General features: G+C 39.2%; 3 protein-coding genes and 4 pseudogenes across 8 annotated transcripts; 3 read left to right on the forward strand and 4 right to left on the reverse strand.

The window, feature by feature from the left end:
• Positions 1-1,671: 1,671 nt before the first annotated feature.
• LOC149122783 (protein FAM163B-like) lies at positions 1,672-2,700 on the reverse strand (annotated as a pseudogene).
• A 3,205-nt stretch (positions 2,701-5,905) lies between these two features.
• Positions 5,906-23,702, forward strand: LOC103352169 (prostaglandin-E(2) 9-reductase). The gene is given in 9 exon segments (XM_089311271.1): positions 5,906-5,971; positions 5,973-5,990; positions 15,554-15,575; positions 15,578-15,661; positions 15,664-15,719; positions 16,769-16,885; positions 18,030-18,107; positions 18,897-19,019; positions 23,604-23,702. Coding segments are annotated over 9 exon segments (663 nt in total).
• A 21,550-nt stretch (positions 23,703-45,252) lies between these two features.
• LOC127483472 (uncharacterized) lies at positions 45,253-170,510 on the reverse strand. The gene is made up of 33 exons (XM_089311822.1): positions 170,448-170,510; positions 169,368-169,485; positions 169,009-169,067; positions 166,874-166,910; positions 166,451-166,509; positions 164,822-164,932; positions 162,869-162,992; positions 161,769-161,824; positions 159,669-159,786; positions 159,324-159,382; positions 150,124-150,211; positions 146,470-146,498; positions 146,264-146,336; positions 142,331-142,521; positions 137,432-137,604; positions 130,351-130,512; positions 124,779-124,893; positions 112,064-112,134; positions 111,640-111,733; positions 105,497-105,649; positions 102,529-102,611; positions 102,265-102,358; positions 93,816-93,934; positions 91,549-91,777; positions 89,269-89,358; positions 81,590-81,702; positions 80,814-80,979; positions 78,442-78,689; positions 77,130-77,376; positions 64,922-65,024; positions 62,643-62,686; positions 47,148-61,295; positions 45,253-45,524 (listed from the first exon to the last, which is right to left on the reverse strand). The coding sequence occupies exons 2-31, from the start codon at positions 169,477-169,479 to the stop codon at positions 62,661-62,663; spliced, it is 3,402 nt and encodes a 1,133-aa protein (XP_089167948.1). The 5' UTR covers positions 169,480-169,485; positions 170,448-170,510; the 3' UTR covers positions 45,253-45,524; positions 47,148-61,295; positions 62,643-62,660.
• Positions 170,511-183,141: 12,631 nt separating this feature from the next.
• LOC149122784 (uncharacterized) lies at positions 183,142-260,168 on the reverse strand. Of its 5 annotated transcripts, none has more exons than XM_089312419.1 (7): positions 206,060-206,557; positions 203,117-203,297; positions 193,371-193,485; positions 193,030-193,203; positions 190,375-190,481; positions 188,278-188,412; positions 183,142-185,891 (listed from the first exon to the last, which is right to left on the reverse strand). In XM_089312419.1, the coding sequence occupies exons 2-7, from the start codon at positions 203,218-203,220 to the stop codon at positions 185,777-185,779; spliced, it is 750 nt and encodes a 249-aa protein (XP_089168545.1). In that variant the 5' UTR covers positions 203,221-203,297; positions 206,060-206,557; the 3' UTR covers positions 183,142-185,776. The 5 variants fall into 5 exon arrangements, 3 of the variants coding, with proteins under 3 accessions (XP_089168545.1, XP_089168544.1, XP_089168543.1); XM_089312418.1 differs by lacking the exons at positions 203,117-203,297; positions 206,060-206,557 and adding an exon at positions 198,683-199,067 and having other exon boundaries at positions 183,142-184,503; positions 185,821-185,891; XM_089312417.1 differs by lacking the exons at positions 203,117-203,297; positions 206,060-206,557 and adding an exon at positions 198,683-199,067.
• Positions 221,215-222,368, forward strand: LOC149122785 (F-actin-capping protein subunit alpha-2 pseudogene; annotated as a pseudogene).
• On the forward strand, positions 224,669-226,569 carry LOC138845034 (uncharacterized; annotated as a pseudogene).
• On the reverse strand, positions 233,780-238,223 carry LOC149122786 (protein disulfide-isomerase TMX3 pseudogene; annotated as a pseudogene). Its single transcript, XR_016219852.1, has one exon. The product of XR_016219852.1 is annotated as a protein disulfide-isomerase TMX3 pseudogene (transcript).
• Positions 260,169-266,430: the final 6,262 nt, after the last annotated feature.

Raw genomic sequence — 266,430 nt, forward strand, 5'->3', positions numbered from 1 at the left:
CCCAGGTCCCAGCCGTGGGCTACAGGCTTCTGAACGGCGACTTCAACGGCTGCAACTTCACCACCACGCTGTGGCTGCCGCAGAGGGTTCTTTCCCAGCCCCCACTTGCTCAAGGGCTCCGGCTCCGCTCAGGGAGGGCTGAGTGGCTGTAGCCCCTGCCCGTGCCATGTTCCGCGGTCCCTGCTCTGCTCCGCCATCCTCTTTCTGCCCGAGCCTCCTCCTTTTTGCCAGCGCTGAGTGTGTGTGCTCACTGTACACAAGGCCTTGTGCCCCATCAGGGCTGCCCGGAGCCCCCTGAGGCAGTGGCTCTGTTACCGGCCCAGACGGGTTCAGCTGGGGTTCCCAGGGGAGATGAGCACAGCCTCCATCCCCCCAGGGTTGAGAAAGGCAGTTTTGGAGACCCCTCACCAGAGAGCCACTTTGGGTTCCTCCAGGCAGGGCCTGGGCTGCACGGGCATGGCACAATGCAGAGAGGGTTTGCACTGGCCACAGCAGCCAGACCGAAGCCATGAAGGGTGGTAGGAGATGATCCATTGGCTCTGCCAGGCTGGTGGGTGGGTCCCAGGACGGCGCTGCAGGGACCAGGCCAGGGCAGGGGGTGCTCACTGCATTCCAGAGCTCTAAGTATCTACGTGTGGAGGCTGGTGACCAAAATGGGAGCAGCTGCCTCAGGGCCCTCATCCCCTGCCCCCACCCCAGACTCCTCCCCAGGTGAATGCATCAGGGACAGACTCGATGGGGGCGGGGCCAGGAGCAGGGAGTCAAGGGTGCATCCAAACAGGGGCCAGGGGAGGGGGGAGGGACCAAGGAGTCCCTGAACAGCCAGTGTCCCCCGACTGCAGGAGGCTCTGGGAGCTTGCGGTGGGAGATGAGCCTCACTCGCGATTGGCCACAGCCCTTGTCAGAGGGAGGGGCTCCTGGGCCTCCCTCAGCTGGGGGTGGGGGCTGGTGCCCTGAGGGAGCCAGTGGTGTCATTTCTGCCGCTGATGGAAGGGAGCAGGGAGCCCCCAGCCTGAATCGGGGCTGGATGGAGTGTGGGCTCAGAGGAGGGCTCCACACAGGAGCCTCCACCCCGACACTGCTGGGGATGGGACAAGACAGCGCGCCCTGCAGCCATCTCCCTCAGGATCTGGAATCCCACAGAGACCCAGGGCCCCTCAGCACTCAGGACTCTGACTGCATCCCGGGAGGCCCCGCCTCTTGGTGGGCACAGGCGGAGGGCTCTCCCGAGCCCTGGCCCAGCTCTGCCCACCCTGCCACACCTCATGGTGCCCTCCGGGTTTCGGCTTGTGGGCTGTGTGGAAAGCTGAGGGCCAGGCTGGGGTTGGGGCCGGCACCCCCAGAGCAGCAGCCCCCCAACCCTGCCCGGGCCTCCCTTGACCAGAATGCGGGTTGGGGTGAACTCTCAAGGAGTAGGCTGCCCGGGAAGCCCCCTTGCAGGAGGGAAGCAGGCAGGTGCTGGGCACGTGTGTGTGCATGTGTGGGCATGTTCATGCGTGTGTGTGTGCACGTGAGAGTGAGAGGGGGCCCCTACAGACAGCAGCTGGTCGTCAGTGGCAGGGAAGGCTGAGGCCACCCCTTCCTGGAACACGTGAGGTCCAGGGGCTCTGCGGGCCTGGGGTGCCCCCAGGACAGGGGGGCCGGGGTGGCGCGCCATGGCGGGGGGCACGGTCACACGTCGGTGCTGACGCTGCGGCTGCGGGCGAAGGCCTCCCGCATGGCCCAGAGACGGCTGGGGTTGAGCGCCTGCAGTCCCCCGAAGTCCCCGCTGGGGGACAGCTCCGGGTCCTCCTGGCTGAAGCTGGCGGAGGCCACGCGCTCGCCACCGTTGCGCAGGTCCTTGTCCTCCGACTCCTGCAGGAAGAACGTGGGCGGCTCGTAGTGGGAGCAGCTGCGGCACAGGGCCTAGGCCTGCGGAGACCTCTGGCTGAAGGAGGTGGAGGTGGCCGGGTAGAGCCCCAGCCCATTGGTCAGCACCATGTTGTGGTTGGAGTGCAGCGGGAGCAGGTGTGCGTGCATGGCGAAGTCCGGCTCCTCCTCATCCTCCTCGGAGCCTTCCTTCTTACAGCAGTAGTACTGTGGGCAGAGCAGGTAACTGGCTGGCCCTCCCCGGCCCTCCCAGCCCCCCAGCGTGGGAGAGGAGCCGGCCCGGAACACAGGATCAGGGCGGTGGGCGGGGGCGCGCCTGATCAGACGCCTGTATCTGCGCACTTGTGTGTTCTGGGATCCAGCTCAGGCTGGGCTAAGCGCTAGGCACCTCTCAGAGCCACTCCTTGGATCGGCACAGCCACCCCCAGGCTGAGCCGTTTTTCAGGTGGGGAAACTGAGGCACGGAGGGGCGCTGCACAGTGGGGGCTCAAGCTGCCCTGCACCAGTGGCTCCCACTCCTCTCTCGGGCAGAAGGGGGGGCTTGGGTGGGGAAGGAGCCGCAGAGCTGGTCCGAGCACCCAGCTTCGCTCTCTCACTGGGCAGCTGCGTGTCACTGGCCAGGAGGCCTGGAGCGCCCTCTTCTGGAGTCCGGCCCTCCTGGCCTTCTGCAGGGGCTACCTCCCGGGGCAGGGGCAGGGCCAGGGGCAAGCCTCCCCTCCGCCCACCCCCAGCGGGTACCTGGAGCCGACAGTAGCACAGGACAGCGATAAAGCAGAGCAGGATCACCGTCGCAAAGATGTCCCAGGTGATGACCACGGTCCCAGCTGTCATCCGCCCCCTTCTGATTCAGCAGCCTGAAACACACGTCATGTGTCACAGGCATCTGGGTGTACCCCATAGCCCCCCGCTCTGCAACACACATCATGTGTCACAGGCGTCCAGGTGCACCCCACAGTCCCCCACCCTGCAACACACGTCACATGTCACGGGCATCTGGGTGCATCTCAGAGTCCCTGCCCTGCTACACACATCCCTGTACCTGCGTGGGAGACCCGGAAGAAGCTCCTGGCTCCTGGCTTCAGATCAATGCAGCTCCAGCCGTTGCAGCCATTTGGAGAGTGAACCAGCTTATGGAAGACCTCTCTGTCTCTCTGTCTCTCTGTCTCTGTCTCTCTCTCTCTCTCTAACTCTTCCTCTCAAATAAATGAATCTGTAAAAATAGTTTTATTAACAATTTTGTGAGAGGTAGAGACAAAGAGAGCTCCTATGTATTGTTTGCCTTCCCAGCTGCCAATGGCAGCAGGGGCTCGGCCGGGCCCAAGTCGGAAGCAGGGAACTCAATCTCCCAAGGTCTGCGCCAGCCAGAGGCGTGTGTCAGACCCTGGCCCCTGCAGTGGGATGAGGCCAAATGCCTGCCCATTATCTATGCCTTGAAAAGCATGTCTCTGGCTAAGTAACAGGAGCTGCCCGATTTCAGAAACCACGCTGACAACCTCCCTGGGCTACCCTCTCAGGAGTGCGATTCTCGGCCCGGCCTACGTTCCTTGTGAGCTTGTCATTGTGGCAGGTGCTCTCCACGGGTCCCCTGGCTCAACCCGCCCCTAGTGGGACAGGCGACAGCAGCACCAACATGCCCTGACTTGTGGCACTGGCAGGTGCTCAGCCCAGCCTGTGTTGGCTGCAGCAAGGGTTAGCAAGAGGCTACACAATTCCCTCGATTACCCGAGCTGGGGTGGAGGAAGTGACCGGAGCCCTGTGCAGGGAATCCCTGTGCCCAGAGGTCACTCATAAACCCCTCAGGGCGGCGTCCGGCAGCTGAGGATGTGGCCAGACTGCGAGCCTGGGTCTGTCTGGCACCCTCCTGTCACCCCCAGAGTCCATGGTCGGTTGGTTCACCCAGGATCTGGCTACAGCAAGTGCCTTCGGCTCAGGTCCCATTCCTTTTCCTCCTCCCTTCCTGGCTTACAGAAGCCTCAAGATCATTGATCTTTTTTTTTTTAATATTTATTTATTTATTTGAATGTGAGAGTTACACAGAGAGGGGAGGGAGGGAGGGAGGGGGAGAGAGAGAGAGAGAGAGAGAGAGAGGTCTTCCATCTGCTGGTTCTCTCCCCAATTGGCAGCAAAGGCTAGAGCTGGGCCAACCCAAAGCCAGGAGCCAGGAGCTTCTTCCAGGTCTCCCACGTGGGTGCAGGGACCTAAGGACTTGGGCCATCTTCTACTGCTTTCCCAGGCCATAGCAGAGAGCTGGATCGACCGTGCAACAGCGAGGACTTGAACTGGCACCCATATGGGATGCCGGCACTCCCTCCTCACTTGGGCCGGGACGGCAGTGCCGACACTAAGGGCACGATCACCCACTGAGTGTCCACCATGTGCCGCCTCCATACTACGCGGTCTGGACGTGGTCAGGCATTGGGGTAGGGATAAGCAGAGACAGAGCCGGGGCTGTGGGGGGCATGGGCTGTGTCTGGGGGCAGCACAGGGTCGGGGACGCTTCCCTGCAGGGCTGTGCTTCCGGCAGGGAGGGGGCATCTGGGAGGACCCCGGGCAAGACTTCAGAGCGGACCAGCAACAGGAAGCCCCGCCATCTCCCTCCTCTGCCATTTCAGTGACCTGTGCTGGACCGCGATGTGAAACCCAGTCCAGCCCGGCGAGGGGAGGGGTGGGAGCCACAGCGCCGCCGTTCAGCACTTGGTCTCACGGTCTCACGGCGGGTTCCTGTCGCTCACTTCCTGTGGAACTTCATCATGGGCTCCCCACCTCCCCGGGAAGCCAGCCTGTGGGGGTGCTGGGGGGAGGGGCAGAGGCGAGCAGAGAGCTGCGTGGGTGGGTGGGGTCTGCTCACTACAGGGCTCTTGGCTCCATCGCGCATGACCGTAGGTTGCAGCCCCATCACGCCAGCTCCCCAGGACCTGAGGCCAGCTTCCACCTGCCAAGGGTCTGGGCTCTTTGGTGGCTGAGGGTGAGACTTCACCACCGCCAGCCTCCACAAGGGGGACGAGCCACGCCAAGAACCCAGGATGCGAGGGGTTGGCCCCTGGCCACATGCACTGGCCTGGAAGAACCGTTTGGACTGAGCCGTGGTGTCCCAAGCCTGTGGCCGCCTGGTGGTAGCCCCTTCCCTGCTTCTCTAGGTTTGCACATTATTATTACAAAACTAGAGTGAAGTTACAGAAAATATTTTGCCAAAGGGAAAGTTTAAAATGCTAACTTTCCTTCAATTAAACTTCTGAAGTATCATTGAGGGTCAGTATTTGATAAAGTGCTCAATAACAGTTGATTCTGTGTGTGCATTTGTGTTGTCATGTAAACTAATTAATTGTCTCAAAGTGTAATCAAAGGCAGACTTCAGCATGAACAAATAAAAATTAAGAAAAACAAGACATAGATATTTGTAGGGTTGCAATGTAATAAATCACCAATAATTATTCAACGAATTTCTTTCTTTTATTTTTTTTTTGACTGGTAGAGTTATAGGCAGTGAGAGAGAGATAGAGAAAGATCTTCCTTCCATTGGTTCACTCCCCAAATGGCCGCTGCAGACGGCGCCGCGCCAATCCAAAGGCAGGAGCCAGGTGCTTCCTCCTGGTCTCCCCTGTGGGTGCAGGTGCCCAAGCACTTGGGCCATCCTCCACTGCCCTCCCGGGCCATGGCAGAGAGCTGGACTGGAAGAGGAGCAACTGGGACTAGAACCCAGTGCCTATATGGGATGCCAGCTCCGAAAGCGAAGGATTAACCAAGTGAGCCACGGCGCCAGCCCCAATCAATTTCTTCTAATACTTAAAAATACCAAGTGAGAAATTTCAAAGAGAAAATTTAACAAATCTGATTTTTAAGTATAACCTAAAAATTCTGCTTCATTTAAAGTAAGTGAACAGGATACTCTTCTGTAAATATGGAATATTGCTTTAATTTCACTCCTCTCTTATGTTGCTTAAAATTAGACAGGAATGTGGCTGTAGACTTCCTGTTATTTATATACCCTGTGAAGCCAGAGTTATCAGAGTGTGTTTGGTCAGAGGAATGAAAGGCAATGGATCCCAAATTTCAGCGTGTGGTGTTAAGTGATGGTCACTTCATTCCTATACTGGAATTTGGCCACCTATGCACCTGTAAAGGTAACTCTAGTCACTTTCTCTTGAGGGGACAAAAGAAAATAGACTTAGGAAGGGTGAAAGGGAGACCTGGGTTGTGAAGGCACCCAGTTCCTATGTTACTCCAAAGGTTTCACTTGGTTTTCCAATTCATTGGGTTGGAGCTGTTCCACACAGAAGATTGAATTAATCTCATTTTGTTCTTCATGACAGTCAGATCCTGTGATCCTCTGCTAGTGATTCTGAATACTGATTTTGCTTCCAGTTTCAGTATGTTTCTCACTTGAGTGGAAGAAACCACTGTTGGCACTGAAGAAGACTGCAAGTCAGTTTGCTTGCAGTTGGACTGGTTTCTCCACTTTAAGCTATAATCCAAGAAATATTTCCTCCTTCCAACAAAGGCTAACCCAGAGAATTTTTTTTTATAAAGTTAGTAGAGAGGAAGTGCAGAACATCTGAGGAGGGAATAACCTAGTATGAGATGGGGATAACCTTGAGATCCACACAGTCATTAATGGACGTGTGCTAAGTAAGTTTTCCCATGTACTAGGAAACTTGTCTGAAGGCAAGTACAACATCATGTTAGAAGAAAACTGGAGGGTGGAGCCAAGATGGCGGAATAGTGAGGGCGCCCACCAATAGTCCGGGAAAAGATAGTTTAATAAAAGTGGAGTTACTGTAGCCTCAGGAAAAAATTGCACAGGAAATTCTTCTGGATCTAGTAGATGTGACACGGAGGACCTATGGGGAGAGCAAGGTCACCCACCATGTGGAAGCCGAGCCACGGGAGCCAAGCTGCAGAGTCTGCGTTCCAGTACTGGAAGGGGAGGTGAGACAAAAACCTCGGTAACCCAAGACATTGGTGGGGAAAGGCAGAAAGAGCCTACAGGGAATGAGGCCTGAAGCCCCACTGGGGAAAGTTCACCAGGCTGACTGGAGGAGAGAAAAAAACGAATAAATAAGGGGAACCAGCACAGACACTAGCCTCTCTTTCCACTCACCTTGCAAAGCCAAGCAAGACAAAGAGCAGGTGCCATTTTACGTATGTAAAGTGGCGCCCACCATTAGCCAAGCAGAAAAACCTGACTCTGGTGGGGAGAAATAACAGGAGGTTAAGACCTAGTGAAGGTGTGGAGCTAACGAACTGAGACTGTGAAAATCTGAGGGGGGGTCAAGAGAACTCACCGAGTACACAAACTGGGTAACCTGGGCAACCTGGTGAGAGACTGTGGAGAAATTTGAGACCACACTGAGGGCTGCATAAACTCTTTGTGTGGTCCCAGGGGTAAGCAGACGAATACCCACAGGGGCCAGATTTCATACCTCAACTACACTCAATTCCACTCAGCTGTGTGGAATTACTTCCCAACTGAGTCAAAGAGAGAGAGAGAGAGAGAGAGAGAGAGAGAGAGAGAGAGAGAGAGAACAATCTGGGTGAGTCACCTTTGGCACACCCTTAACCCTGAAGAACCAAACAGAGCTCTCTGGCCACACCCATCACAGCCTCTAAGGATCCATCAAAAGCAGACAGTCCACTTAATCTAGAGTCATAGTAAAATGAGAAAAAACACCACAGCGAAGAAACCAAAGAATATCTTCAATATGCCAAACAACAAATGCAGAAACTGAGGTAACAAGAACAAGGAAGACACTATGATGCCCCCAAATGAAAAAGACACCCCAATTCAAGATTATAAGAAGATGATGAGATAGAAGAAATGCAAGAAGCAGATCTCAAAAAATTGATAAGAACATTAAGAAGTTCTCAAAAACAAATTCTTGAACTACAGAAATCCTTAATGGACAAGATAGAAAATCTCTCTCATGAAAATGAAATATTAAGGAGGAATCAAAATGAAATGAAACTACTAGTAGAACATGAAACTGTGATAGTGATGAGAAATCATAATGAAATGAAGAATTCAATAGATCAAATGACAAACACATTAGAGAGCCTTAAAAACAGAATGGGTGAAGCAGAAGAGAGAATATCGGACTTAGAAGACAGAGCACAGCAAAATATACAGTCAAACCAAAGAAAAGAAGAGGAAATTAGAAATCTAAAAAATATTGTCAGGAATCTATAGGATACTATTAAAAAACCCAACATTCGGGTTCTAGGAGTTCCTTAAGGCATGGAGAGGGAGAAAGGATTATAAGGCCTTTTTAGTGAGATATTAGCAGAAAATTTCCCAGGTTTGGAGAAGGACAGAGACATCCTAGTACAGGAAGCTCAGAGAACCCCTAATAAACATGACCAAAAGAGATCCTCACCATGACACATTCTAATTAAACTCACCGCAGTGAAACATAAAGAAAAGATCCTAAAATGTGCAAGAGAGAAACATCAGATTACTCTCAGAGGATCTCCAATCAGACTCAAATCTGACTTCTCATCAGAAACCCTACAAGCAAGGAGGGAATGGCGAGATATAGCCCAGGTACTAAGAGAGAAAAACTGCCAGCCCAGAATATTATATCCTGCAAAGCTATCATTTGTGAATGAAGGTGAAATAAAGACTTTTCATAGCAAACAGAAATTGAAAGACTTTGGCGCCACTCATCCAGCCCTGCAAAAGATGCTTAAAGATGTGTTACACACAGAAACACAGAAACACGGTCATCAATATGAAAGAAGGTAAAGGAAGGAAACCTCACAGCAAAAGATCACAGGGAATTCAAAGCATATATTAGAACTTATCTTTGGCAAATGGCAGGGCAAAGTTACCACTTTTCATTAGTCACATTGAACATTAATGGCCCGAACTGTCCAGTTAAAAGACACCGAGTGGCTGATTGGGTTAAGGAACAAAACCCATCTATTTGTTGCTTACAAGAAACACATCTTTCCAACAAAGATGCATACAGACTGAAAGTGAAAGGCTGGAAAAAGTATACCATGCCAACAGAAATGAAAAAAGAGCGGGCGTAGCCATCTTAATATCGGACAACATAAACTTTACCACAAAAACTGTTACGAGAGACAAAGAGGGACACTATATAATGATTAAGGGATCAATACAACAAGAAGATATAACAATTATCAATGTATATGCACCTAATTACAGGGCACTGGTTTATTTAAAAGATTTGTTAAGGGACTTAAAGGGAGACTTAGACCCCAATACAATAATACTGGGGGACTTCAATACTCCACTCTCAGAAATAGACAGATCAACAGGACAGAAGATCAACAAGGATACAGTAGATTTAAATGACACTATAGCCCAAATGGATCTAACAGATATATACAGAACTTTCAATCCTACAACTAAAGATTTTACATTCTTCTCAGCAGTACATGGAACCTTCTCTAGGATTGACCACATACTAGGCCATAAAGCAAGTCTCAGCAAATTCAAAAGATTTAGAATCATACCATGCAGCTTCTCAGACCATAAAGGAATGAAGTTGGAAATTAGCAACTCAGGAATCCCTAGAGCATATGCAAACACATGGAGATTGAACAACATGCTCCTGAATGAACAATGGGTCATAGAAGAAATTAAAAGAGAAATCAAAAATTTTCTGGAAGTAAATGAGGATAACAGCACAACATACCAAAACTTATGGGACGCAGCAAAAGCAGTGTTAAGAGGAAAGTTTATATCAATAGGTGCCTACATCAAGAAATTGGAAAGGCTTCAAATAGATGAGCTTTCAATTCATCTCAAGGATCTAGAAAATCTGCAGCAAACCAGACCCAAATCTAGTAGGAGAAGAGAAATAATTAAAATCAGAGAAGAAATCAACAGGATTGAATCAAGAAAAACATTACAAAAAATCAGCCAAACAAGGAGCTGGTTTTTTGAAAAAATAAACAAAATTGACACCCCATTGGCCCAACTAACTAAAAAAAGAAAAGACCCAAATCAATAAAATCAGAGATGAAAAAGGAAACGTAACAGACAACACAGAAATAAAAAGAATCATCAGAAATTACTACAAGTACTTGTATGCCACCAAACAGGAAAATCTATCAGAAATGGATAGATTCCTGGACACATGCAACCTACCTAAATTGAAACAGGAAGACATCGAAAACCTAAACAGACCCATAACTGAGACAGAAATTGAAACAGTAATAAAGGCCCTCCCAACAAAGAAAAGCCCAGGACCAGATGGATTCACTGCTGAATTCTACTAGACATTTAAAGAACTAACTCCAATTCTTCGCAAACTATTCAGAACAATCAAAAAAGAGGGAATCCTCCCAAATTCTATGAAGTCAGCATCACCTTAATTCCTAAGCCAGAAAACGATGCAGCATTGAAAGAGAATTACAGACCAATATCCCTGATGAACATAGATGCAAAAATCCTCAATAAAATTCTGGCCAATAGAATGCAACAACACATCAGAAAGATCATCCACCCAGACCAAGTGGGATTTATCCCTGGTATGCAGGGATGGTTCAACATTCGCAAATCAATCAATGTGATACACCACATTAACATACTGCAGAAAAAAACCATATGATTATCTCAATAGATGCAGAGAAAGCATTTGATAAAATTCAACACCCTTTCATGATGAAAACTCTAAGCAAACTGGTTATGGAAGGAACATTCTTCAATACAATCAAAGCAATTTATGAAAAACCCACGACCAGCATCCTATTGAATGGAGAAAGGTTGGAAGCATTTCCACTGAGATCTGGCACCAGACAGGGATGCCCACTCTCACCACTGCTATTCAATATAGTTCTGGAAGTTTTAGCCAGAGCTATTAGGCAAGAAAAAGAAATTAAAGGGATACAAATTGGGAAGGAAGAACTCAAACTATCCCTCTTTGCAGATGATATGATTCTTTATTTAGGGGATCCAAAGAACTCTACTAAGAGACTATTGGAACTCATAGAAGAGTTTGGCAAAGTAGCAGAATATAAAATCAGTGCACAAAAATCAACAGCCTTTGTATACACAGGCAATGCCACGGCTGAGGAAGAGCTTCTAAGATCAATCCCATTCACAATAGCTACAAAAACAATCAAATACCTTGGAATAAACTTAACCAAGGATGTTAAAGATCTCTATGATGAAAATTACAAAACCTTAAAGAAAGAAATAGAAGAGGATACCAAAAAATGGAAAAATAATCCATGCTCATGGATTGGAAGAACCAATATCATCAAAATGTCCATTCTCCCAAAAGCAATTTATACATTCAATGCAATACCAATCAAGATACCAAAGACCTTCTTCTCAGATCTGGAAAAAATGATGCTGAAATTCATATGGAGACACAGGAGACCTCGAATAGCTAAAGCAATCTTGTACAACAAAAACAAAGCTGGAGGCATCACAATACCAGATTTCAGGACATACTACAGGGCAGTTGTAATCAAAACAGCATGGTACTGGTACAGAAACAGATGGATAGACCAATGGAACAGAATAGAAACACCAGAAATCAACCCAAACATTTACAGCCAACTCATATTTGATCAAGGATCCAAAACCAATCCCTGGAGTAAGGACAGTCTATTCAATAAATGGTGCTGGGAAAACTGGATTTCCACATGCAGAATCATGAAGCAAGACCCCTACCTTTCACCTTACACAAAAATTCACTCAACATGGAATAGACTTAAATCTAAGACCTGACACCATCAAATTATTAGAGAGCACTAGAGAAACTCTGCGAGATATAGGTACTGGCAAAGACTTCTTGGAAAATACCCCAGAAGCACAGGCAGTCAAAGCCAAAGTTAACATTTGGGATTGCATCTAATTGAGAAGTTTCTGTACTGCAAAAGAAACAGTCAGGAAAGTGAAGAGGCAACTGACAGAATGGGAAAAATATTTGCAAACTATGCAACAGATAAGGGGTTTATAACAAGAATCTACAAAGAAATCAAGAAACTCCACAATATCAAAACAAACAACCCACTTAAGAGATGGGCCAAGGACCTCAATAGACATTTTTCAAAAGAGGAAATCCAAATGGCCAACAGACACATGAAAAAAATGTTCAAGATCACTAGCAATCAGGGAAATGCAAATCAAAACCACAATGAGGTTCCACCTCACCCCAGGTAGAATGGCTCACATTCAGAAATCTACCAACAGTAAATGCTGGAGAGGATGTGGGAAAAAAGGGACACTAACCCACTGTTGGTGGGAATGTAAACTGGTTAAGCCACTATGGAAGTCAGTCTGGAGATTCCTCAGAAACCTGAAGATAACCCTACCATTCAACCCAGCGATTCCACTACTTGGAATTTACCCAAAGGAAATGAAATTAGCAAACGAAAAAGCTGTCTGAACCTTAATGTTTATTGCAGCTCAATTCACAATAGCTAAGACCTGGAACCAACCTAAATGCCCATCAACAGTAGACTGGATAAAGAAATTATGGGACATGTACTCTATAGGATACTATATAGCAGTCAAAAACAATGAAACCCGGTCATTTGCAGCAAGATGGAGGAATCTGGAAAACATCATGCTGAGTGAATTAAGCCAGTCCCAAAGAGACAAATATCATATGTTCTCCCTGATCGGCGACAACTAACTGAGCACCAAAGGGGAAACTTGTTGAAATGAAATGGACACTATGAGAAACAGTGACTTGATCAACTCTTGTCCTAACTGTTGATGTACAATGTAATACTTTATCCATTTTAGTTTTTTTTTGTTCTAGTACTATTGTTTGAACTCTGTAACTAACACACAATTATTCTTAGGTGTTCAAATTTTAACTGAAAAGTGATCCCTGTTAGGAATTTTGAAAACATTATGCTGAATGAAATAAGCCAGTTCCAAAGGGACAAATATCAGATGTTCTCCCTGATAGGGGACAACTAACCAAGCACCAAAAAGGAAACCTGTTAAAGTGAAATGAACACTATGAGAAACGGTGACTTGATCAGCCCTTGCCCTGACTGTTGATGAACAACTTAATACGTTATCCATCTTAGTATTTTTGTTTGTTCTACTTAACACTTTTGGTTGAATACTGTAATCAATACACAGTTATTCTCAAGTGTTGAAACTTAACTGAAAAGTGATCGCTGTTAAATATAATAGTGGGAATAAGAGAGGGAAGAGATGTGCAATTTGGGACATGCTCAAGCTGACTTGCCCCAAATGGTAGAGTTAGAAACATACCAGGGGATTCGAATTCAATCCCATCAAGGTGGCATGTACCAATGCCATCTCACTAGTCCCAGTGATCAATTTCTGTTCATAATTGATCATAATGATAGGACTAAGAGCCAAAGGGATCACAGAAACAAGACTAGTGTCTGCAAATACTAACTGATAGAATAAAAAAGGGAGAGAATGATCCAACATGGGAAGCGAGATACACAGCAGACTCATAGAATGGCAGATGTCCTAAACAGCACTCTGGCCTCAGAATCAGCCCTAAAGGCATTCTGATCTGGCTGAAAAGCCCATGAGAGTATTTCAGGCATGGAAAGCCAAGACACTCTGGGGAAAAAAAAATGACCTAAATGAAAGATCTCCGTGAGTGAGATCCCAGTGGAAAGAACGGGTCATCAAAGAAGGAGGTACCTTTCTCTGAAGGGAGGAGAAAACTGTCACTTTGACTACGACCTGGTCTAAATATGATCAGAGTTGGTGAACTCAAAATCTTCCATAGCCTTGGCAACTCATGACAAGAGCCTAGGGTGATTACTGATGCCATAAACAAGAGTGTCAATTTGTTAAGTCAACAACAGGAGTCACTGTGCACTTACTCCTCATGTAGGATCTTTGTCCTTAATGTGCTGTACATTGTGATTTAATGCTATAACTAGTACTCAAACAGTATTTTTCACTTTGTGTTTCTATGTGGGTGCAAACTGTTGAAATGTTTACTTAATATATGCTAAACTTATCTTCTGTATATAAAAAGAATTGAAAATGAATCTTGCTGTGAATGGAAGGGGAGAGGGAGCAAGAAAGGGGAGAGTTGCAGGTGGGAGGGACGTTATGGGGGGGGAAGCCATTGTAATCCATAAGCTGTACTTTGGAAATTTATATTCATTAGATAAAAGTTAAAAAATCTTAATAACCACAAAAAAAAAGAAAACTGGAAAATAATAGGGACATGGCTAAATTATTGATCATAACAAATGTTAAAGGAAATTGTACAGATGGTCCTACAGAATCAAAGTGAGCATACTGGAAACAATTTTGCACACTGATATTATCCTAGTTTTCTAAAAAAATAAGCACAGACCAATGTAGAAAGAAAGATGTGCTTTGAACTTGTAGTATGTGTAAAAAGTAAAGGAAGAAAGTTGGAAATTGAGAAAAAAAAGACTATTTACTTCAAACTTGAACTTCCACTTGATTCTTGTGTAAAACTTAAGGAAATCACTGATGAATATTTTGATGACATGTTAACGATTTGATTTTCTTTGCAGAGCAAAGTGGTTTGAAGGACAGGGAAGGAGCAGGGACACTAGTAATATTTCAGCCTTGGTGAATCTCTGAGGCCCTCACACTTAGGAATGATATCAGGAAAGGAAAATGGGTTCACTGTCTACTTGTGGTAATTTCATTGTAAACTTCAGCTTCTCAATTTGAAGAAATAAATGAAAAAGGTTTTCTTAGGCTTACCTCTTTGATCTTTCACAAATGCACTTTCAAATCATTATCCAATTTAAGAAACCCAAAAATTTTATATTGTACTACTTTACTTATATATTGCATAAAAGAAATGCCTTTGTTTTAGGGATGATACCCTCCATGATAATCCCTTACATGACAATTAATTTCTCATGTAAAATTTCTATAATTCATAATATATCTTTACTGTCAGCATTTAGTTTTCTTTTCTTTCTTTTTTTGTAATTTTTGTATGTGAACATAATGACCCTGTAGAAAAGAATTAACGTAATGCCCTACTATCAATTGAACCACTTATTTTCAAACATATCCCTGGTTGACACTGGAGAACCTACTTTCTTTGTTCTTCCCCATTTCCTAGCATATGAGGATGTAGCTAAATTGCTTGTGAGGAAAGTACAGTGTGTGTATCCTTGCTTTTATTTGAAACTGAAATATGGTGTAGGCCAACAGAGGGGATCTATGTAATCAACCCTATAGAAAAAGTCTTAGGAATGAGGAATAGATATATTCAGAGTTCCTTGCTGATAAGTTTCCATATATGTTCTTAAATTCAGTTCAAACAATTTCAATGTGTTCTGTTTATTTCACTGGGGGAGGATTCATGGAAACTTGCAGTATATTTCTTCCATATTTCATTCTATTCATTTTTACTCGGTGTTAACTTTCCTTTGCAAATTTACTGTATAATTAGCAACCATGATTTTCTTTTTGCAGTAAACTGTGAATCTTTCTAGCAAAGCAATAAAGCTGTCTTTGTTCCTGAGGACCTTGGATGCCTTTGATCAAAGGGGTGGCCCAGTTGGAAGGGGTGCCTGAGATGCCTAACTCCTGCTATTAATTCAGGGAAATCAGGCAAACTGGGGTGGGCTCATCCCCTCAGAGTTCAAATGCAGAATTATCCCAAGACATGAGGAAAAATGGATTTGCAAAAAGTCATTAATAATATCTTAGCTGCTTTCAATCACATGCATCTACAAATAATACTTTTAACTCCTTCTTCAGGTCCCTAAGAGCAAAGCTATGGAACCACCAAAATAGCTACTGATGCTGGGTTCCGCCACATTGATTCTGCTTATTTTTACAAAAACAAAAAGAAAGTAGGTTTGGCCATCAAAGCAAGATTGCAGATGGCACTGTGAAGAGAGAAAATATACTCTACACTTCAAAGGTAGAGTGTAGATGATGTGTAGGAGAGATGGTTAATGATATGTTGTATAGAAATGATAATTACTTGATATGCTTCATAGATATTGAGTAATTATTCCTATTAGTAAAATTGTTATCACAATCCTCCCGTAACATCCAGTATCACAAAGATTATGACTTTCTAATTATTGCTATATCCAAATTTATATATTTTAAATGAAATTCCCATGATTTCCTTAGTATCAACTCCAAACAGTGTGATTCAGCATGGCTTGTGGAATCAGAGAGGGCTATGAGCTAAACATGATACTCCTGATTTCCTGGTTTATTTTTAAAAATTTCTTATTATTGTAAATATGAATTGACACATTTTAAAAAGAGTTATTTATTTGTTTGAATAAAGAGACAGAGGAGAGACAAAAAGAGATAGAGCCCTTCCATCTGCTGGATGCCCCTGTGGCTACAACAGCCAGGTCTGGGCCAGGATGAAGTCAGGATTTGGGAACTCCAATCTGATCTCCTACATGGGTGACAGGGACAAATTACCTGGGCCATTTCTACAGCCTTCCAAGGTACCTCAGCAGAAATGAAGTTGCTAAGTGGAGCAGCCAAGTCTCAAACCAGCACTCTAATATGAGATGCTGGCATTGAAAGTAGTGGCTTAATCCATTGCACACATCAATATTCAAATATTCAAAATATTTTTCTGCTTATTATGTGATTAAAATATATAGTAATTATTACCATTGATTAATGGTTATAAGAATCAGACCACTGAATTTGTAAACTTTGTGAAGCATAACTCAAATGCTGACCATTAGCATTACATGATAAAATTTTTATCTCTGATATAATTACCTTCCATGCATTGGTGGATTAATGAGTAATAGCTAAACAAGTGAGAAGGATGATATAGTTAGTTCAGATCACAGGAAATACAAAATGTAATGTATTTTCTTTCAGTGTTCATCAGCTTTTAACCAAGGGAAAATTTCTCAGTATTATGTGAAGGAAACAAAAAAATTAACTAACATATTAATTCACCACAATTTTAATTGCTTATCATTTCAGCTTTGGTGCATTTTTCATAGACCAGAGCTGGTCAGACCAAGCTTGGAAGACTCACTGAAAAAACTCCAGTTGGACTACGTTGATCTCTACATTATTCACTTCCCAACAGCTTTGAAGGTAGGAAACTAACATCATAAAATGTATTTTACTTTGGCTATTAGCATGACCATCATTTTCTTGGATGATTAATTGTCATTGCTATAAATTTATTTATTTTTAAAGATTTATTTTATTTATTTGAAAGGCAGAGGGACAGAAAGAGAAAGACAGATCTTCCATCTGGTTCACTTCTCAAATGGCCATTGAAGGTCAGCAGAGGGACAGGCTAAAGGTGTGAGCCAGGAAGTCCATGACAGTCTTCCATGACATGGCAGAGGTCCAAGTATTTGTACCATTTTCTGCTGCCTTCCCAGGCATATTAGCAGGGATCTGGCTAGGGAATTCAGGCTCAAACTGGTGCTCCAATAGGGGGTCCTGAGGTCACTGGCAACACCTTAACCTGCTGCGCCACAAAGCTGGCCTCTGCCTCTGATATAAATTTTAGAAACAGTTTCTAAGTTATAGAAACTGCCCAAAGCAAGTAAAGCAGTTTAGTTTATTTGATTATGTAAAAGTGGAGGCCAGGCCATGAGTAACATACACATTTGAAGTAACGTTAGGAACTGCTTGTATTTATAGCAATCATTTTCTTCTGTATTAACCTAATTTTTGTTGGTTTTGTCTGAGCCTTTTCATTGGTGGCATAAATGGCCATGGGACAATTATTTTCTCATGGTCATTAATTTTGATAGCTTCTCTGTATCCTTTAGAATTAAAATTATTATTAAGAAAAAAGACCTTGAATGATCATCTGTGATTAAAGTATCTGCTCTTGGAACAAAATGTTTTTGGGGAGATGAGCAACATCCACTATTGGTGGAGATCAAGGCCAGGGAACTGGTAACTTTCCCAGTGAATGAGAGGTATCTCTCCAGAGAGGAAAGATCAGAGAAACACAAAGTAACATAAATCTAAGGGACCCTATTACAATCTGGAAAATAGTATTTATTAACATGTATAGTAAATATAAAAGTAAAGAGAAGGTCTGTAGTATAATGACACTCTTTACAGACTTATATGCAGTGTATTTTGCAAATATGGGAGGTTGCTCCACTTATTTCATGAAAGTTTATTGCTATCTCCATAAGTATACTTCAGTGTTTTGCCATGGGTAGATGTCTGAATTTTATGAAATCGTAAAAAATAACTGCTTCTATTCCAGCCTGGAGAGGAGATTATTCCAACAGATGAACATGGAAAGACAATATTTGACACAGTGGATATCTGTGCCACTTGGGAGGTGAGTACGCCCAGGAGAGAGTAAACAGGAAGTCAGAAGTGGGAGCATCAGATCACACTTCAATTTGTGGGAATGAGATATACAACTTTGGATTCTTTTTTTTTAATTTTTTTTTTTTACAGGCAGAGTGGACAGTGAGAGGGAGAGAGAGAGACAGAGAGAAAGGTCTTCCTTTGCCATTGGTTCACCCTCCAATCGCTGCCGCGGCCGGTGTGCTGTGGACGGTGCACTGCACTGATCTGAAGCCAGGAGCCAGGTGCTTCTCCTGGTTTCCCATGCGGGTGCAGGGCCCAAGCACTTGGGCCATCCTCCACTGCACTCCCTGGCCACAGCAGAGAGCTGGCCTGGAAGAGGGGCAACTGAGACAGAATCCGGCACCCCGACCGGGACTAGAACCCAGTGTGCCGGCACCGCTAGGCAGAGGATTAGCCTAGTGAGCTGCGGTGCTGGCAACTTTGGATCTTGAGATTTATGTCACCAACAAGTGTTGATGTACTGTAGTGGAGAGAGAGAAAGGCGATACTGGGACATAACAGAGAGAAGAATTGGGGCAATGATGTCAGGCATATTTTGCCCCCCATATACAATAATGTCTTTTGTTTTCTAAGGAGGATGCAGGAATTTTTTTTTTTTATGCTGTTGCTGATTTTCTCTACTAGCTTTTCTCTTTTGGTCAGTCAGTGCCCACTGGCCTCACTGCAATTTCTTGACAGTGTTCCTTTTAACTGTGTTATGCATTTATATTGGCAACCAATCATGGAAATATTTCTTCACAATCTTTCCTCTCAGGCCATGGAGAAGTGCAAAGATGCAGGATTGGCCAAGTCCATCGGGGTATCCAGCTTCAACCACAGGCAGCCGGAGATGATTCTGGACAAGCCAGGGCTCAAGTACAAGCCTGTCTACAACCAGGTGAGGACTCTCAGCCTCTTCTCCATTTGTTATTATCCTCTTCTCATACTACTGCCACGTGTCTAGTTGTCCTCCACTCCTGTTAAACTTACTTTGTGTAACCGAAGATTCTATCAGCTGAACCTCTGTATGGAAGGGTATGGATGAGTCTCCATTGTCTCTACATTTTTTAAAGGATGACTAGAAAAAGAAAATGTGATATATATACACAACAGAATACTACTTAGCCATAAAAAGAATGAAATCCTGCCTTTTGACATCAAATAAATGTAACTGGAGACCATTATGCTTAGTGAAAAACACCAGTCCCCCCCCCCCAAAAAAAAACAGCAAATATCATATGTTTTCTCTGATATGCAATTTTTCATATAGAATACAAAAAAACCCCAAAGTATAAGAATGAAACTGATATGTTTTGATTGTTGTATGTAGCCCTTGTCTGTAACCCTGTGTAACAGTAATCTTCCTACTTTTTACTTGTTTCAACAGGGTTCACATTGTGGTTAGTGGTAAAATAAGCCTGCAATTATAGAGTAAATTAAAAGCATGCTATTGTGAATATTAAAGGGAAAAAAAGAAAGGAAGGAAGGAAGGAAGGAGGAGGGATTGAGGAATAAAGGTAGTGAGGGATGTAAGTGTGGTTATCTTCTTATAATTGTCTTAAGGGAAAGGGTTTATTGAGAGGGAAACCAGACAGACTGGAGGGAAGAGACAAAGAAGGAAAAGAGGGAGAAAGAGCATGAGAGAGAGATCAAGAGACAGAGAGAGAGAGATTGAGAAAGAGCAAGCAAGAGTATCTTCTTATAATTGTATCTACAAAATACATGAAATCTGTTATTTATATTATTTAAAATTAAGAAGAAGATATGAAGGCTCCAAAATCAACATACACAAATCATGGATATGTAATACTGTTTATATTAATTAAAATAACAAATAATCATCATTTCTCAGTGAAAACTATGGGATTAGTTTGATTGTAAATATTATTTCATATAATACCAGACTTGAAAACATACTTCATTTAGCAACTTAGAAATAAAATGTTTTTTTCAGATAAGTTATTACTATGAAATGTTAAAAGCAAGTAATGCAGAAAAAATTAATCAGGTAAAAAAGGATGTGTAAATAAGAATCAAATTGGAAATCATGCAGAGTGTTAAAATAAGCAATTATATCACATGAAGAAAATAGACATTTTTATTGTAATGTGGGTGATACCATTAAAATATGTAAATCTGTACTAAGACGTTTTTGAAGTTGTAAAATATGTCCTTTTCAAGTTATAGGAAATTTGAATTGAACCATAATTTATATTGCATTTCTATGTAGAAAAATATTTCCTTAACAATATTAGGAAGAATTAACTCCATAAACTTGAACAATTTTCCATGTGCTAAACATTTGCTTAAGTGCATAATCTAGTTTATTTTTCAAATAAAATAAATTTATATCTTCATAAAAAACCAGAAAAGCTGAGGAGGTCTTAGTGCTGAAATATATGTAAGAATCTGATCACAAAAAGCATCAGTCATTAATGAAATCACGGGTGGAAGAGAAATTTTCCCAGATCAATGAAGTGTCCAAAGGATAATCACCTGATTCAGGAATTGTGGTGTGGTGATGTGGAAGAAACTATGAGTAAGAAAGGCCATGAAAACATGAAGTTATGAATAAAGACAGTGTGAAGTAAGTAAGGATAGGTGGTTTGGGTTTGCGTGGTGTTCAGATACCTGAATTTTTCCTCTTGGTATCTGATTTCAGGAATCTTGGACAGAGACATGAATCCAGAAAATATTAACTGGAGACTATGGTAATATGTGGAAGGTAAAAGAAATTACCTATTTATGTTGATACTAGTAACCGACAGAAACAACACTAAGGGATTTTTTGACAAAACTAGAGCCCATCTTGTTCCAAAGCTCACTTCAGTCTGCACCTCCTCCCTGCTTTCTGCCATTGAATCAACTGTGTAAACACAAGCATTCTGCACTTGGTGCTGTGTTTAACATAGCTTCCAGCAACTTAGAGTCACCAAGTACAGACCATGAATTTGGTATATAATGATGCAACATCCTGATTTTCAAATAAAATATCACAAATTAGCAAAAAACTTAATATAATAATGCAGATATTTCATATTTTTTTCACTTATAGTCCAACTTGTTGACATTTTTAATCTGCCCAAAGTAAGCAGGCATATATGAGTATGTTTGCATACATATATGCAATATTTTGCTCACTTTCCTAATAGTTTGTGGTAAGTAAGTGTTACTATTTATTCCTACAGACATCAGAAAACATCCCCTGTGTACGAAGATGCTGTCCCACAGTTATAGTTTCATTATTGTGTCTAAAGAAGTTAACAATTACTTCCTCCTATCACTTAACATCCAGTGCATAGTATAAATTTGCATTGTTGTCCCTGATTGTATTCTATTTAAAGTGTCATAATGTAGTAGTTCATACAATTTTCGCCATTTTCCTCATGCTCTTTCACCTAGTTAGTCAGAAATTTTGTTTTCCTAAATATCCAGGTTAACTTTGTCAAATTTCCTGGATTTCTCAGATTGCTGTCTTGTCATAACAGGTTAATTGTTTCTCTTCTCTAAGTTTATGTAAATCAGAGGTTAGATTTGAATAGTTTTCTTTTTTATTATTTATTTATTTGAAAGGCTGAGTTACAGATAGAGGGAGAGGCAGGGAGGTCTTCCATCTGCTGGTTCACTCCCTAAATGGCTGCAATGACGAGCTGAGCCAGTTCAAAATGAGGAGCCAGGAGCTTCTTCCAGGTCTCCCACATGCGTGCAGAGGCCAAGAACTTGGGCCATCTTCTAGTGCTTTCCCAGGCCATGAGCAGGGAGCTGGATCAGAAGTGGAACAGCTGGTACTCAAACCAGAACCCATATGAGATCCTGGAGCTACAGGTAGTGGCTTTAACTGCTATGCCACAGTGCCAGCCCCTGAATGTCTTATTATATTAAGTTTAAACATCTTTTTTTGTGAAGACAATGTCCTCAAAATGCTGTGTTCCTAAAATTGTACTCTAGTACAAGGTACAAATCTTCACATTTTCTCAAAACTGGTGATGGAACTTGTTCACTTGGTTAAGCTGGTTGGAGCCAGATCTCTTCTCTGCATGTATACTTCACCCATTGTAATGACTGTAATCTGTAAGTCAATAATATTCAACAGAGAAAGTAATATTCTATAATAAATTTTTATGTAACAGGTGAGTTTTCATGTGTGATTTTCATGTTAGTTATTTCATTGGGATTTGTAAGTAATTATTTGCATTTTAACTATTGTGTATACTCTTCTTACTTGGCATTGTACTGTAAAAATTTCTGTACTTTATGTCCATATCAACTATAATTATGTCTATAAGACAAGGTAAACTTTAAAAATTTCCTTTTATTATAAAAAAGTTCCCATAATAATCACTATCAGCAGGAGTTAATAGCTTGTTTTTTTTTCCATCTCTCTATCTCCTCCTGTCTCCCTTTCTCTATCTCCTATTCTGTATATAATTTCTATGGATTTTCATGTACTCTACATGTTACAATTGGTTTTACTTATTATACCTTTTGATGCTAAAGTCTATCCAAAAGTTACCTGTGAGATTCATATCAAGCTGAAATTTTTCATCTTTCAGAGATGCTCTAATGAGTTTTTGTAAAACTTTTGCTCTCAGGCACAGTTCAATGCCTACGGCTCAAAGGAGTGGTTTCTTTATTTTTCCCATATCTGGTGTTTATCATGTCTCTCCTCAAGGAAAATGTGATTTAGCAGCCAAGATCTGTTCCACAGAGTTGTCTTGTCTCAGAAACGTCATATTTATACCTTTCTAGGGGACAACATTTTATTCATTGTTTTCAAAATATCATTATTAATGTTAATTTCTGTTTATGTTTCATTTTTCTTTCTTTTTTTTTGACAGGCAGAGTGGACAGTGTGAGAGAGAAACAGAGAGAGAAAGGTCTTCCTTTTGCCGTTGGTTCACCCCTCAATGGCCGCTGCGGCTGATGCACTGCACTGATCCGAAGCCAGGAGCCAGGTGCTTCTCCTGGTCTCCCATGTGGGTGCAGGGCCCAAGCACTTGGGCCATCCTCCACTGCACTCCTGGGCCACAGCAGAGAGCTGGACAGGAAGAGGAGCGACCAGGACAGAATCCGGCACCCCGATAGGGACTAGAACCCGGGGTGCCGGCGCCGCAGGTGGAGGATTAGCCTATTGAGCTGCTGGCCTAAGAGAACTTTCCACTGTAGCTGTCCTTGAGTTTCATCTGCTCTGTAGCAATCTTTCAGATAAATCCTTGTGCTCTCTGCTTCTTTGTTAGGTTCTGTCTGTTTGGGAAAGCTGTCTTAAGACAGTTAAGATTGTTGTCGTAAAACCCTTGGGGTGTCTTCTAAAATGCTGCATGCAGTGAGTGTAAGTAACTGTCTTTCCTACTCAGTTGCTGAGGTTCATAATTTGAACTGTGACTACTTTAAGTCTTTTATCACCCACAATTTTGATTCTTCTTTAAACATATTTGTGATCACGCTCATGCAGAAGACTTTAACGTATGTCCTTGAATAACAGCTTTCAGAAAGTTTTAAGATCAGTGGTAAGACTTTCCAGAACTCCAAGGAGAAAAACTGGAAAATCTGTGGATTTCTCCATATGGCTAATGGAGATTAAATAAGAACTGCATGAAACTAAATGAATTAATAAATTTTGTGGATTTTTAAATGTTATTTCAAGTATTGTTGGCTCTGCATTTAAATATTTTGTCTTCAAGGTTCAGGAAAACTTTTCCCTATAATTTCTATAGTTTATAGTGTCTTGGTAAAGTACATTTTTTTAAACAGGGAAGGAAGTGTTACTTTTCACCTCAATTCCTCTAAAATTCAAAAACATCTATGAGAATTTTTGTTTATTCATGGCAAGGTGGTTAATTGCATGACTTCAGCAAGAATCTGCTCTCATTGTAATAGAACGTAGTTGGAAGCATCGACATATCTATAGATCATGCAAAGAATGCTTGGCTTCAAGAAGTTCTAGCTCCACAGTGACTCAACTGAGTTGTCACTTCTTAGTAGTCCCTGAAACTTTTAAGTACTAGAATCAAAAAAATCCAAGTCTGCCTTAGACTAGCTTCTTATATTTGAAAGTTTTCCAAATCTGTAATTATTATATGAAAAATCAACTTTTGTTACTAGTCAGTCAACAAATTATAACACAACTACATCTAGAGTGTATCCTGAGGCAAACTCAATTTGTTATGTTCTTGTTGGCCCTTTTGAGCTTTGTGCTTACTGTCAGAATTCTACATAAGTACAATATCTAGCAAGAAATTCTCCTGACTGGGCAAACATGATGGAACATAGGAAATTATTTTAGAAAGGAACTGCTGGGGTGGTGGTGTAGTGGGTTAGGCTGCACCTGCAGTGCTGGCATCCCATATGGGTGCTGGTTTGAGATCCGGCTGCTCCACTTCTGATTCAACTCTCTGCTATGGCCTGGGAAAGCAGTAGAAGATGGCCCAAGTCCTTGAGCCTCTGCACTCATGTGGGAGACCCAGAAGAAGCTCCTGGATCCTGGCTTCAGATGGACACAGCCCCAGCCATTGCAGCCAATTGGGGAGTGAACCAGTGGGTGGAAGACCTCTCTCTAAGTTTCTCTGCCTCTTCTTCTCTCTGTAACTCTGACTTTCAAATAAATAAATAAATCTTTTTAAAAAAGTTTCACAAGCTTTTTAAAAAAAGGAACTACTGCTCAAGTATACACATGGATTATCCTTCTTCTTACAGCAGGATTTAGCCTCTGGCTATCCTACTTGCTTGCAACACACTTAATAAATCTAATTCAGCAGATATGGTGAATGCATTTATGAATTGCAACACTGGCTTAAATTTAGAAGGAGGGACTATAATAATTTTGAAATATAATGTAGTAGAATACTGTCTTATTCTCAAAAATAGGAAAAAAGATAGGAACTTGAAAATATTCCATAAAGAGAATAAAAAGGAGGTAAAATTTGGGAGAATACATTACAATAAATGAATCTTAATAAAAAATGATTAATAGAATATATAAATACAGTAGATTGATTAGAAAAGTGTCCCCCAGTATGTCACTCTGATAGTCTCCATATTTTTGTTACATGAATTTGCACGTTCTTCCATTTAGGAATTATTCTATTTCTTTACTATGGCTACATAAACACAGTGAACCTATTTAAATGGACTGATATTTGGATTGAAACAGGAAATCCATAATGAACAAACATATGGATATTTAGCGATACAAATATTCAAGGAAATGCAAAACTAAAAGATAATCATTTGTAAAACCCAAATCACACAACTCCCTCATTTTACAAAATTAAAAAAGAATCATGGGCACAGAGCTACAGATTAAATTGCCAACTGAAGCCTGAATCACTAATCTGGTTTCTGTCCAATCATGATATTCTCTGGTCACGTTGACTTTCTTGTTGTTTTAATAGAAGAAGAATACACGTAAATCATCAATGCATGCACCAAAATAATGCAACAGATTTGGCCCAAAGATGTGTTGACATCTTACAAAGAAGCATGCATGTGGGGGATACTATATAGGATCCTTCATGCCTACAGCTCCATGCCCTCATCACTTGAATGTTCTCTTTGATTTACTTCTCACTGAAACCCTTGGTCAGGACCACAACCCCACTCTGCAGCTGGTAGTGAAGGGCAATTCAGGGCTGGAGTTCACTTGTGCTTTTCTGCCAAGGCATAAGGAATTGGATCATCCAAGAGAACTGGGGAGCTCTGGTCCACTCTGAAAGGAAAGGTAGAAAAAGTGAATGCCTGAGGCTATGTACTCAGTTTGAGAGGAGTCTTCCAAAACAGATTAGGAGATCTACTGTGGACCAGTGCTTCTCAAACATGGTCCAAGGATCAGCAGCATTGCTATCATTTGCAATCTTGCTGCAAATGTAAATTGCCCCCCTCTTTGAGCCAGTTGAGAGTGAACTATCCAAAATAAGTACTGTAAATCTAAAAATATTTAACAAGGATATTTTAGATAAACTTCCTGTTGTCCTTTCAGTATCATTTATCTCTTTCTGGTCTCAGAGTACTACAGCAACTAGAACAATGTCTTTTGAATTAAAGAAATCCAACAGTTTGCTCTGGTCGAGACAGGGTTGACATTCTACATGTAAATGAGCAAGAAAGAAAAGTCTAAGATTTTATGAAATGGTAATATTAATATAGAGGAAAATGCTAAAATAAAAGTAGCTCAATTTGAAACTTGAATTTAAATTGGAAAATGTCAAAATCCATTTTTTTCATAAAAGACAAAGAAAAAAAATGACATTGGTGTGAAGAAGCCACTGTGTGGTCCAGACTTTGTTGTTTCTTTTATAAACACCAGATTTACTACAAAGCAAGCAAAACATGAGCCTTAGACATTGAATTGTGCCAGAAAGCAAAAAGTTTTAAAAGGGTTCATTGTGGTAAGTCTGAAAAATAATAGAACAATTAGGTAGGAATCAGCATTAAAAGTGAAGTAAACTTAATTAAAATTAATTATAACTCAAAAAGTAAATAAGAGCACACAAGTCCATATAAATGAACATAGAGTAGGAGAAAGAGAATTACAATATATTTCTCAGCTGATGTATGTTACAGTAACTCCATTCTAATTCAATGGGAAGTACTAAAGCTTACCATATAGGTTAAAGTGTAGCTTATAGTAACTTTGGGAGAAAAAAAATTTACAGTAAAAAATCAGGAAAGGAAAAATAAATGTTAAATATCACTTCTATATTGTTAATTAGTTCTTTCCAATTCACTTTGATGGTCCGAGATCTCTGCCTTCCATTTCACTGCATGTGTGTTGAGGGCCAAAATACTTCTTATGCCTTGAGAAAGGCAGGCTTGAGAGGGTCAACAAAAACATCTGGCTTTCATTTTTCAAAGCGTGAAGAGCTCAGTGGAGGAGATGAAGAGCCTTAAGAGAAATTTAAAACCAAAGTGAGGGGCAGCACCATGGTATAACAGGTAAAGCTGTCACCTGCAGTGTTGACATCCTTTATGGGCGCTGATTGGAATCCGGGCTGCTCCATTTCCAATCCAGCTCTCTGCTATGGCCTGGGAAAGCAGTGGAAGATGGCCCAAGTCCTTGGGCCCCTGCACCCATATGGGAGACCCAGAAGAAACTCCTGGCTCCTGGCTTTGGCCATTGCAGTCATCTGGGGAGTGAACCAGTGGATGGAAGACTGCTCTCCCCCTCTCTCTCTCTTTCTTTGTCTCTGCCTCTCTGTAAATCTGCCTTTCAAATAATAATTAAATCTTTAAAAAAAGAAGGGATACAGAGATAAAACCCCATTATTGGAAACAATTTACAGCTAACATACGAACTTCACCCTTTCTTGTGTGCTCTAAGGTTAAATATGAAATAAGTAATATAGTGTAAATGAGGTTGAGAGGACTCTATATTCCTTTTGTTTGTGGAAATATTAATTTAGAATATAAATAAATGTGACAAGTGAAACATTTCAACAAGGTAAACATTTATGTACTCAAAAATTGGTAGGCCGGTGCCGTGGCTCAATAGGCTAATCCTCTGCCTGTGGTGCTGGCACACCGGGTTCTAGTCCCCGTCGGGGTGCTGGATTCTATCCTGGTTGCCCCTCTTCCAGTCCAGCTCTCTGCTATGGCCCAGGGAGGCAGTGGAGGATGGCCCAAGTCCTTGGGCTCTGCACCCCATGGGAGACCAGGAAAAGCACCTGGCTCCTGGCTTCAGATCAGCACCGCACACCAGCCTCAGCACGTCAGCCGCAGCGGCCATTGGGTGGTGAACCAATGGAAAAAGGAAGACCTTTCTCTCTGTCTCTCTTACTGTTCACTCTGCCTGTCAAAAAAATTGGTATAGTATTGCAGAAATAATATTGCTCTCTGATATTTCATTACACAATAATTTGTCTTTTCTGGAAAGACACATATAGATCACCTGAGTATGTAGATATTCCCTTCCTGATGGAGACAAGTCTTGTTTGTTTCAATAATATCACCTATTTCTTTTTTACTGCATACCTGTGTTTGTCAGACTCTATCATAGTCATTCTTGGGATACTTTAGTGGAAACAACAATGACTATAACTAGCATAAAGAAAAATTGGACAGGGGTATAGTTTAGAATGTGTCTGATGTGTTTTCAAATATTACATATGAGCTCAAATTAACATTGGGCATGTGTTTTCAGAAAGGAGAAAGAAAGAAGAGTCCAGGCCATAGAGCAGGACATTCAGTAAGGAGTTATAAAGTAGTTGTTCCAAACACAAATGTGTGCAACTCTGTTTCCCTGTAATTTAAGCACATCCTGAAACAGACTTCTTGTGGGCAAATTAGTGAGTGGAAGAATTAATAAAGTACAGAAGGAGTAAGAACACAGACCTAAAGTCAGTGTTTAAAGTGCTTACTAAAGCTAGATCTGTTACTTTTCTGTATAGCAGTCCACCTTTTGTTTCCATTCAATCAAACTCCATTATATAATATCCACAAAGGGGTCAATATCACAGTATTGGCTGATCTAATTGTTATTTCCAGGGACTATTTGGAGGAAATGAAGAACCAGGTAGCCGGTAGGGAACAGTTGTAAAGATTTCTGGCATTCTGTGTGAATATATTTGATATTATTTTAGTCTGTGCTTAAAATTAAATATGCTGTGGCCGGCGCCGCGGCTCACTAGGCTAATCCTCCGCCTAGCGGCGCCGGCACACCGGGTTCTAGTCCCGGTCGGGGCGCTGGATTCTGTCCCAGTTGCCCCTCTTCCAGGCCAGCTCTCTGTGCTGTGGCCAGGGAGTGCAGTGGAGGATGGCCCAGGTGCTTGGGCCCTGCACCCCATGGGAGACCAGGAGAAGCACCTGGCTCCTGGCTCCTGCCATCGGATCAGCGCAGGGCGCCGGCTGCAGCGCACCGACCGCAGCGGCCATTGGAGGGTGAACCAACAGCAAAGGAAGACCTTTCTCTCTGTCTCTCTCTCTCACTGTCCACTCTGCCTGTCAAAAAATAAAAAATAAAAAAAATTAAATATGCTGTAACAACATAAATTATATTCACACCAAGTTAATATCTTAACTAAAAATAATCTGTTAGATAACAATGTTGCTTAGACTTTGAATTGGTTATTCTGTCTGTTAGTTTATTCATAATAGTAGCCACATTGGTCTAGATGATTTTTCCTATAGGAACCTCAAATTTTGGTGTTTGTGCTAAAGCAAAAGAGAAACACACACACACACACACACACACAATACATACACAAGACTTCAACACAAGGCTTCTTAAAGTAGAACAGTTTGTTGCATTCTTTTAAAATATTTTAAGGAAATGATTGCCAATGTGAGGTCCAATCATCAGATTGTATCCTCCTGGGTCTGCGACAAGAGTTCAACCATGTGCAGTGGGTATGCTAGGAAGTCTGTACTCCATATATCATTCCTTCATAATATTGGTAACATCAGCCTCAACGTTTTCACAGATGAAACACATGCAGGTGTGTCTGTGGCTTTGAGTTCTGGCACCCAATCTGAAGTGGCAGAAGTTTCTGAACCCATCTAAAATGTTTGCTAGATTGTTGGTGCCAGTAGGCATCAATGAAAAAGCACCTAGGTCCTGTGTGTGAAGTCTCTGTAAACCACTTTCTGGTCAGATCCAGGATATCTGCTAATTAGCATATTCCAGAGAAGCAGGGACAGTTTCTTACCATTGGAATATATCGGGAGCCATAAGTGGATTGTGAGAGGCAATATTTCGTGGTAGATAATGGCATAATGAAAAAATTGCACAGGAACTCCTGAGTTGAGTATTTTTGAAATCCCACATATAAGCTCCTAGTAACATTGGGTAGGTGTTCTCAGAAAGGAAAAAGGAAATGCACTTCAATCCATAGAGCAGGACATTTGTAAGGAATCACAAAGTAGTTCTTCAAAACAAATAAACAAAAAGTGTGTTGAACTGTGTTTCTCTCTGATGTAAGCACATACTTACTGAAACAAATTTGTTGTGCAGAAGTTAGTGAGTGGGAGAATGGATAAAGTGCATAGTGAGCAAGAATGGAGACCTGAAGTCAGTGTTTTAAGCTCACTGAAGCCAGAGATGCTCTTTCTGTATAGCAGTCCTCCTCTTACTTCCATTCACATAAGATTGGACTAGAGGCTAAAACGTCCTTGAATGTCCTCTGAAAGGTTACACTGAGGTCATAACATCTTGGCTCAGTGTTCTCCGAAAAAGTGGACAGAGACTTGCAAACCATAAGCAGGAACTAAAGGAAGGAATGAAATGTGAAACAACAGAGATTTACAATCAATACTTTTTTGTCTTTGACTTACATCACCTTCTGAAATACACTTGTGAAAGAAAGAGTGAATGACAGATTGTGTGAAATACATACAGAATGGGCAGGAGATTTGGTTTAGGGTCAACATTTTTCAGTGCTTAGTAAAATCAGGGCTGTATGCTCTCTGATCTACGCCTGTTTTTGTTTCTATTAAACTACATAGTACAGGGCATGTAGAGGAGTCAAATTCTCAGAATCTAAAAGTAAAATGGTTTCCAGGGGCTGAAGGAAAAGTAGAAATGGAGAGTTGACTACTCAGATCTAAAAATTATGTGGAGGGGCAGGTGTTGTGGTGTAGAGGATAAAGCCACCACCTGCAACACCAGCATTCCATAAAGGTGCTTACTGGACTCTAGGCTGATCCACTTCCAGTCCAGCTCCCTGCTAATGGCCTGGTAAAGCAGCGAAGTATGGTCCAAGTGCTTTGGGCCCTTGCACCCATGTGGGAGACCTAGAAGAAGCTCTTAGCTCCTGGCTTCAGGCAGACTCAGCCCTGGTTATCATGGCCATCTGGAGAATGAATGCTCAGAGCAGATGGAGGACCTTTCTCTCTCTCTCTCTCTGTCTCTTCCTTTCTTGAATGCTGACTCAGATAAATGGATAAATCTTTAAAAAATAAGCAATAATAATAATAATAATGTGGAGAATGGTTACTTGACCCTCTTGACATACATTCTTTCAAAATGATAAAATGGATAATTTTATATTTTATGTAGTTTATAATAATTGAAGATAAAATACAAATACCAAAATGTAATATAAATAATAAACTAGAAAATAACCAAGTTACTTAAATGAGGAAACGATTATTCTCTGTATATTGCTGCATGGTATTGGCAACATGGGTCTACATGTTTTATCTGATATGAAACTACCCTATTTGTGTGTTTGTGTGTGTGTGTGTGTGTGTGTTGTGCAAAGCCAATGAGAGTTATGGTCGTGAGCATCTGCTTTATACTGGAAGCAATTTTTGACTCCTTCCAAGGTCTTTTCAAAGAAAGGATTGATCCATGAGACTTCAATTCATCAGGCAGTCACCTCTTGGGTTTGCCACATGCATGAGGCCCTTTCCTGGCCCTAGCTGGAGGCATCTACTCCCCATGTTATATCCAGAGAAGCTGGGGCAGGGCAGTCCCTTGCTGGAATGGGGCGTGGCCCAAAATAGGATCCCAAATGTTGGATTATGGTATAATATAAAATAGGGCTTGAAGCTCTAGAGTAGAGAAAAAAATTTTTTTTTAAATTACACATGAGTTAATGTAACCCTTGGGTGGTCATTCTCAGACCATGGGAAAGAGCATGGAGCAGGAGTTAAAGCAAGGAAGCATGAAATAGGAAAGAGCAGAAATGTCCATACAACCAACGTGTGCCACACAGCTTCTCCCCCAGTGAAACCACACCCTAAACTCACTTGTCCTGAAGGACTGAGTGAATGAAAGGATGAAGAAAGCAGTAATGGAGAAGAGTGCACATTTACGGTCAAGGATTATGGCTGGCTCCTTTATTTGTGCAAAACACACTTTAGTGTCTTCTAAAGTAAATGGAGTTGGGGAAGCTATATTCATGAAGTAAAATAGTGGTAACCAGAGGATAGAGGGAGGGAGAAACAGACTTAGTGAAGGGGTGTGCAAAGTTCTGCTCACTGGTTTTTCACAGTGTGAATCTATTTAAGTCTCCTGAATTACACACTCAGGAATAAAACTGAGAGCAGAGTCAGTCATGGTCTTTGCACAAGAACTTTCAGGTTTCACCTACAGAAGAAAGGATCTCCATAGATAACTGACAGAACTTGCCCTGCAAGCACTAGCACATATCGATGGGCAGGGAACTGCACACTCAGAGTAAAGCCAGCTTGTAACTAACTGTTTCAGCTTACCTCAATTTCACTTTCAGGACCTTTCTAATGGAAGAAGGACTGACACACAGTAAAATCATCAAGTGGACATGAAGAAAGCAATACAGAACTCAAGTTCATACAAATACTCATCTCCTGAATAATTAAATATTGGCTGAGATTAGAAGCAAAGACAAGTAAATACTTTGGAAAAGTTTTAGTAAATGTTTCATTTGATTATTTTTAAAAAATAAATTCATTTATTTATATAAAGAGGACATTTCTTGTACTTCATATATACAGTTTTAAGTACCAAATGATACTTCCCATGGTCATGCCTCCCTTTGCATCCCTTCTCCTTCCTTTCTTGTTTTCTTTTGATTTTTGCAATGACATACTTTCAATTTACTTTATAGCCACAAGCTAATCCTCCACTAAAGAATTAAAGACCACTGTACCTAAGAGTATAGAAAAAGGCTATAAACAATCATCAAATCTCAAGATGTCAATTTCAATCACATATACTATATTTTTGTACTGTATATATTAGTGAACACAAATCAGAGAAAATACATATATTGGTCATGATTGCATTATTTCACTAAGCATAGTTGTGTATAATTGTGTCTTTTTGTTGCAATAGTCAGGAATTCATTTGTTTTTATGCCTGAGTAGTAGCTATATCTATCTATATATAAATAATGTCACATTTATTTATATGTCATATATATAATATATAAAATACCACATTTATTTATATGCCACATTTATACATATGCCACATTTATGCATATACAAATACACACACACATTTTCTTTATCTAATCATCAATTGATGGACAACTGGGCTGATTCCATATCTTAGCTATTGTGAATTGAGCTGCTATACATATGGGGGTACAGATAATTTAGATAACCTTTTCCTATGCTGATTTCATTTCCTTTGGGTAAATTCCCAGGAATGGGATGGCTAGCTTATATGGTAAACCAGATGTAAGAGTCTGAGGAATTGCTATACTGTCTTCAATAGTGATTGTATTAGTTTACATTCTACAAACAATGTGTTAGAGTATCTTTTTCTCTTGGTATACTACTTTTGAAAAGCAGGTAACTTCCAAGGCAAGGAGTCCCAGTGAGTTTTCTTGAAAAAGCACATTCTTTATTATTATTATTATTATTATTATTTTTGACAGGCAGATTTAGACAGTGAAAGAGAGAGAGACAGAGAGAAAGGTCTTCCTTTCCATTGGTTCACCCCCTAAATGGCCACTACGGCCGGCGTGCTGCGCTGATCCAAAGCCAGGAGCCAGGTGCTTCCTCCTGGTCTCCCATGGGGTGCAGGGCCCAAGCACTTGGGTCATCCTCCACTGCACTCCCAGGCCACAGCAGAGAGCTGGCCTGGAAAAGGGGCAACTGGGACAGAACCCGGTGCCCCAACTGGGACTAGAACCTGGGGTGCCGGTGCCACAGGCAGAAGATTAGCAAAGTGAGCCATGGCGCTGGTGAAAAAGCACATTCTAAGCAGCATGTTGTAAATATTAATGAAGTTACTCTGAACACTAAGTAGGAATATAAACTTTTTCAAATATCCAGTAATAGAATATTTTAAAAAAACTGACCTCCTTCTGAAAATTGACTTGATAAGGAATCACTGATTTAAAATAATATTAACTTTATAGACTCCTTAGAAAGATACCATCTTTCATTTGAAAAGCTTGTAGCAGCAGTGTGACAAGTGAAATTTGCCAGCACTGAGTGACAATTTTGACCAAGCATCTCTTTTATATATGATATTTTGAAATCATTTTGGTTTTACTTGTGCAAACTTAGTATTCTAAAATAACACAATTAGAAAAAATGGACATCACTTGAAGAAAGAGAATGTATTGCTTTCTCTATAAGGCCTCCATTTCCCTCCTGGTTCTTGGGTTTTCTAAACACATTAATGAAGCTCCACCACCTGGAAGTCTTGCTTTAGTTGACACATGTTACACATGACTTTGCTTTTTTATACGTGCTGTCTCAAGAAGTTGTCTCCCTTTAGGTGATTCCACTCCCCATGCAAGACTCTACACACCAGAAGCCCTCAGACTCCTGCCTGGTCCTTTCTTGCCCGCTTCAATGATTTCAATGACCCATTGTAATGGTTCTGGCTCCAAGTGTATCTTCTCCAGCCTAGGGGTTGCTCTTGAGCTTCAGTGATATGGCTTCATCTCCAGCTGATCAAATTTGTTCTAAGCTTGTCATCTTCTTATATGTCATCTCCTTATATAAGCTTTGTATATTTTCTGTTTCATGTCACTCCCATCTGCCCCACTGAGTAATCAAATACAAAACACAACACAACTTGTATTTCCCTGCCAGTATTATTTCACACCTAAACAATAATCAAGGCTCATCAGTTTCCTTCCTAAATTACTTTCTTCTTGATGTTGAGATATAACTCCTACACCATATAATTCACCCATTTAGGAATCAGAGTCAGTAGTCCTGGGGCAGGTATGCATGCTCATAGCTCCTTCGCAGAGATCAACTGTGAAGGGAGCCCACTCCAGTGAGAGCACGCGGTGGGGCAGGGCAGGAGAGAGTGGCCCCCTGGAGGACATTGGTGCTTAGGCGTGGGGGAGCTGAAGAGTTTGGCTTTTCTTGCAGGCCTTTGAAAACTGCCTGCTCTTAAATACTGAGTCCCCTCTGAGCCTTCCCCTCCTGTGCTTGAGGCCCAGGGCCCAGCTCGTGGGCCACGTGGGAAGCGCATGATGATGTGGGTGCTGACCTTGAGCACCCGCTGGGTGCTGTAAACTGCTGTTACCCAAACACACTGATCATGGTTAACATGAAACTTGTCCCCTTTATATAAATAAATAAATAACAAAACACTGCTCTGCAATTTTTTTTCTCTTTTAGGAACTTTTATTTTTAAAAAATTGTCGTTAATATATAGACATCTCATTCTCTCAAAAAATTCTACAATTATACAGCTGTTTTTTCCATTATTTACATAGGAAAAAATTACCCAAAAAAGGAAGAAAAAAAGCAAAACATCAACCAATTTATGCTTTTTATGTAGGTATGTTTAACATATAACATATATATGTTACATGCTACAGAGTTACACAGAGAGAAGAGGCAGAGAGAGAGAGGTCTTCCATCCATTGATTCACTCCCCAATTGGCTGCAATGGTCAGAGCTGCGCTGATCTGAAGCCAGGAGCCAGGAGCTTCTTCCAGGTCTCCCACGTGGGTGTAGGGGCTCAAGGACTTGTGCCATCTTCTACTGCTTTCCCAGGCCATAGCAGAGAGCTGGATCAGAAGAGGAGTAGCTGGGTCTCAAACTGGAGCCCATATAGGATGCCGGCGCTTCAGGCCAGGGTGTTAACCTGCTGTGCCACAGTGCCAGCCCTGATAAACAATATTTTTAAAATGAAATTAAATTTTCATTTCAATTAAGACCCCTTTTGACATTTTGCTTATGGATTCTGCTCTTTGGTTAACAGCATGATCTTCCTGATATTTGTAAGCGTGCATTACCTAAAAGTGTTCTTGAATATGTAATATATTCAGGGAAAATTATTATTCTCTCCACCGCACCCCATATATGTTGGTGAAGAGCTGATTTTCAGCAAATCCTACTTTCAAAGTATATTAGGGTATATTTTATGGACATCTAAATAAAGAAATCCTCTCATACTGTTACATGGATTAGTTCTTCCTGGAATAGGCAGAGGCTAGGGAGAGAAATTAAAAAAAAAAAAAAAGGGAGAATAGCCTGGCATGGAATCTGAACTTTCAATTAAATTCAGGCTTTGTCAATTATCTAAAGCTAGCTTAGAGTTAAGTGAAAAACTATTGAGTTATCCTTTAATTAATTTGTTGCTATTGACAGATGAAAGTGTATGTAAGAGATTAAAGAGAAATAAAATTGTATGTTTGCGCATGCATTGGGGCTCTAACTTTGATCCAGCAGTAAATATCGTTAGGCTGGTTTTTTTCCCTGTATAAGTACTTATTTGCATTTATTTGCTCTTTTGTGCATAAAATGTTTTACCATAAATTTTGAAAGAACCCCCTAATATTTATCCTGAGCTTCTGACATAGAGTCATTAACTTTAAGTTCACAGTTTAGTTGAAGAGTCACTATTAATGTATATATAATAACAATATATGACATAATTGCTTGGGGACTGGTGCTGTGGCATAGCAGGAAAAGTTGCTGCAGGTGTTGTGCCTTAGCAGGTAAAGCCACTGCCTACAGTGCCAGCATTCCATATGGGCACTGGTTCAAGTCCTGGCTGCTCCACTTCCAGTCCAGCTCTCTGTTATGGCCTGGGAATGCAGGAGAAGATGGTCCAAGTCCTTGGGTCCCTGCACTGGCATATATGACCTGGAAGAAGCTCCTGGGTCCTGGCTTTGAATCGGCCCAGCTCTGGCCATTGCAGCCATTTGGGGAATGAACCAGTGGTTGGAAGACTGACCTTTTCCTCTCCCCCCAATCTCTCCTCTCTACCTCTCTGTAACTCTGCCTTTCAAAAATATAAATAAATCTTTAAAAGGTAAAAAAAAAAGATACAATTGCTTAATTCATGGCATTGATCAATAATGCTATGGCATTTCAGTAGCTGAAACTATTGAGGATAAAACAATCTTAGAGCTCACTGTGTGTTTGGCAAAGATAAATTCCCAATAATAATAATAATAGTGATAAAAATATTCATGGTGTGTGTATAATTTGTTTCCATAGACTTCAACTGAGAAAGGAAGGAACTATGATGGGCAGAACAACCAAAATGAATACTTATTGCTACTGATGAACTAATGAATATAAGACAGCATGAGGACTTTTCATTTCTGTATTGGACAGAGCCTGAAGATTAAGGGTTTTACCTACCATTCTGATAGATTATAGGTATGTGACAAAAAAGAAAAATAAAAGAACTACCACTGATGGACAGGGTTAGGGCATTTTGTTATCCAGAGTATCTATGGATGTGTCACAAATAAATATCAACCATGGTACATAATCTTGATAATAGGCTCAAAGCTGAGATTAGTGTTACTGATGAGATCTGCAAGAGCCCACCTGTCATGGTACTCAGGGATCCTGACGTTAATGGGATGGCTGACACTTGCACAGCACCGTGCATCTTCCCAGCTCTAACCTCATTTCCTGAATGCCTGCTAGTTTATTGAAGCTCTGGAAACATCTAGCTTGCTATGAATTTCATCACCATGCTACTGACTGACATGAATATTAATTTTGGGAATAAAAGGTAAGCCACTAAGTTGATACTGGGCTGAGGCCCAAGACCAAGATACAGGGACCCACATGGGAAAGTGATTTGAAACTATGCTTGACATTCACACAAGAAGCAAAAAATGTCCATTTCTGCTGAGCTAACTTTTATTTTCCCTGATAAATGTCATACCCTCTGCTTCCATGATCGTGTCATTCCAGCATATGTCTAAAGAACCTAAAACATCTTATAATAACTTTCAATCATGACCCATATTTGAAGTTATTGATATAACTGTTTATTCCACCAGCTTATTGTGACTACTGAAATGAAGAAGGTGAAAAGTATCTGCATTAAAAAATGGACAAAATCAACTACTTGCTTCAGATTCCATTTGAATACTCATGTGTAAAAACCCAGGTTAAATTAATCTTTGTTGTCACAGTCGCACTTGGTAAATGGATCATAGGTTCATCTTCCTATGATAAGTTGCCCTTGACAGCAATTTAAAATCTTAATAAAGGTTTTTAAAGAACACAACTAACTATATGTGCAGCCTCTTTGTATTGGAGCTCAATATTAATACACAAATTCTTTTGCTTTATATTTCAGATTTTGTAAACTTTCAAGAATATTTTACATGTTTCAAATTCTCTAGACAGTAGAATAAAATTTACTTACCATCAAAATCATTGTTTTGGAATTTTGCGGGAATAGTAGGATAAAGGATTTTTGTAAAACAATTAAAATAAAATCAAATAATTTACTGTTTATTTACATAACATGGATAGTAATCATTTAATTCTTCTAGCTTTTCTCAGAAGCAGGCTTCTTGGGGCAATGACATAACAGGGGCAAATCAGAGAACAATTGTGGAGAAATATTTCTGAATCACCATAGAGCCATGAAACAAAGGAATAATAGCAATAGTAACAATTCAAAAATAAACTCAAGCTTGAAATTTATATCACACATCCAAGTAAAAGTATTATTCCAAATTACAGTAGCTATACATGACTGTGTTTCTCCAACTTTAATGTGCCTGGACCTTCAGCCCAGGCAGAGATCAAGAGTTTGGATTTATAGTAACATCACTGTGATATTGGTATGCTGATCTATGGTCCACATTGGGGTAACCATAGCATAGCATACACATATATTCATAGGATATTTTAATTTCACTTGAAGATGATATAATACTATTTTAGGGAACAGAGCTGTATTCATGCAGGCAGATATAGTTTGTCAAAATATCATGAATTAGGGGCAGATGATGTGCCATAGTGGATTAAGCTGCTGCATGGTACTCCCATGTCCCATATGGAATGGACAGGTCAACCTGGCTACTCTACTTCCTATCTAACTCCCTGCTAATTCAGCTGAGAAGCAGGGATTGTTGGATCAAGTGCTTAAGTTCTTGTCACCCATGTGGGAAACCTGAGTAGAGTTCCTGACTCCTGGCTACAGTCTAACTCAGTCCCAGTGGTTGTGGCAATATGGGGAATGAACCAACAGTGGGAAGATCTTTTTCTTATTTTCACTTTGTCACTCTGCCTGTCAAATAATTAAAACTTTTTAAAATATAATGAATTAGGAGCTGGCACTGTGACTCAGTGGGTTAATCCTCCACCTGTAGTGCTGGCATCCCATATGGGCACTGGTTCTAGTCCTGGCTGCTCCTTTTCTGATCCAGCTCTCTGCTATGGCCTGGGAAAGCAGTAGAAGATGGCCCAAGTCCTTGGGCCCCTGTACCTGAGTGGGAGACCTGGAAGAAGCTCCTGGCTCCTGACTTCGAAGCAGCACAGCTCTGGCCATTGCAGCCAATTGGAGAGTGAACCAGTGGCTGGAAGACCTTTCTGACTCTACTTTTCACTGCCTGTAACTCAACCTCTCAAAAAAATACAAGGAATTAGCCATATAAATTCAAATACTTTTGTCTGTCTACTGTTGAATTCGAGTTTTAAATTTGCAACATTGGCTTAATCTTATATGAGATTTGCCTCAGAAAGAATCCCTAAATGAAACCTATTAGTCTTATGAAGTGAAGGAGATAAAAACAATGTCTAAATATAACAAGAAAAATATGCATACTCCTAAAGGTATTGATAGTATTACTTTTTTGTTGCATAGAAGAGGATATCTCATTTTATAGTTTCAAGGAGGACTTAATATAAAGATTTGGAGCATTATAATTTATTCTGAGCAGTTATTACAAATCATTTATTTTTATTTTCAGCACATAATAGAAGAAATTTTTACATGTTTAAGAAAATTATAGTCCTTAGTTTTCTTCCTTTAAATAAGGTTTTCATTTTAGACTAGGTTCATATAAAGATCACAAATATGGTACAAAGTTCTAACATCCTCCTACAGTTTTCTCTAATCTTAACATCTGAACTTAGGGCATTATGTTTGCCATACGTAATGAAGCAAATGTATATATTATCAACTAAACCCACACTGTGTATTTCCTTGGTTTTTACCCAATTTTATTTCCCTTCTCAAGTACTTGAGTCCCTGCCACTCTTTTGGGATACCTGGATGGAGTTCTAGGCCCTTTGTTTCAACCTGGCCCAAATCAAATATGTTGTAGGTATCTGGTGGAATATTTCTCTACCTCACTTGCTTCAATCCTGTCTTAAAAATAAATAAAAATAAAATTTGAAAGAAACAATGTTCTAAACTGCACATTATAATTTAATAATTTATTTTTTATAATTTATTTGAAGTAGATTACAGACCAAAATGTAAAAGCTAAAACTACACAAGTGAGAGCTTTGCAGGATATAATATTCTTGGATGGCAGTTTTTTTTCTCTTAGTACTTGGGCTATATCACACCATTCTCTCTTAGTCTGCAGGGTTTCTGATGAGAAGGCTGCTGTGAATCTAATTGGAGATCCTCTGAAAGTAATCTGGTGTTTCTCTCTTGCACATTTTAGAATCTTCTCTTTATGTTTTACTGTGGTGAGTTTAATTACAATGTGTCATGGGTGAGGATCTTCTCTGGTCAAGTCTATTGGGAGTTCTGTGTGCTTCCTGTCCTGAGGTCTCTTTCTTTCCCCAAATTGGGGAAGTTTTCTGCTAGTATCTCACTAAAAAGGTCTTCTAGTTCTTTTCTCTCACCATGCCTTCAGGGTCTCCTAGAACCTGAATGTTGGGGTTTTTAATAGTATCCTGTAGATTCCCAACAATATGTTTTTAGATTTCTAACTTTCTCTTCTTGTTTTTGGTCTGACTATATACTTTGCTGTGTTCTGTCTTCTAAGTCCGATATTCTCTCTTCTGCCTCACTGATTCTGTTTTTAAGGCTCTCAATTGCATTTTTATTTGTTCTATTGAATTTTTCATTTCATTTTGATTTCTCTTCAATCTCTCCATTTCATGTTCTATTGAATTCTTCATTTTATTTTTTTCTGGCTTAAGATTTCAGTTTCATGTGAGAGATTTTCTTCCATGTCCTGTATGGATTTCAGTAGTTTGTATGTTTGATTTTGATTACTTCTATGTAATCTTATGATCAATTTTTGCGTTCCATTTCTTGCATTTCTTCTATCTCATTGTCTTCATAATCTAGGATTGAAGTGTTGTGTCCTTTTGGGAATGTATTGCTGTCTTTCTTATTTTTGTTTCTTAGATTGTTGCATTTGTTGTTCAGAATTTGTGAAAATATTCATTGGTTTCTTCTTTTGTTTTATCTGCTGTGGCAGCTTTTATTGTTGTACTATGACTCTGGAGATAAGTGGACTGTCTGCTTTCAGTGAATCTCTAGAGGCTTATAGAGGGTGTGGCCAGAGAGCTCTGTTCAGTTCTCCAGGGTTAAGGGAATGCCTAAGGTGACACACCCAGGTTTGCTGTTGTAAATCTTTTCTCTTTTTTGAATCAGAAGGGATGTATATTCTGCTCAGCTGAGCTCTTCTTGATGGAGACCAGTGCCTGAGCACTAGCCCTCATTGGTATAATATTTGTCTGCTCTGTCCCAAGGACCACACAAAGCATCCATGCAGTTCTCAGTGTAAGTTCCAATTCCCCAGCACTGTCTCTCACCAGGTAGCCAGGACCACCAGAGCTTGTGGCATCTCCCACTGAGACTCTCAAAGTACAACTCACACTGTGAGCCCTCCCACACACCCTGTTTTTTTTCCACAGTCCCAGTTCAGAAGCTTCACACAGTCACAGGCTCCTAGCTGCCTGTTATTTCCCCCACCAGAGTCAGGAGTCTCCACTTGGCTGATTGCTGGGAGCAGACACTAGCTGGCGCAGCTGGTATGTATTTCCAAAATGGCACCTGCTCTATTGGTTTGTATGCTTTTGTAAGGTGATTGGAGAGAGGGAACTGTGTCCATACCGTTATTTATTTTTTTCTCTCATCTAGTTTGGCTGGTACACTTTCCCCCATGGGGCTTCAAGCCTCATTCCCTTTAAGCTCTCTTTGCTGCTTTTTCAACAGTGGCCAAGGCTACTGTGGTCCTGTCTCACCTCACTTTCCAGTGCTGGTGTGTAGGCTCTCATCTGTTGGAGTGCTGAGTCATGGGTGACCACACCCTCCAGATATATCTACCATGTCCCTCTAATTGTGGCAGAGTTTCCTCTGCCATTTTTCCCCCTAACTCTTCCCTGAGACTACATTATCTCCACATTTTTAAAACTATCTTCTCAGACTAGAGCAGTTAGCTCCCTCCATACTCTGCCCCAATCCATTTGATGCTTCTTATTAGGAAGGCAAATACTAGGGGGTTGGTACTGTGGCTTACCAGGTAAAACCACTGCCTGCAGTGCCGGCATCCCATGTGGATGCCAATTTGATTTCCAGCTGCCCCACTTCTGATCCAGCTCTCTGCTAATGCATGGGAAAGCAGCCAAAGATGGCCCAAACTCTTGGGCCCCTGCATCCATGTGGGAGACCAGGAAGAAGTTCCTGGCTCCTGGCTTCAGATCAGTTCACCTTGGGCCATTGAGGCCATTTAATGAGTGAACCAGTAAATGGAAGATCTCTCTCTCTCTCTTCTCCCTCTAAGTCCCCCTCTCTCTTTCTCTTGGTCTCTCTCTCATTCTCTCTGTAACTCTGCTCTTCAAATACATACATACATACATACATAAAGTTTTAAGTGCAAATACTCTGTGATGCACAGAAAGGAAAGGAGGGAGAGACATAATTCCTCTGCACGGTGTTTATGAGAGTTGGAGAACTGGGACATCAATGCATGAATGTATAGGTCAGTTGGGGTCCTGTTGTCAATGCACCCCTATCTGGGATCAGGGTCCTTAGTGCTCCTTCTTCCTGTGCCCACTGCCTCCTGGAAGCACTCTTGAATGTTCTGTGTACTTCCAGTTGCTTCACAAAAGACTCCTCATGGGACTACCATGAGTGACAGGGAGAAATGAGTCCCCCACCACCTCGAAGTCCCTCAGCAATGGTAACTACTGCTTCTCCTTTCTGAAATCTGCACAAAGCTTCCTGGGGTGCTGCACACACACAGATGGCTTCTCCATCTCTGCAGGGTGCTCAGCAGGAAAGATTGCCCCCTGCTACAACCAACTACAGTCCATTGCGATCAGAGAAGACGCATGGTATTATTTTTTAATTTTCTGAGACTTGCTTTATAACCAAACATGCAAATATATTTTAGAGGAAGTTCCACACACTGATGGGAAGAATTTGTATTGTGCAACTGTGGATTGAACAGTTCTGTAGATATCAATTAGGTCCAAGTGGAACATAGTGTCAATTAGCACTGTTGGTTTTGTTGATTTTATCTAGTTGATCTGTGCATTGATTATAGACAAGTATTAAAATCATACATTCATACTGTATTCAAGTCTATGTTTATTAATATTCATTCATATTTAAGTAGCTGATACACCCTGTACTTGGGTACATGTTTATTATAGTCATATATTAATGTTGAATTGATTCTTTAATCATTATATAGTGCCTTTCTTTCTCACTTTTAATAGTTTTTGTGTTAAAGTCTATTTTTCCAGTATTAGGATGGCAACCCCTGTGCTTTTTTGCCTTGTTAGCATGGAATATACTTTTCTTCCTTTTACTTTTTGTCTGTGTGTATCTTTGTTGGTGAGGTATGTTTCCTGTAGGCAGCAAGTAGATAGGTATTATTTTTTAATCCATTCAGCCAATGTGTATCTTAACTGGAGAGCTAGCACCATTTAAATTCATGGTTACTATTGATAAATAATGACTTGCCCCTACTATTTTTCCATAAATATTCCTATTGTTTACATTGCATTTCCTTTGTTTTTATTGGCAGATTTTCTGCCTTCACATTCTTGCCTAACAATAACTATCTTTCTTTGTTCCTATGTGTAACACATAATTAAGCATCTTTTGCAAGACTTTTGTAGGCATCTTTTGTAAGATGAGTGGTGACAAATTCTTTTAATCTCTGTTATGGAAGGTGTTTATTTCACCTTCATTCAAAATGAGAGCTTTGCAGGGTACAGTATTCTGAGCTGAGTTTTTTTTTTTCTCTTAAGTCTTGGACTATTTTCTCCTAGTCTGTATAATTTTCCATGTGACTATCTTTTTCATACCTTTCTTCAATGCCTTTTTCCCCTCAGTCTAGTTACAAACATGTTACCACATTCTAAAAGATCTTTTTCTTTATGCTCTCACCATTGATTACTTCCCAAATTTTCATTGTGTTGCAAAAGATAGGATTTCAGTCTTTTTTATGGCTGTATTATTCTGTAATGTATATCTATCACATTTCATTTATCCAGTTATTGGTTGATGGACATCTGCATTGATTCCATATCTTAGCTATTGCTAATTTAGCTTCTATAAACCTGGGGCATCACACCCCTTTCATTGGCTGATTTCATTCCCTTTGAGTAAACTCCCAGGAGTAGGATGGCTTGTTCATTGGTATATCTATTTCCAGATTTCTGAGGATTGTCTGTACACTCTGTGATAATAGTTATACCTATTTACATTGCCAACAACAGTTTATTAATGTATGTTTTTTCTCCCATCCTCACTGCATTTTTAAAAATTTTTGAGTTATAGCCACTCTAACTAGCTTGAGGTAAAACCTCATTGTGGTTTTTATTTGCATTTCTCTGGTGGCTAGGTGATCCTGGGTATTTTTCCCCAAGTTTGGGGGCTGACATTCTGGCATAATGCGTTAGGCTGCTGCCTGCAAGACCAGAATCCCATATGGGCACCAGTTCAAGTAGCAGCTGTACCACTTTCAATCCTGCTCCCTGCTACCATGCCTGGGAAAAGCTCAAAAGATGGCCCAAGTTATTGGGTACTTGTGCCCATGGGGGAGATCCAGAAGAAGCTCCTGGATCCTTGGTTTGTCCTTGTCCAGCTCTAGACATTGGAGTCATTTGGGGATTGAACCAGTGGATGGAAGACCTCCCTATCTGCATCTATCCTTCTCTCTCTCTGTAACTCAGCCTTTCAAATAAATCTTTAAAAAAACCAAAAAATAAAAACACCCATGTTTGTTCTGTTCTCATTCTGCCATCACTTTCCCAGCCAACCGAGTCTGCAGTGGTTTTCTATCACCCATGAATCTCATTATGTTTCTATGTTTCCTAAAGAGCCAAGACCTTGCAGGCATAGCCTGCATGTTATCTGGGTGCAGGCAGTGTACTGGGCAGCATAGCACTGTTAGGACCACTGCCTTTACAACCATAGTTGTGGACAACTCCACATCCCAGCTTGGGTTATTTCTTATAAAATTCAAGTTCTTTCCACATTCTCAAAGTGGTTGTTACTAAAATCTCATTCCTTGTTCCCAGAGCTGATTGAAAATAAAAAGCACAAGTTTAAGCATAAAAGAAATAGACAATTTAATCTATTGAAGATGAGGGGGTAGCATACTTCTGTCCCAGGATTTGGCACCCTGCTGAAAGAGGATGATTTGGGGATTTTAAAGGAGGCTACAAGGAAGGAGGAATCAGGAATAGGGGATCAAAGAATATGGATAACTGCATGTGAAGTGAACCATGATGGATTCTGGCCCAGTTTATCTTTGCACAGCTTTATCTTGCAGGTGCCTCCTCATTCCACAATGATGACACACTAGCATTCCTCTCCCTGTAATGAAAACCAGAAAGATTATTTTTCCACCAGAATTGTTCAGTCCCATAGCAGGAGGAGAGCCATAGATTAAAACATATAACCAACCTGAGTGTGTTTATCTTGGTGAGCTAAGGAGATAGTTGCGGAATTATCAACGATGTCTACACAGTATTCTGTTTGAGGGGAGGCATGTTTTCCCCCTAGGCAGCTGTAGCTTTAGAGAACTACTTGCCTCAGTAGGAAACTTCTGTTATTTAATAAGCACAGTCCTCTGGCTCTGTCATTTATGACACTTTGAATACAATTGGCCAAGGCTTCAATGTGCCAAATTCAGTCCCCATTCCTAACTGTGGGACAGAGATAATAAGATCCTACCAGTGGAAGACGTAACTGTGAGGCAAGTTTGGGAAACTAGCAGACTTCTGTATGTTTTTCTATTTTATTTGAATAAAAAGGAGGCCCAAGTACATAATCGCTAACCCAGAAACAGCCAAGGCCATCAATATTCCCCTTTCAATGCTGTGGATATTTATTCTTGTGCTTCCTCTAAGCTGCAAGGGATGGGAGAGTGCTTTGAGCTCAGCTTTCTGGGCTAAGATACCTTGTGGCAGTGCTATTGATTCTGAAGTTTCTGGGAGAGTTACTACTTCATATCCAACCCTTGATTTTCCTGTCCTGTGAAGCTGTTTTGATACACAAAGAGTTCCCGATCTGTAACCTGTAAGGGGATATCAGTCAGATCCAGCCTAATCAGACGTATCTGTTACATGACCTATAATCAGTCACATAGTTTCCCCAGGGGAGTCTGAGGGCAAGGTGGATGGATTAAAATATGATTCAGTTTTACAGGACCACTTCAGTTGTCAAATAGTACAGGTTAATTTTTACCATAGGGCATGAGGTAAGCCAGTAAGATCCTTGTTGTTACAGAAGCAGCAGCACATAGTAAGCTGTATGCACTGTGGTGAGATGACCAAAACTGAGCTCTCTGTCTCCTGCAGTACTTCACAAGTGACTGTTATTCTCAGACACCACAGCCAGTCTTTGGTTGAATGTCCACATTTTTGAAATGTATACCATTGGTCATTTTATTTTCCCCAAATTTTGAGTCATTCCTTCCAGTCCTAATCCTTGCTTCTCATGTACAAAGAGGTCAAAGCCCTTTCTCAACACCTCCCTGTGTGTGCTGTAGGTGCTGTCTATAGAATCTAGCACTACATGTGAGGATGGCAAGTATCACTTCTAGTTAGCATCTCTCTTTTGAAATTGGGGTACTCTTTAATGGGTATAGTTCTATCAGAGTCTTTTGTGACAGTTTCTACCAGGCAACCACACATAATGACCCTCCCTTAAAAATCTCTTGGTGTTAACCTAATTTTGCTTAGGATTAAAACCCGTGATTCCATCTTGATATTTATTTCCTCTTTGTGATCATGATCTTTTGGGGGTCACAACACTGATCAGCCATCCTGCAGCTAAACTTTACTTATCCCTCATTGCCCAGTTAGATTTGACCCAGCTATTCATCTGGTGCCATGTTGGAAGGGAAGTCATGACCAGGAGGCATTTTCAAAGAACAATTTTGTCCCAATTTGAGCAACAGAGAGGTGAAACAAGTGGCTCTCAAACTAAATTTACCTGGAGTCCATTGTTAAACTTAGTTTTGTTTATTCTGTAGGTTCCAATCATCATCTCAAAGTGCCAGGCATTATCCTGCTGAGAATTGTACTTCTGTAGACTTCTTACAGGCAGTAGGCACACAACTCAAATAGGAAAACACCAAGTGCAAGATAAATCAGGTTGACATCTTAAAAATAATGAATAGGGATACAAATAGTAGACATGATAACTGACAATTCGTGTAAGTACAGCATGAAAGGTTGAGTATCCATGTTAGTCTCAGACCCAGAAAACTCTCCAAGTTAGCAGTCGAAAAACAATGAACAGAGTTACAGTCTAAAGCAGGTATGTTATAGTTTGTTGATTGGCTATTTGCTTTAAATACAGTAACTAAATTTCCTTTGACATATAATCTCACACTTGGAAAATTCTCCAAATTAAAAGGCAAATCTATGACAAACCTAGATTTTTTTTAAAAACTACAGTGTCTAGTATTTTGAAATTTTTGGATCTGCTAAAATATGAGAAGTCCATTTACTCACTGCAAGACTGAAAACCCTACAAGCCAGGCATTTTATGCATGATTTAGATATGCCAATGTTTCCAAATATATTCTGTTATGAGAACAGATTCTGATGAATTCATGAAAACAATCACATTGCCCTCCCACATATACCATATTTATAAAAATTTTTGAATGTTAGAGCAATTACATGGAGGGAGTGGAAAATAAACACTTCTTCTCTGGTTACAGAACACCCCTTTACCAAAATACAGTAAACCACTGAAATCACGGAACAGTTTTCCTGAACCTAGAAGGTGAAACATTGAAATATTAGAACCAACAACACTTTAAATGAAAGATGGAAATCCCCAGATGTCATTAATTCATTTAGTCTGATTAATTTTTGTCCTGTTTTACATTAGACACTTTCTAGGTGTTCCAGGATTTTCCCCCCAAGTTTTGGACATTCTTACCTATTCCGTTGATTTTAAAGCAGTCAGAAATCTGTATTTAAGAACATTGCTTAGGGTTTTAGGAAGAATCAGAATTGTTGATACAATGTCTCAGAACATATATGACAGGTTTATGAAACTGTCCCTATTCAATCTCTGGGCCAGTGATGGGAAGGAGTCCCTCAAAGTAACTGTTCAAAATAAGGACACTTTTCATTGTGAAATAATATCCAACCACTTAGAGTGAGTTAATCAGTTATAGACCTGATGTAGTCATACTTACAGTGATCACCAAATATTGGAAAATGAGTAAACACCCAAAGCAATCTTCCTTGTTAACACTCAGCTCTTTGTAAACAATGAGAATTCAACAAAGAAAGCAAAGAACACAAGAAATTACCTTAGTGAAACACAAATGGTTTTCTTGGCCAGGTACCAAGGGGTAAAACCACTAGTATAGAATCAAGTTATCCTGTCATCCAGGATTTTAAGATAAACATTTGCTGTCCAGTCATACTAGAGTCAGAACTGGAGAGGAAAAGAGCATACAGAAACTGACCTGAAAGCCAAGGAATAGAGTCCACAATTAAACTACATTCTAGAAGATGGTCAAAACGATGAAAGGAAAACTGATTAAAAGAACCGTGGTACAGCTGGCAGTGATGTGCAGTGGCGCAAGCAGCCCCCTGCAATGCTGGCATCCCATATGAACAGCAGTTCAAGCTCTGTCTGTTACACTTCTGATTCAGCCCCCTGCTAATGGTCCTGAGAAAGAAGCAGCAGATGGCCCATGTACAGTGGCCTCTGCACCCATAAGGGAGAGCCAGCGGAGTTCTAGGGCCTTAGCTTTGGCCTGGCCCAGCCCTGGCCTTTTCAGCCATTTGGGAAAGTGAATCAACAGATGGAAGTTCTCTCTTTCTCTTTTACTCTGTCTTTAACATAAATATTTTTTTTAGAATGAAAAGATAAATTTATTTTGGTGCAAAAGAATTTCAAAATCCACACATGATTTTTCGTGATATGTATCTTCCACGAACTTTTCTGAGGATTCCTTGTATGAGCAGCCCGCAGGTTCTTAGGGTAAAATCAGGTGAGGTATGTGTCACACAGAATTGCTACAAGCAGATAGTTGTCAAATATTACTGCCTTGCCAGACCTGGAAGTAAAAGACACCGTAGGAAAACACAGCACTTGTTTGTCTTAAATGTCTTTGAGCAGGTTTTGCACAGCTTTTGGGATGCTTTGTTTTCTTAATATCAAACAGGAGCACAGCAATACAAGTAGTAGGGCCTCCTAAGAAGCAATACTATTTGTATAGAATTCTCAGCCATTTATTTAGGGAGAGGAGCAAGCAGCATTTAACCTCCAGTTTAGACCTTTATTGGTTTTCAGTGTGACACTTTCTGTTTCTCAGCAGATAGCTCACCAACAAACAAAACACCGTTCTTCTCCACCACGTGTTCCAGATTACATTGCCCAAGAAATCGGATCTGTTGTTAAAATGTTTATTCAATCAAGGTTCAGCTCAGAATTCCTTGGCAACTTTGAGCTCCCTAGCGTCAGCCAAGAAAGTGTTATTAATCTCGCATTAGAGATGATAAAAATGAAGCTCCCTGGGGTTAAAGCCTAAGAAGCAGGCTAAGTTGTTGTGAAAGTTCCACAAGATCATTTAAGTTCAGAACCCAGTACTACTTGACACCACCTACTCAGTGTGCACTCAAGAAACAGCTACTGTTGTCATGGAGAAAGCTGGACTAACCTTCTGAGCCACTGAAGAGGAAGTACTAGTAAAAGCTCCCCTAACATAAATATTTTTAAAACCACAAAAACAAAGATGGAACATAATGTATGAATTTCCCCAGGGCAACAAGTGGCTCTGGCAGCTGCTGGGATTGTCCCTGTTTCTCCCAGAAGGCAAAACCTCAAAAGCAGGGACTGTTAACACCAACTGAAGTGGCCTCTCCCTCCTCCAACAGCTTGAGTGGGTAGACCTTGGTGCACTGCCACAGCCAATTGTTCTATCCATCTATCCATTGGTACCTGGCAGCAACAAGGGTGTCAGCCTATCTGCCACATTTGCCCAAATTTTCCATTTCTGAAAGTTCTTGGTTCCTGTCCCCAGTGCTCAGTCAAAATGCTGATAAGATGTGAGGGTAAGAAAAGATACCGTTCAGTCTATCAGCAGATGAGGGGGTAGAAGACTTCTAAATCCAGAACTACCAATGTGCTGGATAAGGGTGTTTTGAAATTTTTAAAAGGAGGCTGTAAGAAGGTGGGAGTCAGACTATTAGGAGAGTAGAATAGGGACAGCCGTATGTTGTTCTTCAGCCGGGCAATAAGGGGCTGGCTGGAGTCACAGTGGTTATCTCATCTAGGTACAGGCTCAGATCATGCTGAAGTTCCTCACTAGTCAGTAATGCCAAACTCTGCAGACCAGGGTTTGGATGGCCAGTGGGCTTCAATGCTTTTTGCTCTGGGCCTAAAATTCCCCTAAATGAAACTCCTTGAGTCTATTCCAGTCATTAAGGTGCTATCTGATAATAAACTTCCAGGGCTGGCTATAAAAGTCTCTCAATTCAGCGAGTCAATGTAAGGAAGGAAGGCTAGAGACAGGAGTCTGATGGTATATAAAATTCAATACATTATTTAGGGTCTCAGTTTCAGCTGTAATAAAAGAATTAAGCTATGAGAAGATGTGCTGAAACATTAAGGATATACAAATATTGATTTTTAAATTCCTTATGTATCTTTCTGTCCATGTCGCATTTGTAATTGATTACAAATCACACTTGACAGATTTAAGCTTTGTTGGGAAAGAACTTCAAGAGCTATGGCTCTTCTAAATAGATAATAAATAAATCTTCTTTAAAAGAACTTAGAAGCTACATAGATGCCACAGATTAAAATAGGAAGTTAATTAATGTCTCTTCAAGGTCTCATTATTTCCAGACAGGGTATTTTCAGGCTTGTGTGTTTCCTTTAGTATCATACATAAACACACTTCAGTTCAAACTGTAGGAAGTCTAGAAAGCTGGATGAGTTTTAACAATCCACTGATCACTGAGAAAGCACAAAAAGCTGACTGGTGTCAGAGTGAAAGAAACAGACTGTTCTTTTTCCCAATCTGCTGTGGGTAAAGCAAAGAGGTGTTCAGAGCCTCAGACATTTCAGTCCTGAGACCCTTGAGATTCCAGCCACCATTAACATAAGTTTAGATAACAAATCTTTAAAACTCCATGAAGATGATCAAAGATGCATTTCTTAGCCATCCTCGCTTAACTCTAATTCTATTTTCAAACAAATCTACATTTATGCAAAATAAACATCTTATAACATTTAACCTTCACTTGTGGTAAGAATTTAAAAAAACTACTGTGATCAAGGAACTTCCTCCATGTAGCTGAGGTGGACACTTGAGAGTGTGGGGACAGTGGTTTCTGTCTCTTAGTATTCTCAAGTTGTGTTGGCTTCTGCTGAGTGTGAGCATGATCTGTGACTTCCCTCTGATGATTACAGTATGGGAATTGTGAAGAGTTTTGCAGATGTTTTACAATTCCAAAATCATTAATTAAAAAAAGTTAGTACAAAAGTAGGTTATACTGGATTATCCTGTGATTTGAGGTAGTCCTCAAGGTCAAGAACTGGGACTAGCCTCTAGGAATGGACTCAGACAAAATATGAGATTGCAATTGCATGTGACTTTGAGAAAGTAATTTTGTGATGATGTTATATAGCAATAGAACACTAATTCACTAAGACTATCTACAAAAATCAAACAAAACAAAAATCCCAAATACAACATATATATACTATTTCCCTTTGAAATTTCAATGATGCATTAATACCTATAATATTCACTTTTTCTCATTATTGTTCTAGGAGTAGGAGCAGAAAAATAAAATAAAATACCTCCAGGAACTGGTAGGAAACAAACTGTCAATATATAGAACCCTTGGGGGAAAAAAAAGCCCATGGATTTATACTGATAGAAGTAAAAAAATATGTTGAAAATTTGAGAGCTCTTAAAATGCTGCGCTGAGACCATATGCATTAAGGAAGCTTGTCAGTCAGTTCCAAGGTTTCAGAATAGGGAGGAGCTTACTGATCTAGCCCAGATGAAGATGGTTTAATAAAAGTGGTGATAGTGTAGTCTAAGGGAAGAGTTAGGGAAAAAATGGCAGAGGAAACTCTTCTGTAATTAGAGGGACACAGTGGACCTACATGGAGGGCTTGGGCACCCACAGCTTGGAATTCAAATAGCCAAGAGCCTAGGCACCAGCACTGGAAAGTGAGGTGAGATGAGACTGCAGTAGCCTGAGACACTGGCCAACAAGCAGCAGGAAGGGCCTAGAGGGAATGAGGCTTGAAGCCCTGTGGGGGAAAGTACACTAGCCTAACTAGAGGAGATAAAAAATAAAAGGGACAGTACAGACACGTTTCTAATCACCTTACAAAGACATGGAGGCAACAGAGTCAGCGCCATTTTGGACATATGTAACAGCTGTGCCAGCTCTGGGCCGCAACCAGCAATCAGCTGAGTGGGGACTCCAGACTCTGGTAGGGAGAAATAACAGGCAGCTAGGAACTTGTGACTGTGTGATGCTTCTGAACTGGGACTGTGGAAAAAAAACCTGAGGGTGTGTGGGAGAACTCAAGGTGCGGCTGAGACTTTGAGTCTCATTGGCAGATGCTGCAAGCTCAGACAGCTCTGGTTACCCGGGAGAGACATTGCAGGGGAATATGAACTTATACTGAGGACTGAACAGATCCTTTGTGTGGTCCTTGGAAAAGAGCAGATGAATATTATGCCCAATCGTGCTAGCACTCAGGCACTGATTGCCATCGAGGAGAAGAGCTCAGCTGAGCAGAATTGCTTCCCATTTGATTAAAAAATAAAAGGGAGGGAAGATTTACCATGCCAAACCTGAGGGTGTCACCTTAGGCATGCCCTTAATCTTGAAAAACTGAACATTGATCTCTGGCCACACCCACCACAAGCCTCTAGAGATTCAGACATTCCAATTATCTACAAAGTCATTGTAAAACAATAAAAGGCACTGAAGTGGGGGGGAGGGAGAGAAGAAATCAATGAGTATCTCCACAAAGGCCAAACCACAATTGAAACAATCCAAGAAACAAGAATAAGGAAGACAATATGATACTCCCAAAAGAACATGACACTTGGCCAGTGCCATGGCTCACTAGGCTAATCCTCCACCTGCGGCACCGGCACTCCAGGTTCTAGTCCTGGTTGGGGTGCTGGTTCTGTCCTGGATGCTCCTCTTCCAGTCCAGCTCTCTGCTGTGGCCCGGGAAGGCAGTGGAGGATGGCCCAAGTGCTTAGGCCCTGCAACCACATAGGAGAACAGGAGGAAGCACCTGGCTCCTGACTTCGAATTGGCGCAACATGCTGGCCATAGTGGCCATTTGGGGGGTGAACCAATGGAAGGAAGACCGTTCTGTCTCTCTCTCTCTCACTGTCTAACTTTGCCTGTCCAAAAAAAAAAAAAAAAAAAAGAACATGACACTTCAATACAAGATTATGAAATGAAGTCGATGAGAAAGAAGAAATGCAAGAAATGGAACTCAAAAACTTGATGATAAGAATACTTAGAAGTAATCAAAAACAAATGCATGAACTATTGAAATCCATGCAGGACATGAAAGAAAATCTCTCTCAAGAAAATGAAATCTTTGGAAGAATCAAAATGAAATGAAGAATCCAATAGAACATGGAATTGAGATATTTAAGAGAAATCAAAATGAAATGAAGAATTCAGAAGAACAAATAAAAAATGCAGTTGAGAGCCTTAAAAACAGAATCAGTGAGGCAGAAGAGAGAATATCAGACTTAGAAGACAGAGCACAGCAAAGTATACAGTCAAACCAAAGAAAAGAAGAGGAAATTAGAAATTAAAAAATATTATTGGGAATCTACAGGATACTATTAAAAAACCCAACATTCGGGTTCTGGGACTTCTTGAAGGCATGGAGAGAGAAAAAGGATTAGAAGGCCTTTTTAGTGAGATACTAGTAGAAACCTTCATAAGTTTGGAGAAAGAGACCTCAAGTACAGGAAGTACACAGAATTCCCAATAGATAGGACCAGGACAGATACTCTCCATGACACATTGTAATCAAATTCACCACAGTGAAACATAAATAAAAGATTCTAAAATGTGCAAGAGAGTAATGCCAGATTACCATCAGAGAATCTCCAATTAGACTCACAGCAGACTTCTCATCAGAAACCCTACAGGCTAGGAGGGAATGGCGAGATATAGCCCAAGCACTAAGAGAAAAAACTGCCAGTCCAGAATATTATATCCTGCAAAGCTCTCATTTGTGAATGAAGGTGGAATAAAGACCTTTCATAGCAAACAGAAATTGAAAGAATTTGTCACCACTCGTCCAGCCCTGCAAAAGATGCTTAACATGTGTTACACAAAGAAACACTGTCATCAACACAAAAGAAGGTAAAGGAAAAAAAATCTCTCAGTAAAAGATCACAGGAAGTTCAAATATATATTAGAAATATCTTTGGAAAAATGACAGGGCAAGTCACTACTTACCAACAGTCATAATGAATGTAAATAGCCTCAACTCTCCAGCTAAAATTCGCAGACTGGCTGAATGGATTAAGGAACAAAACCCAGCTACTTGCAGCTTACAAGAAACACATCTTTCCAACAAAGGTGCATACAGACTGAAAGTGAAAGGTTGGCAAAAGATATTCCATGCCAACCAAAACGAAAATGAGCTGGCATGCCCATCTTAATATCAGACAAAATAGACTTTAACAACAAAACTGTTAAAAGAAAACAAAAAGGGACACTATATAATGATTAAGGGATAAATCCAACAGGAAGATGTAACTATTATAAACATTTATGTACATAGTTACAAGGCACCGGGATATTTAATAGATATGTTAAGAGACTGAAAGGAGACTAAGACTCCAATACAGTAGTAGTGGGGGAACTTCAATACTTCACTTTCAGCAAAGGACAGATCAACCAGACAGAAAATCAACAAAGAAACAGTAGATTTAATTGACATATAGATCAAATGGATCTAACAGATATCTATAAAACTTTTCATCCTGCACTTAAAGAATATAAATTCTTCTCAGCAGTACATGGAACCTACTCTAGGACTGACTACATACTAAGCCATAAAGCAAGTCTTAGCAAATTCAAAAGAATCAAAATCATACAGGCGTCTCTCAGACCAGAATGGAATAAAGCTAGAAATCAGCAACTCAGGAATCTCTAGAGCATATGCAAACACATGGAGACTGAACAACATGCTCCTGAATGAACAGTGGGTCATACAGAAATCAAAAGCTTTCTGGAAGTAAATGATAACACAACATATCAAAATTTATGGGATACAACAAAAGCAGTGTTAAGAGGAAAGTTTATATCAATAGGTGCCTACATCAAGAAATTGGAAAGGCCCCAAATAAATGAGCTATCAATGCATCTCGAGGATCTAGAAAAACTGCAGCAAACCAGACCCAAAACTAGTAGAAGAGAAATAATTAAAATTAGAGAGGAAATCAAAAGAATTGAATTCAAAAAAATTACAAAAGATCAGCAAAATGAAGAGCTGTTTTTTTTGAAAAAATAAACAAAATTGACACCCCATTGGCTCAACTAACTAAAAAAAGACCCACATAAATAAAATCAGAGATGAAAAGGGGAATGTAATAACAGACACCACAGAAATAAGGAGTCATCAGAAATTACTACAAAGAGTTGTATGCCAAACAAGCAGGGAAATCTAGCAGAAATGGATAGATTGCTGGACACATACAACCTACCTAAATTGAACTATGAAGACACAGAAAACCTAAACAGACTCATAAGCAAGTCAGAAATTGAATCATTAATAAAGGCCCTCCCTACAAAGAAATGCCAAGGACCAGATGAATTCACTGCTGAATTCTACCAGACATTTAAAGAACTAACTCCAATTGTCCTCAAACTATTTAAAACAATTGAAAGAGAGGGAATCCTCCCAAATTCTTTCTATGACACCAGCGTCACCTTAATTCCTGAACCTGAAAAAGATGCAGGCAAGAGAATTACAGACCAATTTCCCAGATGGATAGAGGCCAAAATCCTCAATAAATTTCTGGCTAATAGAATGCACCAACAAATCAGAAAGATCATCCACCCAGACCAAGTGGGATTGATCCCTGGTATGCAGGGATGGTTCATCGTTTGCAAATCAATCAAGATGATACACCACATTAACCAACTACAGAAGAAAAACCATATGATTATCTCAATAGATGCAGAGAAAGCATCTGATAAAATACAACACCCTTTCATGATGAAAACTCTAAACAAATTGGGTTTAGAAGAAACATTCCACAACACAATCAAGGTAATTTATGAAAAATCCAAGGCTGATATCATATGGGGAAAAGCATTTCCACTGAGATCTGGTACCAGACAGGGATGCCCACTCTCACCATTGCTATTCAATATAGTACTGGAAGTTTTAGCCAGAGCCATTAGGCAATAAAAAAAAAATTAAAGGGATACAAATTGGGAAGGAAGAATTAAAATTATCCCTCTTTGCAGACAATATGATCCTTTATTTAGGGGATCCAAAGAATTCCTCTAAGAGACTATTGGAACTCATAGAAGAGTTTGGCAAAGTAGCAGGATATAAAATCAGTGCACAAAAATCAACATCTTTTCTATATACAGACAATGCCATGGCTGAGAAAGAACTTCTATCTATCTCATTCAAAATAGTGACAATAAAAAAGCAAATACCTTGGAATAAACTTAGCTAAGGATATCAAAGATGTCTATGATGAGAATTACTTTAAAGAAAGAGAAGAGGATACCAAAAAGTGGGGAAATCTTCCATGCTCATGGATTGGAAGAATCAATATAATCAAAATGTCCATTCTTCCTAAAGCAATTTCTAGATTAAATGCAATACCAATCAAAATACCAAAGACCTTCTTCTCAGATCTGGAAAAAATGATGCTGAAATTCACATGGAGGCACAGGAGACCTCGAATAGCCAGAGAATCTTGTACAACAAAAACAGAGCCAGAGGCATCACAATACCAGATTTCAGGACATACTACAGGGCAGTTATAATCAAAACACCATGATACTGATACAGAAACAGATGGCAAGACCAATGGAACAGAGTAAAAATACTAGACATCAATCCAAACATCTACAACCAACTTATATTTGATCAAGCAGCTAAAACCAATTCCTGGAGCAAGGACAGTCTCTTCAACAAATGGTGCTGGGGAAACTGGATTTCCACATGCAGAAGTATGAGGCAAAACCCCTACCTTACTCCTTACACAAAAATTCACTCAACATGGATTAAAGATCAAAACCACAACCTGAAACCATCAAAGTATTAGAGAACATTGGAGAAACTCTGCAAGATATAGGCACAAGCAAAGACTTCTTGGAAAAGACCCCAGAGGCACAGGTAGACAAAGCCAAAATTAACAAATGGGATTACATCAAATTGAGAAGTTTCTATACTGTGAAAGAAAAGGTCATTAAAGTGAACAGGCAATCAACAGAATGTGAGAAAATAATTGCAAGTTATGCAACTAATAAAGAATTAATAACCAGAATCCACAAAGAGATCAAGAAACACCACAACAATGAAACAATCACTCCATTCAAGAGATGGGCCAAGGACCTCAATAGATATTTTTCAAAAGAGGAAATCCAAACAGCCAACAGACAAATGAAAAAATGTTCAAGATCACTAGCAATCAGGGAAATGCAAATCAAAACCACAATGAGGTTTCACCTCACCCCAGATAGAATGGCTTATGTACAGAAATCTACCAACAACAGATGCTGGTGAGGATTTGGGGAAAAAGGGACACTAACCCGCTGTTGGTGGGAATGCAAACTGGTAAAGCCACTACGGAAGTCAGACTGGAGATTCCTCAGAAACCTGAATATAACCCAACCATACAACCCAGCCATCCCACTCCTTGGAATTTACCCAAAGGAAATTAAATTGGCAAATAAAAGAGTTTTCTGCACCTCAATGTTTATTGCAGCACAATTCACAATAGCTAAGACATGGAATCAGCCCAAATGCCCATCAACAGTAGACTGGATAAAGAAATCATTTGATATGTACTCTGTAGAATACTACTCATCGATAAAAGAAATGAAATCCTGTCATTTGCAACAAAATGGAGGAATCTGGAAAACATCATGCTGAGTGAATTAAGCCAGTCCCAAAGGGACAAATATCATGTTCTCCCTGATCTGTGACAACTAACCAAGCACCTACATTGAAAATGGTGGAAGTGAAAACTGACACTATGAGGAACAGTGATTTGATCAGCTCTGTCCTTACTGTCAAGGAAAAACTTACTATTTTATTCTTTTTGTATTTTATTTTTCTACTTAATACCATTGGTCAATCTCTTTATTTAATAAGCAATTATTCTTAGCAGTTAGAATCCAACTGAAAGTTTATCCCTGTTAAAAATAAGAGTGGCAATAAGAGAGGGAAGAGATGTACAGTTCGGCAGAGGCTCACTTGGACTTACCCCTAAAGGTAAAGCTAAAAACGTGCTATGGACTCCAAATCCCATTAAGTTGGCAGGTACCAATGCCATCTTACTAGTTAAAGTGATCAGTTTAAGTTCATAATTGACCATAAAGATAGTATTAAGTGTCAAAGGGATCACATAAATAAGACCAGTGTCTGCTAATAATACTTGATAGAATTAAAAAGGAGAGAACGACTCAACATGGGAAGCAGTATACAGTATACACAGCAGACTCATAGAATGGCAAATGCCCTAAACAGCACTCTGGCCTCAGAATCAGCCCTTAAGGCATTCAGATCTGGCTAAAAAGTTCATGATAGTTTCTCAGGCATGGAAAGCCAAGACACTGTGGCAAAAAATGACCTAACTGAAAGATCACTGTGAGATCCCTGCGGAAACAATGGGCCATCAAAGAAGGAGGTACCTTTCTCTGAAGGGAGGGGAGAATTTCCACTTTGATTATGGTCTTGTCTAAATAAGGTCGGGGTTTGTGAACTCAAGAGGCTTCCATAGCCTTGGCAGCTTATGACAAGCGCCTCAGGTTATTATTGATGTCATAAATGTAAGAATATCAATTGTTAAATCAAAAACAAGAGTCCCTGTGCACTTACTCCCCATGTAGGATCTCTGTGTTTAATGTGTTGTACTATGAGAATTAATGGTAAAAATATTCTTCAAACGGTACTTTATACTTTATGTGTTTGTGTGGGTACAAATTGTTGAAATCTTTACTTAGTATATACTAAGTTGATCTTCTGTATATAAAGATAATTAAAAATAATCTTAATGAAGAATGAGATGGGAGAGGGACTAGCAGGTGGGATGATCTTTGGATCGAAGGGTGGTTATGGGGGGGAAAACAGCTATAACCCAAAAGTTGTACTTTCAAAATTTATATTTATTAAATATAAGTTTTGTAAAAAAAAAAAAACAAAAATTGAATCATAAAAAAATTGAGAAAGAACAGATATTTAGTCTCAAATGATGAAACCTGATTAAAACTAAGTGAAATGTAAAAAAGGAACACTACAGAGGAGAAATGCAACAGACAGCATCAGCAACATCACTAGTCATGGGAGAAATCAAAAGTGTAGGTTACATGACAGTATGCAATGATCACAGAATCCCTTCTGTTATGCCCTTAACAAAAACTGTATAATCCTAACCGAATTATACTGAAATATCAGAAAATATCCAATCAGGGACATTCTGCATGATTGGAATTTAGTCTTCAAAAGATCCATGGTCATTAATGTCAAAGAAAAGGAAGGAACTCCTCCAGACTGAAGAAATCTAAGAAAGGCAACAACTAAAAGAAATTCATGGATCTGAATGGGATTCTCTTATTATCAAGGACATCACAAGACATGTAACAAAACTGGAAAAGAATCTGTGGATACACAGAACAGTGTTAACTTCGTGATTCTGAGTGTTTTATTGTATTTAGTATGTCCTTACTTATAGGAAATATATTCCAAAGTAGTCAGAGCTGATGGCATAATGTCAGCAGATGACTCTCACTTTCTTTAAGAGGGCAAATTATTTGTACTAAAACTTAATTTTTTTTTAATTTTAAGATTGTTTCCTAAAAGGTAATAAAAACTAAAAAGGAAACACAGAAAGCCATAGGTAAACATAACTTCTCCATGAAGAAGGTGTATGAATCAATGCCTAAAGTTAAAATTACATAATTTTGGTAGCACTATAAAATTATATTGCATCCAAGCAATGATATTGACACTGGCCAGAGTATCAGTATACCAAAATGATGTCTATCCAAATCATTAGGTTTGTATGTAGTAGCAAAAATTGGCAAATTCAAAGAAGCCCTTAATTAATCCCACTAAAGTATTCCATTCAACTTGGTTTTCAGGGTGCTGTATAATGGCCACCATTTGGACAACTGAGTTTGTAAAAGTTAATCATACTGGTTTTCATTTGCAAAATCTGTGCTAAGTTAGTTATACATCCCAACAAACAGTTTCATGTGCTGCAACTGGCCTGCCATTGGGAACAGAAGTTAAGATGCCGTTTGAAATATCCTGCATCCCTGGTGGAATCCCTAGCAAGACCAGGTTCCCATCCTGATTCCTAGCTTCCAATAATGTGTGCTCTGGGAAGTGGCGAGTGATAGAACAAGTAATTGGATCCTTGCCACATAAGTAGGATGCCTGAACTGAATTCCTGGATCCTGGCTTCAGCACAGCCCACCTATATTTCACTGCAGATATATGGGTGCTGTACTATTGGAAGGGGGATCTCTCTGTTTTCCCCCTCTTTTCCCCTTTCCCTTTTTCTTGCTCCCTCCCTTACCACTATCTCTGTCTTTCAAAAAATATAAATTGGAAATACAAAATTTCAATTGTAGATACATAACACTAAATGTTTTCAGTTAGTGAGGATTTTCCCACATAATATATTTAAAAAGAAATAACAGGTGTGTTACATAAGCAGTGGTCAGTAAAATTTTATAATATAAAGCATAAGTAAATGGTAAATGTGTTACATAGCAGTGGTCAGTAATTGTAATTCAGAGCATATTTTTTCTTTAAAATGTGTACATATTCTTTTGACATGTTGACTTAAATTGGACTCATTGTTGGCTCCTAGGTCACTTTTTAAGTTCCTCAGTAGCTGGAAAAAAAGAAAGAATTCCATTTTTTAATATCAAACATGTCATAATTAACTGTTTAAATCAGTACAAGGTGATAATTTCAAGAAAAATTTGTATATATTACTAAAGTACAAAATTACCTTTAGATATAATTTGTCTATATTTACACAATGGAATTATTACTGTGAGTTAAATATCAGTGATCCTGTATTTTTCTTCTTTTTCATTCTTTCCTCAGCTTAACAATGTGATTAAAGATGAAGATAATACTGTCCATCTCTAAATAATCATATGCTATGTCTAAAAATATAGATGAAGGGGCAGCACTATGGCAGAGAGGGTAAAGCCACCACATCCCATATGGGCACCAGCTCAAGTCCCAGCTGCTCCACTTCTGAACCAGCTCTCTACTATGCCTGGGAAAGCAGTAGAAGATGACCCAAGTCCTTGGGCCCCAGCACCCAACATGGGAAGACCCAGAGGAAACTCCTGGCTCCAGCCATTATGGCCAGTTGGGGAGGGAACCAGTGGATGGAAGACCTCTCTCTCTCTCTCTCTCTCTCTCTCTCTCTCTCTCTCTACCTCCCTTTCTGTGTGGAACTGTAACTTTTAAATAAATAAATACATCTTTAAAAAATATAGATGAGGAGGCAACTTCCCTATGGGGATAGGAATAAATTATGGCACTATCACCACACACACAGAAGAGAAATTGTTTCTAATTTTATGTCATTACTGTAGGTTTTTTTAGTGGCAGTGGCATGGAAGTCGACATCCACAGTACAAGGAAATAGTATACCTGATAGATGGAAAGCAGACTGAATGCAAAGAGATAGAGCTCAGGAAGAGAACTTGTGGTATCATAAGTAGGCTGGTTTGTCTTGACAAACAAACGGAGTTGTGCTTTTGTTCCTTGCTAAGGATTTTGGAAACTTTCTTGAGGGTAAAAGTAAATGAGCCCAGATGTTAAGTGCTACTGTCAAGCAGCTGCTTTGTACTGTCATTGCTTGACTGGCTATGACAAGGACTTGAGATGGCCCTTATGTCACTATGACGCACTTGAGAAGCTGATGATGCCACTGTCTTCTGAAAACAGCTTTCGTATGTAGGCTGACAGTATCACAGAGACAGCAAGAGCATACAAAGTGTAGAGTCAGAAAAAGAGAGGCCCATAAACCTTTTTGAGATATTTTCTAAGCTATGGGATATGAAGACTATATAATAAATATATTCCTCATTATAATGTTCACATAGTTCACATAGTTCATTAGCTTTATGTAAAGTAGTGAACCAAAAATAAAAAGGGATGCCACTTGCTACTTACAGTTTGTCATAAATCAATGCTTTCACAAAATTTGACAACATACCTCCATCTCATTTGCTACTTAAAATTGTGTTGTGCTTTCCACATCTGAAACAAGGCAAATTTTATGTATAATATTTAAGTTAAACTAGTTATATTATCACGGGAATAAACTATCAGTTAAAAATATGGTCCTTAATTCTTTTAGAGACTAGACCAAACTTGAAGATGGCTTAAATAGAAAAACAGTCACATATATTAAACAAAATTCCTAGTGATTTTATGTTAACCTAATAGGAAAATATGATTAAAAAGTACACTAAGCATTAATCTGTTTCATACACATTATTTTAGAAGGGTGGCATTTAATTAGTACAAAGGTTAAAACAAGTCAAGTCAGGTTTTACAATAAATGAATGAACTAGAACAACTCTGTACTTTATAAAAGATGACTTTTTCACTTTCATGTGTTTCCATAAACTGAATTTTCCATTACCCACTTCTAGAAAAACAAATTTTAAAGTATTCCATGGTATTTTCATCATGGAATATTAAGCAAATAAGTAAAGAAAGAGGTATTGTCATAATGTCATGTAAAAATTCTACTGGGAAAATATTAGATAAAAAAACATCTTGTGTATATTATAACACAACAGTACTGTATTCATATAGACATGAGTATTCAGAAAATTTGAGAACTAATTTTCAAATTCAATTGTTAGATGCATGACTTTCTAGAATGAGAAATAAGGAAACCAATGTGTAACTCTTTAATTTTCATTTCTTTTAGGAAGCTAGCATTGGGGCATGCATTGTAGACCAGCAAGGTAAGCAGCTTCTCTGAAGCCAACATCCTATATTAACGCATCGACTGCTCCGCTTTCTTTTTTTTTTTTTACTTTTATTTAGTAAATATAAATTTCCAAAGTAGTTTATGGATTACAATGGCTTCCCCCCCCCCATAATTTCCCTCCCATCGCACCCCTCCCATCTCCCACTCCCTCTCCCATTCCATTCACATCAAGATTCATTTTCAATTCTCTTCATATACAGAAGGTCGATTTAGTATATATTAAGTAAAGATTTCATCAGTTTGCACCCACACAGCAACACAAAGTGTAAAATACTATTTCAGTACTAGTTATAGCATTACTTCACATTGGACAACAAACTAAGGACAGATCCCACATGAGAAGTAAGTACACAGTGACTCCTGTTGTTGACTTAACAATGTGACACTCTTGTTTATGGCATCAGTAATCTCCCTAGGCTCTAGTCATGAGTTTCCAAGGCCATGGAAGCCTTTTGGCTTTGCCGACTTTGATCTTATTCTGACAGGGTCATAGTCAAAGTGGAAGTTCTCTCCTCCCTTCAGAGAAAGCTACCTCCTCCTTTGATGGCCTGTTCTTTCTACTGGGATCTCACTCGCAGAGATCTTTCATTTAGGTCTTTTTTTTCCACAGTGTCTTGGCTTTCCATGCCTAAAATACTCTCATAGGCTCTTCAGCCATATCCGAATGCCTTAAGGGCTGATTCTGAGGCCAGAGTGCTGTTTAGGACATCTGCACTTCTATGAGTCTGCTGTGTATCCTGCTTCCCATGTTGGATCATTCTCTCCCTTTTTGATTCTACCAGTTAGTATTAGCAGACACTAGTCTTGTTTGTGTGATCCCTTTGACTCTTAGACCTATCAGTGTGATCAATTGTGAACTGAAATTGATCACTGGGACTAGTGAGGTGGCATTGGTACATGCCACCTTGATGGGATTGTATTGGAATCCCCTGGCATGTTTCTAACTCCACCATTTCTGGCAAGTCCGATTTCAGCTCTCTGATAATCCACCTGGGAAAGCAGCAAAAGATGCCCCGAGTGTTTGGGCCCCTGACACCCATGTGGGAGACCTGGGTGGAATTCCAGGCTCTGGCTTTGGCCAGGCCCAGCCCTGTCCATTGTGTCCATTTGGGGAGTGAATAATCAAATGAAGACCTCTCTGTCTCTCCCTCCCTCTATCTCTGCCTTTAAAATAAATGTCGTAAAAATGTAGTCAAATTTTGAAACATTTGTTTTTTAAGTTTGATCATAATTTAAAAAAATTATTTAATATAAACACATTTGTACAATTCACAAATACAGTTCTATGAAGTTATTAATTCTAATTACCCACTTAATTTTGAAATGTGAAGAAACATTTCAAAATATATTGCAGCTGTCTCTAGAATATTCTTACTTAAATATTTTATATAAAAGTTATTATCTAATAAAATATCCCAACAGGCTTTAAATACTCCTACACATGACATAATAAACAGTTCATGGAGATCATGATAAAGTAATATAAATACCTTCATTCTGGCATGAAGGCAAATTTTCTTGACTCCTATATTTTTCAATGATCTGAAAACATCTTTCCCATAAAGTTGAGGTGTCAAGATCCTGAAGGGCAAACTTTAGAAATTGAACAATGTGTCAACAGCATCACCAAGTAGAATATGGGGGGAAAATAACTCACTACAATATGTTGGAAAGAACAGTTACTGGTAGAATCTTATGTTATCATAAATAAAAATTACATAAAGTATAAATCACATTCTTACATAATTTGAATGAAGGAACTACCAATGTAATATTATTTTCCTCAATAGTTCTCCTATATATATATTTCCTATGTATAATAGATGATATTATCTTATATTACACTCAAAAATATTTAATAGTATACGTTTTACATAGAAAAATGAGATGCCCTTCTTGAAAAGTTCCTTAATTTCATGTTAAAGAAACCGTAACTTTATAGAGAACATTTTGTAAAGCAATTTCAGCAAGATCATATGTGTTTTTAGATGACATGATTTATGTGGACAAACCTAAACACTCCACCAAAAAGCTGTTAGAATTGATAAACCAATTCAGTAAAGTTGCTAGTTAAAATATAAATATACAAAATCAAGTGCTTTTTCTAGGTTAATGATGAACTCACAGAAAAAGAAATCAAGAAAGAAATTTTATTCACTGTCAAAAAAGAAAAAAGAAATTTCATTCACAATAGGCACCAAAAAATCAACTGTTTAGGAATAAATTGAACCAAAGAAGTGAAAGGTTTATACAATGAAAAGTCTCAAACATTCAAGAAGAGGTCATTAAGGGCTGCAAAAAAATGGAAAGATACCACTTGCTCATGGATTGAAAGATTCAAAATCAGAATATGTTGGGAGGCAAGATGGCAGAATAGGAAGGGAGCACACTGATAGTCCGGGGAGAGACAGTTTAATAAAAGTGGAGATACTGCAGGTTCAAGGAAGAGTAGGGGAGGAAACAGCAGAAGAAACTCTTCCGGAATGCGTGATTCACAGTGGACCTGCATGGAGAGCGTGGGAGCCCACAGTTCGGGACACCAGCGGCAGACTCAACACACCAGCACTGGAACGCGAGCTGTGTGGAATTACTTCCCTTTTGAATCAAAAAAAGAAAGAGAGAGAGAGAGAGAGAGAGAGAGAGAGAGAGAGAGAGAGAGAGATATCTACCACGCCTAACCTGGGAGTGTCACCTTTGGCACACCAAACAGAGCTCTCAGGCCACACCCATCTCAAGCCTCTAAGGCTCCATCAAAAACAGACAGTCCACTTAATCTAGAGTCATAGTATAACAAGAAAAAGCACCACAGTGAAGAAACCAAATATCTCCAATATGCCAAATAACAAACGCAAAAACCAAGGTAATAAAAACAAGGAAGTCACCATGACGACCCCAAATGAAAAAGACACCCCAATTCAAGATTATGAAGATGATGAGTTAGAAGAAATGCAAGAAGCAGATCTCAAAATATTGATAAGAACATTAAGAAGTTCTCAAAAACAAATTCTTGAACTACAGAAATCCTTAATGGACAAGATAGAAAATCTCTCTCGTGAAAATGAAATATTAAGGAGGAATCAAAATGAAACGAAACAACTAGTACAACAGGAAACTGTGATAGTGACGAGAAATCATAATGAAGTGAAGAATTCAATAGATCAAATGAAAAACACAATAGAGAGCCTTACAAACAGAATGGGTGAAGCAGAAGAGAGAATATCGGACTTAGAAGACAGAGAACAAGAAGGGATACAGTCAGACCAAAGAAAAGAAGAGGAAATTAGAAATCTAAAACATATTGTCAGGAATCTGCAGGATACTATTAAAAAACCCAACATTCGGGTTCTAGGAGTTCCTGAAGGCATGGAGAGGGAGAAAGGATTAGAAGGCCTTTTTAGTGAGATATTAGCAGAAAATTTCCCAGGTTTGGAGAAGGACAGAGAAATCCTAGTACAGGAAGCTCACAGAGCCCCTAATAAACACGACCAAAAGAGATCCTCACCACGACATGTTGTAATTAAACTCTCCACAGTGAAACATAAAGAAAAGATCCTAAAATGTGCAAGAGAGAAACGTCAGATTACTCTCAGAGGATCTCCAATCAGACTCACAGCTGACTTCTCATCAGAAACACTACAAGCTAGGAGGGAATGGCAAGATATAGCCCAGGTACTAAGAGAGAACAACTTCCAGCCCAGAATATTATATCCTGCAAAGCTCTCATTTGTGAATGAAGGTGAAATAAAGACTTTTCATAACAAACAGAAATTGAAAGAATTTGTCGCCACTCATCCAGCCCTGCAAAAGATGCTTAAAGATGTGTTACACACAGAAACACAGAAACACGGTCATCAATATGAAAGAAGGTAAAGGAAGGAAACCTCACAGCAAAAGATCACAGGGAATTCAAAGCATATATTACAACTTATCTTTGGCAAATGGCAGGACAAAGTTACCACTTATCAATAGTCACATTGAACATTAATGGCCTGAACTGTCCAGTTAAAAGACACAGATTGGCTGATTGGGTTAAGGAACAAAACCCATCTATTTGCTGCTTACAAGAAACACATCTTTCCAACAAAGATGCATACAGACTGAAAATGAAAGGCTGGAAAAAGATATACCATGCCAACCAAAATGAAAAATGAGCAGGCGTAGCCATCTTAATATCGGACAACATAAACTTTACCACAAAAACTGTTAAGAAAGACAAAGAGGGACACTATATAATGATTAAGGGATCAATACAACAAGAAGATATAACAATTATCAATGTATGTGCACCTAACTACAGGGCACCGGTTTATCTAAAAGATTTGTTAAGGGACTTAAAGGGAGACTTAGACCCCAATCCAGTAGTACTGGGGGACTTCAATACTCCACTCTCAGAAATAGACAGATCAACAGGACAGAAGATCAACAAGGATACAGTAGATTTAAATGACACTATAGCCCAAATGGATCTAACAGATATCTACAGAACTTTCAATCCTACAACTAAAGATTTTACATTCTTCTCAGCAGTACACGGAACCTTCTCTAGGATTGACCACATACTAGGCCATAAAGCAAGTCTCAGCAAATTCAAAAGAATTAGAATTATACCATGCAGCTTCTCAGACCATAAAGGAATGAAGCTGGAAATTAGCAACTCAGGAATCCCTAGAGCATACGCAAACACATGGAGATTGAACAACATGCTCCTGAATGAACAATGGGTCATAGAAGAAATTAAAAGAGAAATCAAAAATTTTCTGGAAGTAAATGAGGATAACAGCACAACATACCAAAATTTATGGGATGCAGAAAAAGCAGTGTTAAGAGGAAAGTTTATATCAATAGATGCCTACATCAAGAAATTGGAAAGGCACCAAATAGATGAGCTTTCTATTCACCTCAAGGATCTAGAAAACCTACAGCAAACCAGACCCAAATCTAGTAGGAGAAGAGAAATAATTAAAATCAGAGAAGAAATCAACAGGATTCAATAAAAAAAAAATTACAAAAAATCAGCCAAACAAGGAGCTCGTTTTTTGAAAAGATAAACAAAATTGACACCCCATTGGCCCAACTAACCAAAAAAAGAAAAGACCCAAATCAATAAAATCAGAGATGAAAAAGGAAACGTAACAAGAGACACCACAGAAATAAAAAGAATCATCAGAAATTACTACAAGGACTTGTATGCCAACAAACAGGGAAATCTATCAGAAATGGATAGATTCCTGGACACATGCAACCTACCTAAATTGAACCAGGAAGACATCGAAAACCTAAACAGACCCATAACTGAGACAGAAATTGAAACAGTAATAAAGGCCCTCCCAAAAAAGAAAAGCCCAGGACCAGATGGATTCACTGCTGAATTCTACCAGACATTTAAAGAAGAACTAACTCCAATTCTTCTCAAACTATTCAGAACAACTGAAGAAGAGGGAATCCTCCCAAATTCTTTCTATGAAGCCAGCATCACCTTAATTCCTAAGCTGGAAAAAGATGCAGCATTGAAAGAGAACTACAGACCAATATCCCTGATGAACATAGATGCAAAAATCCTCAATAAAATTCTGGCCAATAGAATGCAACAACACATCAGAAAGATCATCCACCCAGACCAAGTGGGATTTATCCCTGGTATGCAGGGATGCTTTAATGTGCGCAAAACAATCAATGTGATACACCACATTAACAGACTGCAGAAGAAAAACCATATGATTATCTCAATAGACGCCGAGATAGCATTTGATAAAATACAACACCCGTTCATGATGAAAACTCTAAGCAAACTGGGTTTGGAAGGAACATTCCTCAATACAATCAAAGCAATCTATGAAAAACCCATGGCCAACATCCTATTGAATGGGGAAAAGTTGGAAGCATTTCCACTGAGATCTGGGACCAGACAGGGATGCCCACTCTCACCACTGCTATTCAATATAGTTCTGGAAGTTTTAGCCAGAGCTATTAGGCAAGAAAAAGAAATTAAAGGGATACAAATTGGGAAGGAAGAACTCAAACTATCCCTCTTTGCAGATGACATGATTCTTTATTTAGGGGACCCAAAGAACTCTACTAAGAGACTGTTGGAACTCATAGAAGATTTTGGCAAAGTAGCAGGGTATAAAATCAATGCACAAAAATCAACAGCCTTTGTATACACAGGCAATGCCATGGCTGAGGAAGAACTTCTAAGATCAATCCCATTCACAATAGCTACAAAAACAATCAAATACCTTGGAATAAACTTAACCAAGGACGTTAAGGATCTCTACGATGAGAATTACAAAACCTTAAAGAAATAAATAGAAGAGGATACCAAGAAATGGAAAAATCTTCCATGCTCATGGATTGGAAGAATCAATATCATCAAAATGTCCATTCTCCCAAAAGCAATTTATAAATTCAATGCAATACCAATCAAGATACCAAAGACCTTCTTCTCAGATCTGGAAAAAATGATGCTGAAATTCATATGGAGACACAGGAGACCTCAAATAGCTAAAACAATCTTGTACAACAAAAACAAAGCCGGAGGCATCACAATACCAGCTTTCAGGGCATTCTACAGGGCAGTTGTAATCAAAACAGCATGGTACTGGTACAGAAACAGATGGGTGGACCAATGGAACAGAATTGAAACACCAGAAATCAATCCAAATATCTACAGCCAACTTGTATTTGATCAAGGATCCAAAACCAATCCCTGGAATAAGGACAGTCTATTCAATAAATGGTGCTGGGAAAATTGGATTTCCACATGCACAATCATGAAGCAAGACCCCTATCTTTCACCTTACACAAAAATCCACTCAACATGGATTAAAGACCTAAATCTACGACCTGACACCATCAAATTAGAGAGCATTGGAAAAACCCTGCAAGATATAGGTACCGGCAATGACTTCTTGGAAAACACCCCAGAAGCACAGGCAGTCAAAGCCAAAATTAACATTTGGGATTGCATCTAATTGAGAAGTTTCTGTACTGAAAAAGAAACAGTCAGGAAAGTGAAGAGCCAACTGACAGAATGGGAAAATATATTTGCAAACTATGCAACTGATAAAGGGTTGATCACCAGAATCTACAAAGAGATCAAGAAACTCCACAACATCAAAACAAACAACCCACTTAAGAGATGGGCCAAGGACCTCAACAGACATTTTTCAAAAGAGGAAATCCAAATGGCCAACAGGCACATGAAAAAATGTTCAAGGTCATTATCAATCAGGGAAATGCAAATCAAAACCACAATGAGGTTCCACCTCACCCCAGTTAGAATGGCTCACATTCAGAAATCTACCAACAATAGATGCTGGAGAGGATGTGGGGAAAAAGGGACACTAACCCACTGTTGGTGGGAATGCAAACTGGTCAAGCCACTATGGAAGTCAGTCTGGAGATTCCTCAGAAACCTGAAAATAACCCTACCATTCAACCCAGCCATCCAAAGGAAATCAAATTGGCAAACAAAAAAGCAGTCTGCACATTAATGTTTATTGCAGGTCAATTCACAATAGCTAAGACATGGAACCAAACCAAATGCCCATCAACAGTAGACTGGATAAAGAAATTATGGGACATGTACTCTATAGAATACTATACAGCAGTCAAAAACAACAAAACCCAGTCATTTGGAACAAGAAGGAGGAATTTGGAAAACATCATGCTGAGTGAATTAAGCCAGTCCCAAAGAGACAAATATCATATGTTCTCCCTGATTGCCGACAACTAACTGAGCACCAAAGGGGAAACCTGTTGAAGTGAAATGGACACTATGAGAAACAGTGACTTGATCAGCTCTTGTCCTGACGGTTGATGTACAATGTAATACTTTATCCATTTTAGTATTTTTTTTTGTCCTAGTACCATTGGTTGAACTCTGTAATTAACACACAATTATTCTTAGGTGTCTAAATTTAACTGAAAAGTGATCCCTGTTAGGAATTTGGAAAACATTATGCTGAGTGAAGTAAGCCAATCCCAAAGGGACAAATGCCACTTGTTCTCCTTGATAGGTGACAACTAACTGAGCACCAAAAAGGAAACCTGTTAAAGTGAAATGAACACTATGAGAAATGGTGACTTGATCAGCCCTCACTCTGACTGTTGATGAGCAGCTTAATATGTTATCCCTCTTAGTATTTTTTTTGTTTGTTCTACTTAATACTTTTGGTTGAATACTATAATCAATACACAATTCTTCTTAAGTGCTGAAACTTAACTGAAAAGTGATCGCTGTTAAATATAAGAGTGGGAATAAGAGAGGGAAGAGATGTGCAATTCGGGACATGCTCAAGCTGACTTACCTCAAACGGTAGAGTTAGAAACATACCAGGGGATTTGAATTCAATCCCATCGAGGTGGCATGTACCAATGCCATCTCACTAGTCCCAGTGATCAATTTCTGTTCACAATTGATCCTAATGATAGACTAAGAACCAAAGGGATCACATAAACAAGAATAGTGTCTGCAAATACTAGCTGATAGAATGAAAAAGGGAGAGAATGATCCAACATAGGAAATGAGATACACAGCAGACCCATAGAATGGCAAATGTCCTAACAGCACTCTGGCCTCATAATCAGCCCTTAAGGCATGCGGATCCAGCTGAAATGCCCATGAGAGTATTTCAGGCATGGAAAGCCAAGACACTCTGGGGAAAAAAAAAAAACCTAAATGATATATCTCCACGAGTGAGATCCCAGTGGAAAGAATGGGTCATCAAAGAAGGAGGTACCTTTCTCTGAAGGGAGGAGAGAACTTTCACTTTGAAAGTTTGCTTGTCTAAATAAGATCAGAGTCAGTGAACTCAGGGGGCTTCCATAACCTTGGCAGCTCATGACAAGAGCCTAGGGTGATTACTGATGCCATAAACAAGAGTGTCAATTTGTTAAGTCAACAACAGGAGTCACTGTGCACTTACTCCTCATGTAGGATCTCTGTCCTTAGTGTGCTGTACATTGAGATTTAATGCTATAACTAGTACTCAAACAGTATTTTTCACTTTATGTTTCTGTGTGGGAGCAAACTGTTGAAATCTTTACTTAATTTATACTAAATTGATCTTCTGAATATAAAGAGAATTGAAAATGAATCTTGATGTGAATGGAAGGGGAGAGGGAGCAGGAAAGGGGAGGGTTGGGGGTGGGAGGGAAGTTATGGGGGGAAAGCCATTGTAATCCATATTCTGTACTTTGGAAATTTATATTCATTAAATAAAAGTAAAAAAAAAAAAAACAATACATAGAATGATGGAACTGACCAGAGAGCTCAGAAATCAATCTGCATACATACAAGCCAACTGATTTTTGACAAAATTGCTCAGACCAAACAGTGGAAGTAGGGATAGTCTCTTGAACAAATGGTGCAAGCAAAACTGGATTTATATGTGTAGAAGAATGAAATTAGATCCATACCTATCACCGTATTCAAAAATAAACTCAAGCTGGATAAAAGACTTAAATTTTAGACCTGAGACTATGAAGTTGCTGGAAGAACACATAGCAAAATCACTCCAAGACACTGCTGTAGGGGATGGCTTATTGGATAAGATCCCCAAGCACAGCCAACAAAAGCAGAACTAAATAAATGGGGCTATATCAGACTCAGCAGCTTTTGCACAGCAAAGAAAATAATCAGTAGAGTGAAGAGACATCCAAAAGAATGGGGAAATATTTGCAAATCACTTTTCTGACAAAGGATTAATATTCCAGATGTATCAGTAACTTTAAAAACTCAACAATAATAAATAATCCAGTTGAGAAATGGGCAAAGGACTTTAATAGACAGTTCTCAAAAGAAGAAATACAAATGGCCAACAAATATGTGAAAACAGGCTCAGCATCCCAAGCCATCAGGGAAATGCAAATCAAAACCACAATGAGCTATCACCTCACCCCTGTCAAAATGGCTAAAATCCAAAACAGAGAGCAACGAGTACTGGTGAGGATGTAGAGAAAGGAGAACACTATTTTTGGAAATATAAATTACTGAAGCCACTGTGGAAAATAGTGTGGAGATATCTGAAAAAAAAAAACAAACTAGAACTAGATTTGCCATATGATCCAACAATCCCACATTGGGTATATCTCAAAGACTTGAATACTATTAAGAGATACCTTCATAATTATGTTCATAGAAGCTCTTCACAAGAGCCAACATTGGGAATCAATGAAGGTGTCCACCATCAGAAAAATGGATAAAGAAAATGTGGTAGATATACACAATGGGATATTATTTAGGTATAAAGAAGAGAAGGAAATTCTACCACTTGAAGCCAAATGGATGCCACTGGAGGACATCAGGATGACTGAAATAAACCAGACCTAGAAAAACAAATACTGCATGCTCTCCTTTATTTGTAGGAGCTAAAATTAAAAATAAAATAGAAGAAAAAAGAAATGTCTATGTGTATTAGCATTACTGAAAAGACTGTTTGGTAAACTTTTGTTATATATCTTTGTGAATCCAGTGGTTAAATGTGTTATATTACTCTAGTTTCAATGATCTGTGACTACTTCAGAATTTATTGTACATTATTTTTATACCATTGTCTATTTTTCCCACTAAACTAGGGTCTTTTGATTTTGCTTGTTAAACTTCTTATTCTGGGAAGTGTTAAGCCTTCGTACTGCAATGTAAATTTGAAATGTTATCTCAAAAACTAAAAATAAGGGGGGGAGGAAAAAGTTTGGGAGGGAGAGATGGGGAGAGTGTAAAGGTGGAGGGGAATGTTATTAGGTCCTTAGGACTACATGTACAAAGTAAAATGAGTCTGTTAAAAACTAATTAAAAGTTAAAATAAAAAAAACACTTAAAATTTTTAGAAATTTTAATGCAATCAATAAACCCCAGGATTGGGGGGAAAATGAATACATGGATGCACAAATGGGCATTGTGGTGTGACAGGATGACATCAGAGTATCTAGGGATCAGCTTTCATCCATTATTCAAATCCAGCTTCTTATTGGTGTGCCTGGATGGCAGCAGATTGTGGCAATGATGCCTGGGTTTATGCTACACTTGTTAGAGACCCAGTTGGAGTTCCAGGCTCCTGATTCAGCCTGGTCCATCCTGGCAGTTGTCAACATTCAGGGAGTGAATCACTGGATGGAAGATTTCTTGCTCTCCCTGTTGCGCTATCATTCACATATATAGATGCATGGATGGATGGATGGATGGATGGCTAACTGAATGTTAAAGTAATGGGTACTTGTAGAAGTGGCCTCCCTTTACAAAAATTCTCCTCCAGGTTTTCTTTCATTCTTTACTGCTTTACACCAGATATGACAGCTGAGGACAACTGCCTTTGATATACAAGCTCATAGTGTAAAACCAAATATCCAGAGTATAGGGAGGGATCTTCCCTTCAAAGAGCAATTAGTCAAAGGGCCTTGAGTGTTGAATACTGTTTTCATCCTTACTGGTAGGAGGTTGTTGTGGTTCAGCTCATACCCACAAGTGAAAACTTTCAAATATTAGATGACCTTTTACAAGACACTTTCATGGCAGGTATTTGGTGCAGAGCTTAACATGCTGCTTGGGTCACCTGAGTCCAGTGTCAGATGACCAATTTATGTGCAGGCTGCTGCAATTCCAATGAACTCAGAAAGGGAAAGGGAGTGCCACTTGCTACCTAAAAGTCAACAATTCCAACAAGAAAATTACTAAAAAGATCAATATGAAACCAAAATTGAAATGTGTTTTTCTCCCTTGAGTTTGCAGTCTTTCTGAAAATTCTTTTTAAATAACACTTGAAAGATGGAGAAGAGTTGGAGGGATATTTCAGAAAGTGAACTCCATAGCAGTAACAAAGCACATCAAATACAGAAACAAATGTACTCACTCAGTAATGATGTACTGACAGGCTATGGCTAAATTATACTTGAGATTGCTGCTCAGAAAATAATGCAGCATTGTCTTTTAGAGATTAATTTCATAGCTATGAACACTGCACATATGCACACCTCTCTATAGTTTTTCAGTGATTATTGGTATGTTGAAATTATAGTTTTGACATCCTGCTGTATTTGAGGGAGAACTCAAATCTTTTATAAATCAGTATGTGGGACTGGCACTGTGGCACAGCAAGTTAAGCTGCTGCCTGCAGCTCTGGCATCCCATATGGGTGTGAGTTCAAGTCCTGACTGCTCTGCTTCCATGCAGTCTATCTCCCTGCTCATGCACTTGGGAAAGCAGTGGAAGATGGTCCAAGTGTTTGTAAGCTGTCAGCCATGTCGGAAACCTGGAAGAAGCTCCTGGCTCCCGGCCTCAGCTTGGCCAAACCCCAGCCATTGTGGTCATTCAAAGAGTGAACCAGTGAATGGAAGACTGATTTGTATCTCTGCCTCTCTTCTCTCTCTATAATTCTGTCCATCACATAAATATTTTAAGAAGTAGGAAATATGTACTGAGTTTAAACAAAATAAAAAGTTAGTTTGCCCATTTAAACTGTTGTAGTTCAAGATAGAATTATAACTATTTTAACATACAGAGGAAATTATACTTGCCAGTTTATAAATTACATTGTTTTTATAATTTTGCAAATATTTTTACAGTTTTACAAGTATTAAATACATGTATTTTGTTGCAGAGAAAAGAATTTGGAAGCAGTTTCTTGACAAGCAGATAAGTTTTACCCTATAAAAACTGGTCTCAATATTTTATATTTCAATGGTCAACAAAGATTTCTATATGCAAAATATCCAATCAGTGGATAATTTTCAGGCTAATTTTCATTCTTGTTATTTTATAATAATGTATTTGTATAACAAATAATAAAATTATAGAATCACTTATACACAGGCCAAAACATGCTCGGATTAAATTAGAATTCCAGTTTGGAATGAAAATTTAGCAAAAAACATACATGTAGCCATTTATTATCACTGTAAGTGTGTTAAGTGGCAAGGTTAAACTTCATATAATGGTGAGATTCAAAAAATGCTCAATGTTAGGAACATGGAGAAACCTTGCTTTAACAACAGTCATAGTGAAATCATAGGTGAAGGCATTATGTGATGGTGCACAAAACTTAAAAGTGTCTTGGACCACAAGTGAAAATCAAGTTAAAGATATATTAGCAGATCTCAAAGTATATCTTTAATTACTAGGTAAAAATATTCAATTATCAAAACCTAACTTAAAGCAGTTTTGAAATGTTTGCAAATATGTCAGTTTAGTTGTATTTGTTAAGTTTATTAAATAGTTGCAAAATATTGAGGATGGCTCTGTGGCATAGTGGACTAAGCCTCTGCCTGCAGTGTTGAAATCCCATACAGGTGCTGGTTCTTGTCCCCATTGCCCCTCTTCTGAGCCAGCTCACTGCTATTGCCTGGGAAAGCAGTGGAAGATGGTCAAGGTACTTGGACCCCTGCACCTGCATGGGAGACTTGGAGAAAGCCACTGGTTTCTGACTTCAGATTGGCTAGGCTCCAGCTTTTGCACCCATTTGGGGAGTGAATCGCAAATGGAAGATCTCTCTGTCTCTCCCTCTGTCTGTATCTCTGCTTCTCAAATAAATAAATATATATTTAAAAATTAGCTGCAACATGCGTTTCATGTCTACATTAATGAGGATAATTACAACCATTACTAGCATACATATGTCAATCAAACTAAGTACTTCAACAAACTAAAAATAAGAAGTATATGAACAACCTGAAACCCAAGGGGAAAGAGGCAATATATCTAACCGTGTCCAAAGACTCTGCAGTGTTGTGATGTGAAGCCTGAGTTGCTGAAGTAGGAGTCTCCAAGTTTTGTTGTGGAGTAAGATCTCTGCTGAGCCAGAAACTATTAGCACGACTTCCAACGCTATGTGACGCTACTGAAGTTTGCGTAGAAACAGTCTGCGTAGAAACAGACTTGGTTAATGTTCCAGTCTGTTGTTTCTCCAGGAGAAAATTTTTAGTTCTGACCTCTGCTAACACTTCATTAGCTCTGCGAAGATTGAAAGAACCAATGTTTAGTATTTCATTTTCCCCTTAATAATTCTTACATGAATTTCATTTTTTAAAAGAAAGAGTCAATGGGCATGCACAATAAACAGTGTTTTAATACTGAAAATGTGTCAGAGCACAGTTTCTGTATAATTAAGGCCTTTTAATTTTTAAAGTTGAAAATTTCACAACGTGACTCAAACCCAGTACAAGGGAGAAGGATGCCTGTCAATGCTGTATGACTGATCCGGTGACATCTGCTTCCTCCCAAAAGGCTCTATTCTCAAAAATCCTTGCGCATGCCATTAGAAATATTTTATTTAAATAACAATTCTGATATAATGGATGTTGATTTCTTCGATGCTAGTAAACATTTTCTAATATATAAATATTTCAAAACATCATGTTTTGCCACTTAAATATATGAAACAGTAACTTTTTAAAAAGGATAGAAAACTAAGTTAGAGATTTAGAATACCACCAAAGACATTTTCAGGTGCTTACTTTCGACAGCCCTGCTTTTTTCACCCACTTTTTGGGAGAAATTAAGCAAATGCTTGATTTTTGGCATTGAGAGATAACTCAGAACAACAATGACTGTGGGGAATGAGATAGCCAAGTAAGTATTCAGCAACAACTAAAGCAGCTAGGAAGACATCAAAGGTGGGACTTGCTCTTTCTTTCTTCCAGACACTATACTTTCCTTCCTCTCTTTCTTAATCTTTCTCAAGGCGTCCTTTGGTAGTAATACCAATGATCACAATAAAGGAAAGGTAACTAGACAAGTGCCATATTGTACCAACAGGTGGAGGAGGGGGAGGAAGAGATGCTAGACACTTAAGTTGTAATCTTGAACTTAAGTTAACAGAGTTGTTAACATTTACATAAATTGTTCTGCACTACAAATTTACTGGTAATTTCATTTACCAACATTATTTTCCAAAATCACTTTGTCTAGGTAGATTATATCCTTACTAATCTCAGGAATCTCTTTCACTAAGAATTATGCTTTAGTGGCAAATTAGCGAATGTAAGCTATTGTCTGCAATTCTATGTTTTGACTTACTCATTCACTTGCTTTGAAAAAGCTTCTACACCCTGAATGATCTCATCTTGTTTGCTTATCAAAGCTTCAAATCCCTCTAGAAGGAGTTGCTTATATTCCTCCAATTCTTTAGAAATGGCTTCCTGAGGAGCTTTCATTTTGGAGAGTGTAGATATCCCAACATGGATTCTCTGTTCTTTTTGTATACTTTTTGAAATGTCATCACTCTCCATTAGATACTCGGAACTTTTTTGAGATGATGCTTTTTTCTAAAGCAAAATAAAAAGGTAATTTAAAAAAATCATTAAAATATATATTAATGTTTTTATTTATTTCTTTTAGTTTTGAATCAGTGATTCTCAGAGAAATTTTAAAGTAAAAAACAAGCCAAAGTTTAAAATATTTATCTTCAATACACATTGAATGAAATTTGAATTATAATGAAAACAATACCATTATTACATTACTACTCATGTAAATTAGTTATCAAAGAATATAAGCATTGATTAAAAGTGAATAGCAATTAAAGCAACTAAAACTACACTATAATTCCTAAATTCCATTTTTCCCCTTGAGGTTAATGAGAAATCACAATTCAGAGGATAAAAGTTTATGATGTGATTTGTATACTTTTGTGAATGAAAATGTTTCAGTCAATGAAACTGACTTGTCATCATTTGATGTTTTCCACAAAATAAGGGCACATATTAAACAATAGCAAGAAAAAAGCTTGATGGAGTTTCCCTGGTACTGAGAGGAGAAGGAATCATTTCCCTCAAATAAAACCATTAACTGATACTTAAAAGTAGTACATTTAGAGCATGTCTACAAACCCTTTGACAATTTTTCCATGAAATTTTCTCTCCTGAATGTGAGCTGGACAAGGCACTGTGTATCTAGTGAACAGAATAGGGCACACATGCTGAGTGACTTTTGCTAGGCTGTAAAATGTGATGCTGCTTCCACCTGAATCTCTCAAGCAAACTCGGACTTAGAAATTAGCCACCCAAAGACGAGAAAGTGAAACAACATATTGATATTCCAACTGATGTCCCAGGTAAGGTCCAAAAAAAGCAACTATCAACACCAAACAAAGCTGGCATTGTGTACAGTATATTGAGCTGCTGGCTGTGATGCTGGAATTCCATACTGGAGCACTGGTTCAACTCCTTGGTGTTCTGCTTCTGGTTCAGCTCCCTACAAATGTGCCTGAGAGGGCAACAGAAGGTGGTGCCCCAGATACACTACATGGTGACACTAGATACAGGGAGTTGTAACTTTAGGAAATTGAAACAAAGACTACAATAGGTTAAATGTCTTCAGACCAGAGGGAGGTGGAAGCTGAAAGGGCCTACAAAAGAGGAGGAATGAAAACCAAAAGGACATCAAAGAGACTGTGTGGAAACTTGAGGTTCTGAAGGAACTGTCAAGAAAGGATACCAAGACCTGGAAGACAAGGGCCCCATTCTTCAGGAATCTGAAGGTAAAACTGATGTGAGAGAGAAACTAAAGAAAGACTACCAAATTTAAAGGAGCTATGACTTATTGGGTTCAAGTATCTAAATCCATATATGTGAATTACAGCATCTCCACATAACAAATCACCATGCAATTGTTAAAAAAAATAAAATAAAATAAAAGGTGGTTTCTGGAATAAAATCAAATCCAGAGGGCTGCTAGGCAAACAGGATCCAGAGATGAAGCAAAGATGATGACTGTACAATGGACAATAAAACTTCAGAAAAACTTTAGGTGGTGCCTCAAATCACCGTATGGGTCTTAGGAGTTAAAGAACATTCACGATACTGTCCTATTCTGGCTCTTCTGGAAGCCCAAGGTGAAGAGATTATGTCAAAAAGATTCGTGGGAGTGGGCATCAGAGTGCTTTTGTTTTTTACTTGCCTATTTCTCCTGAGTCTACCATTCTGCCAATGTAGACACTGGAAGGAAGCAGGGATGGCTCAAGTAATTGGGTTCCTATAAATCACATGGGACCCCTGGCTTGAGTTCCCAGCTCTTAGCTTTGGCCTCACATGAGATCTGGTTATTTTAGGAGTAAACCAGTGAATGGGAATGTTTTGTGTGCTCTTTATCTTGCTTTCACTCACACACTCTCTCTCCCCTAACTTCTTTGTCTCAGGTAAAATCAAATTTTCAAAAGGCAGTATTTCTGAATATTTATTGTCTAATAGGATGAACTCCAATAAAATCACAGGAGGCTCCATTTTTCCAGAGGGTTGTATTAGAAAATCCAGTAGTTTCTAGTTTGCAATAAAAATAGAGAGAGGTAAGAATTAAAGGACTCCTCTGACCTTGGAAGTTTGTTTTCTCTTTTTTTTGACAGGCAGAGTGAACAGTGAGAGAGAGAGACAGAGAGAAAGGTCTTCCTTTACCGTTGGTTCACCATCCAATGGCCGCTGCGGCTGGTGCACTGCGGCCGGCGCACCATGCTGATCCGAAGGCAGGAGCCAGGTGCTTCTCCTCGTCTCCCATGGGGTGCAGGGCCCAAGCACTTGGGCCTTCCTCCACTGCACTCCTGGACCACAGCAGAGAGCTGGCCTGGAAGAGGTCATACATTTTTATGTATCAAATATAATATACATATATATATACATATATATACATGCAATAGGTACATATATATATTTAAAACAGTTAAATGCATACAGTATATACAGTATATATACTGTATATATACACTATATACTGGAGGGATACACAAAGAAAATTAGCACATCTCATGAAATATTTTATAGCTAAAAAATATAAATTTTAATTTTATGAAAGAATGATGCTGATATATTTTAAATATTTGAATATTTGGATGTTTAAGAGAAGATCGTTACCAAAAATGGAAACATTATCAAAGACAGCAAATGCATCTCCAGAAAAAGAAGTTGAAGATACATTAAGAAGAATTCAGTTGACATTATGTGCCAGGGCATTGTTATTACTGTTTATGAAATCATGAAACAGAAAATGTTATATTTTGGGATTCAAAAAATATAAAAGGTTCCAGATGGTTCTGCGAGTTTCAGAAGTAAACTTTTGCAGGGTACAGTTCAATTATGAAAACATAAGAAAATGTGTATTTAGGCTTTAATGTAGTCAAACTATAGATAAGTTAATTAAAGGATAATTGATATAACCTGAAATACTAAAATCTTACTGAGTTATCTTGTCTCCTAAATCACCATTTTTCTTCATCTCTTCATCCAGTTTGTCCTGCAGAGCTTGATTTAACTCAGCAAGCAGCATTATGTGTTGCTGTTCATCTTTAGACTTAAGAAAATGTGAAAATTATTTTTTAAAATATAGGCTTCTTTCTAAAAGTATTATTCCCCGTGAGTTAATGAGTAATATTCTATAAAATCTGATGATAATCAGATTTCAAAAATAATGACTTCCCAAAAAAGAGTTCAGGTTGACTTACACTTTCAACACTATCTTTTGTGGATTTCAAATTATCAAAATTCATTCATTAAAGATAGAGGTACGGTGGCTATGATGCTACTAGAGATTTCTGCAACCCAAATCAGAATGTCTGCATGGAGTTTGGCCAACTTGGATTCTAATCTAGCTTCCTGCTAATGAACACTCAGTGAAACAGCAAATGATGTCTCAAGTACTTGGATCCTGCACCTACATGGTAGAACTGGATTGAATTCTGGGCTCCAGCTCTAGGCTACTGTAGGTATTTCAGTAGTGGACCCATAAATGAAAGATCTCTTTCTCACCCCCTCTCTCATCCTCACCTTGTCCCTCTCTTTCTGTCTTTCTAGTAAAAATGAAAAACAAATACAGAGTTTAAAAAACCCAAATACTGTTAATGAATTATTTTTAACAGCAACTTTTTATTTTTTAAAAATTTTTTAAAGATTATTTTATTTATTTAATTGATAGGTAGAGTTACAGACAGTGAGAGGGAGAGACAAGAGAGAAAGGCCTTCCATTGGTTCACTCCCCAGATGGACACAATGACCAGAGCTGTGCCAATCCAAAGCCAGGAGCCAGGTGCTTCTTCCAGGTCTCCCATGCGCATGCAGAGGCAGAAGCACGTGGGCCATCTTCTGCTGCTTTCCCAGGCTATAGCAGAGAGCTGGATTGGAAGAGGGGCAGCCAGGACTAGAACCAGCACCCATATGGGATGCCAGTGCCGCACGCAGAGGATTAATTACTGTGCAATGTAGCTGGCCCGTAAACAGCTATTTTTGAAAGAGTGGTTACATTTTACATTCTAAAGATTCCCTAGAAACTTTTGTCCAAAAACTTGAATATTCAAGATATTCCAGGTTTAATTAAATCATATGCTACTAATAGGATTTTTGGAAAAATTCACATTTGATTCTTACTACATATTTCATCTTCACCTGATTTCAGGATGAGATAAACAAGATCATTTTTTAACCGTGTTTAGAAGCTTCTTTTTTTTCCTTTGACATTAATGACTTAACTTTAAACAAAGTTTACCTTTTCTATAAAATACAAGTATTTACCATATTTGATTCTTGCGTTTTTTTTTCTGTACTGTCCTATGTGAATGCATGGCCTGATACACAGATAATTGTGGGGTCACATAGATGACTGTGCAACTCCCTGGCCCTAAATATGTTTTCCAAGGGTATAATTCAATGCAATATTTTTGAGACATATCCAGGATGCTTTGTTTAGTGCTTCCACTGCTTTCATCCACAGCAGCAGTAGCAATTAGTGATTAGACCTTTCTCTTGGCTCCCATAAGCCCACTTCACTTCTAAATGCAGTGACTGCTGGATTCTACTCAACCACTCTTTGTATTCCATTTCTAAGTCTGTCTCAAAAGCTCCTTAAGTCTCAGTGCTTCACCTGAAGTTGCTTAATCTATACTCCTAGGCCTCACTTCATCGCTCAGGCCATTTCTTACTTCTCTTTCATTTCTCATAGGTTAAATCTTCAACTACACCCACACAAACCGTTACCTGATGGGGATTACCTTTGCAGACAACTAGTCTAGTACATTTGCTAATGATTCTAAAGGGTGTGTCTTTGATCCTAGCATTGTTTTCTAATATTGATACTAGATATGTTAGGATGTTGACCAGCATACTTCATGTTGAAATTCTTTTCTAATGCAAGACTTTTTACAGGCATCATATTATGGGTCACTTCCATTTTCGTTGGAATCCCCTCTGCCATAGATACAACTTTAGCAGTCTGTTGAGGTTCTCTTCAGACATAAACCTAACTATATTACTTGGAGGCCTGAGTCAGATATCTCTATTTCCCAATCCAATTCTTCTCTTCCAAGTTGTGTCCATAAAATATATCAACCCAAGTACTCTCTGGTAGATGAGAACCTCCATTTGTGAGATGAGAACCTTCTGGAAAATTAGTTACTATTGAGTTGGTCAAATGCCATCGATTATTATACTTTTGACAGAGGGTACCCTTGAAAGTGACTAATAATTCTATGCCATATTCCTAAGTCATTGCTACAAGAATTTACAGAAAATACCTCAAGAATTATGAACAAGCTTAAGAGCCATTGCACACTGATATGAACTGAATAAAGTAAGCCTGTGTAAAGGTTGATGAGCACAGTAGGGGAAAAGCTTGTTTTTATACATGCAGTCGTGGTAGCACTATGTCACTCTGCAAAACCATGTCATAGTAGTCATTTTTATCTTTTCTCTTACAACTATTTCCTTTTAAAAATCCAGAGAAGGCCGGCGCCGCGGCTCACTAGGCTAATACTCCGCCTTGCGGAGCCGGCACACCGGGTTCTAGTCCCGGTCGGGGCACCAGATTCTGTCCCGCTTGCCCCTCTTCCAGGCCAGCTCTCTGCTGTGGCCTGGGAGTGCAGTGGAGGATGGCCCAAGTACTTAGGCCCTGCACCCCATGGGAGATAGGAGAAGAACCTGGCTCCTGCCATTGGATCAGCATGGTGCGCTGGCCGCAGCGCGCTGGCCGCGGCGGCCATTGGAGGGTGAACCAACGGCAAAGGAAGACCTTTCTCTATGTCTCTCTCTCACTGTCCACTCTATCAAAAAATAAAAAACAAAAATCCAGAGGAAGTATATTCCATGGTGAAAATAATGCTTCCACAATAATTTAGTATCCATTCTTGATGAGGAATTAAATTTATAGTCTCAAAATAACTCATTCTCAAGGGCTCACTGAAGAGTTAGGATTACAGTTGGAATTCAGAATCATACATGTATCATTACTCAACTTTCATGGCAGTGTAAAAGACGTTAACAATATAAGCAAGGACACCAAAAGATAGCCACACACCAGTTTTCAGATAACATATATTTGGAGTACCCAAAAGGATAGATATAACTAGAATATCTATCAATGGATAAAGAGATATACAAAATGTACTATGAATACAGTACTGACTTTACATTGCATTTTCTAATACTTATATGAAAAATATATGCCAAAGTCTCACAAATACATTTTAATACAGCATAAAGTATTTATCTTAATGTCTTCTAAACTATCTTCAATATATACAAGGAAAAGTGACATGCACATCAGATATTTTCCTCTGAGTTACATTTCTATTTAGAGAAGATTATCTCCTATGAAAAAAACAAAATGCTATGTAAAACTAAGGGTTACATTGCTATGTACAAAGTAGCTGACAAGTACTGGAAACAGTTATGCCTGTAAGAGATAAAAATGTCACAGAATTAAAAGCTTACTGAAAAAAAGGGAAATTTGGGCCTCGATCTGCATAAACAAGGTTAGATGAACAGAAACTAAAAGGAAGAGTGGACAGCACAAAGAAAAGTGGAGAGATGGCAAACAGGTACAGTTAAGCCAGAGATGGATAGAATCCAATGGCAAGGAGGAAAACACTAATTCTCACAAAATTACTCGCAAACGAATGCTCAAAGCAGCATTAATAATAGTCAAAAAGTAGAAACCACCTAAATGTTAATCCACTGATGAACTGGGTAATTTATACAACAGAATAGTATTGCACTATATAATACAAGAATATTTGACAATAAAAAAGTACTAACACAAGCTACAACATGGCGAACCCAGAAAATACCTAAATACAAGAAGCCAGTCATAAAGAACTACATACTGTAGGACCCTATTTATATGAAATGTCTCCTTGGAGACCTGAGAAAAATTTGATTGCCCAGGACTAGGGAAGATAGAGGAGTTGATTGGCGATGGGTAACTGGTATAAGGTTTCTTTCTAGGTTGCTAAGCATGTGCTAAAGTTGATAGTTGTGATGGTCATATAACTCTGGGAAATATCCTAAGGGTCAGTGAATTTTATTAAATTAAATGGATGAACTTATTTAAAATATATGAGGTTACATTAAAAGGTTTGTGGAAATAATGGACTTAACAGATAAGTTCATTTTCATGCAACTTTTTTAAACCAATGCATATTTTTCATAGTGTACATTTAGGAAGCTCCCTTGTATCTCAACACATTGATTTTAAAAAGTATAGTGGCAAGATCTAGACAATTCTCTAGTTCAGATGTATTTACATCTGTATATGAATACATGAATAGCCTAACATGTATGACAAATTTTTCCAATAGATTGTAAATTAATCAAAACATATGAATTTTGTCTAAGAGTATAATGGAGTTTCTATAGAATTTGTTCTATAGAATTTATTCTGAAATATATGAAATAAAGATACACAGGCTAGGTATACATTCAAAAAATAGAAAATTTTTGGAGCATTTCATTACATTTTATTCTGTGATTTAATAGGTTTTGTTTCCACATAGCCATAGGAATATAATATTACAATATTGTTAACACAACAAAATGTCTCTCAACTTCCATGAGAAATGCTATGTAATCCTCAATTTTCCTAGGGGCATTATTTTAAAAAGAGTGAAATTACAAGAAGGGCCAAGTGAATGTCAGAAATTTAAGAAATAAATTCACTGTAATGACAAAAGTGTACTGCAATGATACAGAAAATTTTAAAAAGCTGTATTTATTGAAATTCACATATAAAAAGTTACATTCTTTATCCAGCTACAGAATTTTTCTTCCACATGTTGAATATCTTATGGGCTTATCTTTGATTTTACTTCATTTGTTCTTACATCCTTTGTCTCATCTTTTTACAGAGGGTAATAATGAACTATGAGCTCCAGTAATATCTCTGATATTATCCTTGAGGGTGTCAGCCAGTTGCTACTGAAAATGTTTCACCTCTACCTAATAAGATATTTTTGTCACTACTTTATAATTTTATTGTTAAATCATAGTTGGAACATTTAATTCCAAGGTACACTCAGCCTATAACAGACTTGTGATAGTCTGACTTCTGATTTTTCATGTTTATGACTGTGCACAAGTGATACACATTCTCTAGGACACACACTCTGAATTTGGAGCATTTCCCAAGTTGGGGATATGCAGACACTGCTCTCCCATGACACTGAACAGCAGCAGTTAAACAGCTCCCAGTCAACCACAATCACAAGCGAGGATGTTGGCAAGACTAGGTGTAGTAAGTGCATTTTTCACTGAGGATATTTTCAATTTAACAATGAGTTTATTAGGGTGTAATCTGTACTTTGAAAAATATCACCACATGTTTCAATTCATCTCCTTCAGTTCATGTATACATTCCTGTTGAATGTAATATGGGGAATGAAGCAACAGAAGGAAGATCTTTGTCTCTCCTTCTCACTGTCTGTAACTCTACCTCTCAAATAAATAAATTAAAAAAATAAAAATTATTTGACAATAAATAGAAAGAAGTTCTGATACATGCCACAACATGAATCAACTGTGAAATTATTATGCTACCTGCTAGAAGCCAGTTACCAAGAAAAATATACTGTAGCACCCTATCTATAAGAACTGTCAAGAACAGGTAAATCTGTAGAGACCTGAAGAAAGTGATTGCCTAGGACTAGAGAAGACAGAGGGACTGAAGTGGTTATTGATAACTTATACAAGGCTTATTTTGATGGTGAAAAATATGCCTAAGTTTACAGTGGTAATGGTCATACAATGCTGGGAATACAGTATCGGACATTGAATTTTATTAGTTTAAACATGTGAAATTTATTGTATGTGAAATATTTGAGGGTGCTGTAATAACTGTATGAGAAAATGAGTTTAAGAGAGAAGTTATTTTGGTGTAAAACTTTTTAAACCAATGTGTTTTTAAAATAAATGCACCTAAAATGCAGAACAAAAAAGTGAGAGGGAAAACAGATCTTCCATCTGCTCGTTCACTCCCAACATGGTTGTGACGGGCAGGGCTGGACCAGATTGAACCCAGGAGTCACAAACTCCATCCAGGTCTCCCAAATGGGTAGCACTGGAGCCATCATCTGCTGCCTTCCTAGGTAGATTAGAGGGAAGCTGAGGCCAGCGCCACGGCTCATTAGGCTAATCCTCCGCCTTGCAGCGCCAGCACACCGGGTTCTAGTCCCAGTCGGGGCGCCAGATTCCGTCCTGGTTGCTCCTCTTCCAGGCCAGCTCTTTGCTGTGGCCAGGGAGTGCAGTGGAGGATGGCCCAAGTGCTTGGGCCCTGCATCTGCATGGGAGACCAGGAGAAGCACCTGGCTCCTGGCTTCGGATCAGTGCGGTGCACCGGCCACAGCACACTGGCCGCGGCGGCCATTGGAGGGTGAACCAACGGCAAAGGAAGACCTTTCTCTCTGTCTCTCTCTCTCACTGTCCACTCTGCCTGTCAAAAAAAAAAAAAAAAAAAAAAGAAGGAAGCTGAGCAAATGGGCACTCCAACATGGGATGCTGGAGTGACTAGCCATGGCTTAACCTGTTGCATCATAATGCTGGCCCAACATTTTTTTCAGAGTATACATTAGACTTGAATGTTAGTAAGCCCCTTTCTATCTCGATAAATTGATGCACTCCAGTGTCATCATCCAGATAATTTTAATTCTCATGAGTGTACACCACAGTTGATTTGAATAGGTCTATCCTTTTGTTATATGAAGAAGTTAAAGGAAAATGAAGCAAGTGTCTATATTTGAGATAGATCTTTTTTTTTTTTTTTTTTTTTTTTTTTTTTTTTTTTTTTTGACAGGCAGAGTGGACAGTGAGAGAGAGAGACAGAGAGAAAGGTCTTCCTTTGCCGTTGGTTCACCCTCCAATGGCCGCCGCTGCAGCCGGCGCACCGCGCTGATCCTGGCAGGAGCCAGGAGCCAGGTGCTTTTCCTGGTCTCCCATGGGGTGCAGGGCCCAAGCACCTGGGCCATCCTCCACTGCACTCCCTGGCCATAGCAGAGAGCTGGCCTGGAAGAGGGGCAACCGGGACAGAATCCGGCGCCCCAACCGGGACTAGAACCCGGTGTGCCGGCGCCGCAAGGTGGAGGATTAGCCTATTGAGCCACGGCGCCGGCTCTTGAGATAGATCTTATAGTAGCTGAAAATATTTTGGAGCAGAGTATAATGGCCTTTCTGTACAAGTTATTAAATCTATGAAATAAATACACATAAGCTCTGTATCCATTCACAAGAGTGAAAATAAGCAATGAAAAGTCTCTGCAGCATTTCCTTAAACACTCTCGAGACTCTTATTAAACCTGGCTTTCTTCACCATGACAGTAAGAAGTATCACTATAAATACTGTTTCAAAGGAAATAAAATATGCCAGCTCAAGAGGAATAATGCATAATTTTCAAGTTCTTAAGGGCAAATAATATTTTAAATTTTTAAATTTAACTTTAAGGGAAATAGCAAAGTGAGAGTTTAAATGCATTATTAAAATAGAATCGTACTAAATTAATTAAAATGAACATAGAAAATGTTATGTTTTGTGAAACTGTATCCAAAAACTTACAATATATAATCAACTTTAGTATTTCTATTGACACATTAAATTTCAACATACTTGTCTCCTGAGGTCACTTAATTCCTTCTTCAAATTCTGGATTTCAATTTTTGAATTCATGCAACAACATCCTGCATCATCTGGTGAAACCTAGGATACAAATTTTTTTAACATTTTTTATTTGAAAGACTTAAAATCTTTAAAAGACTTATTTAAAAGACTTAGAGAGACAGAGAGGTCTTCTATCTCCTGATATACTCCTGATACACAGGAGTCACTGTGCACTTACTTATGTAGCATCCCTGTCTTTAATGTGTTATACTATGAGAATTAACGGTAAAAATATTCTTCAAACAGTTCTTTATGCTTTGTGCTTCTGTGTGGGTGAATCTGTTGAAATCTTTACTTATACTAAGTTGATCTTCTGTATATAAAGATAATTAAAAATGAATCTTAATGAAGAATGGGATGGGAGAGGGAGTAGGAGATGGGATGGTTTGCAGGTGGGAGGGTGGTTATGGGGGGAAAACTGCTATAATCCAAAAGTTGTAGTTTCAAAATTTACATTTGTTAAATAATTTTTTTTCTAAAAAAATGATGTGCTGCTTGCCTTTAAATCATTGGCAAGGGTGTAAGAAAAAGAGGACCAAGAGCATGACCCTTTAATAGGAGAAGTGTATAATTTAAAGCCATCTTTTTCATTGGAATAAAGCCTAGCAACATAAAAATAATTAATTTCATTTGAGATGGGACTGTGAAGCTTTGTACAGAATTCTTGGTGGGAAGAAAATAGTCAATTCAGTTTGGTGGTAATTGTTATTTCAAGATATGATTCATTGCCATATACATTATCAATCATTCAAGCAATAACAAGATAGAAATACTAGAATTTCATTTCTAAAATGGAAACAAAATCTTGATTTAAGTCACAAAACTGATGAGCCATTTCTCAGCTATAGAAATATTTTACAAGCATTAGCATGGCAATGCATTATTAGCAAATGAGGATTTTCCTTTTTAATGGAAGAAACTGCAAAAAACTTAAAAAGTTAATCTTTTTATTATTACAGGTTTACATACTTCACAAAAGAGCACTTATACTGGATTTCTTTAAAAAGCATCCATTTGTGATGAAATGTTTGGATCACATTTCTAATTCAAGAGGTAGAAAAATTGAATGATAGGTCTAAGAGTCAAAAAGATCACATAAAGAAGACTAGTGTCTGCTAATATTAACTGATAGAATTAAGAAGGGAGAGAACGATTCAACATGGGAAGCAGGATACACAGCAGACTCATAGAAGTGCAGATGTCCTAAACAGCACTCTGGCCTCAGAATCAGCCCTTAAGGCATTTGGATCTGGCTGAAGAGCCCATGAGAGTATTTTAGGCATGGAAACCCAAGACACTCTGGCAAAAAAAAAAAAAAAAAATCTCTGTGAGTGAGATCCCACTGGAAAGAATGGGCCATCAAAGAAGGAGGTACCTTTCTCTGAAGGGAGGAGAGAACTTCCACTTTGACTATGACCTTGTCTAAATAAGATCGGAGTCGTCAAACTCAAAATGCTTCCATAGCTTTGGCAACTCATGACAAAGCCTAGGGTGATTACTGATGCCATAAACAAGAGTGCCAATTTGTTAAGTCAACAACAAGAGTCACTGTGCACTTACTCCTCATGTAGAATCTCTGTCCTTAATGTGTTGTTCAATGTGAATTAATGCTATAACTAGTACTCAAACAGTACTTTACACTTTTTGTTTCTGTGTGGGTGCAAAGTGTTGAAATCTTTACTTAATATATACTAAATTGATCTTCTGTGTATAAAGAGAATTGAAAATGAATCTTGATGTGAATGGAAGGGGAGAGGGAGCAGGAGATGGAAGGGTAGTGGGTGGGAGGGAAGTTATGAGGGGGAAAAAGACATTGTAATCCTTAAGCTGTACTTTGGAAATTTATATTTATTAAATAAAAGTTAAAAAAAGAATAAACAAAAAAACCTGGATGTTGCAACAAAACATTAACAAATGCCTTGAACCACAGTCAGTGCTAATTCAGTTGGAAAATAAGCCAATGTATTCCAAACTATACCTTTAGTTATAGGGAAAGATACTCAGTTTCTAAAAGCTAACATAAATGCAGCTTTTAAGAAATTTAAAATGTGCTCATTTGGTTCCATTTATTCTATGAAGTGAAAAGTCATACACTTATTTCCTTTCTATCTGATGAAGACAATTGTGAAAATTAGCATTTATCACTCAGTCATAATCAGTATTTCACCAAATCAAAAATGATTATATCATCAATCTAAAACCCAAAGGAAAAAACACAACATATCTAACCATGTATGAGCAGTCCAGTGTGCAGTTACGTGAAAGCTGTAGCTGTGAGGTAGGAATTCTTAACTTTCTTTGTGGGACATGGTTTCCTTTGCACATTAAACCACCACGAACATTCCCAACACTGGATGACGGTACAGCAGGCCTCATGGTACTAGTGCTGGGTAAAGGTTCATTCCTATCTGTCTCCTGAAGAAATTCAGTTCTGACCACTGTTAATTCCTCATGTGCCCTGTGAAAATTGCAAGACAAATGCTTAGTATGTCATTTTTTCCACTTACTAATGGTTTATCTTTAAAAAGGCTGTAAGCATAAATGGACTGTCCCATTAAATAAAAGTATTTTAACACTAAAAATGTGTCAGGGCATACCTACTGTATGCAACCGATGTTTTCAAATTGCTCAAAATTAACAAAAACATATTTCTAGTGGGTTGTAAACAACTGGTTCACACAAAGGCAGAGGGAGAGAAATGGTTATTAATGATATATAGTTAATCAGGTAATGCTCCTTTCTGGGAGGTTCTACTTAAAATTCCTTGATGCCACTTGATAAACTCATATTTAAATGGTAGCTGTGTTAGCTAAGATACAGGATGATTTTCTTGATTATAATGACCATTTAACTATATACAAATTGTGAAAGCATCATATTGTGCATGCTGAATATTTTATAATTTTATAATTATATAAACATTTTACAATTTTTATAACAATATTTTATACTTTTTTATTAATGTAAAGAGAACAGATGTCATGTATTTCATAAGCAAAATTCTAAGGAGATAAATGTATTTCACTCCTTCCTGCTCTCCCACAAACCATCTCCTCTCTTCATTACTTTTTTACACTTTTAGCAAAAACAAAATTTTAGTTTTTCAAAAGATTCATTTTATTTATTTCAAAGAATTACAGAGAGTGGTAGAGACACAGAGAGGGAAGTCTTCCATCTGCTGGTTCATTACCCAAATAACCCCAATGGAGAGAGCTGGGCCGATCCAAAGCCAGGAGCCAGAAGCTTCCTCCATGTCTCCCACGTGGGTGTAGGGGCTCAAGGACTTGGGCCTTCCTCCGCTGCTTTCCCAGGAGCAATAGCAGGGAGCTGAATTGGAAGTGGAGCAGCTGGGACTCAAATCAGCACCCATATAGGATGCCAGCCCTGCAGCCCTGGGTTTAAGCCGCTGCACCACAGTGCTGTCCCCCACAAAAACATAACTTAATCCACTCTAGAATAACAGGCTTAATTCACCAGCAACCATAGTATTTAACAAGTAAAAAGTAGAGAGACCACAGTTCCACAGGAAGATAAAGAAAGAGTTAAAAACAACTGAATGACAAGATGTTCACTTCTTCCCTATGCCTTTTTTTTTTTGGAATTCTATATAAATTACCACATGTGAGATAAGCAGGATATTTGTCTTTTTGGGACTGGCTTATTTCACTAAGCTTAATGTTTTCCAGTCGCACCCATTTTCATTGCAAAAGAAGGGACATATTTCTGTTGAGTAAACCAGTTTAGATTTAAAACACCATCTCCCAAAGGCATTTTCAAGCACTTGCTATCAATAACCCTGTGCATTTCACACATTTAACCAAGTTCCTAGAGGGAAAAATAAGCTTTTCCCACATTGAGACATTTCAGAGCACCAAACTGTAGGAGAGAATGACAGAGTTGTTGGTTACCAAAGGAACTAAAGCCACTCCAGAGGCAATCCATTCCTAACACTGTTTGGAAGGCATCAGAGGGGGTGGGCCTTGCCCTTTCTGTCTTCTACATAGTCCCCCAGAATGCCCGAGGTAGAATGCTAACCAGCCTGCGAGTTATACTTCCCCTCCTTTCCACATTCGTCTTTCTTTCTCAAGAAGAGGAGGAAAACTGCAAAGAAGAGTTGGTTTCAAGACACCCTCCTTAAGTATTACCAATGATCACAGTCAAGGGAAGATAACTGAACAAGTGCCAGGTTGTGTCAAGACTTACAGAAGCACCACAAGTAGCAGCAGTAGCGGTAGTGGGAGTAGTAGCAGTAGGCAGCCCTGTGGGTTTAAGTTGTCATGTTCCCCCAAACACATGCACCTAACTTTTACGTACATTTTTCTGTGCTAAAAAATAAGAGCATTTATTTTTCAAAATTATTCCTTAACTTGTAGAATTATTTTGTCTAGTTAGGTTCACTTCATACTAATTTCAGGAAACTGTCTCACTAAAAACTATGCCTCAGAGTCAAATTAATGAACATCAGTTATTTTCTGTGATTCTGGGACTTGACTTACTTATTCAGGTTGCAGGTTAAGGTTTCTCCCACTTGTACGTGGAGTTGCCTGGGTTTCTCCAGTTCTTTGTCAGATTCTTCCTGAACAGCTTTCTTTCTGGTGTGTTCCGATGTCTGCAACTAAAGGAAATTTAAAATATACGTTTTCAAATCATTTCTATCTGTATATTTATTTCCTCCAATTTGACTAAGTGACACAGGGAATATTTTAAAGATATGAAAAAGAAGATTAAAATATTTAACTTCCATATCCCCTGAAGTAAACAATTATAACTAAAACTGAATCAGTTGTGTGTTGCTACTAATGTAATATCATTGTACAAGATAATTAGAATCAAATTAACAACTTAAAATTGAACACTGTACATCTTCCAAATTGCACTTTTTCCTTGGGATTGAGACAATTACATCTCATAGCATAAAACACTAGGAGCATGATGTGTACAGTTTTGGGAATGAAAATGACTTACTAATACTGTTTTATCATCTTTAGAAGCTTTTTACAAAATAGAGCGCACAGAGCAGCAACAACAAAAACTCGATAGGACTTCAATGCTACTGAGTTGGGAATAATGAATTTCTTTTAGATAAAGCCATTATCAAATTACTTTTACTAAGTGAGTAATGTTTCAGATTTATAGTAGCATGTCTGTAATACTTTGGCATTTCTTCCATGAAGTTCCCTCTCCTGAATATGAGCAGACCATAATAATCGGTTGCTAGTACTTAAGACTATATCACTGATGCTGAGTGAGTTTTGCTAGGTCAGAGAATGTGATTCAGCTTCCATTTTTATTTTTCTGGTAAAATTTATAAAGGACCCCAAGCAACAAGGCACATCATCACATAGACTTCCAAAGTTAAATGCAGTTAAATGTGCAGCCAAAAGCCCGGTTTAATGCAATTAGGTGGACAAACAAGTTTTGGATGATTGTAGCCCCAGCTTCAAATCATCCCCAGCTGAGTGACGTTTATGCCTTGCTTAAATTGTAGATTCTGAAAAAAGAATATATTGAGAGAGTAAATCATTTTTTAAATTTATTTTATCTATTTGGAAAACAGAGTTACATAGAGAGATAGAGATATATAGAGACAGGTCTTCCATCCACTAGTTCACTCTCCAGATGGCTGCAATAGCTGGAGCTGAGTCAATCTGAAGCCAGGAGCCAGGAGCTTCTTCCAGGTTTCCCACATGGATGCAGGGACCCACAGACTTGGACTGTCCTCTGCTGTTTCCCAAGGAGCATTAACAGAGAGCTGGGTTGGAAGCAGAGCAGCCCGGGCTCAAACCGGCACCCATATAGAATGCTGGTGCTGCAGTTTTGGGCTTTAACCCACTGCACCACAGTACCAGCCCCATAAGTGATCTTTTTTATGGCAGAGGGACAGAAAGTCTGTGGCAGAAGGTAGCTTCTATATCCACTAGCCAAATCTCCCAGTGCCAGGCCTGGAGAGTGGAACTCAGAACTCATTACAGTGGTCCCACGTAGGTGGCATGGAGCTGTACCTTGAAACACCTTCTGTGCCTCCCAGGGCCTGTAGTGGCAGAATGTTGGCCTCAGATGCCAAAGCCAGAAATCAAACTAAGATTCTGCTATACGAGATGTGAGCATCTTAACCTCTAGGCCAAACAACTTTCCCAAAGAGATTCTCAGGTAGGTTGCTAGACACTCATAGAAAACTGGCACAAACACCAATGCTAAAGATAGCGGTTGCTATTTTGAAAATAAAAAATGAAACAAAGACTTAAACATGTCAGATGCCTTCAGACTAGAGGGTGGTTGCAGCTTAAAGGACCTAGGGAGGAGTAAGGATGGAAACCAAAAGGACTCCAAAGAGACTGTGAGTGGAAGCCTGAGGGCCCTTGAAGACATTTACAGGGAAGACTTCAAAGAGAAAATGATTCCAAAGCCTAGAAGAAAGGGGCCTCTTGTTACACAACAGCTGACAGTAAAATTGATTTCAGAGGCAAAGCTAAAAGATGACTAACAAATATAAAGGAACTACAACTTACTGGGCTCAAGTATCTATCTGAATTACGACATCCCCACATACCAAATCTCTGCGTGATTCTACATGAGTGGTTTCTGGGAAAAAATAAAATGCAGAGTGCTACCAGGCAAATGTGGTCTAAAGATGACACAAAGACTGAGACCATCACATATTGTCAAGGCCTCATAAAATCTTAAGGTGGTGCCTCAACATCACCTTAAGGATCTTAAGAGTTACAGAATATGCAAGGGATGTTTGTCCAAAAACTTGAATATTCAAGATATTCCAGGTTTAATTAAATCATATGCTACTAATAGGATTTTTGGAAAAATTCACATTTGATTCTTACTACATATTTCATCTTCACCTGATTTCAGGATGAAATAAACAAGATCATTTCTTAACCGTGTTTAGAAGTTTCACTTTTTTTCCTTTAACATTAATGACTTAACTTTAAACAAAGTTTACCTTTTCTATAAAATACAAGTATTTACCATATTTGATTCTTGTGCGTTTTTTTTTCTGTACTGTCCTATGTGATACACAGATAATTGTGGGGTCACATAGATGACTGTGCAACTCCCTGGCCCTAAATATGTTTTCCAAGGGTATAATTCAATGCAATATTTTTGAGACATATCCAGGATGCTTTGTTTAGTGCTTCCACTGCTTTCATCCACAGCAGCAGTAGCAATTAGTGATTAGACCTTTCTCTTGGCTCCCATAAGCCCACTTCACTTCTAAATGCAGTGACTGCTGGATTCTACTCAACCACTCTTTGTATTCCATTTCTAAGTCTGTCTCAAAAGTTCCTTAAGTCTCAGTGCTTCACCTGAAGTTGCTTAATCTATACTCCTAGGCCTCACTTCATCGCTCAGGCCATTTCTTACTTCTCTTTCATTTCTCATAGGTTAAATCTTCAACTACACCCACACAAACCGTTACCTGATGGGGATTACCTTTGCAGACAACTAGTCTAGTACATTTGCTAATGATTCTAAAGGGTGTGTCTTTGATCCTAGCATTGTTTTCTAATATTGATACTAGATATGTTAGGATGTTGACCAGCATACTTCATGTTGAAATTCTTTTCTAATGCAAGACTTTTCACAGGCATCAAATTATGGGTCACTTCCATTTTCGTTGGAATCCCCTCTGCCATAGATACAACTTTAGCAGTCTGTTGAGGTTCTCTTCAGACATAAACCTAACTATATTACTTGGAGGCCTGAGTCAGATATCTCTATTTCCCAATCCAATTCTTCTCTTCCAAGTTGTGTCCATAAAATATATCAACCCAAGTACTCTCTGGTAGATGAGAACCTCCATTTGTGAGATGAGAACCTTCTGGAAAATTAGTTGCTATTGAGTTGGTCAAATGCCATCGATTATTATACTTTTGACAGAGGGTACCCTTGAAAGTGACTAATAATTCTATGCCATATTCCTAAGTCATTGCTACAAGAATTTACAGAAAATACCTCAAGAATTATGAACAAGCTTAAGAGCCATTGCACACTGATATGAACTGAATAAAGTAAGCCTGTGTAAAGGTTGATGATCACAGTAGGGAAAAAGCTTGTTTTTATACATGCTGTCGTGGTAGCACTATGTCACTCTGCAAAGCCATGTGATAGTAGTCATTTTTTTTGTATTTCTTTTAATTTTTTAATTTTTTTTGACAAGCAAAGTGGACAGTGAGAGAGAGACAGAGAGAAAGGTCTTCCTTTGCCACTGCTTCACCCTCCAATGGCCATCGCAGCCGGTCGCTGTGGCCGGTGCACCACGCTGATCTGATGGCAGGAGCCAGGTGCTTATCCTGGTCTCCCATGCGGGTGCAGGGCCCAAGTACTTGGGCCATCCTCCACTGCACTCCCAGGCCACAGCAGAGAGCTGGCCTGGAAGAAGGACAACCGGGACAGAATCCGGCACCCCGACGGGGACTAGAATCTGGTGTGTTGGCGCCGCAGGTGGAGGATTAGCCTACTGAGCTGGCCGCATAGTAGTCATTTTTATCTTTTCTCTTACAACTATTTCCTTTTAAAAATCCAGAGGAAGTATATTCCATGGTGAAAATAAATCTCCCACAATAATTTCGTATCCATTCTTGATTAGGAATAAAATTTACAGTATCAAAATAATTCATCCTCAAGTACTCACTGAAGAGTTAGGATTATAGTTGAAATTCAGAATCATACTGAAGTAGCACCTTGACACTAGGGACTCCATTTTGGAGCACTTGAGACTCCATTCTGGTAAAGCACCCCACCCCCCCCACCGTGAAACTCTGGTCTGAAACTATGATCTCAAATAGTCGGACAATAGCAGTGCACTACATCACCCTTGGCAGAGCACAGAAACCCCCTAGCATGATTGCTCAAGCTTGAAAGTAGAAAGGTTGCACTTGGGTTAATGATAAAGATGTGATTTGTCTATGTCTTATATATAATTAAAACTAATAATTGGGTTAATGTCAAGATCATAATTGATAATTGTTAAGATTGTAACTGGTATTGTCAAGATTATAATGGATATTAATTTCACTTAGGTCTTAGGTTATCTTGACCCCAGTAACTATGTACTCTCTTTTGATCTTAGCAACCATGTATTCCCCCTCCCGATTTTGCGGTTTTTGCCTTTATAAACCCTGTAGCTTTGGGCCTCGGGGTTGAGAGTTCTCTGGGGCATGAACCCACTCTCGGCCGCCGGCAATAAAGGACTTTAAAAACTTTTTCAGTGTGTGGCGCTCCTCTGTCAGCACTCGCTCAGGCACAACAATACACGTATCACTATTCAACATTTATGGCAGTGTAAAAGAAATTATGGATTATAGCGGCTTCCCCCCGCCCCATAATCACCCTTCCACCTGCAACCATCCCATCTCCCGCTCCCTCTCCCATCCCTGTGGTGGCTTTTCTCATTATACTATGACTCTAGATTAAGTGGACTGTCTGATTTTGGTGGATCTTTAGAGGTTTGTGATGGGTGTGGCCAGAGAGCTCTGTCAGTTCTTAAGGTTTAAGGGTGTGCCAAAGGTGGACACACCCAGGTTTGGCGTGGTAAATCTTCTCTCTCTCTCTCTCTCTTATTCAGAAGGGAAGTAATTATGCACAGCTGAGCTATTCTTGAAGGCAATCAGTGAGCACTAGCCCTTGTGGGTATAATATTCATCTGCTCTGTCCCAAGGATCACACAAAGGATCTGTGCAGTCTTCAGTGTAAGCTCAGATTCCCTTGCAATCTCCCACCGGGTTGCCAAGGTTACTGAGTTTGTGGCATCTCCCACTGAGTACTCACATCTCAGGCATTCTGTTTCCTCACACACCCTCAGTTTTTTTTTCACAGTGCCAGTTCATAAGCTCCACACATTCACTAGGTCTTAACTTCCTGTTATTTCTCCCCACCAGAGTCAAGTTTTTTGCCTGGCTGAGGGCGGGCGCAGCCCTGAGGTGGCGCAGCTTTTATGTATATCCAAAATGGCACCTGCTCTTTGACTTGCTCACCTTTGTAAGGTGAGTGGAGAGAAAGAATCGTGTCCATACCAGTCCCTTTTATTTATTTTTTTCTCTCCTCTAGTTAGCCTGGTGAACTTTCCCCCATGGGGCTTCAAGCCTCGTTCCCTCTAGGCTCTTCCTGCTGCTTTCCCGCCAATGTCTCTGGCTACTGAGGTTTCGCCTCACCTCCCTTTCCAGCGCTGTTGCCGAGACTCAGTGGCTGGGGTCCCGAACCGTGGGTGCCCGTGCCCTCCACATAGGTCCACCATGTCCCACTAGTTCCGGAAGAGTTTCCTTTGCAGTTTTTTCCCTAACTCTTCCATGAAACTACAGTATCTCCACTTTTATTAAACTATCTTTTCCCAGACTATCAGTGTGCTCCCTCCCTATTCTTATACATGCTCATAAATACTTCTTTAATGTGGATCACTATTGTAGACAGCTAATCCTCTATATTCTATGCTGATTCTTATGTGCATGTCTTTGAGGATAGTTTTATTTTCTGATTTGGGACCACTCTCAGTGTTATGAATTTGGCCAGCATAAACATTTTGCTTTTCTTTTCTACTGCAAAACTTTCAGATTATAGTCTGTCTCTGCTTTCTTTTGAATACTTCTCTCTTGCATACAGCTATGATCCTAAGGCAGTCTTCTGAAGTTCTGTCAGATGTACATTCAACTATATCAATTGGAGTCATGCAGAGCTATGAATAGTTCCCAATTCATACTTTTTACTACAAAATGGTGTCCATGAAATAATATCCTAACTCTCTGGTAGAGAATACATGAAATGAGAACATTCTGGAAAACTTTAGGGGTCACTGATTGAGTGGGTAAGAAACTTATTAAACAGTTGATTCCTGGAATAAATTTTAAAATGATAATATTTCTTTTTTTCCATGATAAATTACTAATTTTTCCAAGAATTTAGAAGAATTTTTTCATTATTTGAACAAACTCAACTTATTGGGTACTGCATCTAACTTTGAATGTTGAACTCCTTAACATATTTTTGTATGGTAATAAAGTAGACATCTCTTGGCATTCTTATCTACAAAAGACCCATTATCAACATACTGTCATGTCATCTATTTTGAACTAATTTTTATAGATCTAGAAAAAAATAATCTTTCAGTGTTTCCTAATTTGTGAACATGAGCAGTCAATATAAATGTTCTTCATCTCCAGATAACAGGATCTGTATAATTTAACTGCCATCTATTCATCGTCACTTAAGGAAACTAATTAGTAAAATCAGTGACCTCATTGCTCAGTTATCAGTGTTTACATGCAGTCTTGTGATCACAAGTTTTATGACATAAAGACATGAATGATAACCCTGTTTCTCTTGTACATAGTTATACAGTATTCATTATCCACCTATAAATTGGAATCCATGGATCATATTTCAATATTTTGTGAAACTGAACTAAGTTTTTATACAGATTGATGAACACAGACTACCAGAGAAAAGTCTGTTTCTGAACCAGCAGTGCTTAGAATGCTCTGTCACTATGTAAGACAGTGCTGGAGTAGTCATTTCTCGATATGTCCTTTTAGAAATACAAAGAGTCGAAGTAACACAGTCCTAATTCTCTGGTTAGAAAAATCATTTAATGAGAGCATTCTGGAAAACTTTAGTGGCTACTGATTGAGTGGGTAGAACCAACTCTTATTAAACATTTGATACCAAGATTTCCAACTGACAAATAATTCTATGACATATTCCTAACTAATTCCTCCAAGAATTTATAAGAAATCCTTCATCTTTAACAAACTCCATAGCTATTTGGCACTGCAACAAAGTTTTGAATGTTGAATTCCTTCTCATATTTCAGTATGACAATTAAGGTAAAGGGACATCTGGCATTCTTATCCACAAAAATCCATCAACACCCTGTCATGGACATAGTTTGAACTAATTTACTGGAAGTCTAGAGTAAAAGAATGTTTCAATGTTTCCTAATTCACGAAAATGGTCAACACAAATGTTCTTGTTCTGTAGATATAAATACCTGCATCATGCAACAGCACTCTATTGTCACTTAAAGAAACTAATTGGTAAAAGCCACAATCTCATTCTTCCATATAAGTGTTTACATGTAATCTTGTGAGAGTAATTTTTATGAAGAAGGACATGAAAGACAGGGTAATCCTGTTTTACTTGATAAATTTTTATATGGTATTCACTATCCATCAGCTGGAATCCTGGATTACACATCTATCTTTTAAGAGATTGAACTAAGTCCTTATAAAGGCTGATGAACATAGACTAACAGGTAAAAGTTTGTTTCTGAACCTGCAGTGTTCAGAGCATTATGAAACTCTGTAAGGCCATAACGCCAGAGTAGTCATTTCTAGATAACCAATGACACCTATTTGCTTTTAAGAACCCAAAGATGTAACATTCCTTGTGGTGAAAAAGCATGTATCCATTCTGGATAAGGAATACAACTTACACTCTCAAATAAATTTATTATTAAATCCCAATGAAGAGTTTAGATTTTAACCAGAGATTCAGAATTCCATACCATGTCATCACTTGACTTTATTCACACTTCAAAAGGTACCGTAAATATTACTAGGGACTCCATGTGACATTTCTACAACCATGACCATCGCAACACTACTCACAGTAGACCAAAGGTAGAAATCATGGAAATGTCCATCAAATGATCAAAGGATATAAAAGATCCACTGTAAACAAAATATTGTTTTCTAATGTAACACAATTAGAATTTTAAAATGTAATCAATCTGACTACTTAAACAATTTTATGAGTTCAGTCCATTCCTTCTATAAGGGTTAGCAGATTTGCATTGGTAGTAGCAAATAGTATCTGTATAAATACAGAAAACATACTTATCAATGAGACTTGTCTTATTAGGCAAAATATTTTCCCAATCTCCTAGCAAAGATACAGAAACACCTTCTCAGTGTGAAAGAGATTAAGAGACTGACTTACTGAACTTGGTCTTATCAGATTTTTCTGCAGCTCTTCAATACTGCCAGCATGCAGTTTGACGATATCTTTCATTTCCAAAATTTCAGACTGAAGCCTACAATGTACATGGAAAATATTTTCACCCATCAATCTAAGCATACACATAATTTCTGACTAAGCATCAGAAGGCAATATTGTGTAAATTCTTAAAATTTGAAAAGTACGGCCTGTTTCTTGTTGTCCATGGCTACTGTGCTTTATGACTCAAGCTAGTTTGCATAGTACCTTGAAATGTAGTGTTCAAGATAATCTTGTGTCTTCTTTACATTTTCTACCACTCCTTGGTGTAGATTTTCTGATACTTGGAACTGAAACAAAGGATTAAAAAAAATTACCAGCGCCTGGTACAAACTGCTCACTACCTGGTTTGCCATTAAAATTTTATTGGAAATCACAACACTTCTTCATTTGCATATTGTTCATGGCAACATTCATGCTGTAACTGCAAAGCTGACTTGCCAACAGACATCACTCGGTCCAATAACTAAAATAATATGATCTGGTCAAGAATTGTTCTTACTCATTTCGTATTTTGAAAAATTTTTGACATTTCAAAAAGGTGGCATGAAAATGAAAGTGGTCTTTTATACAAATTACACTTAACCCTTGATTTCACAATTTAAAAGCACTTGGGCCATCTTCTACTATTTTCCCAATGGGGAAGAAGGCGGCCAGACTACTTCCCCAGTACTGCATAGAACTGTCAATGATTTCATTAGCCACCAGTGTTTTTTCATCTTATAATTTACTGATCACTTACTCTCTGCACTACTTCCTGGGTAATGATAATGGAAACAGGATTCCTAGATTGAGTAGCACATACCTAGTAGACCGTAAGACACAGACTCAAAGCACAGACCTGAAAATATTGGAATCAGTGGCTAAATGAAGTTTCCAAAATCAATTCATTCTTATGCTGCCCTACAAGCACTCTGTAGATAGCCTAACAGTATACACTTGGGCCTGTTAGTGAATCTGTAGCCAGCAGAAAAAAGAGCTATAAAACAATAAATCCCAGTTCTGGCTAGTTCATGAAAGAAAATAGTTAAGTTTTTTTTTCTTACTGAGTATAGACTGAGTTTTTGATAGATAAGTTCTCCTCTACAGCAATCAAGTGTTTTGATTTTATAAAATGTTGCTTAAAGGACAACTTTAAAAAATTTAAAAGCTTCACCTTAAAGCTTTATTCATAATGCTTATGTCAATGCCTCAAAGAAGAAAATTCAGCAGGTCAGCACTGTGGCACAGTGGGCTAAGCTGCCTCTGTGATGCTGGCATTCCAGCCCTTGCTGGTCCTCTTCTGACCCAGCTCACTGCTAATTGACAGGGAAAACAGCAGAGGATGGCCCAAGTGTTTAGGTCTATGCCACCCACATAGAGACCTGCATAGAGTTCCATGCTCCTTGCTTTGACCTGGCCAGCCCCAACAAATGTGGAAAGTTGGTGATTAGAACAACAGATGGAGGAAATCTCTTTTTCTTTCAGCTTCTCCCTCTATCTGAATTTTCCTTTCAAATAAATACATATTCAAAAAGAATAAATTTCTGAAATGATATAAATTGTTTATACTTTTAGTCTAACAATTGATAAGCTAAAATATTTTCAATCTACACAAAGATAGGTGGCATCCATGTCAGATAAAATCCCTGAGGAAAATTTATATTCAGACAAGATTATTTCCCATGAATAAAAATAAAAGCAGTTTAAAAGTAAGGTCTATGCTGTTCCATAAAAACTAGATGACAAATATTGAAAAGTGTAAGGTCAAAATGTGACAGAAGGAAAAGCTTATTGACAAAAGGGAAATTTGGGGCTGGGTCTGAATAAATATCTTTAGGTGAACAGAAACAAAGACGGGACAGCATGAAGAATGGTGGAGAAATGAGAAAACAGGCCCAATTAACTCCAAGTTGGATTAAATCCAATGAAATGATTGAATGTGTCCATACAATAACTTGGAAATGAATGTCCATGGCAGCATGCAGTGGGAACATTCTACATGTCCATGCATTGATGAGCAGATAATTTGTACAGCAGACCTATACTCTGTTAGATAATAAAATGTTATTTAATACTAAAAAGAAGTACTGATAAATGTTATGCCATGGATGGATCCTGAAATTAGTATACTAAGTGAAAAAAGCCAGTCATAAAGGGCCACATACTGTAGGACTCTATGTATATGAAACGTTCATAGCAGGCAAATCTGGAGAAAAAACACTTCCCTTTTGTAGGAAAAAGGAAGAAAAAAGGACTGAAGGAGTGATGCATAAGTGACACAGAGTTTTACTTTATGGTGACTGAAATATTTAAAAACTGATTATGGTGATGGATATCCCACTTTGGGAACCTATTATGGATATTGAATTTTATTAATCTGAATGGTTGACGTCTACATAGGTGAAATATATGAGCAGTCATAAAAACATTTGTGCAAAAAGTAGGCTTAAGAGATGTCAGTTTCAAGGTAAAATGTGTGAATTCAATTCATACCTTATACATGCTGCACATATCCCCAGAAGTTTGTGAAGCACCACTATATCACAATAAATCAGTTTTTAAAACTCCAAAGGCAGGATATTAATAATTTTCTTAATTTTAAATTTTGTAAGTACAGACTACACATGATATGAATATTCCATGCATAAAGACGGACATTTATTATGTGTATAGATAACATATATTATACACACTTACAATGTGTATAAATAACATATATGTGAATGAGAAACAGGGTTTTCAATTAGACTGTAAAATATTTTAAAATGTGCATTTCAGCATAGTATAAAGTATTTTGAAAATTTATTCTGAAATACACAGGATCAATAAATATAGGTTTTGTATCCATTCACATAAGTGAAACAAGAAATGTATTTTTTGAGAATTCTGCTAAATTTTATCCTCTGATTCAATCTGCCTTGTTTTATCATGACAATTGATATCACTGAAAATATTGAGAAAAATGTGCATTTTCTGTGAAAAATGATATATATTCCTCAAGTTTTTAACAGTGAGTATTATTTTAACAAAGAATATAACAATAAATAGTGGATATCAGAGTTTAAGAAGTAAGTGCATAATGATAAAATTGTGCCAAGATTTTCATATTCAAATAAAGCAGGGTCTTATGATATTTGTATTTGGAAACTCTAAGCTCTAGAATTCTTACTGACATGCTAGATATCATACATACTTTTCTGACGATTTCATCTAACTTGTTCATTATATCCTGCATCTTGCTGTTTAACTTAAGGTAAAACTGTGCCATATCTCTCAGCGATGCCTCTGATTTACATTGCCTTTTCTCAACGTAATCCTGTTGCTGCTGCAGGTGTTTCATATCTACCTGATAAGATATGCATGTTAACATTTCATAAGTCACTTTATTGTTAAATAATGGTTATATTTCATTCAAAGATACATACAACTGGTCTGATTTTTGTGATGGCTTCACTTACAATTTTTCAACTTTAGGAAGGCAATTAAGTGATAAACATTCCCATAGGACACATACTTTGAATTCTGACCTTTTCCTGAGCTAGCAATATGCCACACTATTTTCTCTCAGGATGCTAGCCAGCAGTAGTGATTTGTAGCTCCCCGTCAACCACACAAACACAAGGACAAATGAAGAACACTCTAGAGTGTAACGTGCCACTAAGCTAGCATATTGAGGAAGTGCAGTATGTTACACACTTTATTAACTTGCATTTTCAATTTAGCAATGAGATTACCAAGGAATCACCATATCAAATGACAAGCAGCATCTGTGCTTTAGGTAATATCACCACATATATCACTTCACCTTCTTTTCCTCAATTGTACACATTTTTATTAATTGTTGAAATCAGGTAAGACACAAGGTGTTATCTCCCTGCACAATCAGTAATGTATTAGCCAACACTCAGTTCTCTATCTCTGTCCTGATAAATCTGCAACACTTAACAACCTACTGAAGTATCACAGAGCAATGCGTATCTTGTATCTAGAGCTGGTATAATTCTACAGTGTTGAACTATTTTCCTCTTTTTAGTAACATCAGAATTCCTCACACAGTTAATTCTTCGCTCAAATCCTTTGAACAGATTTCTAATTTTTTAAAAAAGTAATTTCCAATAGCTTCTTAGGCCCTATGCAAATATTGCTTCTAGCTTCCTCCTGACCTCAGCACCTACAACTCTCTCCTTTGCTCTCACAACTGTGAATCATGAACTCTGCCAGCTTTCATGTCCCTGAAAACAGGAATCCAATGCCAAATTAACAATCCACAGACAGCTACAATTATCTTTGTACTGGAGAAATTATACCCATTGATAGGAACTCATCCTTGAAATAAAAATAAAAAGCAAATTATTTGTAAAAATGTTCGAACTACATCATAAATGCCAATGACAGAATTAAATCCAATGTAGATTTGGTAAAATTCCCCAAATCAAATCAAATCTGTAGCTTGCTTTAGGCAGTATAACCATTCCTTTTCTTTTCTTTTTTTTTTTTTTTTTGACAGGCAGAGTGGACAGTGATAGAGACAGAGAGAAAGGTCTTCCTTTTGCCGTTGGTTCACCCTCCAATGGCCGCCGCGGCCGGTGCGCTGCGGCCAGCGCACCGCACTGATCCGATGGCAGGAGCCAGGTGCTTCTCCTGGTCTCCCATGGGGTGCAGGGCCCAAGCACTTGGGCCATCCTCCACTGCACTCCCGGGCCACAGCAGAGAGCTGGCCTGGAAGAGGGGAAACCGGGACAGAACCCAGCGCCCTGACCGGGACTAGAACCCGGTGTGCCGGCGCCACCTGGAGTATAACCATTTCAATGATGTTAACTCTTCCATCTTTGCATTTTCTTGTGTCCCTGATAACTTCTTTCATTAGCATTCTGTAATTTTCATGTTAATCAACTATTTTGGTTAAATTTACTCCTACTATTTGAGGTTGGTTATTGTAAGTGGGATTTCTTTCTTATCTTTCAGTGAGTTCTACTACTGGCATGTAAAAAAGCTAGTTTTATGTATCTTGATTTTGGTATCTTCAACTTTACTGAGTTGTTTGATCAGTTCTAACAGCTTTCTGGTGGATTGTTTAGGTTTTCCAACGTACAAGTCATTTGGAAATATGGATATTTTGACTTATTCCTTTCTAATTATGATGTCCTTTCTTTCTCCTAATTGCTCTTGCTAATTTTTCCAACACTATATTGAATAAGAGTGAAAGTACTCAAACTTGTCTTGTTCCAGATATGATGGGAAAAGTTTTCAACTTCTCCCCATTCAGTATGATATACTGAGAGTTGATTTATCATATATAGCTTTAATATTTTTAGGTATGGTTGCATCTATAGCTAACTTACATTTTTATGTAAGGATGCTGAATCTTATCAAATGCTTTCGCTGTGATGACTAAATGGTTTTTGTTCTTCATTCTGTTGATATTATTTGTTTATTGACTTATGAATGCTGAACCACTCTTTCATTTCTAGGAAAAATTCCACTTGATTGTGACATACAATCTTTTTGATGAGTGTTGGATTCACTTTGCTAGCATGTTGTCGAGAATTTTTGCATTTATATTCATCAAGGATAATAGGTCTGTAGTAGTCTTTTCATGTTGTGTCTCTGTTCAGTTTTGGAATCAGTATGATGCTGATCTCAAAAAGGGTTTGGCAACTACATCCTGTTCAATATTTTGGAATAGTTTGAAAAGTATTGGAGTTAGTCTCACTTTAAATGTATTGCAGAATTCAATAGTAAATCTATCAGGTTTTGAACTTTTCCTTGATAGCAGACTTTTGATTAATCTTTCAATTTCATTGCTTCTTATGGATCTCTTTAGGCTTTCTGTATCTGGAAATTAACCCATTTCTTTGAGGTTTTCCAACTTGTTAGCATACAGTTGCTCATAGAGGGAGAGATCTTCCATCTGCTGCTTCACTCCAAAAATGGTTCCCCAAAGTCAACCCAGGACCAGGTGGAGGCCAGGAGCCAGGAACTCTACCCAAGTCTCACATATGGGTGACAGTGGCCCATTAAACTGGGCCACCTTCCACTGCTTTCCCAAGTGCGTTAGCAAGAACCTGGATTGGAAGTAGAGCAGTTAGGATTGATACTGCTATTCATGGGGTGCCAACATTGCAGGCCACACATTAACTTGCTGTGTCACAACACCAGCCCCAAAGCAGTTTCTTATAAGCCTTTGTATTTCAATAGTATCAGCTTTAACATCTACTTTTTCACCTCTAATGTTATTTACTTGAGTTTTTTTTTTTTTTTTGTAATTTTGGTAGTTTGGCTAAAGATTTATCTACTCAAAAAACATACCTTTTTGTTCTGTTAATAGTTAATATTGTTTTTTGCTTCAACTTCATTTATTTCTGCTCTGATTCTTATTTATTGCCTCCTGCTAATGTCTGGTTTGTTCTTGATATTCTAAATCTTTAAGATGCATACTTAGAACACATTTTGAGACCTTTTAAAAAAATATGGACATTTAATGCTATAGATTTCCCTCCTAACACTGCTTTTCCCTTGTGCAAATGGAAGGGGGCAATGTGCCTTCCCTTTTCAGAGCAACTTAGTCACTCAGATCCCAGTCAGATCCCTGGACTGGACTTGAAGTCAGTGGAGACTGTGAAATTCTCCCATGGCTAGGGCTGCTCACAGTGGGAGCCACAGCATCTTCTTCCTATCTTATCCCAGCAAGACAGTGTTTCCCAACCAGAAGTCAGTCACACAGATGCAAGGGATGTCCGGTGGCAGTCACTGATGACAGTGGTGTATCTGTTCTCTCCCCTAACTGCCTCAAGGAGTCTGTGTTCTGCCACTTCTCCACAGGAATTTCATTGCCCTGAGAATGACAGGCTCCTTTGTTCCAGTTACTGTGACTGTTACTGTGACCGACATTAGTGAGGCTACTCATTACTCAGTCATCTTGGATACACACTTGATTTTCTTTTTTAATGCAAAGCTTTCACAAAGTCAAGTCATGGATTTCTCCACTTTCTTTTGAATGATTTCCTCTTCCACAGATACGACCTTCTGAGCTTCTGAGTCTCCTGAAGCTCCGTTCAGATGTACACTCAAGTAGGTCAATTGGAGTCAACCAGACTCTGCCTCTATCCCAGTTCAGATCCACTGCTCCAAAGCTGTGTCAATGAAATATCTCAACTTGGGTATTCTCTGGTAGAGGGACTCATGGGATGAGAACTTTCTGGAAAACTTACATTCCAATGAGTTGGATGAAAACTGTTTCTTATTAAACTTTTGATTTATAGGGTAGATTTCAAAATAACTAATAATTCAATGACATTTTCTAACATTTATACAGGAATGTACAGGAAACCTCTCCTTACTTTGAAGCAGCTCAACAGCTATTAGGTACTACAACCAATTTTTGAATGTCTAATTGCTTAACATATTTCTGTACAATTTTATAAAGGGATGCCTTGTGGCATTTTAAAAAGTCCCATAGGAAGTGGCACTGTGGCAGAGAAGGTTAAGCCTCCATCTGCAGTACTGACATCCCATATAGGTGCTGGTTCAGGACCAAGGGGCTTCAATTCCAATCCAGCTTCCTGCTAATGCACCTAGGAAAGCAGCAGAAGATGGATAAAGTACTTGGACCCCTACATCCACATGGGAGATATAGAAGCAGCTCCTGGTTCCTGGGTTTGGCCTGGCCCAACCCTGGCCATTGTACCCATTTGGGAAGTAAACCAGTGGATGGAAGAGTTCTCTCTCTCTCTCTCTCTCTCTCTCTCTCTCTCTCTCCTCCCTCCCTCCCTCCTTCTCTTTCTCTATTTCTGATTTTCAAATAAATAAAATCTTAAAAAAGAAAAAGTTCCCTTACCAATATGCTTTCATTTCACATGTATAGAACTGAGTTCTTACAGGTCTAGAGAAAAACAATCCTTCAATTTTCCTAAGACATCCGAGAGATCAAACACCACAAATGTTCTAAACCAAACAAGCATGTGAATCTGTATAATGCAACTGCACTCTAGCTATTGTGCCTGAAGACAATTAATTAGTAGAAACAACTACTTCATTGTTCCATATTAGTGCTTCATACAATCTTGTGACCTTATACCCTACTAAAGGAAAACATGAAGGATAAGGGAATACTGTTTTTGTTATAAATAGTTGTAAAGCATTGACTATTCATCAATAAATTAGGATCCTAGACTACACAGCCATCTTTTCTGAGACTGACCTAAGTCAAAATAAAGGCTGATATAGATTAATGGGGAAAAAGTTGATTTCTTAATCTGCAGTGCTCAGGGCATTAGGTAACTTTACAAGGCCCTGCAGGAATAGTCATTGCTATGTATCCCATGATATTTCTTTCATTTTAAAATACAAAGAGAAAAACATATTTCTTGGGGTTAAAAAGTCCACTCAAAGGCCTAGTATCCATTCTTGTTAAGAAATACAGTTTATGAGGTTAATGTTGTCACATAGTGGGTTAAGCTGATGCCTACACTGCTGGATCCCTTATGGGTACCAGTTTGAGTCCCATCCACCCCTCTTATGATCCAGATCCCTGATAAGGCTTCTGAGAAAGCAGAGGAGGATGGCATGAGAGCTTGGGCACGTACACCCATGTGGGAGACCTGGATAAAGCTCCTGGTTCTTGGTTAGAGGCTTCAGCCTGGTCCAGCCCTAGTTGTTGTATTCTTTTGGGGAGTGAATCAACAGATGAAGCTTGCTTGCTCGCTCGCTCGCTCGCTCTCTCTCCCCCTCTCACTCTGTGTGTGTGTGTGTGTATCTCTGCCTTTCAAATAAATCTTTTAATAAAAGAAATATAACTTGGGGCTGCGCTGTGGCACAGCAGGTTAACACCCTGGCGTGAAGCACTGGCATTCCATATGGGTGCTGGTTCAAGACCCGGCTGCTCCTCTTCTGATCCAGCTCTCTGCTATGTCCTGGGAAAGCAGCAGAAGATGGACCAAGTCCTTGGGCCCTTGCACCTGTGTGGAAGACCCAAAAGAAGCTCCTGGCTCCTGGCTTCAGATTGGCGCAGCTCCAGCCTTTGCGGCCATCTGGGGAGTGAACCACCGGATGGAAGACCTCTCACTCTGCCTCTCCTCTCTCAGTGTAACTCTGACTTGCAAATAAATAAATAAATCTTTAAAAAAAGGAAATATAACTTACAACATCACAATAATTTAGTCTTAAAATCTCACTGCTTTAGATTATGAAATATTCAGAATTCTAGATTGCATCGCTGCTGTCATTTCTTGGCATGCCAAAATATATTAACAATTAGCAGGGACTCCAAGAGATAGTTATTATCAATTCCCATAGTAGCCTTATACATAGTAGACAAAAGGTGAATGATTGACTTACTGAAATTAGTCTGAAAAGGATTTCCTGAAGATTTTTAATTTCCCTTGCTTGCTTTAGTATTGTATCTTTCAACTCACGATTTTCCTGATCATGCCTAAAATACATATTTTAAATTAATGATTCTCACAGATCAATTTAAGAAAATATATTTTAGAATAAATATCTGAAAGTGTTATTATGCAAATTCTAGAAATTTGAAGTCAATTTCTTGGCAAATATATCATTATTCTATGTTGCTTTGTCAATAATGCACAAAATTTAGGGATAATGTGCAAAAGCTATGCATTTCAGAATAGTTTAATGCTAAAAGTTTTCCATGCTTTACTCAGATGTATTTATGTTTAAAATGATATAATTCTCATAGTACATAGCATATATGCTTTAGAAAGACTCGAGTTATTTTGAATGGTTGTTTGAATTATACTTTTCCAGATGATCCTGAATTTTCTCAGTGTTTTGTACCACCGCCTTTTGTTCATCTTCTGATTCTTGGAACTACAACAAAGAATAAAAAAAAAAAAAACATGAGATTTACCAGTATCTGGTATGAATCTGGGAAGTACCTGGATTTATGACTAAAATTTCATTAGAACATAGCAATGACTCTTCCTTTTCATCTTATTCATGACTACATTTATGCTATAACTTCAAAGTTGAGTTGTGCCAACAGGGATGCTATGACCTCAAATCTAAAACAGAACTGTCTGGGCCATTACAGAAAGTTTATAGTCTTCTGCTCAAGAAAATGACACAGGAGTAGACTTGGTTTTGATTATGTTCTATCAGAAAAATTCTCAGATTTACAATATTGGCCAGTTAAAGGAATGGAAGATTACCTTATGGAAAATAGCTATAATTTTGAAATCCAAGTACTATGAAATCAACTATAATTTTAAATATTCATATGTGCAAATGACCATTGGTATCCCAGAGATCATAAAAATTAACATGATGTTATAGACAACAAATGTTCAATGGAATTTTTCAGTGGCCACACCAACAATGAAGCCAGAGTGCCTGGATTCTGGCTCCACTATCTGTGTGACCTTCAGCAAATTCATTTGCCCTGTGTTAGTTCTTCACCTGTACAATGGAAATAATAGTGTCTACTTCACTTGAAAGTGGGAGGTATTAAATTAAAGGTATATGTAAAGAACTTCAAAGAAGATGTGTCACATAGTCAGGGAAATATTTCAATAGCATTATTATTATTGAATTCATGTTTGAATAAAATGACATATTTGGGAAGGGGAGCGTAGCAATAGAAGTGATCTCTTATAAAGTGGTACTGAATCCTTCATACCAAAGTGGCAGCAAACTGGGAGCATGAGGCCTAGAATACATTGCCAGCTCATTATAAAGCTTTCATTAATTTTATTAGCCACCCATCCTTTATGCAACTTATAATTTAAAAATTACTTTTTTCTGTAAACTCAGTGGGCAATAATAATGAAATACAATATAAACAGGACTCCGAATTCGAGTAGCACATATCTTACATGGCCATAAAAATTGGCCTAAATGTACTAATGAAAAGACCAGACTCTATAGCTAAATCAAATTTCCAAAATCACTCTTCATTCTCAGGTTGCTCTAGCAAGCAATCTGAGGATAGAGTGGTGCTCCATGGTTTGGTGTGTAAGAAAATGTATGACTTTTCCACTGGTAAAGAGCTGTAAAGCTACGAGTCCCAGCTCTGGCTATATAATAAAGGGAAGCAAACTTCAGATTTTATATTCTCCCAGTGAGTAGAGCATTAGCATTTTATAGAACAATTCTCCAGAAACAGGATTAAGTATTTGAATATTGTACTTAATTGCCTAAAATGTGTTTAGAAGAAAAGCTTCATTCATTCATTCATTCATTCACTCATAATGTTCCTGTCAGTGTCTCAAGAAACACAGATGGAATGGCACAAAGTACTTAATTTTAACTTAACTGTCCAACTGTAACATTTTCAATCTACACATTTATATCACATATGTCCACTTAGGCAAATTTACAGCACAACTGTCACCGTAGACAAATTATCTATTATGCAGATAAGTAAAAGCAATATAAACTTAAAGGCCACATTATTCTCCATAAACTAGATGACAAGTACTGAAAAGAGAAAAATCAATGAGAACACAGAACATCCCATCAGTGAAAGGACCTTTGGAGTAGGGTCTGAATACAATGAGTACAGATCAACAGAAACTAAAACAGCAGTGTGAAAAAGGAGGAAGGGGGGGAAACTGGCCAGAGACATTCACTTTACTGGCGTCCACAGGCAGAGAAGTAAAAAGCATATTCCATACATTAACTTGGAAATGAATGTTCATAGCAATAGCGTTAATAATAGTCAAAAAATGGAAACAGTGTTCTATCAACTGATGAAATGTTTATCAACTGATGAATGAATAATTCCTACAAAGAACTGTATTCTGCACAGTACAATATTATTTGAAAAATAATAAGAAGTATTGATAGATTCTATACCATGAAGAGATACTAGGGAAGAGATAGGAGCTAAAGGCAGGATGGGTGAATTATAGAAGGTTTTCTCTCAGGATGTTAAAAGCTGTTCTAAAATTGATTGTGGTGCTGGTTATCCAACTCTGGGAATATACTAAGGACACAGAGCTACACTTATTTGGATAGGTGAGCTCTATGGTGTTACATGAACTATACAGATAAGAGTGTTCAAAACAGCATTTTTAAAAGTTTGTGGAAGGTCCGGCACTGTGGCGCAGTGGGTTAATGCCCTGGCCTGAAGTGCTGGTATCCCATATGGGCGCCGGTTCCAGACCCGGCTGCTCCACTTCCTGTGCAGCTCTCTGCTGTGGCCTGGGAAAGCAGTAGAGGATGGCCCAAGTCCTTGGGTCCCTGCACCCATGTGGGAGACTTGGAGGAAGTTCATAGCTCCTGGCTTCAGATCAATGCAGCTCCAGCCGTTGCAGCCAATTGGGGAGTGAACCACCGGATAGACTACCTCTCTCTCTCTCTCTGCCCCCCTCTCCCTCTCCCTCTCTCTCTCTCTCTCTCTCTCTCTCTCTCTCTCTCTCTCTCTTTCATCTCCTCTCTCTGTGTAACTCTGACTTTCAAGTAAAATACAATAAATCTTTAAGAGTTTGTGGGGGCCGGTGCCGCGGCTCACTAGGCTAATCCTCCACCTAGCGGCCCGGCACACCGGGTTCTAGTCCCAGTTGGGGTGCCGGATTCTGCCCCGGTTGCCCCTCTTCCAGGCCAGCTCTCTGCTGTGGCCAGGGAGTGCAGTGGAGGATGGCCCAAGTGCTTGGGCCCTGCACCCCATGGGAGACCAGGAAAAGCACCTGGCTCCTGGCTCCTGCCATCGGATCAGTGCGGTGCGCCAGCCGCAGTGCGCTGGCCGCAGCGGCCATTGGAGGGTGAACCAACGGCAAAGGAAGACCTTTCTCTCTCTGTCTCTCTCTCTGTCTACTCTGCCTGTCAAAAAAAAAAAAGAGTTTGTGGGAAATGATCTTAAAGATAAGTCAATTTTGGTGCAAAAAGTTTTGAAGTTGAATGGCAATATGTAGATGATAAAGTCTCTCAACTTTTAGGAGGACTAGTGCAAAATCTGCAACATTCTCAAATATAAATACTATCTTTAGAAAGAATTTAAGTGTAAGAAAAATGGCAGAATAAGATGGTGTAAGAAGTTATCATATTGACAAAATTGTCTTAATTATAATAAAATATTTTTTTTAAAAATTACGTTCACTGTGATTTTTATTCTAGTGCACATTCTTTAACCAGTATAGAATTCACTGACATGCTAATTTTCATATATACTTGTCTTTGGGTTTTCCTTAATATCTTCTTTATATACTTTATTTCATCTGCTGACTTAAAGCAGTAACTTCTTACAGCCTCCTGTCACTACTCTGATACAGGATGTGCTTTTTGTTATCAGCCCATTGATGAAGGTGGTTCACCACTTCTTGAGAACACATTTATATTACTATTTTATAAATCATTTTATGATCAAATTGTCTTAATATTTACTTCTAAGTTACATACAAATGGTCACAAACAGACTTGTGATTGTTTCTCTTCAATTTTTCAGACTCATGATGGCATAAAAGTGATACATATTCCATAGACAACATACTTCATAACTGAAGCTAGTAATTTCTACAGTGTTGAACAATTTCCCTCATTTGCATTATAGACCAAAATAAAATCAGAGATTCTCTCACTTTCAATCCTCTACTTAAATCCTTCCAAGAGATTCCTATCTCAGAACAGCACTAAAATTTCAATGACATTCAAGGCCTAGCTGGCCTCATCTCCACCTTCTTTCCTGATCTCAGCTCCTATAACCCTCTTGCCTATTCTCCCCACAACTGCTTTTCATGAAATTGGCTAGCTCTCATGAAACTGAAAATGGGAATCTATTGTAACCACAGACAGTTACAATTATATTTGTGGTGGACCCTGAAATGAAAATAATAACCAAATTCTTTGCTAAAATGCTTAAATTAAGAAAATCATAAATACCTGAGAGAAAATTGATTCAAATATAATTGGTAAAATTCACCATATTTGTACCAAATCTGAACTTAATATAAAGGAGCTGCTGTTAAAGAATTAAGTCATAAGAATACATAAATTGAGAGTGAAATAGTTTTACATTTAAATAGAACTGGCATGAATTCAAATAGTACCAACTAGAATACAGAAAAATCTACAGAGGAAAAGTATTATGAGATATCTTATCACTCATCATCAAATTCTAAAATGAACTTTCAAGGTAATCCACTTAATAGAACATCAATTTCAAAATACTCCCTTTAAGCATGAATAATTCCCTTGACTTCATCATGGTCTTAAAATCTGTAATTAGTATAGACAAATATTTTTTGGAGATGACTCTAAGAGCAACAAGGAAAGTAGACAAATTGGGTTATATCAAATACAGAAACATCTACACAACCAAGGAGGCAATCAATCAACAGAATGAAAAACATCCTACAGAATGGAAGAAAATATTTGGAAGCTACTTACCCAACCAAAGATTAATATCCATAATATAAAAAATTCAATAACAAGAACAGCAACAAAACAATCCAGTTAAAAGATGAGTGAAGTAACTGAATGCAGCTCTTCAAGGAAGAAATACAAATAGTCAATAAATAATATCACCAGCCATCAGAGAATTGAAAATCAAAGCTACAATGAACATCACACCTGTTAGAATGGCTAATATCAAAAATGCAGAAGGTGGAGGGAGCCAAGATGGCGGAATAGTGAGGGTGCGCACCGATAGTCCGGGAAAATTTAGTTTAATAAAAGGGGAGTTACAGTAGCCCCAGAAAAAAGAACCAGGAAAATATTGCAGAGGAAACCCTTCTGGATTGAGTGGTCGTGAATCGGAGGACCTACTGGGAGAACAAGGTCGCCCACTGCGCGGAAGCCGAGCCGCGGGACCGAGCTGCGGAAGCCGCAGGCTCTACGCGCCAGTGCTCAAAGTGTGCGTGCCACACAGACAACAGCGGGGAGACTTGGGACGTCCAGGGCTCCGAGTCCACACATTGGCGCTGGAAGGGGAGCGGACCTGCGTGGAGAGCGTGGGAGCCCACAGTTCGGGACACCAGCGGCAGACTCAACACACCAGCGCTGGAACGCGAGGTGAGCCGAACCTCAATAGCCCGAGACACCGGCAGGCAAGCGGAGAGAGGAGACTAGAGGGAACGACCCCCGGGGGGGGGGAGAGGAAAAAAAAAAAGGTGACTGGTACGGACACAGGTTTCTCTCTCTCCGCTCACCTCTCAAGGGCGAGCAAGACAAAGAGCAGGCGCCATCTTGGACATACGTCATAAGCAGAGCGACCTCAGGTCTGCAATGGCCCTGAGCCTAGCAGAAAAACCTGACTCTGGGCGGGGCAAATTAACAGGAGATTAGGACCTAGTAAATTTGTGGTGCTACTGAACCGAGACTGTGAAAAAAGAGACGGTGGGGGAGAGAACTCACGGAATTCACGTGAGCACTCTCCAGAGACGCTACAATTCCGTAACTTTGGCAACCCAGTGGGAGACTGAAGGAGAATTTGAGCCCACTCCGAGGGCCGAACAGATTCCCTGTGTGGTCCTTGGGAAAGAGCTTCCGATCTCTGGCTCCTGTGGGTATATCATTTGCCTGCTAACCACCTCCAACTTCGTTCAGCTGTGCAGAATAACTTCCCTTTTGAATCAAAAAAAAAAAAAAAGAAAGAAAGAGAGAGAGAGAGAGAGAGGTTTACCACACCCAACCTGGGAGTGTCACCTTTGGCACACCAAACAGAGCTCTCAGGCCACACCCATCTCAAGCCCTAAGGCTCCATCAAAAACAGATAGTCCACTTAATCTAGAGTCATAGTATAACAAGAAAAAGCACCACAGTGAAGAAACCAAATATCTCCAATATGCCAAATAACAAACGCAAAAACCAAGGTAATAAAAACAAGGAAGTCACCATGAAGCCCTCAAATGAAAAAGACACCCCAATTCAAGATTACGAGGATGATGACATAGAAGAAATGCAAGAAGCAGATCTCAAAAAATTGATAAGAACATTAAGAAGTTCTCAAAAACAAATTCTTGAACTACAGAAATCCTTAATGGACAAGATAGAAAATCTCTCTCGTGAAAATGAAATATTAAGGAGGAATCAAAATGAAACGAAACAACTAGTACAACAGGAAACTGGGATAGTGACTGAAGTGAAGAATTCAATAGATCAAATGAAAAACACAATAGAGAGCCTTACAAACAGAATGGGAGAAGCAGAAGAGAGAATATCGGACTTAGAAGACAGAGAACAGGAAAGGATACAGTCAGACCAAAGAAAAGACGAGGAAATTAGAAATCTAAAACATATTGTCGGGAATCTGCAGGATACTATTAAAAAACCCAACATTCGGGTTCTAGGAGTTCCTGAAGGCATGGAGAGGGAGAAAGGATTAGAAGGCCTTTTTAGTGAGATATTAGCAGAAAATTTCCCAGGTTTGGAGAAGGACAGAGAAATCCTAGTACAGGAAGCCCACAGAACCCCTAATAAACACGACCAAAAGAGATCCTCACCACGACACGTTGTAATTAAACTCTCCACAGTGAAACATAAAGAAAAGATCCTAAAATGTACAAGAGAGAAACGTCAGATTACTCTCAGAGGATCTCCAATCAGACTCACAGCTGACTTCTCATCAGAAACTCTACAAGCTAGGAGGGAATGGCGAGATATAGCCCAGGTACTAAGAGAGAACAACTGCCAGCCCAGAATATTATATCCTGCAAAGCTCTCATTTGTGAATGAAGGTGAAATAAAGACTTTTCATAACAAACAGAAATTGAAAGAATTTGTTGCCACTCGTCCAGCCCTGCAAAAGATGCTTAAAGATGTGTTACACACAGAAACAAAGAAACACGGTCATCAATATGAAAGAAGGTAAAGGAAGGAAACCAAGGAAGGAAAGCTCACAGCAAAAGATCACAGGGAATTCAAAGCATATATTGGAACTTATCTTTGGCAAATGGCAGGGCAAAGTTACCACTTATCATTAGTCACATTGAACGTGAATGGCCTGAACTGTCCAGTTAAAAGACACCGAGTGGCTGATTGGGTTAAGGAACAAAACCCATCTATTTGCTGCTTACAAGAAACACATCTTTCCAACAAAGATCCATACAGACTGAAAGTGAAAGGCTGGAAAAAGATATACCATGCCAACAGAAATGAAAAAAGAGCAGGCGTAGCCATCTTAATATCAGACACCATAAACTTTACACAAAAACCGTTAAGAGAGACAAAGAGGGACACTACATAATGATTAAGGGATCAATTCAACAGGAAGATATAACAATTATCAATGTATATGCACCTAACTACAGGGCACCGGTTTATCTAAAAGATTTGTTAACGGACTTAAAGGGAGACTTAGACCCCAATCCAATAGTACTGGGGGACTTCAATACTCCACTCTCAGAAATAGACAGATCAATAGGACAGAAGATCAACAAGGATACAGTAGATTTAAACGACACTATAGCCCAAATGGATCTAACAGATATCTACAGAACTTTCAATCCTACAGCTAAAGATTTTTACATTCTTCTCAGCAGTACATGGAACCTTCTCTAGGATTGACCACATACTAGGCCATAAAGCAAGTCTCAGCAAATTCAAAAGAATTAGAATCATACCATGCAGCTTCTCAGACCATAAAGGAATGAAGCTGGAAATGAAAAACTCAGGAATCCCTAGAGCATATGCAAACACATGGAGATTGAACAACATGCTCCTGAATGAACAATGGGTCATAGAAGAAATCAAAAGAGAAATCAAAAACTTTCTGGAAGTAAATGAGGATAACAGCACAACATACCAAAACTTATGGGACGCAGCAAAAGCAGTGTTAAGAGGAAAGTTTATATCAATAGGTGCCTACATCAAGAAATTGGAAAGGCACCAAATAGATGAGCTTTCTATTCACCTCAAGGATCTAGAAAACCTACAGCAAACCAGACCCAAATCTAGTAGGAGAAGAGAAATAATTAAAATCAGAGAAGAAATCAACAGGATTGAATCCAGAAAAACATTCCAAAAATCAGCCAAACGAGGAGCTGGTTTTTTGAAAAAATAAACAAAATTGACACCCCATTGGCCCAACTAACTAAAAAAAGAAGAGAAAAGACCCAAATCAATAAAATCAGAGATGAAAAAGGAAATGTAACAAGAGACACCACAGAAGTAAAAAGAATCATCAGAAATTACTACAAGGACTTGTATGCCAGCAAACAGGGAAACCTATCAGAAATGGATAGATTCCTGGACACATGCAACCTACCTAAATTGAACCAGGAAGACATCGAAAACCTAAACAGACCCACAACTGAGACAGAAATTGAAACAGTAATAAAGGCCCTCCCAACAAAGAAAAGCCCAGGACCAGATGGATTCACTGCTGAATTCTACCAGACATTTAAAGAAGAACTAACTCCAATTCTTCTCAAACTATTCAGAACAATCGAAGAAGAGGGAATCCTCCCAAATTCTTTCTATGAAGCCAGCATCACCTTAATTCCTAAGCCGGAAAAAGATGCAGCACTGAAAGAGAACTACAGACCAATATCCCTGATGAACATAGATGTAAAAATCCTCAATAAAATTCTGGCCAATAGAATGCAACAACACATCAGAAAGATCATCCACCCAGACCAAGTGGGATTTATCCCTGGTATGCATGGATGGTTTAATGTGCGCAAGACAATCAATGTGATACACCACATTAACAGACTGCAGAAGAAAAACCATATGATTATCTCAATAGATGCCGAGAAAGCATTTGATAAAATACAACACCTGTTCATAATGAAAACTCTAAGCAAACTGGGTTTGGAAGGAACATTCCTCAATACAATCAAAGCAATCTATGAAAAACCCACAGCCAACATCCTATTGAATGGGGAAAAGTTGGAAGCATTTCCACTGAGATCTGGTACCAGACAGGGATGCCCACTCTCACCACTGCTATTCAATATAGTCCTGGAGGTTCTAGCCAGAGCTATTAGGCAAGAAAAAGAAATTAAGGGATACAAATTGGGAAGGAAGAACTCAAACTATCCCTCTTTGCAGATGACATGATTCTTTATTTAGGGGACCCAAAGAACTCTACTAAGAGACTATTGGAACTCATAGAAGAGTTTGGCAAAGTAGCAGGGTATAAAATCAATGCACAAAAATCAACAGCCTTTGTATACACAGACAATGCCATGGCTGAGGAAGAACTTCTAAGATCAATCCCATTCACAATAGCTACAAAAACAATCAAATACCTTGGAATAAACCTAACCAAGGACGTTAAAGATCTCTACGATGAAAATTACAAAACCTTAAAGAAAGAAATAGAAAAGGATACCAAAAAATGGAAAAATCTTCCATGCTCATGGATTGGAAGAATCAATATCATCAAAATGTCCATTCTCCCAAAAGCAATTTATAAATTCAATGCAATACCAATCAAGATACCGAAGACCTTCTTCTCAGATCTGGAAAAATTGGTGCTGAAATTTATATGGAGGCACAAGAGACCTCGAATAGCTAAAGCAATCTTGTACAACAAAAACAAAGCCGGAGGCATCACAATACCAGATTTCAGGACATACTACAGGGCAGTTGTAATCAAAACAGCATGGTACTGGTACAGAAACAGATGGGTAGACCAATGGAACAGAATTGAAACACCAGAAATCAACCCAAACATCTACAGCCAACTTATATTTGATCAAGGATCTAAAACTAATTCCTGGAGCAAGGACAGTCTATTCAATAAATGGTGCTGGGAAAATTGGATTTCCACGTGCAGAATCATGAAGCAAGACCCCTACCTTACACCTTACACAACAATCCACTCAACATGGATTAAAGACCTAAATCTACGACCTGACACCATCAAGTTACTAGAGAACATTGGAGAAACCCTTCAAGATATTGGCACAGGCAAAGAATCTCTGGAAAAGACCCAGGAGGCACAGGCAGTCAAAGCCAAAATCAACTATTGGGATTGCATCAAATTGAGAAGTTTCTGTACTGCAAAAGAAACAGTCAGGAGAGTGAAGAGACAACCGACAGAATGGGAAAAAATATTTGCAAACTATGCAACAGATAAAGGGTTAATAACCAGAATCTACAAAGAGATCAAGAAACTCCACAAAAACAAAACCAACAACCCACTTAAGAGATGGGCCAAGGACCTCAATAGACATTTTTCAAAAGAGGAAATCCAAACGGCCAACAGACACATGAAAAAATGTTCAAGGTCATTAGCAATCAGGGAAATGCAAATCAAAACCACAATGAGGTTCCACCTCACCCCGGTTAGAATGGCTCACATTCAGAAATCTACCAACAACAGATGCTGGCGAGGATGTGGGGAAAAAGGGACACTAACCCACTGTTGGTGGGAATGCAAACTGGTCAAGCCACTATGGAAGTCAGTCTGGAGATCCCTCAGAAACCTGAAGATAGCCCTACCATTCGACCCAGCCATCCCACTCCTTGGAATTTACCCAAAGGAATTTAAATTGGCAAACAAAAAAGAGGTCTGCACCCTAATGTTTATTGCAGCTCAATTCACAATAGCTAAGACCTGGAACCAACCTAAATGCCCATCAACGATAGACTGGATAAAGAAATTATGGGATATGTACTCTTTAGAATACTATCTCTGTGAGTGAGATCTCAGTGGAAAGAACAGGTCTTCAAAGAAGGAGGTACCTTTCTCTGAAGGGAGGAGAGAACCTCCACTTTGACTATGACCTTGTCTAAACAAGATAAGAGTCGGAGAACTCAGAGGGATTCCATAGCCTTGGAAACTCATGACTGGAGCATAGGGAGATTACTGATGCCATAGACAGGAGTGTCAATTGGTAAAGTCAACAACAGGAGTCACTGTGCACTTACTCCTCATGTAGGATCTCTGTCCTTAATGTGCTGTGCATTGAGATTTAATGCTATAACGAGTACTCAAACAATATATTTCACTTTGTGTTTCTATGGGGGTGCAAACTGTTGAAATCTTTACTTAATGCATACTAAACTGATCCTCTGTAAAAAAAAAAAAAAAAGAAAAAAGAAATTATCAACTCCCAACTTGACTCTCACTGGGATTAAACATGACAATAGGTCTGATCTGATTTCATCATCATTTTAAAAAAATCATCTATTATTTTTCACTTTATGTTTATGTGTGGGAGCAAACTGTTGAAATCCTTACTTAATGTATACTAAGCTGATCTTCTGTATATTAAGATAATCGAAAATGAGTCTTGATGTGAATGGAAGGGGAGAGGGAGTGGGCAAGGGGAGGGTTGTGGGTGGGAGGGACGGTATGGGGGGCAAGCCATTGTAATCCATAAATCGTACTTTGGAAATTTATATTCATTAAATAAAAGTTAAAAAAAGACAAAACAAAAATGTATGCCACTGGAAATTGTAAATCAGATATATTCACAATAGCAAGAGAGATTAAAAATTTAAAATGAAAAAAAAATTACCTTCAAATAGGCAGAAGAAACAAAGGATAGGCAGTAGGACTTGATTATGTCTCAGGGATTTACCACAGAAAATGTATGCAAAAAACCCACCATCATCAAAGCAAACATATTCTACCATGCATGTCTAGGTTTTATTCTCCATTAGGTGATATGTTTTGGAAAATTTCATTCTAATAGCATTAGCACTTAACGACAGAGCACTAATCTTTCTAAAAATAAAATTTAGTATTTAGATTCTCAAAACTCACCAAACCAACTGGAAATGTCTAGTTGTAAAACAACAATGTTATGCTCAAGTCAGTTTCACATCATAAATGATAATCTATGACTAATGTCAGTAGGCAAATTCCAATTCTAAACACTACTGGAGATTGCCACTGTGATTTTCAACTGTGTTGACATTCATCTTATTGCTGAATTGTAGGCAAATTTCTTTGGCAACATTTACATATCAGTTAATGCCACAGGAAAAACTGTTACATTAATTTAGCATCTCAAAACTGCATTAGAATTACTTAAATACATTTTCTAATAGATTCTACAATAGGAAAGCCTCCAAACATGCCTATTAACAAAATCTGTTCAAAGAAAGCGAACTATTAAAGAATCAAGACACGTATCTCACATGAACTACTTAAATTTAATTGTATAAGTTACAGCTAAATTCACCAAATAATTTAAAAAATCCTTAAATAAAAGCTGATGTTTTTAAATAAATTTCTTTATAATTTACCTAACTTTATTATAATTCACAGCTATTTAGCCTGAATTTTAACATAAAATGTCTAAATCAATCTTCATGTGAGTTATTAAATGCAACTCAATATGCACTGCTTTCTTTAGAAAATATGTACTAAGCACCATCATGTACCAAGACTCACAAGCAATAACTCCAGCAATATATGTCATAATTCATCTTCAGAATAATTTTTGGGTTGCTTTAAATAAAGATTACACATCTGTGTGTGTGTCTGTGTGCATACACACCTGTTTAGGTATGTGTGTGTATATATATATTTATGTATATATCTTGAATGAGGAGGACATTATATGTAACAGTGATTCAAGTCAGAAACATAAAAATTTTATCAAAGATTAACTTACCTGGGTCAAATTGTTTTTTGAAGTCCTCGCATCCATTTCTAGTGTTCTATGTGTCACTTCTTCTTGTTTCACTTCTTCTTTATGATATTGCTTTTCTTTTCTTCTTAACTGTTCCCTAGGTTTTTTACACAATATATCAGTATTGGTCTCTTTTTCTTGTTTTAGGTAAAAACATGCTTGTTTCAAAATTCATTTTATTAGAAATTAAAAGATTCATTGTATAATCTTATACTACCATGCAGCTTATACACTCTAATAAAATTTATGTTCTCAAATATCTTCTTATAACATTTCATTTAAATCTCTTCTTCAAAGGACAGAGTTGAAAGTTAGCTGTGAAAGCACATTCTTAAAACAAAAAAAAAAATAGCACATTCTTGAGACTGGTATTGTGTAGTGTGTCAAGCTACCGCCTGTGATACTAACACCCCGTGTGGCCACAGGTTCCTCTCCCAGCAGATGTACTTCCTATCTAGCTCCTTGCTAATGGCCTGGGAAAGCAGCACAAGGTGACTCAAGTATTTCAATCTCTGCTGCCACCTATTTGGGAGACCTAGAAGAAGCTCCTAGCTCCTGGCTTCAGCCTGGCTCAATCCTGGCCATTGAGGCCACCCACAGTGAACCAGCAGCTTGCTCACTCGCTCACTCGCTCTCTCTCTCTCACTCTTTCAAATAAATAAATAATTCTTTGTTATCAGAAATTACATTCTGATAATTGATAAGATTCTGTTACTTGCAACTGATAACTGTTATCAAGAAAGGAATTTCGAAATTATCCAGTAGAGTTATGAGTTGAAAATTACCTCTTCCTCATCCATTCATAATTACATCTCCATTAGGAAAGGTAATTTAGAATTAACCAATCTTTAATGAATTTTAAAAAAAAAGATTTATGCATTTATTTGAGAGGCAAAGTGATATATAGAGAGAAGAGACACACAGAGAGGTCTTCCATCTGCTGGTTTACTCTCCAAATGGCCACAACAGCAGGAGCTCAGAGGATATGAAGGGAGAAGCCAGGAACTTCTTCCTTATCTCCCATGTGGGGTGCAGAGCCCCAAGCACTTGGCACCTTCTAATGCTTTCTTAGGCCTTAAGCAGGCAGCTAGATCAGAAGTGGAGCACCCAGGACTTGGACCAGTACCCATACAGAATGCTGGTGCTACAGGCAGAGGCTTAACTTACTATGCAACAGTTCTGGCCCTTAATGAGTTATTTTTTATAAACACCTTTATATAGTTATTAGAACTACAGTTTCAACTTTATCAAATATTACACGTATCCTTAAAAATTATTTAGAGTGTAAGACAGCCTATAATTTATACATGCCTTTTACATGATACACACAGCTACTGATTAATATCATCCAAGGGTAAAGAGTATATGTGTCACTTCATATAATTGATATTTTTGGTAGTATTTTCAACTTAATGAATATTAAAATTCCATAAACAATTTCAAAAAATGACATTGTTAATTAAGCAAGGGTGCTACGTGCTTTCAACATAGAACATGAAACGAATTTTTGCATGTAAAAAAGAGAAATGTTCAAGAAACTAATCAGAGATTACTTTCCAGTTTTCTGTCATCCCATGCATGTTAAAATAAGTAAATTTCAAAGTCTTCAAAGGTTAAAAAAACTGTCAACTATATATCTGTTGATGGAAGTATAAGCTTATGTACTTTCTTGACAAAAATTTAGAAATATTAACCAAGCATTTAAAAAGGTTTCCTCAAATTTAGCCATAAAATCCATATTGAAGTATTTATTCAAAGTCAAGCACTTGGCATATAAAGAAATGTTTATATAGAAGATGTTTGTTGCAGCATGACTTATAATACAACAAAACATAAACTCAAAATACAATGTTCAAAACAAATCATGAAACTTCTATATGGTGTGCTTCTATGTAACTAAGATTACAATCTGAAGAAGATGTATTGAATTATTACAAGCATTCACACTTAAGAACTTGTACATTATTTGCAATTCTTGTGAATTTCACACTTCCTAAGAGTAAGAAGTTTCTACCCTGTAAAATCCCAGAATATCTCGGATGGTCAAAGATGAAAAATCCTCCACAAAATACCAGCTCATTGAATCCAACAACACATCAGAAAGATCATTCACCCAGACCAAGTAGGATTTATCCCTGGTATGCAGGTATGGTTCAACATTTGCAAACCAATCAATGTGATACAACACATTAACAAATTGAAGAAAAAACACATTATTATCTCATCGGATTTAGAAAAAGCATATAATAAGATATAGCATTCTTTCATGATGAAAATCTTAAGCGAACTGAGTATAGAAGCAACACTCATCAATACAATCAAGACAAACTATGACAAACCCACAGTGAGCACCTTATTGAATGAGTAGAAACTGGAGGCATTCCCCCTAAGATCTGGAACCAGACAGGAATGCCCAACTCTTACCACTGTCATTCCATATAATCATGGAAGTTTTAGCCAGAGCCACTAGGCAAGAAAATAAAACCAAAGGAATACAAATTGGGAAGGAAGAAATCAAACTATTCCCATTTGCAGATGACATGATTTCATATTTAGGGGATGCAAAAGACTCCACTAAGAGACTACCGAAACTCATAAAAGAGTTTGGTAAAGTGGAAGAATATCAAATTAACACACAAAAATCAAATCAATAGCTGATCTATACATAGACAATGCCATAACAGCTACAAAAATTCATACCTTCAAATAAATTTAACCAAGGATGTCAAAGATTTCTATGATGAAAATTACAAAACATTAGAAAGTGAAATAGAAGAAGACATAAAAAGTAGAAAAATCTTCGATGTTCATGGTTTGGAAGAATCAAAATCATGAAAATGTCTGTACTACCAAAAGCAATTTACAGATTCAATTCATTCCTAATCAAAATACCCATCAGATTTTTCTCAGATTTAAAAAGAATGATGCTAAAATACATAAGGAAACACTAGAGACCCTGAATAGCTAAAGCAATGTTAAACAATAAAAAAAAAGCTGGAGGCATCACAATACCAGACCTCAAGATATACTATAGGGCAGATATAATATAAACACATTGGTGCTGGCACAAAAACAGATGTATAGACCAATGGCATAGAATAGAAACTCCAGAAATCAATCCATGCATCTACAATGAGCTTACTTTTGACAAAGAAGACAAAATCAATCCCTGAAGAAAGAACAGTCTCTTCAACAAATGGTGTTGGGGAAACTGGATCTCCTCATGCAGAAATATGAAATAAGACCCCTACTCTACACTTTACACAAAATTCCACTCAAAATGGATCAGGAGCTAAATCTATGTCTCAATCCCATCAAATTAATAAATAACATTGAGGAAACTCCATAGTATATTGGCATAGACAAAGATTTCTTCGAAAAGACCCCAGAAAAGCACAGGCAATCAAAGCCAAAACTGACAACCGGGATTGCATCAAACAGGGAAGCTTCTGTACTTAAAAAGTAACACTCAGCAAAGTGAAGAAGCTCCGACAGATTGAGAGAAATATTTGCAAATTATGCAACTGATAAAAGATTAATATCCTCAGTTTATAAAGAGCTCAAGAAACTCAATCACAACAAAACAAAAAATCCAGTTAAGAAATGGGCAAAGGACTTTAACAGGCATTTTTCAAGAGTGGGAATTCAAATGGGCAACAGGCACTTGAAAAAATGCTTAACATTCTTCATTTTGATTTATTTGAGGACCATAAATTTCATGGATTCCATACATACATATTTAGGAACATAGTGATTCTACCTACCCTCCATCCCACCCATACTCCCACTTGTCTTCCTCTTCCCCATCCTCTTTCCATTCTTATTTTTCACAAATATCTATTTTCAGTTAACAAACACATGAGATTAACCTTATACTAGTTAAAGAGTTCAACAAATAGTATGAAGGAATAAAAATTAGTATGAAGCACAGTACTGACCCAGTAGAGTCAGGCATTCATGGCTACAATTTATTTTATTTATTTTTTTTTTGACAGGCAGAGTGGACAGTGAGAGAGAGAGACAGAGAGAAAGGTCTTCTTTTGCCGTTGGTTCACCCTCCAATGGCCGCAGCGCGTCGTGCTGATCCGAAGCCAAGAGCCAGGTGCTTCTCCTGGTCTCCCATGGGGTGCAGGGCCCAAGCACTTGGGCCATCCTCCACTACACTCCCTAGCCAAAGCAGAGAGCTGGCCTGGAAGAGGGGCAACTGAGACAGAATCCAGCACCCATACCAGGACTAGAACCTGGTGTGCCAGCGCTGCAAGGTGGAGGATTAGCCTGTGAGCCATGGCGCCGGCCCATGGCTACAATTTATTGGGTTAAAAAAGTTTTAAAAAATCAGTGAAATGCAAATCAAAACCACAATGAGTTTCACTCCAGTTAGAATGGCTCTCATACAGAAATCAACAACAATAAATGTTCACAAGGATGTGGGGGTAAAGGTACCCTAATCCACTGTTGGTGGGAATGTAAACTGGTGCACCTGCTGTAGAAGATAGCATGGAGATACTTCAGAAATCTCAATACAGACCTACCATATGATCCAGCCATCCCACTCCTGGGAATTTACCCAAATGTAAAGATATTGGCAAATGAAAGAATAACCTGTACACCATGTTTATTACAGCTCATATGAAATGAACCAAGATGTCCATCAACTGAAGACTGGGTAGAGAAATTATGCTATAAATACACTATGGAATAATATACTGGGGTAAAATGAAATAATTTCTTTTGTTACAAAATGGATGTAACTAGAAATGATTACTTAGAGTAAAAAGCTTATCTCAAAAAAGACAAATACCTGTGTTCTTTCTGATCTGTCATAACTAATAGAGTATGTAAAATGTAATCTATTGGGATGAAATTGACATTTTGAGATGTGATGATTTTGAACAGCTCGTCTTGAGTACTGAGGAGCAGTGTTTTTTGTTGTTGTTGTTCATACTATTTGTTGAACTCTTCACTTAGTGTATGGTTAACCTTGTGTGTATAAAGTTAACTGAAAATAGAAATTTGTTAAAAATAAGAATAGAAAGAGGAGAGGAAGGAGGAAGAATGGTGGGATTATGGGTGGAATATAAGGTAGGAAGAATTACTATGTTCCTGAATTTGTATACATGATGCATGATGTTTGTATTCCTTAAGTAAATCAAAATGAAAAAAGTTAAAGTCTTCAAAAACAGATGTTCCATTTCTGAGCCAATTCTGAATGAACCATCTTTTACCATAAAATATACATGAATTGAAGTTCTACAGATAATTTAAAGCACCAAGCATTGTTATACCTAGATATGTGCATAAAATTAAATTCACTATGCGTTCTGCTACATCATTTCTAGTAGTATAGATGGACTAAAAGCTTCTATGTTAAAATAAAAGAAAATCTCCTTGACTGCCACATTTTTTTGTCAAGTATCTTAACCTTACTGCAGTATTGATATAGTTGAGTATTCTCTTGTTTGGCTTGTAGACTACACTATTCTTTCCTATTTTCATTAAAAGTAGTCACCATTAACATTGCTTCACTGGAAAGTAAAGAATTCATAGATTTTACCTTTTAAGACGATCGAGCTCACTCAGATTGTTGTCATAAATCACTTGCAGTAGACTTCTAGTGAGTGAAAAGCCATTCTCAAACACTGGTCTAATCCCATACTCCATGGAAGTCACTTTTTCATTTTCATTTTTTATTTCCTTTATATGCAAGGCAGGGCAGCTATTTTAAAAAGATCATTAACATGGCAATGTTTTTTACTCTACTGGGAAAGATTAAAGAAGCACAATTTTGACAAAATTCTTATTCTTCCCCAACTTAATTCATTTACTAACTCAAAACAAGATAGGAAGTGATAACTACTTGTAAAGAAAGGTGTACAGGAAATTTAAAAAATTACATGAAAATTGGGTGAAAAGTAGTTTTGATACAAAAACTTTGAAATCCAGGATGAATAATTTTTTTTTTGAAAGGCAGAGTGGACAGTGAGAGAGAAAGAGACAGAGAGAAAGGTCTTCCTTTGCCGTTGGTTCACCCTCCAATGGCCGCCGCGGCCGGCGCGCTGCGACCGGCGCGCTGCGGCCGGCGCACCGCGCTGATCTGATGGCAGGAGCCAGGTACTTATCCTGGTCCCCCATGGGGTGCAGGGCCCAAGTACTTGGGCCATCCTCCACTGCACTCCCTGGCCACAGCAGAGAGCTGGCCTGGAAGAGGGGCAACCGGGACAGAATCCGGTGCCCCGACCGGGACTAGAACCTGGTGTGCCGGTGCTGCAAGGCGGAGGATTAGCCTAGTGAGCCGCGGCGCTGGCCAGGCTGAATAATTTTTATAACATGCATTTTATACACTTACTGAACACACCTTGTTATATCTTCTTTGGAAAACAGGTAAAAACACAATTATGATATAAGGTAATATGGAAGGGTTGATATTGGGAGGGTGGTGTTTCACCTATTCGTTAATAAGCAGGGGGCTGGCGCTGTGGCATAGTGGGAAGAGCACTGCCTGCAGTGTTGGCATCCCGTATGGGTGCCAATTTGAGTCCCTGCTGTTCCACTTCTGATCCAGCTCTCTGCTGTGCTCTGGGAAGGAAGCGGAAGATGGACCAAGTCTTTGGGCCTGTGTACCTCCTTGGAAACCCAAAGGAAATTCCTGGCTCCTGGTTTCAAATCAGTGCAGCTCTAGCCACTGTGGCCATTTGAGGAGTGAACCAGCAGATGGAAGACCGCTCTCTGTCTCCCTTTCTCTGTCACTCTGTAACTCTGCCCTTTAATAATAAATCTTTATATATGTGTATATAAACATATATATATATATATGTTTATACATATATAAACATACAGGGTAAGACATTCTTGTCCCATATCAAAGTGCCTGGATTTGAATCCTGGATTCACTATCAATTCCAGCTTTATAATATACTGGGAAACACCAGAAGATTGGTCCAAGTAGTTTAATCCCTGCCACTTTTATGCAAGACATGGTTTGGGTTGCTGACTATGGGCTTAAGCCTGGCTCAGTTATGGCCACTGAGGGAATTTATGGGGTGTATTAGAAGAGGGGAGTTATCTCTGACTGCTTCAGATTCTTTTTTAAAAATATTTATTTATTTATTATTTGAAAGGCAGAGTTACAGAGAGGCAGAGAGAGAGAAGTCTTCCATCCACTGATTCATTCCCCAAATGGCTGCAATGGTGAGAGCTAGGCTGATCTGAACCCAGGAGCCAGAAGCTGATTCCAGGTCTCCCACACAAGTGCAGGGACCCAAGGACTTGGGCCATCTTCTACTGCCTTCCCATGCCATAGCAGAGAGCTGGATCAGAAGTGGAGCAGTCGAGATTCAAATCAGCACCCATATATGATGCCAGCACCTCAGGCAACGGCTTCAGTAGCTACGCCAGAGTGCCAGCCCCTGTTTCAGACTCTTAAATAAAAAAGTGTTGATATTGGAAACTGATATCTGAGCACAGGAAAGCTTTACAAAGGAGGTAAAAAAAAAAAAGGAAAAAGAACTCATGAGGGAAAAATGTGGATGAAAACCATTTTATTTACAGAATGTGCAAACAAAGAGTAGGCATATGATATCTGATATATTTCTTTGGAATTTGCAAGAAAAATATAAAATACCTAAATCTATCATTGAGAGATGAGGCCTACACTAATTTTGAATGCTACACTAAAATATAGAGGTCCACAGTCTGTAAGCATAATATTCAGGTTTGGAAGTAGCAGTTATAATTGTGCTATATTTTTGGTTTTTTTGTGAAATATAATAATGCCAACCTTAGATGAAAATTTAACATTTAATTTTTTAATTTACTTTGACAGGCAGAGAGGCTGATGGAGTAGGAGGAGGGAGGGAGGAAGGAGCAGAAGAAGGGAGAGGGATCACCTATCCTCTGGGCCAGGGTGAAGTCAGGAGTCCAGAAATCAATCCTTGTTTCCTGCCTGGGTGCATGGACCCAAGTACTGGAGCCATCATCTGTTGATTTCCAGGATATTATATTTTATTATATAAGGTATAATAAAACATATATGTATATATAATAAAACATATATACATACACACATAAATGTAGACTACTAGAGTCGAAAGATTACAAATGTATATAATTGCCAACTAAAATAAATAGAATGAACCCAGATAAAATCAATTTTTGAGTATTATTCTAATGTCTAAAAAAACTCAAAGGATAAGCTGCATTCACTCAAGTAATAAAAAATTATTGAGTAGCTGCTCATTGCATGCATGTTAGGGCCTCTTCTATGTACAAAAGATATGGCAGTGAAAAGACAAAATCCAACACAAAAGAGTAAAGCAAAAACATTAGCAATGAACAAGCTATATAAAAACAAAATACAGTATGTTAGAGGAAGAGAACAAAAGCAGAGAAACGATGTTTTCCATGTTTAAGGGAGGTGTGGACATATTAGAAGGCCAAAGAAGATCTTGCTTAGGAAGAAAAACATTGAAGGAAGGAAAGGAATCAGCCAGGTGGACATCTAAGGAAGAATCTTCAAACACAGAAGGAGCCCAGGTATGTTTAAGGAATAGTGAAAATTTCTGTAGCATAAGTAGAATGAAGGAGATGGAAAATCACAAATTGAAATCACAGCGGTAAGGAGGAGTGAGGTCACAACATGTATTGCCTTGTAGGCATTAGAAAGAAGTTTAGTATGTGAAGTCAAATGAAATCACCAGGTTTTAAGTAGAAAAAAATGACATAATCTGACTTTAAGAGATCCCCTGTGTTAAAATTTAATGAAAAGAGGATTTATGAAAAAATAAACAAGAAAATCACTGAGGAATCTACAAACTAATATAGACAGCAGCTGATGCTGACTTGGATATTATGTATCTAGTTTCTGGACATATTGTGAAGGAATACTTGACAACATGTGCTGTCACATAAAGGCTGAGGTCTAAGAATGCTCCAAGGCTGTTGGTAGAACAGATGAAAGAGTTGCCATTCGCTGAAGTAGGAAAAACTATATGAGGGGCTGCTATGAACAAGAACATCATTAGCACAGCACTAGGCTAAATTTTAAATACTGAATAAATGACCAAAGAGAAGTGTTGAGTAGGCAGGTTATTATCTAAAATATGGAATTAAGGAGAGAGATCTAAGTTGCAGTTAAAAATTCATAATTCATTTGCATAAACAAGATAGTGAAACCATGAGAGAAAAGATCAAAGACAGCCTTGGGATATATCCATGTTTTAAAAGTAGAAGATGAGAGAAACAAGGGAAACAACACAGGATGGAGTAGAAAAGAAACAGAAAGAGACTGGTTGACAATTATACCCTGAAAGCCAAGTCAAGAAATGATCTTGAAGGAAAAGTGTTCTACAGACATAATAAAATGTTACAAAATCTAAGCTGAGACTTAATGCCCAAATATGTTTAGCTTGTCCTAAAATAGTCTGTCCACAAATATAAGACCATAAGTAATTGTTATTTTCCTATTGTTTCAAACTATATTGACAAAATGTATTATTTGAAAAGAATTTTTTAAAGATGTTTTACCCTCAAAGGATCAAATATTTTGAGTGGTTCATTAAAATGAGAGCCTGTGACAGCACTTTGCCACAGAGGGTTAAGCCACCATATGAAGTGCCACAATCCCATATGGGCCAGTTCGAGTCCTGATTTCTCTGCTTCCAATTCAGCTCCCTGCTAAGGTGCCTGGGAAATCAGTGGAGGACTGTCCAAGTTTTTGGGCTCATGCAACCATATGAGAGACCTGAAACAAATGCCTGGCTTCAGGCTGGCCCAGGTCCAGCCATTGCTGCCATTTGGGCAGCAAACCAGTGGATGCAAGATCTCTCTGTATCTCTTTCTCTGTCCCTCTAACTAGAAAAAGAGAGAAAGAGAGAGAGAGAGAGAGAGAGAGAGAGAGAGAGAGAAAGAGAAAAATAGAGAAAAAAGAGAGAGAGAGAGAGAGAAGGGAGGGAGGGAAGGAAGGAAGGGGGGAAGGGGAAAGGGAAGAAGGAGGGAAGGAAGGAAGGAGGGAAGGAATATTTAATGAAAAGAAAAGGAGACCTTGGAAAGTACTACAACATAGATTAAAAATCAGTGGCAATCCAGAGAAAACCTGTTTTGGAGGGGTTGTGGGAATGTAAACAACTGGAGTGAGTCCAAGAGTGAAGAGAAGGTCAATTTGAGTCAGTGAATAGAGACAGTTCTCCCAAGGAGATCACTGCTAAGGCCATGATCATTGAAGATCTATTTTTCTCCATGTTTAACTGAATTTTTCAATCCTCGCATAATGATTTTAGGGAATATTTGTGATTCTCTAAAGTTGTTGGAACTAAAAATGTTCTGATCAAAGCAGTAAATAATTCATAAACTTAAGGAAGTGAATTCCTTTAAAAGTTCCTCATTAGGTATTATATAACTGATTATTACTATTCTGCTGATAATATTGAAAATCTAAATTTTTCAAGGGCGACTTCTGGGTTGCTTAAAAGCCAGGAGGCAGGAGATTCTTCCATGTCTCCCACATGGGTGCAGGGTCCCGTGCACCTGGGCCATCTTTGGCTGCTTTACCAGGCAAGTTAGTACAGAGCAGGATCAGAAGAAGAGCAGCCAGGATTTGAACTGGCACCCATATGGGATGACAACACTGCAGGTGGAAGTTTAAGTTGTATGCCACTGCACCAGCTCCAGAACTAGAGTTTTTGTAAGCTTTATTTGATGTCACTCCTGAAAAATACAGTATGATACATTCTGAAACATTCTTTAGCCTGTAGTCCATCTTCTAAAGGAAGATTTATTGCATTAGCAGTACCAATGTTTTGGCATAGGTTCAGTAAAACCGTGCCCAAGAATAAATCCAGCTGAATCTTTCCTAGTACTGTTCATAAAGTTTTAGTGATATTAAGCCACACTAATTACCTTATAGTCTATGGAGGATTTCGCACCACAACTATAGAGACCTTCTGATGCCAAAAGCCTAAAATATTCATTATCTGGTTCTTTACAGAAAAAGTTTACAACTCCTGCTTTAGCAGATCAAACATCCTTTGACGCATTTGAGAAGGTTTACCTAACAAACTGAAATGCTTATAAGGAATATGGACCACAGTATGCAAATACCCAATAATGCTCAAATTATTTTATAGATTCTATATTTTAATATTTAGGCTCAAATTGGGATCAAAACTCAAAAATAAAATAGGTATTGGTTATAAGAAGTACAAGTGTCCCACGGACTCCCCTTTTGCAACTCAGCAGATATGGTATTTTAATAAAATATGCTTAAGATGCATCACCAAACTAGTCACATTAAATATTCTCTAGTTGTGAAAAAGCAGTGTACTATAGATAAAACCTCATTTTTAAAAATGGTTGCATATTGCGTTCTTTTATTGGTATGACAATTTATTTCTATTTTGATTGGTATTTAGACTGATTCTAAATTTTTGATAAACAATGTTATTGTAAATGTCATGTACATAGGCAACATGTTTTATTAACCTATTTTCATTTTATTTGGAAGGCAGAGAAACACATCTAGATAGACTAACATATTAAGAAAGATTTTCCATCTGCTGTTTCATTCACAAATACCCAGGACAGCCAGGACTGGGCAAGGATCCCCAAGGGTCTGAATTTCCACCCAGGTCTCTTTAAGTGGGTGTGGACACCCAAGTACTGGAGCCACCATCTACTGCCTCCCATGAGATACACTCTTAGGAAGGTAGATAGGGGGCCAGCGCCGCGGCTCAATGGTCTAATCCTCCATCTGCGGCGCCAGCACACAGGGTTCTAGTTCCGGTCAGGGCGCCGGATTCTGTCCCGGTTGTTCCTCTTCCAGTCCAGCTCTCTGCTGTGGCCAGGGAGTGCAGTGGAGGATGGCCCAAGTGCTTGGGCCCTGCACCCCATGGAAGACCAGGAGAAGCACCTGGCTCCTGGCTTCGGACCAGCGCGGTGCACCAGCCACAGCGCACCAGCCACAGCGGCCATTGGAGGGTGAAACAACAGAAAAGGAAGACCTTTCTCTCTGTCTCTCTCTCACTGTCCACTCTGCCTGTCAAAAAAATAAAAATAAAAATAAAAAAAATAAAGGAAGGTAGATAGGAAGCAGAGAAGTATGGACTCAGACCACCTTCATATAGGAAGAGTGCATGTCACTGGCCCTGCAACATATTTGTATAAATATCTTTATCATATGTGTTTTACATCCTTAACACTAATTGTCCTATTACATCTTACATAATAGATGATGACAATACATCATAAATGTCATTAACTTATGGGTGTAGTAGGGTACATAGACCATACTATGCTATCTTGTCAGGTCTAATCCCAGAGTGAAGTTGCTACAAGGGCAAAGAATGGTTTATTTCAAATTTTGACATGTGCTCTTAAGCTATCCTTCAGAGAGTCTTATAATTGTATTTACCAACAGTAGATAATAACTTTTCCCTCACATTTGCCAACTATTAACTTTTAAACAAATACTTAGCAGTATGGTTTGCAAATATTATTTGTTTCTTGATATATTTCTAATTCCAAAGCATGGAATAAAATCCTTAGTAAAAATATGTTAATCATAGATAATAACCCAATTAGAAGTGGCTTTATAGCACAATAAAAATCACATCACCTAATGTTAAATATTGCTATAGACTTACGAATAATATTCTTCACTCTTCTTAGTGGCAGATTGCTGGTTGTCAAGGTCCCCGCTCTGTCTCTGCTGATTCAGTCCACAACCATCACTGTCCTCAGGAGGAGCAGCACTTTCATGCAAGTTTCTTAACCCCTCCATTTCCTTACTTTGGCAACGCTGCCCTTGTTCTTCAAACTTTAATGAAAGTTTCATATTAAAATCGCTGTTAGTACATAAATATAAACATTTTTGTGTTCATTTATTATTCATTTTATGTAGCACATTTATTGCTACATAAATGTTTTACATACACTGTTTTCTACTACAGTGACAGAAAAAAATTTTGAACATCCTGCTACTGGTTGGAAAAAGTTTATCAATAATACTTTGGATATTACACATGTTACAATTCTTCAATAAAACAACAATGGAAACTGGAGAAACAATTCACCTCCAATAATTAGCTCTTACAATACACCACAGGCAATAGACAGTGTGCTAGAATCCTACAATGGTCTTAAAATGCTAATGTAAATTTCTGGTATTATTGATATTATTATTTTTTTTGACAGGCAGAGTGGACAGTGAGAGACAGAGAAAGAGAGAAAGGTCTTCCTTTTGCCGTTGGTTCACCCTCCAATGGCCGCCGTGGCTGGCGCACCGCGCTGATCCAAAGGCAGGAGCCAGGTGCTTCTCCTGGTCTCCCATGGTGTTCATGTTCAGGTAGGGTTATGATAAATAACCCTACACTTCTTAAATATTTATTTACATATGAGAGAGAGAGAGCACTTTCATCTGTTGGTTCCTTCCCCAGATGGCTGCAATGGCAAACACTGGGCAAGGCTGAAGTCAAGTGTCAGGAACTGCATCCAGGACTCCCAGATCAGTAGTAGGGGGCCAAGCACTTGGGTCTTCCTCCACTGTCTTCCTCACGCCATTATCAGGGAGTCAGATTGGAAGTAAGAAGCCAGATTATGAATTGTCACCAAGTGGGATGCTGGCATCAAAGGTGGCAGCTTTACCCACTATGTAACGTCAGTTCCCTTTTAAAATATTTATTTATTTATTTGAAAGTAACAGAGAAAGACAACCCTATAACTTAACTACATTGTAATAAACTTTAATCCTGGAAACATCAATTTTGAAAAAATCTAGAAAGACCAACATTTAGAATTCAAGAAATTTCCTTACAACATTATTGGATAAAAAGATTAGCTATTATGCAAAATGAGCCCATTTTTTCTATTTTATGAAGGAAAGCTTATGAGCATAGTGCCAAGTGTATACAGTGAAAAACACAGCAGTCTCTAAGAAAACAGGACAAGCAGTGGCATATGAATATGCCACACATCATAAGCAACAACTTCTGTTTAAGTGCTTCACACAGAAATGAAGAACCAAGCCAGAGTCTGATATAACTAGAGAAAGAACACAATTAAAGGGACCAAAAATTCACTAGGTTAACAAAGGACTGATTTGCTAGGAATCATCCTGATGGGAGGATCTAAAATTCTTTTTAACTGGGTTTGCTCTTCAAAGTAACAAAAATTTTAAGATTGTTGATACTGGCACAAGGAATTAATTGTCCAAGATAATCATGTTTAACATATTTTTTATCCAAGAACTGTTGAGGAGGAAGATGTACTTCATGGAAGTTCAAAGTGATTACTGCACCTAAGACACTCGCCATGAATTCTAGTCAATGAAATGTATTTGTGCTGCATGTTATATACTTTAGTTTCAGCATTACAGCTCATGGAAATTTTGGTGCATTCTGCTTCATTTCTGAATTTAAAACTTTTGACAATTCTCCAAAATGTCAAAGATGGTACTTCCTCATTTTATGCTTTTATTTCTATCCACATTTCACTATCTAGTATGTTTATTAACCTGTATGGAAGCAATAAGAGAAACACGTAAAATATGTCACTTTCTGTCATTGTCACCTGGATTTTATATTAACCATCCAGATTTACAGGATTTGACGATGCAGGTCTCTAGTAACAGCAAGGAGGCTTCCCCTCTGTGCTCTAAGCTATTTTTTCTCTCATTGCTTTTATAATTATTTTTTCCATAGACAATAACTTTTAAAGTATTCACAGATCATTAAAACTTTAATATTATAACATTCTTAACCATTGGGTTCACAAAGGTGTAAAACAAAGCTTTAGAAAACTATGTTGCCAGGCCGGTGCTGTGTCCTGGGCCCCTGCACCCACGTAGGAAGCCCGGAAGAAGCTCCTGGCTCCTAGCTTCGGATCAGCGCAGCTCCAGCCATTGTGGCCATCTGGGGAGTGAATCAGAGGATGGAAGACCTCTCTCTTTGTCTTTACCTCTCTCTGCAACTCTGTCTTTCAAATAAATAAAGTAAATCTTAATTTAAAAAAACTACGTTTCCAGCAATATTTTTCCCTTTAGATCCTGGGATATTTGATATTCAGAAAAGGGATACATGTTCACTAAAATATATCCGTCCAAGTTTGCCACACCTCAAAAGAAGAGGGAATGTCATGAATTGTTAGTGAGAGATACTGAAAAATAAGCTTCCCTCATTTTACAGTCACTAAGCATATAATTTCATAGACGGAAGGCATGAAGTAATTAAGTGTTCTGGCCCCATTATCTACTGATAATGGGAATAAAACTTCAAAAGGTTAAATGATTCAGACAAAGTACACAGAGTGGCTTTTCCTAGCATTTTATGGCACTAACAGAAAACACACATTCTATAACACTGAATCAGATACATTACCAGAGAAAATAACCAAATTAATCACAGAAATGAGCAGTGTGACTTTGTCAAAATACTCCAATGCCTTCAGGGTGAGGAGCGTGAAGAGAGGCTTTATCTACCCTTACCTATAAGAGGATATCTGTAGATTTTTACATACCTATAAAACTGTAAGTACTCCAGAATGTAGCATCCTAATTTAGAGACAAACATTGAACTTCTGGTGGTGGTTTATGATACTTATAAAAGTCTAATTCACCAGAAATACTTGTGTAAGCATAAAAGTTACATGAAAGTGTATGTAAGTGTTTGAAAAAAATCTTTAAAATAGTCATGTTGGAACACAAAGTTCCATGTACTTTAACTGAATCAGATAAAGTTGTACAATAGACAAGGCACAATAAACAGACTCACTATGCTTGTAATATGTTTCACAACACTCAAGGCCAGGTACATGCTAATATTCACTCTCAAACAATGGTTCCTTCCCACGGTATGCTCACTGGATCCCACATATTCATATTTTAATATGTAATCAATACAATTCACACAAGATGATCCAAGTAGTTGGTTTCCTGAACCCGCATAAGGGACTCAGATGAAGTTTCTGGCTCCTGATTTAGGTCTAGCGCAGTCCTGGCCAAAGTGGCCAATTGTGGAGTGAAACAGTTGATTAAAGCTCACTCTTGCTCGTGCTCTCTCTCTTCCTCTCTCTCTCCCTCCCTCCCTTCTCCCATATCTCCCTCCTCCCTCTTCCAAAACTCTGCTTTTCAAATAAATAAGTGAATCTTTAAAAAATAGATAACTGTAATTTATTGTTAAGCCAATCAAAATGGCTAGGGCTTATTAAAATTTTTAAAAAAATCTTTATACTTATTCTGGTTCAGAAAGTCATAGAGTATTCAGTTAAATTATTTGCCCAGGTTAAAGGTCACTGGGAAGAATTAAATAATAAAAACTATGAAGATTTTTTTAACTGTAATTTAGAGAGCAACATCATTGTGTACATAAGCTTTTTCTAGGTAGAAAATCACAATGGATCAGGTAATTGACACAGGCAAATAGTAGAGTATCAACAAGGGAACCTCTCTGTATTTTGCAAGTTAAACTTTTTCACCAAGGCCAGAAACTACTTGTAATGAAACTACCTCATTCTTTTTAAAAATCTACTTTAATGTATTGGAAAGTCAGAGAGAGGGAGAGAGGGAGAGGGGGAGAGGGGGAGAGAAAGAGACAAACTCTGCTGGTTCTCTACAACTACCCACAATAAGCATGACTAGGCCAGGCAAAGGCCAGAAGCTGGGAACCTAAAGGTACATCTCTCACAGGAGCGTGAGAGAAACAAGTACTTGAGCCATCACCTGCTTCCCAGGGTATGCATTACTGGAAGACAGAACTGGAGCAGCACTTGGACATAAACCCTGGAACTGTGATATGGAATGTTAGTATCCCAAGTGGTATCTTAATGACTATGACAAATGTCCATCTTATCCTACCTCATTCTTAAATCTACACATATTTTGCTGCAGTACTTCATTTTGATGTTTTGTCCCTATGTGAGGGAGAAGAACAAATAATTTCTTTTTTTTTTTTAATTTTTTTTTGACAGGTAGAGTTATAGACAGGGAGAGGGAGAGACAGAGAGAAAAGTCTTCCTTTGATTGGTTCACTCCCCAAACGGCCGCCTCAGCCAGTGCTACGCTGATCCGAAGCCAGGAGCCAGGTGCTTCCTCCTGGTCTCCCATGTGGGTGGAGGGCCCAAGGACTTGGGTCATCCTCCACTGCCTTCCCGGGCCACAGCAGAGAGCTGGACTGGAAGAGGAGCAGCTGGGACTAGAACCCAGGGCCCATATGGGATTCTGGCGCCACAGGCGGAGGATTAGCCAGGTGAGCCATGGTGCCGGCCTGTGTAATAGGTTTTTAAAAATGTTATTGAACACCATATCTAGAATTGTTTGCCTCTTTCAAGAAAATGATTAGCTATATGACACAACAGCTTCTAAGATTTTGTCTAATAAGCAGTTAACATGTTTTTAATTAAGCATTAAATTATGATCTTTTGATACATATATACACACCTACATATATTATATACATATATATAAATATCTGGTATGGAAAGTCATTTTGATTGGTATATGCTATGATACACACAAAAATATGAAATCAGAAGTTTACGTTTTTACATACCTGCTTATTTTCACTTCCATCAAGCCATTCTTGTTCTTCCTTGGGTGCTGTTTTAATGTCATTATTTGTTGGAGAAGACTTGACATTTTTTAACTCAAGTTCTGTGCTTTTATATTGATTAGTATTGCAGTGAGGAAGGAAATGCCTCTTGAGATGTTTTGGTATTGGTTTTAACTTGATTCTGCCTGTAACTACAAAACACTAGACTTTATTATTTGAATCATATGCTTCAATTGTTTAGTTTGGGTAAGCCACAAGTCCAAAATGTTTTCTGGGCCACTGAGGTGAGGCACATATCCAGGGTCTAATTCAATTAGTGATATTTTGTTTAATATTTTTTTGGCATTTACACAGGTAACTCTAGTGTCCCTTACAGATCTATATTTCTACTTAAATATGTTAATTATCAGTGAGAGGAAAGCTACAATCTTAAAAAAAAAGCAAATAACTCATTTTATCAATCGAAAGCTTAAGTTTAATCTTTCATTGAATATTTAATTCTTTAAGAAATACCTCTGACTTCCAAATTATCAGCAAACAACTTGAGGAGACAGCAGATATCTTCCTGTGTACTAAATATAATCATGTAAGCCACTCAGAAGTTTATGCTAAATACCAGCCCACACAAAATTATCTATACTCTTGTCTCTATTGTTTATATGTGAACTCGAGCTCAAGAATAAAAATGATTTTCTGAATTATATCCTGTTGACTTTAGGTGGCATAAGAGGAGTAATCCAAAAGTGAACCCTGGAACAAAATGATGTTTGAAAGTCACACTATGAAATTATGCAGTCACACAGAAGTGCTCCAGGGTTAAATTCTGTGCTCTGATTTCCTCAGCTATTACTTTTATCTGTCCATGAGATTCCATGGATATTGATGGATTTTTGGTCACAGAGTTAATAAAACAGTTATGTATCATCAATTGTCAAATTTGTATATCTTTGACACCTCTTATTACTGAGAATCAAAGGATAATCAAACTAGTAGGCAGCTGGGGGCAGAATCACAGTCTGAAAAACTTAAGAATGAAAATAATACAAATAAGATTAACATATACAAATGCATTAATTAAAAATTAGTTTAGTTCCAATATAGAAGCAAAGTACACAGAATTTCAGAATGCTCTAACTGGTATTTATCTGAAATATTTTTATCATTTTGATAAAAGATAAACTATCATATTTAAATATTTTAAGACAAGTCTAGAACAAAATCAGAAAAACAGAAAAAATTGTTATAGAATGCTATTATTTAATAAATATAAATTTTTAAATACAACTTTTGGATGATAGTGGTTCTTCCCCCCATAACTTCCCTCCCACTTGCAACCATCCCATTTCCTACTCCCTGTCCCATCCTATTCTTTATTAAGATTTATTTTTAATTATCTTTATATATAGAAGATCAACTCTATACTGAGTAAAGATTTCAACAGTTTGCACCCACACAGACACACAAAGTATAAAGTACTGTTTGAAGACTAGTTTTACCATTAATTCTCATAGTACAACACAGTAAGGACAGACGTCCTACAAGGGGAGCAAGTACACAGTGACTGCTGTTCTTGATTTAACAATTGACACTCTTATTTATGATGTTAGTGATCACCTGAGGCTCTTGTCATGAGCCGCCAAGGCTATGGAAGCCTCTTGAGTCCACAAACTCTGACATTATTTAGATAAGGCCATAGTCAAAGTGCAAGTTCTTTCCCACCCTCAGAGAAAGGTATCTCCTTCGTTGATGGGTCGTTCTTTCCACTGGGATCTCACTCACGGAGATCTTTCATTTAGGTCATTTTTTGCCAGTGTCTTGGCTTTCAGTGCCTGAAATACTCTCATGGACTTTTTAGCCAGATCCAAATACCTTAAGGGCTGATTCTGAGGCCAGAGTGCTGTTTAGGGCATCTGCATTCTATGAATCTGCTGTGTATCCTGCTTCCCATGTTAGGGCATCTGCCATTCTATGAATCTGCTCTGTATCCCACTTCCCGTGTTGGAGTGTTCTCTCCTTTTTAATTCTATCAATTATTATTAGCAGACACATATTATTTATGTGATCCCTTTGACACTTAATCCTATCTTTATTATCAAATATGAACTTAAACTAGTTAAACTTAAACACTTTAACTAGTAAGATAGCATTGGTACCTGTGAACTTAATGGGATTTGGAGTCCCATGGCAAGATTTTAGCTTTACCCTTTAGGAGTAAGTCCGAGGGATCATGTGCCAAACTGTACATCTCCTCCCTATCTTATTCCCACTCTTATTTTTAACAGAAGTCAATTTTCAATTGCATTTAAACACCTAAGAATAACTGTGTGTTAAGTAAAGAGTTCAACCAATGGTATTAAGTAGAAAAAGAAAATATTAAAAAGAATAAAATAGTAAGCTGTTCCTCGATAGTCAGGACAAAGGTTGATCAAGTCATTGCTTCTTGTGTCAGTTTCACTTTTACAGGTTTCCTTTTAAGTGCTCAGTTAGTTGTCACAGATCAGGGACATATGATATTTTTCCCTTTGGTACTGGCTTATTTCACTCAGCATAATATTTTCCAGATTACTCCATTTTGTTGCAAATGACCAGATTTCATTTTTTACCACTGTGTATTATTCCATAGAGTACGTATTTCATAATTTATCTATCCAGTCTTCTGTTCATGGGCATTTAGGTTGATTCCATGTCTTCGTTATTGTGAATGAGCTACAAATAACTTTGAGGTGCAGATAGCTTTTTTATTTGCCAATTTAATTTCTCTTGGGTAAATTCTGAGGAATGGGATGGCTGGGTCGTGTGGTAGGGTTATATTCAGAAGAAATAAAACTTTAAAGGTGATTCCATCACCAGGGACTGCATTAACATTTGGGTAGGACTACAAAGGGTTTCAAGTAGTAATTCTAAATTCTGATCCAAGTTGGTATGTTCAGGTGCCAAAAAATCCAATCAAATAATTTTAGGTGTTAATTGCAATTTTCAATCCATTCTCTTAAAAGTGCAGAATCAACTTTTTCAGAGAGATATGCCATAAATACTATTAGTTGTAACAGTTAATGGGTCATGGATATTGGAATGTAGGACTCTGCATGCTTGTACTTAATTTTCCCAGTTTTCATATCTAATAAACTAACTATGAACAGAGCAGTCCACTAAGTAAAGGATCTCCAAATACTCACAAGGATTTTAATGGTAAAAAGAACCCTAAGATGAGAATGTTTAAGAGTTCTAATTTACAATTAAATTATTTGGGGACACTAAATCAGTTCTTAAAGAAAATTTAAAGTATATATTTTTATTCTATATTGACACATCATTGTGGCATAGAATATGTTGTTTCCATATGTGTATTGTATTATACAATGCATAATGATCAGATTAGATCATTATTAGCATACCAGTCACTTCAAATATTTATTCTTTGGGAAAATTCCAAATCTTATTAACTATTTTGAGATTGCAGTTCCTCTTCTGTGCTTTAAAATGATTAAGTATTGTCTCTGTTCTCTGTAATCACACACACACACAAATGAGAGTATGCTAATCAGAACATCACTAGGATGGAACAATTAAAACAAATGAAATTTAGGAATAATGTTCCAATTTAGGTAAAGATCAGAATTCTATGACATTTTAAACCATTAAAATTTTAATATCTTAATTAACTTATGTCAGTCCTAATAAAAGATAGGAATTTTAAACTAGGCACTTCAGGGTATCAAAAAATGAAAGGTATTTTTTAGCATCTCAGTTAAAGGTTACAGTCTATAGATGAGAAATATATTTTTTTCAGACATGAATCTGAAAATGATATCTGCATTATTTGTGCCAAAACCTTTTATCAAATCTGCAGACAAAAATAATTTTTAGAATGAAGATTGAAGGCATTTCAAATACTGTGTTTCTTTCCAGATAACATTTGTACTGCAAAATTACCTTGTCTGCATGTTTGTACTTCATTCATTCCCACTGATGTTGCCAAAAAGGGATGTATTGCTTCCAGACGAGGCTGAAGGAGTTTTGAAACAAGATAGTTAACAATGCATATTTCATATAATATGTATTTAATTAGAGAAAAATGTAAAATACACATTATTACCAGCTATTGAGAATATTCAAGACAAAAATGTAAACGTTATTACCGTCAATTCAGTGGATCCCTTAGCAAACTCTAAAAAGCAAAAGAGATATACAGTCAATTATATGTAAATATGACAAGGCCGACAATATATGGTGCAGGTTTAGCATTGCGCTAAGTCCACATGTGTGGCTATGGAAATGATTACTGTAGGTTTGGGGGAAGCGGTTTATATTTGGGGTGCTAGGAAAACAACATGCAAGATAGAAGTATATATGAAAACATACAAACCAGAGTTCTATCAAAAATAAGTTCCTAGTATTACACAGCATAGTTGAGCAACTATATTACAGTAACCTATCTTATAATGAAATAAAAGGAGTACCAAGCTTTAATAATATCATGTGAAAGAAAGGAACATGCCAATTACCCTGATCTCATCAAGATATGTTGTATACATATAATGAAATGTCACACTGAATTCCATAAACATATATAATAATTTTTAATAAAAATAAAAATAAAAAATCAAATAAAATTCAACAAAATAGACCTATGGGTTTAATAAAACACGCCACTAAGATTTCAAAACGTATGACAATGTCTCAAAAAGTATGACTGTTAATTAAGCAAAAAGGTACCCATATGCCAAAGTGAGCATGCTGAGTACTGGGGACAAATGTGATCTTTAATCAAAGGAACAAATCATGACCATGAGAGTCTAAATGAGAAAGCTGATGGTCGAATGTGACAGCATACCTTTACTGTACACATCAGAATCATTTATTCCATTGTGCTACAATTGTTTTTCGGTGTCTCCTGTATTTTGGAAGCGTACAGTTGTGATGAAAGATGAATATATAATTCATTTCTTAGCAGAGAAAGTGGTCTGACCTCATCAATTGGTTTATATACTTGGCTTTAGATAGTAACACATAGTCACAGTTTTCTATAATTATGAGGACTACTGGTTTGTGTACATTTCTTTCCTCCTCTAGTTTAGCTTTGAAAGATTTTACTTATTTATCTGAAAGACGGAAGAAGATAGATGAGAGAGATAGAGAAATATCTTCCATCTACTCTTCAAATGCCCACAAAAGCCATGGCAACATCAAATGGAGGGGTCAGCACTGTGGTGTAGCAGGTAAATCAGCTGCCTGCTATGCCGGCATCCCATATAGGCACCAGTTTGAGACCCGGCTTCTCCCCTTCCAAACCAACTCTCTGCTGTGGCTTGGGAAAGCAGTAGAAGATGGCCCAAGTCCTTGGGCCCCTGCACCCACTTGGGAGACCCAGAAGAAGCTCCTGGTTCCTGACTTCAGATCAGCTCAGCTCCAGCCTTTGTGGCCATTTGGGGAGTAAACCAGCAGATGGAAGACTTATCTCTCTCTCTCTCTCTCTCTCTCTCTCTCTCTGTGCATCTCCTTCTCTGTGTAACTCTTTCAATTAAATAAATTTTAAAAAAAATCAAGTGGAAGCTAGGAGACTGGATTGCCTTCCAGCTCTCACACAAGTGTTGCAGAATCTCAAGTACTTGGGTCCATCATCCACTGCTTCCCAGGCAGTTTTTCAGGAGGATGAACCTTAAGTGTGGCACCCGAATACGGAATACAGGCATCCCAACAGGTGGCTTAACCTACAGTCCCACAGTGCCTAGCCCTAGTTAGATGTCTTAAAGATTTTATCCCCTGATTCAAGAAGGTACATAGAACATATATAAGTAATTGCATATAATATGCTTTTGACACAGAAACCTAGTCATCAAAAAGAATAAATTCACTAAGCTGCCACAGAATTATTAATATCACTTTTTATTCTAAATCAATGCAATATTTACTGAAAAATTCTGGTATTGAAGGAATGAAGTCTATGATATCTTGTTTCCAAAACACATTTATTCTAGCATAGTATGCTAACTTTAATTTTGTGAAACTACTTTATAAAAAATTTAGCTATAAGATAAGCCAATGATTCAGTATTCAAATTTTTTCTCATTTAAATAGCATCCATGCAATTTATATCACTAGTGCTTTAGAATTAAATGAAGTTCAAATGAGTGGCTGCAATACCAGCACGCCATCCTGTTTTTGGTAATCTCTGGAGCAGCAATAACCTAATGTGTTTAAATGTGAACATACAGAAGGCATCTGAAGTGAATATTCTCATGTTTCCTCATTAGTAACTCTAAATTTACCAGGTTCACTTCATTCTCTCTTCTTCCCTCTTCAGAATCATCCCTCCTTATCAAAAGTAATCTCTGGATCTGTGCTCTGGATTCTTCGCCTTACCATTAATTTTAGGGACTATCCACACCACTTATTTTCCCATTTATCGCTACAATTTACAGTTCTAACTTCTATTTCAACCTCCCTTCAACTCTCCTTGCCTTCCCCAGAGCCTCTCAAACTTTACTCCTTCTTGGCTTCCTTCTTTCCTCTCATTCCTGTTTCCAATTTCTCCCTCTCCTCTCCTCTCTTCCCCTCCCCTTCCCTCACCTCTCTTCCCCTCCCCTCTCCTTCCCTCTCCTCCCCCTTCTTCCCCTCCCCTTCCCTCTCCTCCCCCTTCTTCCCCTCCCCTTCCCTCTCATCTCTTCCCCTCCCCTCTCCTTCCCTCTCCTCCCCCTTCTTCGCCTCCCCTCCCCTCTCCTCACCTTCCCTCTCCTCTCTCTCTCCCCTCCCCCGCTCTCCTCTCCTCTACTTATCTCCACTCACTTCCCTCCCTCCATCCCTTCCTCCTTCCTTCCTTCCTTCCTTCCTTCCTTCCTTCCTTCCTTCCTTCCTTCCTTCCTTCCTTTCTTCCTCCCCTTTCATCCTCTGGATAGGAACATGCTGAGAAATAAAAACAAAAAATACTCTCCCTCTATCCTTTTAGTTCTTGAATACTTCTCCCAAGGTCCTTCTTTCAAATATCTCTGAAGGGAAACATATAACCCTAAAGCTCACCAGGGATCGTGATGAAAATGCAGAATCCCACATTTAAGGAAACAAAATGTGCATGCTGAATAAGGTCCCCAGAGATTCTTAAGTTTAAGAAGTTCTAGTCTTTACAAAGCTTCCTAATATATTCCTTTTCCTTAACTCCCCTTTCTGGAATGTAGCCTTAAGTTCATCCCTGCCACATCCCCCAAATTTAAATGGCATAAGATGTCATGGTTTAATGGGCTTTTTCTCAGGCAGTTAATTTTATTTCACCCTTTTCCCCATTCTAATTTCATTTAAAAAGACTAAAATTACCAAGTAATGAAATGACAAGTCAACCAGAAGAAAAATAGAACATTCAGAAATACATGGAGATGGGCAAAGGACATGAATGGACAGTTCTCAAAAGAAGAAATACAAATAGTCAATACACACACACACACACACATAAATATATATAATACTTAATATTACTAGCCATTAGGAAAATGCAATGAGAAAATTACCATGAGATATCACCTCAGCCCTCAGAATGGGGGCTCTCCCTCATTCTGAATCCTCATTCCCTGACTTTATTCTGATTGTAGGTTATCCTGAAATAGAGCTAATACTTCAGCTCCTCTGGGGCACTCACAATTTAATGCATTGCTAACTAGTGGCACAATACACAGCTTACCACTCTCATTTATCTTTTCCTTACTATGCATTTAATACACAACTTTCTTCAGCTATTGGTATACATCAATATTCATGTCTTAGATAAACATCTGTCAACTGGCTTTAAAAACTACAGTTCTTACCTTCCAGTGGTTCATTCATATCTTTTCCTTTTGCATCTGCTGCCATTGATTGATTAATGGATTCCTTCCAAGAATTTGTAGAAATAGTCTATTAAAGTTAATGCCAATAATGAGTTGCATACACTTCCCAACAATGTTCTAAAAGAATCTTAATTTTCCACTTTCTAAAGAGTTCCACTTTATAAAGGCAAAAATAAGATCAGCATGTTTTATACAAATTCTCAAGATCAGGCCTAACTTTGAGTTTCATGTTACTGATTCTATAAATGCAGCATGGAGGTTCAGAGGAACAATAACTTATGATACTAATAACATATTTTAGCTACAAACTAACTCAAAAAGTCAACTCTGCATTGTATTCCCCAATAAAATAAAGAAGACAAACTAGAAAAACACATTGAAAAATTGTAGTGTTATAATACAGAGTTAAACACATGAACAATTTCTAGGTTTTGTCTTAACATTCTAAACATAAGAAACTTCAAAGTATGCCATACTGAGTATAAACAGAACATCTCAGAAGCTGTACATTTACATACACAGTGGTTTAGAAATGCTAAGTTTTCTTTTTATTTACTTATTTGACAGGTCAAGAAATACAGAGAAAGAAAAATATAACACGGAGAGAAAAAGAGAGAAAGAGACAGACAGGCTAGGGAGTATATCAGTTCACTGGTTCTGTCTCCAAATGCCACCACTTGTCAGCCATGGGCCACACCAAAGCTGAGAGCCAAGAACTCAGTCCCAGTCTCTGATGTGGATGGCAAGAACACAATTACATTAGCTTAGACCCGTTGCTTACAGGGATGCACATTAGTTGGAAGCTGGATTTGGAATTAAGACATTAACCCAGGTACTAAGATGTAGGCTGCCAGAATCCCAACTGAGCTCTTAAATGCTAGGCAGAATTCCTGTCCTAAATATTATTTAATACAATGTTTAAACACGTGAAGATGGTTTGAATGAAATAGCAGGAGAGTAAGTAAAATTTTCCTTTATGTTATGCTTCGTAACAGTATGCAAAAACCTGTATTAGTATGCAACTCACTGAAAGAAAGAAATACTGTGAAGATTGTACTGTAAGCTTTAATAAGAATAAGTGTATTTTTCTGCTTCAGCTTCTAACATGTGTCTGACACTCATTTGCATCATTTATTTTCTACACACAATAACATATTAAAAAAAGATTGAGGGTGATGGTTAGTCCACTACCTGCATCTTGCTAATTTCTGGAAGTGAAGAATAAAATAATAAACAGAGGTGATCCACTAATCTTTCTGTCCATAATGTCCTCCTTCTAGACATTCAGAGCGAATGTACATTCTCATTCTTATGCTGGGCAGCATCAAATCAGTAGCCCTATTTTTTCCCTCTGCCTACAGAATTCCACCATACAAACCATTCCAACACGAAGCACAGACACCCTCAATATCTCTATTCAACAGTCTCTCATTACTTTTTATGAGGCATTTAGAGGTAACTGTTAGTGCTTGTTACCTTGATTTTCTGTTCCAACCATAAGAGAAGTAGCCCAAACCTGTAAAGTCAGTGCCTAACTGCCCTACCACATAGTTGGAACTCACCAACAAAATTTATTTAAGGTGTCAATTAAAATATTACCAGAAAGGCCTCAAGTATAAAGTTACTATATTCCTATAGAAAATTTCCAAAAGAAATCATCCCTGAATTAGAAAAAGTTCCAAGGTAGTTAGTATTCATATATTTGGTCACTGGTAGAGTGGAAACATTCTTTATTTCTTAGAAAAGATTATTCTTAAAACTCAACAAATTCCTTGTGATACCTAAACCTTTCTTTTTCACTGCATGGTACTGGATTTATGAAAGAAACCTTGAGTTTACACAGCTGTAAAGTACTTAGCACATAGTTGAATTACTCATGGGATGGGGAAATGTGAGGAACTAATTCCTTATAGGTATGCACTAAAGAGAGAAAGAAAGGGGAAACAGTCTCTTTGCAAGTGGTTGGTCAAATGGTGAAGAAGCTAAGTCTAAAGGATTATGTCTGATGTGAGAGTGCCTGGGCTTAAGTCTAGGCTCCAGCTCAGAAATCTAGCTTCCTACAAATGTGGGCAGAGTGAGGCAGTTGGTGGTGACTCAAGTACTTAAGTTCTAGCCATCCACATGGGAGACTGGAACTGAGTTTCCAGTTCCTGTATCTCAGCTTCAACGAGGTTATGTTCCTGGAGTTGCAGGCACACATAGGGATTGACCTATAGGACCCAAGAGAGTTCTGCGTGTCTCAACTGGCATGTGAGTAGGTATCTATCTGTGTTATCTCTGTGTCTGCCTTTTGTGTCAATATCTTCAACAAGGTACAAAAAGCCTTAAGGAAAAGATATAAACTATAATAGGTGTTTAGCTTCTAAACTGTGCCAGACTAGGGGGAGCAATTTGACAGGGTAAGCTGTTCCTGGGGACACTGGCATCCCATAGAGTAGTGCCTAACCTACTATATTTGTACTCCAGATTCTAGATCATGTGCATGCTGCGAGGCAGGTATGGCTTATATACATGAGTCCCTGCCAACCCTGCGGAGGGTCCACCAAATACCAAACTCCTAGATAGAACCTGCCCAGTCCTGAATGTTTCAAGTATTTGTGCAGTAAATCATTGCACTGAAGATCTCTCTGTTGGTTTGCCACTAAAATAAGTGAAAATAAGTAACATTAAAACATGCCAGGCACTTATTTTCACATTTTCTTTATTAAACTGATCACATAACAATGGCTGCAATTATGGTTGTCCCACTTTAAAGTTTTGCTAATACCCAACTATAACAACCAAATGATAAAAAATGAGACCCACTAGTTTTCTGCCCAGAATATTCTAATCCTAGACTTTCACACACATGATTCCATCTCATCCGTTCATTGGCAGCATCATAGTTACATTCAGAAAGGTTTTCTCTGACTAAGGAATTCCAAAATCAACTCCCACTACTATGCTAAGGAAAAAAAAATCAGATTTAAATATATTTGCTCAGTACACATAACTGAGGTAAATGTTGGTACCATTTTCCTAAATGTGGTAACACACAAATAGCTTATATCTTTATTTTTAAGGCAAGATAGATAGTAACTTATAGATCAGCATAAGAGTATGGCTTATAACTTAGTGAAATGCCTGACCCCAAGGCAGCAGCTGTTCAAACCTAAGAACTTAGGCTTGTTTTCACTCACTGTCCAGCCGTCACCATAGAAAACACAATTTTATATGTATGTAATGACTAACATTGCTGCCATAAAAGTAATCAAGACATTTTCTTTTCTTTTTTTAATAAAGATCTTATTCACTTATTTGAGAAGCAGAGTTACAGATAGGATGAGAGACAGAGAGAAAGGTCTTCCATATGCTGTTTCACTCCCCAGATGCCCACAATGATTGGTGCTGGGCTGACCAGAAGCCAGGAGCCAAGAGCTTCTGCACAGTCTCCTATGTAGGTATAGAGCCCAAGCACTTGGGCCATTGTCTACTGTTTCCCAACGCTATAGCAGAGAGATGGATTAGAAGAGGAGCATCTGGGTCTCAAACAAGTGCCCATATGGGATGCTGACACCGGAGGTGGAGGCTCAGCCTACTATGCCACAGCACTCAATCTGGGGGAATTTTAATTTCAAAATTGTTTTTTTATGTTATTTTTATTTAGTAAATATAAATTTCCAAAGTACAGTTAATGGATTACAATGGGTTCCCCCCCATAATTTCCCTCGCACTCACACCCCTCCCATCTCCCGCTCCCTCTCCCCTTCCATTGACATCAAGATTCATTTTCAATTATCTTTATATACTGAAGATCAATTTAGTATAAATTAAGTAAAAATTTCATCAGTTTGCACCCACACAGAAACACAAAGTATAAAATACTGTTTCAGTACTAGTTATAGCATTACTTCACATTGGACAACACACTAAGGACAGATCCCACATGAGAAGTAAGTACACAGTGACTCCTGTTGTTGACTTAACAATTTGACACTCTTTATGGCGTCAGTAATCTCCCTAGGCTCTAGTCATGAGTTGCCAAGGCTATGGAAGCCTTTTGAGTTCGCCAACTTCGATCTTATTCCAACAGGGTCATAGTCAAAGTGGAAGTTCTCCCCTCCCTTCAGAGAAGGGTACCTCCTTCTTTGATGGCCCTGTTCTTTCCACTGGGATCTCACTCGCAGAGATCTTCCATTTAGGTCTTCTCTTTTTTTTTTCCAGGGTGTTTCGGCTTTCCATGCCTAAAATACTCTCATGGGCTCTTCAGCCAGATCTGAATGCCTTAAGGGCTGATTCTGAGGCCAGAGTGCTGTTTAGGACATCTGCCATTCTGTGAGTCTGCTGTGTATCCCGCTTCCCATGATGGATCATTCTCTCCCTTTTTGATTCTATCAGTTAGTATTAGCAGACACTAGTCTTGTTTGTGTGATCCCTTTGACTCTTAGTCCTGAATATAACCCTACCATTCAACCCAGCCATCCCACTCCTTGGAATTTACCCAAAGGAAATTAAATCGGCAAACAAAAAAGCTGTCTGCACATTAATGTTTATTGCAGCTCAATTCACAATAGCTAAAACCTGGAACCAACCCAAATGCCCATCAACAGTAGACTGGATAAAGAAATTATGGGACATGTACTCTATAGAATACTATACAGCAGTCAAAAACAACGAAATCTGGTCATTTGCAACAAGACGGAGGAATCTGGAAAACATCATGCTGAGTGAATTAAGCCAGTCCCAAAGAGACAAATATCATATGTTCTCCCTGATCGGTGACAACTAACTGAGCACCAAAGGGGAAACCTGTTGAAGTGAAATGGACACTATGAGAAACAGTGACTTGATCAGCTCTTGTCCTGACTGTTGATGTACAATGTAATACTTTATCCATTTTAGTATTTTCTCTTTGTTTTGTTCTAGTACCATTGGTTGAACTCTGTGATTAACACACAATTATTCTTAGGTGTTTAAATTTTAACTGGAAAGTGATCCCCGTTAAATATAAGAGTGGGAATAAGAGAGGGAGGAGATGTACAATTTGGGACATGCTCAATCAGACTTGCCCCAAATGGTGGAGTTAGAATCATGCCAGGGGATCCCAATACAATCCCATCAAGGTGGTATGTACCAATGCCATCTCACTAGTCCAAGTGATCAATTTCAGTTCAAAATGGTTTTTATTTAAAGGCCCCCACTTATCCAAAATCTTATTGCTATAATCTAACATTTTTATATTCTCCACGTTTCCCCTTCACTGAAATATTCTTTACAGATTGACAATTGACAATACAAATATAATAATGATGATTTGAGGGCCGGTGACATGGCTCAATAGGCTAATCCTCCACCTGCAGCGCCGGCACTCCGGGTTCTAGTCCCGGTCGGGGCGCCGGATTCTGTCCCAGTTGCCCCTCTTCCAGGCCAGCTCTCTGCTATGGCCCGGGAGTGCAGTGGAGGATGGCCCAAGTCCTTGGGCCCTGCACCCGCATGGGAGACCAGGAAAAGCGCCTGGCTCCTGGCTTCGGATCAGCGCAATGCGCCAGCAACAGCGCGCTGGCCACGCCGGCCACTGGAGGGTGAACCAACGGCAAAAGAAGACCTTTCTCTCTGTCTCTCTCTCACTGTCCACTCTGCCTGTCAAAAAAAAAAAAATAATGATGATTTGAAGTGTCAGGTATTGATTTGTGAGTTCCAAACTGTGAAAACCCACAGATAAAACAGTTCCTTTTCAAAAGCACATTAGGATGATTAGTCATCCTTGTAGCTACCATAGAACCAGACATTTGGCATAAATTGCACTGTGATAAAACCATACATTTTAGCTAAATTTTGGAAACTAATTCCTAATTACTTGTGTTAATTAGGCCTTATGTTTTGAACTGTACTGTACTGGCTGCATTAAATTAGTCATGTAGAGAATTGTCACAGTGCACTAGTGCATCAGGAAAATACTCATCACATGATGAAAATGTAAGGAAATAATTCTAATAGGAACACACAGAGGTGAGAAAGAGACATCAAGTCATACCATTCGCAGCTATTTGTCATAGTGTCTCAGACACTAATAGAGCACCTGAATACACTATGTCAGTGCCTGGATTCCATTTCTGGTTTTGGATATGGTATTAAAAATCCTGTTGGGAAGGCCAAAATTGTGGCAAAGTGGGTAAAGCTGCTGACTGCTATGTTGGCACCCCAGGTGGGCCTCAGTTCATAATTATGCTGTTAGACTTCTGATCCAGTGCCCTGCAAATGGCCTTTGAAAAGTAATGGAAGAAGGCCCTTATGTTTGGGCCCCTGCCACCTACCTAGGAGAACCAGATGAAGCTCCTTTCTTTGGCCTGGCTTAGCCCTGACATTGTGACCACTTGTTGAGTGTGCCAGTGAAAGGAAGTAGTCTTTCTCACTGTATCTCCCTTTCTCTGTATCTATGACTTGGAAATAAATAAGTAAACCTTAAAAATCCTGCTGTGGCTGGTGTGTGGTGCAATACGTGAATCTGCCACTGGCAATGCAGCATCTCATAGTTCCATACTGGAATGTCAGTTTGAGCCCCAACTGTTATTCTCCTAATCCACCTCCTGCCCATGCAACTGGGAAAGCAGCAGAAGAATGGCACAAGTATTTGGTCTACTGTCACCAAAATTTGAGACTTGGCTAGAGCTTTGGGCTCCTGGCTTCAGCCTGGCCCAGCCCTAGCTGCTGTAGCCATTTGGGGAGTCAATTAGTGGATGGAAGAACTCTTTGTCGCTCAATTCTTTCATCCCTCCATCTCTCCATCTTTATCTGTCATTCTGCCTTTCAAATAATAGAATGAATCTCATTAAAAATTTCCAGCTAATACAGACTTAGAAAGGCATGAGGTGATGTCTCAAGAAGTTAGGCCCCTGACAGGGAGACCTGGATGGAGTTTTGAGAACTTAGCTACTGGCTTTGGTTGGGTCTTGTCCCAATCATACCAGAGATTTGGAGAGTAAATTTGTATGTGATAGCTCTGTGGGTTTGCCTTTCATCTCTCTCTGCCTCTTGGTTTCTCAAATAAATGTTTAAAAGACCAGAGAATCAAGAACCATACTCTTCTGTGCTTTAGGTTCTTCTCTATTCAGGATGACCTCCTCCTGCACATTCACAGGGATGGCCCCAACTCTTCCTTTACTTGGCAGTGGCATAGTCACATTCCAAAGAAAAAAAATCTCTGAATACAGAATTCTACCCCACGTTCCACCTTTAACCTTATGGAAAATCCCCTGAATATTTTGCAGCCCCACATTCTCTGCTAGATTTATATGAAGGGTGGATAACAAATTATCGTGGATTGCTGCTTGCTATGACATTCTAACCATGACAGAAGTAGCCCCTTTTAATATATTCACTGTCTAAAATTCAAGCTTATATTAGGCACAAAACAAAAATAATTATTCATTTTAAAACATTCAAAATATCTCCAGAAAGGCCTGAAGGGCCCCGTCACTATATTAACATAGGAAATATAGTAATGATGCAGTAATAAGACTAAACATTTCATGCCAAATCAAATTTCTCAGTTTTTTCATGACACTGCCACTGAGTCACACTGGACTTCAGATTTTAAAAAGTCTACTTGCAAACATAAGTAACTGACATCACTGGATGCTTTTTTCTTCATTCTGTATGTATTTCACTGTTTGCATCATGTTTGCTTATTTCTTGCCACGTTATTTTATTGTACTGCCTAAAAGTTAGATATCAATCATTCAGGTGTGGCCACTGGGATTCAAATGACTTATATCACTTTTCACAAGACTCCATTACCAGGGAAAGGCCAGCATGTTAACAAGTCTTAGGACTTCAGTGAAGTCACAGAAATCAGTATGAAGCAACTGCTCAAGTCAGAAAGCAAATCCTATCTCATTTCCAGTTGCCACTATGAACATCACCATTATTAATACTTATGTGGTTATGAATATTGCTAGCATGAAGTTACTCAGTATTTTACATTTAAAATGTCTTATGTTTATCAAAACACAGCTAAATCAAAATGATGAAATCTTTACTTAATATATACTAAATCAATCTTCTGTATATAAAGATAATTGAAAATCAATCTTGACGTGAATGGAATGGGAGAGAAAGCAGGAGATGGGAGGGTTGCAGGTGGGAGGGAAGTTATTGGGGGGGGGAAAGCCCTTGTAATCCATAAACTGTACTTTGGAAATTTATATTTACTAAATAAAAGTTTAAAAAATGCCATATGATCTAGCAATCCCACTTCTGCTTATACACCTAAAGACAGGAAAGCACTGTATTGAGGATATCTGTGCACCACCATATTATAGCTGCACTGTTCATAAAAGCAAAAAGAGGAATCAAAGCGCACTTCTAAAGATGAATGAACAGAAAAAGTGCAGCACAGGTATCCAATGTAATAGTATTCAGTCATTTGAAAGAATGAACTTCTGCCATTTGCAGCAAAATGAATGCAACTGGAGGGCATGATGTGGGGGAAAAGAAGCTGGACGCAGAAAAACAAGTATCTCATGTTTTCCCTTAAAAGAGGCAGCTTAAATCGAAAAATGAAGATGAAAAGGCAAATAAGGCAGAAATGCTTGTGTGTTTCGATACTGTTGCAAATGTCGTCTTGATAAGCTTTGTTTTATACCTTTGTCAAGCTCGTGGTTAAGAATATTATGCTACTATAGATTCAATGATCTGGGATTACTTTGAAATTTATTGCAGATAAGTGAAATAGTCCTTTTTCCATTTCATTATTGTCTTTGGCCTTGTCTATATTCCTACTTTACTAGGCATTTTTTTGCTTTTTACTTGAAGAACCAAGTATTTACAGGAGCCATGGAATGTAATGTAGATCAAGGACATAAACTCAAAGTAAAGCAGAGAAGGGGTAAAGTGAGAGGAAGCAGGGTGGGAGGCACAGAAGGAGAGGGATGGAGGACAAAGGCACATCATTATACTCTTAGAATTCCATGAGCTCTATGGAGCCTAATAAAACACTAAAAAGATATAGAGAGACTCCAGAAGATATGGATACCATAGTTATCATTGTAATTGTGAAGTCTATTTGTCTTCACAGCTTCTTCAAACAGATGATAATATTAAATTATTTTGAAACTAGCTGCCCTGGCTTCAAGCAAACACCAATTTTGTTTTAACAAGACTGAAATCAGGTATTTCCAAATCACAAGAAGACACACTACCTTCGAATTCCTTGGTGAGTTGCTGTCTTCAGGATCTCTTTGGAAGGTAGACTCCTTACCTACAAATGCAGTAATAGATCAACTAGTGAGAACATTTATTCACATGGAAATAATTTAAATAAAGGCGTGTCTCTCTCCACTCATGAATATTGCAATTAAATGAATATTTCAATGAAATAAAACAAATAGTAAGGATGAATTTCAGAGGGTTGAAGCTGTTTCAGGAAGAAGTTGGTTATAAACAAAACCAAAAGAAAACCCTCAACATACATGGATATCCAATTCAGAGCTACTCATTTCTCTTCATTGTATTTCAATAGTAAGTTTTGATAGATATGCACTCACCACGTTTGTTATCTTTGTCCAATCCGTGATCAGAGTTCATAATTAGCTGGTGTGGATCAACTTGAGTGATGAAAAAACATTTTTTACTCTTCTTACCCGCTACAGCTGACGTTCCTGCCTACAGAACAATAAAATACAAATTCAACACATATATCCAATTTCTCAACCCCTCAGCTACTCATTCAGTGAGACAGGATTTACTATGGGTATCAAGTCATAGGCCCAGTCCTTGAAAAATCTAAGCATATACACAAAGAGCAGATTCTACCCCATGTTCAGCTAGAGGTAGACATGGGAAAATACAACAGGAAAGTATAAACCACTATTTCTGCCACTGAAGTCAATATAGTTGAAGAAAAGGCAGAAAAGAGAATCCTCAATTCAGTCTTGCAAGGTCAGGAAATACTGCTTGATTTCTAGCCGAGAGTTAGAATTGGGTACAAAACGAGGACAGAAAGCCATCCGAGGTGTGAGGTAGATAGCTCATCTGACTTCTTCACCACTGGGCCAAGAGTTTAGCTCCTAATTCTTTTTTCCTAGGTTCTAAAGGCAAGAGAGTTGGCTGAAGCGAATGTCAAGACAGCCTCAAAACCTCTCCTTTACGTAGCTTCAGATAAGTAAGGGGAAGCTTGTATTACATGGGTACTAGGTATCCCACTCTCTCCCAGATAAGAAATATCGTCAAGAATATATGAACAAACAACAAATCTAACTCAGAAATGGACACAGCACCTCAACAGACCTGTCTCAAAAGAAGCCTCTCAGCTTAAAAAACACACATATCCTAAAGCAAGTCACTGAATGCTTCAGTGATATCTTTGCTTTAACTTCTATGCATATTTTAGAGTTTACTATTTTTGTTTTTTTTTTTTTACATTGGCTACCACAGATGCTCATTACACCTACGTGGGCATTAAATACTGGCATATTTTATGAATGTGGTATATGGCATGCCAAAAGGCTATATCATCTTTCCAACGTACTGTAGCTAAAAGTGACAGTGCAACATACTAATATGTGCTATGACTTAAATAAAGTTAGTGATACCACTATACTGCTTAAACCTAAGAGCTCTGAACATAGCTACCTCACTCTCTTGTTGTCACAGTAAGAAAAAACATTTTAACTTATGTTAGTATGTACATATTTACCAAAAGGATAGTCCAAATTCATCCAATTCTAATTATCTCTATTTATGAAAACACCACCAAAGTGGTTGTCCTCCCACAAATTTACTACTTCGCATGTTATACCTTGCTCTAAATGTTACTACCTGCGTATCTCAGCTGCTATTCCGAAGATGTTAAGAATGCACTGAAACACAGGTATTAGGTTTTCAACTTGCACGTTGTGGAAATAACACATCAATTTTGGTATCTAAAAATCTCATCAGCATGACAAGACATCTATAGATATACTGGAATCAGATGTCTGGTGTTACATTCTAAAACAATTCTGTTTTTTTGTTGTTGTTGATAAATATAATTTGCAGAGCAAATTTACTTCTTTATATTACCCAGGTCCTATTTATGTGTTTTGAATTATGCTACAATTGTCACACTAAATAAGTCAAGTAGAACTGTAGAAGACTACTAAAGTAGCAGGGCAATGGTTACAACATAATGCATTACTAATTGTTTGATGAAAACAAAGAAATCAGAGAGTGTATGCACACAGATGAAAAAGAAGAGCCACCCCAGTACTCAGTAGTCCCCTCCCCCAATGGCTCATGCTGTGCAGGACACCAGCATGCAATATGAAAAATTCCAGGGTTCCATTACCGACCCCTGTGCAGGAACCCAGCTTCCTGCAAACGTGCAATCATGGAGGGAGTCAATGATGTCTCAAGCTCTTGGGCCCCAGACACCCATGAGGGACACCTGGGTTGAGTTTCGAACTCCTGACATCTGCATTTGGCCTGGCTCTGTTCACGGCGTCACAAACATTTGGCAGGTGATCTCTCGGTGTCTGCCTCACTTACGTCTTTACTATCTCTCTTGATAAAGTGGTGGCAGAAAAAACAAGAACTCTTTTCTATATTTTACCATCGATTAATATAATACTCACATATAAAAGTCACAAGAAAACAAGGGACAGTACCTCAGACTTTAAGGAGTATTTTAAAGGCTCATCATCTGGTCTGAAGCCAGGCATATCTATAAAACATAGGCAGAGTTGTACTCATGAGAACATTTGTCAACCGTTGCTTTTTTTTTAAAATATATTTTAATTTATTTGAAAGAGTTACACCGAGAGAGAGAGAGAGAGAGAGAGAGAGAGGTCTTCCATCCACTGGTTCACTGCCTATTGGCTGCAACAGCAAGAGCTATGCCAATCTGCAACAGGAGCCAGGAGCTTCTTATGGGTCTCCAATGTGGGCATGTGGGTGCAGTGGCCCAAGGTCTTGCATCATCTTCTACTTTCCCAGGCCATAGCAGATATCTGGATGGGAAGTAGAACAGCTGGCACTTGAACCAGTGCCCATATGAGATGCCAGCACTGCAGGCGGGGGCTTTACCCACTACACCACATCGCCAGCCCCAACTGTTGCTTTTAAAAATTACGCATTCAGCTGAGTTCATCAATAATATACTAAAATTAAAGTAACAGCAATAAAGAATTTCAGCTAGAGGGCCAGTGCTGTGGCATAGCAGGTAAAGCCACGGCAATTCAGCAATGGCATACCATATGGCTATGGGTGCAAGTTCCAGTGACCCCACTTCTGATCCAGCTCTCTGCTAATGTACCTGGGTAAGCAATACAAGATAGCCTGTCTTTGGCCCCTTGCACACACATGGGAGACCCAGATGACGCTTCTGGATCCTGGCTTTGGCCTGACCCAGTCCTGCCCATTGTGGCCATTTGGGGAGTGAACCAGCAGATGCAAGACCTCTCTCTCTCTCCAGCAGATGCAAGACCTCTCTCTCTCTCTCTGTCTCTCTTGCACACACTCTCCTCTTTCTCTCTCTCTCACACACACACTCTGCCTCTATGCCTCTGACTCCACCTCTCCCTCTCTCTATCTCTTTCTGATAAAAACATAAATTAAAAAAAAAGAATTTCTGCTTGTTCAATCAGCACTTTAAACCAGGTTGAGTTGGACATATAAACAAATAGCGAAAGAAAAATCATCAAAATAATGGAAATCATTTCAGTTGAGACATTAGTACTTAAACAGTGTTTCACTGATAGATACTGACCAATAGTTTTGTCTTCTGGCACTCCAGCAATACCAGATAATGTGTCCTTTGCATGCTCTTGGGCACTTAGACTGACAGCCACATCCTTTTCAGTATCTCCACTTGATGCCATTGACGCTTTTCTCTACAGAAAGAAATAATGCCACAAATTCAGCAAACATTCATTCACGTGCTCAGCCAAACAGGAAGACGTTTGCTGTGCTTGGGAAGCAATAGGCGCGCTCAAACAATGAGCTAAATATAAGGAAAGAAGACAGATTCCATCCTGTAGACTAGGGGCAAATTGACCTCTGTCGAACAAAGAACAGAAAACCAGAATTCCTCATTTTCAACTATCGCAGTCAGTAAATTACAATGAGGGTAGGATGACAGAATCTTCAGCATGACTTTGAAAACTCAGCAAAGTCTGTAGGGTTAGGAACACATTTAGTACGGCAGAGAAAATGCAGGGGCAAAGCATGATGGGCCTTCTAAACAGAGCAGTGTGAACAAAAGGAGGAGGCAAAACATGGCAAATGAGGGTTAATAAAGTAAGGAAGTAAAATGGCCAACATATTATTGAAACTGAGAGAGACAGGTGCAGTATGTATCCAAGACCAAACCATGAATGCCTATGGCATGCTGGAATCAGAGCTCGGCAGCAATGGGCTCCATCTTTCTCATTCACCATTTGGTCAATGTAGAAGAATATTTATAGTTATGCTAGTACTAACATATCTATCATAAACATGTTGAATTCATTAAATTTTCCAAGATAGCCTGTGTTTATTAAAGACACCATTTAAACAGGCTTTATTTTCCCAAAAGAAAAATGAATGATTACTCATGTTTTACCTCATGCTGAAATGCCATTACTTCTGATTAATAATGGCATTTTGATTCATTATGCTTTTATTTGGAATTCTAAGCACATAGAAATGGCAGTCCAAATATTTCTCTCAAAATCTCATTCAGATGAACAGGTGGCATTAGATATCACAAAATAATGTTATTCACATTGGTGGAGCTAAAATAAACTTTTAATTTTCAAGATATAGCTAGTTTCCAAACCAAAACTGATTCCTTATCTCTCTCAGGCCTACTTTATTATTGTCTATGTTTAACTACACCAACGGAGACACACACATGTGTAGATCTTCTCTAACGTGGCAGTGCACTGTTTACAATGCACTACTAACTTTATGATGGAAATAAATCATACAGGGCAGGCGTTGAGAAAGGAAACTCAAACCTTCCTCTTTGTAGTCACTTGCCACAGTGGCTCGGATGCTAAGTGGGACAACAGCATACAGTATTTCAGGGTTCCTTTATTGATTCCTGCTTCTCTCCCTCGCATCTTACTGAGGCATATGCAAGGAAGAAATAGGTAGTGACTTAAGCTGTTGTGTCCCTGGCTCCCATGGGAGGCCTGGGTTTAGTTTCTGACTCCTTTCACCTGGAATAGGCCTGGCAGGCATCTGGCCGGTATACTGTCTGTGTGTGTCTGCACACGCATCTTTCTTATCTTTCTCTCTGCCTTTGAAATAATTTTTAAAAGGCAAAAAAGGAGCAACTACACCTTTACACATCTCAGCATCAATTAATGCTCACATTTCAAAGTCACAAGAAAGTAAAAGGCAATAGCGCAGATTTGGAAGTGGATTCCAGACATTCATCTTCTGATCTGGAGGTAGCCACTGGATTTACAAAACCTAATCACAGCCCCTTGAATGAGAACATGTATTTCTATGAAGTTTATAGGTAAATCCACAATCTACCACCATTCAGGAATATTGCAATAAAATGACAGTAGTGGCAATAAAGTGCAGAATGTAGAAACTATTCTAATAGGGAGATACTTAGCATATACATAAAGCTAAAGAAAATGTAAAAGGAAATGAATGTCATAATGGGACCTACACTTCCCAGTTTCAACAGCAGCAATGATACCGTGATTCATTAAAATATACTGACCTCTTTGGCTATCCTTGCCCAACTACATGACAGGAAATAATCCAGAATATCTCCTTCTGGGACACCTCCAGTGGCAGCACGACCTTCACCCTTTCCACTTGATGTTTCTTCCTATGCCAAAAATTAATTAATTAACTAATTAATAAATACTAAAGCAAAACAAGCAATCCAGAAACTCAGCAAACAATCAGTGGCTCCATCACTAAGATACAATTTAATCTGCTTGTCAATTCCTAGGCACATTTCCTCCAGAAAGATAAATATAAAAACAGAGGTATTTTCTACCCTATGCTAAGTGGGAGCAGATACATAGGAAAACAAAGAATAGGAGCATATAATTCATCACTTCTACCACTGAGGTAAAAAAAAAATAAGCTACAGTAAAGGCTGACTTGAAACAAGACCCACAGCTTTCAGCATATACAAAAACTCAATTCAAAATGGATCAAGGAACTAAACTTAATACCTGAGGGTATCAAGGTACTACAGGAAACCCTAAGAGAAATGCTGTGAGGCATTGGCCTAGGCAAATACTTTTTGGATAAGACTCTCAAAGCACTGGTGCTAAAAACACAAACAGGCAGACAGGACTGAATCAAGCTAAGAAGAGTCTGCCTATCAAAGGAAGCTGTGCATCTAATTTATCTTCTATTCTATTAACTCATTTTCAGAGGGTATAAAGAGCTCAGGAAACTTAACAACAACAAAGCAAACAATCTCAGGAAGAAACAGGTACAGGAAAGAACAGGTATTATTCAAAGGACGAAATACAAATGGTCAACAGACACATGAAAACATGCTCAGGGAAAAGCAAATAAACAACATAATGAGGTATCACTTCTCTCCAGTAAGAACAGCTGTTAGCCAAAATCAAAGAATAACAAAAGCTGCTGAAGTGGTGTAGCCAAATTCAGTAGTGGTAGGAACACAAATCGGTATAGCCGTTAAGGAAAACAACACAGAGATTCTGTAGAAAACGAAAAATGGATCTACCATGTGACCCAGTTCTCCAACACTCGGGAATGCATCCAAAGAAAGCGAAACGGCATATGAGACTGGTACCTGCATTCTCATGTTAAGAGTAGCACAAGTCACAGTAGTAAAGGGATGAAGTCAGCCTTTGAGCTCCATCAACTAATGACTGCACAATGTTACATGCTGAACTATCACTCAGCCATAAACTATGAATTACTGATATTTGGAGCAAAACATGGAACTGGAGATCATTATTCTAAGTGAAGTAAGCCACCCAGAAACACAAATACTACGTTTTCATTTATTTGTAAAAGTAAATTTATAGAGAGCACAAAGTTGTGTGGCTATCATATGATCTGATATATATAATTAGAAGTATTGTGACACTGAGTTATTGTATTACACAACAATATATTCCTCTGCTTCACAAAATGATCAATGAATACCTCATTAGGTAACATTATTATCCATTTTCAAAAAAAGAGTGCATACATGTATACCTGTAATATATACATAAGATGTGACTGTGGCAAAATGTAAAAGAACCTGTTGAATCTTAAAGCTAAAAAAAATGTATAAAAACATTCAAAAGGCTGAAGAAACACACACCACTTTTATGTCTTAATGTCATTGAAACCTTGCATGGACAAGTACCTCAGAATCCCACGGTGATTCTACAGCTTCATCACTTATTCCGGAGATAGGCACTGCAACTACAAAATGTAGTAAGCGATCGACTAAGAAGACTATTTATGAAATGTACAGACACACGCAATTCATCTCTCTCTCCACTCATAAGTAACTGGAGAAGCCAAAGGTAATACTGAGAAGGTGCTTTAGAGGACTGAGCAGTTTTAGGGAAAATGTCAGAAATATTAAAGCAAAACAAAACAAAACTCCCAAAACAAAGGTAAAATAAAATGGATGTAGGATTTCATTTAACACAACGTTGATGTTTCATTTAGCAGTAACGTTGAAAAAGAAGAACATACATACACTCAAGGACCGCTTCTACTACCTCAGGGGATCAGTCTCTACTAACTTGCATGCCTAGAAATTGGTTAAGTGGGGCAATACCTTCTTCCCTCTTTAGAGGTTCTGCAGAGGATTCCTCCTATAGAAAACAAGGAACCACAAATTTAGCACACATACACATTCAATTACTCAACTACTCACTAAGACAAACATTTACTGTGTCTATCAAAACATAGGCACCACCTAACGAAGACAGGCATGTACACAGAGGCGCATTCTACTCTAGGCTTCCATTGGGGTATATATACATATAGAGGAAAACAATGAAAAGGAAATTAAGATTCACTGATTCTACTACTGACATGATAAATGAAGAGGTTACAGAAGAAGCTGGAATTACAGAAGCTTCAGTTCAGCCATGACAGTTTACAAAACAGGACAAGGCCACAGCCGTATATTTAAAGTACACAAAGTACAGGGGGATTGTGTGTAGGGTCTTCTGAGAGAGGCTGCAGGAACAGAATGATGAGACAGAAAACAACACGACAAATGAGGGTAAGAAAGTAAGAAGGTAACATTACAACACATTGCTTGGGACTGGGATAGAGTTACTGTAGAGAATCAGGGTCAAGCTGCAACTGGCATGTGGTATGCTACAATCTGAACACTTTTCTGTACAAGACTCCATAGAATCATGGCTCAATACTCTAGTCATGAATATAATTTAGAAAGGCCAATCTGGCAGGATGTTCAGATGCATGCAATGCATTCTCTGAAGCATTTCTCAGATTTGAGAGCCTCCGGAGTCTTAGAAGTCATATCTAGAAGAAGACTTGCGGTACAGGAGCAAAAAAAAAAAAAAAAAAAAAAAAAAACACTCTAGGAAATGATGGCTGGTCTAAAAGATAAATGAATACAATAAGCTAAAATTGTATAAGCAAATTTTTGTAATCATAGACTAAATCCTGATATTTTGGAAGTGAAAAAAAGGGGCAAACTATCATGAGTTTCTCATGGAAAATGACAATTATCAATGATTTTATCAGGGATCTAAACTGTAACTCTTTTTCTATGTAGTTCTGTCATGTTGCTGTAACATGCAGTCGTAAATTTCAGAAAAGACTTATGTCAATGCAATCTATTGGAGATACTGAAATAGGAGATGGTAAAACATACATCTAAACATTTTCAAGGTCAGAAGTGCCAAGGAGATGCCAGAGTAATGAAGAATCCTTTTCTGTACCACGATGATTTCAGATAGATATCCAAAACCATTCAGCATTAAGTTCAATCTGGTTTCCTTGTTTTTTTAGTTAATTACATTTTTGAGCCTTCAAAACTAAAAGTACATAATAAGAAAAGGGGAGAGGGGTTATAGATCCACAGACATAGACCTAGACCTAGCCATAGAAATAGTCATAGACATAGACATATAGACACAGATATAGATACAGACATCAACAGAAGTATAAACATAGACGACAGAATCAGAGGGAGAGCGAAAGTGAGAGATCAGACAGAATCCTAGAGAGGGTTTCATTATTCATATTTCTGCAAAGTCCAGTCTAGCATTTTGTAAAATCAGGAGCTGGGGACTCAATTTCTCCCAATGGGTAGCAAAGAATGAATTATTAATCCATGGAAGCCTGACAGGGTGCCTCCTGGCTGAAAGTTAGAATCAGGCACAGGAAAAGGACAGAAGCCATCCTAGGTGTGAGGTAGATAGCTCATCTGACTTCTTCACCACTGGGCCAAGAGTTTAGCTCCTAATTCTTTTTTCCTAGGTTGTAAAGGCAAGAGAGTTGGCTGAAGCGAATGTCAAGACAGCCTCAAAACCTCTCCCTTACGTAGCTTCAGATAAGTAAGGGGAAGCTTGTATTACATAGGTACTAGGTATCCCACTCTCTCCCAGATAAGAAATATCGTCAAGAATATATGAACAAACAACAAATCTAGCTCAGAAATGGACACAGCACCTCAACAGACCTGTCTCGAAATAAGAGATAGAAATGGCAATCAATATGACAGTATGTTCAACATCACCAACCACCAGGGAAATGCATATCAATGCCTCAAAGAGATATCACACCACCCCTTCTCAAGATAGCGAAAATGTTTATCTGCCTGTCTTATGTAAGTAGCTGTCTCTCAAGTAACTTTATACCTTCAAGCAAACACCAATTTTGTTTTAACATCACTGAAATCAGATATTTCCAACTCACAAGAAGACACACTACCTTCGAATTCCTTGGTGAGTTGTTGTCTTCAGGATCTCTTTGGGAGGTAGACTCCTTACCTACAAATGCAGTAACAGATCAACTAGTGAGAACATTTATTCACATGGAAACAATTTACATAAAGGCGTGTCTCTCTCCACTCATGAATATTGCAATGAAACGAATATTTCAATGAAATAAAAGGAATAGTAAGGATGAATTTCAGAGGGTTGAAGCTGTTTCAGGAAGAAGTTGGTTATATTAAAAAAAGCCAAAGAAAACCCTCAAAATAAATGGATATCCAATTTAGAGCTACTCATTTCTCTTCATTGTATTTTAATATTAAGTTTCGAAGGATAGGCACTCACTACCCATGTTACCATTGTCCAATCCACGATCATAGTTGAACGCATATTCATTAATTGGCTGTTGTGGAGCAACTTGAGTGATGGCGATATCTTTTAAGCCCTTCTTACTCGCTAAGGTTGACATTCCTTCCTACAGGAAGATAAAATACAAATTCAACAAATACACCCAAGTTCTCAACCCCTCAGCCACTCATTCAGGGAGACAGGATTTACTATGTGTGTCATGTCACAGGAACAGTCCTTGCAAAGGTTGAGCATATAAACAAAGAGCAGATTCTACCCCATACTCAGTTAAGCATATACACAAAGAGCAGATTCTACCCCCACGTTCTTTCAGTTGAGCATATAAACAAAGAGCAGATTCTACCCCATGTTCAGCTAGAGGTAGACATGGGAAAATACAACAGGAAAGTATAAACCACTATTTCTGCCACTGAAGTCAATACAATTGAAGAAAAGGCAGAAAAAAGAATCCTCAATTCAGTCTTGCAAGGTCAGGAAATACTGCTTGATTTCTGGCCGAGAGTTAGAATTGGGTACAAAATAAGGACAGAAAGCCATCCGAGGTGTGAGGTAGATAGCTCATCTGACTTCTTCACCACTGGCCCAAGAGTTTAGCTCCTAATTCTTTTTTCCTAGGTTCTAAAGACAAGAGAGTTGGCTGAAGCGAATGTCAAGACAGCCTCAAAACCTCTCCTTTACGTAGCTTCAGATAAGTAAGGGGAAGCTTGTATTACATAGGTACTAGGTATCCCACTCTCTCCCAGATAAGAAATATCGTCAAGAATATATGAACAAACACCAAATCTAGCTCAGAAATGGACACAGCACCTCAACAGACCTGTCTCGAAATAAGAGATAGAAATGGCAATCAATATGACAGTATGTTCAACATCACCATCCACCAGGGAAATGCATATCAGTGCCTCAAAGAGATATCACACCACCCCTTCTCAAGATAGTGAAAATGTTTATCTGCCTGTCTTATGTAAGTAGCTGTCTCTCAAGTAACTTTATACCTTCAAGCAAACACCAATTTTGTTTTAACATCACTGAAATCAGGTATTTCCAACTCACAAGAAGACACACTACCTTCGAATTCCTTGGTGAGTTGTTGTCTTCAGGATCTCTTTGGGAGGTAGACTCCTTACCTACAAATGCAGTAACAGATTAACTAGTGAGAACATTTATTCACATGGAAACAATTTACATAAAGGCGTGTCTCTCTCCATTCATGAATATTGCAATGAAATGAATATTTCAATGAAATAAAAGGAATAGTAAGGATGAATTTCAGAGGGTTGAAGCTGTTTCAGGAAGAAGTTGGTTATATTAAAAAAAGCCAAAGAAAACCCTCAAAATAAATGGATATCCAATTTAGAGCTACTCATTTCTCTTCATTGTATTTTAATATTAAGTTTCGAAGGATAGGCACTCACTACCCATGTTACCATTGTCCAATCCACGATCATAGTTGAACGCATATTCATTAATTGGCTGTTGTGGAGCAACTTGAGTGATGGCGATATCTTTTAAGCCCTTCTTACTCGCTAAGGTTGACATTCCTTCCTACAGGAAGATAAAATACAAATTCAACAAATACACCCAAGTTCTCAACCCCTCAGCCACTCATTCAGGGAGACAGGATTTACTATGTGTGTCATGTCACAGGAACAGTCCTTGCAAAGGTTGAGCATATAAACAAAGAGCAGATTCTACCCCATACTCAGTTAAGCATATACACAAAGAGCAGATTCTACCCCCACGTTCTTTCAGTTGAGCATATAAACAAAGAGCAGATTCTACCCCATGTTCAGCTAGAGGTAGACATGGGAAAATACAACAGGAAAGTATAAACCACTATTTCTGCCACTGAAGTCAATACAATTGAAGAAAAGGCAGAAAAAAGAATCCTCAATTCAGTCTTGCAAGGTCAGGAAATACTGCTTGATTTCTGGCCGAGAGTTAGAATTGGGTACAAAATAAGGACAGAAAGCCATCCGAGGTGTGAGGTAGATAGCTCATCTGACTTCTTCACCACTGGGCCAAGAGTTTAGCTCCTAATTCTTTTTTCCTAGGTTGTAAAGGCAAGAGAGTTGGCTGAAGCGAATGTCAAGACAGCCTCAAAACCTCTCCTTTACGTAGCTTCAGATAAGTAAGGGGAAGCTTGTATTACATAGGTACTAGGTATCCCACTCTCTCCCAGATAAGAAATATCGTCAAGAATATATGAACAAACACCAAATCTAGCTCAGAAATGGACACAGCACCTCAACAGACCTGTCTCGAAATAAGAGATAGAAATGGCAATCAATATGACAGTATGTTCAACATCACCATCCACCAGGGAAATGCATATCAGTGCCTCAAAGAGATATCACACCACCCCTTCTCAAGATAGTGAAAATGTTTATCTGCCTGTCTTATGTAAGTAGCTGTCTCTCAAGTAACTTTATACCTTCAAGCAAACACCAATTTTGTTTTAACATCACTGAAATCAGATATTTCCAACTCACAAGAAGACACACTACCTTCGAATTCCTTGGTGAGTTGTTGTCTTCAGGATCTCTTTGGGAGGTAGACTCCTTACCTACAAATGCAGTAACAGATTAACTAGTGAGAACATTTATTCACATGGAAACAATTTACATAAAGGCATGTCTCTCTCCATTCATGGCTACTGCAATGAAATGAATATTTCAATGAAATGAAAGGAATAGTAAGGATGAATTTCAGAGGGTTGAAGCTGTTTCAGGAAGAAGTTGGTTATATTAAAAAAAGCCAAAGAAAACCCTCAAAATAAATGAATATCCAATTCAGAGCTACTCATTTCTCTTCATTGTATTTTTATAATAAGTTTTGATAGATATGCACTCACTACGTTTGTTATCTTTGTCCAATCCGTGATCAGAGTTCATAATTGGCTGTTGTGGAGCAACTTGAGCGATGAAAAAACGTTTTTTACTCTTCTTACCCGCTACAGCTGACGTTCCTGCCTACAGAACAATAAAATACAAATTCAACACATATATCCAATTTCTTAACCCCTCAGCTACTCATTCAGTGAGACAGGATTTACTATGGGTATCAAGTCATAGGCCCAGTCCTTGAAAAATCTAAGCATATACACAAAGAGCAGATTCTACCCCATGTTCAGTTAGAGGTAGACATGGGAAAATACAACAGGAAAGTATAAACCACTATTTCTGCCACTGAAGTCAATACAATTGAAGAAAAGGCAGAAAAGAGAATCCTCAATTCAGTCTTGCAAGGTCAGGAAATACTGCTTAATTTCTGGCCGAGAGTTAGAATTGGGTACAAAATAAGGACAGAAAGCCATCCGAGGTGTGAGGTAGATAGCTCATCTGACTTCTTCACCACTGGGCCAAGAGTTTAGCTCCTAATTCTTCTTTCCTAGGTTCTAAAGGCAAGAGAGTTGGCTGAAGCGAATGTCAAGACAGCCTCAAAACCTCTCCTTTACGTAGCTTCAGATAAGTAAGGGGAAGCTTGTATTACATAGGTACTAGGTATCCCACTCTCTCCCAGATAAGAAATATCGTCAAGAATATATGAACAAACACCAAATCTAACTCAGAAATGGACACAGCACCTCAACAGACCTGTCTCGAAATAAGAGATAGAAATGGCAATCAATATGACAGTATGTTCAACATCACCATCCACCAGGGAAATGCATATCAGTGCCTCAAAGGGATATCACACCACCCCTTCTCAAGATAGCTAAAATGTTTATCTGCCTGTCTTATGTAAGTAGCTGTCTCTCAAGTAACTTTATACCTTCAAGCAAACACCAATTTTGTTTTAACATCACTGAAATCAGATATTTGCAAATCACAAGAAGACACACTACCTTTGAATTCCTTGGTGAGTTGTTGTCTTCAGGATCTCTTTGGGAGGTAGACTCCTTACCTACAAATGCAGTAACAGATTAACTAGTGAGAACATTTATTCACAGGGAAACAATTTACATAAAGGCGTGTCTCTCTCCTTTCATGAATATTGCAATGAAATGAATATTTCAATGAAATAAAAGGAATAGTAAGGATGAATTTCAGAGGGTTGAAGCTGTTTCAGGAAGAAGTTGGTTATATTAAAAAAAGCCAAAGAATACCCTCAAAATAAATGAATATCCAATTCAGAGCTACTCATTTCTCTTCATTGTATTTTAATAGTAAGTTTTGATAGATATGCACTCACTACGTTTGTTATCTTTGTCCAATCCGTGATCAGAGTTCATAATTGGCTGTTGTGGAGCAACTTGAGCGATGAAAAAACGTTTTTTACTCTTCTTACCCGCTACAGCTGACGTTCCTGCCTACAGAACAATAAAATACAAATTCAACACATATATCCAATTTCTCAACCCCTCAGCTACTCATTCAGGGAGACAGGATTTACTATGTGTGTCATGTCACAGGAACAGTCCTTGAAAAATCTAAGCATATAAACAAAGAGCAGATTCTACCCCATGTTCAGTTAGAGGTAGACATGGGAAAATACAACAGGAAAGTATAAACCACTATTTCTGCCACTGAAGTCAATACAATTGAAGAAAAGGCAGAAAAAAGAATCCTCAATTCAGTCTTGCAAGGTCAGGAAATACTGCTTGATTTCTGGCCGAGAGTTAGAATTGGGTACAAAATAAGGACAGAAAGCCATCCGAGGTGTGAGGTAGATAGCTCATCTGACTTCTTCACCACTGGGCCAAGAGTTTAGCTCCTAATTCTTCTTTCCTAGGTTCTAAAGGCAAGAGAGTTGGCTGAAGCGAATGTCAAGACAGCCTCAAAACCTCTCCTTTACGTAGCTTCAGATAAGTAAGGGGAAGCTTGTATTACATAGGTACTAGGTATCCCACTCTCTCCCAGATAAGAAATATCGTCAAGAATATATGAACAAACACCAAATCTAGCTCAGAAATCGACACAGCACCTCAACAGACCGGTCTCGAAATAAGAGATAGAAATGGCAATCAATATGACAGTATGTTCAACATCACCAACCACTAGGGAAATGCATATCAATGCCTCAAAGAGATATCACACCACCCCTTCTCAAGATAGCGAAAATGTTTATCTGCCTGTCTTATGTAAGTAGCTGTCTCTCAAGTAACTTTATACCTTCAAGCAAACACCAATTTTGTTTTAACATCACTGAAATCAGATATTTCCAACTCACAAGAAGACACACTACCTTCGAATTCCTTGGTGAGTTGTTGTCTTCAGGATCTCTTTGGAAGGTAGACTCCTTACCTACAAATGCAGTAACAGATCAACTAGTGAGAACATTTATTCACAGGGAAACAATTTACATAAAGGCGTGTCTCTCTCCATTCATGAATATTGCCATTAAATGAATATTTCAATGAAATAAAAGGAATAGTAAGGATGAATTTCAGAGGGTTGAAGCTGTTTCAGGAAGAAGTTGGTTATATTAAAAAAAAGCCAAAGAAAACCCTCAACATACATGGATACCCAATTCAGAGCTACTCATTTCTCTTCATTGTATTTTAATAGTAAGTTTTGATAGATATGCACTCACTACGTTTGTTATCTTTGTCCAATGCATGATCAGAGTCCATCTCATATTTATTAATTGGCTGTTGTGGAGCAACTTGAGCGATGAAAAAACGTTTTTTACTCTTCTTACCCGCTACAGCTGACGTTCCTGCCTACAGAACAATAAAATACAAATTCAACACATATATCCAATTTCTCAACCCCTCAGCTACTCATTCAGTGAGACAGGATTTACTATGTGTGTCATGTCACAGGAACAGTCCTTGAAAAATCTAAGCATATAAACAAACAGCAGATTCTACCCCATGTTCAGTTAGAGGTAGACATGGGAAAATACAACAGGAAAGTATAAACCACTATTTCTGCCACTGAAGTCAATACAGTTGAAGAAAAGGCAGAAAAGAGAATCCTCAATTCAGTCTTGCAAGGTCAGGAAATACTGCTTGATTTCTGGCCGAGAGTTAGAATTGGGTACAAAATAAGGACAGAAAGCCATCCGAGGTGTGAGGTAGATAGCTCATCTGACTTCTTCACCACTGGGCCAAGAGTTTAGCTCCTAATTCTTCTTTCCTAGGTTCTAAAGGCAAGAGAGTTGGCTGAAGCGAATGTCAAGACAGCCTCAAAACCTCTCCTTTACGTAGCTTCAGATAAGTAAGGGGAAGCTTGTATTACATAGGTACTAGGTATCCCACTCTCTCCCAGATAAGAAATATCGTCAAGAATATATGAACAAACACCAAATCTAGCTCAGAAATGGACACAGCACCTCAACAGACCTGTCTCGAAATAAGAGATAGAAATGGCAATCAATATGACAGTATGTTCAACATCACCATCCACCAGGGAAATGCATATCAGTGCCTCAAAGAGATATCACACCACCCCTTCTCAAGATAGCAAAAATGTTTATCTGCCTGTCTTATGTAAGTAGCTGTCTCTCAAGCAACTTTATACCTTCAAGCAAACACCAATTTTGTTTTAACATCACTGAAATCAGATATTTCCAACTCACAAGAAGACACACTACCTTCGAATTCCTTGGTGAGTTGTTGTCTTCAGGATCTCTTTGGGAGGTAGACTCCTTACCTACAAATGCAGTAACAGATCAACTAGTGAGAACATTTATTCACATGGAAACAATTTACATAAAGGCGTGTCTCTCTCCACTCATGACTATTGCAATGAAATGAATATTTCAATGAAATAAAAGGAATAGTAAGGATGAATTTCAGAGGGTTGAAGCTGTTTCAGGAAGAAGTTGGTTATATTAAAAAAAGCCAAAGAAAACCCTCAACATACATGGATATCCAATTCAGAGCTACTCATTTCTCTTCATTGTATTTTAATAGTAAGTTTTGATAGATATGCACTCACTACGTTTGTTATCTTTGTCCAATGTGTGATCAGAGTCCATCCCATGTTTATTAATTGGCTGTTGTGGAGCAACTTGAGTGATGAAAAAACATTTTTTACTCTTCTTACCCGCTATAGTTGACATTCCTTCCTACAGAACAATAAAATACAAATTCAACACATATATCCAATTTCTCAACCACTCTGCTACTCATTCAGTGAGACAGGATTTACTATGTGTATCAAGTCATAGGCCCAGTCCTTGAAAAATCTAAGCATATAAACAAACAGCAGATTCTACCCCATGTTCAGTTAGAGGTAGACATGGGAAAATAGAACAGAAAAGTATAAATCACTGTTTGCATCGTTGAAGTATATATAGTAGAAGAATAGGCAGAGAAGTGTATCCTCGAGTTAATCTTGGAAGGTCAGCAAATATTGTTTATTTGGGGCTACATTTTGAAACGCAGATCAAATGAAATCAAAAGTAAAACATGAAGGCATTGTATACAGCACAGATGAGGCAAAATATTGTATAGCAATAAACAAGGCAAATTAGCAGCCCCAGATATGGAGCTACAATGAGAACGTCCTTAGTAGAATGGGGTTTAGTGATGTACGGCAGATTTAAGACCTAAGGACCAAACCAATGGTCATGCTGGAATGTGAATTCTCCCCTACTGGAATGGAAATCTACTCAATAAGCAGTTGAACTACATGATTACAAATATGTTTAAGGGATCACTCTGGCAGGAAATACACAATGTACGAAAATGTCTTCAGTTAGGCAATACGAGATTTGATGCACACAGAGAACTTAGAAACCACATTGTGTCAAAGGAAAAAAAAAAACTAACATTGAACACAAAACAAAAACTAGAGGGTGGGAGGTTATGGGGGATAGAGAAAATTTGAAATAGGGGTAAGAAACCAGAGTTACATTGAAGGAATGACTTCCTACTGCACTCACCTCCATCGCTGGGAAGAACCAGCACAGCAAAGGAAACGCCCGTGTCTAAGAGACTGACTGAAGGAAATCTTTGGTAAGGAAGTAAGGACAACTCTAAATGGCAATAGGCTCAGAGAGCCAGTACAGAGAGAGGCAAGAACAAAGTTGTGAGGGAATTATGTTTTACAATAACCTAACACACACTGCATGAGCAAACAGAAGAATCCTCAAACCTGCAATCATAAAGTAACACGAAGGAATGAAAAATCTTAGTCATCCTGTTTTGCTCAGTACACATAATATACATGTATTGAAATACCACACTGTGGCCCTTAAATGTGTCATATTTAGTCACTCAAGAATTTTGAAAAGAAATGGGAGTAGACAAATATATAGTCATATATATATAATGCACTGAAATACAATACTGTGACCCATAAATGTGTCATATTTAGTCACTAAAAATTTTTCAAAAGAAATGGGAATAGACAAAATCACTCAGAAAAAGCATATAATAAGAAAATACATATAAATAAATATTTGTAAAACATTAAAATAATATAAGCAAATAATGTAAACATAAACTGAATTCTGAAATTTGGAAAACGAAAATAAAAAGGCAGAACCTATGAGATTTAATTTTTCAATTACATATTTCTACATACGTTTGCAGCATACAAAATTTCATATTTCTACATTTGTTTCAAGAATTTAAAATAAAATTTTAATTTATAAATTGAAATATTACATACATTTCTTACTATAGTGAGAATATGTGCTTCTGGAGTTTATGGTAATAAGCATTTTTCAAATCTGTTAAAAATATAGTTCTGTGAAGGCTACAGGAGGACTGTTTTTCAAAAGCCTTGATTGCTTTAAATGTCACAAAACAAAGTCCTGAGAGTCAGTACTCTGATTAAGCAGGTTGAGCTGCCAGACTATTCCTTTTGTATTTTAAAAATTATCTCAGTTTCTCACAAAAAATAAGGAGACAGAAGGAAGCAGGAAGAAGAGAAAATGAAATAGAGTGGCACAGAGAAGTAGGCCTGCAGAGGTGCCATTTGCTAATTCACTCTCCAAAAGCCTGTAAGGGCCAGGGCTCAGCCACACCAATGCTAGGACCTGAGTACTCCAACCATTTTTTTTTCTCAGAACTTTTACTATGGGTTGAGTCAAATGGCAACGTAGTCAGGAAATCTTTCCTTTGTGTAATGTTCAAACAACAGTAAGCAAATACATGTGTAAGGTACATATGCAACTCTTTTCCAACTAGGCAATATCTTCAAAGTTATAAAAATCTCTACAAAGAGATAAATAGGGAGTCATGTTTTAGCTCCTAAAATGTGACATTCATTTCACATTATGTTTTCCACAAGTGACAATATAAATATCACCATGATTATGGCTGTCTCATGGTGTGAGGCTTGCTCATTTCTAATGCTTAGTATGATGAGGTCTGAGAGAGAGAAGAGAGGAAAAAAAAGCTGCATACAGAGGCCCTGCACTCACCTCCACCGCTGGGAAGAACCAGCACAGCAAAGGAAACACCCGGTGTCTAAGAGACTGACTGAAGGAAATCTTTGGTAAGGAAGTAAGGACAACTCTAAATGGCAATAGGCTCAGAGAGCCAGTACAGAGAGAGGCAAGAACAAAGTATACTGTAGCTCCTACGCTGGTGTTATGGCCAGGGGGACTCTATCTCGCTGAGGAAAGTAAGCAGAAGCCTCTAAGATTCCCACCATTATGGCAGAGCAGTGGCCCTAACTACAGAATTCCACCGTCCTCGGTTTTCATTTACCTAGAAAGCTGACTGTGTCTGAGGGCCTTCTTTGCCCTAAGAAAGACTCCATTTTGCCAGTGCCGCGGCTCACTAGGCTAATGCTCTGCCTTGCGGCGCCGGCACACCGGGTTCTAGTCCCGGTCGGGGCGCCGGATTCTGTCCTGGTTGCCCCTGTTCCAGGCCAGCCCTCTGCTGTGGCCAGGGAGTGCAGTGGAGGATGGCCCAAGTCCTTGGGCCCTGCACCCCATGGGGGACCAGGAAAAGCACCTGGCTCCTGGCTCCTGCCATCGGATCAGCGCGGTGCGCCGGCCGCAGCACGCCGGCCGCGGCGGCCATTGGAGGGTGAACCAATGGCAAAGGAAGACCTTTCTCTCTGTCTCTCTCTCTCACTGTCCACTCTGCCTGTCAAAAAAAAAAAAAAAAAAAAAAAAAAGAAAGAAAAAGAAAGACTCCATTTTGCCTCTTTCCAAATCCCCAGACCCAAGTGGTTGCAGCAACACTGCGGCTATCCCTTATTCTGTCTTGGGGACAGCAAGTACCCCTGATGCTACCAGCAGTCCCCAGATTCCACCTGCCACCTGCCCCTGCCCACAGCCAGAGCCAGGCTGCTTTACAGGGCAGACAGCAGGTCCCTGCCTATACGGCTGAATTGCTGGGCACAGCTTCAGGGCTCTGTCTTCTGCCTGTTTTTAAAAAGACAGAAGAAACAAGCACTCCATTCTAGATTTGAACATCACTTAGTGCTTATATTTAAAATATCATAACAAGAGACAGTACCTCAGGGTCTGAAGTTGATTCTTTAGCTTCATCTTCTGCTCCTAAAGTAAACACCATTTCTATAAGAGGTAGTCATAGATCTGATAATAAACGTTATTATGAATTCTAAATACACATACACAGATGGGATCAGGCGCATTCAGGGTGTATGGCCATAGATTATCTTCCAGAGTGGCTATACTATTTTGCATATGGAAGAGCAATGAATGAGTATCCCTATTGCTCTATTTCCTTATCTGCAATCACTGTTGTCACTGTTTTGAAATCCCTAGCAGTTCATGATGTTCAGAATCACTTCTTCAGTTCACTTGCCATCTGTTTATCTTCCATAGGAAGGTGTTTGTTCCGCTATTTTTCCTATTTTTAAGCCTGTTTGGTATTTTTTAAATTTAGCTTTAAGAGTTCTCTAAACGGTTTGGATAATAGCTGTGTCTTTGTTGAAATATATCTTATACAAATATTCTTTCCAGGTTATTTATTATACCCTTGGTGGTATATTGGAAGAACTAAAATTTTGTTTCTTATCACTATTCACTTTTCATGAACATCAATATACTTGCAGAAACTGAGAATAACTGGTCTTTACAACTTGTTCACCCTGAAGATGCTTATGCAAATCTCATCCGTGGCTGTCATACATTTTGTTACCTTAAGGGAATGAACACTGTCACTTACGGTAAGGTAGAAAGGTATATAACTTATCTTACACTGCCTGCTTTCAGTTTATAGACCAGGCTGTGTCATGCCAAAATGCAATCTTAATTCTTCAGCATAGAAATCACTTTAAAAGGCCTGTTGTTTCCAGCACCCTAAAATAATACCAAGAATCCCTAGAACCATCTGAAATAAAGTTCCATTTATCAATTTAAAAAATATGCTAATTTATATTTTAATTTAACTCTGGATTTTCTAGTCATTAAATTGATCTGTTCTACTATTTCTATGCCATGCCATCATGTGGTTATCCCCATAGATTTACTCTATGATTCAGTCCTGAGAAAAGCAAATTTTCTTGTTGTGCTTTTCTTCCTCAAAATGTTCCAGTAAATGTACATACATTAAAGCCTCATTAGAGCAAATATAAATACACACACACACACACACACACACACACATCTCCATGAGTAATTCAACAATATGTAAAAGTAACAGCAAGAAAGAATTCCAAAGGGTTGACGAAGTTTTAGGAAGAAGAATTTGGTCCTATGAAGAAAGATATTAAAAAAAAAACAATAAAATACATTGGGTAGCATATTTATGGCTTCACATTAAACTTCATACAATAACATTTAAATAGAAGGTTTTCATACACTGGATGGAACTGGAAATCACTATCCTAGAGAAATAAGCCAGTCACACAAAACCAAATCTCACATGTTTTATATATGGAAGCTATAGAAAGTACAAAAAGTGCATGGATACCGTATTATTTGGTCTATAATCATATTGTCTTTAATGGATTTCATCAATACATCCTTCTTTCCTCACTGTTAGCATTGTGATGAATCCCACATTTTTCTTACATTAATATTACTGTTTTTGAGAAAAATGTATATAAGTGCACATATATAATATATCAAATGTTAAAAAATGTTCAATTTTAAAATTTACAAAAGAAATTTTGATCCACTTACCACATTTGTTATCTTCATGGACTCCATGAACACGAGTTATTCTGTCGTTATTGGGTTGCTCTTCTGGTGCACTGTGAATGATGGCAGTTGTATGTCCTGGAATTATTAAGTCTTTCTATAGGAAAAAAAAACACAACCTCAGCAAGCATGTTCACTCAGTTGTCCCACCACCCATTCACTCACTAAGACATTTATTCTGTAAATCAAAGCATAGGCACTGTCCTAGGAAAAGAAGAATATGTCCACGGAAGGCACTTACTGCAGTACGTTAAAGTGGGAGTAGACATAGAGTCAACAAAAACTCGGAGCAAGAAAATTAATTCCATAATAGAGCATTTTACCTTGGCAAATGAATTGAGGCCTTTCTCATATGATATAAGCAGTTCATGATTAACATCAGGTATTTCCAAAAGCCTTGTGCACAAAAATATATAAGAAAAATAGTTAAATATTTTCTATAAAAAATCAGGGGAAACATCAACTAAACTTCTGCTAAATGGTATTTTTTGGTACAATGAAAATTTGACTCTTGTTTTAGAAAAACTTTTCATCATCTATTTCTGCCTACACTACTCTCACCCCACTGAAATATTTGGTGAAGATAATACATCCCATAAAAAATCTGTGAACATCAATATACTAGCAGAAACTTTACAACTTGTTCACCCTGAAGATGCTTATGCAAATTTCATCCGTGGCTGCCATACATTTCATTACCTCAAGGCAATGAACACTGTCACCTATGGTAAGCGAGAAAGGTATATAACTTATCTTACACTGCCTGCTTTCAGTTTATAGACCAGGCTGTGTCATGCCAAAATGCAATCTTAATTCTTCAGCACAGAAATCACTTTAAAAGGCCTGTTGTTTCCAGCACCTTAAAATAATACCAAGAATCCCTAGAACCATCTGAAATATTTGAAAGCTAAAGATATATACATCACAGAACAAATGTGTAGGTTGTTGTTGGAAATGCCCTTCTCAGAAATATTAAGATGTTCAGTGATTTTCCCAAATAAGTGTTGCTGTTTCCTCATTCAGGTAAACGTAAACCAGTAAGACTATAGGTGCTTATGTACTTAGAAGGGAGATGCTGCTGAGAAGAGTCATGGTACCTGTACTTTTGTTTCTGTTAATGGTATCTAAATATCTTGCCTCCTATGAGCTCCTAACCCCAAATAACTCTTCTGGTGTCAAGCACAGTGATGTGGTTTGGATAAGAGTTCAGATATCAACAAAAGGCCCATGTATTTGTGGCTAGATTGCAAAGTCTTATTTAATGGATAAATGGTAATGGTCAATGGATTAAAAGTAGAAACAATGCAACTATGATGTCTAGGTGTTGGGCCTAAAGGAGGTCTTTAGGTCACCGGGGGCTTGTATTGTGAATGAAGTTCTCATGAGAGCAGTGAACTATACAACTGTTCTCTCTGCTGCTGGGTGCACCGTGTTATTCTCCCTTTGTATTCATTCCACCAACCAACATCCTCATCATGCTGCCACCTGTTCTTGGACTGTGAATCTCAAAACTTTATGCCAAAATAAATCCTATTCCTCTGTATGTTAGCCAACAGATATTTTTTCTGTAAGTAACAAAAAGCTTACAAACACATACAACTTCAAACATTAACGTATTAAACCTACAAAGCACAGAACCCTGAGAAAAGAGTGGACTCAAACATACAACTGTATTTTTTTATTTTCTTTTATTATTTTTTTTATTTTTTGACAGGCAGAGTGGACAGTGAGAGAGAGAGACAGAGAGAAAGGTCTTCCTTTGCCATTGGTTCATCCTCCAATGGCCGCCGCGGCCGGCACGCTGCGGCTGGCGCACCGCGCTGATCCGATGGCAGGAGCCAGGTGCTTCTCCTGGTCTCCCATGGGGTGCAGGGCCCAAGCACTTGGGCCATCCTCCACTGCACTCCCTGGCCACAGCAGAGAGCTGGCCTGGAAGAGGGGCAACCGGGACAGAATCCGGCACCCCAACCGGGACTAGAACCCGGGGTGTCAGCGCCGCAAGGCGGAGGATTAGCCTAGTGAGCTGCAGCACCGGCCCAAACATACAATTGTAGGCACTACTTCCCTCTTCTAAAAAACAAGCTACATTGAGGCTCAGTCATCTTGCCACAGCAAGACACACGTAGCTCTGTAGGGTTTATCAGCTAATCCTATCCCCCTCTTACCAAATACATACCAGGGAGAGACATCAGAAAATGGAAAGAAGAGGTGGGCATGAGAGGACATCTGCCCTGGACCAAGTTCTTTGCAGATCATCCACCTCCAGGCCCCTAGTGCTCAAGGGAGACTAGATTACCTACCCCTCTGAGTGTGGGGGACCATGAAGTAGATGATATAGCATTACAGTCTTATCTGATATGGACTCTTCCCAGTGACTCTAAAAATCCACCTGTGGTGCAAGCATCCCGTTGGGCACTGGCTCATGTTGCAGCTACTCTTTCCAACTGTCTGCTTATGGCCTGGGAAAGCAACGGAAAATAGCCCAAGTCCTTGGGTCCCTGCACTCATGTGAGAGCCAGGAAGAAGCTCCTCATTCCTGGCTTTGGATTAGCTCAGCTCCAGCCATTGCAGCTATTTGGGGATGAACCATGGATGGAAGATATATATATATTCATATACATATATATACACACACACATATATATATATGGCAGGATTTCTTTATTGATTCATCAGTTGATGAGCATCTAGTTTGATTCCATATATTAGCCATTGTAAATTCAGAATTTATCTGAATTGGACCTGTATCTTGATGCCACTATTGTATAAGTCTGTATCCATCCATGCTAAAGGGTAAGAGAATCCATTTGGGAGTAAGGCAGGCTGATATGGGTCAGTTAATTATTTTACTACAGGTTCATAGGCCAATCAATCAACCCCTCAGCACTATAGTTGCCTAAATAGTAGGAAATAAACTACATTAACACATACATTGAAAACTGGTTGGACAATTATGACAAGCAACAAATGTTAAGTACACAATATCCATCCAGCCCAGAGGAGAATACATAATGCATTTCTTTGCTTTCCATTAGTTAACAAATGGTTTTAAAAATCATTAAACCCTACCTTTTTCTATATTCTTTAGAATGCTCATCATCTATTAAAGAAAAGTAAATACATTTTAAATTAAATCAATGATAGAATAATATAGAATGTTATAATATATAGTACATTGTTAAAAATTACAGCTTTGGAGCCAGGTGTTTGACACAGAAGTTATGATGCTTCTTAGATGCTCACATCATACTGGAGTGCCTGGGTTTGGGTCTCAGCTTTGCTTTCAAACTGAGCTCTCAGCGTACCCTGAGAGGCAGGAGGTTATGGCTTAAGCAATTGGGTCTTTGTGACCCATCTGAGTCCTGCTTTTGTCTGGCCCAGCCCCAGATATTGCCGGAATTTAGGGAGAAATTATCAGAGAAGGAAATAACACTCTCTACTGGCTATCTATAGCTCTGCATCTCTACATTTCACATAAACTGAAAATAAAAATTAAAAGAAAAGATGCTTTTGATCATACTTACAAGTTATAGCAGAGTGATTATTAACTACATCATTGATAGCCATTATGGAACCTTACTTCTGCTACTTTGAATTTATCAATGTAAAGTGAATAATACAATTAATTAAGATGATATGGAAAACATATGCTCTATACAAAGACTGTAATCCAACTGAGAGACAATTGTATCACTAATAGAATAAGTATAAAAGATTGTAGGGTCCCAGTGCTATGTCACAGCAGATAAAGTCACGGCCTACAGTGCTGGCCTCCCTCATGGTTTCCAGTCCAAGTCTTGGCTGCTCCACTTCCAATCCAGCTTCCTGTTAACGGGTCTAGGAAATCAGCAATAGATGTCCCAAGTTCTTGGCCATGTAACCATGTGTGAGTAGCTGAGTTTGATTACCAACTCCATGTTCTGACTTCAGTTTGCTGCCTGTGCAAACTCACAGAGGCAGTGAGGCTCAAGTAATCAAGCTCCTCCCAAGCACGTGGAAGACCTAGATGGAGTTCCTGACTCCTGTCTATGGCTTCCATCCAAACGAGGCCATTGTGAGCATTTGGAGGACAAATTGGTAGATGGCAGCTTTGTTCTGTAAGTCTCCATGCCTCTCAGACACAGACATACACACACACACACACACATATACAGATATGTATCTTTTTCTAAATTACACAAATGCCACAAAGAGATAAAGGGCCACAATTAGTGATTTTCTTCAAATAATAGTGCTTCAGATTATAAATATCCTACAATAAACCTCTAAAATTTCTAAATACTTGATTCCTAAGAAAGATTAAGAAAAACACACATATAATTAATCATTGACTTATCTGTAACTGCTCTTCTGTGATCAACTACTTCTTATGTTTATATTTTTTTTCCTATGTTGGGACTAGCTGGAGAAGTTTTACCTGGATTTGTATTTACAATCTTCTCAAGTGCAGCATTTTCTCGAAACAACGAAATGAGTTGGTAATTTTGCCTATGTATAAGAATGAATAAAATTGTTTCAGTATTGATAAGGACAACTATCAAATGTATCAAATCCTTAGAATATTTCTGATAGTTCAAAGTTAGTACCAGAACTTACATTATGCCAACGCACTTCATAATTATATGTTCTACAATATAATTTTCTTAAACTTATTGTTAAGATGAAAAACAGTAAGGTGAAGAAGTCCTGAATTAAAGGTGGTATAACTCAATAAATTAACTAAAATTAGCAGGACATAATAAGGTATCATAAACTCAGAAGACTCAGCTCTGTAGCCAACAGGTATGGGCAAGTCACTTGTTTTAACCTCAAACTCTTCTAAAGAGTAAGGATTTTCCTATGTCTTCACTAGTAGTTATAGAGATTTAATGATTTAATGCATTAATATATAAAATATATAAATGCTCAATGAAATCAAGCAATGGAATACTTTGTTCTTGAAATTTACTACTGAAACTATTTTGGAATCCCAAAGAAAACCTGTAGTGTGCTTTTTCACTGTTCAGGCTACAGGAAATGTCATTAGTTTCTCATTCTGGCTATTAGTTACTCCATACAGCTGTAACCATAGATACCTCATCTACTTAACATATTGCAGCTACATGCATTTGTAAATATATCACTTCACTAAGTTAGGTAACATAATTGATGTGATCATTCACACTAAGGGTACAAAACTAAGAGCTGTCAAGTACTGGGGCAGACTATTACTATTCCTTTCAAGGATTCAAACTCTGCACCAGTTGATATTTGCTAGTATGATGCTTAACGTCCCTGTTCAACTCCACCTAACTTGGAAGATCAAACTGCACTTTATTACATGGTTTCTGAGAAGTTATGCATGGGGCTTAGCTCACTTAAATCCATATAACATACTTTAGATTCAGAGAATTCTCAAGAATGGCTTGTTGTGAGGCAGAATTTAAAACTACTTTGAAAATCTGATATAAAATGCACATAATTTAGATTTCCATCTTCACTATTACAGCAAACAAATCACCTTAGGTCCAACACATACTCTGGAGCACAGAAACATACATGGGACATTCCACAAACCAAGAACATATGTGCCCAGACTATAAAGAAGCCTTAGGGTACATATCTGGTGCAAAACATTAAATAAACTCTCATCTTTTCCTACATTATCTGAATTTGTCTGACAACAGAATGGTACCAAGTAGAAACTACTAGCAAAGTCAAGAACCTTATAAAGAACACGTCATGAAGGTTTAAGGCTAAGAAGTAGATGCCACCTGAGGTTCTCATAAATAGCCTATTTTTGGCTACATACATGCCAAAACCTAGGAAGCCAGAGTGGGGTGTTAATACTTTGTGGACAGTGACTGAGTATATAGGCATATGTCAGTCAACAAATAGACATTTTAATCTCAGGATATAAGTGCACATCACCACGAAGACTGGGGATCTGGATCAGTAAAAGAATCCTGGTAACAAAGGAAGCAATAAAAAATAAGAATTATTAGAACCCCATCTCTCTGATGAAGGAAGATTGCCTTGAGAACCTTATCTCTCTGATGAAGGAAGATTGCCTTGTCAGGCTTATGGAACTTCCTGGCTTCTTGTAAAACTCAAGAAAAAGAATTTAAGAGGCAGCTCCCAGGACAAAATATGAAATTTCCTGCTAATCTGGACACTGAAGGCCTAACCAACTAAGTAGAACTAGGAAGGTGTGACACTGTTTGGAGGGTCATGGCAGGGGTTGTATTTGAAATGATATGGATAATGTGGGCAGTCGCAGGGATAAAGACCTTCAAATCTCTGAGATAAAGAATTTGTACCCATCTGTACTTCTAACTAGCCGACCTTTCTCTTTGGTTTCTTTTTGTTTTAAAGATTTATTTTACTTGAAAGTCAGAGTTACACAGAGACAGGAGAAGCACTAGGAGGAGGAGGTGGGAGGGGGAGAGGGAGGAGGAGGAAGAGGGGGAGGGGGAGGGGGAGAGGGAGGAGGAGGAAGAGAGGGCTTCATCTGATAGTTCACTCCCCAGTTGGCTGCAATGGCCAGAGCTGCACCGATTTGAAGCCAGGATCCAGGAGCTTCTTCTGGGATTCTCATGCGGGTGCAGGGGCCCAAGGACTTGGGCCATCTTCTACTGCTTTCCCAGGCCATAGCAGAGAACTGGATCGGAAGTGGAGCAGCCAGGAATCAAACTGGCGCCCATATGGGATGCCAACACTTCAGGTGGCAGCTTTACCCTCTACATCACAGCACCTGCCCCTCTGTTTAGTTTCTGACTGTTGAAGTAAAGGGACTCACTGCCATTCCAAAAACTGTGAGAGCTAAGTCATCTGAAAACATGAAGTACTTACACCTCAACTTCATGTTGATTACAATGTTAGTGTAAACACTTACATATTACGTTTTTGAAGAGCATAATCCCTAGCAGAATGTCCAGCAATGTCTTCAGAAAGCACATCAACCCCTAGTTCAAGAAGCATGTGTACTATGTTTTCCGTACTATACCGTCCCGCAAACATGAGGGATGTTCTAAAATAACAGAAAGAGAACTTCATTAAAAACTTCAATGAGGCTACTCAAACAGCTGAGTGGCTCTATTTTACCAAGTTAATATCTTGCCTATGTATATGTGATCATTTACTTGTATTAATGGACATAAGCATCTTGGAATATCAAATGCTCATCTCCAGAAATTATCTCCAGGCTTAAAGAGAAAGAAACAAAATAAAGCCTCTTGTCTAACTGGGGTATTCCATAGAAGTTACTAATTTGAAGTCTTTAAGGGATAGTAACACCATTGAGATCACTTGTTTAAACCAGGCAGTTTTAAGTGAAGAATTCACTCTTACTTCCCCAGTTTTAAATATTAAATATATCCCAGTCAGGTAAGTAAAAGCTATCTGAAAGCATAAAGCTCTTATATTATATGGCAATAATAGTCACAGCAGTTTCAGTTAGCAATGGTGACAACCACGTGTCAGCTACTGAATTACATTTTATATATGACATTATATACAACTACATCTGAAAGACAGGATACATTACTATCCCACTTTCACTTCAGGTTCGATTTAATAGTTAATGTTCCCAAGGTTGCACACCCAACAGGTTGGACATCTGAGAATTAAGCCTTGTGTTATATGTCTTTTCTCTTTCTCATTTATTATTTGTCATCATCAAAGGAAAAGCTTATCTAAGTAAATACATTTCTTCCCTCTTCCCATACTAATTACAAATAAAATTATAAGGATCAGGCATTTAATCTTGGTATTATGACACCAATTAAGAAGTCCCCTTCCCATATCAGACTACCTGGTTTGACTCCCAGATTCATCTTCTATGTGTAGCCTCCTACTAATACAGACCCCGGAAGACATTAGTTATATTCAGCTTAGATAATTAGATTCCTGCAACTACATGAAAGTCTTTATTGCATTCTTAGCTCCAAGTTTCAATCTGGCCCAGCCTGAACTGTTGCAGGCATTTGAGCAGTGAAACTGAAGTGAGAGAGTTCTAATTCTCTCTCTGTGTGTTTCTCTAATCTCTCTCTCATAGAATTTTTTAAAAACCATGCTTTTAAAAATATCAAATATCAAAATAAAGCAGAATGAAAAAAACGATAAAATCATACTATCTGCTAATAACCACCTACAGTCGCTTAAGTATAACTTAACATCAATATACTTTGAAGAAAGAAATTAACAAAAAAAAAGTCAGCAAAAAGACAAAATGATTTTCAATTCCTATTTATGTATACTACAGCATTTTTAAAAGTAGAGTATGTGGGCGCTAGATTCTGTCCCGGTTGCCCCTCTTCCAGGCCAGCTCTCTACTGTGGCCAGGGAGTGCAGTGGAGGATGGCCCAAGTGCTTGGGCCCTGCACCCCATGGGAGACCAGGAGAAGCACCTGGCTCCTGGCTTTGGATCAGCGCCTTGCACCTGTGGCCATTAGAGGGTGAACCAACGGCAAAGGAAGACCTTTCTCTCTGTCTCTCTCTCTCACTGTCCACTCTGCCTGTCAAAAAAAAAAAAAAAAGTAGAGTACGTAGGAAAAAAAGATTTCTTTAAGATTATTTATTTATTTATTTGACAGAGTTGGACAGTGAGAAAGAGACAGAGAGAAAGGTCTTCCCTCCGTCGGTGGAAAAATTTTAAAAATATTACAGAATGTTTAAGAAGCTCAATAGTGACTCATATTTATTAAAACAGTAAAACTAAAATGAATAACCTTTCATTAATATCAGACTATACAACCAAAAATCAGATTACTATTAAAATATATCAGTCACTATCATAAGAGAATATGACCATTCCTATGTAGCTCCTTGTGTTGGCCAGTATGCATAATTGCTTTCCTACCAGATAGATTTTTATTGTTACTTTTCATTGTATCTCAATAATATACTAACATTTTATTTCATATTTCTGACTTGAATCACTGTATAACTGATAAACATCACTGAGTTTAAAATATAGAATGAAATAATTTACCTGTTTAGATTATCAACTGCAAAAACATCTGCATTCTGTAATATTAAAAATTTGACCATAGTTTCTTGGTTTTGTTGAATAGCCACTAACAGTGGTGTGAGGCCAGTCTGTAAAAAATGATTCACAATTCACACTATTACATATTTCTCAACAGAACTGAACATATTTCAGATGACAATGCAAACTCGGACATCAAATGTAGAAGGTAAATTAAAGGAGGCTCTTTCTTCCCACCCTGTGCTTCCACATGTGCTGCACATTCCTCTTAAAACTCTCCTCTCCATTGCCTCATTGCATGGAACCTACTCATCACCAAGACTCACTCCAAACAATTGCATTCCAGGGTTCACTGCTTCCATCAAAACACTCACCATGGAATATTACAATTATTTGATTGCACACAATAAAAACACAAGGTCCTCTGGAAGGCAAGGGCTACATGTTTTACCTCTGTAGCCCTAAACCCTAAGACATAGTAGTTAATATTTCAAGCATTCTTATTCAACTGATGACCTAAATTATTGTCTCAAAAATAGTGTTTCTCAATACATATTTCCAAGAACATTTACTTTTGCACAAATTATATACTGTCCACCAACAGAAAAATGTCATGATCATCTGTTTGAGAAATATAACAAAGCCATGCATCCTGTGTTCCCCTAGGTGGGGAGAGAAGCAAACTGGAGGGTATCTGCCCTTTAAAAATAGGAAACCTTCTGTACAGCATACAACTCAGTAATCTGAGCTCAAGGATCCCTGATTGGAATCCTTCAGATAATCCTGACAGTCAGAGGTGTGCATCAGTCTCTCAAATTTTGTATTTTGAAACAATTTACAGAGGCAAACTACACACATCTCTGCACCATGTTCAGTCGATTCCTTTGAGTCTTTGTATCAGCTGGCAATGCATTTCCAAATGATTTTGTATAAAGCAGGTATTAACATGTAATATCTTCACTTTTCTTAGCATCACCTAATTCACAAAAAGAAAGATCAGGCCCACTATGTAGTCAACAGGGCACACCCAATATACTATTTTCCAACAGTTAAATAACCATCCATTTGTATTTAAATCTGACAGGTTTTAGTCAAATGGATATTTGAGATACAGGAATGTTGAAACTGAACTATTAAAAGAATGTCCATCCAAATATTCTTAACACTACCATGGCTTTCAATTTTAAGTCTGCCATAGTGATTATGTGTCAGCGCTCCATGAATTCAACACAACAAGATTTGATTGTGTATCATAAAGCTTCAATGAGGAAAAAGGTTCATAATTTGCTATAATTCTAACCATAAAGCCCTGCTTGCAACATACATTTCTTTGTAAAACTATCCGTAAGTGTTATTCTGTAGGCTGAGAATTATTAGTATTATCTCTTTGAATTTATAACTACAAAGGAAAAGAAAGACAGATAAAATCAGAGGTTAGTATTGTTCGAATGTAGCATCCATCAAACTCTAACTCTTCTCAAGATTCTTAATAGTTTTTGAGACCTAAGAACTTACACATTACAATTAACAGTTTGGTGGTTCTTAACAAGGGTTTTGTCAGACTCTCAGAGATAGGTTTTTAAGTATACATGTAAAGACGTAGTAAGATTTACTGAAATAAAATACTCTTGGAGAGACTAACTAGACTTGTAAGTTTTTCCAGGTCATTCTGATATACAACTCCAGCCGAGAACTGGTGCAGCAGACAACCACCACTTCCATCTCTCCTCTCACACACATCATTTGGAGACTTGACCAAAACGAGGAATGAGTAAGAGACACACACACTGAACATCCCATTTCATTTTTCTTGAGTAGGAATAAATCAACTAACAGTAAACTCAAAGTCCAACTTAGATTTATTTGTAGGATCCTTTTCTTCTACTTTCCCACAAAGACATTCTCTATTTGAGAGCTGAGTTTAGACACTTTTCCTCAGCAGCTCTTCCTACCATAATAAAATGTCAATCATTTGTTCTTCCCTCTTGTTTTCTACATTCATCACCACCTAGTCACTCCAAATATGGTTCCCCAAAGCAAACTTACAACTTATTAATGATATTAATGAAAGTACAAGTTATTATACTTTCAATCAAAGAATACTTGGTCTACACAAAACTCAACAAAAACAAATCAAAAATCCCATCTCCGTATTTTCCCTCAATTACCTAATTTACAAATGTTTCATTCTTCTATCCTTTTCTCTTGCAAAGTTTCCCAGTTAACCCTTGACACTCTAAGGTAACTTTTATATAAATAAACTTATTTAGGAAATGGACAGCAACAGCCATATTTCTGTTTACTACAACATGCTTTCTTCTTGAGTTTTAAGCAAAAGCCTTTGTCAAGACAAAATTGGACTTCTCCTGTTTTTGCACCGCTTAGAAAAAAGTAACTGGGAAAATATCCTTGAAAATATGTCTGACCTTTAACAAATTCAGTGCTTTCATAAATACTGGCCATAAATGCCTCTCAGTCTGTCCTTTCCAGTATTTCTGCAATGGTATCAATATTTAAACTTAAATCTGGGACAGTTTTCATAAAATATCTTCATTCGATGCAGCTGGTACTCCCAAATATGAGAAACTGCTTCTATACATGTCAATCTTTTAAAAATGTATTTCCAATAGTCTAAACATTAAGTTAGATGATCCATACCTTATTTTTCTTTTCGATATCTGCATTGCTGGAAAGCAGCTTTTCGGCCATTCTTATATTTTCTCCGTAGGCCACATAGTGGAGAGCAGTGTTGCCAATTTCATCCTCAATATTTGGATCAGCCCCATGATCCAGTAAGAGTGTAGCACAGTTCTCAGCGGGACACTGTACAGCCTGCCAGTAATACACCAATCATAAATTGTAACTTCTAGAAATTCAAAGAAAAACTCCCCATCCCAATGGTTTCACCAGTTAGTCATATATAAATAAGATAAATTCATTTTTATTCTAAGTATATAAACCAAGCCCTTCCTATACTGGAATGGTCGAGCACTAAATACCTTTATCAGCGGTGTTGCAGCCCTTTTATCTTGCGGATCAAGTAGACATCTTTGGCTTATGAGGAAAGCTACCACGTCTTGGTGGCCTTTTGCACAGGCCCAGTGCAGAGCGGTCCTATAGGAAATTAGATTGCACAATCACAAAACAGGCCATTTCTCATGTAATCGTAAGAATAAAATAGCATATTCCCCTGCCCTCAAAACAAATACTTTTCTGATGAACAAAGAACTTTATCATCTCTTCTTGTCACTAAACTAATGAAAGAGAAGCCTATTAAAGAAAAATAACATGATCATTACATTAACCACAGCTTGGTTAAATCCTATTTTAAGTTATGACTAGGACTTTGAGTATCTCAATTTCCTGATTAAAAGAATGGGGAGAAAAAGAGTAGTTGTCTCAGTTTACCATTGTGATGCTTCAATGAAAATCTATGTAAAATATTTAGAACGGTTGCTGACACAACTAACAGCTCAGTAATTGTCAGACGCAGTCATTACTAATACCACGACTTAAAAACAGCATTTTAATTGAGTAAGATAATATAATTATCCTGACTTTCCATATATCCTTGAAGCATTAGAGAAAATATTATAATTCACTGACTCTGAATATGCTCAATGCCTCTCACTTTATCATTTCTCACATTGAAGTGCTGCTTATACTAATACCACGACTTAAAAACAGCACTTTAATTGAGTAAGATAATATAATTATCCTGACTTTCCATATATCCTTGAAGCATTAGAGAAAATATTATAATTCACTGACTCTGAATATGCTCAATGCCTCTCACTTTATCATTTCTCACATTGAAGTGCTGCTTATCATAATTCATTACTTTTCCCACTGTAATTGGCAGCATTTAAAAACTTAGCATCTATTGAGATAATTCAATGGTTCTATGGTTTTTTTCTTTGATTTCTTAAGCTGATGTAGCAGATTTATTAATCTGTATATGTCAAAATGTCTGTGTACATCAGGGATAAATCCCATTTCATCTGGGTGAAGGATTTTATTAGATGTGTTGTTGGATTCCATTAGCTAGAATTTGTTAAGGATTTTTATCTGTGTTAATCAGTGACACTGGTCTATAGCTGTCTTTCTTGGTTGTTAACTTTTTATCCTGGTTTTGGAATAAAGTGATATAGACATTTGGACCAATGGAAGAGATTAGAGATCTTAGAAATTCATCTATGCATCTACCATCAACTGATCTTTGACAAATGTGCTACAATCACTCCCTGGGGAAAGGACAGTCTCTTCATCAACTGGTGCTGCGGAAATTCGATCTCTGCATGCGGAAGTAGGAAACAAGATCCATACTTTTTAGCTTTCACAAAAAAAAAAAAAACTCAATGGTTCAGGGATCTAAACCTAGGACTCAGAACCATACAATGATTAGAAAAAAGCATAGGGGAAACACCATAATTCATTGGCATAGTCAGGGACTTCTTGGATTAGACATCAGAAGCACAGGGAATAAAGGCAAAAAAAGACAAATGGAGTTAAATCAAGATAAGAAGCTTCTCCACAGTGAAGAAAACACTCAACAAAGTAAAGAGGCAATCAACAGAGTGGGAGAAAACACTGCAAACTATACATTGGATAAAGGAATAACATCCAAAATACACACGAAGTTCAAGAAACTCAACAACAACAAAACAGAAAATACAGTTAAGAAGTGGGCAGAAGATTTAACAGACATTTTTCAAAGCATGAAATACAAATGGACAACAAACACATGAAAAAATGCTCAGGATCACTAGGCATCAGGGAAATGCCAATGAATTCCACACTCACCCTAGTTAGAATTGTGTTCATCCAAAAATCAAAAAACATAAAAAATGCTCATGAGAGTGTGGGGAAAAGGTACCCGAATACACTGTTGATGGGAACGTAAATTAGCATAACTATTATGGAAGAGAGTAGGAAAAAAAATTTAAAAATAGGTCTGCGATATGACCCAGCTATTCCACTCCAGAGAATTTACCCAAAGGAAGTAAAGTAAGCATATGTAAGAGTTATCTGTAACCCAATGTTTATAGTAGCTCAACTCACAATAGCTAAGATATGGAATCAACCCAGATGTACATAAACTGATGACCGCATAATGTGTGCTATGTAACCATGATGGAATACTATTTAACCATAAAAAATGAAACCCTGTCTTTCACAACAATTTGCAATTGGAGATCATTAAGCTTAGGGAAATACACCAGTCCCAACAAGCAACTAAAACATTTTCCTGGATTTGTGGTAACTAACATACAGAGTACAAAATACGCAGATGAGTGAAATCGACATTTTCAGATTTGATTGCATATAGCCCTTATCTATACTCCTGAGAAAACATTGTTTTTCCACTTACTACTTATTGAATTCTTTATTTAGTGGAAGGTTAAGCTTGTGATTACAAAGTAAAGTGAAACTTGGTCATTGTAAAAATTAAAAGAAAAATAAGAAAGTAGGAGAGAGGGTGGGATTCAGGCAAGGAGGGAGGATAGGGTGGGAAGTACCATTATGTTCTTCACATTGTATATATGAAATACATGAAGTGTGTTATCTTTATATAAAGCGTTTTTATAAAACAGAAAAAATGGCTCATTGATACCTATTGATCACACAATCCATGGTGCCTAACAATAAGTGCAAAATAGCTTATAAAAACACATTTATGGCAACTCCAGCCATATGATTGGCATTAAATATTAGTTTCTGAAAGTTCTATAGTTTGGAAGAGACAGCTAACATTACAAACATGTTTAAAAACAAAGTAATTCTTTAATCTCAATAATATTAAAAATTTAACTAGAGTGTCTACATCCAATCATTCTGGAAATGACAAGATAAAGAAAATTTCACAAGAATTCAAATACCTATAAGTAACAATTTTAATCACATTTTGTTGGCTAACACAGTCCACAATTTGTGTGTATGTATAAACAAACACTTTTCTCACTTGTTATACAGACTGCCTACATATTTGTATTTCCACATGCATCTGTGGGACACTCCACCTTTAATGGTCACCTATCAAAGCAATCTATCAATGCGCCATAATTTATAGGTCCATTATGTAGGTTCTTTTTAACATATGCCCATTTTAAGCGCTAATAAGAGAAACAAATGGCATGCCTGCTTCTGAAAGTTATTTTAAAAGAATGAAATTGGGCTGGCGCCGCGGCTCACTAGGCTAATCCTCCGCCTAGCGGCGCCGGCACACCGGGTTCTAGTCCCGGTCGGGGCGCCGGATCCTGTCCCGGTTGCCCCTCTTCCAGGCCAGCCCTCTGCTGTGGCCAGGCAGTGCAGTGGAGGATGGCCCAGGTGCTTGGGCCCTGCACCCCATGGGAGACCAGGAAAAGCACCTGGCTCCTGGCTCCTGCCATCGGATCAGCGCGGTGCGCCGGCCGCAGCGCGCCGGCCGCGGCGGCCATTGGAGGGTGAACCAACGGCAAAGGAAGACCTTTCTCTCTGTCTCTCTCTCTCTCACTGTCCACTCTGCCTGTCAAAAAAATAAATAAATAAATAGAATGAAATTGAAGGGTGGAGGGCATATGCATTTTTCAAATATGACACAGGGGGCTGGCACTGTGGTGTAGCAGGTAAAACCACCACCTGCAGTTCCAGCATCCCCTATGGGCGCCAGTTCGAGTCCCAGCTGTACTTCTGATCCAGCTCTCTGCTATGGCCTGGGAAAGCAGCAGAAGATGGTTTGGGTTCGTTGGTCCCTGCTTCCACGTGGGAGACCCACAGGAAGCTCCTGGCTCCTGCTTTAGGACTGGCACAGCTCTAGCCATTGTGGCCAATTGGGAAGTGAACCAGCAGATGGAAAACCTCTCTCTCTCTCCCTACCTCCCTCCCTCCCCCTCTCCCTCTCCTCTCTCTCTGTAACTCTTTCAAGTAAATAAATAAGTCTTTAAAAAAAGTGACATAGTACTTAGAACCAAATTCTCAATATAAAAAGTCACAAGCAATTTGACCTTTGCCCCTAAAATTGCTATTCATTATCATAAACTATATGGATGGAAAGTAGCATTCATTCATCTTTCAAATTAAATTCTTTTTCTCACCAGAGACACTAAATACTGTTTTCTATGTCCATGGATCACTTGTATACCTACAACACATACATATCCAAATTTAAAATTAAGTTCAGTGTTGTTTTCCTGCTTTGCACAGATTTCTGTAAAATGAAGATCCATTTTTTTCACCTGAAATATACTTGTTGTAAAAATGTTTTGAAGATATATTGTTTTGTTTTGTTATTTTCATCCAGATACACAGGAAGTTTTATTTTATTTCCTAAGCAAATATTCAGAGTAATTCCTTAAAAACTGCTTATTTAAAAGGCAGAGTGAAAGAGAGAGGAGGAAAGGTACAAAGAGCTGCCGTTAACTGATTCACTCCCCAAATGCCCACAACAGCCAAGGACAGGCCTGGCAAAAGCTATGGGGTCAGATCAGGAGCAAAGTGGGCAGGACTCCAACCTGTACTCAGCTATGAGACACCAGCATCCAAAAGCAGTGACTTCACCCACTGTGCTGAACTGTTCACCCCAGGATGTTTGCTTTCGACTTCAGTCTTCATCAAGTCTTTGGCCACTAAAAAATTTATTGCTTCACATCTTTTGTTTTCTTCTGAAATTTTTCTCACATTGTTTATTTACAACTTTTAACTCTACCAGAAATGTAGCTTTGTGTTATAAAAATCTAGTTTTCCTCCGTTAAGAAGTATTTCATGCATAAGTAAACCGTGTTTTCTTATGAATATTAAATGTTACCAGTATCAAGTTCTAAATCTTTGTTTCATATTATGTTTTTGGATTTCCAATGCATTTGCCCTTTCAACTGTCAGAAACCTGATTAATTTCTAAAAACAGCACGTTTACATCAAAAACAGCACCTCATTATTTGCTACATTACAAATGAGTGTTAGCAGAGCAGTAAATGACAAGTAGAATGTGTAACTCGAAATTTTTAAACTTTGATATTTTTGTTTGGCGCATGTAAGACTGATAAAATTAAAGCTCACTTTTTGGTAAACATGAGTTCTCTCATGCCAAGGTTTCCTTCTACAATCCCATGTACACGCAGGTGTGAACTGACATCAAACGGGTATTGGGTTTACTCAGACTTTAACCCAGGGGTTGAGAGATTATGGAAATTTTCTTGTTATCTTTTTGATCATGTGTATCACAACGTGGATCTGGACTTGTGTACATAAACATGGACTGGTGTCCAGGGAAGCAAGCAGGGGAGCCTGGGGCGAGGGCTTCCCGCACTGGGCCCTGCTGCCCACCCTCCAGTACCTGCTCTTGTGGTCCACGTCATCTACACCGCTTCTTCTGCAAATCAGCATTTTCTCCACTGCGGCCACATTGCCCGCGCTGGCAGCTCTGTGAATGGCACCGAGCTCCCAGTAGAGCAGGCGGTATCCAAAATGCGGCCGCATCTTCAAGCGCTTTTTCTCGAACTCCGTAACCGTCCGAGCGCGCTTTCTCGCAAGCTTGCTAACAGACCAGGAGAAAAATTTCTCCATAAGCAAGGCTGTCAGGGGCTTTCAGCCACCTCTGCAGCAAAATAGGAAGAAATGTGGCAGTCTAGCCACCATGCAACGGAGGAGCTTCACGGTTTTCAACCTCTCGGCTCACAGTAACTGTCGCCCAACAACTGCCGCGCATGTGCACCAGGCTAAGCCCCGCCCCTTCCGCTCCCGGACATTCCTTCCTCTTCCTCCAGACTCCGCCCAGAAGCCCCTCCCCCTCCGAGGCGGCCCTTGCTCTCACTCCTGGTTGGCCAAGACTCCATCCTCCGGGCCATGGAGGACGCCCCAACGCCGGGCAGTGCTTCTTGCACCACTTTCTCCTGCGGCCTGGACTCAGCAGAACTAGGCAGCAGGAGGGCCAGGAAGTGGGAAGGAGGGCGCCCCCCAGGGAGCACAGCCGCCCCCTCCCAGCAGGGCAGCCCCACAGCTTTCCCCTGGGCTCAGGAGATAGTGGGCTGTGTCTCCAGGTGGCTTGGGCCCTGGTGAGGCTCGACCCATGGGCCACATGTGCCCCTATCCCCTGGGCTCAGGCACATGGTTGCAGGGAGGTGACAGGCAGGGGGCAGCCTCGACCTGGTGCTGCCACTCCACTGGCTTCTGGGGCCAGTGCAAAACAGTAAAACACTGAACTTAATTTTAAATTGGGATATGTATGTGTTTGTAGGTATACAAGTGATCCATGGACATAGGAAACAGTATTTAGTGCCTCTGGTGAGAAAAAGAATTTAATTTAAAAGGTGAATGAAATGCTACTTTCCATCCATATAGTTTATGATAATGAACAGCAATATTAGGGGCAAAGGTCAAATTGCTTGTGATTTTTATATTGAGAATTTGGTTCTAATACTGTGTCACTTTTTTTAAAAGACTTATTTATTTACTTAAAAGTCAGAGTTACAGAGAGAGAGAAGGAGAGGGGGAGTCTGGAGAGAGAGAGAGAGAGCGAGGTCTTCCATCTGCTGGTTCACTTCCCAATTGGCCACAATGGCTAGAGCTGTGCCAGTCCTAAGCCAGGAGCTTCCTCTGGGTCTCCCACGTGGAAGCAAGGACCCAAGGACCCAAACCATCTTCTGCTGCTTTCCCAGGCCATAGCAGAGAGCTGGATCAGAAGTGGAACAGCTGGGACTCGAACTGGCACCCATAGGGGATGCTGGAACTGCAGGTGGTGGTTTTACCTGCTACACCACAGTGCCAGCCCCCTGTGCCATATTCAAGGAAGAGTTTATTGGCTTTTTTTCTTAACTGAGAATGGGACTGGGAATGGGAGAGGGAGGAAGAGGAGGGTTGGGAGTGGGAGAGTAAGTATGAGGGTAAGAATCATAATATTCCTGAAGTTGTACTTACAAAATTTGTATTCATTAAATAAAAGGTTTCTTTGGGAAGAAAAAATTCAAGCCCCGCTCCTCTGCTCCCTCACAGATGCCAGCACCCCCAGATCACAGACTTGCCCCAAGGGAGGCAGCTCCCACCATCCAATGGAAGCAGTGAGGATTCTTTGGGGAAATGATGATGTTAGGGCTAGAGAAGGGACAGGAACAGCCTGGGACCAGAGAGAAAATGCCCACAGTTGAAGGGGGCCTGAGGAGGGGCACCAGAGCTGATGCAGAGGAAGCCTAGGCCAACGTGGGATGATCTGAGCCATAAAACAGCAAGAGTCACATACTGTCACTCCCTGAGACATGTCTCCTAATCCCCAGTACCCCGGAAGGTGACTGCACTTGGAGACACTCAACGTGAGGCCGTGGGTGATTCCTAAGGCGGTGTGGCTTCTGTCCCAGAAGCAGAGGACATTCTGACACAGACACACACAGGGGATGAGCAGGTGGAGACACAGTGAGAGCCAGTATGTACCTGTGGAGGTGCAAGGCCTCAGAAGGTCCCAGCCCTGTCCACACCATGTCCTCAGACCTCAGCTTCCAAGCAGCAAGAACGTGAACTCATGTGAGAATAATCCTCCAATAACTACCAGAATCCAGCAGGACCATGATCTCCCAAGAATTCTTCAAACTCAGTGCCAGCATTTTGGTGTAGTGGGTAAAGCCACCAAATCTGATGCCAACATTCCATATAGGCACTGGTTTGTGTCCGGGCTCCTAAAACTTCCAATCCAACTCCACGCTAATGCCCTGAGAAAAGCAGTGGAAGATGGCCCAAGTGCTTGGGCCCCTTCAACAAAAGTTGAGAGACCTGTACAGAGCTTCTGGCTCCTAGATTCAGCCTGTCCCAACCCCAGGCATTTTGGCCATTTGGGGTGTGAACCACCAATGGAATATCTCTGTGTCTCTCTCTCACCATAACTCTTTCAAATAAATAAATAGCTTTTTAAAAAATCTCCAAGCTCTACCACTAGATTTTTAAACTGGGAACATCAACTTGTCTCGTGTTCCCATCCTTCCCCTATAGGAAGTATTTGAATATGTACAATAATCCTGAGTGCATACAGGCACACAATGCTACATAAACATCTGCTAGAATCTTACAGAGCATGCAATCCCTCCAGTCTCATACTCTTTTTTTTTTTTTGACAGGCAGAGTGGACAGCAGAGTGGACAGTGAGAGAGAGAGACAGAGAGAAAGGTCTTCCTTTGCCGTTGGTTCACTCTCCAATGGCCGGCCAGCACGCTGCGGCCGGTGCACCGCGCTGATCTGATGGCAGGAGCCAGTTGCTTCTCCTGGTCTCCCATGGGGTGCAGGGCCCAAGCACTTGGGCCATCCTCCACTGCACTCCCTGGCCACAGCAGAGGGCTGGCCTGGAAGAGGGGCAACCGGGACAGAATCCGGCACCCCGAATGGGACTAGAACCCGGTGTGCTGGCGCCGCAAGGCGGAGGATTAGCCTAGTGAGCTGTGGCGCTGGCCCAGTCTCATATTAAAGGAACTAGAAGTCTGAATCATAGAACTTGCATAGGTGTGAGAAGACTAATTTTTGATGTTCCAACAAAACATCTCACACAATGCGGAGACCAAGCACTGCTACAACAACACACGTGTGCACAATGGAAACTTTCTTGTCCATAGCTCAGGAGCCATGCATTAGGAATAGTGCCTACAAGAAAGTTTTATGTGACAAAATGGTTGATAACAGCAAAAATACAGTATCATTGAGTTAACCCAGGAGCTTACAACTGCCTCATCTTAGGTTAGGAATGAAATGGGATTCCCTTAAGTACTCCTGCAATATTGTAAAAAGAATGCTACCCCTGGTACAACTTCAACTTTGGAATGGACAGATGGCTCTTCAGCAGTGACTAGAAGGGAAAACCACAGTAACTCACTTTAGATAGTATGAGTCAGATCTTGGTTGAGGGCCAGAACAAAGCATTCATGAAGGAGGATGCACTCAGGCAATTTTGGTTCAATGCCTTGGAAGTAAGAAACTGTGGTAAGGATGACCAGTTCAAGCAAAGAACCACCTCCACTGCTGCCATTTGGCACCAAACCATGGCACCACTCCTCTGCAATGCTGTAACTGCCTCTCCACTGTTTTCTTGCTTTCACCCTCACCATCTGGAGTCTGTCCTCCAGACCACCCAAGGTGAGCCTTCGCAAGCATGTCACACAACATGTTGCTGCTTAGCTCAAAACCCTGCTCCAACACACCCAGCTAAAGCCAAGTCCACAATGATCGACATGACCCTTCTCCCATCACATTTTGACCTCCTTTCCTGCACCTCCCCTCCTTGCTCACTTCCCTCTAGCCACAGAGGCCTTCTGAAGCTGCTGCTCTCTGTTGCAGCTGGCAAAGGCTCCTCCCATGCCCCGGCCAAGACCAACTCCCTCTCACCTTCAAGTTTTTGCTCACATCTGACCCCCTCAGGTTGGTCTTTCTCCAACTACAACTGCACAATCCATACACTCTCTTCTTTTTGTACTTACGAATCTATCATTTGTTTATTATGTTTATTGCTTATTTCTGGCTTCTGCCACTAGAAAGCAAGTTCCATTAGGGCAGCATATTTGATGGAGAAGGACTTGGTATGTAGCAGCCTCCTATCTATATTTGCTTGATGAATGACGCTCACATTCTTGTTTTCTAAGAAATAAGTGGGGTCAGGGAGCATCCTCACCTATAACAGAGTCATATTTAAACCACCAGCTAGCGAGTGGCTCCCTCTTTTAGCCTACTTCCCACCGGGGTGTATAACAGTGTGACTTGGGGGTAGAGCCTTGTGTGTGAGAGAGAGAGAGAGAGAACTTACAAGCTTGTAGCTAATGTCCTAAGGTACATCTCTTCCCTTCTTTCTAAATCCCACCACTTAGAAATCTTGCTTTGGTCTTTTTCCTTTTCGGTAGTTTCTTTCATGGAACATCACTGGTTGAGTTGTGCCCAGCAGCAAATTCATATGTTGATGTCCTAACCATCCAGGCCTCTGAATGTCACTGTAATTGAAAACAGAGTCATTGCAAATGCAATTATTTATAAGTTAAGGTGAGCACAATTGTAACATGAGTGTTCTTATTAAAGAATGAGGTTTGGATTCAGAGATTTGCAGAGTAGGAAGCCAGTGTGGAGACACAGGGAGATGGCCAACTGTAGGACAAGGAGAGAGGCCTGGTGCAGGCCTTTTTCCAAGAGCCCTCAGAAGTAACTAGCCCTGCTAAAACCTTGATCTTGGACTTCTAGGCAAAATCAGTTTCTGTTTTTAAGCTACCATCTCTGGTACTACTTTGTTATGGTGGCACATGAATACAGACCAACATGGAATCAAAGGCCCAGAGAAGCCACCTTATTACTTCCCTTTGGAACAGTAAGAGCTAGCATTATAGAAGGAGGATGTAAGCCTGGGCAAAAGGAATCTGGGAGCCTCAGCCTGGAAACTCTAGTCAGTGTTAAAGCAGTCTTCAGTATGGATGAGTTTGCAAGGTCACAGGATGGCTCCATAAGACTCAGTGTGCATACACATAGAGTACCTTGCTAAGATCCCTTAAAACATATAGCTGCATTAGGTATCTATTTGGTTAGAGTATTCTATGCTCCAGTCAAATAGCAACTAACAGGTATCTACTCCCTATTTCTCCAGATATTGGCATGTGGAGAATCTTATCTCAAGAGCCTTATAGAAGACTGAATCCACACCATTTCTTCATAATACATCCAAAATCCCACTAGATCCAACCAGGCTGCTTCCCTGGCCCTGCCACATTAGAAAGTCCTGCCCTTGATCCTCTTTACCCTTGAGAAGTATCTGTGGTGGCCAAGGGTCCTTGATCTTAAGAGCTTGTCCAGACAGCCATGACAAGAAGGGCCTTCCCAAACAGCCAGGAGTCTGCCTCCTGCCACAGCATCTCTTCAAAGCACTGATCCCAAAGGTGGACCATTTTGCTGTGGCATACATCTGTGTCCATATGGGGATCATATAGCATGCATTGAAGGGTATATTTGTTGGACATTCAGCTAGGTGCCCATACATAAAATCCATCAAGGTACAGGCCAGTTGCAAAGGAGAGACTTAAAGAAGCTATAAAATGCATAGGTTCCATAAAGTGCCACAGAACATTTACCAGTGACAGAAAAAGGTCAGCTATCTGTCATTTTTACTAAGCAAGGCATGAGGGTCTTTTTCAGATTTATTTATTCATTTAAAAGGCAGAGTGACAAAGAAAGGTGAGACAAGGAGAGGGAGAGGGAGAAAAGAGGGAGAGGGAGGTTCTTCCATCCACTGGTACACTGCCCAAACAGCTTATAACCAGGGCTGAGTCAGACCAAAACCAGAAGCCAGGATTTCCATCTGTGTGTCCCACATGGGTGGTAGGGGTCCCAGGATTTGTGCCGCCTTCTGCTGCTTACCCAAGCACATTAGCAGGAAACTCAATGAGAAGAGAGATAGTGAGGACTCAAACAAGCACTCTGATACAGGATGCTGGCATCGCAAGTGGCTTCTTAACTGACTGCAACCCAGTGAGCCCCATGGCATGAGTTTCTAAGCCATGAAAACAAGTAGTGCAGCTGACAATTAATTGCCCATTCACCTCCCTGCCTGTGTTTATGTGACCTTGTGCTGAAGTTCCCATTCCACACAAAGCTACAGGAGAATACCAGTTTCATCACCAAGCAGGTTTCTCCATGCCCCCTTTCTCTCTCTCCATCCTCTATTTTATGCAATATCTTGTTTAGTAAAATTGATTAAAGAATGAGAGGTTATTACTAAAGCAAACCAGACATGACAGGGCAAAATGACGGATCTCTTGGTATCAACACTACTTGGGTCTTGAATAAAATACCTGCACACACTCACACCGAGAACTGCAGTGACATTAACAATCTTGCCAATTCTCACTCAGTCAATTAACAGTGGGGATTGGTGTTGTGGTATAGCAGGTTAAGACCCCATCTGCAAACCAAAATCCTACATGGATAATGGTTCAAACCTGGTGCTTCACTTATGCTCCAACAACCTGATAATCTACCAGGGACAGCAGCAGAGGATGGCCTAAGTACTTAGGCCCCTTCACATATGTAGGATACCCAGATGAAGCTCCTGGCTTCAGCCTGGCCCAGCCCTGGCCATTGTGACCATTTGAAGAGTAAATCAGCAGATGGAAGATCTTTCTCCCCTTCTCTAGGTAACTCTGCCTTTTGAATGAACAAATAAATCTTTTTTTTTTTGACAGGCAGAGTGGACAGTGAGAGAGAGAGATAGAGAGAGAAAGGTCTTCCTTTGCCGTTGGTTCACCCTCCAATGGCCACCGCGGCCGGCGCACCGCGCTGATCCGATGGCAGGAGCCAGGAGCCAGGTGCTTTTCCTGGTCTCCCATGGGGTGCAGGGCCCAAGCACCTGGGCCATCCTCCACTGCACTCCCGGGCCACAGCAGAGAGCTGGCCTGGAAGAGGGGCAACCGGGACAGAATCCGGCGCCCCGACCGGGACTAGAACCCGGTGTGCCAGCGCCGCTAGGTGGAGGATTAGCCTAGTGAGCGGTGGCGCCGGCCTAAACAAATAAATCTTACCAAAAAACCAGAAAGTGACTGTGAAAGCAGCTTTAGGAAATTCAGGGTTATCTACTTGGCCTTTTTCTTTCCTGGACCCTTCTTTCTCAAAACTGATATTGTCAGCAGGGGGACATGCTTGGGACATGAACGACAAAAATGCCAACAAGTCCGCTAGACTTTAGATGAATTCATGAAGAAAATATGGAACTCACAAATCTTCGGGAGCAAGCCATTCTATTTGGCTGTAATCTCCACTCAAGCTGGCTATCTGAGATCTTGACTTTTGGAAAAGTGATGTGGTCCACACAGTAGAGCAGGATTTGCACAGGTGGATGTTCTGGTGCCCCCTGCTGGCCATCGTTGACACCTTTGACAAAGCTCCTCACTCCTTTCAAATCAGACAATAAGCTGAACACAAGAGACACTGTTATCAACTAGGTCATTTTTTGGAGACCTTGAGGGGAAAGAAGTATAAAAATATGATAACAAATCATTCAGAAAAATACCATGCCTGTGTAAGAGAACATATTTCAGTAATTAGAGACAAAGCAAACAAATATATTTTTAACTAGGGGGAGGTAAATATATTGGGTGTTTTCCTCTCTTGCCCAGGCACAGGTTGCTAAATCAAACAACCAAAGTTAAACAGGCCACAGAAATGCTAGGACTTGTAGCCCTCTAATTCTGTCTCTGGCTATGGATATGAGTTGCAACCTCACTGATTCTCTGAAGTTTAAGGATTCTATGTCTAAACTTTTCACTAGAATATAATGCTCCATTACTTCTGAATCTTTCTGGTAAAATCAATTTCTCCAACTAATTTAGCAAATGGAATGGTGTGTCATGGGGGAGATTCCAAGATGGATGAATAGGGGAAAGATGTGCTATTTTTGACCAAGGGGAAATAGTAGAAGACAAACAGAAGAAGTGCATTCCCGGGGAGAGCTGGAGGGAAGTTTGTGGTGGACATGCTACAGAAGGAAGAGGCTATGAAGCAATGTGGAAGCCGCGGGTGGGTAGCAACAAGCATGGACACCACACACGATACCCACAGCTAGGAGCTAGAGGAGATGACAGCTTTGGGGTGTGAGGTAAGAGCATTCTGTGGCAGCCCATGCCACTTGTGATATTGTCAGAGGGAGAGCCTTTCAGACCACATTTCTGTGATTCCAGCCTGGAGAGTGCAGGGGAGAGGGTAGCCACTTAATCCAGCCAATTGAGCAGGTTTCTTTCTCATCTCCCAACAAAGACACCCAGCAGCTGATGGAGAGAAGATACCATTTTTTTAAAAACAGATGTATTTATTTGAAAGCCACAGAGGGAGAGACAGAGAGAGAGAGAGAAAGAGATCTTCCATCTGCTGTTTCACTTCCAATGGTGAGAATGGCCAGGATTGGACCAAGCCAAAGCTGAGAGTCCAGAGCTTCCTCTGGGTCTCCAATATAGGGGCAAGGGCCCAAGCACTTAGGCCGTCCTCTACTGCTTTCCCAGAGCATTAGCAGGGAGCTGGGTCAGAAGTGGACTAGCTAGTATTTGAATTGGAGCGGATATCAGATGTGAGCCCTGCAGATTGATTTAAGCGACTAAACCACAGTGATGTCCATGAGAAAGTGCCATTTTGACACAGCAGAGGCTGTGGTGGTTCTTGTGTGGGCCTGTAACAAGGGGATTTTAGCAGAGAGAAAATACTGTGTTCCCCCACTGACTAGGAGTCTTGCTGAGGGTTTAACAAGGTGCTGGACACCCACGTAGGATTGTGAGGTACTTCTATCCTCTCAATATATCACAAGCTCTGGGGCCCAAACTGCCAAGGTAAAGCACCCACAAATAGCTGGCTCTGCGAACTTCTTGCATCCGCACTCTCTGTGGAAGGTGCAAGCTCCAAGGCTGAGCATATCTTCTGAGCCCTGTGGTTATGAGGACCTTGAGTGCTGTGATTGTGTGAATTCGGTGACTGCATGATACGGTGTGAGGTATAGCTGATTCTCTGGGCAATCCCTGTGTCTCACATCAGAGCTCCTGATCACCTGAGGTAGTTCATTGCAAAGGGTCCCCTGGTCACAGTGAGGACTGCACATATCTTTTGTGTGGGTCATGTGCCACCATGGATGAGGGGTGTATACACTGGGGGCTAACCCTGAGCGTTGATCACTTTGGATGACAGGAGGTGAGGCTGTCATTGCGTCAATGGAGATCTACCACACCCAACGTGGGTGTCACCCTGGAGTCTCACTTCACCCTGAGCACTGAGTAGAACTCCCTGGCCACACCAAGCACATGATTCTGGGTTTTCATTGAAATAGCAGACATTACATTAAGCCACAGAGGCATAATTCACACATACAATGTATCAGAGGAGAAAACCAACAAGTAATTCCACAAATGCATGAAAACTTAGGCATAAATTCAAGAAACAAGAATAACAAAGATAACATGACTCCGCCAAATGGAACGTAACAACACTTCAATATGAGAATGTGAAGACCAAGAGATTGAGGAAATGCCTGAAATGGAATTCAAAAGAATGATCATAGGATTATTCAGAAGCAATAAGAAGCAAATTCATGAGTAAACAAAATCCATACATGATATGGATGGAAAATTTTCCCATGGGATTGAGATTTTAAAGCAAAATTAAATTAAAATATTAGAAATGAAGTGTTCAACATTTCAAATAAAAATACAGAGGAAACTATTAATAACAGACTTAGTGAAGCAGAAGAAAGAATATCTGAGCTAGATGAAAAATCACAGAAAATATCAGACCAAAAAAAAGAATAAATTAGATAAATTAAAAAGTGGTCAAGATTTATGGGATACTATCAAACTAATCGACATATAGGTCGTAGGAGTTCCTGAATGTGTGGAAAGAGAATGAATGAGAAGGCAAATTCAGTTAAATAATAACAGAAAACTTCCTTAATTTGAACAAAGAAAGGGACATCCCAGTATAAGGATCACATAGAAATCCTAATAGACATGATCAGGGAATCTAAGAGGGAGGTGGAGGAAAGGTTGGAATGTGGGTAGGAGGGCAGATGGGCAGGGTGTCCCACTATGATCCTAAATCTGTATATATTAAATATATATGAAACTTGTATAACTTAAATAAAACAAAAAAAGAGGAAGATAAAAAAGAACAGAACTTCATCATGACACATTGCAAACTTTCAAAAGTAAAACAAAGAAAAGATTCTAAAATGTGCACGAGGGAAATGCCAGATCATTTTCAGAGGATTTCCAGTCAACTCACAGCTGATTTCTCACCAGAAAGGTTACAGGCTAGGGGAGACTGGAGAGATAGTCCAAGTCTTAAGACAAAAAAAGAAAAAAAAAAACCTGTCAGCCCAGAACATAGTACTTTGCAAAGTTCTCATTTGTGAATTAAGTTGAAATAAAAACCTTCCTTAACAAACAGAAATTGCAAGTTTGTCACCACTTGTCCAGCCTTATAAGTGATGCTTAAAGATATGCCACATACAGAAACACAGCTAGTTATCATTATGTATGAATGAATGTGAAGGCAGAAAATCTCCTAGGAAATCCAAAGCAAATAATATGAACACTTATGGGAAAATGGAAGGGCCAAGTCGTTACTTCTTTATAGTAACCTTGAATGTAAATGGTCCATTCTCCAATTAACAAGTACAGATTAGTTGAATGGATTAAAAAACAAGACCAGACACCACAGATACACACAAGGGGCTGGCATTGTTTAATAGCAGGTAATACCACCGTCTGTAGTGCTGCCATCCAATATGGGTATTGGTTCGAGTCCTGGCTCCTCCACTTCAAATTCAGCTCTCTGCTATGGCCTGGGAAAGCAGTAGAAGACGACCCAAGTCCTTGGGCCCCTAAAAGCACGTGAGAGACCCAGAAGAATCTCCTGGCTCTTAGCTTTGGTTGGGCTCATCTCTGCACATTGCAGTCATCTGGGAAGTGAACCAGAGGATAGACGACCTCTCTATCTCTCTCTGCCTCTACCTCTCTGTAATTCTGCCTTTCATATAAATAAATGAATTTTTGTTAAAAAAAAAAAAAAGATATACATGGAGCTGGTGCTGTGGTGCAGTGAGTTAACACCCTGGCCTGAAGCGCCGGCATCCCATATGGGCACTGGTTCGAGACCCAGCTGATCCACTTTTTTTTTTTTTTTGGACAGGCAGAGTGGACAGTGAGAGAGAGAGACAGAGAGAAAGGTCTTCCTTTGCCGTTGGTTCACCCTCCAATGGCCGCCGCGGCCGGCGCGCTGTGGCTGGCGCACCGCACTGATCCGATGGCAGGAGCCAGGAGCCAGGTGCTTTTTCCTGGTCTCCCATGGGGTGCAGGGCCCAAGCACCTGGGCCATCCTCCACTGCACTCCCTGGCCACAGCAGAGAGCTGGCCTGGAAGAGGGGCAACCAGGACAGAATCCGGCGCCCCAACTGGGACTAGAACCCAGTGTGCCGGGGCCGCAAGGCGGAGGATTAGCCTAGTGAGCCGAGGCGCCAGCTCAGCTGCTCCACTTTCAATCCAGCTCTCTGCTGTGGCCTGGGAAAGAAGTGGAAGATGGCCTAAGTCCTTGGGCCCCTGAACCCGTGAGGGAGACCTGGGAGAAAGCTCCTGGCTCTTGGCTTCAGATTGGCACAGTTCCGGCTGTTGTGGCCAACTGGGGAGTGAACCATCGGATGGAAGGCCCCCCCCCACCCCGTGTGTGTGTGTGTTTGTGTGTGTGTGTGTAACTCTAACTTTCAAGTGAATAAATAAATCTTTAAAAAAAAGATACACACAAAATGAAAGTTAAAGTATGGAAAAAGATACTCCATGCTAACAGAAAGCAAAATCTAACAGGTGTGTGTATACTAGTATCAGACAAAATAGACTTTAACACAAAAACTCTTAAAAGAGACAAAGAAGGGTATTGAATAATGATTAAAGGGTGAATTTAACAGGAAGATAGATATATGCACTAAACTACCAGGGCACCTGGCTAATACAAATGTTAATTGATCTAAAGGCTGATGTAGACTCCAATACAATAGTAACAGGGCAATTCAACTACCCACTTTCATAAATGCACAGATCACCAGACAGAAAACCAACAAAGAAATAACATAACTAATCTACACTGTGGATCAGATGGACCTAACTGATATCTACAGAACCTGTCAGCCCACAGTTGCAGAATACACACTGTTCTCATCAGTACATATAATTCTCTCCAGGAGAGATCATATGATAAGCCATAAAGCAAATCTCAGCAAATTAAAAAGATGAAACCATATCATGCCTCTTTCCTGAAGACAATAAAGATTTCTTGAAAATATGCAAACACATGCAGACTGAATAACACATTCCTTGTCGAACAGTGGATCACATAACAAATCAAAAAAGAAATTAAACAGTTACTGTAAATGAATGAGTATGTCAGTAAACCATATCAAAACATGTAACAGCAAAGACAGTGTTAAGACAGAAGTTTACAGCAGTTAGTGGCTACATCAAGAAATTAGAAAAGCATTAAATAAATGAGCTATCAGCACATCTCAAGGACCTAGAAAAACAACAACAAGCCAAACTAAAATTAGTAGGAGGAAAGAAATAATTAAAAGTAGAGAAGAAATATGTAAAATTGAAACAAAAAATAACAATATGGAGTCATGAAGACACAGAAAAACTAAATGGACTAATAACCAAGATGGATATTGAATCAGTAGTAAAGATCTTTCAAAAAAGAAAAGCCAATGAATGTATGGCTTCATATGTGAATTCTACCAAATTTTTAAAAAATAACTAATTCCAATTCTTCTCAAGTTATTCAAAGCATTTCAAAGGGTGGGAATACTCCCAAACTATTTATGAGGTCAACATCACCTTAATTCCAAAACCAGAAGACACAACAAACAGGGAGTAGAGACAAATATCACTGACGAACATTAATGCAAAAATCCTCAACAAAATACTAGCTAATCAAATCCAACAACACAACAGAAACATCATCCACCTGAACCAGTGGGATTTATCTGAGGTATGCAGGGATGGTTCAACAAATACAAATCAATAAATGTGTTACATCACATTAACAAACTGAAGAATAATAACCATGTGTTGATCTCAATAGGTGCAGAGAAAGGATTAGATAAAATACAACATCCTTTCATAATAAAAACCTTAAGCACATTGTATATAGAAGGAACGGTTCTCAACAAAATCAAGGCAATTTATGACAAACCCAGAGCAAGCTACATATTGAATGGGGAAAAGTTGGAGCTTTTTCCACTAAAGTCTTGAACCAGACAAGAGTGCCTGCTTTCACCAATGCTATTCAATACAGTTGAAGTTTCTGGCAGAATGAATAGGCAAAAATAGAAATCAAAGGAATCAACTCGAAAGGACAAATTCAAATTATCCTTGTTTGCAGATGACGGAAATCTACAGGGGAACCAAAATATTCCACTAAGACACTACTGACATTCATAAGATAGCTTGGAAACATTGGAGGATATAATATTAACACAGAAAAATCAATAGCCTATGAATACTAGAAAATGCCATGGCTGAGAAAAAAAAACTTGTAAGGTCAATCCCATTCACAAAACTACAAAAAAAAATACCTTGGAATAAATTTAACCAAAGAGCTCTTTGATGAAAATTACAAAACATTAAAAAGGAAATAGAAGAAGACCTTAAAAATGGGAAAAAATCATCCACGTTCATGGTTTGGTATAATCAACATCATCAAAATGTCGATACTACCAAAAGCAATTTGCAGATTCATGCAATCCCAATCAAAATGCCAATGACATTCTTCTCAGATCTAGAAATAAAATGCTAAAATTCATATGGAAACACAAGAGATCCCAAAAGCTAAAGAAATCTTAAGCAACAAAGACAAACCCAGTGGAATCACAACACCAGATTTCAAGACATACTACGGGGCAATTGTAATCAAAACAGCTGTGTACTGGCACAAAAATAATCATGTAGGCCAATGGAACAGAATAGAAATTTTGGAAAACAATCCACACATCTACATCCAACTAATCTTTGACAAAGGAGCTAGAATCAATACCTGAAGAAAGTACAGGCAGTCTCTTCAACAAGTGGTGCTGGGAAAATTGGATCTCCACATGTGGAATGTGAAACAAACCCTTACCTTACAACTTTTATAACAGTCAATTCAAAGTGGATCAAAGATCTAAATCCATGACCTGAGAACTACAAATTACTAGAGAAGAATACTGGGGAAACTGCAAGACACTGATGTGGAAAAGACCCCGGAAGCACAGGAAATCAAAAAAATAGACAAATTTGATTACTTTAAGCTAAGGTTTTGCACTGCAAAGGGAACAGCCAACAAAGTGAAGAGGAAACCAACAGAAGGGAAGAAAATATTTGCAAACTCTGAAACTGATAAAGGATTAATATCCATAATCTATAAAGAGCTCAAGAATCTCAATCACAATAAAACAAACAATCCAGTTAAGAAAAGGGTGAAGGGCCTGAAGAGGCATTTTTCAGAAGAGGAAACTCAAATGGCCAACAGACACATATAAAATAGCTATCACGGAAATGCAAATCAAAGCCACATTGAGGTTTCACTTCACCCTACTTAGAATGGCTATCATACAGAAATCAACAAACATTAAATGCTGCTGAGTATATGGTGAAAAGGGTACCCTAATCCACTATTGGTGTTAGTATAAATGACTATAGCCACTGGAGAACATTACAGAGATGCCTCAGAGTCCTGAAAATAGATCTACCATATGCTCCAGCGATCTCACTCCTGGGAATTTACCCAAACAAAATGAACTCAGCTTGTGAAAGAATTATCTGTACACCCATGTTTATTACACCTCAATTCACACTAGATAAGATATGGAATCAACCCAGATGTCTATCACCTGATGACGGGATAAAGAAACTGTGGTATATTTATATAATGTGGAATACTACTCAGGTATAAAAAATTATGAAATCCCATCTTATGCTATAAAATGGATGTAACTGGAAAACTTTACATTTAGTGAAATAAGGCAGTCCCAAAAAGATAAATACCCTGTGTTCCCTAATCTGTGGTAACTAATAGGGTATCATAAATGTAAGTATATGAGTAAAATTGACATTTGGAAATTCGTTGATTCAATGATTGTACCTTTGATGAATACTGCTTATTTCTTCTATGTGTTGAATTATTTACTTAGTGTAAGGCTAACCTAACGAATATAAAATAAACTGAAAGTAGATCACTGTAAACATTAAAGGAAAATTCAGAAAGAAAAAAGTGGGAGAGTGGGAACATGGGCAGGACAGAGGATTGGGTGGGTACTATTACCACGCTCTTAAATCTGTATACACAAAATATGTGAAATTTTTTCACCTTAAATTTTTTTAAAAAAAGGATAAAAAGGAATGGTGTCTCATATGTTATGACCACAAATGATAAAACACACATAAGGAACTCATATAAATACTTTTTAGAGAAATGAGAAAGACAGGAATTTCAGGAGCGAAGGCTTTTCAATCTTTTCTTGTAAAAGGTCTGCTGCAGTAGAGACAGCGTGCAGTAGAAAGGAGCCTCAAAACTGAATTTACTGGAGCTGCTGAACTTTCCCAACCTGCTACTATGAGACAGGTGGAGAAAACACACATGCAAAGCCCCAACCCTGGCCAACTCTTGAAGTTTCTTTTGCCCACTAGGAAATTCTGCCTGGTGTTACAACATCGCATCTTGCAACTCAGTTCAGTTTCATTCAAAAATCAAAGCTTTATTTTCAACTGATTAATTTGATTACTTTGCCTTGTCCAAATACTCCCAAATGCTAATTTAACCAGATATTTCTCTGTGCCTCTCAAATATTCATATTCCAAACTGAAACACTATGCCAACACACTGAATTTGAATGGGATTCTTTGGTCATAAAAAGCACCCATAGTTAAGTAGCAACACTTGAAAAGAATCTAAGGATTGAATGATAGAATGTATGAGTGGTAACTTTCTGATTAGGAAGGTTGTATCATAGGTATACGCAAGGTTTTCACTTGTAGAAAAGAAACCTGAAAGTAATCAGTGGTGATCATTTAATGTCCTCAACAGTTTATTCTCAAATGTTTCAGGTTCAGAAATTATACTAGAATTTGGAACTTTTCTCTAATTTTAAGATTGTTTCCAGGCCTGGCTCTGTGGCAAAGCAGGTAAAGTTGATGCCTGCTGTGCCAGCATCCCATTTGGGTGCCAGATTGAGTCTTGGCTACTCCACTTCCAATCCAGCTCTCTGCTATGGCCTGGGAAAGCAGTAGAAGATGGCCCAAGTGCTTGGGACCCTGAACCTGCATGGGAGACTCAGAAGAAGCGCCTGTCTCCTGGCTTCAAATCAGCTCAGCTCTAGCTGTTGTGGCCATTTGGGGAATGAACCAGTGGATTGAAGACGTCTCTCTCTGCCTCTGCCTCTCTGTAACTCTTTCAAATAAATAAATCTTTTAAAAAAGATTGTTTCTAAAAAGTTAATAAAAAAATAAACAAACAGAACACATGAAAAGCTTAGGTAAACATAATTTCCCTGTAAAGAAAGCTCTATTAGCATCAGTGCATAAAATTGAAATTCTGCAAGTTTGGGGATATTATAATGTTTGCAATATATCCAAACATCGATAATGCCCACAGCACTGGTGTACCAAAAAGATATCTAAATATTTAGGTTTGTTTATAATGACAAAAATTTACAAATACAAACAAGTCACAATTAACTACTAAATTATCAATAACAATTTGGGTACAGTTTAACAGCTGGCATATGGACACACTGGGTCTATTAGTATCACTGGTTTGCATTTGCAAAACCTCCTCAAGAGTAACTTACAGATCCTCAGAAAAGTTTTCAAATGCTATATAGGGCCCAGCATTGGATACAGCAGTTACGACACTACTTGGAATGTCTGCAATCCATATTGGAGAAATTTAGGTTGAGTCTCAGCTGTAATCCTGATTCCAGCTTCCTGTGACAAGTGCATTGTGGGAGGCAGGGGCTATCCATTTAAGTTGTTGAGATCTCTGCCACCCATGTGAGAGACCTGAACTGAGTTCCTGGCAACTGACTTTGCCCCAAGGATCAGTGTACCAGTGGGAGGGAGTACTGTCTTTCCCCTCCCTTTCTCTCTCGCTTTTTCCCTGTCTTTCATCTTTCCAAATAAATATTTTAGAAAGCTGGATTTTTTGATCAAGCACACATAATTCAAAAGTGTTTTCTTTTAAAGAGAATTTTCACAATCATATATTTAGTAGAAAAATCTAAAGTATTATGTAAAAAGTATAATCAGGAACATTTATCTCCAGATTATATAATTTTTATTTTAAATATTTACACATTCTTGCATTTTCAGCACTAGATAATGATTTAGATTTGTCTTCTCATTATATGTGAAAGGAGTAGTTGATAAGCTTCAGATTCCAGTTCATCAATGCCTGAAAAGAAGAAATAATAATAATTCTGTTTTTTATCTGGAAGACTTCACAGTTAATGAAGTCTAAGTCAGTATTTTAAAGTTTGAGAACCCTAACACGGTTAAGAAAAAATATATAGGTATGACTATGACTACAAAACAAAATCGCTACTATACACAGTTTGCCCATAGTTATGTATGCAATTAGTTATCATTGTGTTAAGACTTGGAACTCTTGGTTTTCATTTGTTCAGCAAACATGTGGTAAGTAATGAGGAGGACAGTCCATCCATCAATAATCATAAACAAACCCAACAGCACAAACAGGTCATTTCCATTCGGAGTCATAGATGGGATGACAGGAATAAAGGAATAAAATAGTTTATTGCTACAACACACAGAAGGGGCATGTGTCCTAATTTTGTACCAATATTGTGGAAAATTTGGTTCAAGCATCATGTAATTTTACACCAAGAAGACAGTGAAAATGTGTATCAGAAAGAGGGAGAAACATAAGACTTGCAAAAAGTTAGAGGTGAGGAAGAAAATGGATGGAATTCTAAAGAGTCTAGTTTGGACTAGCAAGAGCCAAAGTGACTTAAATGTTTTTATTCCATGCTAAGGAATTTGGAGTTCTTCCTAGAGGAAAAGATAAACCACTGTTAAAGTAAATGTCCAGAGGTCACCAGCCAATCACAGCTTCATGAAATGTAGCTGCCTAAATATTCACGGGTGATTGGGTGTTTGGGGCTTAGTATCTCTCCCATAACCTGAGAAGCTGATAGTGCTGTTGTGTTCTTTGAATTGTACTGTGTGGGCTGGCAGTACCACGGAGATGCAAAAGTATCCATTCAGAAATAAGAGATGCATAGGCTCTGAGATTTTTCAAAAGCTATGGAATGTGATGACTAAATTAAAAATAGATACATTCTTCATTATCATGTATATGTTTTCACATATTTCATGAGGTTCATCAAGGAAATATCTTTCATGTCATTTCTATTAACCAAGCAATGGAAAGTGCTGTTACTTCCAATATATATTTGATTTCAGAAGACAATTCATCCAAATTCAATTAACAAATTATAGCAATATACCTCATCTAGTTCTCTATTTAAATTTGTATCTCCTCTAGCATCTGAAGTGAAATGTTATTTATCCCATTTACAGCCAATAGGATACATCATTATGCAAATCATGCATTACTTAGAAAATGAGGCCTTATAGACCCAACTTGAAGACGACTTAATACAAAAATCACATCTAATAAGATTCTTGATGATTTTAAGATTACCTAATAGACAGCAGTTTTGTGTAATGCTATTTCACTAATCTAATATAAAGTACAATTAGTATAAGGCTGTTGGTATACATTATTTTAGAAGTGTGCTGTTTCATCTTAGCAGTAGAAGGTTAAAATATCAAGTCATGGTTTAAACTAAATGAACTTTTTGGGTATTCTTAGGAAAAATCTGTCCTTTATAAAATTAAGTGAATTTTGTTGCTTTATTTTCCCTTAAATTGAATTTTCTAGAATCCACTTGTAGAAAATTAAAAATTTAAAGTTTAATAAGAGCAAGTTTTAGTGCATCTGCATCCAAGAACCTGGTTTGGGTCATCTTCCCACTACTGGTAACGCACACCCTGGGAAGACAGAAAATGACTCAAGGACTCGAGGCTTTACCGCCTGCATGGGAGATTGAGTTCTGTGTCCTAGTTTCAGCCTAGCTGAGCCCTGTCTGTTGTGGACATCTGGGGAGAGAGCCAGCAGATGGAAGATCTCTGTCTCTCTCTGACCCTCTCTCTTTCTGCTTTAAATAGAATAAAAATAATTAAAACTAAAAACAAAATATATTCTATGTTCAGTTTTCAGCACAGAATCTTAAGTACATGCATAGAGGAAATGATACTCTCAGGATGTCAGGAGAAAATTCTACTGGCAAAATATTAAATGAATATGCCATACTATCTGTTCTAAGAGCCAATATTTGCTGGAAAAACGTTCAATACAGGTAACAGCTATTGTTCAAGTTAGTTCATGATTCATGACTACCTAGGTTATAAATAAGGAAAAAGATGTAGCTCTGTAATTATAACTTTGATTTCTCCTCAGAAGTTAGGACCAATGTTTCAATTGCTTGGCTAATTTTAGTTTTATTTACTTAATTATGAAATTGTGGGAATATTTCACACTGTATGTCAAGTGTTTTCATCTAGGGTGTTTTTACTGAAGCTTTTAAAAGTAATGATATCCTGGGATCTGTGTGGTGGCACCACCTGAGTTGCTGTTATCCCATACTGAAATGTCAGTTTGAATCCTTGCTACTGTGCATATAATCTAGTTTAGTGTTCATCTGCCTGGTGAGGCAGCTGATGACGGCTCAAATCTTTAGGCATCTAACATCTGATGAAGTTTCTGGATCCTGGTTTTATCCTGGTCCAGCCCTGACTATTTCAGGCATTTGGGGATTAAATAGAACAGAATTGGATAGAATAGATTGAATAGAGGAGCTCTCTACATCCCTGTCACTCTGCCTTTCAAAGAAATAAATGGGAAAATATAATATCTCATTAAATGCCCCAAACAGGGCCTAAAATAGCCCTGTGTTGCTTAAGGACAGTAATAAGGACAGTATGATATCCAATGCTTTTCAAGATTTTGGTGTGATGACAAATGCTTTCGACTGGCAACTTCTTCAATATTTTGAGGGAGTTTTTCATAATGTTTCTGTGAAAAGAGCTTTATGGAAAAGCTTTATAGAAATGAAAAATAGGGCAATGAGCAAGCTAGGTATTATGAAAGTTAAAAATTCAGTGCCAGATGGAAGGGAAGGCCTTACTCAAAGAATGTATCACATGAAAACTATGTAAAGTGTGAATCACATTTTCTGTTACCAATATGATGTTACCTTTCCCCCTAAAAATTCTTTTCCTAAAAGTGTCCTTTCTATGTAAATAGATCTTATGCTTTTATGCCTCACTCACAAAACTATTTGTAAATGTAAATTTTACAAGGTGAAAAGTAGAATACACTGCTTGAAAAATTGCATGCCTTGTACTGAAGAACAGCTTTGGTAAACAAATTTAAGCAGAGTTCACTTTTTTCTTCTATTTCTTATATTAATAATACAAAGTAGAAGGAATTGCCGCTAATCCACCCCTGGAGCAGCCTTCCCCTACATAAATTCTCCAGTCCACCTCTGACCCTGAAATACTTGGTATCAATGACAGCTGAGGTCAACTGTCTCTGAGAAAGAGATTCTAGGTAAGACACCGAAGCTCCGCCATTCAAAGGACAGTCAGGGCGTGGGAGGAAACTATTCCAGAAAGGGAATAGCTTAGGAAAAGAGCCCTGAGTGTTGAGGCTATCTCTGGCTTTGTCTTGGAAAGGAGGAGGTTAGGGTGATTTAGTCCTACTGATGAGGGAAAACGAGCAGGTGTTAGATGAGTACTTAGATGTATCTTTCAGATGCAAGTGTTAGGCACAGTGGTTAAGATACCACTTGGGACATGTGCAACCCATGTTGGAGTGGATGCGTTCTATTCCTAGCAACACTTTAGAATCCAGCCTCCTCCTAATGAGTACTCTGGGTGGCAGCAGATGATCATTCAAATCCTTGGGTGCTTGTCACCCACATGGGAGACCTAGATGGAATTTTTGGCTTCTGGTTCTGATGGGGTTCACTCTCAGCTGCCATGGATATTTTATGAGTGAACCAGCAGCTGTGAAATGTCTATCTTTATTGCTATTTTACCCACCTGTATGTAACTGCTTTTCAAATAAATTAGCATTTTTTAAATTAGGGAATTCTAAACTGGAAAACAATGTAATAATGTCCCAGAGCATTTTTGCTGATTACAAGGATTCTCCCAGTTTTCACTGAGGTTCTACAGAAGTCTAAGTTTCCACAGAGGACACTGTAAGTTGAAGGCATAAGGAAGCCAGTTTTAGAGCCTCAGTCCTCTTTTAGTCACACATCTCTACTTTCATCAGTTTGCTTAATCTGGTCGCATGCAACTTTTTTCAAAAAGCTTGATTCTTCAAAACAATTTTGAAAGGTATAAAAGTCACCAACTTATTTCAACTATCTAATGTCACACAAGAATGTAGTAAAGGGTCAGAGAGATTATACCTTTGTAGAGGTCACAGAGCCATTTGTCTAAAGGCCAAATTTATGTCATAGAAATAGACATGTAGACCAATGGACAAGAATATAAACTCCATCACTTCTCAGCCTTTTGGCTAAGATCAAGTGAAGAATAGAAACTCCAGAAATCAATCCACATATGTACAACCAAGTAATTGTTGACAAAGGAGCTAAAAACAATCCCTGAAGTAAGGACAGTCTCTTCAATAAATGATGCTGGGAATATTGGATCTCTGCATGCAGAACCATGAAACAAGATCTCTACCTTACATCTTCTACAAAAATCAACACAAAATGGGTAAGGATACAAATCTATGACCTGAGAACATCCAATAACTAGAGGAGAATATAGTGAAAATTCTGAAAGACATTGGCATAGGCAAAAACTTCTTGGAATAGATCCCACATGCCCAGGCAATCAATGCCAAAGTTTACAAATCAGATTACATGAAGCTGAGAAGCTTCTGAACTGGAAAAGAAACTTTAGCAAGCTGAGAACCAGGTGACAGAATGGTATAAAGTATTTATGAACTATGGCACTGATAAAGGATTAATATTCAGACTCTATAAAAGAGCTCAAAAACTCAACAACAACAAAACAAACAATCGAGTAAAGAAATGGGCAGAAGACTCTCACAGGCATTTTTCAAAAGGGAAATTCAAATGGCCAATGGACACATGAAAAAATGCTCGGGATCACTAGCTATCAAGGAAACGCAAATAAAAACCATAATGAGGTTTCACCTCACCCAGTTAGAATGGCTCCCATACAGAAATAAAGAAACAATAAATGTTGGATGGAAGATCTAGAGGAGTGGTTGTTTGATGAGGAGACAGTGCTTAGAGCAGCAAAATTCATCATCCATTCCCCTCCTGGAGAATTTAATGAGGTATTTAATGATGTTAAGTTACTGATTCATAATTATAATGTTCTCAGCAAAGGAGCAACACATGCATGTGCATAGTATAACTTGCATCTGTTTACTCCCATAAAAATTGAACGTTATGAAGATCAGAAAAAGAGGCAATCCAATGTTAATCCAAAATCTAGAATACATATTAAGATTTATATAATAATTTGGTTGCTCTGGAATTCTACATATCTTCATGGATACGAAAAAGACTCTAGTAATATAAATGTTTAACCAAAAATGCTGTAAATGAAAATGTTTGGTGAGATGACTAAATCCAACATATTGATAACAGACTTTGTATATATAAACAGACTTTGTTTCAAATTTGGTCACTTTAGAAAGTAAGTAACTGATCCGAGATCCAAGAAGCAGAAAATGTGATTAATAAGGGAGAATGTCAGCAGAAACTGATCTTTGTGCTTATGTAAAAGAACATGATCCAAAGGGGGTCTGCACTGTATAGAGTAAAAAGATAGATGGACAGCAAACCATTATTGCATGCATAGAAAACCATCAGTTTGAAGCAAAAAACTTTTGGAATGGCCCCTGGAGATCAGAGAGGATGCTTTCAGTCACACCTTCAATTATTCAGGTTGTTGGTATCTTGACAATTCAGGTTCCTCACTATGAAGATGGTATTGTTCAGCTAGTGAGTCATAAAGATCTATTCCCCAATGAATCTAATGAGGCACAAATAGCAAAATAACTTACAAAAATTATATAAACTGTGAGAAATGAATACTAGACTGCTGTGAGTGAATTATCAGATAATGTCTGACACTACTTTCAAAGCCAGTTGCATGCAGTTGCCAGTTACATGCAGTAAGATTGAATGGAACAAGATCCTTAGCTACAAGACTGGCAAAGAGATGGAGGATTCACAGATGAACACTGCATGGCCACTTCACACTTTAGTGTCTTCTGCATTCAAAAAAGGAAATTTTTGCAAAAGTATTCAGAACTGCCAAGCTGCCCAGTCAGATGGGCTGTTGCCATTTAAAATCACTGTAGTTAAACAGTTTGATTACAGCACATAGCTTAGCTAGTCAATCACTACATTTCATTTCAGAAAGGATTGAAAATGGGTTTAATTTATTTTTTAAAAAAATTGAGTGGATTATGACTCTTTTTTATTTGCATACACTTCTTTTTTATTAACAGGCAGAGTGGACAGTGAGAGAGAGAGACAGAGAGAAAGGTCTTCCTTTGCCATTGGTTCACTCTCCAATGGCTGCCATGGCCAGCGCGCCGCACTGATTTGAAGGCAGGAGCCAGGTGCTTCTCCTGGTCTCCCATGCGGGTGCAGGGCCCAAGGACTTGGGCCATCCTCCACTGCACTCCCGGGCCATAGCAGAGAGCTGGCCTGGAAGGGGGGCAACCGGGACAGAATCCGGCACCCCGACCGGGACTAGAACCCAGTGTGCCGGCGCCGCAAGGTGGAGGATTAGCCTATTGAGCCGCGGTGCCAGCCCCTATTTGCATACATTTCATAAGTACAACTTTAGGAACATAGTAATTCTTCCCAGCATACCTACCCTTCTACCCATACACCTACCCTACATCCCCTTCCCTCTCTCATTCCCAATCTGTTCTTTTACTAAGATTTTAATTTAACTTCATACACAGAAGATTAACTCTTTTCTAAAGTATAGAGTTCAACACTTAAGATGCTAAAATGAATTCTTTGAGAACAAGCTTTACTGTTAAGTTTCATAATACAACTCTGTGAGGACAGAAGTCCTGCATGGGAAGTTAGCACAGAGTGACTCCTGTTGTTTATTTAACAATACACAACTGATAAAGGATTAATAACCAGATATATAAAGAGACCAGGAAACTCCACAACTATAAGACAAACAACCTAGTTAAGAAATAAGAAAAGGACTTAAACATTTTTCAAAGGAGGAAATCCAAATGGCCAACAGACACATGAATAAATGCTCATGATCACTAGCCATCAGGGAATTGCAAATCAAAACCACAATGAGGTTTCACTTCACCCCAATCAGAATGGCTTTCATACAGAAACCAACAAACAATAAATGCTGGTGAGGATTGTGGGGGAAAAGATACTCTTACCCATTGTTGGTGGGAATGTAAACTGATAAAGTCAGTATGGAAGACAGTATGGAGATATCTCAAAAACAAGAATATAGAGATACCATATGACCCAGCCATACTAATCCAGGGAATTTATCCAAGAAAATAAAATCAGCATATGAAAGAGCTATCTTTACCTCCATGTTTACCACAGCTCAATTCACAGTAGAATAAACATGGAATCAACCCAAATTCCTATCAACTGAAGACTGAATAAAGAAATCATGGGATATGTACACCCCATGGAATACTACACAGCAGTAAAGAAAACAGGATCTGGTCATGTGCAACAAAATGGAGTTTACTTTCTGTTTTGTATTTACTTCTGTTAGGCCTTTCTTAAAATGAAGTTCATGGTTTCAAAAATATTTTGTGTAACTTTACAATTGTCTTCAGTTTAGAAAATGGGCAATTTTTTATATTTGCACAATTATTTTTAAATGAGGTCAATAATAAAAATTCTAGTTTAAGGTGGTTGATGGATTTAGCCATATATACTGCTGGAGAAATCATTTGCCTTCTCCCTCACTTCTTCCATTTCTTTAAGATGATTAGAGGGAAAGCATTTTTCTCTATCCATTGTGTTTAAATCTTTCAAGAAGATTATTTAGCCAACTTAGTGTTTAACTAAACTTTTGCTAAACAAGGCCAAGGTCGAATTCTGTTTTAAGATTCTGAAATTAAATGAAAATAATACTTCAGAAATTTAGCGGTTTTTTTCTTGTGACAGCTATGTAAATTAGCTTGAATTCCATGTATCCCTGAGTTATTTTTATCATAAAGGCACCAATGTGTTATAACAAGGCAAACTGTAATACATATAATTCTGAACCCAGAAGTACTGTCCACACAAGAGTACACAGGTTCAGGCTGCTGACACTTGGCCAAAGGTGGGTTATCTCCAGCTCAGATGGATTGGGAAAATGGAAAGGGAAGACAAGACAAAAGTCAAGGACAAGAGGAGGCTAACAAGACTGGTAACATTATAATTTAGTGTAAGTCATCTCTTCTGAGACAGATGTTGCTGGTAAACTTCTCCAGTTGCCTCCTCAGTTCTTCCTGTAAGCATGTTGTGGCTCCTACACACTGGTGGGTCTTATTTGTCCCAGTTGGAGAGGATCCCAGGCAACCCAGGCAGCCTCCAACCATGGAATCCTCATCGAGTGCTCAGGAACCACCCCTTTTCTAAAGAGGACCCCAAAGAAAAGCCTGGTAATCTCTTGAAAATCTCAAAACCATGGAACAGGGATGAGTGTCATTCAAAGGTGTGACTGTGGACTTTACTCAAGAAGAGTGGCAGCACCTAGTTCCTGCTCAGCAGACTCTTTACATGGACATCATGTTGGAAAACTATTGGCACTTCATCTCTGTGCAGTGTCACACGACCAAGCCTGATATGATCCTCAAACTGGAATGAGGAGAAGAGCCATGGACACCATTTGTAGGTCACACCTTAGAAGAGAACCAGAAAACCAAAGACTTGTCAGTGAAATTCAAGGAACATAACGATAAATATTCTAGATCAATTGTATGCATCAACTATAAGAAACCAATTAAAGAGAAGAGTAACATATATGAAAAGTCAAAGTCAATCACTCAAGGCAAAAATTCTGATAATTCAAAAATCTTACCTCCTGAATGATATTCATGGAAAGATTTTGGAAAGTGTTTCAAAATCGATCATCAGTAATCTATGTCCAGCAAGAAAGAGACTCAGTGAGTATAACGGACATGGGAAATCACCCCTCAGTACAAAGCAAGAGAAAATTGATCCTCAAGTCAAATCCAATAATCAAAGTGTTAGGGCTTTCAGTCATAATGAAGGGCTTATACAGTATCAGAAGACGAGAACTCCAGTCAATCATTTGGATATGATGCAGTGAGAAATAATTCCTTAAAACGGGAGGCTTAATTACAATTACACATAGCAGAGCATACAGAGGGGAAAAGCTCATCTGTGTACAATAAAAAGAGAAGAGCAACTAATATTAAAAAAATACATGCTCTGAATATGGGAAATCCTTTTGCAGGAAGTCAGTATTGATTATACATCAGGGAATTTCCACAGAGGAAAAACCTTATCAGTGCCATCAATGTAGAAATGCATTTAGAAGGAAGTAATATCTCATTGATCACCAAAGAACTCACACAAGAGAGAAACCCTTTGTAGTGAATGTGGTAAGTCTTTCCATTTAAAGACAGCCCTCACTGATCACCAGAGAACACATACAGGGGAGATAGCATATGAATGTTCCTAATGTAGGAATGCCTTCAGATTGAAGTCACACCTCAGTCAGAGAATACAGAAGAGAAACCGTATGAAAGCAATGAAGACCACACTATCTCTACATCAGAGGATTCACACTGAGGAGAAACTCAAAATTTGTAAAGAATGTGGGAAGTCCTTTCACCAAAAGGCAAATCTTACTGTCCAAAAGAGAACTCATACAGGGGAAAAGCCATATATTTGTAATGAATATGGGAAATCCTTCTCCCAAAAGACAACCCTTGCTCTTCATGAGAAAACTCTTAATGAGGAGAAACCTTACATTAGTAATGAATGTGGAAAGTATTTCTGCCAAAAGACAACCCTTGTAGCACACCAGAGACCACACACAGGAGAGAAATCTTATGAATGCCCTCACTGTAGGAAGGCCTTTATAATGAAGTCATACCTCACTGATCACCACAGAACTCATACAGGGGAAAAAGCATATGAATGTAATGAACGTGGGAAGTCATTCAGTCAGAGGACAAATCTCATTCTACATCAGAGAATTCATATAGGGGAGAAACTCTGTATCTGTAATGTATGTGGGAAGTTCTTTTGCCAGAAAGCAATCCTCACTGTACATCAGAAAATACACACAGGGCAGAAATCCTATGAATGTCCTCAAAGTGGCAAAGTTTTTAGTAGGAAGTCATATCTCATTCATCATCAAAGAACAGACATGGGAGAGAAACCATATAAATGTAATGAATGTGGAAAGTGCTTCCACTAGAAGACCAATCTCATTGTACAGCAGAGAACTCACACAGGTGAGAAGTTTGCAATGAGTGTGTAAGTTCTTTCATTACAAGGTAAATGTCACTTTCCATCAGAGAACTCATAAAGCAGAAAAGACGGAAATGCAGTAAATTATCTGATTACTTTGTGAATTATTCCAAAGTTATTTTTTACTTTTATGGTTTCTTAAAGAAAGCATGTTTTACATGTTTATGTAATTTTAATCACAAACATAATCCTGATTATTAAGTACCATATTACATAACTACTGTTTACTAGTGTATGAAATGGGTGTAATCATTGTTAGTGAACTCTTACTAGCTATGAACTATTTTTTAAAGTTTTTAACTCATACTTTATTAAAAAATACATGCAGAGGCAAATTATAAAGTGGTTATAAGCATCAGTCTCTCTTGAAAAGAAAGAAAACATCTCTGAACTCTTCCTCATTGTACTCTGTGTAATAAAGAGTAGTTATAACTAGTACTGAAACAGTATTTTACACTTTGTGTTTCTGTGTGGGTGCAAACTGATGAAATCTTTACTTAATATATACTGAATTCATCTTCTGTATATAAAGATAATTGAAAATGAATCGATGTGAATGGAATGGGAGAGGGAGCAGGAGATGGGAAGGGTGTGAGTGGGAGGGAAATTATGGGGGGGGAGTCATTGTAATCCATTAACTGTACTTTGAAAATTTATATTTACTAAATAAAAGATAAAAAAAAGAAAACAGCAGCCAACAACCTGGGAGAAATTTGCTCTCACTTACCTAAGTCCACTTTGCAGGACAAATCAATATATGTTCACTGTGTAATGATAAATAAAATCTACTGTTATGGAGTACATAGATTCTGACTAAAATTTGATTACTTTGGAATCTTTCCAAGACTCTTCAAAAGTCCCTGGGTTTGTGTCTCCTGAGGTCACGTCATTCATTTTCTGTCCTGAATAAACCTTATGTTAACCTACCTATAAAAAAAAAAAAAGAGTAGCTAGTTTTTTCTCCAAAGATTACCACTTCCCTGGCTTATAATGTCATAAAGCAGTTTTTTGCATGTTTTATATATGAACATACATCATGAATTGTGTCCTGCTTCACTCAACATTTTAAAGACTTGTGCATTATTGCATGTGGCCATAGTGTATTCATTTTAATTTTGTAGGCTATTCCATTTTAAGAATAGATTAGATACTTATCCTTTTGCTGCATATTTGTATTTTTTTATAATTTCCTGTTATAAAAATACTGCTGTCAGTATTTGTTTATAAAAAAAAACCTGAACTTATGACTCTGTTTTTTTCTTGAAAAGTGATGAAATTCAATGTAATATCAAAATTCAAATTTTCCTATTTATTAAGTAGAAAAATCTCTTACTAATGAGTCATATACGATTTTAAAATGCATTATTTGGATATACTGTAATTCTTAACTGGCTGTAAATTAGAAAAGCTGACATTACATATGGTATGCCATTCCAGTCTAAATTTTTTCATCTTCCTATGCATCATAAGCATATTTGTACTGTTTTAAAGAATAGAATTACTGATGTTATAGGCATTTCAAGTCTATAGTGAGCATCTGTATTTACTATGAGAAGTGGAGTGGATTAATGATGCATTCCATAAAGTATTGCTAATTATACTTCAGTGGAATCCATTCCTCATGTATTCCTGCAGATTTGGCCTGGAAATTATTTTTAAAAAATACCACTTTTATTATGTACAATAAAATGTTTCATTAGCTTGAAAAATAAACAAACACGTCCTGGTGAGGATGTAAGGGAAAAGATACCCTAATCCACTTTTGGTGGGAATGTAAACTAGTACAGCCATTGTGGAAGTCAGTGTAGAGATACCTTAGAAACCTGAAAAATAGATCTGCCGTAAGACCCAGCAATCCCCTTACTAGGAATTTGCCTGAGGGAAATGAAATCAGCTTATGAAAGATTTATCTGTACCCTCATGTTTATTGCAGTTCAATTCACAATAGCTAACATATGGAATCTAACCAGATGTTCATCACCTGATGAATGGGTAAAGAAATTGCATGTATGTGTGTATATATATACATATGCATGCATACACACACACACACACACACACACACCATGGAATACTACTCAGCCTTAAAAAGAAACAAAATACTGTGTTTTGCAACAAAATGGGTTCAAATGTAAACCATTCTAATTAATGAAATAAGTCCCAAAAAGACAAATACCAAAAATGTAATATATGGGAGTGAAAATTGATATCTGACCATTGATGATTACTAAGTCCCAAAAAGACAAATACCAAAAATGTAATATATGGGAGTGAAAATTGATATCTGACCATTGATGATTACTAACGGCTCTCTACTACTAGGGAACAGTGTTTTTTTTTTTTTATCTTCTTACTATTTGTTGAACTCTTAGTGTATGGTAAATATTTTGAGTATAAATAGACTGAAAGTAGATCAGTATACAAGTTAAAAGAGGGAATAGGAGAGGAAGGGGATGGAATGGTGGAAGCATGAGCAGAAGGGAGGGTAGGGTGGGAAGCATCAGTATGTTCCTAAATCTGTGTACCTGGAATACAATAATTTTGTATACCTAAAATAAAATCTTAAAAATGAATTTAAATAACTAAATGAAATACATTTTTGCAGCTTGCATTAAAATAGAAATAATTATGAATAGACACAGATGTCTGAACCTTGAAGGTTTTATGGAGAGGAAGCAAGCTAAGAAAAGTAGCCAGCAGCAAATTCAGGTCATTTCTTTTGCGAAGAACAAGAATCCCAGAGGACATAGCAAATGCCACTCTCAGAGAGTCACAGACAAGCGCAGTTGAATTAACATGACATTACCAAACTGGCTGAAAATGTCACCACCACCACTATTTCTACAAAATACACACATATTTGGATTAAAAGTGTCCTATATGTTCCATGATGCAAGCGGTTGTATAGATCTATACACATACGAAAACATACACATGCATATTTGACAACAAATAAAGAAAAATACCTCATAATTCTCTTCCTTTGGTGCAATGTTTACCTCCTTTTTTTGGCAAAGGTAAATCAGTTGCATCTCATCTTGTAGTTTTTCTGCATTCTCTTGGCTTGAGAGAGAACTCTGGGGATTGTTTTCCTGTTCTCTCACCTAAAGACATATTTCATAAGTTGGTCATGTCATGGCTTTCAGGAAAAATAGTTTAACGGCTTATTTAAGAGTGACAATTTTTAAAAAATTCTGTTAAGAGGAAGCAACCTACCAAAGCACCAGGGCCTGTATCTTACAGGAAATAATTAATTTTTAATTTCATGGAGCCAGTGCGGTGGCACAGTAGGTTAATCCTCCACCTGCAACACTGGCATCCCATATGGGTTTCAGTTCTAGTCCCAGCTGCTCCACTTCCCATCCAGCTCTTTGCTGTGGCCCGGGAAAGCAGCAGAAGATGGCCCAAGTCCTTGGGTCCTTGCAACCATGTGGGAGACCTGGATGAACCTCCTGGCTCCTGGCTTTGGACTGGCATAACTCTGGCTGTTGCAGCCATTTGGGGAGTGAACCAATGGAAGGAAGACCTCTCTCTCTGTCTCTCCCTCTCACTGTCTGTAACCCTACCTCTCAAATTAATAAATAAAATATTTTAAAAATTTAACAAAAAATGTCATGAATCACAGCTAAACTCATCAAATAGCAAAAACAGTTCTCAAATTCAGGCAGAGATGAAACTGTAAAATAAAGTTTCTTTACAAAACATTTAAATAATTTTATTATAATTTCACAGCTATTTAGCCTGAATTTTAATATAAACATGGCTAAATCAAGCTGTATGTGAATGGTTGAACTCAATTCACCTTTCATTGCTTTATAGAGAAAACATGCACTGAGTACCAGTAGGTGCCAAGCTCTACAATGAATAATTTTAGAAAACATATCATAATTTATTTTTAAAATAAATTTTAGATTGCTAACATATATATGTTATATATATAATATATATATAGATGAAATGAAGGCAACATACTACTTAGTAATGATTAAATTTAGAAATGTAAATTTTTAGCAACAATTAATTTACCTGATTCAAATCATTTTTCAAAGTCCTCAATTCTGTTTTTATTGTGCTAACCGTCAGTTCAAGATGTTCGTTCATCTCTACTTCTCTGCAATATTGCTCCTTGATTCTCCCTAACTGTTCCCTAGTTTTTTCATAGAACACATCAGCATTTATTCTGTTCTCTTATTCTTTTTTACCCTTATTTTTTATTTTAACTTTTATTTAATAAGTATGAATTTCCAAAGTACAGCTTTTGGATTACAGTGTTCCCCCCCACTCCCCGTAACTTCCCTCCCACCCACAACCCTCCCCTCTCCAGTTCCCTCTCCCATTCCATTGACATCAAGATTCTTTTTTTTTTTTTTTTTTTTTTTTGACAGGCAGAGTGGATAGTGAGAGAGACAGGGAGAAAGGTCTTCCTTTACTGTTGGTTCACCCTCCAAAGGCCGCTCTGTGCTGATCCAAAGCCAGGAGCCAGATGCTTCTCCTGGTCTCCCATGCAGGTGCAGGGCCCAAGGACTTGGGCCATCCTCCACTGCACTCTCGGGCCACAGCAGAGAGCTGGACTGGAAGAGGGGCAACCGGGACAGGATCTGGTGCCCCTACCGGGACTAGAACCCGGTGTGCCGGCGCCGCAGGCAGAGGATTAGCCTATTGAGCCACAGCGCCGGCCAAGATTCATTTTCAATGAATTTTATATACAGAAGATCAATTTAGTATATATTAACTGAAGATTTCAACAGTTTGCACCCACACAGAAACACAAAGTGTAACATACTGTTTGAGTATTAGTTATAGCATTAATTCACATTGTACAACACATTAAGGACATGGATTCCCACATGGGGAGTAAGTGCACAGTGACTCCTGTTGTTGACTTATCTGCTCTCTTATTCTTAAGGTAAAAATCCTTATCTTAGTATTCATTTTGTTAGAAAAGAAAATGTTCATTTTGTAATTTGGCTCCTATTAAGAAGCTTATATATTCTAATACATTTTTATATCAAATATTTTTCTTTGTAATTATTATGTTTCTTATGTCTCACTTCAATCTCTTCTTCAAAAGACAGATATGCTTGAAAGAACACTTTGATAAATGGTAAATTTGTTATCAGTACCTCTGATAAATATTATACAAAAGCAATTTTGAAATTATCCAGTAAAATTAAAAGTTAAAAATTGCCTTTTCTTTGCATAGTCCTAATTACCATCAATTAGGAAAGACAGTTAACTAATCACTAATAAGTTATGATTTATAAACATACATGTAATTATTAGAAATACAATAGAGGTTGTTTTTTCTATGCATGAAAAGGTTTTGGAAAACTAATCAGTAATCACGTCCCCTCATTCTCACTCTATATGCGTTAAGAATAAACCAATAGGAGTCAAAAACCATTCTAGGTTGGGAAAAAATAGATATCACATGTTCTGGTGGAATTATAAATTAATATTAATTTTGAGAGCCATTTAGAAAATTAGATGTTTTAAAAGCTTCTTAGAATTTAACCCAATAATTTATATTGAAGCTTTTTTTTTTCAATGTAAAATACTTGGACATGTAAAGAAACATTTTTCTTGCATATGACCCCCAAATCACAGGCAATAAAACCAAAACTAGAAAAAATGGGATTATATCAAACTCAGAAGCTTCTGTAGATCAACTGAAAGAAAAAACAGAGTGAAGAGACATCCAAAACAATGGGAAATATTTGTAAGCTACCTATCCAGGATATAAAAAAAAAATTCAATGATAGGAAAACAATCAATCCAGTAAAGAAATGGGCAAAAGAAGGACCTCACCAGAAAGTTCTCAAAAGAAGAAACAAAAATGGCAAACAACTATGAGAAACAATGTTCAAAATTATCAGGCATCAGGGAAATGCAAATCAAAACCACAATAACATACTACCTCACCCCTGATAGAACAGCTATTTTCTACAAGACAAAGAGTAACAAATGCTGGCGAGGATATGGAGAAAGGGGAACTCTTATACACTGTGGAATGAAAAGTAGTGCAAAAACTGTAAAACTGGCAATATCATAAAAACCTAGAAATAGATTTACCATATGACCCAGCATTCCCATCATTGGGCATATATCCAAGACATGAACACAATGTATCAAAGAAATACCTGTACCAACATTATTTAGGGCAGCACTGTTCACAAAAGGTAAGATAGGGAACCAACCAAGGTATCTGTCATCAGAAAAATAGATGAAGAATATGTGATACACACACACACACACACACACACAATGGATTATTATTCAGATAGAAAAATAATGAAATTCTATCTTTGCATCAAAATGGTTACAACTGGAGGACATCATGTTGAGAGAAATAAACCAACACCAAAAGATAAATACTGCATGTTCTCCCTTTTATGTGGGAGCTAAAATTTAAAAAAAAAGAAGAAATTCTTGCTGTACCAGTTTCAATGCAAATACAATGTCTTGTCAAAAAATGTAAAAAGAAATATTTACACAATGTTTGTTGCAGCATTTTTATAATACTAAAAAATTAAAATAATCCAACATTCAAATTTATAAAAATCAAATTTCCATAGCATACACTACCATACCACCATTAAAATTATAATTTGCAAGAATATAGTTAATTATTAGAAGTAATAACATTAAAGAACTTGCCATATGATTTAAAAGGATTTCATATTTCACAAGAGAAAGTTTTGTGCCCATAAATTCCTAGAAAGTATGCAAACAATTCAAAATGTCCCTGCATATTTGCTGTATAAGGCTCTCTCTTTATGTCTCTCAAATAAAAAAATTTAAAAGATTCAGGCCTGCGCCATGGCTCACTAGGCTAATCCTCTGCCTTGTGGTGCTGGCACACCAGGTTCTAGCCCCGGTCGGGGTGCCGGATTCTGTCCCAGTTGCCGCTCTTCCAGGCCAGCTCTCTGCTATGCCCCAGGAGTGCAGTGGAGGATGGCCCAAGTCCTTGGGCCCTGCACCCGCATGGGAGACCAGGAGAAGCACCTGGTTCTTGGCTTCAGATCAGCACGGAGCAGCCATTGGAGGGTGAACCAATGGCAAAAGGAAGAACTTTCTCTCTGTCTCTCTATGTCCACTCTGCCTGTCAAAAAAAAATTTTAAAAGATTCTATATCTAAACTACTTATTTCTTTAATTTTTAATTTTAGAGATAACATTTTACATATATTATGTTCCAAGACTTAATGGTCCCACTAAATAAAAAAATTCAACAATTAAAAAGTAAAACTAGGACTGGCACTGTGGTGCAGTGCCCATCCCATAGAGGTGCCAATTTTTTTTTCATGTTTTCAATAACTTTATTTTAGAAAAACAAAGATTTACAAGTGGTGTCATGAATTCAACAAGTTAGTAATACAAACTTTCAAAATCTTTATAGATTAACCTGAAGTAGAAAATTAATTTTTTGCCCACTCTTGGACTCAGACACATTCAGAAAAAAATATATATTTATAAAAATAAAACAGTAAACTTAATCCCACCAATTACGTGACAGTCTTAACATCTCACGTTGGCTTATATAACAATTTCAGTGTAAGAATAGCTGAGCAGTTCCCCTCCCCCTCAGTCTTACCTCCATGTCATATGATTCAATGATGAAAATTTACCTTTTCCAAAACCAAAACCAAAAAAGAGCCCCCAAACAAAATACAAGAAATATTATTAACAACTAAGTCTAGTAAACAAAAGCAGCACAGCTAGATGTTATCCTCCTCTTTCCTTCAAACTCTACATATTTGGCATCTTTGTTATTTCTATACCAGATACTATGAAATACTACGTGTGAGGAGAAAAACGAAAATTCCAGGTATAATATACCTCAAACATGTTTTGGATAACAATAGCTACAGAATATTTATTTATACAATGAAACAAAAAGACTGCAAGGTGTAATGGGTACAGAGTACTTGGGAAAAAATGCACTTTCTCTTTGAAATACCCTTAAATATTATATGAGCACCAGATTCACCAACAGCAAGGGCCCAGAATTCTGTATTTTAAAGTTAGAAATGGAACTTCATTGCAACCAAAATGGCAAAAATTCCAGATTCCAAAGTGATGGTATTACTCATATATGCAGTTTTGATAAGATTTACCACTGAATTATAATACTATTGATACTCTTCTACTAGATTATTATTAAAAGATTTGCCTTCATTTTGAAGTACTTTTTCCTGCAAAGGAAGTAGCATCCATGGTAAATGTCTAGTATCATAGCTGATTGAAGAGAAAAGCATAACAGAGAAATTTCTGAATCTGTTTTCTGAGCACTCTGACAATGTAAGCAAAAATATTCCCAAACAGAAACAAGCAAAATCAAAATTTTAATACAAGCAGAAATAACACTAGTCACTTACAAACAACATACACATTTCTCCCCACCACACATGTTAAAATCCCCTCAACAATGAGGCAACAGCAGAGTTGTGAAATGTGTAACAGAACTAAGGCAGTCACTTACGAAGAACAGCACCACAGAATACAAAGACTACTGGTTGTTCGTTTGCTGATATACACTGCGCTTAATTCATTTTAATTTTTTTCCAGCAATTACAGGTGATGACTACAAAAATCTATGCAGAGAAATAACATTTTAATATTAAAATCAATTTAAAAAATCAATGCACTATGTGCTCAAGTCATTGTTAAGTGTTCACCTGCTTACAGCTTGAGTCTCCAATGAGACTTCTTGTACTAAGTTTTTCACTACTGCAAAACAAGCTTGACAATTTGAAGCATTAACATTTATCTTCCCAAAGAACCTTTTATTACCCTTTGAAAAGGAATCTACTTGCTAAATTAGTATCTCTAGTTCCCATTTAAGAGCATTTCATTCTAATAGTTCCTAAAATTCCTTGTGACTGCAAACTTGCTTCACTAATGAAAATAAAATGATAATGGGGTACCAAACATTAAGAAAGGCTATTTAGTTATTAAACAATGAAAGAACACATGGACACAACAATAACTAGTACTTCTGTGTCCTTAATATACAGAAGTTTCAGTTTAGTTCTCATCAGATGGCATCAGAAACAAGCAAAGGTAGCCCATGGTAACCAAAGCCACAAACAACTTCAGTGTCAGGATCATAAATTACGTATCTTTAAATGTTTAGCAGAATCCTTTATAATGAATAATTATTCAATGAATAACCAAATAATAGTTCTCTAATAAAAATTCTAAACTTAGAACAAAGGCTTCAAAAATAACAAAACACTCTGTAATAAGCATATCAAACTGTGATTTAAACAATATCAATTGTTAGTCATTGTTTGGGACAGAACTGTCATTATTATCTCATTAATGACAGAAGATGAGGTCACTGACTGAAGAGAGTGACAGAAGTGAGAATGGAGGTATCTGACACGCTCCTCATCAAGAACATGGCATTACATGATAAATGGGTATCAAGAAATTTCACGTATACACACATACATATTTTGGACTATAAGTTACAATAAAGTTTATATACCATAAACATAAAAATATGATATATATTACTTTTTGAATAGCATCAGATTTTTATCAAAGAAAGTATTAGAAGAAATCTTAATATATAAAATAAAAGTGACTCAAATTGAAACACTAGTCTGTCATGGCTAAAAGGCAGGGTAAGATTAACAGACACCCTTCCCTTCCTGTGATGACGGATGAGATACCTGTTCAGAGTTTTTCAGGGCATGGCTGAAACCAATGCTCCCAGAGAATCCTGCTTATTTTGCAAAGGTGATCACATTATTTTTGCCCACTATATATGCCCATATGAAAATTTTGTAAGTGACTACAAAGTTAAAAAGTAACATTTCCTCTCCTTTAAAAATAACAACAAAGTAAAATTACTATATTATATAAAACCACATTATTTTTATCCTCATAATCTTAATTTGAAATTCAGAAAAAGTTATTAGTTTTCCTTAAAGTGCCTAGATTTTTAAAGACTATTTTGTACATACAAATCTTATCCAAAATATAGAAGGGGAAAGGATTGTAGGAGGCAGAGGTATTATCAAACATGTATCTTCTACCTGACTGGCCAATTGCATCCTCTGTCCAAGAACTTTAGTCACAGAATATTCAGATAGAGAAACATGCAAACACAACTGATGCTTTGTAGTAACAGCTATAACATAAATCTGACGGAGTGATGTGATTCTGTTTCTTTTACACAAACCATTCATTTCTTTGCTCCAAACATCTCCCCATTTATGAATGGACTACTTAACCCATGCAGCTGATATTAGCAAAATACAAAGAACATGTTTTCTTCTGTAAAGATGATTGATTAAATGTCTAAATTCAATAAATAGACTCTTTAATGATCTGAAACACCATCAAATATTGTACACTAGGAAAGTCTCAATCTTTCTTCTTTTCTAACACATCCTTGGGCTCTTGTTCAGTAGACACTAAAGAGCCTCCACTGCTTGGCTCCTGCTGTTCTTTGTTTTCTTCTATCTGTTCTTGGCTTTCATCTTCACTTTTTGATATTTCATACCGTTCCTCCACGTAACCCCCATCAGTGTCCTCTGTGTAGATCCCATAGCACATGATACTGATGACATCCAGTGGCAGGCCAAAGAGGAAGCAGCCCATGAGCGGGGAGCTCTTGAATATAGACACTAAGGTAGATTTGGCATCAAATACTATTCTCTTCAATCTCTGGAAAATGCTATCACCTCCTTGGGCCTCTACTGTGCCATCCAGAATGTTATTAATGAATTGGACCATGTCTTTGGTATCCTTAATCTGTCTGTCTAGCAAAAAGTATTGCTGGTTTGAAGTATTCAGTACAACCACAGTTGGCACTGCCAATTCATCACTCCATCAGCAGGGTATTTATATAGTCATTTCCATCCATGTGGCCAAACTGAAAATCCCTATGGAAGTGGTCTCTGTAATCTCTAGCAACTTCCTGAATAATTGACTTTAATCTGGTATGCTCATGTGATGTATTTTTCTCATCAATAACTGCAATAGCCACGAGCTTTCCTGTATCTCCAAGTTCATACAAAATGAAGCCATCCACAGTAAGGTAATTCTGAAATCTCTCCCGGTTGATCCATGATGACAGATCACCATCTTCATACTAATCATAAACAAAGTAGGTTTCATCTTTGAAAACAAGCACAGCAGGCATCTCTTTCAGTGTCACATACTCAGGAACTACTTCTTCAGGGGCAGAAAAAAAGTATGTATATACAATCAATTCTGAAGCAGCATCGATGTATTTCTCTTTCAAAGGTGATTCTCCACCTATGTAAACGAAAAATACACGATGTCTCTTCTGTACATGTTCAAACATTTGCTGACTTGGAAGTGGCCAAATTAAAGCCCCAGATACTCTGTGAGCAAATTCAATAATATCATCTTTAGTTCGTGGTCCTCTGTAATTATATGCCAAATCCCCCTTTAATTAGAATAGGAAGTAGCATCCATCTTCCCAACTTTAACTGGAGAACCAATGCTTTTCATCTCAAGGCCAACTTCATTCCAAATCGGTTCCAGTTTTTTGCAATGGCGACACCACGGTGCATAAAAATCTATAAGCCAAATGTCCTCTTTTTGATTGTCTTTAAACGATTCATCTAAATCTTCCACAAATCCTTTACAGAAAGCCACATTAAGTAAAACAACTGTGGCGCACAGCCTGATGGCGGCCCGGCTTCTCCGAGCGGCCATGCTCACCACGCAGAACTGCCTAGAGGTGCCAATTCTAATCCCAGCTGCTCCACTTCCAATCCAGCTCCCTGCTAATGTGCCTGGAAAAGCAGTGGAAGATGGCCCAAGTCCTCAGACCCCTGCTCCAGTATGGGAGACCCGAAAAGGCTCCTGGCTCCTGGCTTCAGATCGGCTCAGCTCTGGCTGTTGCAGCCATTTGAGGAGTAAACCAGTAGATGGAAGACCTCTTTCTGTCTCTGACTCTGCCTTTGAAATGAATAAAATAAATCTTAAAAAAAATGTAAAAACACCATGGTGCTAAGCCAGTTCTGAATGAGCCAATTCCAACCATAAAACTATACATCAATTGATGTCCAAAAGACAATTATTCATTGGGGCCAGCACTGTGGTGTAGTAGGTTAAGCCTCTACCTGTTGTGCCAGCATCCCATTAGGGGACTGGTTTGATTCTCTGCTGTTCCACTTCCCATCTAGCTCCCTGCTAATTTGTCTGGGAAAGCAGTGGAAGATGGACAAAGTACTTGGACTGCTGTACCCACACGGGAGACCCAAAAGAAGCTCCTGGCTCCTAGCTTCAATCAGACCAGCTCCTGCCATTTGCAGCCATTTGGGGAGTGAACCAGCAGATGGAGGACCGAACTCTCTGACTCTCCCTCTCTCTGTTGGTAATGTGTCTCTCAGATACATTATTTATTTTTTTTTATTTGACAAGAGTTATAAAGAGAGAGAGAGAAAGGTCTTCCATCCAATGGTTAACCCCCCAAATGGCCGGAGCTACTCCGATCTGAAACCATGTGCCTCTTCCTGGTCTCCTATGCAGGTGCAGGGGCCCAATCACTTGGGCCATCCTCCACTGCCCTCCCAGGCCACAGCAGAGAGCTGGACTGGAAGAGGAACAACCAGGACTAGAACCCGGTGCCCATATGGGATGCCGGCGCTGCAGGCAGAGGATTAACCTAGTGCACCACGGCACCAGCCCCCATAAATCTTCTTTAAAAAAAAAGAAAAAGAAAAAGACAGAGGCCAGCACCGTGGCACACTAAGTTAATCCTCCACCTGTGGCACCTGCATCCTATATGGGTGCAGGGTTCTAGTCCCGGTTGCTCCTCTTCCAGTCTAGCTCCCTGCTGTGGCCCACGAAGGCAGGAAGGATGGCCCAAGTGCTTGGGCCCCTGCACCCGTATGGGAGACCAGGAAGAGGCACCTGGCTCCTGGCTTCAGATCAGCATGGCACCGGCCGTGTTGGCCATTTTGGGGGGTAAACCAACGGAAGGAAGACCTTTCTCTCTGTCTCTCTCACTGTCTAACTCTTTCAAATAAAGAAAAAAAAAGACAATTATTCATCAGTCTTTTTAAAATAATGTATCAAGGATTCTTACACTTAGATATGGAAATACTATGTAAATAAATCTACAGAAATGGCAAGAAACAATCAAGAGGATATCTGAAGGAAAAGCTTCAAGTACAGGATGTCTAGAGTGTTTAAGAAATGGTGCATTCAGTGCAGATGGAGCAGAGTGAAGGAGATAGAAACCAAACGTTTCAGTCAGAGAGAGAAAGTCAGATCATGTATTGCCTTGTAGGCATGAGGAAGAACTTTGACACTGCATACTGAATGATGAGATGAGAGGCAGGTACAAGGTTTTGAGCAGAGGAATCACATAATCTTAATTATATTTTAAGGAATCTGCTGTGTTAAGAATTGATGAAAAGAGGCTTTAAGAAAAAAATGGAACAAGAAAACCAATGAGCCATCTACATCACTAATATAGATAGTGAAGGATAATGGCTTGATTCTGATAGGCTTTCTCAATACACAGAAATGTTTCCAGAAATACAGGAATATGCTGGGCAATCATGCCTCAGCAACTGTGGATCTGATATTGGAGCACGCAGGCAATGGGAACAAAGCCCAAAAACACAATCATTTTCCAACTGGTTATTAGTTTCTAAACTAAATACTTGTCAATAGGTTTTGAAAAATTGGATGTCAATTTTTTGTTAACTTGTATTTTTCTCATTACAAAACACCACATAAGATTTTTAGCAGAAGTACAACATTTGTTGATCATGAATATTCTGCTACACTAGAAATACTTTTGCGGACCAATATCACAGTTACTGTTAAATGTTGCTATTGACTTACTCAATATTCTCCATCCTCCTTAATAGGCAACTGCTGCTTTTCAGGATGTCTATGCTTTCTCTGTGGGATGAATCCACCATCATCACTGTCACCAGCAGAAGCGGCACACTCACACAGCATTTCTGATACTTCCACTTCAATGCTGCTGAGCCTCTCGTCTTCACATTTTAATGAGTTTGATATTAAAGATTGTTGTTACTATTTCATGCCACAAAAAGAATGGTTTTCTTTTATTTTATTATTTGATATTTTGTTTAATTGTGATGAATCTGTCAATAAATATTTTTCTACTTTAGCTTTAACATTATATGCAATTTAAGTATATATTCTCCTTCATTTATGATGTTAAAATTCATTTAAAATTGTGTAAAATATTAAAGTGGGCACCTGTTAATTTGCTGCATTTATTCCTATCCACTCTTTACTACCCAACATATTCAGTAACCTGTTTGGTAGAAATAAGAATACAAAGACAGGCAATGTGCCATCTACTGTCTTTACCACCTGGATTTTACATCATACAGCCACATTCAGAGGACCTTACCCTGTGGGGGTTTCATAACAGAAAGGAAAGCTGTTTCCCCTCTGCACTAAGCTATTCTTTCCCCTCAGTGCTTTCACAATTAAAAAAAGTGAAAGTGCTCCCTGAAATAGATCAAGACAAGTTTCTGTATCTCAAGAAACAGAGGGAAACTCATGAATATGTGATTCTGGAAAATGAGAAGTTTCTCACATTTCACATTCAACAACCATAACACTTTATAGCTAGATGACAGATAAGTCATTATCTACACATTAGTCTCATATGCATCAATAATGGGGATCAAATACATACATATACGTATAGCCAACTGACGACAAAAGTGCTCTGACCACACAGTGGAGTTAATGATAATATCCTCAAAAATGGTGCTGTCAAAACTGGATGCATGTACACAGAAGAATGAAATTAGATCCATATCTCTCACCACATACAAGAATCAACCAAACATAGATCAAAGACCTAATTTAAGCCTTGATATTTTGAAGTTTCTAAAAGAAAATGTAAGGGAAACACTCAACGACATCAGTATAGGGAACACCTTCATGGACAGGATCCCCACAGCTCAGGCAACAAAAGCAAAATTAAGCAAGTGCAACTGTATCAAACTCAGAAGCAAAGGAAATGACAGCAGTGGACAGACATCCAAAAGACCACACACAAAAAAAAATATCTGCAAAGCATCTATCTGACAAAGGATTAACATCCTGAATATATCGGCAACTTAAAAGGTCAAAAACAACATCAATTCAATTCAGAAAGGAAAAAGGGTTTACAGGCAGTTCTTGAAAAGGAGACTGAAAATGCAAATGTCCAACAAATATATGAAATAAAATGCTCAGCTCTAGACTTCAAGGAAATGAAATCAAAACCACAATGAGATATCTCCTCACCCATAACAGAATAGATAAAATCCAAAACACAGAGTAACAAATGCTGACAAGGATATGGTGAAAAAAGAACACTTAAACACTGCTGGGAGAAATCTTAATTAGTTTAGCCATTGTGGAAAACAATGTGGAGATGAGATGTGTGTGTGTGTGTGTGTGTGTGTGTGTGTGTTTTGACAGGCAGAGTGGACAGTGAGACAAGAGAAAGGTCTTCTTTTACCGTTGGTTCACCCTCCAATGGCCGCCACGGCCGGCGCGCTGCGGCCGGTGCACCGCGCTGATCTGAAGGCAGGAGCCAGGTGCTTCTCCTGGTCTCCCATGGGGTGCAGGGCCCAAGCACCTGGGCCATCCTCCACTGCACTCCCGGGCCACAGCAGACAGCTGGCCTGGAAGAGGGGCAACTGGTACAGAATCCGGCACCCTGACCGGGACTAGTACCCGGTGTGCCAGCGCCGCTAGGTGGAGGATTAGCCTATTGAGCCACGGCACCAGCCAAGATGTGTTTTAAAACCAGAAATAGATTTTCCACATCACAGTACTGTGTATATACCAAAATACTTGAACACAAGCTATCCAAGAGATACCTGCATCATGTTTTTAGCAGCACTGTTCACAACAGCCAAAATTTGGAACCCACCAAGGTGTCCATCATTAGATGAATGGGTAAAAAAAAATGTGGTATACATACACAATGGAATCTTACCCAGCCATAAAATGAATGAAATTCTACTATTTGCAGAAAAATGGACACAGCTGGAGCACATCATGTCATCATGTTGAGTGAAATAATCTGGACCCAGAAAGACAAATACCACATGTTCCCCCTTATATGAATTTAGGGAAAAAAAAAAAAAAGAAAGGTGTGTGTGCATCAGCATTACTGCAACTACAGATTTGTAAAACTTTTATAACTTTGTGAAACCAATAGTTAACAATCTTACAGTACCAGTTTTAATGATCTGTAATTACTTTAAAATTTACTGCATAAGGGCGAAATGATCATTTTTCTACTCAATTATTGTTTACAGTCATTGTTAATATTCTCACTAAACTGGTATCATTTTGCTTTTTACTTGTTAAACTTATTTGTTAAAGTATTAAGCCTTTTTATTGTAATTTAATTTGAAAATTGGCTCTCTCAAAAACTAAACCAAGGACAAAGAAAAGGGAGAAGGAAACAGTGCAAGAGAATAAGGTGGAGGGCAGAAGGGACTATCATTAAGTTCTTACAACTGTGTCTACAAAGCACACTGAGTCTGGGACACACTAATTAAAATTAAAAGAAAATACAAAGAAAAATGATGTTCCCTACATCACTGCTCACCTATTTGCTAAAAAAGAAATGCAAAGACTCAATACAGAATAAGAAAATGAGGTACATTAAGTAAATAACAGATACAGAAACATTAACCATGAACAGTATGGTACATGAGAAAAAAAAAAAACTACATATAATGGGCCAGGACGGCGGTGCACTAGGTTAATCCTCCGCCTGCGGCACCAGCATCCCATATGGGCACCGGGTTCTAATCCCGGCTGCCCCTCTTCCAGTCCAGCTCTCTGCTGTGGCCCGGGAGGGCAGTGGATGGCAGTGGATGGCCCAAGTGCTTGAACCCCTGCACCTGCATGGGAGACCAGGAAGAAGCACCTGGCTCCTGGCTTCGGATCGGCATAGCTCCAGCAATGGAAGCCATTTGGGGAGTGAACCAATGGAAGGAAGCCTTTTCTCTCTGTCTCTCTCACTGTCTGTAACTCTAACCTGTCAAATAAATAAATAAAAATCTTTTTTTTCATTTTAAAAGATTTTAATTTTTTATTTTTTTATTTAGTAAATATAAATTTCCAAAGTACAGTTTATGGATTACAATGGCTTCCCTCCCATAACTTCCCTCCCACTTGCACCCCTCCCATCTCCCGCTCCCTCTCCCATTCCATTCACATCAAGATTCATTTTCAATTATCTTTATATACAGAAGATTGATTTAGTATATATTAAGTAAAGATTTCATCAGTTTGCACCCACACAGAAACACAAAGTGAAAAATACTGTTTCAGTACTAGTTATAGTATTACTTCACATTGCACAACACATTAAGGAGAGATCCCACATGAGAAGTAAGTACACAGTGACTCCTGTTGTTGACTTAACAATGTGACACTCTTGTTTATGGCGTCAGTAATCTCCCTAGGCTCTAGTCATGAGTTGCCAAGGCTATGGAAGCCTTTTGAGTTCTCCGACTCTTACCTTGTTTAGACAAGGTCATAGTCAAAGTGGAGGTTCTCTCCTCCCTTCAGAGAAAGGTACCTCCTTCTTTGAAGACCTGTTCTTTCCACTGGGATCTCACTCACAGAGATCTTTCATTTAGGTCTTCTTCCCCCCCCCCCCCGAGTGTCTTGGCTTTCCATGCCTAAAATACTCTCATGGGCTCTTCAGCTATATCCAAATGCCTTAAGGCCTGATTTAAAAAAAAAAAAAAAAAAAACCTACATATGATGTCACAAGAAAAAATCTTTGAAACACAGGTTAACATGCCAATTAAAGTCACCTCATTCCACACTACAAGTACTTGGGTTAAGTATCCACATCCAGCTCCTGACTCTAGCTTCCTATTAATGTGGACCTATAAGGCAGTTGTGATAGCCCAAGAAACTGAGTACCTGTTTCTGGCTCCTGACTCCAGCTTCCTGTTTTGTGGACATGGAAAGAAATGGTTATGGCTCAAGTATTTGGGCACCCATCACCCCTGTTGGAAACATGGAATGAGTTCCCAACTCCTCAACTCAGCCAGTCTCAGGACCAGTAGGTGTGGGAATTAGGAAGTGAACCAACAGGTGGGAGTCCTCTTTATATCTGTTTCTTGCATTTTGTGTGTGTGTGTGTGTGTGTGCAGGCATGTATCAGTATCTGCTTCTGAAATACATTTTCAATATAAATATCACATTTTTGAAAAAATGTTAACTTTATTGATTTGAAAGGCAAAGAGAGCCCTCCTATCTACTCCCTCACACCTCAAATGCCTGCAAACAGCTAGGACTTGGTCAGGATGAAGCTAGGAGCAAGGAACTCAGTCTCTCATGTAGGTGACAGGGACCCAGATACTTTTGCCATCACCTGATGTCTCCCAGAACACACACTGCCAGAAAAGCTGGAACTGGAGATGGATCCAGAATTCAAATCCTGGCACTGTAACACAAGACACAGACATCCCAAGGACTGACTTAACTCCCACACCAAATGTGTGCCCCCAAGAAAGCTTTTAGTACTGATGAATGACACCCAAAGGCTGTTAAAAAGCCTAAAGCTAGTATTAGGTGATCTTTCAAAACTAAAGGAAAACTCCCTTGGATTTTTTTGCATATCTTCCTTTCCCTTCATTTAGCATATTCTAACAATTATGACAAGTTTTCCTCTCCAATCTCTTCATTTGTAATGCCTAACTGAAGTCCGGTCCTGATTTCATAATGAGTACAGGCAAAAAACAATCATTTTTCACTGGTTAATATTAATATATGTCTGCTTAGTAACAATTCATGTCAACAGAAATAAATAGGAAATGACAACAGCAATAACAAAAAAAACCCTTGATAATCTTAAATTTTCTCTCCACATCAGTCACATAAAAAAAAATTTAAAGAAACTCAAACTCTGTGACAACAGGGAAAATCCTCCACACTGTAAATTTAAGACAAAAATATTTCAAATACATCTGCCTATCCCATCAGTTTAAAAATATTCTAGAATGCACGGTAATTATTCCTTTTAATTTATTAAAACCAAAGTAAGAGTTTTTATTGGAAACAACAAAAAATAAATAATTAAAATACATAAAATATACCACCGGACAACATTTTGTCCCAGCAGGAATACAGGAGTGCCCAGCCACTCTCCCAGGGTGCAGCCCATCATCTGTGTGCCGGCTGCTGCTTCCCAGACCCTCCAGGAATAGTGAGGGCCCTGTCAGACACTCGGGTTGCAACCTGAAATGGATGTTCACTCCTGCCACAACCTGTAGCCACAGTCTCATCAGCACCCAAAGCACAAAGCCAGCTAAATGCTGTGGACGACAACCTCCAGGCAAGAGAGGCTGGTCCTGGCACACCCGCCATCTGGCTCTCCATCTGCACTGCCAACACCTGGACGCTCTCAACCCAGCACAACCAGGATCACCAACTCTGGAAGCCGGCGGTTCCCAGATGATGCAGGAAACTCACTGCTAGCAGGCAGCCTGTCCCCAGGTGAAACGCTGTGGACAACTAGCACCCAAAGAATATTGACCCCTCACCCTCCCTTTCCTCTTGGACGCCATGATGCAAAGGCAGGGGGAGGGGAGCATCTCTGTGTGCAGGCCATGAAAACCCGAGAGGCCCACCGGCTCCAAGGGGACCTGCACCCCACACTTCCCTGCCCGTGGCCTAAGGCTTCTTCGCCACTGCCTCTCCACTGCTGCCTGCTTCTCTGCACTACCCAACACACTGCCACAGTCAACGCCACCTCCGAACTGCACGTCCCTGCCCACAATGCCCCACGCTCCACCAACGCAGACTCCCCTTTCCCAGCCTGCAACGCCTCACACTTCCAAGGCACCGCTGTGCCGCCGCCCAGGAGGAACTACACTTCAGCGCCGCTGCCCCTCGTCTCACCAGCTCCCCCGCCACCTGGTGACCCTAGCCGCCCTCTGTGTTGCTGCCGCCACCATAGACTTACACCTCCCTGCCTAGGAAGCCCCACGCTTCACCGAGGCAGACTTAGAGCCATGCTTCCCCACCAATGACGCCGACGCTTCACCAAAACCACTCCACGGGTCGCTGCCACCACCTACTTTACCCCTGCTGCTCAAAGTGTCCCTGTCGCCGACCACCCCATGCTTCGCGGAGTCACTGCTGCCTCATCCTTCCTCTCTGCTGCCCACCGCCGAACTGCGCTTCCCTGCCCTTGATGCTCCATGTGACACTGACGCCCACACCCACATCGCTACCCACCTGGACACTGAGGCTGCCACCTCTGCCGGCCAACACGGAACTGAGAAAGCTGCCGCCACGGCCTGGTTCCCGCCGCTGAAGACTTCTGCTCCCCTGCCCGCCCAGAATGCCGCAATCCTCACCAACACCAACACCGAGGCACGCTTCCCCACCCAGGACGCCGGATGCTTCCCCACTGCCCACCTCACTGCCACTGTGCTGCTACTCGTTGCTGTCATGGATGCAGATCTGTGCTGCCTCGCAGACGGCCACAGATATGCAGTCGCCACTGCTGCCCCGTCCTTCCTCTCCGCTGCCCGCCGCGGAACTGTGCTTCCCTGCACACGACACCCCATGCAAGGCTGACGCTGACGCCTCCGAGGCCTCTGCTACCGACACTGAAGCCCCTGCCGGAGGAAACAGACCTGCGGCCCCTGCCGCCCCTTGGTTCCCCACTGCTGCCAGACAGGCAGCCACCACCGAAGTCTTCTGCTTCCCCGCCCGACGCTTCTTCACCGCCACCACTGCCTGCTTAGCCATTGCTGTCCAACGTGTCACCACTGCCACCAGTACACACCTGCTCTTCCTGGCCGACCGCCCAACACTTCCCAAGTTGTTGCCGCCGGATCCTTCTCTCCGTGGCCGGCCACTGAACTGCACTTCCCCGCTGGTTCTGCTGATACTACCAACGCCAAAGCCTCATGCAGGCAGACGCCCCACAGGCACCGACGCTGACTCCTACGGCGCATGGGACGCCACTCCCACGCTGACCTGCCTGAGGCCGCGGCCAGCCCAGGTGTTCTCTAACTTTCTTAGCAGGCCAGTGCTTCGCCAAAGGCCCTCTGAGCAGCCGAGAACTCAGGACTGTTGGGCAGACCCCACTCTCCTTACAGGGCGTCAACAAACAGTGAGTAGACCTGGCCGTGGGAGGGACACCTGAGCCGCGGGTCCAGCGGGCAGGGAAGTGGAAGTCTCACTCACCAAGCGGAGTGGGGGACCAGGGAGCCCCAACGTCACTGACGGTACATACCTGCAGACACTTCCCCAGAGTCCCCGCTACCACCACTGCATCCTTCTCCTCGGCTGCCCACAGACGAACTGGGCATCCCTGCTCTCCCACGACGCCCCATGCTACCCCAACGCTGGCAGCCATTGCCAGCATTTGGGCAGTAAACTGGAATAGTAACTAAAAAAGAAAAAAATAGAAAAAGTTTTCCACAGGAGTACTAAAATATGGTCTACTATTAAATATAAATTAATAAATACTAATACATTAATATGTTCAAATATCAGAATTCTATACCAAGTTTAATTCCAGGAATTAAAGGAAGACTTGAGAAATCTAAAAGTATATGGGGCCAGCCTTTTGTCATAGCAGTTTAAGCTGCTGCCTTCAATGCCGATATCCCATATGTGTGCTGGCTCCCATCGACTCCCGTGCCAATTCAGCTCCCTGCTGATGGCCGGGGAAAGCAGCAGAGGGAGGCCTAAGTGCTGGGGCCCCTGCAACCAACGTGGGAGACACAGAAGAACCTTCTGGCTCTTGGCTTCGGCCTGGCCCAGCCCTGGCCACTGGGGTCACTTGGGGAATGAACTGGCAGATGAAAGATCTCTGTCTCTCCCTCTAACTCTTTCAAATAAATAAACCTAAAATATATATAACTATATATATAATGTATAAAAACTATATATAACTCAGCTCACCCCATTTACAGATAAAAAAAAACAAAAACAAAAAAAGATCATTAAAATATGTTAATGTTGATATTTGCTAAAATTCAACAAGCAACCCCTAACAAAGTAAGACCGAGTAAATACTTCTTTAATCAGAAATATTCAAAGACATGTATTACTATCACTTTTCTTTAACACTCTGCAAATAAAGTTGCCAAGTGTTAAAAATTCTTGATAGCTTAACTAGTACTCAAAAAGTATTTTACACTTTATGCTCTGTGTGGGTGCAAACTGATGAAATCTTTACTTAATATATACTAAATTGATCTTCTGTATATAAAGATAATTGAAAATGAATCTTGATGTGAATGGAATCTGGGAGAGGGAGCGGGAGATGGGAGGGGCTGCGGGTGGGAGGGAAGTTATGAGGGGGGGGAAGCCATTGTAATCCATAAGCTGTACTTTGGAAATTTATATTTAAATAAATAAAAGTTAAAAAAAATTCTTGATAGCTAACAAGCAATTATAAATAGTCCTTATAGTATTTTTATAAAAAGTGAATAAAAATAAAAAATTCTTGATAGCTAATAAGCAATTATAAGTAGTACTTATAATATTTTTATTTAAAATGAATAAATACAGGTTACTTATGTATGTTGCTGTGTTTGTTTTCTGAACAACAGTGTATTTCTACAAGACAAAAAAGTGACTTCAGCTCTAACACGTGTAGGCTACCAGAAAAGACAGGCATTTTGGAGAGCTTTACATGAAATATTACAGGGTATTTTTGCTTTACTTACCTTGTAATGCAGTCAATGTTGGTGATTTGCTTCTGGTTCCTTATGATCTCAATGGATGCCCAAAGATGCTGGATAGCTTCTGTATCTGCCTGTTGTCTTTTTGTTAAGCGTGCCATGACTTATTTACTTCTTTAGCTGTAGTGACAGACAAAAACACATGAAAAAGAACACCGATTACAAGATGAATTGGCAACATAGTGAGTAACAAGTATATTAATAGCAGCCCTCAACTTGCATATTCATTGTCTATCTTTACTAGGACATAGCTGGTATTCAACAACACAATTCATTCAGGGTCACAATACTTAAAATGTCAAAAGAAAGGACTCAAGTACAAAAACCACTGTATTTCTCTCAGAATTATCAAATAATAGTTTACTGAAACTTAACATACTTAAATTAGAAAGATTCATATTTAGGGGCTGGCGCTGTGGCATAGCAGGTAAAGCCACCACCTACAGTGCTGGCATCCCATAAGGGCACAAGTTCAAGTCCCAGCTCCTCCACTTCCAATCCAGCTGCTATGGCCTGTGAAGTCAGTCGAAGATGGCCCGGGTCCTTGGGCCCTTGCACCCATATGGGAGACCCTGCAGAAGCTCCTAGCTTCAGATCAGCACAGATTCTGTGGCCATCTAGGGAGTGAACCAGCAGATGGAAGACCTCCCTCTCTCTGCTCTGCCTCTCTGTAACTGCCTTTCAAATAAATACTTCCTTTTTAAAAAATGATATATATTTAAGACGTGGCAGACAAGAATGCTAACATGACTTTTAACTTCAATGCTTCAATGAAGGTGCTTGCATCTCTATGCAGCAGCTGCTTCAATCAAAGAGGTCAGGCCCACATATATGATTGTAGAGTTGCTACCATAGATCAAATCTTCATTATTTTATACGTATGTTACTAAAAGCAAGGAAATCATAAGTTATTCCCTACAATCAATTTCCATGTATGGTTTCCACTCATTAAAACACCACTAAACGAAACTGCTGTCAGGGACACACATATTTACTACTCTCCGAGGTTATCATTTTCTGAAATCTTTGCGTGCCTACATTTGACAACTGAAATATAATACTTTGAGGACATAGGCATCAGCCTCTCAAATCTAAGTTGTACAAAAAAAAAAAAAAAAAAGGACAGCCCCAACTGTTTCAATTTCATTAGGACAAGAAAGGCATCCACATTCACCTTGGAATCATATATTTGGCCAAATGTTCAGTGGAGTACTTTTCTTTTTTATTAAATTATTTTTAAAACCTTAACTGATTTCTTTTTTCTACTTTTTAACCTTTTTTATGAAAGAAACCTTGAAAATTATTAGAATGATAGACTACAGCAGTAAAGTCCTTGGCACATTATTGAGTTAGTAACTACAGGATGAAAACGTAAGGAACAAATACCTTATAGGCATTCACTAAGGGGAGAAATAGGAGGGGAACCATCCTCTTTGCAGCGGTTAGCCAAAGAGGCTAGGAATCAGTAATCTCCCTATGCACCAGTCATGAGTTTCCAAGGCTATGGAAGCCCCTTGAGTTCTCCGACTCTTATCTTGCTTAGACAAGGTCCTTGGAAACTCATGACTGGTGCATAGGGAGATTACTGATGCCATAAACAGGAGTGTCAATTTGTAAAGTCAACAACAGGAGTCACTGTGCACTTACTCCTCATGTAGGATCTCTGTCCTTAATGTGCTGTACATTGAGACTTAATGCTATAACGAGTACTCAAACAGTATATTTCACTTTGTGTTTCTATGGGGGTGCAAACTGTTGAAATCTTTACTTAATGTACACTAAACTGATCTTCTGTATATAAAGAGAATCGAAAATGAATCCTCATGTGAATGGAAGGGGAGAGGGAGTGGGAAAGGGGAGGGTTGTGGGTGGGAGGGACGTTATGGGGGGGAAGCCATTGTAATCCATAAGCCGTACTTCGGAAATTTATATTCATTAAATAAAAGTTAAAAAAAAAAAAGAGGCTAGGAAGAGGCCCATGTAGGTCCAATAAGAGAGTGCCTGGGTTTAATTCTGGGTTTCATCCTGGGATTCCAGCTTCCTACAAACATGGTTCCAGTGAGACAGCTGATGCTGGCTCCAGTAGTTATCTCACAGTTGCCCACTTGAGAGACCTGAATTGTGCTTCAAAGCCTTGGTTCCCAGCTTCAGCCTGGTCATGTTGCAGGAGCTGTAGGAATACTGGCATTGATCCATCTATGGGATCTGTTCTTGTTTGAACTGGCACATGCCTGTTTCTCTTCTTTCTCTTTTGAATAGTTTTTAAGACAGAAGAACCAATCCCTCACACACACATACACACACACACACACACACACACACACATAAATAAACAAACATAAGAGATCATACCTGCTGGTGGCCATGGTCTCTTGGGAGCCGATGAGGCTGCCTGCCCCACTGATGGGAGGGGTGGTGTGTTGCTGGAGATGCCACCGTACACAGCTATGGGGGTGCTGAGAAGGTGGACATGGCTGGGAGGCCACTGTTGACCTCGGCTCCATGCGGCTAGTAGTCCATATGCTCCTAGCACATGCTACCAAATGCACTGTGGCCTCAAAACCCATCACCACTGCCCATCCAGAGGGGCAGGCGGATGAGCTCCCATCCAGCATGGGCCTGAAACCATCCTGGTCTGAGGGGCTCTGGAGCTCCAAGGAAGGGTGCAGGCTGGCCAGTAGAAGGCTGCAGAGCAGGTGCTACAGGGAGTCTTGGCAGATGGGTAGACACAGGCATCCCTGCCTTAGTCGTCACTTAAGCTGGGGTGGAGGTGGGAGGGTACGATGAGGAAGGAAGAACAAGTAGAATCTTCTGGACATTCTTGATCTGTGGGCCCAGTGGCCACCTGAGGCTCTGCCCCAAGGGTTGCCAGGTTAGGAGGCATTGTACTGGGTGCTACCCTTGATGTCTGAGAAAGACAATGGCCCAGGGCTGCGCAGGGCCAGCGTGCCCGTCAGGAACCTGACCTGAGTCAAGCCACCAAAAGCTGTGTCTCTCCAGAAGGTGGGATACCCGCCCCACTGGCCTCCCTTGCCTCCAAGTCCAGGTCCAGGTCCCAGGAATGTGAACCAAGAAAGGCTGCCGTGGGACTCACTGAAGTGGGTCCTTCACTGTAGCTCTGGCCGGGGTCAAACGAGGAGGTGTTCTGGTCGCCAGCATCCCAGGATCCTGAGCCGGGCCCGTCCTCCGAACCTGTTCCTCTGAGCTGTGTGCTGGCCAAGGAGACAGGCCAGCCCTTTCCACTGGCCACAGGCAGCAGGAACATCATGCTGAAGTCCAGGAGGTCACTGAGCTCCTTGTCCAAGCCACAGGTGCTATTACCCGGGGGTGTTTCATTCTCCAGTGGTTGCAGCCAGTGCAGGGACCAGGGCAGGCTCCTTAGACCTGCAGGGCATTGTTGGGCTCCCAGCTCCCAGAATGCAGCAGCATGTAGCAGGGCCTCCCAGGACAAAGTGGCATGGCAGCCGAGCCCCCAAGAGTCACACGTGGGCAGCAGGGCCTGGGCCTCTTCCCCCATGCAGCCAGCCGGGGTGCTGTGCCAGTAGTGCCCACCACCTTGCATCAGGTCCATCCAGCTCCAACCTGCTAAGCCCACGGCCACTGACACTGCTTCAGATTCCTGGTGTGGGAGAAGCCCCGAGCCAACGACTCAGGCCAGTCTAGCCTGTGCTTCTATGTCAAAAAGTAAATAACAAAACCTGTCCCCAATACAATGCCACACAGTACTTCTCAGGTTTTCTAAAAGGAGTTAATATCCAGACTATATAATTACTCAAAAAACCCAGGGCTAAAAAAAAAACCAAAAAACAACAGCAACAACAACAAAAAAACAAACAAAACCACCAATTTTTAAACTAGGCTGAAGAACTTAACATACTCATCTCAAAAGAAGACATGCACATGTCCAGTAGTTACATGAAGAAATTCTCCACATCATTAATCAACACAAAAATGCAAGTTAAAACCAGAATAAGATTATCATCTCACTCCAGGTAGAATAACTATCATGAAGAAAACAAAAAATAACAAAGGGTGGCATGGATTTCAAGACTGGTGAAATTTTTTTAGTGTTTTGTGGGAAGGCAAATTAGCACAACCATTATGGAAAATAGTATGGGAGTCTCTCTAACAAAACAGAACTGAGCAAAATCCCGCAATTCCATTACTGGGTATACGTCCAAAAGACAAGACATCAGTGCATCAAAAGGATATCTCCATTCCATGTTTATGGAAGTGCTACTCACAACAGCTGAAATATGGAATCGGCCTATGACTGTGATTCAGCAACTGGATGTACAAAGTATAATATATCCACAAAGGACACCAAGCAATGAAATGCCACCCAGAACATAATTAAATAATTGTGAAGAGTGAAGAGCATCCATGCCTCCAGATGGCCGCTCCTAAATGATTACATATGACAACTTCCTTTTCAAGAACTAGCCCTCTCTAACTTGACTGCCATCCTATTTCCTCAAGAAAATTTTACGTATATTTAGAAGTAGAATAAATTAGTAAGTTTGTCTCCACTTTCATATGCAAATGTAATTTTAACTAAATTTTTTAAAAATGCTAGTTAGCATTAAGTCTTAATGCTAACATTGAGTAAAATAGGAATAAATATGGCTTACATTGGAAAAATCATTTACTGTTTGATAGAAGCACCAAAACCATTTGTAAATTCAGTCTGCATAAGCTGGAAAGAGGGAGTACTGCAGGAGGGCTGTAATAGATTCCTCATGCCTTCATGTAATAATAGATTCCTAACATCTCATCATCAACCCCTTCTTCGATGGAAATGCAAGTAGGAAAAAACGTTAAATTGGAAATTCTGGGGCCAGCAATGTGGCATAGTTGGTAGGGCCACCATCTGCAGTGCCAGCATCCCATATGGGTGCTGGTTTGAGTCCTGGTTGCTTCACTTCGATCCAGCTCTCTGCTATGGCCTGGGAAAGCAGAAGAGGATGGACCAAGTCCTTGGGCCCCTACACCAACCTGAGAGACCTGAGGGAAGCTCCTGGCTCCAGACAGATGCAGTTCCAGCTGTTGTGGCCATTTGGAGAGTGAACCAGCAGATGGAAGACTTCTCTCTTTCTTTGCCTCTGCCTCTCTGTAACTCTGCCTTTCAAATAAATAAATTAATAAATATTAAAAACAAAGCCTGAAATTCTTATTCTCCATGATATTCATAGGCTTTTTGCCTTACAAAGCCTACTGTTTGAGTTATCCTACTAGGCATATGTGTGTCGTCTCCCTGAAATTGAGTATAAACCAACCTACTTGAGGATTAAAGCCAACTCTCAACAGACCATACCTTCCATTTTCTAAACTACATACAAATTTCAACATTAAAGTAATTTAAAATATACAATGGCTACCTTTAATTCAAGCAAGCTAACAGTATATACATTATGTACCTCTCAATGCATACTAACTTCTGTATCTATGGTTTCAAAGTTATCACACTAGCTTAAATATAATTTTATGACATCAGGGCCATAGCAAAAAAAATCTCAAGATGTTTTAATAATTTAAGTAAATATTTACCTTTGCCCTTAATATGTTTTCTTTCAAATGCTTCCACAACAGGTAAACCTTTAAAAGGGACTCTATGCCAATGGTTTTCATTCTATTTCAAACTGTATACACAGGGTAAAACTCCAAATGAGAGTCTGGAACTGTTCTGTATAAAGTAAGTGAACTAAATGTTTTACAGTAGTGATTGGAAATCTGTGACAGATATCAATATAGACCAGACAAACCAGAAAGAACAAGAATGGTATGGCAAAACTCTTGGTAATTTGTCAAGACAACCTAAAATCAGTGCTACAAATGAGGCATAGGGGGTCTATGTTACTTAGCTGCAGTAGGAAGAGGCTTCGTGACTGTCACCCAAGGTTTACTGCACTTTTTGAGAAAGAAGGAAGTAGTTTCAAAATCAGAGCCATTAATCTACGTTTTCTCCAAGTGAAATACCATGTTGACATTTTAGAACCTAACATTTAGTTACACAATTCTGACATCAAACACCATGAGGTTTGATTTGAATTTAATGCATGACTGCATTCCTTCATTGAGTCATTTAAGCACATATTCAGGCCTATCATGTCACTACCTTTAGCAGGCAAGAGAGATTCAAAGATAAATCTGACATGTGGTCCTTGCCCAAAATGCTTACTTTGCAGTACAATGAAAAAGCGTGGAGGCAAATTCAATGCTCTCTGTTAACCGATGCTCTTGAAAATTGTGTTTTTAATTAAGAGTGCTATTTTAAATCTCATGCATGATGTAGCTCACCAACATCCATTCTTAGTTTCATTACTTAGAAGTATGTAGTTTAAACAGGTCTGTTTGTCCTCAGTTTTTAAAAAAATGATCCATATCTCCTCCCATACTTCCTTAAAAAAAAATCAAAACAACTTCTCCAAAGGCTTGTTGATATTCACTATATACAGCAGTATCCCGTAAACAAGTCCTGAAGGCAGCTTGTGCAGAATAAACAATCCATGGGGGAGCAAACACATCTGACTTCTCCTCAGAAACCACACAAGGAAAAACTGAGTGGAGAAAACTATTTTAAGCATGGAGAGAAAAACTACCAAACTGAAATTTGGTATCCTGAAACTTGTCTTTCTAAAGTGAAGAAGAAATAAATGTTTGGCAGGCAAAAATTGTACATTTTGTTGCCAGAAGACTATCTTGCAAGAAATGCCAACAGTTTTCTGGAGAGGAAGAAAATCATATAGGTCAGAAACTTGGATCTACATAAAAAGGAAGAACATGAGAAAAAAAAAATAGCAGTAAAATATAAATTTTACTTTTTTTATTCTTAATTTACTAATGGGATTGCTGAAAATAATGATAGCAACACATTATATATTATTTTAATACATATTAATACAATACATACACAAAAATGGCATACATAATATTCATATTTACATATTACATGTGTATATATTTTTCTATCACTGAAAAGAAAATGTGCATGAGGGCTGAAGGAATGGGAGGAGATGGGGAATATTTTGTTATTATGAGGCACTCACAGTATCCAGGAAGCAGAATATTTGAAAATAGACTGAGATTAGCTGTAAATGCATGTTGCAAACTCAAGGGAAGCTACTAAACAAACATTGAAAATGTTACAAAATGGAGCAGGCATATAGTCCAGTGGTTGGGAAACAAGCATCCTGAATACCAGAGTTTAATCCTTGCCTGCAGCTCCTGAATCCAATCTCTCTCTTTTTTTTAAATGATTTCTTTGGAAAGAGGGGTTGGGGGGAGAGGGAGAGGGAGAGAAAGGGAGAGAGAGAGAGAGAGACAGAGATTCCATCACTGGTTCTTCCATCTGCTGGTGAGGCTGAGGCCAAGGCTGGGCTGCAGAGTCTGAAGGAAAGTATGTCTGAGGTGGAACAGATGTAAAGTGAGGGCAATATGGAGGCCAAGGAGAGGGAGGCCAGCACGGAAGCCTACAAGGTGGTTGAGTCTGGTGTAGTGCACAGCAGGGAAGGTGAGGCCATGATAGAAGAGTTGGCAGGTGAGGCACAAGTGGAGGACTCAAAGGAGGGTAAGACTGCAGTGGAGAAACAGAGGACAGTAAGACTGGTGTGGAGGACTAGGAGGGATGTGAGGCTATCATGGAGGTCCACAGGAAAGGCTTATGTTGAGAACCACAGTGAAGGCTAGGCTTAGGTGGATGACTATAGAGAGGGTAGAAACTGGACAGAAGACCAGAGAGAAAGTGATCCTTAGGTGGTGGATCACCAGAAGGGTTATTCCAGGGATGAGCCACAAAAGGAAGGTGAGGACAGTGTCAAGGAATAGAAAGAATGCGAGGCTGGCACAGAGAATGAGGAGGGTGAGGGTGGCATTGCTGAGAAGGAGGGAGAGGGTGGCACTGAGGATGAGAAGGAAGTTGGAAGTCACAGTGGCACACAAGCAGTGCAAAGCCAGGATGGAGGCCCACAAGGAAGATGAAGCTGGGGTAGAGCACCACAGGAAAGGTGAAGTTATGGCAGATTTGGTGGATGAAACCCATGTGAAGGGCTAGAAGAGTGAGGCTACAGTGGACCAACAGAAGGAGAGTAAGATTGGAGTGGCATGGAGGACCAGGGGGAAGGTGAGGCTGGTACTGAGGACCAGAGGGAGGGTGAGGCTGGTGTTCAGGGCCAAGAGAGTGAGGGTTAGCTGGAGGGTCAGAAGGAAAGTGATTCTAGTATGGCAGCCAGAAGGAAACTGAACCCAGTGTGAATTACAAAGGGTGGAGGCCAGGATGTAGGCCCCACAAAGAGGTCGAGGCTGGTGTAGAGTACCACAGACAGGTTGAGGATATGGTAGAAAACTGTAAGGATGAAACGGATGTGGAAGTCTAGAAGAAGGGTGCAGTTGTAGCAGGGAAACAAGGGAAACGCAACGGAGGTAGAACATGAGGATGAGGTGTGGTTGTTTTTGTGGACCAGAGGTAGAGTGAGGCTGGCCTTCACAAGAGGGTGAGGATGGTGTGCAGGACCAACTGGGATGATGAGGCTCGTATGAAGGCGGGGAGGAAAGTGAGTCCAATGTGGTGGGCCAGAAGGAATGGGAGGATATATAGAGAGGACGGAGTGGGAGGCAAGTATGTAGGCCCTCAAGCAGGTTGAAGCTAATATAGAGTAGGAGGGATGGTAGTGCAATGGTGGAAAACTGGGGGGATGAGGGTCTGGCAGATGACTAGAATGTAAGGCTGCAATGGAGAAAACAGAGGGAGAATGAAGGCATACACAGATTACAACATTTTTAATGACATATGAGAGTAAGTGATGCAGTTGGGAACCAAACTCTGGATTGAAATCCAAATTCCATACATGACCAAGCACCACTTTTGATTCAATTTCCTGCTAATACACACAGGGAGGCAGTAGATCAAGTTGACTCAGTTATCTGGTTCCTTTCCACCAATGTGGGAGGCTTGGATTGAGTTCCCGGCTCCTAGCTTTGGCCTGGCCCAGCCCCAGCAGTTGCAGGCAGTCAAGCAGTGAAGCAACAGAGGAAAGAACTCTGTTGTGATTACTTTACCAAGCAGGTCGGACCGAAGTGATTTTCCCAAAAGATCTCCATTGCTTTAGAAATGGACCTGATAGGAGCTGGCACTAAGGCTTGATGGGTTAAGCTGCAGCCCACAATGCCAGCACCCCATGTGAGCACAGGTTCGAGTCCCAATGCTCCACTTCATTCCAGCTCCCTGCTAATCTGCCTGTGAAGGCAGTTGATGAGGGCCTAAGTGCTTGGGTACATCCACCACTTTGGGAGACCCGAATGCAGTTCCAGGCTTCTGCCTTTGGCCTGACCTTTCCATTGTGGCCATTTGGGGAGTGAAATAGCAGATGGAAGATCTCCCTGTCAACTCTGCCTTTCAAACAAACAAATCTTTAATAAAATGGACCTACAAGACCTGGTTCCCTGAGACCAAATGTTTTACGATAGCCAGTTTCAGTATTTCCCGATACCGATCAGCAAGTAAGCATTCTGTATGTTAAGGAAGTATTTAGTTCTATTTAATCACTTCCTTCCTGAGTTTTTCATTAACAAAGATTTACATTATATCCTTCAAATAATACAAATAAATAGAAGTTTTGTGCCAGCAGCAACTTAGATGTTGCCAAATCAATACTTACAAATCCTTGAGCCTCTAGCATTCACTTATGTGAATTTGACTGCTATTTGCTTTAATTCCTTTGATTGCTTCTTATTTGGGTGGAGTACAATCTTACTATAAAGCAGAACAGATGATAATTATGTCAAACATAAAATTATAAAGACTGCCTAGCAGTTGAATAGTTAATTTACAGGAGTGAAAAGGCAGTGAAATACACTAAATGACTGAAAACCAAAGCAGATTTTACAAAAACATCTAAAACCAAAGCAGGTTTTACAAAAACATCTAACGCATGTTATCAAGTTTGAATCCTTGCGTGCTATCTACTCCTGCAAACACATGAACTATATTCTGTTTTTAAAAACAAAGTATGAAACATCTGACATACACAGAGTCCATTCTTAATCTCAACTGCAAAACAGATTGTCAGCTTTCTCAAATCGGTAACACTTCCATAGGCCTTTTACTCAGAACTGGGAATGTTATCACTTCGCAGAGTTCATGACATGAAATTTGGGGAATCAGAAGCTGTCCTTCACAATTGTTTCCATAGTGAAACAAGGTTTGGTTGCCCCACTGAAGGATCTTAGAGAGACCATCACTTGCTGCTCCTCTGCAGAGGAGCCACACCGGACCGGATGCTTGTTGTTCCCCTTTTACAAGTCTTTTCTATAGTAAAGTAAGAATAAGCAAACAGCGAACTCCCAAAGCAAGAATGAGTAGAGAGAAATGAGAAAGAACGAAGCAACGAACTTCCCCGCAAACTCTCCAACGCACTTTCCAACCAACCCACACCACTGTGCTGTCTCTCTCCTCTTTTATAGTCCTCTTCCACCGATCCCAACTCGGCTACCCACACGCCGAGCATGCTGCTCTCCTCCAATCAGGAGCAGCTCCTGCAGTTTATTGGTCGAACTGGAGGCAGCTGCGCAGAAGCTGTTTACTCCTCTCCCAGCGCCATATTGTGGGAGAGCAGATGCATAGAATAAGTTTTAATTCCAGTAACTTAGTCTAGTCCGAGTTGCTCCCCACAATCACTCTTTTCAGGCTCCTGATTCCATGAACGTCTCCATGAACGGACAACAATATAATACTTGGAATGACTCCAGCATCACGTCTTTGTCTAGAAATTTGAATTACCAAGTTTTATAAAATACTGATTCTAAATGCTGCATAGTCTCACAAGTACTTTTCCCATCAGCAACACTGAAATGAAATGACTGTAAAGGTTACTTTCAAAGCCTACACTAAGGCCCTGCAGTCAGATTTTTCTACCACTTCTTTGAGTAAGTTCCCACATGTGAATAGAGACAACTGTACCATAGTACTTTGGTTGTATTCTATCAAAAGAGTGTAATGCTCTTGATTCCACATTGAAAATACTATTCACAAAACACCCATGGTGGCCTGTGTGTACACAATTATCATTTAGATTCCTACCACTACTCATGAATCTGGCCACAACAATTACTCTGCTCTGCTCATCCTCCTTGATGGTAACTCTCTTTAAAGGCAAAAAATGTGGGTCAACATGGATACTGGGTGGAACGTATGGGGAGTTGGGAATAACAACATTCACTGAGAAAGACTGAAAACAACTACAACATTTATAAGAATGAGGCAAGAGGAATAGAAATCACATCCTTGATCTGAAAAATATTCATGACCAGGCGCAGAAAAGTCTATGTACATCTCCTATAATATCCCCAGCACAACTTAAACATTTTGGAACTCTTAACTTCTTCAAAGCTGGAAAACAACAGTATCTATCTCCTTTCCATTGTTAAGAATGACTTGTACTTGAATGCTCTCAGGATTTTTTAAAACCTTTCATGTTTCCCTCATAATATGCCAAGAAGAAGGTGGAATACTGATGGTTATGTGAACAGACGATTTACATGGTAGTATTAGAAAGTGAAAACAGTCCTTTGGTTTTTATTTCGGTGAGCCTCCTCTGACACTCCATTATTACAGAAGAATGTAGAGATAATAAGAAAAACAAAGTAACACTCCACAATCAGAATGCCTTGCTGTCTAAGATCAAGTTAAGTGAAGAGAAGGCAGATCTATTACTACCTGAAATAACCTTAGTACAAACAGAACTGATGCTTCAGCATAAGATTAGGAAATGGTCCCAAAAACAATCTCCAAATTCTTCACTTTCGCATATCCTTGAAGCCAACCAATGGAACCTGGCTTCATAAGAACAGCAGGTACAGGTTCTAACTTTGAAAGTCTTTACATGGTTTGGCTTCCAAGAAATCGGCATTGATTCAGAAAACCCATTCAACATTGCATCAGATGGCTAACAGGATGAATCTGGAGTGGTAGCAGAATTCACTGCAAAGTAGAATTTTCTTCAGGGTCACTGACGAGTACATTTCTAGCATTAAAGAACAGAGGTCTAAACACCAGGAGGGACTGATCTGTAATAAAGTTATCTAATAGTAAACTTCAAGTAAATCAGTGATGGGATGATTTTTCAGCCTTTTTGCACCATAATGCATGCAGCCAAGGCCAGACAAGAAGGATCATCTCCCTACATTCCTAAAACTTAAACCAACCAATCACTGGTTCATTCCACTTTTAAAGAGCAAATTAGTGGCCAAAATGACTAGAAATAACAATATTCCAAATACAATTACTTAGTTTGATTATATCAGCTTCCATGTTGCTTTTACAAAGAGTCTCAAAATTTCCCACCAGAACATGCCTAATGGCAGAAGAACCTAACAATGCAATTTGAAAGGACTTATCCATTATTATGGATGAGAAATTGAACCTGAAATGGCCAAGATGTGCCTAAGAGAACTAGTGTATGGTGAAGTCAGGACTTGCCCAGGGCAATCTAACCAGACACACCGTTCTTAATCCTAATTACCGGTCAGTACTATGTGCTCCATATTTTCCATGGCATTCTGTTCAGAAGGTCACTTTGCCTCTAACATCATGAGTTTATTATCCTGTGAGTAAATGAATTCTTTCCTTCCTGGAACATGCATAAATGATACTAAGGCTTCTAAGGCAGCAAGACAGCTGCCACCTGGGCCTCTCCTAATACTGGCTCTATGGGGATCCAGCTACAGTGTAAGAAATCACACCTACTGCCCATGTGGTGAGGAAGCAGAAGTGAGCCAAGTAGGGACACCACCTGGAGGAAGAAATGGTTACCTTCTCCCAACTTTCTACAGCCTCATGACGAAGGAACCATCAGCCCAGCAACCGCCAGACTATACACACAAGGGACTCCAAGTAAGAACCTCCCAGCTATCCCCCCAATAGTGGGAAATTAATAAGTACCATTTAAACCACAACGTTTCGGGTGACTTGTTACACAGGGTTAGAAAATCCAAACAAATTTCTTTCTGCACCTAGGACCGCACTGTTTTTCAGTATAGAACCATCTAATTAACTGTGTTTAACGCTAGGCCTGGGGCGAATTCTGTGTTTCAATGAAGCTGACAGATGTTTATGAGCACATACTATGTGCTAGGCACTTCTAACACCCTGTTGAACAAAATAAAATGTTCTGCCTTCTCAGAGAGCTTATGTTCCAATAAAGATTAAAACAATTAGAAATACAAGAGTACCCCATGAAGTCTGTGTATAATGACATTTACATATTTACTTTGGTGCATTTTTTTTCACATTTTGAAATATATTGCATGCTTCTAGTCTCATTCCTGAGCAATTCGCCTTTTTGATAATCAGTTTTGGAATACGACTTGTGCTTAAATTAAGTCTTTTTCTTAAATTGATTCTTTTGGAAGTTGATGTATTGCTGTTGGTGATGACGTTTTGATTCAAACTTGTATCTTGACTCTCTTGGTTGTTCCCAATCAGGTCATCATTTGGGGCAACTTGCAGGTGCATTTTTTTTTTAATCCATGCATGTGAACTTCAGAAAGCTCATGGAAAATCCCCTCTTGAAAAACCCTTGCCAACAGACAACATGGAAGGGTTGTTCTGTAACAGATGGGGATACTTGCTGTCTGCTAATTCTACTTTCTTGGAGGATAAATCATGGACCTGAGAAACAACCTTCTGATCCCTTAGCTCAATCTTCCTTTTGAATCTCACGTTCTTGAGATCTACTTCCATATTGCTTCCCAAACACCAATTTATCAGCATTCCCTGGGGCATTACTAGTGCACATTTCGTGTGAAAATGAGAGTAACGATCAGTAATACAAAGTAGATTCTGTCTGATACTGGATAAATCTGAGTGGATCTGGAGGTGTGGTTCAGAGGGTTCAGCTGCATTTGGGACATCAGCTTCCCATATGGGACTTAAGGTTTTGAATCCTGGCTCTTCAGCTTCTGATTCAGCACCCTGTTAACTCACCTAGGAGGGCAGAAGACAACCCCAGTCCTCGGACTCCTGCCACCCATGTGGGAGATCTGGAATGGGTCCCTGGCTTGTAGCTTTGGCCTGACCATTGTGGTCATCCAGGAAGTGAATCAGTGGATAAAAAAATCTTTATCTATTTCTCTCTCTCTCTCTCTCTCTCTCTCTCTCTCTCTTTCACACACACACACACACACAATTCAAGTAACCATTCCCGGGGCCCACGTTGTGGCAAAACTGGTAAAGCCGCCACCTGCAGTGCTGGCATCACACATGGCTGCTGGTTGGAGTCCGGGCTGCTCCACTTCCTATCCAGCTCTATGCTATGACTTGGGAAAGCAGTAGAAGATGGCCAAAATCCTTGGGCCCCTACATCCACGTGGGAGACCAGAAGAAGCCTTGGATCCTGGCTTCGGATCAGCACAGCTCTGGCCATTGCAACCCTTTGGAGAATGAACCAGTGTTCTCACTCTCTCTGCCCCTCTGTAACCCTAGCTTTCAAATGAATAAATATTTAACAACAACAAAGAAGCCATTCTTCAGGCATGTCCCCATATATAGCCTCAGACAAGCAATTACAAAAAGTTACAAACACTTATGCAAACACAAAAACAGGACATATAAAGCTTTGTAAGGGAGAATTGAATCCTGGTACATTAGAAAGTTTATTGTACTTGTAAGAAAAATGCAGATCAAGTAAAAGTCAATATAAAAGCTTTCTATTACATATTTATTATATAAAGACTTGGACCAATGGACAGAGATCTCTGTGCCATCCAAAGATGTGACTATTGAAAGGTTTTCACAATTAAGGTGTTCAGAGATAAGAAGAAAATGATAATTGCAAAAAGACATAAAATTAGATTTAACAAAAGTAGATCACGGCTAAATAGGAGACAAATTAAAACCAAATTTACATTTAGGCTTAGATAAAAAATGACAACTCTGCATGTGCATCTGTGCAGTCTGACCAAATTTTAAAGCTTAAAAATTTACATGCTGGCATATATAAAACTAGTCCAGATCAAATTAAATGGGACATTTGTAGGGCTAAAATATTAACTTTTTTTTTTTTGACAGGCAGAGTGGACAGTGAGAGAGAGAGAGAGACAGAGAGAAAGGTCTTCCTTTGCCGTTGGTTCACCCTCCAATGGCCGCCGCGGCCCGCGCGCTGCGGCCGGCGCACCGCGCTGATCCGATGGCAGGAGCCAGGAGCCAGGTGCTTTTCCTGGTCTCCCATGGGGTGCAGGACCCAAGCACCTGGGCCATCCTCCACTGCACTCTCTGGCCACAGCAGAGGGCTGGCCTGGAAGAGGGGCAACCGGGACAGAATCCGGCGCCCCGACCGGGACTAGAACCCGGTGTGCCGGCGCCGCTAGGCGGAGGATTAGCCTAGTGAGCCGCGGCGCCGGCCTAAAATATTAACTTAAGTCATATACATTGTATTTAAAAACTATGCAAAACCTAAATCATTAATCCTAGAGTTTTAAAAAGGGAAATTTCATGAATGAACACTTAGTAGCCTTTATCAAGTCAGTGTCTCCTGATAACAGATTCAATTCAGGTACTTGTGTATTCAGCAGTAAACACAAATGGTTTTGATTAATTCCAAGGAGCAAGAGACAGCAGGAACAGAAACCAGCACAAAACCTAGAGAAGGCAGAAGGTCACAGAGAACCCTACTCCTTTCAACTTATCTCACTCCACATTCCTACTTCCTTAGCCATCCCACACCAGAATGCATCTCTCCACAATCAACAGGCAGATACTTCTATGAACCTGGAAACTGTCTGCATAACTGCTCCTCACTTGGGCTAGCACTGAGGCACAGCAGATTATCCACGGCCTGTGATGCCAGCATCCCAGAAGGGCACTGGTTCCAGTTCCAGCTGTTCCACTGCTGATCCAGCCTCCAGCTAATGTGCCCAGCAAGGCAGCAGATGTCTCAACAGTCGAGCCCTCCCACCAACACGGAAGACCTCAACGGAGTTCCAGGCTCACAGCTTTTGCTCTGGCGAGCCCTGGCAATGGCAATCATTTAGGGAGTGAACCAGTGGATGGAAGACCCCAGGCCCCCGTCACTCTGTCACTATCTGTACTGTGCCTTTATGTCTTTTAAAGAAATAAAAGCAAAAAAATCAGTTTTTAAAAGTCAACCATTAAGTGCAAAAAAATTTTTTCATCACTTTGCATCCTACCCAAAACACCCCAGAGAAACATAATTTTACTAGTATCAGTCTGCTTTTTGACTATCAGCCACACATACACAGAGAGAGAGAGAGAGAAAGAGAGAGAGAGAATGAGACTACAGAACAGGCCAGAACCTTGCAGAAGCTGCCAAGTGTCAGGTTGTTTCTGACATATTGTACAAACTTTGAAGTAAAGACTGAACAGACAGTCTCGTGCTAACTGTAAGGAAAAGGGTGCAGAGCAGTGCCTCCTCACACGGGGCACCAAATGTAGGGAAAAGGGTGCAGATCAACAGCAGTCAGAATAAAAACACTCACAGACAGATTGAATTTAGCCAAAGAAAAGAAACTCCCAGAAGTGGACAAACTGCCAGCGAGCACAGACCGAACACGTGGCAGAGGGCCCAGACCCAGGTAGGAAGGGCCTTTTTATATCTTAGGTGGGCTCAGGGTGGGTGTGGGTGGCAGTGGGTGGAGATGAGTGTCTCTATACAAGTTCTTCAAGTTTGGCCTCCTGGCTTCCAAACCTGGGGAACAATGCAGGTGGTGGAGGGAAGAACAACAGGATGTGAGACGAAACTGGTCTCTTGAAGGAAGGCATGAGCAACCAGAGCTTTTTTAAAATGGCTGAGGCATCTGTCCTTGTTCCATCAATCCTGATTTTGAGTATAGATAAAGCGGTGAACCACCGGTTTCTTTCTGGCTACTTCCTGCTGATATGGAGTGTAGACATGGGGCAGGGTATCTATACACTGGATCGGACTGACTGGAAAAGGAGAGAGCAAGCAGCCTTGTGTTGCTCCTGCAGTCAAACCCTCCTGTAAGGTTTTTTGAAACATGTTAGTTGTACATGGTAGGAATGGCAGCAAATGATTACGAGGATAAAAAGACAAATCGGAAACACTGCCCATGGTGGGAGCGAAGCCCAAATGAGGACAATGGGGGATATAGGAAAGCAAGAGTCCTGTCCAGTTCATGCAAAGACAGGTTTATGCCTGACTGCTCCGTTTTCTGTAGGGTGTCTAACAAGCAGATTAGATACACAGGGTGC

The sequence above is a fragment of the Oryctolagus cuniculus genome, chromosome 13 (genome assembly GCF_051225735.1).
Source record: "Oryctolagus cuniculus isolate XC-2025 breed Fujian yellow rabbit chromosome 13, ASM5122573v1, whole genome shotgun sequence".
NCBI classification, from domain to species: Eukaryota; Metazoa; Chordata; class Mammalia; order Lagomorpha; family Leporidae; genus Oryctolagus; species Oryctolagus cuniculus.

Coding starts and splice junctions, on each gene's coding strand:
- LOC127483472 (XM_089311822.1), bottom strand. CDS start 169,479: ATGTCAACCTTAGCGAGTAAGAAGGGCTTAAAAGATATCGCCATCACT. Junction 150,212..159,323: donor ACTCACCAAGGAATTCGAAG/GTAGTGTGTCTT, acceptor TAACTTTAATAG/ACTATTTCTACAAATTCTTG. Junction 124,894..130,350: donor GAGCTCGATCGTCTTAAAAG/GTAAAATCTATG, acceptor TAAAAAACCTAG/GGAACAGTTAAGAAGAAAAG.
- LOC149122784 (XM_089312417.1), bottom strand. CDS start 198,912: ATGGAGAAATTTTTCTCCTGGTCTGTTAGCAAGCTTGCGAGAAAGCGC. Junction 193,204..193,370: donor CTGCAACACCGCTGATAAAG/GTATTTAGTGCT, acceptor TATTACTGGCAG/GCTGTACAGTGTCCCGCTGA. Junction 188,413..190,374: donor GCAGTTGATAATCTAAACAG/GTAAATTATTTC, acceptor CTGTTATTTTAG/AACATCCCTCATGTTTGCGG.